At 53.7% G+C, this 277,631-nt stretch overlaps 11 protein-coding genes across 19 annotated transcripts; 3 read left to right on the forward strand and 8 right to left on the reverse strand.

The window, feature by feature from the left end:
• Window positions 1-15,933: 15,933 nt before the first annotated feature.
• Window positions 15,934-56,127, reverse strand: CD6 (CD6 molecule). Of its 4 annotated transcripts, none has more exons than XM_086677265.1 (13): window positions 55,877-56,126; window positions 28,765-28,833; window positions 27,332-27,682; window positions 26,227-26,538; window positions 25,199-25,501; window positions 23,944-24,009; window positions 21,685-21,825; window positions 21,248-21,346; window positions 20,072-20,194; window positions 18,318-18,389; window positions 17,966-18,220; window positions 17,561-17,662; window positions 15,934-17,030 (listed from the first exon to the last, which is right to left on the reverse strand). In XM_086677265.1, exons 1-13 carry the CDS (start codon window positions 55,935-55,937, stop codon window positions 16,966-16,968), a joined length of 2,019 nt encoding a protein of 672 aa, XP_086533391.1. In that variant the 5' UTR covers window positions 55,938-56,126; the 3' UTR covers window positions 15,934-16,965. The 4 variants fall into 4 exon arrangements, with proteins under 4 accessions (XP_086533391.1, XP_086533390.1, XP_086533392.1 ...); XM_086677264.1 differs by having other exon boundaries at window positions 17,543-17,662; XM_086677266.1 differs by lacking the exon at window positions 20,072-20,194 and having other exon boundaries at window positions 17,543-17,662; window positions 55,877-56,127.
• Window positions 56,128-75,167: 19,040 nt separating this feature from the next.
• On the forward strand, window positions 75,168-88,912 carry SLC15A3 (solute carrier family 15 member 3). Of its 2 annotated transcripts, none has more exons than XM_086677271.1 (8): window positions 75,168-75,908; window positions 79,078-79,370; window positions 81,234-81,381; window positions 83,037-83,147; window positions 83,848-84,016; window positions 86,606-86,764; window positions 87,997-88,152; window positions 88,607-88,912. In XM_086677271.1, the coding sequence occupies exons 1-8, from the start codon at window positions 75,369-75,371 to the stop codon at window positions 88,759-88,761; spliced, it is 1,731 nt and encodes a 576-aa protein (XP_086533397.1). In that variant the 5' UTR covers window positions 75,168-75,368; the 3' UTR covers window positions 88,762-88,912. The 2 variants fall into 2 exon arrangements, with proteins under 2 accessions (XP_086533397.1, XP_086533398.1); XM_086677272.1 differs by having other exon boundaries at window positions 75,169-75,908; window positions 79,081-79,370.
• Window positions 88,830-100,870, reverse strand: TMEM132A (transmembrane protein 132A). 2 transcript variants are annotated; one of them, XM_086677269.1, is made up of 11 exons: window positions 100,643-100,870; window positions 98,028-98,242; window positions 97,586-97,804; window positions 96,487-96,818; window positions 95,039-95,188; window positions 93,559-93,757; window positions 93,330-93,473; window positions 92,030-92,232; window positions 91,040-91,319; window positions 90,516-90,707; window positions 88,830-90,104 (listed from the first exon to the last, which is right to left on the reverse strand). In XM_086677269.1, the coding sequence occupies exons 1-11, from the start codon at window positions 100,740-100,742 to the stop codon at window positions 89,079-89,081; spliced, it is 3,060 nt and encodes a 1,019-aa protein (XP_086533395.1). In that variant the 5' UTR covers window positions 100,743-100,870; the 3' UTR covers window positions 88,830-89,078. The 2 variants fall into 2 exon arrangements, with proteins under 2 accessions (XP_086533395.1, XP_086533396.1); XM_086677270.1 differs by having other exon boundaries at window positions 93,559-93,754; window positions 100,643-100,869.
• A 1,129-nt stretch (window positions 100,871-101,999) lies between these two features.
• TMEM109 (transmembrane protein 109) lies at window positions 102,000-110,229 on the reverse strand. 2 transcript variants are annotated; one of them, XM_086677274.1, is made up of 4 exons: window positions 110,071-110,229; window positions 105,126-105,358; window positions 104,116-104,218; window positions 102,000-103,665 (listed from the first exon to the last, which is right to left on the reverse strand). In XM_086677274.1, exons 2-4 carry the CDS (start codon window positions 105,348-105,350, stop codon window positions 103,274-103,276), a joined length of 720 nt encoding a protein of 239 aa, XP_086533400.1. In that variant the 5' UTR covers window positions 105,351-105,358; window positions 110,071-110,229; the 3' UTR covers window positions 102,000-103,273. The 2 variants fall into 2 exon arrangements, with proteins under 2 accessions (XP_086533400.1, XP_086533401.1); XM_086677275.1 differs by having other exon boundaries at window positions 110,005-110,184.
• Window positions 110,230-113,961: 3,732 nt separating this feature from the next.
• PRPF19 (pre-mRNA processing factor 19) lies at window positions 113,962-124,357 on the forward strand. Its single transcript, XM_086677273.1, has 16 exons — window positions 113,962-114,205; window positions 115,891-116,040; window positions 116,227-116,303; window positions 117,035-117,176; window positions 117,260-117,333; window positions 117,453-117,515; window positions 118,382-118,423; window positions 118,548-118,622; window positions 118,952-119,027; window positions 119,189-119,298; window positions 120,849-121,004; window positions 121,129-121,198; window positions 121,429-121,514; window positions 121,849-122,019; window positions 122,162-122,267; window positions 124,202-124,357. Exons 1-16 carry the CDS (start codon window positions 114,187-114,189, stop codon window positions 124,297-124,299), a joined length of 1,515 nt encoding a protein of 504 aa, XP_086533399.1. The 5' UTR covers window positions 113,962-114,186; the 3' UTR covers window positions 124,300-124,357.
• An 11,349-nt stretch (window positions 124,358-135,706) lies between these two features.
• On the reverse strand, window positions 135,707-147,347 carry ZP1 (zona pellucida glycoprotein 1). The gene is given in 13 exon segments (XM_025915635.2): window positions 135,707-135,807; window positions 135,810-135,917; window positions 136,140-136,259; window positions 136,365-136,446; window positions 137,536-137,680; window positions 137,774-137,963; window positions 138,043-138,170; window positions 139,646-139,743; window positions 139,823-140,010; window positions 140,848-140,991; window positions 141,159-141,471; window positions 141,694-141,815; window positions 143,095-147,347. Coding segments are annotated over 13 exon segments (1,956 nt in total). The 5' UTR covers window positions 143,315-147,347; the 3' UTR covers window positions 135,707-135,709.
• A 2,628-nt stretch (window positions 147,348-149,975) lies between these two features.
• PTGDR2 (prostaglandin D2 receptor 2) lies at window positions 149,976-154,351 on the forward strand. 3 transcript variants are annotated; one of them, XM_086677277.1, is made up of 3 exons: window positions 149,976-150,466; window positions 151,197-151,263; window positions 152,535-154,351. In XM_086677277.1, exon 3 carries the CDS (start codon window positions 152,543-152,545, stop codon window positions 153,743-153,745), a length of 1,203 nt encoding a protein of 400 aa, XP_086533403.1. In that variant the 5' UTR covers window positions 149,976-150,466; window positions 151,197-151,263; window positions 152,535-152,542; the 3' UTR covers window positions 153,746-154,351. The 3 variants fall into 3 exon arrangements, with proteins under 3 accessions (XP_086533403.1, XP_086533404.1, XP_025771101.2); XM_086677278.1 differs by having other exon boundaries at window positions 149,976-151,263; XM_025915316.2 differs by lacking the exon at window positions 151,197-151,263.
• A 929-nt stretch (window positions 154,352-155,280) lies between these two features.
• CCDC86 (coiled-coil domain containing 86) lies at window positions 155,281-161,822 on the reverse strand. The gene is made up of 4 exons (XM_025915671.2): window positions 160,968-161,822; window positions 158,040-158,169; window positions 156,297-156,371; window positions 155,281-156,102 (listed from the first exon to the last, which is right to left on the reverse strand). Exons 1-4 carry the CDS (start codon window positions 161,726-161,728, stop codon window positions 155,983-155,985), a joined length of 1,086 nt encoding a protein of 361 aa, XP_025771456.1. The 5' UTR covers window positions 161,729-161,822; the 3' UTR covers window positions 155,281-155,982.
• A 29,839-nt stretch (window positions 161,823-191,661) lies between these two features.
• On the reverse strand, window positions 191,662-204,400 carry MS4A10 (membrane spanning 4-domains A10). The gene is made up of 8 exons (XM_086679352.1): window positions 204,258-204,400; window positions 200,602-200,820; window positions 200,033-200,152; window positions 199,466-199,522; window positions 197,707-197,838; window positions 196,391-196,501; window positions 194,456-194,583; window positions 191,662-191,980 (listed from the first exon to the last, which is right to left on the reverse strand). The coding sequence occupies exons 1-7, from the start codon at window positions 204,291-204,293 to the stop codon at window positions 194,473-194,475; spliced, it is 786 nt and encodes a 261-aa protein (XP_086535478.1). The 5' UTR covers window positions 204,294-204,400; the 3' UTR covers window positions 191,662-191,980; window positions 194,456-194,472.
• Window positions 204,401-208,669: 4,269 nt separating this feature from the next.
• On the reverse strand, window positions 208,670-216,899 carry LOC147576433 (membrane-spanning 4-domains subfamily A member 15). Its single transcript, XM_086679353.1, has 6 exons — window positions 216,654-216,899; window positions 214,014-214,136; window positions 212,934-212,990; window positions 210,912-211,004; window positions 210,417-210,530; window positions 208,670-209,506 (listed from the first exon to the last, which is right to left on the reverse strand). Exons 1-6 carry the CDS (start codon window positions 216,882-216,884, stop codon window positions 209,390-209,392), a joined length of 735 nt encoding a protein of 244 aa, XP_086535479.1. The 5' UTR covers window positions 216,885-216,899; the 3' UTR covers window positions 208,670-209,389.
• A 24,594-nt stretch (window positions 216,900-241,493) lies between these two features.
• On the reverse strand, window positions 241,494-251,249 carry LOC112851859 (membrane-spanning 4-domains subfamily A member 8-like). The gene is made up of 6 exons (XM_025915315.2): window positions 251,040-251,249; window positions 248,751-248,873; window positions 244,979-245,038; window positions 243,630-243,767; window positions 241,845-241,955; window positions 241,494-241,661 (listed from the first exon to the last, which is right to left on the reverse strand). The coding sequence occupies exons 1-6, from the start codon at window positions 251,247-251,249 to the stop codon at window positions 241,557-241,559; spliced, it is 747 nt and encodes a 248-aa protein (XP_025771100.1). The 3' UTR covers window positions 241,494-241,556.
• Window positions 251,250-277,631: the final 26,382 nt, after the last annotated feature.

Consider the following 277,631-nt stretch of genomic DNA (forward strand, 5'->3'; position numbering starts at 1 on the left):
GAACTCACGGACTGTGAGATCATGACCTGAGCCAAAGTCGGACGCTTAACCCACTGAGCCATCCAGGTGCCCCATCAACTGTAGTTTTTAAATAGATGATGGCTGCACACTGGGGGAAGGCGAATGTGTTTTTAAGATTTTATTTTTTATTAATCTGTGCACCCAACGTGGGGCTCGAACCTACAACCCCAAGATCAAAAGTCACACGTTCTGTGGACTGAGGCAGCCAGGGGCCCCCGGGGAGGCAAAGTTTCACCTCCAACTCTGTTAGGTTTCTGGCTGGGCTTGAGAAACTGACTTAAAATGGATTAATTAGCAGGAGAAAAGCACTGGGGGCCTTGTGATGAATGAAGACCCAAAGACATGATAAAAGCCTGCGTGCTTTTATAACAGGTTAAACAAAGAGCGGCAATTGTGGGAAAGAAACTAAACCAGACGAGAGGCTAAAGGGAGATGAGAATTATTTTAACAGATTCTGTTCAGACAGAATTTTCTCCATCTCAACTTCTGGTCCTTGATGATAAGAAAGTTACTTTCCTTCTGGTCTTATAAGGAAGACGTCTTTTACATGGAGATTTCATCTCCTGCTTTCAAGAAAAGAAAAGAAGGCCAGAGTGTTTTTCTTGCATTCGCTGTTTTCCAAGTGGCTTTAACTCAAAATAATCCTTATGCCAAAGTGGTGTATTTTAGGGTGGTATATTCTGCCGTACTCCAACACCCATGTTCTTGGCAACACTGTTCACAACAGCTAAAATGTAGAAGCAACCCTTTGACAGATGTGAATGGATAAGCAAAATGTGGCCTATACTTACAATATTATTTTTGCCCAAAAGGCTGAGTACAAAGGAAGGAATTTTTCTTTCTTTCTTTAAAAAAAAAAATGTTTAATGTTTATTTATTTTTGAGAGAGAGAGAGAGAGAGAGAGAGACAGGTGAGGAGGACGGGTAAAAAGGGAGGGAGACACAGACTCTGAAGTAGGTCCCAGGTTCTGAGCTGTCAGCACAGAGCCCCAACACGGGGCTCGAACCCACGAACTGTGCGATGGTGACCTGAGTCGAAGCCAGACGTTCAACCAACTGAGCCACCCAGGTGGCCCCAAAGGAAGGAATTTCTGACACCTGCTATGACCTGGATGGACCTTGAGGACATTATGCGAAGTGAAATGAGCCAGTGGCAAAAGAACAAATCCTACTGCATATTCCACTCCTGTGAGGGACTGGAAGTGGTCAGAATCATAAAGACAGAGGGGAGAATGGAGGCTGCCTGGGGCTGGCGAGGGCGAGGGGAGCCAGTGTTTCATGGGGACAGAGTTTCAGTTTTCCGAGATGACACAGGCTATGGGCATGGCTGGTGGGGACGGCCGTGCCACGTTCTGAATGTATTTTACACTGAACTGTGCACTTAAATATGGAGAAGATGGTAAAACTTGCCTTGTGTGTATTTTACCACGATAAAAATATTTGGAAAGAGAAAAGGAGGACGGTGGATATCAACATTCTATTCCACTAGGTTCGTTGAAAAGGATAATGGTAACTTTTTTCTTTTAACATGTCAGTATTTAAAATGTGACATTGAATACGAAATATGAATCACATCCTGCCTCATCAGACTCTTGATGCAACGTTTTAGAAAACAAGCAAAAAAGGTCCCAGGATGTCTGATGCAGTTCTCTCGAAACCATTCACGAGACCAGAGAGGAAGCAAACTCTCGCCCTTGGGCGGTCGGGGCCCGGGGCTTGGTTTTGCATGGCCTGCAAATTAAGAAAGGTCTCCTGCATTTTTATGTGATTGAAAAGAAGTAAAAAGAAGAATAGTTTGTGACACATAAAAATGGTATGAAATTCAAATTTCAGGGCCCGTAAATAGACTTCGATTGGAACGCAGCTAATCTCATTCATCTACGTCTCGTCTCTGGCTGCTTTCCCAGCACGAAGGAAGAGTTGAGTAGTTGTGACACAGACCATATGGCCCGCAAAGCCTGGAATATTTACTATGTGGCCATTTGCAGAAGGTGTTTGCCTACCGCAGAGTAAGGAAATCGGGGAAGTGGTTCCGGCTCTGCTCCCAACCGTGGACAAACCACTCCAGGGCTCTGAGACTCGGGCCTCTCATCTGAAAAAAACGTGCCATTTGGACAAAGTCGTGTTTGAGTTCTCTACCATTTCTAAAAACTTGGCAAGCTTGGGAAAGCAATGCACACTCAGGTATTAATGGCCAATACCTCCCAGGAGTACTCACCTTTGACAGTGACCCCGGAAGAGGCAGCTTCTTAACCCAAAGAGGTGGGGTGCTACCCCACCATGGGTTGGTGGCCGCCATTTTGGTGAAGGGGTTCTTTCCAGCATCGTCCATTTGCAGTGTTTGTGGTGAACAGACAAAGGTTTGAACAAATCAATCTGTCCAGGGACGAGCATCCACCAACACCCCCTAGAGGCCACTCCTGGTTCGTTCCCAGCCCACCGACTTCCTGTAGAGGCCTCAGGAAGGCTGGGCACATGCAGGACAGAGTGGGCGCTTTTCACGCCCTCTGTCTCTGTCTATGGAGAGCTCTTGTTTCATGCTGGGCTTGCAGGGAGGGCGAGGTTACAGGCAGACCAGGGGCAGGCCACACTGAGTGAGGCAGGCCATGCTGTGCAGGCCCCACCCACTCCAGCGGGCTATGCACTGGGGTCTCCCACAGAAGGAAGGGAGGGCTGGGCGTTCAGGGTCTCCCTCTGACTCCTCCAGCTTCCCCAGCCAAGGTGCCAGCATGCCCTGTTCCCCCATGGGTCAAACGTGGCCCTGCTGGCTTTTGTGGAAGGCCAGTGGGGTGGGGGAGGGGTGACGAACCCAGTGCCAACAGGGTCCTAGTCTGGGTGACAGGCAGCCTTGTCCCATCTCAAAGGGGCACCTCTCTGGCTCTCTCTCAGCTGACTGTAGCCGATTGTTGAAATTCCAGGTCTGGGGTTGCCAGCATTTCCAAATTTTCTAAAGAAACCGGAAATCTGGAATTCAATGGGAAATCTGATTTCCAAATGTTGGCAGTTCGTTTCAAAAACATCAAAAAACCGAGCTGGTCTCTCAGGAAAGCACATCTATAGGTCAAAGTTAGGCTCCAGGCTGCAAGATCAAGGCCTGTGAGGGGGCAAAGCCTAAGCTCTGGACTTGGGAGCCCAGGTGGGCCTCAGCTCTCTCTGCCAGTGTGGTCGACTGAGGCCCCCAGAGCATCGATTTCCTCACTTCCAAGGTGGGATGATCGTCCTCACGGGCGTCCTCACGGGCGTCCCTCCTCTCCTGACTCGGAAACTGTCCATGTCTCCTGATGACAAGAGAAATGAAGTCGGGGCCGGTTGTCGGGTGGGTTTGCTGTGCTGCCCACCGCTCCATTTCTGGATGCTTCTGGAAGGGCGGGCGGGACTTACCTGGGTAACTGTCTCGTCTTGCCCTCTCAGGCACTGCCTTGAGGCACCTCCACCCACCCGAGGAAGCCTGTCAGACGGGAGATGCTTAGATCCCACTGATCGCCACCCTGGGGAGGGGGGAGCTGCTGAGATGGCCTTGATAAGAGTTTTGCAGCGAGGGTGACTCTTTTCCGGTTTTCGTGTGGGCGTTTTCCCCTTAGAGGAAGATTAGAGGTGGGTCCACCACGTTTTCTCTGCCGCAGGTGCCTTGACCGTGATGGTGACCGCACGAGGCCATCCTCATGGGGCGCAGCCCGGTGTGCGGCCGGGTCAGGGGGCCCGGGCGGGTGCTGGCGGACCCGGGTTTGAATCCCGCCTGCAGAGCAGCGTGCAGAGGGAGGGCCGCTGGAGGAGGAGCAGGATGAATGGGGATGGCACCGAACGGATGAGTGAGGAAGAACGTTTGCTGTAAACCCCGGATGGCGCAAGAATGACTTCTCTCTGCTTTGGGAGTGCGTTCGATCCCCATCGCCACGCCCCAAAGGCTTGCTCTCTAATTCCGTTGCATCTTTTCGTCTTTTTAAGCCCAATTAAGCCTAATTAAATTAAGCTTAATTTAATTAAGCCTAATTAAGCCTACTTTAAGCCTAATTAAGAAGTTACTATAGGGTGGCTCAGTCGGTTAAGCGTCTGACTTCGGCTCAGGTCACGATCTCGCGGTTCGTGGGTTCGAGCCCCGCATCGGGCTCTGTGCGCGCAGCTCGGAGCCTGGAGCCTGCTTCCGTTTCTGTGTTTCTGTCTCTCTCTCCCCCTCCCCTGCTTGGGCTCTGTCTCTCTCTCAAAAATAAATATTAAAAAAAACATTTTTTTAATAAATAAACGTTAAAAATTTAAAAAAAAAAAAATAAAAAGCGTGGTACCCAGGAGACTTTGGTGTTGAGAGGCATCACTCCCAGCTCACGCGGGGCTCCGTGCCTGCAGGAGGGGGTCTTCTAGCTCCATCAGGTGGGGCCTGGGCTCCTACAGCATGGGGCTCAGTGACAGTGAACAACCCCGGCGTGGGTCTGGGACCTTCAGGAAACCGGTGTGTCCCCCAGAGGGCAGGATGATGGAGGGGTGCACAGCAGGAGCGGGTGGGCAGGAGGGGCGGAGGGAGCGAGAGAGGAGCGAGGCTCAGCCCCTTTATTGTTTTAAATTGGGGCAGATATGAGGGATGACAGTGACAAACCATTCACAACTTAAAAAAAAAACAAACAACCCTTTTGGGGACACAGATGTTCAGGTTGCAGCATAATCTATTTATAGAAACATGTCCAAGGAAGGAGCAAGCCCACTTTTCAAAGAGAGAGACAATTAGCCAAAGACCTGCCGAGCCCCGTAAGAGCTGTTGAGTCTATTCCTCAAAAGGCAGGTGTGTCCCTATTGTGCCTGACAAACACTCCAGGGAGCGCCTCGTCTTTCCATACTTTCCCAGCTCCCGGGGAGAACTCATGACGCGGGTCCTGAGTCCGGCCAGACTCTGCTCTGGTCCTGTGGGTACCCCAGGAAACAAAGGGGGCAACACTCACTACCTGCCCGGAGCTGACGCGGCAGTCTGTGCCTCCTTTTTCTGGGGCCCTCCTCTTGTGATGTGGCCGTCTTGGCACGCCAGACAGGGGCCCAGAGCTTCCTTTCAATGCTCAAGGAGGATTTATCGGCAGTGGGAGCCATTAGAGAGTCAGTGTCACATCCTGCTGGTCTTCGCATCCCTAGAGATGAGCAGAGAAAATGGCTCATAGTGGACACTCAACAAATATATTAGGGGAAGCCTGGGTCGCTCAGTCGGTTGAGCGTCTGACTTTGGCTCAGGTCACGATCTCACCGTTCGTGAGTTCGAGCCTCGCGTCGGGCTCTGTGCTGACAGCTCGGAGCCTGGAGCCTGCTTCGGATTCTGTGTCTCCCTCTTTCTCTACCCCTCCCCACTCACTGTCTGTCTCTGTGTATTTTATTTTTGAGAGAGAGAAAGAGAGAGAGAGCGTGAAGGGGGAGGGGCAGAGAGAGAGGGGGACACAGAATCGGAAGCAGGCTCCAGGCTCCGAGTTGTCAGCACAGAGCCCGATGCGAGTCTCGAACTCACTAATGGTGAGATGGTGACCTGAGCCAAAGTCGCTCAACCGACTGAGCTGCCCAGGTGCCCCTAAAATAAAAAGTGACTTTCTAAAAATTAGATATGCCATAAGAAAAATGGGGGGAAAGCCTCACTTGCCGTCTGAGCGGGGAGCAGGGTGGGTGCGGAGTAAGAAGGGGAATCAAAACAAGACACTAAAGACTGAGTTGGCTTCATCTGCTCTGTCTTCCTGGGCGGAACAGACCGTGAGGCTGGGTCCTGCCACCTCGTTTCTCACACACTGACGATGTTCTCTTTTCTTCTCCAGCTCCCAGTGGCCGCTGCTGTGTGCCTGCTCCGTTGGCACCTGCTGGCCCCGGGGTCACCGCCTCTGGATTCTGGAAAGCTCGGGAGCACTGGATTCAGAGAAGCGAGCCCTACCCGGGCACTTTTCCATTCTAGTGCTGCCCATAACTGTCTCTGTCCCACAGTGAGCTTCCTGAGGGCAGGGACCCTGTCTTCTTTCAGGGCCAGGGCCCTGAGGGCACCCATTAAACTATCATGAAATGGGTGTCCCTGAGCTCATAGCCATAGGACAGGACTCTAAATACCATCAGATCACAGATTGAGAAAGCAACACCCTTGTCAGCCCTGTGCCAGCTTTTCTCTGACATCAGGAACACCTCAGGCCAGCGGGAGGACGTCCCTGCACCTCCCCTCTGTTGCCCATCCCCACATGTAACCAAGAACAGGCTCAGACTCAGCTGACTGATGTATCTAGCAAAAGGAGTGACATTGCCCTTGAAGAATGACCTTCAATTTGTAGCGAGCGACACTGGTTTCCCCCTCACGACGGCAACACAATGCTTCCTTTAAATGTGTTTTACATTTTAAAGCAATTTCAGACTTAGAGAAAAGCTGCAAGAATAATATAAAGAGGGGTGCCTGGGTGGCTCAATCGGTTAAGTGTCCGACTCTTGATTTTGGCTCAGGTCACGATCTCACGGTTCATGGGTTCGAGTCCTGCGTCGGGCCCTGTGCTGGCAGCACGGAGCCTGCTCGGGATTCTCTCTTTCCCTCTCTCTCTCTCTCTGTCCCTCCCCCACTTGTGTGCACGTGCATATGCTCTCTCTCAAAAATAAATAAATAAACATTAAAAAATATATATATAGGGGTGCCTGGGTGGCTCAGTCAGTTGAGCATCCGACTTCCGCTCAGGTCATGATCTCGCGGTTCATGAGTTCGAAGCCCACGTCGGGCTCTGTGCTGACAGCTCGAAACCTGGAGCCTGCTTCAGATTCTGTGTCCCCCTCTCTCTCCGCCCCACCCCTGCTTGTGCTCTGTCTCTCCCTGTCTTTCAAAAATGAATAAACATTAAAAAAAATTTTAAAAAAATATGAAATTCCTGGAAACTGCTCATTGCTGGATATCCCCTAATGTTAATATTTTACAACTTAATTACCCCCTCCCCCTACCTAACCCTTTTCCCAAACAGAAAATTTTTTTTATGAACCACTTGAAAGTAGGCTGTCCCTTCACTCCTAAATACGTCAATATTTTATTTTATTTTATTTTTTTTAATTTTTTTTTCAACGTTTATTTATTTTTGGGACATAGAGAGACAGAGCATAAACGGGGGAGGGGCAGAGAGAGAGGGAGACACAGAATCGGAAACAGGCTCCAGGCTCCGAGCCATCAGCCCAGAGCCTGACGCGGGGCTCGAACTCACGGACAGCGAGATCGTGACCTGGCTGAAGTCGGACGCTTAACCGACTGCGCCACCCAGGCGCCCCAATACGTCAATATTTTAGTGTGTATTTCCTAAAAGCAAGAATTTTTTCTTCCATTAACCGTGGTTCACATATCAAAATCAGGGAGTTAACAAGGATACGACACTATTGTTTTTTGAAGGTAGAGAGGAGTTGATTCTCTTTGTTTTCCTTTATTTTTATTTTTTGGGAGAGAGAGCGTGTGTGGGTGCACGAGCGCATGCAAGCGGGGCAGGGGCAGAGAGAGAGAGAGAGAGAGAGAGAATCTCAAGTAGGCTCCACACTCAGCACAGAGCCCCATGCGAGGCTCAATCTCACGACTGTGCGATCATGACCTGAGCTGAAATTAAGAGTCAGATGCTTAGCCGACTGAGCCACCCAGGTGTCCCTGGATACAGCACTATTTTCTAAACTGTTGACATCATTCCTATTTCTCCGTCTGCCCCAGTAATGTCCTTTATAGCGAAAGGAAATCCCAGATCACAGCTTGAATTCAGTTGTTCTCTCCTCAGCTCCTTTGGTCTGAAATATGTCTTGGAACTTTGTATTGGGTGATGTTAGTATTTTTGAGAAGCACACAGTCGATGTTTTGTAAAATGGCTATTTCCTTTACATTTACGTTTTCAAAACTGTGAATCCATCTATAGAAAAATTGCAGGCATGCGTAGGACATATCATAGATTCGTTCCAGACCACTGCTGAAATAAAGCGAATCAAATGAACTTTTTGGTTTCCCAGTGTATATAAAGGTTATGTTCATACTATACTATAGTCTATTAAGAGTGCCACGGCGTTATGTCTAAAAATAAAAACAATGTACATACCTTAATTTAAACTATTGCTAAAAATTGCTACCTGTCACCTGAGCTTTCAGTGAGTCCAGCGAGTTATCATTTTTTGCTGGTGGAGGGTCTTGCCTGGATGTTGCTGGCTGCTGACCCATCAGGGTGGTGGTTCGCTGAAGGCTGGGGTGGCTGGAGGCAATTTCTTAAAGTGAGACCATCAGGTTTGCTGCGCTGAGTCTTCCTCACCTGAAGGTTTCTGGCCCGTTGTGGGCTTAGTCATTTCCCAGATTTCACTATTGTTGCCTCTCAAGGAACAGGGAGGCCCCAAGGAGAGGGAGGGAGACCGAAATGGCTGGTGGGTGGAGGGGTCAGAACACGTACATTTATCCATAAGGCTCGCTGTCTTGCACGGCGCGAGTCACGGTGCCCCCAGGTACCACAGTCGCATCAAAGATCACTGATCACAGGCCAGCATAGCAACTATAACAATAATGAAAAAGTCGAAATGTTCTGAGCATGACCAGTATGTGACCCAGAGACACGAAGTGAAGCCAGTGCTTTTGGAAAAGTGTGCACGTGAATGAAGAAACTTGATTGTTGCTGGGCGGCCAGGAAACCTTCAGTCTGTAAAACACGCACTATCTGCGGAGCGCGATACTGAGAATCGCAATCAAATGAGACGTATCTGCGGAGCGCGATGCAGCCAATGGCGATAAAAGGAGACGCGCCCGCATTAAGCAACCAGAGAACAAATGGTCCCCCGATAAAGCAAGACCGTGGAGACACACGGAAAACTGAGGTTTAAGAAATGCTGATGGTTTCGATCACCTACCTTCTGCCCCTGGCTCCTCATCCCCTCCGGTGGGGTTCGGGCCTGGGGGGCTGGGTTAGAGCCTGTGGGTCACGCTGGGTGGAAACTCAGCCTCAGGGGGCAGGCATGAGGGTGTTGGGCTCCCTCCTGGGTGCTGGTCAGGGCTGGGGGGGGGAAGGCTTGTGCAGATCTGAACGAATGGTTCATAACATGGAGAATGGAGGAAACAGCCCAACAAGGCAGCAGGAAGACTTGAATGTGGATAGGAGAATTTTCTGGAAGCAGAGGAAGGTATCTCAGCAGCCTCAGACTCACAGCTATTGCACCCCCCTCCCCTCCCCCACACTCTGGAGTGTTCCCCAGATGTTGGAGGAGCAGGATGGCCTGCCTACTTTGGGTCCTGCACTAACTATCCCCAGGGTAGGTGGCCTGGGGACAGAAGGCCAAGATGGTCTTGTGTCACCCGAGACCCCACAGGGACCTTCTCCAGGGATAGGCTGTTCTTGCCAGAGCAGGGGTGTGGGTATGAGCTGGGGTGGTCCTGCAGGCTCCCGGGAAGGAGAAGGAGTGAGGGAAATGGAGGAAGCCCTGGGAGGTCGGGGCACTGGTGCAGAGACGAGGGTGGCTGTCGTGGACGTGTGACAAAAGGTATCGCTACATCTCAGTCACTCAGAAGAGCTGGGGGTTACTGACTCCAGTTATGTTAGCATCTCCTCAGACGAGAGCAGGCCTCCACCTGCCTTCACGCCAGGCCCCGGGGGGCCGAGCGAAGCCCACGAGAGGGGTGGCCACACCTCAGAGGGGAGGCCTTGGCGGGGGGCGGGGAGGGGAGTGGGACCCCATGTTCATGCTCGAGTGGAGTGTGGCTCACAGGTCCATGAGGGAGAATGTGTTTGCGGGTACAGATGGGGATCATTTTTCTCTCCCCGCTGTGAGAGACTGGAGGGGGTCGAGAAGGGCCTGGCCCCCCTCTGCCGTGGCGGGGCGGGCAGGAGACCCCACAGGCAGAGGGGGTTGCTCAGAAGGCAGTGACAGCTGGAGGATGACTCCTCCTCTCTCCTTCTGCACTTGTGGGGGTGGGGGGCGGGGGGGGCGGTGAGCCTGGAGAGAAGGAGCCAGGAAGGGACACCTGCCTTCAGCCAGGATAGGGCTGGGGTCCTCTTGGTGGGGGGCAGTCCCTCCCCAAGAGAAGACGCTTCGCGATCCTTCCTGGGCCTCCAACCCGTCCCGTCTCATTCTCCAGTCCTTCCACTCTTCCATCGTCTTTCCTTTCTCCTTCCAGCCTACTGACTGGCTTCTCCATCCGGGTCCTAGCTGGGTGACCTCAAGCAAGTCCCATGACTTCTCCGGGCTTCACTTTTCTCACCTGGAAGACAATGGAGATTAGAATATCCTGCTGCCCTGAGAGGCCCTTGAGGTCCAAGGGACGCCCAAGGCTAAGGGACCGAGGACGGTGCCCCGCTCCAGGGGAGGGGGGTGGATAAAGTCAGCTTTGGCTGCCTGCTGCGACCCACGCGTTGCCTCCGGATTACTTTCCTCTCTGTCTCATCACGCACTCTCTCCCTCCTCCCCGCCTTTGTCTCTCTGTTCTTTGTCTTCCTCTGTTGCTATTTCGGTCCTTCCTCGACGATGCTGGTGAGGGGTGAGCCTCTTTTCATGTCAGGATGCCAGCACCGCGTCAAACTGGTAAACAGCTGAAGGATGTGGTGGGAGATGAACTTTCCACTGGGGCGACTTTGAACTTACCCCTTCCCCGATGGGTCTCCCCTGCTCCCCCCCCCCCCTTGTGGAGACTCCATCCCATCTTCGCAAAGCCAGGACGGGGGGTCTGGGGCCACAGCCAAGAGAGGCCCACGCTGAGCAGCCGCACGGGGCCCTGGCCACTTCTGCCCGCCTCCAGGGCAGGGGTGGAAGTGGGGACCGCAGACGGGGCGGCGGGGAGGATGGGGGCCCGAGCAGGGCTTGGCAGATGCACTCTGGGGCTGAGGTTTCCAGTGGAAAAGTTCGGATCCCAGCAAGGCAGGGAAGCCAGAGCCCGTGCCCCTGGGAGTGACCTCAGAGCCACATGCTGCAGCCCAGGGACGGGCCTCTGGCAGGATAATTGAGCCCAGGCCTCCTTCTGGGTTCAGCCCTCAGGGTCCCCCAAATGCCTGGAGGATGCAAATGAGCTGCGAGGCCTGAAGAGTAAGTGGTATGGTGCTCTCTGGCTGGGCATTCAGATCAGTAAGCACAGAAATGAGCCTTTAGCTTGGCCCGTCCCACCTCAGGAGGCCACGTGGAGGGGGAGCCACAGCCCGGCCACACCATGACCAGCGGACAGCTCTGGCGAAAACTCTGGATCTTTCCGAGCCTTGGTTTCCTTAGCCGTGAGATGGAGATAAATATTAATACCTCGCAGAACATTAATGTGTTAGTACCTGGAAAATGCCCAGAACAGCACCTGATGGAGTACTCGGGAATGGAAGCTGTTTTTAAAAAAATTTTTTAAGTGTTTATTCATTTTTAAGAACAAAAGAGAGAGAGAGAGAAGGAGAAAGAGAGGGAGAGAGGGAATGAGAGGGGGAAGGATCAAGAGGGATACACAAAATCTGAAGCAGGCTCTGAGCCATCAGCACAGACCCCGGTGCAGGGCTCGAACCCTTGAACCTTGAGATCATGACCTGAGCTGAAGTCAGCCGCTCAACCGACTGAGCCACCCAGGCATCCCAGGAATGGAGGCTGTTGTATTGTCACTGTCATCATAATTATCACTGTGGCTGGGGGTACCGTGTCAGAAAGTCATCTCCCATGTATGTGCTCACTCTCCACGTCCTGGGACCCTTCTCCAGCCCCCAGTCCTGGCCATCAGTGTTCAGTGACCACCCCCCAACTGGTCTCCCTCCAACCCACCCCCACCTCACAGCGGTGATCTTGCTAGAGCATCCGTCTCATCTGGTCACTTCCCTGCCTTAGAAACTACTCACGACTCCCCAGTGCCTGTATGACCACGACCGAACCCCTGGCTGAGGTTATAGACCCTCTGAGATGCTCCCCAGTGTTTCTTCCCATGTGCGGTAGACTCCCTGCTCCCCACACTTCAGCCAACACGCTCCACACATGTTGCCTCTGGGAACACCCTTCACTCTCTTTTCTGTCCATCCAACTCCTACTCATCCTTCAATGGCCAATTCATTTGTTCTCTCCTCTGTCCTGCTTTCCCCAGCTTTCCATCAAAGTTAGTGGCTTCTTCCTCTCTGTCTGCACAGCCCCCTGGAGCACTGTGTTGGAGTCACCCATGAAATAGAGATCGTATGCTTGACTAGCACATGGGACAAAACTCAAATACGGTCAACGTTACTCTCAAAGATCCCTCGGGAGAATTCTCTCGCATGCTTTAAGAAGTGAAAAGAAGCAAGGAGCCTAGGACCGTGGGTAGAATGCCATTTTTTGTTTTGGTTTTTGTTTGTTTGTTTGCGTTTTTTTTTTTTTAATTTTTTTTTTCAACGTTTATTTATTTTTGGGACAGAGAGAGACAGAGCATGAACGGGCGAGGGGCAGAGAGAGAGGGAGACACAGAATCGGAAACAGGCTCCAGGCTCTGAGCCATCAGCCCAGAGCCCGATGCGGGGCTCGAACTCACGGACCGCGAGATCGTGACCTGGCTGAAGTCGGACGCTTAACCGACTGCGCCACCCAGGCGCCCCTGTTTGCGTTTTTAATAAGCAGGGACGTGGGGGAAGCAAGAGATATTCACAGTTGCTTGTCTTTGTATCACAGAAACAGTACTGTTCACCTGAGAAGGGGGCAGGAGGAGGGGGAGGGCAGATGGGTGGGTAACAAGATTTTAATGATATGCATGTGTATGTTGTTTGGAGTTTTGAACCACGTGACTATTTAAAAGAAAGAAAACGAAGGGGCACCCGCATGGCTCAGTTGGTTAAGCGTCCGACTTCGGCTCAGGTCACGATCTCCTGGTTCATGAGTTCGAGCCCCGCGTCGGGCTCTGTGCTGCCGGCTCAGAGCCTGGAGCCTGCTTCGAATTCTGTGTCTCCCTCTTTCTCTCTGCCCCTCCCCCACTCATGCTCGTGCTCTCTCTCTCTCTCTCTCTCTCTCAAAAAATAAACATTTAAAAATTAAAAAAAAAGAAAGAAAACGAAAGAAGGGGAAAAAGAAAGAGGGCTGGAGGAAGGCAGAGGAAAAGTAAACGCTGTTAGGAAGGCTCTCCCGTATTTGAGTCTGTCGTGCATCGTCTCCAATTTAGATGTTTCCCCCTCCGGCGCTGGCTGACCCAGATGAAGGGGGGGTGGGGGGTTGTGTTCGGGCCCACTGTGCACGAGGGTTTAGTTGTTAGTAACTAAAGTCTTATCTGATGTGGCAGGATGCCCAGGTGATGAATTGTTCTCAGGGTCCGAGGGAACAGATGGCCCCCCGGCTCCTCCCTCCCGCCTCCCTCCTTCCCGCCGGGTGTTTGTTCACTGAGGGGGACTGTGGGCTCCATCATTGCTTTCCTTTCTCTTCTGCTGCCGGGCAGATACACTGAAGTTTGTGTGGGTTAAATATGGCCACGGTGGGCCCTCACTGTGCAGTGCAATGGTTGGTTTCACACTGGGGCTTTCGAGTTAGGTAGAAAAGTCGTACTACCTGCCGAGCTGTGTGACCTCCGGCTTGTCACTTAACCTCTCTGGCCCTCGTTTCCTTCTTTGTAAATTAGGGAGGATACCACCTTCTCAAAGAGCTCGTAGGAGGATTACGTGAAATGATTTAAGCCTCGCACGTAGCAAATGCCACTCACCCCCGCCATCGCCATTGCCACCGTATCCATGGTGACATACTGTGGCTACTGGTCTCTGTGTGTCTGCCGCAGAGACCTTCAACTCCACAAGGGAAGGGCTCAGTCTCCCTCCTCTCTGTGCCTGGTTCCGCACAGGTGCCCGGGTAATGAGCACGGAGTCCCAGTACCCAGCAGGTGCCAGTGCTGGTGTTTCCAGGCTGGTGTTTTCAGATCTCAGAGCTGGGCCGGGGCTCTGGCTGTGCCCAGCAGTGTGACTCCAGGGGGCACGGGGACAAGAATAGGTTTCCACCGGAAGTGCCATGGTTAATGCTCAGACTCTGAAGCCAGACAGCCCGTAAAAGCTGCCGCTTTTTTAGCTGTGTGACTCCGGCCTTTGACTTAACCCGTCGGGGCCTCGGTTTTCTTACCAACAAAACTGAGTTGGTGTGACAGTTGACTGTCCTCAGCCTCTGATCAGGCGGGACCGCCCTTTACCTTGTGAGCGACCTGGTTTCCTGTGCTGTCTCTGCTCGTGCCATTGCATTGACTTGGAATGCCCTTTCCTCTCCTCTCCCAGACAGCAAACTCCTACTCATCCTTTACAGCCCATCTCAGGCCCCCCACCGCCACCCCCACCTCGCCCAGATCTTTCTGGATGGCCTCCCTCCAGCTGGGTCAGGGGCTCTCCGGCCCCCCCCCCCCCGTACATTCCCGGGGCTCATTCTCTCGCTGGCTTGCAGAGCCGAAGAATTCCTGCCATGCCTTCGTGCTAGGAGACAGCCCCTCCCGCTGTATCGACGTTTCTGAAATTGGGATGCGGCTGCCACATCCGTTTAACACCTTGGTGTTTCCTCTCCCAGATCCCTGAGGCTTATCGTAATGGTTGGTCTCTGAAGAGTGGACGGTGAGCACACCAGCTTATGTTAGGGACGCTTCCCTGCCAGGCTCCCACCCCCTCCCCTCTTCGGATCGAAGCTGGATGCCATTCGGATCTCTGCCTCTCCACTCCGGGCGCAGTCTGGCTCCATAAGGAACCCTCCACGTCCCCTGGAGGCATAGAGATGGCTGCGGAAGGCCGGCTCTGGGAGCAGCCCCCATCACCCAGCGCAGGAGGCCTTGTGGTTCTGGACCCCAGCCGTCAGAAAGTCCCCCTGACGCGTGTGACCCTGGTGCCACCAGGCTGCAAGGGGGCAAGGGAGACACGTCTCAGAGCTTCCCACTTTCTCTCAGACTGGTGTGTGTGGGCAGAGAAGGGGCCGGGGATGGGGAGGTGGCTCTCGTCAGAGAGGAGCCAGAACTCAGAGGGCATCAACAGCCCCCTGGGTGGCGGCGGGGGCGGGGGGGGGGGGCGCGTAGGTGGGATAGGGCTGAACTATGACTTGGCTATTAATGCTCTGAGTGACCTTGGGCGAGTCCTTTCCCTCCTGGGGCTCAGCGTCCTCATCTGGAAAACGAGACGGTGCTAAGACCCAGGGATTGGTGGCTGTCTTCTCTTCTCCTCCCCCCCTCTCTCCTTTTAAGGAGCTCTCTCACCTCCACTGAGAAAGAACTAAGCCTCTAACCCTTGCCGCCAGCTGTGTGGTATCACTGCCATGCCCCCTTTCCAGATGAACTTCACAGCAAAGGCTCAGAGATGCCGAGTGGCTTGCCAGAGGCCACACAGGGAGGAGATGGGATATGAACCCAGGCTGCAAAAAAACAAAAAACTTTCACAAACCACCCTGGGACTCTGTCCTGGCCCACCCCAGCCCTGACTCCTCCCCCAGAAATCCCCCCCCCCACCTCAACCCGAAGGCTGGGGAGGGTTCAGAGGGCCAGAAGGGGGCCATCACCGGGAACCACATCCTGTGACAGTTGCCCTGGGGAGAGCTCGCTTTCTCTCCAAGTCTGGGACAAGTGAACGGAAAACAGGCCCTCGTCAGCCCCGCTGGGCAGGACCCACAGCCCAGCCTCCTGTACCATCTGCCTGCTCTGGGAGGAAACCTGAGCCCCGGGCAGAGCCGGCCGCTGGCCCTTGCCACTGGGCCCAAATCGCGGCCTCTGGGCTGACAGAGGGAAAGGATTCCTCTGTACGAAGCCACTCCACAACCCGTCCCCTCCGGGCATATGCCAGGCTCGTTTCAACTCCCCCGGGCCTGGGAGCGATTCTTTGCCAGGCGGCAGCTCTGAGCGTCAATCACATGACCCTGCCTTGGAAACCCGTGGAGCTACTGAGCCAGCGCCGGCCGAGTGGGGCAGAGAAGAGAGGGACGCAGCCACTGACCTCCCTCACGGGCATGTCTGTGTCCACCTTGTCCCGCCCTCCACACACACACACACACACACACACACACGCGTGAGAGTTCAAGGACTTGTCACTCAATGCCCCATTTTTATTCAGCAATTACTTTAATCTCAGGACACTCGGAACAGGACACCAGCAGCCGGCCCCGAGCCCTCGGGCCTCTCTCTGGAGGCTGCCGGGACGTGTTTGTGGCTCTGGGTGCGACACTGTATATTCCCATGCTCCTCGGGGAAGCTCCCAGCAATCCAAGCAGACAGATGGGCGCGAGGTACTTCGCACAGCCTCTGGGCCCCTCCTGCTGCCGTGGGCACTGGTGCCCAGCTCTGGGTCTATGGGGGAGCTGGGCTAGGGCCATCGTCGTAAGCCATGGGAAGCTTAGAATAAGGATCTTCTGTCCAGGGACGGTCACCGCAGAACAGGGCTGTGCCCCAGTGGGCTCCGAGGGTCTCTAGAGGCTGGGCTGGCTGCGGGCGCCAGCACCTTGGTCGTGGGGGAGGGGCAGTCGTCCCGCTCGCGGTCAGCTGGCGGTTCCCAGGAAGGCTGGACTCCGTGCCCGGGCCCTTGCCAACCTGGGCCAGTGGGTGTGCCACCCCCAGCCCCAGAATCCACCTGCCGAAGCAGCCCAGCAGCCCCCGCACATGGGGCGTCCCTGGGCAGCGCTGGGACGGGGCCTGTTTCTGTTCTCTCAGCACCTCTGGGCCCGGAGTCGTCTGAGAACCCGGGGAAGCAAACGCATCGTAGACGCCTGAGGACCCGAAGGGGCCTCAGGAGTCATTCAGCTCAGGCCCTCCTTGCAGCCTGCTGAGTGGTGGCCCAGGTGACTCGTTCATCCTTGAGACGGAGAGCTCACCACCTCTCCGAGGCAGCACCCTCCACCTTGTGGCTGTTTGGGGCCGGGGGAGGGCTGGGCCAGCAGCTTCTGTTTGATGGACGGAGACTGAGCGGTGCAAGGTGAGGGCTTTCCTTGCATCTCTCCGGGGGAGGCTTCTCAGCCCCCTGGGGGGGGGGTGGTGAGCTGGGAGGACGGGGTGGGAGAGCGGGGGCAGGTAGAGCAGGAGTCCAGCGGAAGGGAGTCGCCGGAGCCTCTCGTGGGCCCGGCCTAGGATGCCCCGATGTCGTCATAGTCCTCATTGCCAGTGGAACCAGGCTGGGGCCTGGGGGATCCTGTGTGGCCAGGGGGCTCGGGTTAGTGGGAGGCTGGTCACCGCCCCTCCTAACCCCATGGGACGGAGCCGAGCGGGTCCGAGTCCGCCCCCTCCCCTGTGATGCCGGGCGGTGTGCAGTGATGAGACTCCCGTTGTATGTTCTTGGTCGCGGCCAGCTCCCTTGCTGGCCTGTCAGCCCAGAAGGCAGAGCCTCGTCTGTGCAGTGTAGGGCTACAGTCCCCAAGTTTGCATAGGACGAGCTGGGCGACTGAGTGCTGGCAGACGCCCGCCTCCTCAGTGTGCCCCCCAAGGGACCATCGGCTGCTTCTGTTTGAATGCCTCCGCTAATGGGGAGCTCACTTCCTCTCCAGGCACTCTTTGAGTCTTTCTCTGTCTCATCCCCATCCATGTTCCCCACCTCCTCATTTTACTTCCTTTCTTTTCCCCTTGGGCCGATGGATCCGATGGATCCAGAGTTCCCCCTACGCGTGCACCCGCTGCCCCTGACCATCCCCCCCTTCTGGGACCCACCTCCCCTGCCGCTGGCACCTGGATACTGAAACTGGTCCGTCGAGGGAGGCTGGGGCGGCGGCTGGAAGTTCTGGTACCACTCCCCGGAGGAGGTGCTGGAGCTGTCGTCAGCCGAGGGCCCTGCCGGAAAGCCCCGGAGCCGGTCACTCTCTGCCTGGGGACAGCCAGCTCACGAGCTGCCAGGGCTAGGAGGCCCTCCCGACTCACAAGAGTGAAGTCCCTGGCTTGGCCACGAATAAGAAAATGAAGGTCCGGAGAGGGGTGGAGGCTTGCCCAAGGTCACACAGCAAGTGGCTGCAGGGCTGGGGCTGGGATCCCGAACTCAGCCTGGCTCAGGGCTTCCGGCTGCACGCTTCCTCCAGCCAGGCCGGCTACGGGATGGGAGGCCGGGGTACACGCAGAGTCCACCTGGGCCCAGCTTACCTGAAAAGGTAGCCTGGGAGCCAGCCAGCTCCAAGTTCGGGGGCTGCTCCAAGAAGGGGCTCCTCTCTGTAGAAAACACCTGAGGGGTCCACGGAGGTAGCCTGCTACTGGGGCTGTTGCAGTAATCCTCCCCGGAGGACGTGCTGGATCCCCTGTTGCTTCCTGGGTGGTGCTGAGAGCCCAGGGAGGGCGTGTCTGCGACGTAGTGTCCAGCCCTGGCGGGTGGGACCTGGGAGGCACTCGTCTCTTCAAGTCCTGGGCCAGGAAAGGGAGGATGGTGAGGAAAGAAGCGGCAATGCATCAAGGGGGCTTTCAACTCGGTCGGGGCCGACATCCCGTATCACCGACTCACCTTCCTCCAGGGGAGGCATCTGGAACCTGCTCTGCTGAATCTCCTCCTCCGTGACCCGGTGCCGCTGGGAATCTACAAGCAGAGCGGTGGTGAGGAGGGGTGAAGGTCCACCTCCTGGTCCTGGGAGCCCGGAGGAGGGGCGGGTGGGCCTCGGGACTTGGGAGGGGGCCCTGAGGCTGAACAGTGGAGGAGGACAAGCCCAGGGGTACCGAGGGGCTTAGAATTTCCCATCACACCCCAGGCTCTTGTCCAGCCAGACCCCAAACCTCAATCGCTAACCAGCACGGGGACAGGCTGCTTCTGGCCAGAGACCCCAGTGCCTCGAGCCTCTCTGGCCTGCCAGCTGCCCCTCCTCCTCCTTAAGGAAATAGGAAGAGTCCTGGGCTCTCCGCTCATGCCCTGGAGACTCTGGGCAGGAAAGGGGCAGGCGGTGCCTTCTAGGAGCACCTAGAACTTTCTAGGAGCACCTAGAACTTTCCGGAGTGGAAGCCTTGCTTACATCCAGTTCCCTGTTTCAGAACTGGAGAGATGTGGATTTGTTGAGTCTTAAGGACTTGAGGGTCTGGAACCTTGCCGTCAGCTCTCTCAGAACCGGTACCCCTGAATTTCCATCACAATGTCACAGGATTTTGGACTCCTGGTCTTGCCTCTTATGTGCCTGGGCTCAGAATCCCAGGCTCTAAGGATGCCTCATCCCGGTGGCTCCCAAATGCTGATTTGTGGCACAGAGCAGAAGTGGAATCACCCACCTCCCACCCCATAGGCCCTGGTGTGCCGGGTGGGGCACAACCAACCGGTGGTCCCCAATATCCATTCTCCCCTCTGGCCTTTATCTGGACACACAGCTGCTTGGGACAGAGGTTTCGTCTGTCGTCCTCTCTTACAGCTGGGGGGGCTTAAGTTCCAGCCGGGGTGATGTGGGTGGCCGTGATGTGGGCGTCTCTGGCATCCTGCCTTTTAGGGTAGGGCATGCCCCACCTTCCCTTCCCATCCTGCTGCCCAGAATGTGGATGTTGTAGTGAGCCATGCTGGACCATGTGGACAAGGGCAACAGCTTAGGGATTGCACAGCAGCAAGAAAGGAGGAGCCTGGGCCCCTGCCGACTTCTTAGGATGCTGTCATTTGGGGACCTCCGTCACACACAGCCAAACTCTCATCCTCGCTTATATGGCGGGTCCCGGGGAGAAGGGGAATGTTTGACAAGCTCCCAAGGGACTTCACAATAGGCATGGGATTCTGTGCTCTAACCTCCAGCATTGTGTGGGCCCTGCCTTAAGCACTGTCTTTCCTCGTCCTATCCCCAGCAGGCGGGAAGGAAAGCTGGAAAAGCCGGCTGAGAGGTTCAAGCTGGGCTTGCCCATGAAGGGAGGGGAGGGTGCCAGGTTGATGGGCAGAATGGGACACAGAAGGGGTGTGGGAGAAACCATCTGAATGAATGTCTCTTGCTTGGACTTGCTTGTCTAACACAGCCACGGCCACCTTCCGGTGAATGTCGAGGGGCGGGTCTTAAGACCCCGCGTGGCCAGAGACAAACGTGGGAAAGAAGGAAGTTGGAGCCATGGAGAGGTCTCTAGGGTCACAAAGTATTGTGAGAGTCTCGGTGTAGGACCATCTGCCGTGGATCCAGTGGGTAAGAAGGGGCATTCAACCCATGTCATGCAGGGGTCACCAGATGGAACCTACGGAGGGTCCCCAGCCACATGGGCCCTCTCCCTGGTAGGGGCGGGTGGGCCCTCGGGAGCCCAGGCACTCACTGTAGAAGGTGGTCAGGGCCACGGGAGGCTGGGCGCTGAAGTCATAATGCTCATAGTCTGAGTCCGAGCTGGAGTCCGAGTCCTTGGGGGGTAGGGCCTGGACCTGGATGGGCAGCTTGGGAACTGGGGAGAGAGCAGAGTTGGGGCACGGGGGAGTGGTGGGCAGAAAGGCGCAGGGAGAGGCAGCAGAGAGCATGGGTGGGGGGGACCAGAGACAGAGCGGCAGGGAGAGCACGGGGTAGCCCATCTTGTACAAGCCCATCCAGCCTGGGTTTTCCAAGCTCCCCCCCCGGCCACACTCCAAACACGGGGAACTAACAACGCGTGTTTATTTCACAAGCACGGAGCAGTCACTACATGTCAGGCGCTGTTCTAACATTTAAAACATGATCTCGTCCGGATTCTCGGAACAACTCTGTGAGCTAGGTGCATTACGGTCCCTCTTTTATAGCCAAAGAAACTGAGGCACAGGGAGGTTCTCACCTTGCCCAGAGAAGCAGGCAGTGTGGCTCTTAACCTCGAGACCATAACATTCAGTGAGCGAATGATCTGGGCCCAACTTATGTGCTAAGTTCTGTATTCATAGTCTCTTCTCAAATACGCTGATACCGTGCAGAGAGAATATGTATATAATTTGGCTGAGTTTTGTATTGCTTTTCCAGTCACCGAATACTTTCAAATAAAGGTGATTTAATACAGTCATAATGCAATGCAATGAAACTCGAGTTCCTTTACAAGACTTTCAAGAGGTATAAATCCCTATGTTGTAAAAGATGGATGACTGATCTGATTTTTTTTTTTTTCATTCAGAAAAATGAAATAAAATTATGTTCCAGGAAACCTGGATGGGGCTCTGCAGGAAGGCTGATTGAGGCTATTGAAAGAGGCGATAATATCACAAACCTACCAGCCAATTAGCAGGGCAGAACTTTCCTCTGAGAAATGCCCTGTATTATTCCAGAACTCTAAAGCTTAGTCTAGAATGACTGCCTTGGAGGGTCCTCTGCCCAGATCGAGGCACGGCATGCTCAAGGTCCCACGGGCACCAGTGGGCTGGCTGAGGTCTCATCTCCAACTGGGGTGCTGCTTTGACCTACACAGTTCTGACTCTCCAAAAAAGGATTCCTTTCCTGTCCTTCCCAGCCTTCCTCACTCCCAGGGTGGTGGACATCGTACCTTCTTCTTTGGAAATGGTGATGGGAACATCTTGATAGCTATTGATACCCTCTGGGGTGGTGGTGGGTGGGTGCTGGTCGTTCACCATAATGGGCAGGGCTGAGAGAGGAGAGGCAGAGATGCTATAAGTCACTTTTTGGTCTCTCCCGGTCTAGCTGGTCCTGTTCTCACGGAGATGCCTCTCTCCCCACCTCTCCCTCAAATCCACACGCACGTACGCAGTCTAGTCCTCCCATGGACCACTTCTGCCAGGCATGCTGGGAAAATCCTGCCCATCGGGAGGTGCTCCCAGGGGTCTGGGCTGGGTGGCCATTGCTGGATGGTGCTCCATTCTGCTGAGTCCCTTGAGGCCCCCATCCCCCTGAGAAGGCCACACCTCAGGCCTGCTGCTTTCCCTCTCTGGGCCTTTCCTGTGGCTCCCAGAACTCTGCACCTACCGTATTTTCCTTTAACTTTCAAGAAGATGAAGGCTGTGGAGATGAGTAAGCCAAGGAGGAGAATTCCCAGAATGATGCAGAGGATGAAAAGCATTAGTTCTCGCGATTTCCAGGCTTCTGCTTTCTGGATCGTAGTAGGTTCTGGAAGCAAGAACCCCAAATCAGAAAGAGGAACGGACATAGACTTCTTGCCTCTCCAGCATCTCTGCAGCCGACTTACTTCCCTTTTGGACTTATCTTCCTCCTCTCTTCTTTTTTCCAAATGTCCCCATCTGCTTTTAGACACTTTATATTGGGAGGTGCCCAAGAAATGTTGAATGAACAATTAGCTGAGTGAGCCTTTCCCCTGGCCACCCGCTCAGTAATCATTGAGTGCCCACTGTGTGCCCACTAGGCTCTAGGGATACAAATACGACATCGGCATCATAGGCCTTGAGGGCCACTGTCTAGTGGGGAGATCAACACGTTGACTCAATCCAGTATGGCGCCAGGCTTACTGGGAAGGAGGTATGGTCAGGCATGAGGCCTTACAAGGGGCCTTCTCTGGTAGGGCAGGGTGGGAGGTGGACACCGAGGCTGGCTTTCCAGAGAAGGTGACGTGGAGCCACCTCTGGCAGTGAACAGACCATCAGGAGGGCGAGATGTCCTTTCTGTGCCCTGGATGCATCGTTCCCATCAGACACGTACTCCCTGAGGGCAGAGGTGAGGGCCGTGATTCTGGACCTCCCAGCTCCGCAGCCCTGATGTGACTTCCTGTCTTCACCCCTCTCTCGGTGCCACCCCTGCTAAAAAAGAACCCAAAGCCTGCCAAGAGGCTATAATGAGGCAGGTGCTTGGAGCCCTCGAGAGAGGAGAGACGGGACTCATCTCCTCCTCGGTGTTAGGCCACAGGGCTGGATGAAGGGTAGTGACAGCACCACAGGGGGCTGGTGGGATGCGAGCATCCTGACCCCCTGGCTGGGCATAGTGACTGCTCCCCACTGCCAAGAAATTACCCTCTCCCTGTTCTCATTTTTTTCCCCTCCCCTGCATCTGCAAAGGGCTTGACTTGAACCAGGGTGGGAGGTGGGTTTAGCAGCAGGAAGTGGGTGTAAGAGGGAGGCTGGGCTGCGGGGGCCACGAAGAGACCAGTGAATTCGGGCCCAGAGGGACAGGCTGAAGGCAGGGCTGTGGGGCCAAGGGCTAGAATGTGGATCTTTCTTTGCTCTTTGAGGGCTGATGAGGCTTCCCACCTTGACCTCAGAGAGAGAGAGAGAGAGAGAGTATGCGAGCGGGCGTCTGGGGTCCTGGCAGGAGTTCACCCTACAGCCCGTACCCTTCCCAGCGTTCCATTCCCTCTCTGTGCCTTCATCCATCGCCAGTTGTCTGTCGACTTAGTGCCCCTCCACTCTGTCCCCAGGCCCCTGTCCACCTTCCTCCAGTGGAAGCAGGGGACGGCACCCAGCCGGTGAACCCCCTGCCTATCCCGGGGTTGCCAAGGGGCTCCGTGCCCGAACTAAATAATCACGAGAACATCTAATGCTCCGACGGTGCTTACCGTGTGCTCTGCCCTGTTCTAAGTGCTTTAGAAAAATGAATTCACTGGAGACTCACAGCAAAGCCAGGAGAAAGCTACGGCGATTATCATCCCTACTTTATAGTCAAGGGATCTGAGGCTCAGAGACACTCAGCCCAACATTACCCAGCTAGCAGGGGACACGGCTGGGCTTTGAGCCTCAGGAGTCTTCCTGGAAGTCAGCCAAGCTACACACAGCTGGCGGGCAGACCAAGCCTGGTTCAGATCAGAGCCTTGGATGCAAACTCCGGCCAAATGCCGGCTGGCTGCGCCTTCATCCTGTGAGCGCGAGCTTTTTTCTCCGGGTAAAGGCTCTAATGAGACCTCCCCGATGGGGACACCAGGAGCATCACAGGGCCGGGAACTAATGATGGCAAAGCTCTGGATCGGTGCCCGGGATGTTATTAACCCACTGACTGTGAGCTACCACTGGCCCGTGTCAGACCAGGTCAGCGCTGGCTCTCTCCAGCTCTGTTCTCCTGCCCGACAGGAGAGTGGGCTCCTGTCCATGAAATACCAGGATTCGGGAAAGCTGGGGAGCTTCCACGGCAGGGAGGGGAGAGGAGAGGGGCAAAAGCACCCACAGAATGGAGCCCGGGGACAAGGAGGGGGCGGAGGGAGTGGCAAGTCCATCGGCTGGAGGTAGGGGACGTGGGAGGCGTGCACCCACCTCCCTGAGAAACCGCACACCCAGCGACACTCACCCACAGTGACCGGCTGAACGCTTGCAGGGGCTTCAGAAGTGGACAGATTGAGCAGACTTCGGGAGCCTGTCAGAAAGCACCGATCACTTACTCAACACGTATTACCAAGCACCTACTGTGTGCCAGTCCTTGTGTTAGAAACTGAGCAAGACAGACAAGTGACCTGGAACTTGGGGGTGCATATGGGTAAGAAAACCTACCTTTCCCACCCCCCACACTAAGGAAACTTCATGCTGGGAAGTTTCTTGGGTTAGAGTAAGAGGCTGATGAGAAAAGAATGATCCTTTCTTTCTGTAAAATCTGCTACAGACCCCAAATCTCTTTTTCTGTCGAGTCCTGGGTTCGTTCTTCACATTGGCCCCGGGAGCTGGGAAGCCAACATTACGATCACTATCATTATCGCTTGACAGGTAAGGGATGGGGCTTACAAAGTCCCTCGGTGGATATCACCCGATTTCCCAGCTACCCTGCGAAAGGGCAAGGATCGGCAACCACACGGTCATGGAACTGAACCCCCCCCCCCCCCCCGCCCCAGTGGGTAAATGGTGGAGCTAGGCTTCGTAGACAGGTGTCTGAGCTCCCTCGCGACGCCTAATGCCATGTTTCTCTGGGTCTAACGCTCTGGCTTTGTCATAGTTTAACACCTCCGAAATTGGGGCGATGGCATCCATTGCTACAACTGATGTCGTGCCACGAGTTTATTTTGGCAGCATTGTTGTCCTTTATGGTACATAAAACAATAACTGTGACCTCCCGATGCCGCCTTAGATTTGGCGAAATATGGCAGAGTCCAGTTCTTAGTGGGGAAATGAGGCTTAGCGGAAATAAGCGGCACCGGGTGCTCCCCAATGCCTGGCATGTGGTGGGGGCCCCAGACTCTGTCGCTGATGTTACTATTAGTGTCTCCCACTGTTATCCTTCTATGCCACCAGCCCTGGGATAGCAGTTGGTTTCATGTCCTTGAGCCAGTTCTGGTCAACAGAGACCATTGCTTAGCATGTAGGAATGTCTCACCAAATATTGGACGTCACGATCTGGGGGCTGGATCGAGGAATCTGGGGGCAAGAGTGCCCTGATTATTTAGCCGTGTCTCCCTGGGAATGTAAGGGCAACGGTCCCTGGAAGGCCAGTAGTTGTCATTCCTGACCTAGTCCAAGCCATGGTCCCTGGCCTGCCAGTTCTCAGGCTTCAGATTCGGGTGGAATCCTAGTCTACATCTGGGGGTAGGTGAGGTAGGGGTGGGGAGGAGGGATACCTGAGCAGAGGACTCTGGCTGCCCTCGACTGTCTGCAGAGATAGGGGTTGTTGAACCTCCAGAAGCAATCGGAGGGGGTGGGCTCCTCCCCTTTGCATGAGTAGTACATTTTCCCCGGCAGGGAATGGGGCAGCCCCTGGAGTCTTGTGGCCACGGTCCCACAGCCCAAGGTCCGGCAGAGCACCTGGGCCTCCGAGGAGTACCACTCACTGTCACACACTGTGCTCCAGACCCCACGGAAATGTACTTCCACCTGCCCCTCGCAGGAGTCGGCGCCCCCAGTCAGGCGCCAGGACTGGTGCTCTGCAGAGGAGAGGTGCGGGGGGTGGGGGTGGGGGCAGAGTCAGGTCAGGACCCTTTGGGCTGAACCCCCCCGCCCCCCCCCTCCCAAGCAGGCCTGGCTCATGGATGCAAACACCCTACAGCCAACCAGTCTCCAGAATCCGTGTCCTTCCCCCTCTATATCTGCCCACACATCCCCCGGGGGTCATCTGCTGCATCTACACTGGCCCATGCTGCTCTGCTACTCAAACTGTGGTCCGTGGATCTGCAGCATCGGCGTGGCGTGGGATCTGGTCAGAAACTCAGACTCTCAAGCCCTGCCCGCACCTACTGAGTCAGAATCCCTATTTACCAAGACCCCTTCTCCCCAGCCCCCATGCCCGCGCACAAGTAGAAAGAAACACTGGCTGGACTAGAGCTTCGTGGCCTCATCTGGAAGGCTGACAGCCTCCTCCGTCCGGCTCCCCTTGCTGCTCTGAACCCGGTGACCGGCTGGCCCCCGGGAAGAGTCTCACCACCGATGTGGCTTCCTCCAGGAGGTGGGCAGGCTTACCCTCCAACTCTGGAGTCCTGGCTCCCTCTAAACTCCACCTGGCTTGCTTCCTTAGGGCGCTGGTCACTCTCTCCCTCCGATGTTGCCTGTCTCTTATTTGCTTGTCCCCGTATTTGCGAGGACTCGACCTCGCTCCGGCAGGGGTCATCCCTCCCGGCTCCCAGTAAGTGCGGGTAGATGACCCCCGGCTCACCTGAGCACAGCACGCCGGCGTCCTCCTTGTGACCGCAGTAGCCGTTTCCTGGCAGCCCACGGCAGTCCCACAGGTGGTCCTCGGTCCCCGAGCAGTTCACCTGGTCCCGGTGGATGGGTCCTTGGCCGGGCGCGAAGTGCAGGCCGGGCAGGGCCTGGACCGCCCAGCCGCAGTTCAGCTGCCGGCACACCACGTGGGCGTCCTTCAGGTCCCACGTGTCGTCGCACACCGACCCCCACTGGCCGCGCTCTAGCATCTCCACGCGGCCGGCGCACGGACCGCTGCCGCCCACCAACCGCACCGCGCGGTTCTCTGGGGAAGGAGAAGAGGTTTGTGGGTGGTTGGGAAGAGCGTGGGGGGGAGGGGGGAGGGTGGTCCTAGCGGTGGATCCGATGAGACGAGCTGGTAGCTCGGTGGGCAGGACTGGAAAACCCAGTCAGGGCTGAGGACCTAGTGGGCAGACGTGGGGGACTCCACCGGACTAAGGACCTGTGGGTGGGCTATGGGGCCGGTGGGAGGGGCTAGTAACCTGGTGGGCGGGACAGGGGAAATCTCTGGGCTTGTGGACTGGGTGGGCGGAGCTGCAGGCTGGTGGGTGGGGCTAGAGGCCTGGTGGGCGGAGCCCGAAGAGCAGGCGGTCCTCGGGGCTGGAGAGCCGCGCTGCTAAGGGACACAGGGAACCTGGCATATTTATGCACATGGGAGGTAGGGGCAGAGATAGAGGTCCTGAGCGAAAGCAGAGGCGGGACCAGTAGGTAAGGGCTAGAGACCCAGTTAGGATTGGGGAGCCAAGGGGTCAGGTTGGGGACCACAGGGGCGGAGCTGGAGATCCAGTAGGGGGAGAGGTCCGGCGTCCAGATCTGAGGACTTGCTCAGAGCTGGAAATGAGACAGGGCTGCAGTCCACCAGTGTGGGAACCAGCTGTGCTTGCGTTGGTGGCGGGTGGCCGGTGGCGGGCGGCGGGGGGTGGGGGGGGGTAGGGGAAGGGAGGGTCCGGCGGGCGGGCCTTGGGTCCAGTGGCCAGGGCTGGGGACAGGAGTGAGGGACAATGGCTTGAAGGCCTGAGGGTAGGGCAGGCAGGGCCAAGATGACGGTCTACTTGTACCTGCGCAGGTGACCTCAGCTGGCCTCCTGTCGCTGTCGCACAGACGCTCCACCACGTCGCAGAGTGGCCACTCGGGCCCTCTGCACAGGACGGCGGGCGCCAGGGCCAGTGTGGCGTTCGGGGCCTCGCTGGCGTTCCCCGCGCCTGGACCAGGCGGCAGCTCCGAGGGCGGCAGGGTGGGCTGGACGGCTGCCCCCGCCCCGCCGCAGCTCAGCGCGCGGCACGCGGCCTCGGTGGCATTGTGGTTCCAGAACGCCCCGCACGCGGGCTCCCACGACTGTCGGATCCAGACCTCCACCGTCCCGCTGCAGTGGCTGCTCCCATTCACCAGGCGGATCCCGAGCGGCTCTCCTGGAAGTGCCAGACGCCAGCTGAGACCTCCACCGATTGGGACTCTGCAGACCCCAGGGATGGCAGTGGGGGGCGGCGGCTTCCAGGGGCTCCACCGCTGACCTGCTGTGTTACCTCAGACTATACCCTCCTGGGCTCTGGGCCTCAGCCTTCCCATCTGCAGAATGGGGCTGGGCTGGTTCATCCCCAATCCCCCTTTGGGGCCTGACCTGGTTCTCCTTAGAGTCAGGAGACGGGGGCTGAGGGTGACTGTAGAGGTTAGGATGCCTTTGTTCCATCTAGGGTGACAGAGAACCAGGGGTCCAGTCCCCGCAAACCTCCCTCTCTTGCCCCTGTCTCCAGGGCACCCTTGTGTGAAGGAAGGGCAGAGTTCTGGGTGCCAGGCCCTGCCCTTGTACTGTGGATGCCATGCGTCCACTCTTAGGCCCCTCTGCTGTTCGGAGAGTTACCATTGAGGCCGCCATCATGACCTTGAAGCCCTGGAGGATGGAGATGGGGTTGGTGATGGGGTTGAAGACGGGCTTCTTGGGATGGTGGTAATCCAGACACCGTCCTTGGGGAGTCACCTGCCTATTTTTGCCCAGGACTACACCCTCAGGATAGCACACAGCTTTGCACAGAGTAGGTGCTTAATATGTGTTGAGTTAATCAAGGACCCACTTGGCAGAACCCCCCCCCCCCACTAAGAGTTCTTCAGCTTGTTCTCAGCAAGTCTCCTTAAAATGCTTACTGAACATTTTGACCTCCCATACGTGACATTTTATTTTAAGGTAAGCCCCTTGCCCAGTGTGGGGCTTGAACTCATGACCTTGAGATCCAGACCTGAGCTGAGATCGGGAGTCAGATGCTTAATGGGCTGAGCCACCCAGGTGCCCCAAGCATATGTGACATTTTATCAGTAGCCTTTCAAAGATGGCAGTTCTAAGATCTCAGAGGGAAGGTGATGGCAGGACTCAGGCACTGAGCCAGGAAGTTAGGGAGCCTCCCTGATACCCTAAAAGTCTTTCCTCTCCCATCACTCAAGACCCCCCCGCTTGGTCTCAGAAAGCTGGCTGTGCGCCCCAGAAAGATTGTTTCCTTACCTGACTCCAAGGGCTGGGTCTCTGTGCTGCTGGTGTTGGGCTGGCCGGATGGGGTTGGAGTCGGGTGACCTGAAATTAACCAGCAGTGGCCATGGTGGGTGAGTGAGCACAGAGGTAGAGGGCACAGGGGTGACTTCAAGGACAGGGGACACTTTCTGTGGCTACGTGGGGACCTTGACACGACATGGCCCTGGGCCTTGGGCATAGTTGCCTCCATTCAGGGTAGGGAAATTCTCAAGCTTTCTTCTGGGGCATTTTCCACTTCCCCTTTGAATTGTGCAAACGTGCTCAGACATCAGAGTAGAGCAGGGAGGAGTGACTGGAGGCTTTGGGGACACACTTCCTGGCTGAGTGACCGTGGATGGGCTACTACCCTCTCTGGGTCAGAGTCCCAGTTTGTTGGCAATAGCACTTAGGCAGGTACTGTGAGGCTAAAAGGAGTCAATACCTATAAAATACTAGACCTACAGAAGAAGCTCAAACGGGAGTTATTGTCAGGAAGAACATTGTTGTTTGGAAAACCTGTTTGAGAAACTCACACCAGGCTTCTGGGTAATCGTTGCATCTGGGGGCGGGACCATCAGACTGCAGAGCTTTCAGATGCGGAGAAACATTTGCCAAAGGCTGAAGTTATGCAAGGTCCTCGCAGATAGTATTCCATTTTCCTCCAAACAGGCAGTGAGGTAGATATTAGCATTTGCTTTTTACAAATTAGGAAAGGGAGGCCCAAAGAATAGAAACCAATCGCCTGGCCCAGATGGTACCCCTTTGTCCTTCCAGAGCCCTGTCCTCTTGGCCCCCTGGGGGCTGACCTGTTTGGGCTACATCAGCATCTCCCTGGGCCCTTTAACTTTTGCTTGGCTCAGCCAATGGGGAGCCCCAGCAGAAGTAGGAGGGAGGGAGGAGCGTGGAGTGGTAGGTGCTTATTCCCCTGGCTCCTCCTGTCCTTGACTCTCTCCTTCCAGGTCTCGCTGACCACTCCCTGGTCTTGTCTCCTTGGGTCCAGAGTGGTAACAGCTCAGCCACTTCTGGTTCTTGCTTACCTTATCCTTTGTAAATAGTCTTTTTGTTTTTCTGTGTGTTTTTAAATGTTTATTTATTTTTGAGAGAGAGAGAGAGAAAGAGAGAACACACAAGCAGGGGAGGGGCAGAGAGGGAAGGAGACAGAATCCCAGGCAGGCTCCACATGGTCAGTGCAGAGCCCGACGCGGGACTCGAACGCACAAACTGAGATCGTGACCTGAGCTGAAGATGCTTAACCAACTGATCCACCCAGGTGCCCCCGTAAATAATCTTTTTGTAAATAAGCCCCTTCAAAGTCTCCTATTTTGAAAGCGCCTCCTGTTTCCTGTTGGGACCCCGACTGATATTGGCCCGAGGCACCCCCCGCCCCAGCTGAGCAAAAAGCAGAGTTTGGATTTGAACAGTCTCCGAGGAATGGGCTCCGTGCTGGGCAGGGATATTCCAGTTTGCAGATGCAGAAAGGGAGGGCTGTGGCCAGGGCCGCTGTGCTCCCAAAGGAGCGCCCCTGCATTCAGGGTCTCTCCCCTGCATTCAGAAGGGCGTGTGCTCGCTGATGGGCCGATGTGGGGAAGAGGCAGCGAGCCTCCTTCGTCCCTTCCTTCTCTTTCTTCTCTTTTGACCCAGTATTGGAGGCCCTGATGCAACCACAAGATGGAGGGAAATGCGGACCCAACTGGAATTTTGTGTAAGAAGTAAACCTTTTTTCCGGTTCACATCCTGGTGCCCCCTCCGAAAAAACATACGCAAACCCTCCAAAAAAACCCAAAAAACCCAGAAGTGAACCTCTGCTGGGGTAAGCCATGAAGATTTCACCCTATGTTTGTTACCCCGGCCCAGCCTGGCCTGGCCTGACTGATCTAGGGGCTGCAGACTCAGGCACGGCTGCTACATATTCTGAGAAGCTTCTCCGGACTCGTACCCAGTCGTGCGCCCAGGCGCACCCAACGCTCAGGCCTGCAGACACAGCTCTCCTGTAGGCACCCATGTGGGCCACTCCATCACTCAGACAGAAAGTAATCAGGCCTAGAATTGCCTGTCCTTGCCAGCTCCCTGCTTGGCTGCGCAGCCTGACCCCCGGTGGGGGGAGAGGACTCAGAATTCAGAGCACAAACTCCGTGGCTAATGGAATATTCAGAACCAGGATCCAGACGCCCCGAGGTTAGGACTGCAGAATCCCGGTTCCCACAGCAATGGTCCCAGTGCCACAGAGTAACAGTTTTCAATACGTGTGCCAGGGCCCGGGGTGGGGAATGGGGTCTTGGCTGTGGCGTGTGTGTGCTTGTGATTGTGGTGGGTGTGTGAGTGTGTGGTTGTGACCATTTGTGTGCAAGCGTCTCTGTGTGTGTGTGTGTGTGTGTGTGTGTGTGTGTGTGTGGAGGGCCCTAGATCGACTGCGTGTGTCTCTCTGGGTCTGGGAAACCACTTTCGTGTGCAAAAACACACATGCTTTCTGTTAGACCAGAAAACCCTGGAGGGCGGGGCTCAAAGCTGAACCAGCCCTGTGTCCCAGGCTGTCCAACCCCGTGGTTGCTGATTGACTGGCTGATGGAGGAGTGAGTAGACCTGCCAGGTTTTATTTTGTTTTTTTACATTTATTTATTTTTGAGAGACAGAGCACACGTGGGGGAGGGGCAGAGAGAGAAGGAGACACAGAATCCGAAGCAGGCTCCAGGCTCAGAGCTGTCAGCACAGAGCCCGACGCGGGGCTCGAACTCACAAACCGTGAGGTCATGACCTGAGTAGAAGTCAGACACTCAACCAACTAAGCCACCCAGGCGCCCCTAGACCTGCCAGCTTGAAGGACAGCTGTCACCAAGGCAGTTTATTCATTCTCAAGGGTTTGTTTTCTGTGTCCCAGGCATTTTCCTGCCCCCAATCCCAAGGAGGGATCCTGGCTTTTGTGTTCTCTGAGTCCTGTGCCTGTAGGAACAAAAGAAGAATTTCCCTCCCACCCTCCTTGCATCCAGGCCTCGGCTGGCATGCAGGGCCCAACGCAGCACCGGTGCGTCCCAGGCGTCCTTGCTGCCTTTGTCTGGTCCTGCGTTTCACACTTATCTTTGCATTTGATTCACTTTTTGCTGGAGTAAATTTATTTGAAAAGGAACCGTTACCTTTTCCCGGGAATCTGCTTTACAGCAACTATAAAAGTGTGGATTGCGTGTCTAGGATGGCTAATCACTGGACACAGAGTGAATGCTCATTCATTGGGGAAATGGAATGAATTATGGCCCATTTACAGCATGTCCTCTGATGCCGCCTTTATAGAGAATGAAATGGACACACACCGGTTGGAGGGGTTTCCATCCTGTGTTGAGTAAGGAAGCAAGATGCAGGGAAGGAGGTGTAATGTGATACAACTTTGGTAAAGCGATGGCCAAAAAGAAAAAAAAAAACACCTTTTATGAACTGGTACGATTATATGGACATGGGGAAGGGTGTGGGGGGAAAGACAGAGGAGGCCAGATTTATGGGCGTGTGACCTGTGCATTCACAGGCCCCCAACTCAGAAGGTTCCCTGGACGTGGTTTAGTGCTGTCTTCATCTTGAAATTCTTAACAGTTTTTTTTTTTTTTTTAAATTTTTTTTTTTTTTTTTTTTTTCAACGTTTATTTATTTTTGGGATAGAGAGAGACAGAGCATGAACGGGGGAGGGGCAGAGAGAGAGGGAGACACAGAATCAGAAACAGGCTCCAGGCTCCGAGCCATCAGCCCAGAGCCTGACGCGGGGCTCGAACTCACGGACCGCGAGATCGTGACCTGGCTGAAGTCGGACGCTTAACCGACTGCGCCACCCAGGCGCCCCTTAACAGTTTTTTAACAAGGGGCTCTACATTTTTCTATTGCACTGGGGGGGCCCCTTCACATTTTGTAACTGGTCCTGGGGCCGAGCCTTATGCTGGTGGGAGAAGAGAGGGAGAGAGAGAGAAAGCAAACAAGGAAAGAAGGAGATAAAAGGCTGTATTTAGGAAACCATGTGTGGTATGAATGCATTTCTATAAAATCAGGTACCGAGGTAGACGTGCACAAACTTAGCGAATATAGAGCACAAATGGACTTTTAGTACGGCGTGCCCCAAATGGAAGCTAACTGTGAAACTAAGTGTACTAAAAGGAAAGCCACATAAGAAATATTAAAAGACGCGTCATCATCGAATAAAGATGGTCTCTTTGGTAGGCTCAGAAAGAATGACAGAGCCTCGAAGAGAAAATCATTAAAATAATTAAATCTTTTTCTTCCCACGTGGCTCCGTGTTATTGGATACTAAACTCGGTTATGCTGTGTGCCCCACAAAATCATCTTGAGTGGTGCCCCCCTCCCCGTTCTGCAAAAGTATGGACCCACAGGGATGAGAGATGGAGGGGAGGGCTCCGACAGGGGGGAGAAAAGCTTACCCCCCCAGCGCAGGACGACGGACAGCAGCTTTTCCAGATGGCCCCGAGCAGAACGGGACAGGACCCTGGACAGGGTAGCCAGGGGAAGATGCCAAGGGAACGTGAAATGTAGGCGACCGAGGACAGGAAAAATGAAGAGTCACCTTTCCTGGAGGCTGAGAGACACTTGTCCTCCTCTTGTGTCACCCAGGCCCGTGGGACTCCCTGGGGCTTGGAGAGCTGGGGGACATGGAAAGGGAAGAGGCGTAGACACTGAAGGAGAGGCCGAGGCCCAGCTGGCCGGCCCAGTGTCAGAGCAAGTGGGGGAGGGGAGCTGTCAGGCCCCTTCGGGGTCACCAGAACACCGCCCTGGGCACACCAGGCACACGGGGTGAGAGAAACACCAGCTGAAGGCTCCAAAGATGTGCCGAGAAAAGCATAGACGTAATAAGTGCTTGCCGAGAGGGTGATGCTGCAGGGCCGGGGTTTGGGGGAAGGCAGGGTGGAGACGGAGGGCTACAGCCACGTACGTGGAGGGGGCCCACAGAGAGAACCCCACCCAGCCCGGCTTTAAGCTTCTGAAGGTCTTCTGAGACCCAGAGGGAGCCCGAGTTCGGTCCCCCATTCTGTCCTCTCCTTGAACCCTGGATTTTTTCCCTCCGTGGCCCCAGTCGCATGCAGTTACGGTGGTTTTAGTGATGTGCTGTTGATTCCCATCAGGCCCGCTAGATTCTAAGGGTCACAGGGACAGGGATGTTCCATATCCCCAACACTTGGCACAGTGCCTTGCTCAGAAGAGATGCTAAAAGGATATAAATAAATGAAATGTGATCTCTACTACAGAAAAAAAAAAAAAAAGCATAGGAAAAATAAAAACACTAGCAGGAAATATGCCCATACGGCGAGTTTTGTTGTTTTCTCTCTCTTTCGGTTGCTTTAAATTTTTAAAATCTTCTACGACAAATTAAAAATCAAAGGTCTCCAAAGAAACAAGCGGGCCTTTTTTTCGGGGAGAACATGTGGTTGGCTCGCAATACTAATACAATGAGTTTTTTTAGTGTTTCTTTATTTTTGAGAGAGAGAGTGCGAGCCCAAGTGGGGGAGGGGCAGAGCTGTCCGCACAGAGCCCGACACGCGGGGCTCGAACTCATGAACCACGAGATCATGACCTGAGCTGAAGTTGGACGCTTAACCGACTGAGCCACCCAGGTGCCCCCACAATGAGTTTGAAGCCAGCTGTCCACTCATTCCGCTCACCCGAGCCTGTGGAGAGGGTCCGGCAGACCACGTGGCCAGTGTGGCCGTGTCAGCCAGAGCCACACTCACACCTGGAGGCGAAACAAAGAGCTCGTGTGCTCCGTGGGTCAAGCCGTTTCTTCTCTGGTAAATGTCAGGATTGTTGGGGGCAGAGTGGAGGGGTCACACCGGGGCTGAGTGTTAGAGGAGGCGGGTCCGGGCTGATTTCTATCATTGGCTCTCTGTGTCACCTCGGATGGGTCTTTTATACTCCCCGGACCTGTTTTCTCACTTGCAAGACAACAGACTGATAGCTTTCTGGTCTCTTCTAGTCCTTCGATCCTTTCATTATAATTAGATAAAATATATAATGAAAGGCAACTCTAATGAACACTCACTGTATGCCCCAGAGATGATGAGTATTATCAATGCGCTTTAATCCCATGTAGTATCTATTCGAATCCTGAAACTATCCTATGAAGTGGGAACTATCAGCCTCCCTGTGTCATCACAGAGAGAACTGCAACACAGAGAGGTTAAGCAAATCACCCACGGCCGCCCAGCTGGTCAGCATTAGAGGCAAGCGTAGAGCCTGGGCAGTCTGGCTTCAGAAGCCACCCTTAAACCACTACATCGTACGACTTCCAATATCCTGTCGATATAAATGGAAAATGTGTCCTGTGCTCTCAGTCTATCATTACAGGGGGCGGTTCACCATATGCAAAGAGTTCGTATGTACCAAAGCGGCAAGAGGAGTAGAAATCTGGAGATGTTAGAGATCCTTTGGTCCAAAATGGAGAACTGTGTTGTGCTGCACTGTCCGATATGGTTGCAATGTTCATTTTATTTTAACGCAGTTCGTTTAAATGTCATCTTACAAACTGATACTTGATCCAGTCGTTGGAAAACTTCAAAAACCGTTCGAGCTGCTTAGATACGTGAATCTACCTTTGCCATAGCGAATTTTATGAAATCCGAATACAGATCAAGTACTGCTGATGAAACTTTAGGGTCCGGACTGAGATGGGCTTTAAATGCCAAGTATACACCATATTTCGAAGACTTGGTAAGAAAAAAAGTGGACTGTGAAATAGCTCATTAATAACTTTTTATATTGACAGCATGTTGAGATGATATTTTGGACATATGGGTTCAGTTAAAATATATCATTATGTTAACTTCATCTGTTTTCACTTTTTAAAATGTGGCTACAGGAGAATTTAAAATGACCAATGTGGCTCACATCCTATTTGCATCAGACAGCACGATGTGGGGGAGAACATGGGCCTTGCATCCACAGGCTTGGACAGGAGACCCAGCCCTGCCCTTACTAACTATTTTTTTTAAGTTTATTTATTTATTTTGAGAGAGAGAGAGAGCACACGTGCATAAGTGGGAGAGGGGCAGAGAGAGAGAGGGGGAGAGAGAGCGAATCCTAGGAGGGCTCTGTGCTGTCAGCGCCGAGCCTGATTCGGGGCTTGAACTCATGAACCATGAGATTGTGACCCCAGCGAAAACCAAGAATCAGATGCTTAACTGACTGAGCCACCCAGGCGCCCCTTCCAATACTTTAGAAGAACTCATTTAATTTCATTTCATTCCCACAGTAAGCCCGCAAAGTGGGGACACTGAGGCACAAAGACGTTTTGTAATTTACCCAAGATGACACGGTGAGAAAATGTCGGAGCTGGGATTTGGACCCAGGCTCTCTGGTTCCAGAGCCCACACTCTCAACTGCTCTACTCCACTGGTTGGAATCCAGGGTCCTGGTTTCGGCTTCAGTGACAGTGCCGGGGGCAGGGGAGTGGTGGGGGGGGGGAGTGGAGGGGGGGGGCGGGGAGCTCTGACAAGCCAGGGGATGTTCCAAACTCCTTCCACCTCTGCACCGCTCAGCAAGCCCTGAACTCAGACATGAAAGCTCCCCCCATAATGGTGGTACAGCTTCCGGGGGCTGATTTCCGAAAGGGGCCCTGACTCCCAGGGTGAGCTGCCACCGTGAAGAGACCGTCCTTCCTGGGGCAGAGGCTCCTGGGATGGCATTTGTCCCACTGCCCTCATAACACGGAGGACACAAGTCTGCCAGCTGAGCCACGAGCTGCCCCTGCCCCTTCCCCACCAGCTCCCCGACCCAGGCTGGGTCCTGTACTGTCTGCCCCCCCCCCCCCGTTTCTATTGTAAGGAGGAAAGGGACACTTAGAAGACCAACCACCAGTGGAACCAGGGTGGGGTGGGGCGGGTATCGGGGAAGCAGCCGGGGGGCGGGGGGGGGGGGGGGGCGGGACTAGGCGACTGGTTCTCTTTCAAGAAATTCCCTGGAGGTCGTTACTGGGCAGCGATCCGCCGAACGGCTGGACAGAATAAAGGAACAAGCTACAATTCCATTAAATTTGGAAAGAAGCATGGTGCCCGTTTACACAAGTAACTTGCAACTGGAGGTAGCTGTGTTCTGTCTTCGAAGGGACTTGGGGGGAGATTGTGACATCCAGTCGGGTTGCGTTTACTTTGTCACGGAGACTAAGGCTGGCTCAAGGGCTTGGTGGGACAGCACAACCCTCGCTCACTGGTGTCGGTGGCTGTGGTGAACAGACCAGGCTGTACCCGCTGGGAATCTCTAAGTCCAAGATGGTTGGGGTGACCTTCCTCCCTTTGGAACCTATAGAGAAGTTAGGGGGCTCCTGGGTGGCTCAGTCGATTAAGCATCTGACGTTCGGTTTCCGCTCAGGTCGTGATCTCACGGTTTGTGGGTTCGAGTCCTGCATGGGGCTCCTCGCTGACAGTGCGGAGTCTGCTTGGGATTCCCTCTCTCTCTCTCTCTCTCTCTCTGCCCCTCCCCCACTCAGTCTCTCTGTGTCTCAAACTAAATGAACTGAAAGAAAAAATTTTTCTAATTAAAAAGAAAATGTAAGGGGAAGTCAATGACTTGGGATTTTGGCTTTATTTTATTTGATGGGCGTTTTTGTTTGATTTCACTCTCTCCTCTTCTACCTAGGAAAATCTTGGGGACACAGAGGAAACTCAGTGCACACGCTATGAACTGGACCTTTGTGTCCCCCCGCAACCCACCAAATCTGTATATTGAAGCCCTGCTCCCCAGTGTGATGGTTCAGGAGGTGGGGTGCTTGGGACGCAATTCGGCTTAGATGAGGTCATGAGGGTGGGGACCTCCTGATGGAAAAAAGAACAGGAGACAGGCACTCTGTCCCTCTGCCACATGAGGACGCAGCAGGAAGGGGGGGCAGCCATGAACCAGGAAGAGGTTCCTCACCAGACACTGAGCCTGCAGGCACCTTGACCTTGGACTTCCCAGCCTCCAGAACTGTGAGACCACGTTGGTACTTTGAGCCATCCAGTCTGTGGCATTTGGCTCTAGCAGCCCAAGCTGAGACAGCACACGATTGATGGGAGTTCAGAGCTCCAGAGGACTCCACTCCCTCAGGGCAGAGAACATCCAGCCTTTTCAGCTTTCTTGCGTCACCCTGTCACACGACAGAGGATGTTCATCTGCGTGACCCCCTCCCTGCATGCCCAGCTGGAATTTCTGTCCCCTTCATCGCCACGTCCAACGGCCGCTCATAATTCCCACCGAAAGGGAAGCTCAACCATAGGAACAACGCAACATAACCCGCTTTGGGGCCCGTTAGATTTCTGGAAGTCCCCCGTTCTCTCTCTTGCTCAAGAGAGCAAGGCTGTGTGAGTGACACTGTGCCGAGAGCTGAGAAATGAGTCTGTGGCTGGCCTGCGTTCAATTCCATTCACACCCGTTGACCGCTCGCCGCGTGCCGGGACGGGAGCAGGTGTCAGGGACACGAGCGTGTAACTGGGAAGGTCTGTGGGTTGCCTCGAGGGCTGTGGGGAGACCATACGTGAAATGCCTCGGATGTGGTATCTGGAAGCTGTCGTGATGACTCCCCCATCCTGAGGCTTTGGCCTACTTTCTCTTGTCCTGTCCTGAGTGGATACGGTCGGGGGGGGGGGCATCTGGCCATCGATTACACGTTCCGTCCCAGGCACGAAGATGGCTCTGAGGACCCTTCAGCCTTCTCTGCAAAGGGACAGTTCCAGCCCCCCAAAGACTTCGTTATTTCCTCCTTCCTCCCCATCCCTCTTATGAACCTCAGCAGAGCTGCCCCACACTCACATATTGCTGCCCCCTTCCCTGGCTCTGCAAGTTCTAGAGATGTTCATCCTGTGGTCCTAGAGACGAGACGGGGCCTGCGGTTGCCATGGTAACAGGAGTTCCTCCAAAACCAAAGGCTCCCATGGTCCTGACCCCACAGCCGCCTCCGCCAGACCCCACCTTCTGGACCACCACCGCCCGGTGAGATGAGACACCACCACCCATGGAGAGTCATGAGCAGCTCCATACTAAGCCCAAGGGGTGACAGAAGGGATGTGGTTCCAAGAGAGCCCAGCAGGCCAGAGGCACTGACTGGCCTTTCACAGGTCCCACCTGCTCGATCCCCCATAAGAATTCAGACCACTGAGTGCGCGAGGCAGACGTCCGGTCCCTCCTCTAGAATTCTGATTCTAGTAGGTCTTGGGTGGGGGGGTGTTTGAACCAATCCTGCCCGGGTTTGGAACCCAGCTGCCTCCACGCCATGGGCATGTTGGGCCAATCTCGTTATATGCCAGCCTTGCTTCCCCCACCTCACAGATGTAAATGTCTCGTATGACTGACATACGATCACAAGAGAGACCCAACGCCGGCTGGGTTAAGTACTCAAGATCTTGCCGGGTCAATGACTATGAACGTGTATATGTGATAGATGTGTGTGTGTGTGTGTGTGCACATGGGCATAGGAGGTGGATAGAGCGGATTATAAACACATTACGCAGGATGGTCACATCGTTGCACATATAACGGATCGAAAAATGGCCAATAATACCTCAAAAAGCTGAAGATGTTCAGACCTTGACCCCCAAACCTATTCCTTTCCATACATATCCTAGAAAAAATTATCTGGCATGTTCACATGCAAACATCCACAGGGATTTTTACTGCAGAAAGAAAATTAGGAGTGGGGCGCCTGGGTGGCTCAGTCGGTTGAGCGTCCGACTTCAGCTCAGGTCACGATCTCACAGTTCGTGGGTTTGAGCCCCGCATCGGGCTCTGTGCTGAGCGCTTGCTCAGAGCCTGGAGCCTGCTTCGGATCCTGTGTCTCCTTCTCTCTCTGCCCCTTCCCCACTCACGCTTTGTCTCATTCTGTTTCTTAAAAAATAAATAACTGTAAAAAAAAATTAAAACAAAAAAAAAAAAAAAGAAAATTAGGAGTAATCTAACAGCCCACCAGCAGGAAATAATTAAAGATACTGTGTTATATTCATAGACTGGATTATTTCGCTAGAAGCATGAACTAGATCTTTATCTGTCCACTTGGATAGATCTTGCAAACATAATATATTGAATGAGAAAAGTAAGTGTTAGAACAGCCTGTCCAGCATGCTAACACTTATATAAAATATGGCACATGTGCCCATCCATTGGGTATTGATACATTTTTGTGTAATAAGAATATGAAAGCACGGAAGACAATGATATACATGTCACACTTTGGAGTGTGTGAATCCTCTGGGGAAGGAAGGAAAAGAATAATACGTATTTCAACAGTATCTATTTGGTTTTCTTTCTTATTAATATAGATCATTTTGCCAAATGTAGCAAAAATGGAAACATTTCTTGTTTGTTTGTTTTTTTTTTTAAATGTAAACATTTCTTAAACGAGAGTAGTGGGGATGCAGAATCCGAAGCAGGCTCCAGGCTCCGAGCTGTCAGCACAGAGCCCGACGCGGGGCTCGAACTCACGGACCATGAGATCATGACCTGAGCCGAAGTCGGATGCTTAGCCGACTGAGCCACCCAGGCGCCCCCCGTTATTTTTAATAGAAGTCTGTATAACTCGCCTTAGCTCCACCCATGTTTCCAGGGTCATGCCCGTGGCCAGGCCCTCTCTGGGCTCTACTGTAGAAAGGTGGAGGTGAGGGACCCCCAGGCCAGCCTGCAGTTTGGGGTCCAGCCCGGAGGCCCAGGTGTCATGAGTTGGCTAAATCCTGTCTCTCTGGCTGCACAAAGGGTGTCCCCAGGGAGCCCTGAGGAGGGTGAGTCTAGAAAGTTCCTGCAGGGGAGGAGGATTTGGGCGAGGCCTTGATGGTCAAGGAGCGTTTTACTAGGACCGGGTGAGCAGATGCACATTTACCAAGGGCTTCCTCTGTGCCGAGTGCTTTCCATACATTATTGTACAGAATCCTCATGACAACCCTGTGAGGAAACCCGTCTTCCTGACAAAGAGGCCTGGAGAAGTTAAGTTACTAGCCCAAGGTCACAAAGCTTGGTGTTGACAGACCCAGAATGCAAATGCAGGTTTGCTCCCCATATTTATTCTTTCCATGACTTCATGCGGCATCAGCCAGTGAGAGGAGGCAGAAGGGCATTCTGGGTCGGGAGTACGGCACGAGCGAAGGCCCCGGGGCAGGTCAGGGACTGGTGTGTGAAGGCAGAATGAGATTCGAGAATAAAATCCTCCAGAGCATGGCCCCCTGTGCAAAGCTCAGGGCTAGGTTTCTGGGTTTCAGTGGAAGCCGAAACCCTGCTGGGCCGCACAGGGTTTTCCAGGGGGCCTGTCCCCACCCACTGGCTCTCTGGAGGGACTCTGGTTTGAGTCTCTGAGAGCTGCTGGAACAGCAGTTTCTGGGTGAATGAAGCTTGAGTGTGGGCACGGGATGAAAATCCCCCCAGCTCCTTGAGGCGGTGCTGACACCTTTCTGAGGGGGCCTAAAGCCCCCATAGGAGAAGGGCCCCCGGATGTCGGGCACCCAGAGCTGCTGGAAGCCATCGGCATCCCTCTAAGGAAGGAACCAGGGCCCCTTCCTGAGCATGTGACTTCAGGCTGGGACTGGAATGTCTTGGGGGGAGCTGGGGGCGGGGGACAGAATATCACCTCAGATCCAGTCTGAGCCCACAGTCTTAGCCACCAGGCCTCACGGTCACCCCACGCTTCCCTCCACAAGTCACACGTAGGCTTGCTTTTGAGGGGGCTCAAAGTCCTTCCACGTTTCTGCCTATCTTAACCCTTAGCCAAGAAGGTGCATTCTTTCGGTCCTTCGTTCATTCCTCACCGTTGGCCAGGCTGTGCGCACATCGCGGTAGGGCTCACACATGTACTCATGGCTCAGTACAGTCGGGGAGAATTTCTATCCCAGGGGTCAGAGCAAAGTGCTCTAGGAGAAGTAGAGGTGGGTGGGAATAACTTTGACTCCAAAGAGCAGGGGACCATCGGGAGGGGTCTTAGAGGATGTGTAGGAGTTCTCAGGGATGAGAAAGTGGTGGGGAGAGAGAGAGAGAGCCATCCAAGCCTTGGACAAAGGACTCGAGAGACCCAACCTGCACCTTTCCAGAGGTGAGTGGGCCAGGAGGAGAGATCACCAAGGGCAGCAACGACCCATTCCTCTGTCTGTACCCGCCTTGTTCTCCCGGCCAGTGGCCTGGCCTCACAGGCCTTCCCATCATTCTCTGCCAAGGTGCTTCAGCCCCGATTTATACACCAGAAAGACATGCTGCTTTCTCAAGCCCCTGCTCCCAGTGACGGCTAAGATCTCTGATCAGCGCCTCTCCCCAAGCCTTTAGGCTTCAAACCAGGATACGCAGAGGCCCGGCTGAATGTTTGGTCAGTACCAGAGTATGATGGGCACTTGGCAAGTTCGGAAGAGTTTTGGGGTGGGCGTCCCAAGCTCTGGCCACCGGCACCCACTGCTTTGGGGTGAGGGTCTGGCTCAGCCAACGGAGCCACCGCTCACTCCCAGCTGTGCTCTGCCCTCCCAATCCACTCCTCTGGCTTGTGACTTTGTTTCTAAACTCTCGAGTCCTGGGGAACGGAGAAACCAAGAAGCCACCACCAGAGGGTTGGACGTCTGTGAGCCCTGGAGTCAGACCGATGTGGGTCCAAGTCCCCCTCTTCCTCTTCATACCAGGATCTGGATTTCTTAGCCTCTCCGCGCCTCGGCGACCCTTCTCCAACGTGAATGGGGATGGTCATGTCACCTCCCTGGAGCAGTCAGGGGGATTAGCCGATAAAGGGGGCACCAGAGGGCCCAGCTTGGGGTTTGCGTGCACACTCCCTTACCGCGGTCTGGGAGCCCCAGAGACCCCCAAACTGAAAGTGTTTTCTTAACTCTGTTGGTGGTGGCACCTGACCTTTACCGAAGCAAGGTCTTTGTTTATTCCGTGTGGTGTGGACAATCACACATTGTTGCTGCAGATATATTAATGTATTCGATGCCAGTGGCTGACCGGGCCCTGCCTGAGACCTGACAAAGTAGAGAAGAAATCCAAACAGTCTCGGTTCTGAATCACACCCGGCCCCACGGATTCCAGAAGGAGACAGAGGACCCAGAGCGGTTTTCTGTTTCTCTCCCGAAGGAGTAACTGTGCAGGTCAGTCCTCCACATCTAAGGCCACAAAAGGTACCCTAACCTCCCCCTCCCCTTCCCTTCTCCTCGCCCCCCCTTAAAGGAAACCGTCCTTAGAAAAGGAGATTGTCTATAAATCAATAAGGAAAAGGCAAGAGATGGGACACTGGGCAAGCGGCCTGGATAGGCACTTCACGGAAGCGGCAACACGCGGGACCCATAAACTCATGGGAAGTATCCAGCCTCACAGTCATCAGAAAAATGCAAAGTAAGGCCACGGGGAAACGGTATCATACACCCACAATTGAGAAGTGGGGTAATGCTGAGTATTGAGAACGGGGGTCAGCAGGGACTCTGTAGATTGCTGGGGGGAGCCGAGCCCACACAACGACTTTAAAAACATTTCTATAGTCATGACCCAGAAATTCTACCCCTGAGTCTCCCTCTCTCTCTCTCTCTCTCTCTCTCTCCCTCTCTCTCTCTCTCACACACACACACACCCCCACACACACGCACACACACGCGTGTGCACACACGGCTATGGGTGGAATTGTGTCTCACCAAAAAAGATATGTTGGAGTCCTGACCTCAGTACCTAAGAATGTGACCTTATTTGGAGGTAGGCTCTTCACAGAGGTAGTCAAGTTAAAACGAGGTCATTGGTGGGGCGGGTGGGAGGGGCGGCTGGTCCAGGAGGACTGGGGTCCTCATGAAAAGGGGAAGTGTGGACACGGGTGTATGTGCGTAGGAAGAATGCCACGTTAAGATGAAGGCCGAGATCGGATCAGGGCTTCTACAAGCCAAAGAATGGCGAAGAATGCCAAGCAAACCATCAGAAGCTAGGAGAGAGGCCTGGGAGAGATGCTTCCTCCCCGCCTGAGAAGGAGACCCTGATCTTGAACTTGCAGCCTCCCGAGCTGTGACACGATACACTTCTGTTGCTCACGCACCAATCCGTGGTGCTGCCTTATGGTAGCTCTAGAAAACGAAGTCACACATACCTGCAACAAAGGTGGCCTTCCAGAGGCAGGGGCTGGGGGCGGGGGGAGGGCCCCTGGGACTTCTAGGGAATTCCAGGAGGCGGGTGGGAGGGGGGAACTTGCAAGATGCATGGTTGTGCCCCCTCCTTCACTTCCAGAGGGCCAGACCCTAAACCCGCAAGTGCTCCCGGGACTGTTTCATGGCTTCTGTTGACATGGCTGGAACCAAGACCATCCATGCACGTGCAGATGGCTAGAAATGGTCCGTAAAGATCTTCAGGGAAGGTGGAAATTCCATTTTGAGGGTAAGAATGGAGGAGCTGGCATTGGGGCGTAGGCCCGTGTCCCCTCAGGAGGTTCTGGACCTCGCCCAGGGCCACCGAGGAGGTGGTGGGGTCTGGAATCAAACGCTCGTCTCCCGGACCCCAGATTCCACGTGCTCACAGCGGTCCTGACAAACACGGATCAGAGGCAGCACGATGCCCCCCGCACCCACCGTCATGCTGACGAGGGACAAAACACGCGCCTCGCTCCAGGGACTTGCAGCCTGCCTCCTTCAAGAACGAAAGGCTGAGTTTTGTGCTGGGTGACAGTTCTTTTCATGTGGTTGTTAGAACGATTTTTACAATAAGGATGACTAATGTTTACGGCGCGTGTGCATTTTCAGCTGGAACCCGGTGGAAGTGACAACGGAATTTGGCGGAAGTGAGACAAGCCAGGATTATGACCTTGGGTAAGTCCCTGTGGGACGGGGCGGCGGGTGGGGAGGGGGCTCAGTTTCTCCAGGGTAAAATGGGCCAACCGGGCCAGATGGGGTCTGACCGCTGGAGGGAGGGGGCTCCCTTGCCTCTGACGGCTGGTTTGAGGGTGCCCGGCAGACTGCACTTCCTTCCCTCACGGCATGGCCCTCCAGTGTCCCCAGACAATTTAAGAGTGGGTACTAACTGGTACTGAATCCCACAGTAAAGGAAATTAGTCCTTCTCCAGTCCTTTGGTGCTTGGGGTTCCAAGTCTTGGCTGGTGCCGCCCAGCCTTGAACACCCAACGCTTCGTACCAAGGGGAGAGTGACTCAGGCTTGGATAGCAGGCTCTTTAAAGCCGCTTTGTTTTCAGTGTTTTGTTTATACGGATATATTCTGTTTACCGAAGTAATATTTGTTGGAAATGGATGATGGTGACAGAAGGTCCAAACAAACTGACTTAGGTTTAAGTGTGGAGTTGATCATAAACCATATTTGTTAAATAATTGTATATGCCTGAACGCAGATCGGGTCACGTCTTTTTATACCTAAAACTCTCTGAAGATTTCCCATTTCCCACGGGTTCATTCCAAGCCCCTGCGTGACTGACGATCCCTGACATCTGCAGCCTGTCCGTCTCTATCTTCTCTGCTCCCTGCTCCCTCAGCAATCTCCTCCAGCACCTCAACTGGTGTCCACCTCAGGGCCCTTGCACCTGCCTTCCCTCCGCCCAGAAGGTCCTGCTCCCTGATCTCTCCATCTCGATTCCAGGTTAATCTCATGAGTCACATCTCTGCTCAAATGCCCCCAGAGGCCTTACCTGGACCCCGACCCCAGTCACTCTCTGTCCTTCGGACTCTGCTTTATTTCCCTTGTTGCAGGTACTTCCTTTCTGATGTGATACTGATTTTGAAATGTGCTTGTTCATTTGTCTGTTTCCCCCCCACTAGAATATAAGCTCCTCGAAGTCTGAGGCTGTGTCCCGTATCCTCAGTGGCTGAAAACGGTGCCCGACATGTAGCGGGAGCTACAAATGGGTGGCAAAACTTGTAGGCGGGGAGGGAAGCGGCCCGGAAGCAGAGAGGAACTGAACCAAGCTCTAACCTCTGAGGTGGAGCAAGATGGCCGCCGCCAGAGGCCCAGCCTGAGGGGCCCACACCTTGGCCTCTTCAGCTCCAGCCTTCGAGGCGCTGAACCAGTTGGCTCCTACCCCCTGAACCTGAGCCAAGGAAGCCAAGCCAGTGACTAAACTTGCAGAAGGAACGATATGGCGTGGTAACATCGCCATGGAGAAACGGTAGTGATGGTAACCGATTCAGGCCAGGGTCATCACTAATGTCACAACTAGAGGGTAGAAGTTTGAGGGGAGCTAACGTGTTTATACATTCTCACAGAATCTGCCCCCAGGACGCACATGAGTCACAAAGCAGAAAAGAGCAACCTTACCTACAGACATCCCCTTAGCCACGCAGTCAAAATTAGAACACCGAGATGGGACAAGCCGATGGGGCACGCCCCTTGACACGAGAGGCCGACGATAACACCATGGCACTTCTGTGCTATTTCTGCCATAGAAGGCATGACTAATCACAAGGAATCATCAGACAAACCACGACTTGGGATACAGATCACAGAATAACTGGACCATACTCTTCCAGAGGATCAATGTCATGAAAGAGAAAGAAAATCTGAGAAATTATTCTAGGTTGAAGGAACAGAAAGACATGAGAATAAAGGACAGTCCCCTAACTGGAGTTTTCTTTTGCCTTAAAGGACGTTATTGGCACAACTGGAAAAATCTGAAAAAGTTCTGTGGATGAGGGTTAGTTTCGTATTGATGTCAACTGGGGAGAGCACAGGACCCCCCGCTATGCCCACTGCAGGCCCCACTTTCCACTCCCGCTCCGTGACCTTGATCCCATCTCCCCCCCCTCCCCCCCCCCCCCCCCCCGCCAGTCTGCGCCTTGGTTTTCTCCTCTGACAAACAGGAGTACATGATTGGCAGCCCTCCGGGGTTTCTTCCTGCCCAGATACTGTCATGATATTTCTAGAATCCTATCTGGAGAATGTGGCACATTTCTCCGAGGAGTTGAATTCATTTGGCAAGTGACTTTAGTTTAGTCAAGGGAAGTAGGGAAAAGTGAATCTCCCTGAGCAGACTCAGCAGGCAGGGGGTGGGGGGTGACACGGTCCAGGGATGGTTTCCCACCTCTGCCCCCCCCCCCCCGCCCAGCCCAGCTCTCACGCACTCCTCCCAGATGAGGTGAGCACCCTAGCAAAAAAGAATTAAAAAAAAGCATAGATCAAAATCTTTCCCCTAAGTTCCATTTAGAAAGAGGCAGCTGGTGGGGGTGGGTTGGTGACCAGAAGGTGGCTAGGGTCCCAGTTCTCTCAGCGACTGGCTGCATGGCTGGAGCTCTGTGAGTATCAGTTTGTCCTTCTGTCAAATGGACAGAGCTTGTGCTTGGCTTTGCACATAGCTGTGGCGACACGGTGACTTCAGCTCTGTGCCCTCCCTCGCTCAGGCCTCAGCAGTTGACTTCCAGATTGGAAGTGGGGTGCTCAGGTGGGACCCTCAAGACATCTTGAGAAGCTCCCAGCGCTGAGGCCCTTCCTCACTCGCACAGCCTGCGGCCCCATGCACAGACCCCGTGGGCATCTGCGAGCACGGCCTGGAGAGCCCAGTTCAGCTTGGCCATGATGGAGGGGAGGCATGAAGACGTATAGGGTAGACCTTCTAACGTGTGCCACTAGCTTCTAACACAGGTGGAGACGCAGGGGAAAGCCAGGGGATCACTTTCCTCTTTTGGGATCCCAGTCTAGCATCCCCCAAGCCCCATCCGCCCTCTCTCCCTGTCCAGGCTGGCATCTCAGAGGCTCTCTCGGTGGCCATTTTCTGGCAGAAGGCGGTTGGGCCACAGGACTCTACAAAATGGTGGGCGGAAACTCGGGCTTCCTTCTTCTTTTTCTGCCGTCCCCATGAGCTCCTGTCATGGCCCCTGGCCCAGCAGCAGTTATGGCCATGGGACTCTTCAGCATGCGCACGAACCCCATATTTTCCCAAGTACTCCAGAGCCAACATCTCTTGGAGCCTCATCCTAGACCCGGGTTCTGGAAGCTGACATTGACCCTGCTTTACAGCCAGGGAAACTGAGGCTCAGAGTGGCTCCTTGGCCAGGAAGTGGCTTCTGACTCATGAGTAGCTTCAAGGGTTTTGTTTTTTGTTTTTTGTTTTTTTTTTAATTTTTTTTTTTTCAGCGTTTATTTATTTTTGGGACAGAGAGAGACACAGAGCATGAACGGGGGAGGGGCAGAGAGAGAGGGAGACACAGAATCGGAAACAGGCTCCAGGCTCTGAGCCATCAGCCCAGAGACTGACGCGGGGCTCAAACTCCCGGACCGCGAGATCGTGACCTGGCTGAAGTCGGACGTTTAACTGACTGCGCCACCCAGGCGCCCCTGTTTTTTTTTTTTTTTAACCGGGTTCCATGACCGCCCAGCCGATAGTGGGTGAGATGAAAAGTCTCCAGAGAATGGGGAGACCTTTCCCGAAGAAATCTTGAAGTGGACGGGGTCCGTGGCCCAAACCCTGCCTATTTTCCAGGGCTGGGAAAGAACATGGATCAGGAGTCACAAGGTCAAGTTAAAGATCCACTAGCATCTATTAGCATCTATTAGCTGTGTGATCTAGGAAAAGTCCCTTCGCCTCTCGGAGCCTCAGCCACTTAATCGGTAAAATGGGGGTAATAACTCCTATTTCATAGGGCTGCAATGAGGAAATAGATCTATGAATTTACAGAGTGCTGTCTGGGAAGCCGTTACCCTTGTGACTGCCCGGCTAACATCCTTAAACGTGTGTACGGTCTATGTGTGTGCTTTCTGTGGGCTAGTCACTGGGCTTGGCATTTTCATGAATATCAGCTCATCGAATCCCCGCCACACAGCAGTCCAGATGAATCAGGAGGAAGAGAACGTTCCCATATAGGACCAGCAGGGCCGGCTGGTCAGCCACCCCCCACAGCAAGCCCGTCCTGGGCTTTCCCCTTGACTGCCTCACCTCCAGGCTTCTGCTCAAATCGGTCCTTCTGCAAGGAATGTTTCCCACCCAGTATAGCATGGAGACGAGTCTCGTGTATCCATTGCCCGGCTTCCCCCCAGTGATGACATATTATGTAACTAACCAGAGTAACTTACCAAAACCAGGAAGCTGATATTGCCACAACACAACGAACCATTTACACTTTCCTCAGGCCTCATTAGTTTTTGCATACTTTGTGCCCAGGATGTTTGGGCCACTCTTCTCTGTATGTCCAGCCCCCTCGGGACAGCCAGGTTCCACCCCACCCCCCTGCCCCTACCGCCATCGCCCATCTGAGAAGCCACCAAGTGTCTCCAGGAGGCTCGGGCCCTCCCCCTCTTAGACTCCCAGCTCTGGAAGGCAGTGTAGCTCTGTGACGGAGAATGTGGGTTTTGGAGACCTACGGACCTGGATTTAAACTCCGGATCCGCCCCCAGCCTGGGACCAAATACATAAACTTCTGAGCCTTAGATGACCCAACCATAAAATGACCCAATGTCAGGGTGGGACAGCATCCGCTCAGCCGATGCTTACAGAACAGTAAGTCCCCTGCAGTGAATGGTGGTTACGGCTGTCAACGGATTGCATCTGTTGTCACACGTACCCCAGGCTGACCCTGTGTGTTTTATCATCTTCCTCACAGCACGTAAAGTGTTTGAGGACAAACCTTCGTATCTCACATCTCGGTGTTGTACAGGGCCTGGCACGCAGCAGGCGCCCAATAAATGTGACTAGATGGAACCTCCCGCCAGACAAACCGTCCCCAGGCTCGCGGTGCCTCTTCAGCTTCCCCTTCATTCATTTCTGGCCTAGGCGGGCAGGGTGGGTGCACAGCAGGACCCCACAAGGGCGCAGCCACATTTGACCCCATCTGTCCCTGAGAAGCCTTCCAGGAGACCCAGGAACCTCAGAGACCCCTCAGACTGCAAGCTGGGGGGGATGGGGGAGCTGGGGGAGAACCTCCTATTTGCAAGGAGCCCCGAGGACAGCCCTCCAGGAGGCAAGCCAGGCCGCTCTTCCCTGGGAAAGAGCCAGAGCTGCGACCCCTAAGCTCAAGTCCTGTCACTTACTAGCTACAGACTTTGGACCGGTCTCTCAGCCTCGATAAACCCTGGTTTCCTCATCTATACGCTGGACTTGTCATGTGGGTAAACGAGCTCACTGTGCAAACGGCGTGTTAACCGCTAAACCCTGCACTCGCATTTATAAGACGCTTCTCCTGGCTGTGTAACATTTATAACTCACATTTTTAAGCACTACTATATTCAGGCATTTTCCGATGCAATTATCTAAATTTCATAATGTGGTGAGGTGGGTGTTTTTATTTGTAGCCTGCAGGCACACAGAAGCTGAGAAATAACCCAGGTCACCCAGAGCCGGGACCGAGAAGCCAAGCCGGCCTCCGGCCAGGGTCCACGATTCCGCGTGGCAGGTGCCAGCCGGGGTTACCATGTCGCGCCCATACTCCAGTTGATTTCTAACAGCTGGATCTCTGCTGCCCTGCTCCACAAACGGTAAAGCCACAGAGTACGAGGGTTTTTAGGCTGGGTTTTTAGTGTTCAATTTGCCCGTTTTTCCAGTGAAGAAACTAAGCCCAGAGGAAGGAATGGGCCTGCCCAAGATTCCCCTGCAATCGAGAGCCAGAGTGAGTTCTAAAATCCTACGCTCACCCGTCTTCCTGGTCCCTTGTCCCCACCCTACAGGGGCTTGTTCCCAGAGGTAAACTGGGGGGATGTGAATCTGGGCACCATTCTCAACTGCAAGGCTCACCAGGAGTCTAGGGGCTGTCCTGGGGGCCTGGGGACATCCCGAAACGGGGTCGCCATGTTCTAAGATGTCCACCAGGAAGGTAAGCAGAAGGCTTCCCCAGGCTCTGTCCCGTAAGGGGAACAGATTGCCCACCACCCTGGTCCTTTCTCCGGACCAGGGTGAGGCCCATAGCTGAAGCCTTGAGAAATGATTTAGGTGGTCACTGACATGCTGTTAAATTACATGAAGGCAGTTATGCCCTTTCAGCTTTTCTGACTACTGGGAGGAGAAAATCTCTCAGGGCGCTAGTCCCTAATGCCTCTCTGACATCTAGAAACCCTCCCATTTGAGCTCAAGGAAAGCAGCAACACATTTGGCTAGAATTTAGTGACATTTTGTTTCCATGATGTTTATTTTCACCATTACCACCATTAAGGTGATTTACAATGGCTTTATCTTTAAGGGAGCAAGATAAAGTTTTTTTCTAAAAACGAAAGTATTTACACCTTGAAACATCAGCTTAGGGGCACCTGGGGTGGCTCAGTTGTTTAAGCATCCGACTTCAGCTCAGGAAATGATCTCAAAAAGATAATTTGAGCCCTGCATTGGGATCTCTGCTGTCGAAAAATAAAAACAAAAATCAAATATCCACTGAAAATATTAAGTAAATTATCAGTGAATTGGCAGCTTTCGAAAACCCTGGGAAGGGACAGGAATGAGGGCCCCCAGGAAGTCCTGCTCTGAGGGACTCTGGCAACCCTGACTCTGGGGGAGGCTTGGGGGGGCGGGTAGGAGGCAGTGCCAGGGATTGGGATGGAGAGTCTGAGGACGCTGTGAGTAGAGAGGAGATGGGCTTGGGGATTCCAGCCCCCACCAGGGTCTGTTCAGTGCAGGGCTGAGCATCAACATGGGTACAGGTCGGTGGTTTCACAGCCATCCACATGGCCTAGTCTTTTCCTCCAAGCCCCTGTCCCAAAGCCTCCATTGGGGCCACCTGCTTAATCCCTCCCTTGTCCCCAGGAATAGGGCTGATTCTTCAGCCTTTGAATCCAACGGCTGGGGGCCCAATGTGATGCCTGAGCTTCCCTATCAGGCAATGAGACTGGCTCCCAGCAGGCCTCAATAAACGCAGACTGAGTGAGGCAGTCAGTGGACAGTGTTTCTTACTCATTCTAGATGCCTCTGTAATAAGCCACGTTACCCTAGGAGCCGCGTCATCCCACATCACAACGATGGTGACCGTCATGCCAACGTCCCCCACCAGTCATTGACCTGTGACCAGAGAGCCAGACTAAGCCAGGAGAAATACACAGATGCCAGTCATATATTATTTATACATCTGTCTTGTCGGCTGGGAAGAATGAGGGGGGGGGGGGAATGAAGAAAAAGAAGAAGAATAGAATAGCAAACACATTTGTTTGATTTAATCCAATCGGGTGGATTGGATTAAATCTGATCCAGGACACATAGAGAATTAGGCTTGCAGAAGTTGGGTCCAGAGGTCACAGGTCAAGGGACCGGCTCAAGTGGAGGGCACAGCCTATCCAAAAGCTCATCTCACACGCATCAGCAGCATAGGAGAATCTTAATCTTCTATTTCAGCAAAACAATAGAAAAGCTGACCTCCTGTCAATGCACTAAGACAGAACCTCCAGTCTCCAGGGGGATAATCCGTGTTATCTGCTATGGGACAAGCCTTTTCTTCTTGGTAAGTGGCTTTGAAGCCCAAGAAGATTAGAATTTGAAAAATAAAGATGATGGAAAGACGTGGAAACCCCGAGTAATTATACATTTACGTTAAGTTTCGGTTGGATCAATTTCCCTGTGTTGCTGCATGAAGTCCTGTTACCTGTGATGTTAAAGAACACGTGGCTGCTGGAATTTCTCGTGTGTGTGACCGAGTAATTGACTTCAGTTGAAATTTTGAGTTAAAAACTTAAGAGAGTTTGGTAATGTCTGTAAACATTATTGGCATATTTCAGAGAACTTAATCCTCACTTTGTTTAAAAGTTAGGGTTTTAGATCTGTAAGTATTCTCTGAAATCCTTGGAACAGTTGTGTTTCTTAGAGCTGTTTGAAGCATTTATAAGACAATCGAGTTCGTTAGATGTACAAATGCAGCTTAGATTAGGTAAAGCAGTGCTATCCGATACAAACATCATGCAAGCTACCTGGGTCATTTAAAATGTCCTAGTAGCCACATTTTTTAAACGTAAAAAAGGAATAGATCAACCTAATTATAATGATAAAATGTATTTAACCTAACATATCCAGCAAATTATCATCTCAACATACAATTCACATAAAAGTTACTAATGAGGTATTTTGTGTTCTTTTTTTGAACATGTCTTCGAAATCTGCTGTGTATGTTACCTTTCCAACCTTCTCAACTCAGACTACCGCGTTTCAAATGCAACTTCCCGTGGCCGCTATATTAGACATTACAGATCTAAGGGAATTTAATTAGCTACCTTTGTGAGTGGTATTTATTATTTAAGGCGCTTACTCCGTTCAACCTGATTTGATGAGATATTCATCAAAGGCTCCCTGAGAGTCATTGTTGAAAATTACTGGACTTATAAATAAAGTGATTTTTGTATATTGAATTTACAAGCGAAAGGAAAAAAATCGATGTTAAAAAATTTGTTAATTTAAGAAACTTTTTTTTTTTTTTTTATAAAGTAACCACAAACAGCCTTTTTAGTGCACAACAGAAGCCCTCAACCCACCACCGTCCAGATGGAATTAGAGTCACCAACCTCGGCATGGCCCTTGGGGGAGAGGCCTGGTTCTATGTTATCGCTCTGCACACAGAAATGTCAGGTCTGACCGAGCCCTTAGGGATCGTCCACCCAAAGCACCCCATTTCACTGGCGCAGAAACCCAAGTCCAGATCAGAGAAGAACACAGGGTGAGTCAGAGATGGGGCCCAGGCAATACCCTGGCCTCCTGACCCCACCCAATCTTCCCCAGTAAAAAGGCTTCAAGTCCATTCCTTCTCCCTCTTCGTCCCCAGATGACTGATCAGGAAACTGAGGCACAAAACTGGAGGGTATGTGGACAAACTGGTCCTGGACCCAGGCCTCCAGGGAGCACCAGCAGAACTGGAAAGCGTGGTCCCTGCCCTGGTCATTGAACAGCATGCACCCAGACCTGAGGAGAGAAGGGCCCAGAACCCAGGCCAGCCTGGCCAGAGAAATGGCTGTGTGAGGCCCAGGATGGAGCCTGGTGCTAGGACTGCAGAGGACAGAGGAGAGGGGAGGCCTGCTGAACGTGAAAGAGCCATGGCTGGGTCTTCCGGGGCCCAGGAGGGCCAGCCTCTGGCCTCCTGCGGCCCCAGACGCAGCCTGTTAACCCCTCGGGGGCTCCATGCAGCTGTCAGAGTGAAGGCCCTGGGACTCGCTCTGGGGCCTCATTCTTCCAGGATCCTTTCCTCCCTCATCTCTGTTGTTTTCCTTTCTTTCTTTTTCTTTCTCTCCTTGGAGACCCTCATTTCCTTTCCCCAAGTCTGATCGGCCCAACACACTGATTTCGCCAAGGAGAACCCCCCAGGCAGATCGGGGTCCATCTTGCCCGCCTAGGGCTCAGCTCTGCTGGGGTTTGGGCCTGCTGGACCTGGGCGGGGCGGGGAAGAACATTCTGGCAGGCCCGGGGAGCAGCCTCCCTACACCAGCTCGCTCTGGCCTTCCCCACCTTACTCCTGGGGACACCGTTTCCTTCTGCCGGCAATGTTCTTCCTGCCAGGCCCTATTTGTCAGCAGTAGGACATATGCCTCTGGGGACCCTTTAGGAGGCTTTCAGGAAGCAGCATTTAGTGCCATTAAATCACACGGCAGGGAAACTATTCCCCATTCCAAGTGCTATCAGTCCCCCTGGAAAATCAAGAAGAAAGTAACAATTTGGAGCCAGGGTGTCTCTATCGCTACCCCGTCTCCCCTTTAACAGAGGGGACAGGTGTCGGCTTCAGGCTCAAGGACCTTTGCTTTCTTTCAACTTTTTGCTAGCACGTAATAGAAATTGGTTTCCACCCCCATTTATTTTTATGCTTACCTTCATCTTTTATTTATGGCACATGATGTCGGTTTTCCACTTAGAATCGTGACATCAAGTTTCCTTTCAAGACTAAACTGGTATTAGTAACAAGTGAGACCATTGAATATGAATGTGGCTTTAGAAACACGGAGTGAAATATCTGTGCTGGGAGTGGGGTGAGGCGGGCAGGAGTGTCAGGAGGGGACAAAAAGGGCTGGGGTGGAGGGACCTTGGCTCCAGGAGTCCCTTCATTTCACCCTCCTGGCCTCTCCCGGGGCCCTGGGTTCCCACCTGCTTGCGGCACCACTCAAGGCCGGTTCCCCGGGGCCCAGGGGCCGGCCAGCCACCCTCTCTGTCCCAGATTTCATTCTGAGCCTAGGCCGGCGGTCGGGTCTCATGGAAAAGGACGGAGGGTGGCGACAGTGGAGATGGGGAAGGAGGGGCCCCTACTCTGACCCTCTGTCCGTCTTAGGTCTTAGCTCTTAGCTCCGGGGCAGAAGGCGGCTGAGTTCCGGGTGCTCCTGGTAGAGCGAGAGAGACCACACGAGCCCACACGGAGATGAAGGCACACGCGTTCCAGCTAAATGGCTTTCCCCGACCCGGGGTGAGTTCAGGAGCACATGCCTCTAGATGGAGGCCAAGAGAGGAGTTGTCCGCCATCCCAAATAACTCCCCGCCTCTCTCAGCTCTCCGAGTCGGCTTGGGCTTGGGTGGCCCTCCTGATGGGGCCTCTCTGGGTCCCCTTGTGACAGCAAAGTGAAAGCACTTGGTATCTCCCCTGCCAGGCGGACCCGGGCTCCCTGGCCCAGAATTCTGTTTCCATGAGTCTCCCCATCCCCCGAAAGGTCCCAACAGGAGCAGGATCTCTAGCAACTCTGGGCCCCCGCCCAGCTCCCGCCAGCTTGGACCCCGCACTCGACAGAGGCCAACGGCGTCTGATGAACACAGCCAGCCCCCAAACTGCCTGCCTGACGCCCCTGCCCAGGTCACAAAGTGCCTTGGCACCCTGGGGGAGCTCAGGAGGGGGCAGGAGGGGGTCCTCAAGAGCTCTCCTATTCACTTGTGCCCTAAACTACCCCTTACTGGTTGCATGTGAGCCACAAGCCCCCAGCTGTCCTCAATTCCCATTGGCTTCCCTGAATTCTGTCTCCGGACCGTTCTCTCTCTCCCTGAGAGTCACCGAGAAATGGGGATGGGGGAGTTCCCAAACTTATGGTGGGAGGCGTCTCCCTCCTCAGACCCTGGGAGCCCGCTGACAAGACACCACGCGCGCATGCTGAGACTTCTGGCACCGTCCGGGCACAGCCCAGCTCCCCCAGGGGGATCCTGGCCCCTCTCCAGGTCCCAGCCGCTGTTGCCGTAGCTGGGGCCTCCCTGGTACCGTCTCGGCTAAATGGTTCTAGAAAGGTGAGTGAGAAAATGACCGGAAAGGGGGCCAAGCAAGAGGCCAGGACCCAGGTCGCCCAGCATGAGCGGCAGGAGATGGGAAAGGGGCCCTACCTGAGAGGGCTGCCAACAGCAATCCAAGGATAGCAGAGAACAGCCACATGTCCGGGGCCATCTCTGGCTGCTATGCGTGCCTGCCAGCAGGAAGCGCCATCCCCGGGCCAGGAGGTGGACGTGGCTGCTGGGTGCTCCTCGCACCCGCTCGCTCGCTCGGACCTTGGCTGCTCCTGTTTATGACTCTCTCTCCGCAAGAGAGAGCGCTCCTTTGCACGCATGCGACCAAACCAGCCTGTGAGTGTGTTTCTCACACCTCTGTGCTCTCTTCTTGTGGTTTTGGTCTCCAGGAAGCCAGGCTGGTATCACAGGGGCTGAGGGGGAGAGCCCAGCTGCCTGTGAGCCCACCCAGCCCTGCTGAACCCCAGAAGTCATAGAGAGGGACACACACACACACACACACACACACACACACACTTCCTCCAAGTGTCTCCCAAAGAAAAGGGAAACGCGGACACGCTTCCTTTCTGGAGACCTGAAGCACAGTAGATGATCAATCAGTCCAGGTGGGAAGAGTGAGCGCATGACCCACTCCCTGTCCCGGTCCACGGAAGCCAGCTCTTCTGGGATAAAATCGCGACATTTACCTCGTCCTTGGGTGTGTCTGTGGCTGGTCAGGAGGAGGGTGGGGTCCTGCACTTTTGAGAGGGGAAAGTCCCAGATGCCCTTTGGAGAATTGTAAATGGAGAAGGGTCTGAGAGATGGGGTGTCCCCCACATCCTCCCAGGCTGGACCTGTCCCCCGAGATGGCACAGGAGGCTCCAGTGCCCCCCCCCCCGGCCCCCACCTATGGGCTGGGTGTTCATTCCCTGGTGAGAGTCAGGCAGGGGAGCTGGTCCAAGAAGGATGAGCAGGATTTCAACAGGCAGAGATGGTGGAAAGTGTCTGGAAGGGCCAGAAGGAACAGCAGGAGCAAAGGGCCAGGACTGCTGGGAGGTGCTGAGTTGTTCAGTTGGTCTATGGTGAACGCTGTAGGAAGGAAGCAGGGACCTGTGTGTTTCATTCACCACTGCCCTCCCTGTGGGGCACTCCCTGCAGGGCATACTGTAGGCGCTGAATAAATGCTGAGTGAAGGAAGGAATGGACAATTTAATTTGGTTGTATAAGCAGAGCCCTTGAAGAAACTGAGTCCGGAGGAGACTGGTTTTATCTTGGTCCTTCCCCGTGTGACCCCATCTCAGATTTACCTGGCTTGGCCTGACACTCCCCCCCCCCCCCCCCCCCCGCTTGACTTCATTTCCCCGTCTGTGGAATGGGGAGGATTTCCTCACTGGATCCCGGTCCAAAGGCGCCTCTGATGTTGCCGGTATGGGAGCCACGGGAAGCCAGGCCCCTCCACTGTAAACCCGGCCCAGACCTGCAGGGTGGACAGGGCCCTGGCACCAGCTGACGCTGCCCTCTTGTGGAGGGTCACTGGTAGCACAGGCAGGGGACGGGGACCTCTACCTCCTGGGTTCACTTCCCTTTAATGGACACTTAGGGAGACTGGTGTGGGGAACTCTGTGGAAGGTGAACGCAAGAAAGCAGACCCCTGCTTTCAAGGAGAACAGAGTTCACAAGCCCAGAGGACCAAACCACAGGCCAGGGTGAGATGAACACAGGAGAGGTCTCCTGCTGATGAGTAGTGTCCTAAGAGAGACACGTCTGAACGGGCTGGAGGACAGGCTAGACTTCCATTTCTGACAATACGGTAACCAGCATATGCTGAAAGTTCTCCTGCTACAAGAACTATTTTTAAACGCCTTTAGAAATGCAAAGGTGAGGTGGTAAGAAAGTAAGGATAGACCAACAGGACAAGAAAGCACGAATCCGAAGACATGATTGACGACAGAAGCAGAGGGTGCCCTGAGGTACCCGCTGACCCCAGGTGGCCAAGAACTTCAGTTTAATGGGACAAAACCTAGCGCCTGAGCAAATGAAAAGCAAAATCAGAAATCTCCCACCTAAAGCAAAACAATGAAAAACAACACCCACTTAGGAGGAACAGGAAAGAGAAACCTCTCAAAAGGATCCGACGTAGAATGTGCTTGGCTCAGCACTGACTTCTGAGTGGAAGAAAAAGAAATGCTAACCCTGAATGTTCCTAACCACAAGGCCGCCTGCAATGGGGTCTGAGAGAGAAGAAAAGAGAAAGGAAGGGAAGGGAGAAGGGAGGGAAGGGGAGGGGAGGGGAGGGGAGGGGAGGGGAGAAGAGAAGAGAAGATAAAAGAGGAGAAGACATAAAACATAGGACACAAGTGTATTAGTCATGGTTTTCCAGAGAAATAGAATTAATGGAATTTATGTGAGATTTATTATAAGGAATTGTCTCAAGTGATTTTGGAAACTAAGCCCCAAGATCTCAGCTGGAAAACTGGAAACTCAGGACAGCTGGTGGTACCATTCCAGTCTAAGTCCAAAGGCCCAAGACCCAGGAGAGCCATTGGTATGAGCTCCAGTTGGAGCCTGAGCTGAAAGGCAGGGGAACACTGGCATCCTAATCTGAAGACAGGCAGAGAGAGACAATTCTCTATTATCCCTTCCTGTTCCATTCAAGCCCTCAGTGAATAAAGCCCATCCGCAGTGGGGAGGGCAATCTGCTTTACTCAGCGCACTGATTCAAATGCTAATCTCATCTAGAAACACCCTCACAAACACACCCAGAATAATGGTCAGCCAGATATCTGGGCACCCTATGAATCAGTCAAACTGACATCTAAAAGTAAGCATCACAACAAGGCCCTTGAGGTGAGAATTGCACAAAGCAGGAAGCAGTAAACTCAGACCTTCAAACACTTTAGCTGCTGGAATTATGGTATACATAATATCAAATAGGGTTGTTTCATATACCTAAAGAAAAATAAAGTTGATCATTGAGGCTATAGAGAAGGAACAAGGGACTATGGATAAGACACTAAGTGACCAGGAAGATTTGGAGAAAAAAAAAATACAATAAATGAAAAATGTAACCTTCAAAACTAGCAATGTAATGGGCAGATTAACTAGCAGATTAACATAGCTGAAGAGAGAACAAGTGAGCTGGACAGTAGACCTGAAGAACTTACTGAAAATGCCACCCAGAGAGACAAAAAAGGAAATTATGAAACAGAAGTTAAGAACACAGGGGCACCTGGGTAGCTTGGTTGAGTGTCCGATTTCGGCTCAAGTCATGATCTCACGGCTCGTGAGTTCGAGCCCCACATCAGGCTCTGTGGTGACAGCTTGGAGCCTGGAGCCTGCTTCGGATTCTGTATCTCCCTCTCTCTCTCCTCCTCCCCTGCTCACGCTCTCACTCTCTCAAATATAAATAAATATTAAAAAAAATTTTAAAAAGAAGTTAACGTAGAGGACGTAACAAGGTGAATGGCTCGAATTCAGAATCGATGAAATACATAGCCCTCCGATCCCAGAAGCTCCCTCCAACCCCCAGCTGTTAAATAAAAATAAATCTCTCTCATTAAAACCAGGAGGAAAAAGAATTTTAAAAGAATGAAAATGTTTTCATACACACATCAATCAATCAATCTACACCAATTACTTCTGGTAACAAAATTGTTAATCTAGAAAGATGAACTACAAAGTAGGTTTATCGCTAACTTTTTCATGGTAGCAATGGAAGCCAGAAGACAATGGAATAACATCTCGAAGTGCTAAGAAAATAACAGTCGATCTTGACTATGTTTCAAGAAGGAGATTGAATGGAGAATAGATTTGCAGATCATATATCTATCTGATGAGGGGTTAATATCCAAAATATGTAAAGAACTCATACAACTCAATAGCCAAAAAAAAAAAAAAAAAAAAAAAATCTGATTAAAAAAATGGGCAGGGTATGTGAATAGATATTTTTCCAAAGAAGACATTCGAATGAACGACAGGCACATGAAAAGATGCCAACATCACCAGTCATCAGGGAGATGCAAATTAAAGTCACAACGGGATAGGGGTCCCTGGGTGGCTCAGTCTGTCAAGCACCCTACTTCAACTCAGGTCATGATCTCACAGTTTGTGAGTCCGAGCCTCGCATCAGGCTCTCTGCTGTCAGAGTGGAGCCTGCTTCCGAACATCAGTCTCTCCCTCTCTCTCTGTCCCTCCCTCGCTAGACCCCCCTCAAAAATAAAAACTACATATAGGCCATGGAATATTACTCAGGCATACAAAAGAATGAGATCTTGCCATTTGCAACAATGAATGGACCTCGAGGGTATTATGCTGAGTGGAATAAGTCAGACAGGGAAAGACAGATACCGCATGATCTCACTTATATGTGGAATCCAAACACCGAACCAAACCAACAAAGCAAAACTCATGGATACAGAGAACAGAGCGGTGGTTGCTAGGGGATGCAGTTGCGGGTGCACAAATGCATGAAGGGGTCAAGAGGTACAGACTCCAGGTGTGGACCAAACGGGTCATCCGGATGTGTGCAGCAGGGCGACCATGGCAGGGGTGTCGTGGCGCAGGCTTGAAGGTGGCCGGGAGGGTGGATCTTGGACGCTCTCATCTCAAGGAAAACACAAAAGCTTTTTTTTGTAGCTTGTGATGGTGGCAGATGGCGATAGGGCTTATTGTGGTGATCATTTGCAAGCATCAAATCATTACCTTGTACACCTGAAACCAATATGATGTAGATCGATTATGCCTCAATTAAAAAAAAAAAAAGACCAAAATGGCTTTGCTACAGACTCAAACAAAAATGAGGCTGAACAGAATCATTTTCAGATAAACATTGAGGGCATTTACAACTAACAGACCCCCAGCTAGGGACATTTTAAAGGGCAATCTTCAAGAACAAGAAGAATAGTCCAAGGGGTGCCTGGGTGGCTCAGTTAAGCATCCGACTTCACCTCAAACATGATCTCGCGGTTTGGGAGTTTGAGCCCCACATCCGGCTCTGTGCTGACAGCTCAGAACCTGGAGCCTGCTTCGGATTCTGTGTCTCCCTCTCTCTCTGCTCCTCCCCTCTCCTGCTCTCTCAGAAATAAACATTAAAAAAATTTTTTTTTTAATTTTAATTAAAAAAAAGAAAAGAAAAGAATCCGAGAAGGAAAGTATACGTTTCAAGTAAGAATGGTGAGGAAAGAAATACATCAACACGGAGGCGAATTAAATAAGCATGGGTGGTATGTAACAATTACAATAACGTCGAATTTGTGGGGTTAGGAAACACAAGATAAAAACAGAGAACCAGAAGATAATGGCATGAACGAGGAAGGAGTGCGCGAGTTGGAAAGATCTGTTATGTGGCAGACCCATAAAACATCGACTGGCTTTTGATTTTGTTCAATTAAACGTGCATGTTAAGCCAGCGGAACAATAACATGGAATGACTTGAAGAGCCTGATAGAAAGACGTGCAGGAAAGGGAAGGAAAAGAAACGAAATAAGACAAGCAGGATGAACAGAAGGATGGCAGGTTTCCTGGCAGAGGGCATGGGGTAAGTTGAGGCAGGACGTCGTAGTGGGAGCATCCCTGGGAATTGATGTGACGTACCTCAGGAACATGTCACGGACGTGAAGCTCTGTACAGAACCTTAGAAAATGAACCCAGCTGGATACCCAACTCGATGAGCTCGTTTTTATTTATAACTCTTGGAGCCAAGACCTTTTTTTTTTTTTTTTAAGATTTTATGTATTGATTTATTGATGTATTGATTTAAAGTAAACTCCATGCCCAACATGGGGCTCGAACTTACGGCCCCGGGATCAAGAGTCACGTGCTCTACCGACAGAGCGGGCCAGGCACCCTGGAGCCAAGACCCCTTGAACTCCATTTGCAGGGACACCTAGTGCCCCTGGCATCTTCCATCCACACTGTGTCTCTCTCCTGACCTTGGCCCAGCAGAATAGAATAAGCAACATTATTGAGGGAAGTAAGTCTGCCTTTCTGGCCCGAAGGAAGGGAGGCCCTCAAACTTCATCCCCGCCATGTGGCGCAGGGGGGAAGCCTCATGCTGACGGGCACTTAGTGAGCTCATCGTCTTGTGTCCAGTGTTTCACATGGGACCCCCCACCACACACACCCCGGTTCTCGCAGCAGCACAATGAAACGGGTACTGTCCTTAATACACCTGTGCAGATCAGGAAACTGAAGTTAGGCAGTTTGCTCAAGGACCCGCAGTTAAGGGTGGTGTAGAGCTAGGCTCCCGACTCAGGTCTGTCCAACCCAAGACCCTGAGCTCTTAGCCTTGGACAGGTCAGCCTTGTTGCGATGGAGGGGGTGGGGGGGGGAGTGGTCTAAGCATGAATGCTTTGGCTGAGACACAGCATCTCTGCCAGGAAGGTTCTGGCTCTATGGGGCTCTGAATTTGGACCAGTCCTGCCCCAGCTCAAGTCAAGCCCCCTCCTCAGTCTCTGGAGTCCTGAGACAATCCCCGAAGCAGGTCCACAGCCAGTCCTCATCTTTTCTGAGGCCCAGCGTTCTGTACCACAGTCTATACATCCGGTCCTTAAATGTACACATAGTAACCCACATCACTTGGTCACGCATTCAGCACGGATGTCGTGTGTTCTGGGTACTGGGGACACAGCATTGAGCGAAACGGGCAAACATTGCTGTTTTTGGTGGGAGAGTCCCATTATAGACAACGGACATAGCAAATAAGTCAATTATATGGAAAAAAGAAGTCGAGCTGAATCAGGGGGACTAGGAGAGCCAGGAAGGGGTTACAGTTGTAAATAGGGGCTTAGCCTGCTTCCCCCCTCCTCAGATGAGCCACGGTTGCAGATGGGTTATTAGGGAATGTGATCCCAGGGAACAGAGAGGAACGTGGAGGGATGACAAAGGAGAAGAAGGAAAGTCAATAAAATGGCGCACCATTGGGTTGGCCCCACTATAGCGAGTGGTACTGGATGTCAGACTTCCTTGATGGTTCTCAGAACAGTCCGCCCCAGGTCCAGCCCCCATTCCCGCCTCCCAATGCACCAGCGCTGAAGGACAGAAGCAGAGAAGCTGGCTAACACCTCCGGGAAAAGGCATCACGCCCACCGGATTGCTGGAGCCTCCTTTGGGTAGACCTTCTGTGCTGGGCATTCACGTAAGACACGGGCGCCCGCTCCCCCAGACCTGTCCACAGGCCCTGCCCAGGGGTTCATGCACACCCATGCCTTCAGCCACTTCCTTCCACAGGCAGCGGATGACCAAACGTACTTTCGTATCTCTGCCCACCGGCAAGATTCCCATTTCTGCTCACTAACGGCCTACTCTGCTGTCCCGTTTGTGAACCAGGGCTGAGCTTTTTCTCTTCCATCAATGGCAGCTCCATAGAGGCCAGAGGTATGAGTTCAAAGAGAAACACGGATGCCACAGAGGTCGGGGCCATCTGTTCTTGGAACATCATTGCACCTTCTGGGCCCGTTTGGGCCTGAAGCTGTTGCGTGCAGTGAATCCCTGCTGCCCGCCCCACAGATCTTACAGTCTCCAGCTGATGACCAGCACTTAGGTCGCCTCGTCATTGGCCACCCATCGTCAGACACAAGTCTCTACCAGGGCCTGGTAGGCCAGCAGGAGATGGTTTTTTGTTGTTTTCTTTTTTAAGTTTATTTATTTTGCAGGGGGAGGGCAGAGAGAGAGAGGGAGAGAGAGAACCCCAAGGAAGCTTTGCACTGTCAATGCAGAGCCTGACACGGGGCTTGAACCCACGAACCATGAGATCATGACCTGATTCTAAGTCAAGAGTCAGATGCTCAACCGACTGCGCCACCCAGACGCCCCTAGGAGATGGTTTTCAGATGACAAGTGGTTCTCTGCTGCAGGAGTCAGACCTCTTTTCTCCAGGGCGCTAGAGGCTTGTGTTGCACGGTCTCCCCCTTTACAGCCTTTCAGAGACTACACACAGCATCCGTATCAATCTTGGTGCCTCTGGCATGACCAGACTGTCCGGGTCTCACAGCCGGGGGCCAGGGCGGGGCACAGCAGCCTGTGCCACTGCCTGTAACTGCCACAAAGTCTTCTTTTGCTCTGGACCCCACTCAGAACCGGCAGCCCCTCATGTCACATGGTAAACGGGTGGGAACAGAATTGCCAAGGATGGTCTCTGTTCCAAGTTCCCAAAAGGCCCACTGCGTACTGGGCCCTGTTCTTGGTGGGAGGGGCTGCAGGTGCAAAGTCTTGGTCTTTGCCATAGAGGCAGTGTCCCGGCATGCCCCAGACCTTTGGACACCTAAAATCTTGCCCAATATGGCAGCCACCTGAATCTTTGGGTGGGGGAGGCGTGTCTCCCACATTCTAGCACACAGGGGGCAACAGTTCTCAACCTTGTTGGTCTCAAGTCTCCTTTATGGTCTTTTTTTTTTTTTTTTTAAGTGGGCTTCATGCCCAGTATGAAACCCAATAAGGGGGTTGAATGCAGGACCCTGAGATCATAACCTGAGCTGAGATCAAGAATCAGATGCTTAACAGACTGAGCCATCCAGGCACCTCCAATTTTTTTTAAATGTTTGTTTGTTTATTTATTTATTTTTGAGAAAGAGAGGTGGGAGAAGGGAAGAGAGGGAGGGAGAGAGAGAATCCCAAGTGGGCTCCACGCTGTCAGCACAGAGCCCGACACTGGGCTCAATCTCACAAACCGTGAGATCATGACCTGAGCCAAAAATCAAGAGTCAGACAGTTAACTGACTGATCCACCCAGGTGCCCCTTCCAGCCTCCTCTATATTCTTAAAAATTATCAAAGACCCAAAGAACTTTTGTTTACGTGGGTTGTATCTATTGATACTTACCGTATTAGAAATTAAACTGATAGGGGTGCCTGGGTGGCTCAGTTGGTTGAGAGATCGACTTCGGCTCAGGTCGTGATCTCACGGTTTGTGAGTCCGAGCCCCGCGTCGGGCTCTGTGCTGACAGCTCAGAGCCTGGAGCCTGCTTCTGATTCTGTGTCTCCCTCTCTCTCTGCCCCTCCCTCCCTCATGCTCTGTCTCTCTCTGTCTCAGAAATAAATAAACATTAAAAAAAAAAAAGAAATTAAACTGACAAATTCTAAACATTTATTTAAGTCATTTAAAAAGTATCAACAATGAGCTCATCACATGTCAATGTAAATAACACTTCCAATGAAAAATTACCATATATTCCAAACCAAAAAAAATTGGGGGGGGGGGGGGGAAGAGTAGCATGATTCCACACGTTTTGAAATCTCTTTAATGTCTGACTTTATAGAAGATGTTTGGACTCTCATATCAGCTTTCTCATTCAGTCTGTTGAAATGTGTTGTTTTGGTCGAAGCACACTGTATATGGAAAAAAAAAATCTGGCCTCATAATACGCAGTTGGAAAAAGAAGGAGTATTTTTATACCTTTTATTTTTAAAAAATATTTAAAATATTTAAAATATTTAAAAAAGTATACCTTGTAAAGATAATTTAGATATCCTTCGCCGATACTGCAACAAAGTTTGACGAGTGATGTTTTCTAAAGGTTGGCTGGAGTATGGGATCTAAAGTTGTGTTAATGAACTTTAATCTGCTGTTAAATTAAAATCCAATGGGGCGCCTGGGTGGCGCAGTCTCAGCCAGGTCACGATCTCGCGGTCCGTGAGTTCGAGCCCCGCGTCAGGCTCTGGGCTGATGGCTCGGAGCCTGGAGCCTGTTTCCGATTCTGTGTCTCCCTCTCTCTCTGCCCCTCCCCCGTTCATGCTCTGTCTTTCTCTGTCCCAAAAATAAATAAACGTTGAAAAAAAAAATTAAAAAAAAAAATCCATTGACCTACCTGGCACTTTGAACGGATTTTTCACGCATGCGTGTTTGTGTAATAACATGCATCGATCATTCTGGAGCATGCTGGCTCGCAAAAGTTATGCCGATCTTCCAAATGTTGACATGTGGCATTATATGATAGGAAAAAGTCGCCTTCGTTAATGTCGTCTCTGATCCCCTCAGAAAACTTTAAGTAGTGGGAAGCTGTCAAGAGCGCAGTGGTAGATAAGAGTTTCTCTCGAATTCGAGACTTCACTTGAGAGCTCCAAACTCACGACTGGCAGCAAATACTGCCATTTGTGTTTTTTGGAAGTGACAGGCTTCCTTTGCTCAGTTTCAAAAAATTGTCTGCCAAATTCTCCAGTCTGAATAACCAGAGTTTTTAAGTAAAGATGGCATTCCATGACAAAAAAAAAAACCAACCAAAAAACCCCCCAAAAACGACGACCCAGCCAGCTCACCGGCAAGTCAGATGACACGACAATCTTCCCAGTAGTGGCCACCGCACCGTGGGATTCAGCAGTAGGGCTTTATATATTCTCCTCTTGTCACCCAGAATACTAAAAAATTGTGCACGCAAGAGTTGTGATTTGATAACGTTAGTAATTTTAGCTGCTTCGTTGAGGACGTTCTTTTTTTTTTTTTAATTTTTTTTTTCAACGTTTATTTATTTTTGGGACAGAGAGAGACAGAGCATGAACGGGGGAGGGGCAGAGAGAGAGGGAGACACAGAATCGGAAACAGGCTCCAGGCTCTGAGCCATCAGCCCAGAGCCCGACGCGGGGCTCGAACTCACGGACCGCGAGATCGTGACCTGGCTGAAGTCGGACGCTTAACCGACTGCGCCACCCAGGCGCCCCCTGAGGACATTCTTAAGTAAAGCTAGCAATGCGTCTCCCGCTTGTCCTCTGAGCACGGGGTTGGAGAGTTCCGTGACTTCTAGGACAACTTTATGCCACTGCAGTTATAGCCATCAAGGCTTTTGTACGAGGCAGATTATGACAGTAAAGAAGCGAATGTTGTCTTAATGTTAGTATGAGAATCGTTTTGACCCTCTAGATCCCAGCAGTGGCCTCGGGGACCCATAGGGGCGTCCATGGACCTGACTTTGTAAACTGCTGGTTCTAAGGAAAGGGCCACGGTGCTCAGAGCTGAAACCTATCACCATGAAATCCTAGCTCTTTGCTAAAGCGTTGCCCCAGACACGTCAGCCTTCTTTGAGGGGCAGCCTTGTGGACATTCGGCAACCGGGACATTCCGCCCCGTTGTCTCTTCTCTCCCGTGGGCAGGATTTCAAGCCCCTTCCTCCTCCTGGTCGCTCCCCATTGAATCTTTAAGTGTGGAACCTACTGGACCCAATGTTCTGCTGAACCCAACCTGGAGCAGAGGTGATACCAAATTTGACCTTTGTGTCACAATCAAAGCCTCAGAACTACATTAGAGGAACCCCGGAAATTTAGGAAAAGAAAACAAAGCCCTATAATCTCATCACCTTGACAGCCACTGTTACACCGTGGCCCCAAAAATGTTGACTCATCCTGAATCTGTTGATGAAATCCCCAAGGTTTGGTGTTTTTTTTTTTTTTTTTGTCCTGCTAGCTAAGCCACGTCATCCTGGCCCTTTCCACATGGGGCTGCAGTGTCCCATGAAGACAGCCTGACCTTGAGATCTGTCCACTGCCCCGTGGACATCTTCTGGGGTCTGGAGTCCAGTGGCCAAAGTTTTTACTAATTTTTCCGGCTTCGGGTGACCTGCAAATGAGATCACCCTCATCCAACATCAGCAACCCCTTTCATAAATTCTCCATGTGGCAACTTGAACCTTAGATTAGAACATTCGATGTTGAGAAACACTCACTGATGATGTATGTCCTCTGTTTTCGTTTCGTGGGGCTGCTGTTAACAAAGGACCACAAATCAGGTGACAGACAACAGAAATGTATGCTCTCACGGTTCAGGAGGCCAGGAGTCTGACATCAAGACGTTGGTAGGGACGCACTCCCTCCAGAAGCCCTCACAAAGTCTGTCCCTTGGGTGCCTGGGTGGCTCAGTTAGTTAAATGTCCGACTTGGCTCAGATCATGATCTCTGATCTCGGCATTCGTGGGTTCAAGCCCTGCATCGGACTCTGTGCTGACAGCTTAGAGCCTGGAGCCTGCTTCGGATCCTGTGTCTCCCTCTCTCTGCCCCTCCCCGCTTGTACTCTGTCTCTGTCTCTCTTTCAAAAGTAAATACAAACATTAAAAAAAAACACAAAAAACAAAGTCTGTCCCTTGCCCCCTCCCTGTCTCATGGTGGCAGGAGTTCCTTGGCATTCCTGGATTTGTGGCCACATCATTCCACTCTCAGCCTCTGTCTTCCCAGTGCCTTCTCTTCTGCGTGGCCCTGTCTCACCTCCCTCCGCCCTGCTCTTACGAGGACATTCGTCGATGGCATTTAGGGCCACCGGGATAACCCAGGATAAGCACCCCCTCTCAAGATCCTTAATTTGATGACATCTTTTGTCATATCAGACAATATTCATAGATTCCAGGGATTAGGATGTGGACACATTTGGGGGGGCCACCCATCAGCCCGCCATACCCTTTAACCGCAGACATTTGCATATTGGCAGTTCTCAACCAGGGGACGTTTGGTAATGTCCGGAGACAGTTCGATTGTTACAACTGAGGGGGAGGAGGACAGCTAGCATCTTGCTGACAGAGGCCAGGGATACTGCTAACTACCCCCCAATGCACAGGACAGGCCCCGCAACAAAGAAGCATCTGGTCCAAAGCGTCAATAGTGGCAAGGTTGAGAAAAAACTTTATAATAAATTATTATTATTTTCTACCCTGTCTAAGAAGCCTCCACTGTCATCCCTGTGTCTTGCTGCAACTTTATGTTTCACTGCAGCCTTTGTTACATGTGACATTAAATGCGCCCCGTTCTATCTGACTCCCTTGTCTTCGCTTGCTCCCTGTCTGTCTCCCCCAGCACTGGAGCATCCACATTGTCTCCATTTGGTTCCCTGTTGTATCCTCAGCCCCGTGAACAGCACTCAGCACATAGTAAACGATCTCTACACATTTGTTTTTATTTATTTATTAGTTCATTAAGGTGCAGACATTTCCTGAGCTCTTACGATATGCCAGCCGCCGGGCTGGGTTATCTCATTTGGATACTCGAAGAGAAACCTGTACGGTTAAGTATTTTCATTCTCCATTTTGCAGATAAAGAAACCGAAGAGGTTAAGGGACTCGATGAAGATCACTTAGCTCTCGAGAGGTCAAGACAAGGCCTTTTCTCGGGCGTCCAGCCCCAGGGTGGATCCCCTTGGGGAGGGTAGACTGCCAGCAGACGTCCCTAGTTCGCTCCCAGGACAGCCCTTGCGTTTCTCTACTCTACGCCCAGCACGGTGGCAGGCCCTGGGACACAGAGATGAAGACACAACCCCTGTCCTCAGACAACACTAGTCCAGTGGGAGAAATAGGCAAGTAAGCCAGGCCTTTGTGACATGAGTCCCTGCAGGGGACTCTGGGGGCTAACCTGAACATGGGAAACCGGGGGAGGCTTCTCGGAAGAGGTGACAGCTCAGTCGAGTCCTGGGGGAGCAGGATTCGTTTGTCGTGGGAGGCAATAGGCTGGGGGAGCAGCCTGTGACAAGTTCCAGATGACAGACAGGACTGGAAGCTGACAGCGGCCGCGCGGCATCATGGGAGCGGGAGGTACGGAGAGGGAGATGCCAGGGATGAGGCTCAGGGACTGGCAGGGGAGGGGACTGAGGAGTTTGGACAACGGGGGACCGCCCCCCCTCCCACCGCAGGGTTTCAAGCACTCTGTCCTCAGTGGTCCGTGCACTGAAAGGTGCTGCTGCGGTGGTCCAGGCAGGGCAGGATGGCTTCCTGGATGGGACAGAGGTGGGTGGACACGAGAGACAGTTGCCAGGCAAGACCAATGACTTGGGGGCAGGACCCTCGGGGATTCTGGAACAGCGGCAGGCATGCCGGCCAGCCATTTTTCTAAAAGGTTGGTGGGCGTGGGCATTTAGTAAAAGGAAATAATACGTAACAACGATCGCCGGTGGCACATTACCACCCCACGGCCATCCCCAATCTGCGCATGTTCTCACTCCTGGCTGCTAAGGGGGCAGGGAAGGCAATGTGGGAACACGTCCCCTACTGCCATCTCCCCCTGCGGCCCATCCACAGTCATGTCCCACATTCTCCTGGGGGCCCTGGGAGTGCCCTGCTCATTCATTCTGGCCTCATGGGCTTGGAAAGGTGTCTGCTCTGTTCCTTGCCTTTAAAGGCACCCGGCTTCCCTGGAATGAAATAGAACAGCCGTGTCCTGCGACAACACGGCCGAGGAAGGGCACTGCGTGTGCGGCTGCCCGCCTCCTCAAGAACGGGGGTCCAGCACGGACATTTCAGCCACCCGGATGTGCAGTTCCCAGCCACCCGCACACACCAGCATGTGCCCGGACTGGCCGTCCTTGGCACAGAAGACTGCCGCGGACGGCCACCTGCACAGCGGTGCGGGGTTGCCCTGGGCTGTCCTTGTCCCTCCCTCTGCTAGGTCCCTTTCCACTCCATGGCTGTCATAGCTTTCGTCTAAGCGGCTCTATGTCGTGGTTTCCCCCTATCTCCAAGCCCAGGAGCCCCTACAAGGAGTAGGTTGGCCACGTATAAGAGAAACCCACGTTGTCCCGCATGTTCGAGGCAGGACTTGGGTAGACCTGGGAGATCAGCCGGTGCCACTTCAGGGGCCACGCCCTGGCCATCCTTAACGAACTTGCAGGGAGAGGCTGCGCCTGTACACTGTTGACAGAGACCCTGCGGTCTGTGGGCCATGTGACAGGACGGCCCTGGGGCGTTACTGAGAAACGGTACCTGGAAACTAGGAGCGAGATCTAGGTGTCACTGCCCGGTGACAAGTAATTTAGAAGGTGAGGCTGGGGGCTTGAGGGGTTAGGTAGGGACTTCCCACAGCCTGGCACCTCTTGCCGGCCCTGCAGGGTGCTGTCCGGAGGATCGAGGAGAAGCCACTGCCAGCAGACGTCCCTAGCTCGCTCCCAGGACAGCCCTTGAGTTTCTCGAACTCAGCGGTAGCAAATGTGTAGGTGAAAAGACTCATTTCACCAGCTCTGAAGGAGGCGTCTACAGGGCCACTTCAGCACGTGTCCTACTAGACGGGGCAGCTGCCGCTTGGCTCCATGTAAGGGTGCCAGCCCAGAGTTCCCAGACCCCTGCCACCACCCCCCCCCCGATTTCAAAAGTAGCTGGAAATCTAGATTTTCACATGAACATTTCTTTTTTTTTTTTAATGTTTATTTATTTTTGAGAGAGAGAGAGAGCAGGGAAGGGGCAGTGAACGGGGGGTGGGGTACAGAGGATCTGAAGCAGGCTCTGAGCTGACAGCAAAGAGCCTATGCGGGGCTCGAACTCATGAACCATGAGATCATGACAAGAGCTGAAGTTGGACCCTCAACCGACTGAGCCACCCAGGATCCCCCACACGAACATTTCTTAATGTTTAAAGGAGATAACGAAAATTTTTTTATTTTTTCAAAAAATTTTTTGAACATTTATTTATTTTTGAGAGACACAGTGAGACAGAGCATGAGTGGGGGAGGGGCAAAGAAAGAGGGAGACACAGAATCCGAAGCAGGCTCCAGGCTCCGAGCTGTCTGCACAGAGCCTGATGCAGGGCTCGAACCCACGGACTGTGAGATCATGACCTGAGCCGAAGTCCGATGCTTAACCGACTGAGCCACCCAGGCGCCCCAGGAGATAAATAATTTTTAAAAACGTTTTGAATGAAGAAACAATAATGGAAACAAAGACAAAAACTTCACGCCGTGTGGCCAAATTCTCTCTGGACCCAGCTGCCTCTGTTTGTGGGTCATGGTCATGGGCCGCCAGCTCTGTGTCTCCTCAGTACTGAAAGTCTACTCTCCAGCTCCCTTAAACACGGGTGATCGATGTTTAACCCGTGTTCAGGTGACAGTCACGTCTCTGTTCAGAATGCTGCTTCCTCTGCCTGCAAGAAGCAATTTGTCCCCACGGTCTCCCTAAGTAAGCAGGTCCCGGGACCTTCTCTAGTCACCCCACCCCCACTCCCCAGTTCCTGGCCCCCAGGCACCTCGGGAGCAGGGACTGGATAGAAAGGAAGAAACTTCACCTGTCTCTTCTTTGATGCTTCCTTCTCTTGGCTCTTCTCCGCTGGCCACATTGCTTGTGGGGGACTTGCCCTTCATCCTCCAGTGCCTGAAGGTCACTGACAGCAGATCAGTACTCTCCTCTGCAAAGCTCAGCCCCCTGGGGCTGGTGCTTGTCAGATCCGCCACCCTAGTGACCTTGCCAAGAAAGGTCACAGCTGAGTCTGATGTGACGTGTGCTTTCTGATCACACCCTGACGATCCCAAGCTTCTTCCACGTAGAGGCAGAGGCAGCTTCACTGGAACCTCGGGAAGAGGCTAGGAGACCCCGGGGTCTGGCCACCCCATCCAAAGCACCTGTCCCTGACCAAAGGGGCTGAAAGAGAATCCCGGGTGGAGAGCACTGTCTTTTCTCTGCCGCCCTGCATCACACCCTACCCTGCGTTGACTTGTCCATCCATCCCAGCGTGGCTTGTCGTCTGATAGGAAGCTTAAGAACCCAGTCTTCGGTGGCCATCTACAGCTGTTTACTTTGGCTTTCAGCCTTTCTGATGCTATTCTTACAAATCTTGGCTTGGGAGCCTCTTTCCATTCCTCCATTCAACCAGTGTTTATTGAGCACCTACTAGGGGCCAAACACTAGACACTCACGGGGAATAAAACAGTGAAAGACTAGGCAAGCTCAGGAGGTTAAGTGGCCGACTCTTGATTTCAGCTCGCGTCATGATCTCACGATTTGTGAGTTCGAGTCCCGCGTCGGGCTCTGTGCCGATAGTGGGGAGTCTACTTGGAATTCTCTCTCTCCCTCTCTCGGTCTCTCTCGAGATAAATAATAAATAAACATTTAAAAAATGAATCCAGACACAGACTTTACGTACTTCACAAAAATTAACTCAAAATGGATCATAGGCTTAAATGTAAAACACAAGACTATGACATTCCCGGAAGGTAACAGGAGAAAGCCTGCATGACCTCGAGTATGGTGATGACTTTTTAGATGCAACGCCAAAGATGAGATCCACAGAATAAATCATTGATAAGCTGGATTTCATCAAACCAACAGCTTCCGCTCTGTGCAAGACCACGCCAAGAGAATTAGACGACAATCACAGTGTGGGGGGAAATATTTGCAAAAGACACATCTGATGCAGGACTGTTGTCCAAAATATACCAAGAACTCTTAAAACTCAACAATGAGAAAACAAGCAACCTGATTAAAAAAAAAAAAAATCCAAGGACCTTAACAGACATTTCGCCAAAGAGAAACAGATCAGAAATAAGCATATGAGAGGCGCCTGGGGGGGGGGGGGGTTCAGCTGGTTCAGTGTCCAACTCTTGGTTTCAGCTCAGGTCACGATCTCATGGTTTCGAGAGTTTGAGTCCCATGTCAGGCTCTGAGCTGACAGTGCGAAGCCTGCTTGGGATTCTCTCTCTTTCTCTCTCCCTCTCTCCCCCTCTCTCTGCCCCTCCCAACTCACGCTGTCTCTGTCTCTCTCAAAAGAAATGAATAGTCTTTTAAAAAAAATAAAAAGCAAGCAAGCCAGCAAGCACAGGAAAAGGCGCTTCAGATCCTGTCATCAGGGAAGTGCAAATCAAAGCAACAATGAGATGCCACTACATGCCCATTAAAATGGCCAAAATCCAGAACACTGGCAATACCAAACGCCAGCAAGAACTGGGAGCAACAGGAGCTCCCCTTCATCCCCGGGGAGAATGCAAAACGGCACAGCCGCTTTCGAAGACAGTTTGGCAAGTTTCTCGCACAACTCTGCATACTCTTACCATATGATCCAGCAATCGCGCTCTTTGGGATTTACCCAAAGGAGTTGAAAAATGACATCCATGTGAAAACCTGCTCAAAGATGCTCAAAACACCTTTATTCATAATGGCCCAAACTTGGAAGCATCCAGGGCGCCTGGGTGGCTCAGTCCGTTAAGCGTCGGACTTCGGCTCAGGTCGTGATCTCGTGGTTCGTGGGTTCGAGGCCCGCGTTGAGCTCGGTGCTGAGAGCTCGGAGCCTGGAGCCTGCTTCAAGTTGTGTCTTCCTCTCTCTCTCTCTCTCTGCCCCTCACCCACTCATCCTCTCTGTCTCTCTCAAAAATGAATGAACATTAAAAAAAAATTTTTTTTAATTAATTCTTAAAAAAAAAAAGACAATGTCCTTGACCGAATGGAACTTCTACTCTATTGGGGAAGACAATAAACCAGTAATGGAACAAGTATTCTGTGCTCTGAAGACAGGAAAACAAGACGGTGTGACAGATGGAGGGTGCTGGGGATCCAGCAGGCAACTACTTAGGACCGTCAGGAAGGTCTCTATGAAGAGGAGACATTTCAGTTGAAATCTGAATAAAGAGAAGAGGCCAGCCATGCAGAGCTCCGGAGGGAGAGCAGTTCTGGCAGAAAGCAGAGCTCAGCAGTTGGGGGGAATGGAAAGAAGGTCCCCGGGGCTGTTGTGAGATTGGAGGAGGGCGGGAGTGAGAACTCTCTGGGCTTCTAGGCTGCACCTGAGGGCCAGCTCTTAACCCCAGTGCATCGCAGGGCTCTGAGCAGGCCGTGCTGAGGCCCGGTTTGGATTTGGTCTGAGGTCCAGACCACTCTAAATCTCGACTCACTCGTGGGCCCTGTGTGGCACCACATGCTTCCTGAAGGTGTCCCCGCTTCCTTCCTCCCGATGACAGTTACACAATCTGAATTGCATTCGGAGAGCTTCCCCTGTCACTCACGGGCCCCTACAGTGGTTCACCCTTGGTTCAGTTAGCACGAGCCCGGTAATCCCCACCCTCCCTGCCTACAGGTCCTCCCTCTGGGCCTCGCCTCTGCATCTGTAAAGAGGGCGGGGGCGGGGGTGGGGACCACATGAGGCAAATGGCCTTGGTAGTCCCCTCACTGTAGCTTTGGATAGTGATTGAAAGAGGATGCAGCCAAAGTGGATTCCAGGGAAGAAGCGAAAGTGAAAGATGGAAAAGAGTCCTCCGGGCTCCCGGGCTCCCGAGGTGCGGGCGGGAAGAGTAGTCTGGGGAAGGAGGGAGGTTTTTAGAAAGCCAGGCCGGCAGAGACCCTGTGACCCAGGCTTTCATTTCGCCCAAGCACCCCACAGCACCATGTGACCCAGCCTGGCCAAAGAAAGGGGAAGCGAGGAGAGCCCAGAATTTCTCAAGAAGCACAAAGCTGGTCGGAGGCGGCTGGCGGCGGAGCAGGGAGCCAGAGCCAGAGGGGGCCAAGGAGGAGGGGAGGCAGGAGGGGGGAGGGGGCAAGGAGGAGGTGGAGGAGCCAGCAAGGCCGGTGGGGGCAGAGCAGCCCTGTGAGAGGGCCCCCTCCCCCAGAGGACACGCCAGGTGTCACAGGGGAAGGGAGACAATTCAGACGGGGCGACGACTGGGAGACCCACAGGAACGGAGGGGGAGGGGCGGAGAAGTGGGGCGAAAAGGGGTCGGCAGGGGGGCCTGAGGGGTCGAGAGGAGGGGGAAAAAGAGCCGCGGGAGGAAAGGAGGGAGAGTCAGGGGTGGGTGGAGGGGACAGGGGGAGAGTTGAGGGTCAGGGACGGGGAGGTAGAGACCGGGTAGCCGCAGAGGCCGCAAGGGGAAAACCAGGCAGAGGGGGTCAGGGAGACCGAGGGGGAGAGGGGGTGAGCCACAGCGGGTGAGAAGGGAGGGCCGCCCGTTCGGGGGCCGCAGGTGGAGGATGCCGGCGCCGCGCGCCCGGGAGGAGCGCCGGCCGCTGCTGGCGCGCAGGCCGCGGGGGCCCCGACGGTGGCGGCGGACGGCGGCGGCCGCGGTGCTGCTGGTGGAGGCGCTGGAGCGCGCCGCCTTCTTCGGCGTCTCGGCCAACCTCGTGCTCTACCTCAACAGCGCCCGCTTCCACTGGGACGGGCAGCAGGCGTCCCGCGCGGCTCTCGTCTTCCTGGGCGCGTCCTACCTGCTGGCGCCCGTGGGCGGCTGGCTGGCCGACGCCTACCTGGGCCGCCACCGCGCCATCGCGCTCAGCCTGCTGCTCTACCTGTCCGCCTCCAGCCTGCTGCCCGCCACCGCCTTCCTCGACGGCCGCCGCTCCTTCTGCGGGGAGGTGCCCGAGTCGTCGCTGGGGCCCGCCTGCCCGTCGCCGGACTGCCCGCGCGCCTCGCCCACCCCGTACTGCGCGCCCACGCTCTACTCGGGGCTGCTGCTGCTCGCCCTGGCCGCCAGCTCCATCCGGAGCAACCTCACCTCCTTCGGGGCCGACCAGGTGAGTGGCGGCGGGTGGAGGCCCAGGCGACGCGCGCGCGGGGCCCGCGGGGTTCGTGGGGGCTGAGACCGGGAACCAGGGGAGACCTCGGGCAAACCACTTCCCCACTCTGCGCCCGGTTTCCTTATTCGAAAGAAGAGGGGCGGGGGGAGCCAACTCTAACAGTCACGATGGCCACGATGGCCACGAGCCACCTTCACTGTTGTAACTCCTTTAATTCTCTTAACTATCCCGGAGGTAGGTGGTATTATTGTGTCCATTTTACAGGTGAGGACACTGAGGTTTGGGGATATTGATCCACCTGTCCAAGGTCACACAGAGAGCAGATCAAAGAGTGGGAAGCTGGACTTCAGGCCCTACCATGAGCCCCATATTTTTTTTAAGTTTATTTATTTATTTTGAGGGGCGGGGGGGAAGGGCAGAGAGGGAGAGAGGGAGAGAGAGAATCCCAAGCAGGCTCTGTGCTGTCAGCGCAGCCTCCGTTATGGGGCTCGAACCTACGAAGCTGTGAGAGCATGACCAGAACGGAAACCAAGAGTGGGAGGCTTAACAGACTGAGCCATCCAGGCGCCCACATGAGCCCCATCTTTATGTGTTATGGGGGGGGGGTAGGGAAGGAGAAAGCCTCTATCTGACCAGCAGTGCAAAGGTTGGTTCAAGCCAGTTTGTCCAGATCCCAGCTCTGCTACTCACTACCCAGGAGCATCGGGGCAAATATTTTAACTGATGAGTGTTTCTCTGTATGCTTTTGGACAGAGCATGGCACATAGGAGAAATTCAGTAAATATTTACTAAACAAATGAGTAAATGCCTAACCACGTGGCTATGTTTTCATAGCTTTCCTCAGTAGGATGTTAGACAATAATTTTAAGTAATATGTAATATGATTAAAACAACCAGCTATGGTGTTAGTGAGCCAAATCGAGGCAGAACTGCATGCAGAATGTGATTATAGCCCGGAGGGCAGCCTTCCAGCCCTTCCATAGGAGAAAAGACCAGGAATCAGCTAAAACGGGAAACAGGAAAAAAAAAACTGTAGCAGTGATCAGGCCACTGGGCTAATTGTACTTTTCCCTCATTGTGTCTGTTTTTCAAATGTTCTTTCGTTGTATGTATTCACCACCATAAAGGGTGACATTTTAAAAAGAATCATTGCATCCAGCTGGCATCCACAATTCCAGTGTCCTTGCCAAGGACTTCCTCATCTGGCCTGTTTGGATTCTTTGGTGACGGGGAACTCAGTGCCCCCTGGGCAGCCTGTCCAGTCCTTGGATGCTGTTGACCTGCCTTCAGACTAGGAGATCCCCAACATCGACCAATAGGAATCCCTCTTCTTCCCTTCGTTGTACTCTTTCACTGACATCCGGTATACCGCCAGGGGCCCTTAATCTGTGCCCTTGACCTCACTGACCTCCAGAGAGCCTCAGCCATCCAGTGCCCCCTGTCTCTCCCTCCACCTGGTGGCAGAACTCCGGTGACATCAACAGTGATAACTGCTCTCGCACATTCTCCTGTTTTCTGAGCTTGGCCTTTGGGTGGGGCAAAGCCAGACTGGAAGGCTGCCCCCTGGGGTCCGAACCTGACGTAGGACAGGCTGGAAACACTGAAATGGTTTCAGGCAGGGGTGGACCTCACTGGATTTGAGTTCTTTAAAAATGTCTCTGGCTGCGGTGGAGAGTGGATGGGGGTAACAGGGGTAGGTACATCGGAGCGGTAAGGGGCTGCTGCAGAATTTAGGGGGGCGGTCAGATGAAGGATGTGTGGGTGGGAGAAGTTGGCACCGTCTGGCAGACAGCCATACCCAGGAGCTGCGGTTTGAACACCCTTGCTGATTTCAGAAAAGGCCATCCATCATTCTTGACAAAGCGCTCATTTTGGGAGAGCTCATTTATATCCTGAATGGGCTGCTGGTCTTCCCCTTAGAGTTGCAATTGTCGTATTCATTTACTTCCAATGACTAAATGGAAGTGGCTGCACGTAATAGGACTTATTTAATTTTCTGCTTGAAAGTCGACAGCAAAAATTCTCGTTGAGTGGACAGGCCCCTCCTTCTCCGTTGCCGAGAGGACCCCTCAGAACCTCTGAGGGGATGCATCCCTATGGACTCTAATTTTATATTTGGAAAAGGAACAAAATACCTACTTTTCCCCCCCACGCAGTTACAGAAAGTAAAGCTTGACAAAAAGGAGAGCTTTTTTTTGGGGTTTTGAGATGTGGCGGTTTGTTGAAAGAGCCACGGGTGTAATGTGCACAGAATCACCTAGAGAACTGACCTCTAGTCCTCACTGCCTTTTAGAAATGCAGACGCCTGGTCCCTGCCCCAGATCTACAGAGTCAGAACTGGGACTGGGGTCTGGGAGAGGTGGGATCAGTCAGTGCAGCTGACCCGAGCCAGCAGACCGGAAGGGGGCCTGGGGCCTGACTGTTGCAGATTGATCCAAATCCTGGGTAAAGATTTTCAGTCCTTCTGCCCTTGCTGGGGGGCCTGGTTTTGGTTTTTTTTTTTTTTTTTTTTTTTGTTTTTGTTTTGTTTTGTTTTGTTTTTCTCACCAGGCCAGAACCCTCTCTTGGGGCTGTGTCCAAGCCCACCTCTGTTTTCGCTGATATGCCAACCTTGTTTGACTGCCCGTATATCAGAGGGAGCAAGTCGAGGGGAAGGGATGGGCCAGAATAGAAAACTCTGCATCTCCAAGTTGCAGAGGAGATTCTCAATTAGACTTTTAACTGTTCTTTCAGTAAGATGTGTACATCCTATTTAATAATGTGGAACAGACCTGATCTTTATTGGCCTTCTTCCGATTACAAAGGTGATGCGTATAAAGGTTGTTCAGTCAAAGACAAAGGGAGAAATCAACCGGAAACGAGCAGAGTGGCATCAGACATCTGTTGTGTGCACTACTTGGTGAACATAAAAAGGTGCCGTGAGCTGTGAGCATGAAAAAACAGCTGTGCCAAATGTCCTGGTCATTAACAAGTGACTCCCAAGGGAAAGGTTTATTCATTCAATGCATAAATATTTATTGAGTGTCTATTTAGTGATCCGGCGGTAGGAAAGTGCTGGAATGTTCACCCACTGACCCAGGAAGTGCCTCTGTGGGAAAGGGGGCGCAGGCACATCGTGGCGGGGTGCCCCTGGACCTCCTGGGCCCTTACCCTCACGCCTGCCCAGCAGGTGATGGATCTTGGCCGCCATGCCAGTCGCCGCTTCTTCAACTGGCTTTATTGGAGTATCAACGTGGGTGCCGTGCTGTCGCTGCTGGTGGTGGCCTTTATCCAACAGAACGTCAACTTCCTGCTGGGCTACGGCATCACCGTGGGCTGCGTGGGCCTGGCCTTCTTCATCTTCCTCTTTGCCACCCCCATCTTCGTCACCAAGCCCCCCGCAGGCAGCCAAGTGTCCTCCATGCTTAAACTTGCTCTCCAAAACTGCTGTCCCCGGCTGTGGCACCGACACTCCACCAGGTGAGGAGAGGGCTCGTGGCGAAGCGGGCCACGGAGCCTGAGGAAGGGCGGTGCTCCTCCTGGGGAGGCGCAGTCCAGTTGGAAGAACATTCCGCTCCACCTCCCGCGGTAGCCCTTTATGACAACCTGCTCTCCGGGGACCAGAGCTGCCCACTGTGTCAGAGGTCAAGGTGGTGGATGGTGATACTGCCGTGGGTGAACTGTAGAAAGTGAGAGGATGTTAATGGTCCTGACGGTGACGGTGCCTGTGAAGGTTGAGATGGCGGTGTTTGTTAGCGAATCAATGGCGACCGACCGTGGCAGTGGAGGCGGTGATGACGGGGATGGTACCGGCAAAGGCTGTTGGGATACAACACCACCCTGACATTAGGTATAAGAACGTCTAAGAAATCAGCCAAACTTGTTCCTACTCCACTAGCCGGCATCCCAGGGAGGATGGTTCTTGATCTTGCAAATGCACAATGCCTTCCTTTTGCTCTTCTTCCTAAGTTAATTGGCTGCTTACGCCAAGCCAACTTGGAGGACTTGGAGCCAGTTACAGAGCCTGTGGGTAGGATCGAGGCAGGAAAGGTGCGGAACATGTTTTTCCAAGCTGGTGCATTGCTGCGGGGTTTTGTTTTAAAATTAAAAAAAAAAAATTAACGTTTATTTTATTTATTTTAGAAAGGAAGGGTGGGGCAGAGAGAGAGGGAGGCACAGAATCCGAAGCAGGCTCCAGGCTCTGAGGTGTCAGCACAGACATGTGGCCTCACGCCTGTGGCTGGAGCTTGCCACAACAAGGTGTCTGGGTTGCCAGAGGAGGGAGCTTTCCAAGACAGAATGTTCCAAAGGGAAGGAAGCAGAAGCTGTTGGTGCTTCAGGAGGCTTGAAATCCCAGAGCATCACTTCTGCTCATTCCTTTGGTGAGCACAGCCACACGGCTGGCCCAGATTCAAGGGCAGGGGAACTAATCACCCATTAGTGGAAGAGTGTCATCACATACTGGGAGGGGAGAAGGTGATGGTGGCCCTTCTTTGGAAATGACCACACTGGTGTTATCCCTTTTGGCATCTCAAAGGCTCAGATCTTGCGGTTCGTGGGTTCGAGTCCCGTGTCAGGCTCTGTGCTGACAGCTCAGAGCCTGACCTGGCTTCGGGTTCTCTGTCTCCCTCTCTCTTTGCCCCTCCCCCCCCAAAATAAATAAGCATTAAGGAAAAGTTTTAATTTTCAAAGGATGCGGCAAAGGGTAAAGGTCATAGCAGTGGTTGACCTATCCTGTTTCCCCGATCACTTCCCTTGCCCCCCTACCTCTCTGCTCCCTCCCTCCTCATCCAGTAGGGAGAGGGCTGTAATGTTGTCTGTGGAGGAGTCTGGACTTGGAGACAGCAAGCAGGGGGTTTCGGGGGGTGTATCAAACCTGGGCCAGCCTCTCTGAGTCAGGCTTGGACAGGGACTTCCCTGCTTCCCACTGAAAACTAATGCTGCCAGCCCAAAATCCCCCAAGACTCCGCTCGCCACAGTCACTGGTCTACTTTCTCCGGGACCACGGGGCCACGGCTCGGGTGGGATGGGTCTTGATCAGCCACCTGCGCGAGAGAGGAGGTAATAGGGAGGACGGTGACTGGGAGTGTAGTGAACACTGCGGGAGGCTGGCTCTGGGGGGGCGATCGCCTCCCTAACGACGAGAATGGTGAGGATGTTGGCAGTGGTGAGGATGGTGAGGATGGAGAAGGTGGTGCTCCTGGAGGAGGGAGGAGATGGGTCATTTTGGAGGTGATGGCTATGGTCACTGGTGAGAGGGGAGCAAGATTAAACTAGGGGCTAGTGATGGCCGTGGTGGTGGTGATGACGGCTGCTATTTTATTTGCTGCCATGGCCCCACAGAGACCCTCAAGGCACCCAGACGCTGCCTGCGCAGAGGTCTCCCCAGCCTGGCCCCACCCCGCAAGAGGACATGGCCAACTTCCAGGTTCTGGTGAAGATCTTGCCCGTCATGGTGACCCTGGTGCCCTACTGGATGGTGTACTTCCAGGTGAGTGTCCTGACCTTTCGTCCTGGCGGCACTGGCTCCCCAGTCCCCCGACTGGGCTCGGCTGTCACTGAGCATGTGAAAAGGGGGTCAGGGGTTCACAGAGTGAACTGGAGCTACGTGGGGCCTGGCACAAAGCCATCCTGATAATTTTTAAGTGTTTATTTTTGAGAGAGAGAGAGAGAGAGAGAGAGGTGGGGACAGAGGATCCGAAGTGGCCTCTGTCCTGACAGCAGAGAACCTGATGTGGGGCTCGAACTCACAAACCACGAGATCATGACCTGGGCCGAAGTCAGATGCTCAACCGACTGAACCGCCCAGGTGCCCCCCCCCCCCCCGACCCGGGCCCACCATCCTCATAATTAATAGCATGGGGAACTCTGGAGACAGGTCTGAGGCCCCATGACGTGAATGTCACCCCATCTGTCTGGGCCTCATATGTGAAACAGGTGGCTTCGAGGCTGTAACAGCTCTACGGCATTCAGATTCTCGGCCGTGGCATCTGAGGCCCAGAGAAGGTGTGCCCGTTGCTCAATGCCTCCCGGCCAGCTAGGGGCGAAGGTTGAATACATGGCAGCAGTGATCCCCCACCCCAGTGGTCTCACGACCACCTGCAGAGCTTTAAAAAAACGGATTCCATGTCCTACCCCAGACCCCTGAAAGAGAATCGCTGGGGGAAGTTTCTAGAATAAGAAACTGATGTTGGTACTCAGCCAGGTTAGAGAGCTGCTACTCTCCACCATTTCCTGAGGGGAAGGTTAGCAGTGTGTGTGTGTGTGTGTGTGTGTGTGTGTGTGTGTGCGCGCGCGCGCACAGGGTGGACAGCAGCCTACCCCAGCCTCTACCCTCCAGACCACAAGGTCATCGCCTTCCATGTCCCCTTTGTAAGAAGCTTGTTTCGAGTTACAGAAGATGGGGGCTGTGCAGGGCCAGCCTGCTACTTGGGGGTGGCACAGACAGGGTGTCCATGATGGGACAGGATATGGGGTGCAGGTGCCCGTGGCTGACTGTCAGTCATACTGGTTGTCAGAATATTGACATCCCACATACCACCAGGTAAATGGCCGCGGTCCTGAGCGACCCAAGTGCCCTCCCCAGCCCCTCCTGTGGGATTGTCCCGGACTCCCCTGTGTTATACGGCAACCAAAGGGGTGATACCTGTGGGTATCGGTGGGCAGTGGGGCCCCCCGGGAGCCTGCTCCTGCACCTGTGTCCAGTGCCATTCTGGTGGGTTCGTGCCTATGCGGCGTCTGTGCTGTCTTAGCCTGTGGGACTCAGCCTGGCCTCGGTGTCAAATGCGAGCTCCCCGTGGGGACAGCCATGTCATTATCTTCCCTATGTCAACAACCACTTATCCACGCCTGCTCTGTGCCAGGCCCTGGAGATACAAATGTGAGTCGGACCAGCTGTGCCCAGGCTCTGGGACAAGGCTGCACACGCAACGCACAGGCCTGGGAGCAGAGCGCAGGAAGGCAGGAAGCTCCCCTACGGGGCCTGGCTCCCCGAGGAGGAAGGAGGGGAGGGAGGTCAGCTCCCCGCTCCCCCCTCCCCCCAACCCAGGCTGGGGGAGGGGACCGCGGGGAGCCCGGCTGCAGAATGGCCCTCTGGGAGCTGGGAGTCTCCCGGCCTGAAGGTGAGGCCCCCACCTCTCTTGGCAGATGCAGTCCACGTATGTCCTGCAAGGTCTTCACCTCCACATCCCGAACATTTTCCCTGAGTACCCATCCAACAGTTCCGTGGCTCTGAGAGCCGAGGGCAGCAGCTACAAGGTAAGAGACCACGTGGGCGTCCAGCCCCCCACTTCAGGCCCCGCTGGGTGCCTCCTCCTCCTCCGAGAAGAGAAGGAAACGAAGCTTCCACACCCAGGGGGCAGGGGTCCTCAGGGAACGGGAAAAGCGCCTGGGGGATGGGTAAAGCTGTGCCCCAGCCCAGGCATCCTGCCAAGATGCTCAACTGCTCGGAAGAATTCAGGCCGGCTTTGCTCCCACCCGTCTCCGCCAGGCCCTCAGATAGACGCGCCAGGGACCCTCAGTTCTATCCTGAGTCCCCTCACTCTCCGGGACCCCCGGATGCCCAGATGTCTGCCTTCTACCGGGACTTTTCAAACCAGTTCCTTGGCATCTCAAAGACTCATCAAAGGTCCTAGGAGCTGGCAGCTAAATGACATGGGCCGCTATACCTTTGTTCCCGGCCCAGGGAAGACATCACTGATGAACCTTGACATGTTTTCATGCTGGGCCCAAGAATGTACCCGGCAGCCGCTCCCCATTGGTAGACTTAGAGGAACCCATCTGCCCTCCCTGATCTAACCCCATCAGCGACTTCCACGGCTGAGGAATGTGCATTTCAGAGAGGGGAGAGGGCCGACCCTGGCCCACCCAGGGACAGTCTGGAGGCCAGTTCTCCCAACTCCGGCCCAGAGCCCTTTCTGCTCCGCTAGCCTGCCTTGCTTGGCTCCCTCTTGCCCAGATCCCGGAAGCCTGGCTCCTCCTGGCCAACGTCGTGGTGGTGCTGATCCTGGTGCCCGTGAAGGATCATTTGCTCGACCCTTTACTGCTGCGTTGCAAGCTGTTGCCCTCGGCCTTGCAGAAGATGGCACTGGGGATGTTCTTTGGTTTTGCCTCCGTGGTTGTGGCAGGTGAGTGGAGGGACTCCGGGAGGGAAGCTGGCCTTTGTCTGGGGTCGGGGGAGGCTGGCTCCATTTCGGGCTAATGCTGGAGCCGTGGGCCCGGGGCCAAGAACACCTTCCTGCCACGGATGCCATCTTGGCTTCCCAGAGGGTGTGAGCTGAAGGGGACCCTCCTCCTCCAGTCCAGCCTCCCCTCGTCCTGACGAGTGAAGAAACTCAGGCCAAGAGAGGGAATAAGGTGTTCAGTGGGATGTAAGCTCCCTAAAGCCAGGGTTCTTTCTTTCTTTTTCATTTGGTGCCCATGGACACCCAGTCAATGGGCTTGATGAATGTTGCAGACACTCAACCACTTAAAAAAAAAAAGAAAGAATTTATCATTTATTCTCTTCTTTCCTCCGGTTCTAAAGGATTTGCAGCCATTTATAAAATGGTCAAGAAGCCTTTTGTGCTACTGCACAAACCTGAGTCCTCTTCAATTAGAAACTGAATGATTCTGAAGTTACTTAGCGTCTGTGAGTGCCATCTTTTCAATGGGGATACAATGGGGATTCAGCCCTGGTGCAGGACCGGGGCTCTGCCCTCACGGAATGTTGTCTAGCAGGAGTGTTCTGGGGATTCAAAAAAGCCTGTCAAACCCCCAGTATTGTGCCTGGATCACAGGTAGGAGGCAGGGGGGAATTCAAGCTGGATAAACAGTATCGTGTTAACAAGGATGAAAACCAAGCCACGTTTCTACTCGGTTCCGTGCTTTAACGCACCCTGTCCCGTTTCATCCTCAAAGCGACCCCGGGAATTTTGTTCTCACTCCTTGCACGTGAGCACTGGGTCTCAGAGAGCTTACGTGGTTTGCCCAAGGTCACACAGCTAGCCAGCGTGGCAGGGCCAGGATTGGAACCTGAGTCACCCAACACCACATCCAGCGTCCGTTCCACTACAGCACAGCTGCCTCCTAAGCAGAGAAGGGGAAAGAGAGAAAATGAAGCTTTGCAAGCCAGGTTAGAAAACCATTCTGTAACACTTGATCCTGCGAGTGGACACAAGTCGTGTGGTCGCACGGAAACGGGGCCAGCAGCGAAATCAGACACACTGGGGCTCTCAAATCCAGCCCCAACTACTCATTAGCTGTGTAACTGTGGGCTGGGTGCTTAACCTCATTTTTTTATTTTATTTTATTTTTTTAATTAATTTTATTTTATCTCATATGCAAGACTGCATATTATTTTTTTAATATGAAATTTATTGTCAAATTGGTTTCCATACAACACCCAGGGCTCATCCCAACAGGTGCCCTCCTCAATGCCCATCACCCACCCTCCCCTCCCTCCCACCCCCCATCAACCCTCAGTTTATTCTCAGTACTTAAGCGTCTCTTATGCTTTGCCTCCTTCCCTCTCTGTAACTTTTTTTCCCCCCGTTCTCCTCACCCCTGGGTCTTCTGTTGAGTTTCTCAGGATCCACATATGAGTGAAAGCATATGGTATCTGTCTTTCTCTGCCTGACTTATTTCACTTAGCATAATACTCTCCAGTTCCATCCGTGTTGCTACAAAAGGCCAGATTTCACTCTTTCTCATTGCCAAGTAGTATACCATTGTATATATAAGCCACATCTTCTTTTTTTTTTTAATTAAAAAAAATTTTTTTTTCAACGTTTATTTATTTTTGGGACAGAGAGAGACAGAGCATGAACAGGGGAGGGGCAGAGAGAGAGGGAGACAAAGAATCGGAAACAGGCTCCAGGCTCTGAGCCATCAGCCCAGAGCCTGATGCGGGGCTCGAACTCACGGACCGTGAGATCGTGACCTGGCCGAAGTCGGACGCTTAACCGACTGCGCCACCCAGGCGCCCCAAGCCACATCTTCTTTATCCATTTGTCAGTTGATGGACATTTAGGCTCTTTCCATGAATTGGCTATTGTTGAGAGTGCTGCTATAAACGTTGGGGTACAAGTGCCCCTATGCATCAGCACTCCTGTATCCCTCGGGTAAATTCCTAGCAGTGCTATTGCTGGGTCATAGGGTGGATCTATTTTTAATTTTTTTGAGGAACCTCCACACTGTTTTCCAGAGCGGCTGCACCAGTTTGCATTCCCACCAACAGTGCAAGAGGGTTCCCGTTTCTCCACATGCTTGCCAGCATCTATAGTCTCCTGATTTGTTCATTTTAGCCACTCCGATCAGGGTTAGGTGATATCTCAGTGTGGTTTTGATTTGTATTTCCCCGATGAGGAGTGATGTTGAGCATCGTTTCATGTGCCTGTTGGGCATCTGGATGTCTTCTTTAGAAAAGTGTCTATTCATGACTTCTGCCTATTTCTTCACCGGATTATGCCTAGCACATAACAGGCTCTCAATTAATGCAAGTTGTCCCTGTGAATGACTACAAAACCTCATCTGAGCTTCCTAGCAGCCAAGGCAAAAATCAAAGGGTTGAAACTCAGATCTGGGACCTCCACCCTGCCCCCGGGCCAGTATTCTCTTCCTTACCTGCTGCTCAGTCTTCGGCTACCTAGTGAATACCTACTACATGCCAAGCTCTGCCATGGGCTAAGCTGCCCACAGTGGGCCTGACTCCAGTCCCCCCCTTCCCCCCACTCCAGGAGGCCTAGAGATGGAGCGTTTACAGTACATCCATCGGAACGAGACGGTGTCCCAGCAGATCGGGAAGAATGTGTACTATGCAGCACCTCTGTCCATCTGGTGGCAGGTCCCTCAGTACCTGCTCATCGGGATCAGTGAGATTTTTGCCAGTATCCCAGGTACGCTGGACCCTCCCCCTGCTCTCGCACCAGTGATGGGCTCTGCCTGGTGCTGCCTCGAGCCAAGTCAGCGGCCTCACGGCCACAGCTTCTCGGGTTCGTGCGGGTGGAGGAAGGCCAGGTTCCCTAAGTGGGGCTGCCTTCACCCAGTGGGGACTTCCCAGCACCTGGTTTGTGCCGGGCACCGTGATGGGCACTGCAGATTTGGAGGGGATTAAGACGCTCCTGTAAGGACTTCCCACACAGTCCCTGGTGCCGTCCGTGTTCCTCATCCCCCGGGTCTGCGCATTTGCTGTTCCCTCTGCCTCAGGTTCACAGTGAACAACCATTTCCCCTTCCCTTCTGAGCCTAAATGCCAGTTTCTCCGTATGGCCTTTTCCGAGGCCCCCGGGCAGAGGGAGTCGTTCTCTCCTCCTGTTGCCAATGTCTGTCCCGGCACACGGGGTGCTGCGTTGTCAGAAAGGCAGCACGTGTTTGTCTCCCCGGCCGGGCTGTGAGCCAGAGCCGTAGGGTGGGCGTGGGCTCTTCACTCAGCCAGGGAGCAGCTTACTCAGCTGCCGGCCAGGGCTAGGCTCGGGGGGGACTCAGAATTGGGAGGCATCACCCAGACGGTAAACCCAGTGGAGGACTGTGGAAGGGACTCTAGGGTGTTGGGAAAGCCCAGGGACGAGGTGGGGAGGAGGCAGGTGGGCAGCGGGGGCAGGACTCAGCAGGTGGCAGGAAGGAGGTCACAGGCAGGGGAACAGCATTGGCAAAGAGCTGAGCTTTGTGGGGAGTGTCCGGAAGGCTGGCAGGTGCAGGGCCAAACCTGGATGTTGAAGTTTCTCCTGGGGGCCATAGTCTCACACACACCCCCCCAGTGTAGACTTTGGCAGGGAAAGGATCCCATTAGACGTGTTTTAGACCCATCTGGGTGTGTGAGGAGGAAGGCAGGAGGCAGGGGAGTTTAAGAGGCATTTGCAGAGGCTGGGCAGGAAATAGCCGCGCCCGCAGTTTGGTCCAGGGCAGAGGGAAGAGGAGGAGGGGAGACAGAGCAATGTGGGGGCGTTCAGGTGGAGGGGAACAGACGGGCAGGGCGGAGGCAAGGGGTCGGTGGTGCATGGGTGTCGTCCTAGCCACGTAGTGGGCGGTCCTGCCAGGGAGGCCAGGGTGGGGGCTTGTTGAGTGTGGGCCGGAGGCCTCGGACCCCGTCTCTGCCTCTCCACCAGCCTGATCCCGCCCCCCCTCTGCAGGCCTGGAGTTTGCCTACTCGGAGGCTCCTCGCTCCATGCAGGGTGCCATCATGGGCATCTTCTTCTGCCTGTCAGGAGTGGGCTCACTCTTGGGCTCCAGCCTCGTGGCACTCCTGTCACTGCCAGGGGGCTGGCTGTACTGCCCCAAGGACTTCGGTGAGTGTGGGGCCCTCCCTGGGGGTGGGAGGCTCAGAAGGGTCGTGGCAGCTGCTAAGTGCCTTGACCCCGGGCAGAATGAAAATTCTCAGGCTGGACTCGGGAGAACCGGGTTCTAGCCCAGACTTGGCCAGTCGCCCACAGTGTGGCTTCCCCACGTTGGGCCTCAGTTTCCCTAACTGTCAAAAAGGAACCCGTGTACTCAGCAGGCCTCCAAGGCTCCTTCCTGCATCTGGAAGTCTGTCATTCTGGTTGAAGGGCCACCTTTCCCTGTTGTGTTGGTGTTTGAAGCCCCGTAAAGAATAGCTAGCGACCAGGGAGTTACAGAAGCCACAGGAAACAGGCCAGATGCTAGAGGGCTGTCTGCCCGCCCACTGCCCACACCTTCTCAGCGGCCAGTCCCAGGGGAGCCCTGCCCGACCCAACCCAAATGCCAACCCCTCCTTTTCCCCAGGGAACATCAACAATTGCCGAATGGACCTCTACTTTTTCCTCCTGGCCAGCATTCAGGCCGCCACGGCCCTCCTGTTTATCTGGATCGCTGGTCGCTACGAGAGGGCAGCTCAGGGCCCCGTCTCTCAAAGCTGTCCCAGCAGGGATAGGGGCTGAGCACACCGCCCCCCTCCCCCCCGACCCCTCGCTTCTCTCCCCAGGACACAGACAGCAGCAGTCCCAGGTGGGGGTTCCTTGAGTTTATTCTGTACCCGACATTAGGATGAAATGGTTCCCATAAATAAGGGGCATAAGCCCTTCCTCACGAGCATGGTCCATGATGGGGGGGGCAGGGCAGAGGGGGCCTGGGTGGGAGTCCATTCGAGTGACCAGGCGGGGGACTTGGATCAGTGAGCACCAGAGGGTGGGCAGGAGGCTGCCGGGGCTGGCGGCCGATGGTGCTGGGCCGGGCAGGCCGGGCAGGCGGGGAGGGGTCAGGAGCTGCCCCGGATCCTCTCCATGTAGCTGCGCAGCTCCTCGGGGTCCTTCAGTCCCATGTCCTCACATACCCAGCGGATGTCCTCCTCGCCGGCCACCAGGATGGACTGCACGGCAGGGGCCCCCACAGGCTCCTCAGGCGGCTGGGCTGGGGGGGCTGGTGCAAACGTCACAAACTCCACGCGCTTCCGCCGCCCCCCGGCTTCCTTCCGGGCCAGGGTGCTCGAGGAGCCGGCGGTGGCCCCGGCGGGGGCCTGGGCCAGGGTCAGGGCCTCCCCTCCTCCCCCACTCTCGCAGGGGCAGCCCCCCTCCCCCTTGGGCAGGCCGGGGGACTGCCGGTCCAGCTGGCGGCTCAGTTCCTCCTGGTCAGTGCCCAGCCAGACCCAGTTGTGGGGCTGGGGGGAGGCGGGGTCGGTGGCGCCGTCGGGGGGCTCCTTGCGCTGGTAGCGCAGCACGAAGACCACACCATTGACCAGGAAGATGAGGATGGCCAGACAGAAGATGCCCAGCAGAGCGTACATGCCCAGCTCTAGGTCGGTGACCCGCTGAGGGGCGGGAACCATCTCCTCCGCTTCCTCCTCCTCCTCCTCCCCTCCAGCCTCCTCCTCTGCCGGCTCAAACTTGCCCCTCATGCCCCCCCTGTCCCCAACACCGCCCGCCTCCCATCGTTTACGGCCCGTGCTGGCCTCTGTGGCTGGAGAGCTCCGGGCAGGGCTGGATGGGAGGGCGGGGGCCAGGGTGGGAGCAGGGGGCAGCCCCAGCCAGGCGGTGCCGGAGGCCAGCGGCACACGGTGGCGGCCCCGGCGGCAGGGCTCCGGCGGGTGCAGAGCCACATGCAGGGGCAGCCCCTCGGCACCCGCCCCACTCACCACCACCCCGAGCAGGGCGCCCCGCTCCTCGGCTGGCAGGATGGCACCGGGCTCCTCAGCTGAGACAGACAGTCCCAGGTCACGGTGGTCGTAGAGCTCAGCGGGGGCCAGGGTGCGGTCAGAGAAGGACAGCCAAAGGGAGAGGGCCACCTCCTGTGGGGCACACGGACACAGGCAGAGACATGCGAGGGCACGCACGCATGCACACAGAGACCACTCCCACAGAGACAGGCCACACGGAGGAGAGATCAGAGAGAAAACAGACACAGGCAAATGGACAAAACACAGGGAGAGAGGGGACGTGCGTCAATCACCTGTCTGCCACTCAGCCCTGGGGTCTGAGTCATCGGGAGGGTCCTCAGAGCCATCTAATCAACCTCCCACTGCCACACTCCAGCCAGCCACTGCTTGGTCACCTCCAGCTGCAGAGAGCTCACTACCTTATAGGGCAGTCAGACCTCATTCTGAAAATGCTAAGGTGAGGGGTCCAGGTACCTCCCACCCCCCTGTCATTAGCCCCCATCTGGAGATGTTGACCTCATCCCCCTGACCCCCAGCTGTCACCTGCTTTGGGGCGGGAAAGGCTGACTGTGCCCAGCACGTGGCTGTGACCTCCCCGGGGTGGGCAGTGCCTCGGCTCAGGGCCAGTGAGATGCCCATCACCGGCTGCACCCGCAGCTCCAGCACCGAGACCTTGTCATCCGTCACGGCCAATGCCTGCTCCCCCAGGATGGAGTCAGACAGTGGGGAACGCACCTGAGGGTGAGAGGGAGCTACAAGTTGTGGGGGGTGGTAGGTACACAGACAGGTCTGAGTCCGCCCTGGGCCCAGCATCTGCACGGGCTGCTTTTCCCCACCCTTTGCACCCCATATGCCCTACACATACCTGGACCCCAATCCCATGCCCAGGGACAGTTTCCTCCTCCAAGACCTGGCCCCCACATACCCACCCCCAGCCCTTCATTCTTGGAGGATATCCCCCATTACAGGGCCACCCTATTCTCCCCCAGCCCCCAATCCCACTGGGCTCATACCTGCCCATGAACACTCCCGGGGCCACCTCCACCCTCGCCAGGGGGTCTGCTCACCTCGATGGAGGTGACACCGGGCTCCCGGCCTACCAGGACGCGTCCGCCCTCCAGTGAGGCTACACGCGGGTCCTGCACGCGCGCGTGCGGCGCCACGAGGTGGGACACGTCCAGCAGCCAATCGGGGCCGAGCAGGTGGGTGAGGCGGCGGCCGCCGTCCAGCGGATGGGCCGCAAAGGGGACAAGGAAGCGCACGCCTGCGCGCTGGTACTGCAGGCGGCAGCCTCGGGCGCGCCGCTCCGCCTCCTCTGCAACCGCTGGAGCATCGGGCTCCGGCACCCTGTGGGGAGGGGAGGGCCCGGGGGCGGGGCGTCAGCTTGGGCTCCGCCCCCAGCCTCTGAGGCCCCGCCCACGCGAGAGCAAGAGCGAGAGCGAGAGACACACACACACACACTGGTGGCACCATTCCTCGAGCACAGCCACACTTCTACCCGCTGGCGAGGCGCCACAACCCCGTTTCTAACTGGTGCCTGTGCCTGTCCATCAAGCCACTCTTGCCCTCTTGCTCCTAACTGGAACTCTTGGCTCCTGGGGAGGCGAGGAGGAGCCTCACCTTTGGCTCTGGCGGGACTCTCAGTATTCACCGAGCTAGGGGCCATCTCAGGCTTTGAGGACACAACAGTGAACGGGCTAGACAAAAACCTTTGCCTTCAAGTCTTAACAATCGCGGGGAGGAGCGTGAAGGGGGTGGACAGACCGCAAACAGATGAACAAGGTTCTACAGTCATTAGAAAGTGATAAATACTTCAGAGAAGTGAGGCGTGGAAGGGGGAGAGGGAGGCAGGGAGGGTGAAGGTCTGCAACTACAAATGAAGTGGTCAGAGGCTGGGTGGTGAAAGGCGGGTGGGTAGGAGGAACCGGAAGCAACCGGGTAGTTTTTTAGACCCCCACCCCCCCCCCCCCCCCCCCCGCCCCGGTGCGTGGGACCAAGGCCACATTCTCTGCAACCTCTCTCGGTCCCAGAGCGACTTCGCCAAGGCCTCCACTCACCCTTCGGCTGGGCCGGGGACCCTCCAGCCTCGGACCTGCTCCAGGGTGGTGTCGGTCAGCTCGATGCGCAGGGGCAGCAGCGGGGCCCATACTGTCAGCCGCAGCGAGGCCCGCAGCCGGCGCCACCAGAAGTCCACCTGCACCCCGCGAGCGCCTTGGCTCTCTTTGCCAGCCACAAACACAGCGTCGCAGGTCTCGGACACCTATGGAAGGGCAGGAGCTGGGCTAAGCCGTGGAAGACAGGTGTGGACCAGAGAGGGCTGCCCTGACCCCTCGCTGTGAGAAGGGGCAGGGCTGAAATTCGTGATGCATGTCACTGTCCTGTTTTAAGATTACGAAGATTTCGCCATGCAGTCAAGATCCGCTCTGGAGGAACCAGCCATCCCCCAAGTTCACCCCGGGGGTTCAGCTGGGGAAACTGGCTATCCGCATATAACAAAGTCTTTCTCCTGGCCGAGGAGCATTGGAGCCCACAGATTTGGCTCCTCCTTAGTGCTGGCCTCTGGCTTTCCTGCTGGAGCCACCTGGCAACCCACCACAGGAAGGAAGGCAGAGAGCCAGGCCAGACCTACCCACCCCAGAGCCCTCAGGAAGGAACCGCGCACAGGGGCAAAGCGGCGTCATAAATGGCAAGACGCCTCTTCCAGGCAGGCAGCAAGGAGTTAGGAAACACGGGCTCTGGGCTTCTCCTCTTTGAACTTCAAAGTCTGGAAAGTCGCCCTCCCCTTTTTGTCTTTTTACCTCATGGATCGTTACCAGGCTCTAATAATCATCACTGATGCTTTTAATTCTTGCAACAGAATAACATATTCCCGTTTTAAAGCTTAGAAAACCGAGGCTCAGAGAGGTTAAGAGACTTGTCCATGATCACACAGCTAACTGATCACACAGCTAACTGATAACAAACATGGCTTTCAAACTAAAATCTGTCGATCTCAAGGTATATACTCTTTTAAGTGGGCTTTACGTCGAACGCGGCTAAAATTCACAAACCTGGGATTGAGAGTCGCGTGTTCTACTGACTGAACCGGCCAGGCGCCCCCAAAGTGCTCTGAGCTCTCCCAGCTCAGTTCATCTGTCAGTGCAGTAATGAACGTGAAGGTGCCTAAGCTGGGCCTGCTGGGGTTACATAGCTCCCACCTGACTGTGCACAGAGGCGGTAGGAACAAAAGAAGTTGAATCTGGGGTTCCCCCGCTGAGGTTTCTGGTGTCAGTAAGAAACTTCTCTCGGGGACCTGAGTGGGGAAGGCGTAGGTCCATCACTGGGCACACTCACACGGGGTCGGCGTGTGCCACTCACCTGCAGGACCTGTGTGTTGGCCGACTCGCAGCCGATGTGCTCCGTCACCTCCACCAGGGCACCCCCACCGTCCACAGTGACGAGGCGCACAGGCACACGCTGCGGCTCTCCGGTCAACGGAGCCGTGTTCACCAGCTCCTCAGCCTGGGGGTGCGGGAGGAGCTTAGCCCCAGCCTCTTTGCCTCACTTGGCCGCGGGCCTGGCCAAGCACAGGTGGGGGACTCCTTACCTTGGCCAGTGGGACAAGGGCTCTTATGTCCCGCTCCGACACCAGGATCTCCCACACCATTTTGTCCTTCTCTGCTTCGGGGGCCTGGCCTGGGTACTCCAGCTGCCATGTGACAGGGCGAGTGACCGCCACACCCCCACTAGTGCCATTCTCCACCAGAAAGTCCACCGACAGGAACTCGGATAGTTCAAGGGGGCTGCTGGCCAGAAGAGAGAGAGAGAGAGAGAGAGAGAGAGAGAGAGAGAGAGAGAGAGAGAGAGACTGAGTGCTTGCTAGTGGCCACACGCTATTGTAAGCACTTGCTATATTCATGAGGTGGGTCCTAAGACAATCCCTGATTTACAGATGCGAAAACTTAAGTACAGAAGTTCTAGAACTTGCCCAAAGTCACAGAGTGAAAGGCGGCAGGGCTGGGATTAAACTCAAGCATCCTGGCTCCAGGGCCCAAGCTCTTACATGCTCTTGGCTTCTGGAAGGTCCGTGTAATCACTTCACCACCCCCCTGGAAAGCTTGCTTGCTCTCCTGCCTTCCTGGGCCCTCTCCACTCAGACTTCTGCTTTCCATGGCCATTCAGGTGGCAACAGCACCTGTGTCAATTTCTACCAAGCAGGAAGAGTCACTTCGAAGCCCCAGGATCGGCACTCGACCCCCTGAATAATAACCCTCACAGCTTCCTTTGATCAAACACTTGCTGGGGCGCCTGGGTGGCTCAGTCGGTTGAGCGCCTGACTTCGGCTCAGGTCATGATCTCACGGTTCGTGAGCTTGAGCCCTGCGTGGGGCTCTCTGCTATCCACGCAGTGCCCACTTCAGATCCTCTCTTCCCCTCTCTCTCTGCCCCTCCCAGCTTGTGCTCTCTCAAAAATAAAGAAAACATTAAAAAAACAAACAAAAAAACCACTTGCTGGATGCTTGCCATAGAGGATCTTATTTCATGTTCACAAACCCTGAGGGATGCATTATTAGCCCCATTTTGCAGGTGAGGAGCCTGAGGCTTGGGGGGGGGGGCGGTAAAGGGGGAAGTGAACTGGCTTGCTTGTGATTATTCACCCAAAAGTGTCAGAACCAGGACTCAAACAGGCGTTACCATGCTGACGGCCTTGGCCCAGGCTCAGAGAGTAAATCAGAGATGATGTTAACCACAGCTGAGCTTTTTTGGAACTATCAATGGCCCAGAAAAAGGGCCCCACTTGGTGGTTGCGGGAGGCAGGGTAGGGGCTGTGAGGGCTGGAACTGAGTGGCTGGGATAGGCTGGCATCACGTGACTAAGACTCACAGACACTCACTGCAGGTAGGAGCAGCTAGACACGGATACGTAGGAGCTCGACGAATGACTGTCTGCTTTGTGCTGCTTCCTTGAAGGAGTCTGTTCTGTGCTTGCTCCCGTGGGGCTACGGAGGCGGCATGGCAGCCCCCTTCCCTTGGGCCCCAGAAACCCACTCACTCCTTCCCCTGCTCCTCCGGGGAGGGAGTTGCCCACCTGGAGTCTGGCCCCGTGGGCCCGGCACGGTGGCAGGTGATGAGAGTCGTGTGGTGCTTGGAGGCCTTGAAGCGGTCCAGCTTGGCAGTCCACAGGCTGGGCTGGGCGGGGCGGGCAGCCGTCACGTGCAGCCCCTTCTTCACCTTGATCCTGGGGAGAGGACGCAGGCCCAGTGTGTCGCGGCGGGTGCCAGACTATGGACCGAACGAGGAGCAACTCAAGGGGCTCCAGGCACCGGCCTCCTGTCTGGCCTCCCTGACTCCCGTCGGAACCTCCTGCTCACCATCCTCCCATCCACAAGGACCCCATCTCGATGCGCGTCATGCCACACAGCTCTCCCCAGCACCCCAAGACCCGCTGCCCCCAGCGTCAAGTCTAATCCCGGCATCGAGGCCCTCCAGGATCTGCTCTGTTTTCGTCTTGGCCTGTAACATCTCTGTCACCCTGCCCCAGCTGCACCGAAAGTTCTTCAGCCCATTTATGCCTGAGTCTTTGCTCAGGCGGTGCGTTCAGCCTTCTGCCTCTGCTCGTTCTTCAAGCCTCCAGCAACTCGAATAGTTTCCTTTAGGAAGCTCTTCCAGGAGCAGGATGGATTTCTCCCTTGCTCCGCCCCTAATGTAGGCCCCCACCGCGTCTTGTGCCTCCACCAGAGCATATCCCCCAGCGCATGCCGTACAGCTCTCTTCCCTACCCGTTGGTCCCCTTAGTGCCAGGTGGGGACCGGGCCTTGCTACTCTCTGTAGCTCCAGAGTGGAGACACAGGGCTTGCATATTTTTTAAGTGTCTACGAAAGATCTAACGAGTGTGCAAGTGAGCACAGGACAGTGTGACAGACGGGGACGGGACAGGCACTTGGGAGACGCACAGGGACAGGACACACACAAACCCAAATATGAGAGAGAGGCACGTCATACTCTGCAAATCCTCATCAGTGGAATTGGGGTGGGGGGGCTACTTTGGGGAACTTCCTGTAGAAGGGGACACAAAAAGGAGAGCCTTTCTGTGGGGGAGGAGCAGGCTCTGTCCAAAGGTGAGGGGCAGGCAGGAGAACATGCAGATGAATGTGACTGGGGCAAACATCCCATTAGAGCATTAACCACCCCCAGGCACCGCACTTTCCAGTTTCTAAGTTGTCTCCTGTTTTTCCTCCCTAAAGCCCTCACAGCTGCCCTGTGAAGAAGGCAACGTCAGCCCCACTGGACAAGGAGTCTCAAGGAGGTGACAGGGGAAGGGGAGCTTCCTATTCTGACTCTAAGTCCAGGGCTGTGCCCGCTGCTGGGTCCTGCCTGCTGCCAGGACAATCACGCCTCTTGGCCTGGAGGGGTTTTGGTGGGCTCGTGTTTGCAGAGATCAAGGGTTCCAGTAAGGACCCCAGAAGGAGAAGGCACCTGCCCTGTCTTCCTGCAGAGGCCCCTGCCTCCAGCCCACCCCAGGAGCCCCGTTCTCACCGCAGGGTCAGGACACTGGCTGTGAAGTTGTGCCGGAGCAGGAGGGTGGCACTGAAGAGCTGGCCGGGCCGCACGGGCACGTCGGGCACCCGCAGAGTCACCGCCTCATCCAGGGGCACCTCCTGGTACCGCGGGGGGTCCGCGGGGCGCAGCTCCACGCTGCCCACCGGAAGAGCCTGCTCCCTGGCGTCCTCCTCCCCGCCGGGGCCACAGCCCCCAGAGCCCTCAGCTGCGGGCTCCAGCGTGTAGGCCAGCTCGGCCCGCGTGCTGGAGCCCTGGGAGAACCAGTGGGAGGGAAACTCCAGCTCCACCACGCAGGCGCCTAGGGATGGCTGCAAACACACAACAGCCAACGGTTGGCATGGCGGGGGCGGGGGGGGGGGTGGCGAGTCCCAGCATCCACGATAGGAGATGCACAGCTGGAGGGGTCCTCCTGCTGCAGGACCAGCAGCGGCCACAGTGACACAGCCAACCAGTCACGTGACTGGGGCCGTCTCGGAACTCATCCAAGAGCCACGCTTCTGCCTGTGGGAACAGCCTCATTCCAAAGTGAGCCAATCCCAATGCCTCCCCCCTAATTACGCCCTGGGACCACCCTGACTACACCCCAGCCTTCTAAGAATCCCAAAGCCCTCAAAATACCTCTTTCCAGTGGATCCCTGTGCTAGACCCCCAAAACAGTGGAAGTTGCCATTATAAAAGTGATATTAACAACAGTGTGAACGCTTGCTGGGTGATCACGCTGTGCCAGGCGATGGCGCTGGGCTAAAAGCTATTCTTGCGTTCATTTCATTCATTCTTTATTCCAGCTCCACACGAGGTAGGCATCGTTATTACTCCATTTTATAGATGGGGAAGCTGAGTCCCAAGAAAATTAAGTTACATGCCCAAAGGCACCACCAACGGACTGACTTCCTTAAGGGTCCCTAAACCACCCTCTCAAAGGGTCCCCATGAAAGCTAGCGGAGCAGGAAGGGAGTCAGGTGGTCTGTGACTCCCACACCAGCCGGGGGTGGTAAGCCCTCTCTTCCCTACCCCAGGGCCGTCCTCTGGTCGGCACAGCAGGCCGGGCCAGCTTAGGCAGGGCCCGCCCACTCACCTGGAAGTGGCAGGCTCGGTGAGCAGTGCCTGCAGAGTGAATGGCGTGGAGCCGGGCACAGGGCAGGCTGCCAGGCCCCGGTGGCCAATCCTGCCCTTTGAGGTGGAAGAGGACGCGGGCGTGGGGCTCTGCTGGGGTCACAGCTGCTTCCACTGACACAGCCCGCACATCCCACGGCACTGGCCGTTGGTGGGGCTCAGTGACCCGTGGAGGGACCACCTGGAGGGAGAATAAGGGTGTTCGACAAAGCAGGGGGTTGAGGGAAGCAAGATCTGGAAAGATGGGATGCCAGGCCTCCAGCCCCAGCTTGGCAGGAGAGGGCATTTGCAGGCCTCTGGATGATGGGGAGCACAGCTGGGGCTGGGGGGACTCCGGAGCCACATACAGCAGCCCTCAGCTCTGAATCCTTTTAGCCGGGGAGTCCCTGGTGCCGTCTCCTTACCTGCTGCGTCGCAAAGGGCGGGTAGGAGGCCCGGAGAAGTGGCTGGGCCCTGGGCCATGGCTGCAGGAGCAGGAAGGTCTCAGATCTGGAGCCCAGAGAGGAGTTGGCAGGTGGATAGCGGCCCACCTGCTGCACCCGGAAGTGCTCAGGGGCATCAAGGAGCTCTAGGGCCGCAGGCAGGTAGACAGGATCCAAGGGGTCCTGTTCACAGTCCACTGAGGAAGAAGGGATAGGGATGGTGACAGCTCCAGAGCTGGCAGGGCTGAACTGAGCTCCGTTCTGGGGCACAGTTGTCCCATTTCACAGATGAGGAAACTGGGGCTCAAAGAGCCTCACACAGGTAGCACGTGACAGGGCCAGGATTTGAAGGTATATCCCAGACAGGATGCCAGCTTCCAAACCATTCCTCCTTCTACCTTCCATAGACTCAGACCTTCCTCCCTTGAGCAGAACCTTCTCAGCATTTCGTCCTCATTCCTGCCCCCTTACCTACTTGCCTCTGATATCGAGGCATCTGTAGGGTACAGTTCTCCCTAGACAGGGCCTGTGCAGTAAAAGGTGGCGACAAGGTGGGCTTTGTAGAAGCAGAGATGCTGTCTGTCCCTGAGTCCTTGGCCAGACTTGTCTGGGCATCCACCCAGCCTTCCCCTCCATCATCACCATGGCAACCCTGCAAGGGTTGCCTCTGTACCCAGTACTGGGTACTGGAGTGCAGAAGTGGGATTGGGGGGGGGGGGGGCATGAGCCTGGGGAGAGAGTCAAAATATTCAATGACTAGAGGGGCAAAGGACCCCGGAGACCATATTGGGTTTGTACCGACTATTAGCCCCAATAAGAATAAATGTTTTTGAACACTAACTACGTGCAGACTACTATTTAAAACGTTTTACATATATTAACTCTTCAGTGTGTGTACTAACTCTGAGACCCAAGCCCTGTCACTATTATTTCCACGTTACGGGTGTGGAAGATGAGGCTGAGGTCGAGGGACTTGCCTTGGGGTCACCAGGCTGGAGACAGGTGTTGCCGGGAGTCAGAGCTCAGGCATTACACCCAGAGGGATACCTCACCTCGGCTCCCTGTGCTGCTTGCAAGGGTGACAACTGCCGGCTGCGCTCCCTGGACTGTGGGTCTCTCCCTCCTCCCTTAGGGTCCGGGGTGAATGTTGCCTCCTCCTTTAAGGAAGCCCTTCTTGATTGCGGGACCTCTCACCAGTACCCTCAGTCTTTCCCCGGCTAGTCGCCTCATCTGAAGTAGTTGTCTTCCTGTCTATTCACAGGGGGACTTGTTCTGCTCATTCCAGAATCCCCCCAAGTTGGGCAGCTCTCCCTGGAGATGATGCTCTGGGAGCCTGGAGGACTGCGTGTACATCTTAATTCTGACTCCGTGGAGCTTGGGTCCATCATTTAACATCTCAGAGCCTGAGTTTCCTCACCTGTAGAATGAGCATTTAGTGACACCGTGAAGAGGGGAGGGCTTTGTAAAGTGCGGAGTGCTGACTGGGGGGAGAGGGGTTATTGCTACTGAATAATGGATGTGACAAGGCCTTCCTCATCTCTTAGAAGGGGTTATTAGGGCTCCTGCTGGGTCCCCTGGGGAGGGGAGCAGGTGGCTGAAAGCAGCCCCGGAGCCAGCTTCCCAGCTTCCTCGGAGCCAGCTTCCTCGGTGCCCCATCCTGGGCTTGAAAGATGGTTTCAACCTCTCTCAAGACCCTCCCCACCAAGGAGCGTGTGTCTGAGAGGCTCCAGCCGTCCTGCCCCCAAGTGTAACAGGTAAGTGACTAGGGCTTCCCGGGGGGCAGCCCCTGACCTCCGGTCCTCCTATTTCACTGCCAGGATAATTATAAGATGCTATGTGGCCTGCCTCCCACGGACTTCCAGCACCCAGAGCTCAGCTCTCACGGGGAGGGTGAGGGGGGTAGAGGATGCCTCACTATCCCTCCCCCACCCCCACTCTTCTGTGGTGTCATCCACCTAGCAGCCACAGCCCTGCCAAGGGCAGTCTGACCCCCCCCACCCCCCCACCCCGGGCACAGGAGAGTCGCTGCTCCTTCCTCCAGTGATAGGGATCGCCGCAGGATTCAGGAAGGCACGGATGGGGCAATCTCTGGAGACTCCAAGGTCAGCTTGCTGTTTGGGGCAAGGGGAGGGCGGCTGCGCACCTCGCAGGTCCCAGGCATAGGGGCTGCTCCCCGTTCCCGTGGGGGCTGAGTTGGTGGTGGGGGGAGGAGGGTAGGAGCCACTGGGGTGCAGCCGTGGGCACCGCAGATTAGGGAGCCGGCGCGCCTGGGTCAGGGGCAGCCGGGTTAAAAGCCCGGGCGGCAGGGGAGCTCGCGGAAGGTGCGGGGACCCGGCGGGGGTGGGAGGGCTGACGGTGAGCGCCCGGGGCCCGGCCGATCCCGGGTCAGGAAGAGTTGCCGGGTTCCGCGAACTCGGGAAGCCACAGAGGAGCGCGGCTGGGGGGCAAGATCCTGGGGGTGAGACCTCCAGCCCTCAGGGCACAATGTGGGGCGACCCCGCTCGGGGCTCAGTCCGGGAACCCTCAGCTCCGGGCTCGCCGCATCCCTCCAGTCCGGCCCCGGCCGCCCCTCGCCCCGCCCCTCCCCTCCCGCTGACCTCTCACGACGTCCAGGGCCAGGGCCACCAGGAGGCAGAGCCAGGGGCCGCCGGGCCCCCGGGGAGCAGCTGCCGCGCGCCCCGCCATCCCGGCGCACATCCGTCCCGTGGAGGGCGGGGACTAGGCGGGCGGCTCAGGTGGCCCCTGCCCGCCCGGCATCTCCCGCGCCCGCTCCGCGCCGCCCGGACCCGGCCGGCTGGGTCCCCGCCGCCGCCCGCCCGGCCGCCCGCCCGCGGCCGCAGCTCCCAGACAATGGAGCGGGAGCTGGAGCAGCAGGGTGGGAGGGAGCGAGCGCGGCACATGGGCTGCCCCTCCGCCCCGCCGGGTCCTAGTGCCCTACGGATCCCCGAGCCCCGAGCGCCCCCGTGCACCAGGTCGGGGAGAAGGCCGCTTCCCTGGGGGACGGAGCCACAGGGGCTGACCCGCCGCTACCGAGAGGGACTCGAGGCGTTCGGGTCGCTCCCTCTCGGAAGCTCCTGCCCGTGGGGGAAACGGCCACTTCCTCTGCCTCACGCCCGCCCCACAAGCAACTCACCTGTAGAGGCATCCACACCTGAATCAGGAATTCAGGGATGTGCGGAACTGAGCTGCAAGGGTGGAAAGGGGGAGAGAGGGGCAAACAAGGCCCAGGTGACCATCACCTGGGCCTTCGCTGCTAGAGCCCTGGACCACTCCTGTGGAAGAAGTTCTCAGGGGCGGACAGCTGGAGTTTCCTGCCTAGCCCCAGCTCTGGGAGGGGTCTGTGGGCCTCAGGAAGGGCCAGGGCCCCTCTGCTCCTGAGGAAAGTCCTTCCTCCCAGGTCCTGGCCTCCTGGCCCAGCCTTGCCTGCCAGGCAGTTAGGAGAGGTCCAGACCAGAGCACCTGGCTGCACATTAGCATCTCCCGGGCAGTTTAAGAAACTGGGCGGGGGGGGGGGGGGGGCAGAAACGACATGCCTGTAACCCTCTACAAAACAACTGATCTAACATAGGCCAGGTTGAGAACCATAGTGCAGGAAAATCCCATCTGATGAGGGGAGGAGGGAGGACAGGCAAATCTCCTGGCTGCCAGCCCACCAGGCTTTCCTATTCTTACACTCAATGGGGGAAGGGGTATCTTCATGGCCCTCCCCCACATCAACGCTATTCCACCCGAGCGGTTGGTCAGTTCCCGGAAGTTTTGTAAAGGGCACATGCCTTCCTCAGGAAGGAATGGTCCACGAGGGAAGGGTACCCAGTACTAACAATTCTGTTTTGCCCCCCTCCCCTCCCTCCTTCTCTACCAGCTTCACACTGCCCCTGCAGGGACAAGTCAAGAACACGGAGCGGCTCTACAGGAAAGGATTTAGCCCGAGGGAGAAATGAAAGCAATCCAGACTTTGAGTAAATACATTTTATATGGAACAAGATAATAAAATAGCGTGCATTTTATTTAAAACCAACCAAGCGCTGATAAAAATATATCTCACTGCAGCGGTGATTCCACATCAAACCTTAACAGTTAAGAACTGGGAGTTTAATTCATTCTTCACATCACGTGCTGGGCCTGGCGGAGGACACCCACCTCCCCCGGAACCTCAGAGAGGAAGAATGAGAGCCCTGGAGGAGAGGGCTCGGGTGGCAGGCTCACGCTGTCCCGCTCAGAGCTTGTGAAGGGAAGGGGCCCCGATGTGCGGCTCTAGTGTGTCTGCTCCGCACGCCTCCGGGGCCACCAGGGTGGACCCTGATCAGCAAGTCCTTAGTGGCAGGAGTGGAGGGAGAGGGAGGGGTGGAGAACCGTCTGGAGCTGTGCAGACAGGTGAGTCCTCCTCTCTCCTCCAGTGTCTCTGGAATCCCCACAGGGGATCTGATGGCCACCGCAGGGTCCAACTTGCAGGCACAAGCCTATGAAGCAGTCACCTTTTGCTTTGGCTGAAGGGGAATCAAGAATCTGAGAGGGAAAACTCTCTTCTTGACACAAAGCAGCCACAGTGCACTTTCCTACATACAGTACAGTGGCGGGCAGGCAAAGGGCCCTGCTGGCTCGGATTAAGGCACTTAGAACAGACTCCATGTACATCCTTGCTCCCAGCCCCGGGTGGGAACTTCCCCCTTGCCTTCCCCTCAGGTCCCACATGCCCTGCCTCTTCCCCAGAGCTAGGCAATGAAGAGCATGCCTGGAGGGATTGTGGTTTGGGTGGAGCGCAGGGCCGGAAGGAGACACACGAGGAAGGAAGCCTGGGGACTTGGCAAAGGAGGAGCTAGGAGAGCATCAGGAGGAAGGCAAGGCAGCAGCGGAGGGGAGCCAGCTGAGTCACAGGAGACCAGGGGCAGTGATGTTCACTGAGAGCAGACGCACAAGCCACGGGGAGGCCGTTCCAACCTGCCCCGACTGAGGCAGGCTGGGAGCAGCAAAAGGGTTAAGAGACAGACAGAGAACCCAATCCCAGACAGAGAACCTCAGAAGGCAGGGCCCCCGGGGACCCGCATGGGGAATGGTCTTCCTCTTTCTCAGCCGGGGGTGGGGGGTCCGGTGAAGACAGGAAGGTTCTGACAGTTCAGAGACGGGGCAGGAAAGGGGCAGGGTACTGGAAGGAGGGCTGTGCGATCCAGAAGCAGTGCAGCTCTTTGGTACGACGAGGACGATGCAGGCAGCCTTGTCCTGGCGCCCCCTCACTCCTCCTCCACACCCCGGGGCCCCTTGGCCGCCCGCCTCTGTCGCCAGCGCAGCTCTTCCACCTGGCGCTCCAGGCCTCGAACCTTGGCCTCCAGTTGGGCCCCTGAGGCCCGGGTGCCAGTGAGCCGGCTCAGCAAGGCGTAGAGGGTCAGCAAGGCCAGGAGGAGCAAGGCCCGGGTGGAAGGGTCGGGCACTGACCTCACCAGGGCCACAAAGCCGGCCAGGAAGAGGACAAGCTTCAGGCCCCACAGGATCCGCCCCAGCAAGGCCAACACCAAGCCAAGGAGCAGGGACAGAAGCCAATAGACAACTAGGGCCCCTGCTCCCCACAGCAGGAAGGTCTGGACCTGGCTGGGGCTGAGCTTCAGGCCCTGGGTGAGGTGATCTCCTGGAAGAGGGAGAACCACAGAATCAGCCAATCTGGAGTGGTGAGGGCATGGGGTGGGGGGAGAACCAAAAAAGGAGCTAAAACTCCCTGCAAAGGAAAAATCCTTGCCCACAGGGTCACAAAGGTAGGAGCTTGAATGTCAGTCAGCTCCTGTTCCTGCTGGCTGGGGGCAGATTACTTCCCTCGCCTGAAACCCAGTTCATCTGCAAAATGGGAGTGATGCTCTGGGCCGCGAGTAACAATTAAATGAGATACTATGGCTTAGCCAGACAGGAAGCAAACACCTGGTAAGTAGGGGCAACCGTTAGCCTGCTCTTATGTTTGCCTCTGGCGACACCTGGCAGGGGTTAAGCACCTGGGGAAAAGTCTGCGCCCTGAAAAGATAAGCTCCCACAAATAGAAGGTGACAGGCTAAGCTCCAGGGGACCGAACCAGTACTCTGCCACTCACCATCTAGCCCCAAGGCATTCAGCAGCTGCGCAGCAATCCCAGACAGCGCGAAGAAGGCCACCGAGATGGCTGATGAGATGGCCCACATCACCTGAGACAAGGTCTGTGGAAAGAGCAGGGCAAGGAGATAAGCTTATAATCAATCATGCCCTTCTCTTTAAGCCTCCAACCACCACGCAGGCAAGGCCAGGAGGGAATGTCCCTCACCTCCTTCTCAGCCAGAGGTATGCGAACCAAGCCTGGACAGCAGGCCGTGTCTCCTTCCAAAACTGGAACTCAGGACATCTGGGCCCTAATTCAACCGATTTGCTAGAATATTTTGGTGATGGTAGTAGGTGAATGTGTGTGTGTATGGGGGGGGGGGTGGGGTGGGTGGTCATCAAATCTCTATAGTTGTCACCCTGTAGAACTGGGGTCCTCCCACGGAATCATGAAGTCGTGGAAGCAACATCTGTGAAGGGCTAGGATGTTTCAACGAAGGAGGAGTCCCTCAGGTCTACTAGATTATGGATTTTATAAATGATCATCTCAAGTGTTTAGAATGACCTATCAAAAGCATGTGATGCCATACCTAGGATGTCATTAGCTGGCAAAGACAGCTCTGTCTTAAGCCCCTGAGTCAGGCCTACCTCTACCTCTAGAGGGGAAGGAATTTTCAGATCTTGACATTTTGCCAATTTAAGACTTTAGGTCAGATTTAGACCAAAGTCAGACTCTGTCGTCATCCAGTGACATGGGTTTATAAGGACTGGCCCGTTTCCTAGTCTTTCTGACAAGAGAGGGCAGGAATAAGGGAAATTTCAGGAGAGCTACAGGCCCTAGGGTAGGAATCGAACAATGGGAGTGCGAAAAAGCGGGAACTCTCTGGCTGCATCTTGTACAATGTGGGGCTCTCTGCAGCAGGGATTATGACACAGAGAGGATGTGGACCCAAGACGGGGTGGCCATGAACGTCTCCTCCTTTGTCTTTCTTCGGTGTGTGTAGTCACAGCAGGAAGCACCTTCCTTACCTCTGAAACCAGGTGAATGGTCTCTGGCCCGAGCCAGGCCTCCAGCGTTCCCCGCACAGATCGACCTATCTGGCTCAAGAGGTCAACCGGGGCCTCCCTCTTCTGCTGGCCTGGTGGCACGAAGTCTGCGTGGGACTGGGATGATGCCGAGTGGAGGAGGATGAGGGCCACCAGGACCGTCAGGATGACTTTGAACACATGCTTGCCCCGCGGTGGGCCTGCCATGGCTGGGTCTGTTGGGAGAGCAGCACAGGGTGAGCGGAGCGCCAGAACGGGCACGGACACCCCCCGAATGCCCTCCTGTACCCCCACCCTGTTAGCCGAGAAAGGCAGAAGTGGGCCTTTTAACCTCAGCTGAGCACGACCTTTTGATTCACCGGTTCCTCTTTCACATTCTTTACCACTTGCACGTTCGTTCGTTAACCGGCAAGTATTCTCCAACGCCTCAGGGGAGACTAGATCTAGGATTGTTCCAGTTCTAAAAATCTGAAGGCCCGTCTCTAGGTCTTAGGTGTTACGGGCATAAAACAAATATAAGGCTTTGTCCCCAGGGAGGTTATCATCTACTTAAGATCAAGCAGACATAAAAAACAACCTAGGAAATAGCACATAAATAAGATTCCTGCCGTGTAAAGATGTAAAGAGAAGTGCTCAGGTATGTGCTCAAGCAAGAGAAAACTGCATATATGCCTCCTGCCCTGCAGGACCATCACAGGAGGTGGTATTAACCTCCTACTGGTAACAGATGAGAAGAAACAGACTCAGGGGTTAGGCACTGCCCCAGGTCACTGGGCTAAGTAGAAAGGTCAGGGTTTGAAGCCAGGCTTCTGCTTCCAAATCGCACACTTATTTGGGAGAGAAGTGGATCTCAACTGTGGCTGCTCTTTGGAGCCACCGGGGAGCTTCACAAACTATTGATGCCTCTGTCCCAAGTTCAGACTTTCTGGTGTCACTGTCTGGGAGTGGTTTAGGCTTGAACCTGCAAAAGCTCCCCGGGTAATTTCGCTGTGCCGAGCTGAGACCCACTGACACAGAATGACCTCAATCAACTCCCCAGCCCCCAATGTAGGCAAAGGGTTAGAGCACAGCCTTTAGGGAAAGATATTATTAATAAAAAGCTAACCATGTGCCCCCTATCTCATACAATCGCCACCATCAGGTAGGCATTGTTACTGTTCTCCATTTTACTGAAGAGGAAACTGAGGTAGGATAAGCAATAAGGGGGGGGGAGCCAGGATTTGAACCCAGGTGCGTCCGATATCAGACCCCTCACACATACTGCCCTGCCGTATCATCTCTGAAGTCAGTTTCAAAAGTGATTTGGGGGCGCCTGGATGGCTCAGTCAGTTAAGCGTCTCTTGATTTCGGCTCAGGTCATGATCTCACAGTCGTGAGATAGATCCCGAGTTGGGCTCCGTGCTGGGCATGGAGCCTGCTTAAGATTCTCTCTCTCCCTCTCCCTCTGCCTCTCCCCTGCTCACTCAAGAGTACTCGCTCGCTCACTCAAAAAAAAAAAAGGGATTTGGAGAGTCACACAATAGATTATTCACGGGCTAAAATAAACTTGGCATCTAGCAATCATCTCCGTGAATGACTCCTGGTGACAATTCACTTACCCACTTTGTGTTTTGTACTCTGAGCTCATCTGTAATACGATGCCACAGGCAAGTTAAGACCCAACAAGCACAGATTCATTGAAGCAGGTGTGGACCAGCCAAAAAAATGTTTGCAAGTTTGCTATTTACCACTGTGCTTGAGAAATGTCAAACAGCACCAGCAAATCCCCTGTTCTCTCCCAGGGTCAGAAATGAACCTGTAGCTCCAGGGAGTTTCCGTGATTCAGACCCAATGATCAGAGGCTAAGCCATGCCCCTGATGTAGGAGCAGCCAGGCGTTTGAAGTTTTTGCAGGTTACCAGATCACTCTGGGAGTTACCCAGAAATCAGAGCCATCAGGGTGGAGAGGGATTCTTACTTTGTAGAAAGGAGAAGAGTCCAAGAAAGAGTTATAAAAATATCCTATCCGGGGCACTTTCTGGCCCAGAAACACCTGCCCTGAGTTCCTCTTGAGGTCTGTGGAATCAAGCAGGGCTGCAAAAACATGCATTCATGTGGAGCGGCCTCAGGCTGGGAAGGCTTTTACTCTTCTCCCCTCTTTGGCAGAAATCAAGAACCAGATGGTTCCTGCCTGCCAGTGGTCAGACAGGAGGGAAGCACAGGTCAGTTCCTAAGCTATCTGGGTCATAACCACACTGGGGACTTAAAGAGCAGGGTTGCTATCTTAGGTTGGATCCTATATCCAAGGACCTCCACCAGGAGGGATCAGATATCGTCTCCTCGGTTCTAGAAGGTCAGGGTGATGTGAGCTGCTCCCCCCATGGCGGCCTCCTGCATTCTGTGCCAGCCTCGACTTTCAAGCAGACATCTGCCTCAGTCAACAGGAGCTGGGGGACCTTGGAATAAACCCTCCACAGTGAGGCCATCACTGGCTCCCCAGCTGACCTTCTAAAGTGCACCAGAAACCAAATCTAACAGGATTCTAGAGGGTGCCCTTTGCAGATGAGACTGAAGATCATTGGCTGGTCCGTTTCTTCAAATTGTTTTATTTAACAGGATCCCTTCTCATTTCTTCCAGGTTCTTTCTGCGCAGCAAGAACCAGACTCACTGTCATCACACCTCCTCACTGCAGCCCAACCAAATACTTTTCATAAAGAGAAACCATGGCAGTCAAGAGCCGGAGCAGCCTTGAGCTCTGAGAGGAAGTAGGTCTTAAACATATTCACCTCCTGCAGTGTCTGGCCTCAAATGGTGGCACTCAACAAATTGTGTGTGTGTGTGTGTGTGTGTGTGTGTGTGTGTGTGTGTGTGTGTGTGTTCATATTCACACATACAAGCAGCCATCTGCCCCAGTTCAGTGTGTATGTGAATGATGTTAAGCATAGACGTTTATTTCTTGCACGTGTGTGGTGCTTTATAATTTACAAAATGCCTGTTACTTCGCTATCTCACTGAACTCTTCCAACAATCTTACAAGGTACTGCTATTCTACATTTTACTCAGAAAACTATGGCTTAGAGTTGTTCAAGCTCGCACGGCTGAGACTTGCCTCCGGAACCCAGGATCTAAATCTCGCCCTTCTGCTTGTTCCAACCCCTGTGCTGCCTCAGAAACACAGGGCCCTCAAGGCACTTAAGAGTTCCACCAAGTATGAATGAGCTCAAAGTGAGAGGATATGCAGAGTCCCGCCAGGAGCTGACCCACCTGCGGCACATGGTTTTGTACCAAGAGGTATGAGGACAGCAAAAGATTGGGGCCAGCCCTGCCACTTCTGTCCAGGTACCTGGAAGATGGCTCGGGCAGGGCCAAGAGAACCCGGCTCAGCTGGGGAAACTGCTCCACTTAACTATGGTAGTGAGAAGGCACTATATGTTTAGCTGTGGTTTGCCAAGAGGGCAGGGTGGGGCAGTCCATACACCCCCTGCCAAGGCTCCTTCCTCGGGATAGCTTCCTTTCCCACCATGAATCACTACGTGGCAGGAGGGGCAGCTGACTTAGTGCCCTCTGCTGGCCCTGATTTCCCCCATCATTGCTCAGAGCTGCCCCAGTGGAGCAGTGGTTCTCGGCTCTGGTTGCCCAGCAGAAAAGTCTGTGGAGCCTGTTCAAGCAAGGATGTCTGTCCCAATCGGGGCCATCTTAGACGCTCCCAAATAGGGGCTCAGGATTTTGTTTGTAGAGCCCCTTGAGGATTTCTGATGCATAACCAGACAGCTGCCAGAAATGATCAGCAGCAAAGGAAAAAGTCTATTCTAGGCAAAGTCTCTAAAGTGTGGCAGTGCGCGTAGGAACCTAGACTTCTCTCCCAGGCTCCATTCTGCCACAAACTAGAAGCCACCGCCTTATGCCTATGACTTAACCTGAGTTTCAGTCTCCTCAGTGTCAAATGGGGTTAAGCAGGCTTAAGAATTATTACGTGTTTCTGCAAGAACTTTCTAAACCTTAAGCATCAGTAGGAATGTTGCCGTTCACAAACTGCCAATAACACCGCTCATTACATTGTAGCATAATTCAGCAGGTTTACATGCCGGCCTCCCCCATTAGACTTCCCGCGCCTCCGGTTGAACTTCACTTTTTTTGGAATCCCCAGTGCCTAGCGCAGAACGATGACTAATGGATGCTTGTTAAATGAATATTAGAAACTCGCCAAGGTAGCAAGGGAGAAGCGGAGAGAAGAGGCTTATTTTAAAGTTGATCCAAATACGCAGCGGCCGCCGGAGCAGCACAGCTGCGTCGAAAGGAAGCTCCTTGACGGGGCGAAGCTGCCACTGAGGAAAATGAAGTCAGCGTCCCGGCAGGTGGGGGCAGCCCCCGCTAAACCCCTGGCAGCTGCTGCCCAGCAACTGTTTGGGGGCAGGGCGACGGGCAAAGGGGCAGCTTCCTCCCCAGGGCCCAGCCTCCCCCCAGACAGGGTGTCAGTCGCATGTGCTATTTCGAACAGCAAGTCCCCTGCCAAGCCCTGCTGGGTGGCGTCGCTGGCAAGGGACGCGGCGCGGCCCAGGGGTTCGAGGTACCCCAAGGGACTCGGGATACCCCAAGGGGCTCAAAGCGAGGCCGCGGGAAGCTGGGTCGTGGGGCGGGGGCGACCGGCTCAGCGCTAGCCTCCTACCCCAGCCTGACAGCCGCCCCGCCCCTGCCGGACCTCTGAGCAGCGCTCCGAACCCTCTTCACCCCGGAAACGCGTGCCTCCCCTGTTACCTAGTAACGACGCCCCCTGTTGCATAGCAACGAGGATTCGGATCCCCCGTTTGTTTCCCCCGCTGGGGGCCGTCGGACCCCTCCCCACCCGTGTCCGCCAGGCCTCGCGACTCCGCCCTGCTCCCACCTGCAGCGGCTGCCGCCTCCCCGTCCCGCGTTCTGTCCCCGAGCCCCGGTCTCGACTGGCACTCACCGGGCTCCGGCCACTACTGCCCTTCACGTGCGACTTCGCTAAAACGCGCCACCAAACCCGCGCCTCAACTCCGGGGCGTTGGTTTATCGTCTGCGCACGCGCAAGGCGGGAGGAGCCCGGGGACCTGCCGGTCCCCCTCCCCGCCCAAACACCGTGCCGTGGGCGCATGCGCCCTACCCTCTTGATCACGTTTCTCCCCCCACTGTCCACCCCCACCGAGCATTCCCACCAAAAAAGAGTGGGATCAGAAGTTCGAGCTGGGAACGGAAGTTTCTGGCAGGAAAGGGGGAAGAAGCGGCTATATCTGAGCTGTGCAGTAAGTAAACTGAATCTTTGAAATTCGGAGTCGAAGCCGGGCCGTCTCTTCAAGCCCTCAGCATTTCGGTCCACGTAGTTTCAAGCTACCCAGTACCTCCCGGGCATTGTGGGAAATGTAGTTCTAACCAAGAGGCACCTGGTCTTTTTGAGGAACTTTCGCGCTAAAAAGGCACAAAGGAAAAAGGTATTAGGGGAGCAGTAAGAGGTACCAGCTCTGGAAAGATGCGTCCGCCCCCTCTGAGAGCGATTATGCACCCGAACCCTGCTGATGGCTCTCGAATGTTCATTCAGTTATAGAGAAGGAAAGGAGCCAACTTCCAGACCCCATTTCCACACACACAAAAGCAAGATTTGGCTGGTTTGTGATTCTAGGCACTTTTTTCTTCATCCGTCTTGACCTCAGCTGTTTCAACTTTACTATCCAGTCCTAGAAGTTCTTCACTTCACGGTGGGGTGTGCAGCCATCTTCCTCTGGACCCTCATTACTCCCTGCATCAGCTAAGGGTCTCTTCCAGAACAGACTCTAGCAGCACCCTGGGCCTCACCTTGTAGCTTTTCTAACAGTCGCAATTTTACATTTGCTTGTGAGATGTTTCTGATCTGTAAGGACTGCCAATCTCCCAGATTCCTGTTCAAGAAATGTAACATTTTGGGGCACCTGGGTGGCTCAGTTGGTTAAGTGTCCAACTTCGGCTCAGGTCACGATCTTGCAGTTCAGGGGTTTGAGCCCCATGTCAGCTCTGTGCTGACACCTCAGAGCGTGGAACCTGCTTTAGATTCTCTCCCTCTCTCTCTGCTCCTACCCGGCGCTCTCTCTCTCTCTCTCTCTCTCAAAAATAAACATTTAAAAAATGTAACTTTCCCCCCCGCCCCCTATGACAAGTCACTTTCTTTTCAAACCTTTTCTATCTGAGCAATAGAAATAATCTCAGACAGGTGCCTGGGTGGCTCAGTCAGTTAAGCGTCCTACTTCAGGTTGGTGAGTTCGAGCCCCGCATTGGGCTCTGTGCTGACAGCTCAGAGCCTGGAGCCTGCTTTGGGTTCGGGGTCTCTTTGTGTCTGTGTTCCTCCCCAACACGCACTCTGTCTCCCTCTCTCTCTCAAAAATAATAAACATAAAAAAAGAAGAAGAAATAATCTCAGTTCTTCCCACCCTTAGTCTTCAGAGTGTACACGCTGGAAAATTCACATGGGGCCAAAGTGTGGGGGCGGAGGGTAGGGGCAGTCATCTAATCCTCACTGTCAGTTAACTGCATTGTCTTACCTGCTCTTCTGTTACTTTTCCACACAGGCTGCCACTACATCTACCTGGGAAATGGAGCTTTTCTGGGTTGTTGGCCGATAGCTCTGCCTCTGCTCACAGTGGTATCTCTAAGACCTAGTAGTGTGCCTTCCTGGCACACGGTAGGCACTCAGTAAGGATCGTTACTGGCTCTCTCTTTCTCCAGTCTGTCCTCCTCCAACCCGTCCAGTAAGTGTCTTCCAGAGGAATCTTTTGGAAGTGTAGTTATCACTCTGCAGCTCAGCTGCTGGTCAGCTGCCAGCCCCAAGTCTAACTGCCTCTGGTTCAAGGCCCTGCCTGAAAGGATCCATTTTATTTCCTACCACATCCAAAGATGTAGGATGCTTGGCTTGACGGGCAGCCTGTCATTCAACCAAGGACAGTTATGAAGTCCCTGCTGTGTGTCAGGGGCTGTGTTAGACTCTGAGGAACAACGGTGACCAGAACAATGACGGTTCCTGATATCACAGCATTTGCCGTCTAGTGGAGAACACAGATATCAAACAGATACTTGTAAACAATGATATAAGTAAGTGATTATAGCTACCAGAATAGCTTGGAGAATTACAGGGTACTGTGGGGGACTGAACTTGAGTCAAGGGTCAAGAAAAAGGCTCCAGAGGAAGTGCCATTTAAAATGAGATTGAAGTTTCCTTTGGAGGCAATAGGAGGGGAGGAGAGAGGAGGGAGGTGTGCCAGGCACAAGTAGTGAAACCAGCCAGAGGGAGTAAGTTTGAGGACTTGAAAGGGAAGCTGGAGAGAAGATCAGGTGGTGGAGGTCAGTAGGGGCTAGATGGTACAGGACTTGGGGGCCAGTTTTCTCTGCATTCAGGTCTCAGCAAAAATGTCACCTCCTCAGACATGCCCTCCCTGAATACCCCTCGTAATGCAGCCCATCTCTCCCATCCACACCACTTCCCATCCGTCTTTCTCTGATTTGTGTTATTCTTGGCCCTTACCAGTCTCTGGAATTTTCTTCTTAGAGTTGATTGTCTATGCCACCCCCCTCCCCCAAAGAACGTAAGCTCCAAGACAGCAGAAACCTTGTTTGCCATCACCATTTGTATCTCCAGTTACCAGAGCAGAGTCTGGCACGGAGGCACCCAATCAATATTTGTTGAATGAATGAAAAGCCTGAGGAATAGCAGAAATAGATTTTTCATGGAAAGGGGATCACTGGCTGTTCTATAAAAAGTGGATTAGAAGGAGGCTAGGCTGGAAACAAGACCAATTAGGATGCTATTTTACTGCTGCAAGGGAGATAATAGTGGTTTGGACAATCTTGCTTGGCTTCAGGGATAATGATAACAAACACGAACGCGTGTATCATACTTATTATGTGTCAAAGTACAAAGCACTTTTTAATATTAACTCCTCACAACAACCCTGTGAGTTAGTTCAACCTTTGTTATTTTACAGATGAGGAAATTAAGGAGAGAATGTCATACAGTTTGCTAGCTGGGTGAGCTGGGATTAGAGCACCCACAGGCTGGCTTCAGAGTCCATGCTCTTGACCACTATGCCTTACTGCCCTATATACCTGCAGCCATGCTTCTCTCCAAGCCTATGTGCATGCTCTTCCTCCTCTTGGGATGTCCTCTGCTCTCTTCTATTTGAATATTGCCCACCTGTCAAAATCCAGCTCATTCACACCTCTTCAGCCAAGAAGACTTCACTGATCACACCCGTCTGTCCTGCTTTGTCTGGATCCCTTATAGTCCACACCACGTGTTCTGTACATGATTCCTTAATCTTATCTTACAGGTATCCACTTAGAACCGACAGATCTGAGCTCTTCCAGCCTAGCTAAGTCGTGCAGGAAAGGGGAAGAAAAGGTAATGACTTGCCCAAGATCACAGCGCGAATTGGTAGTAGGGGCAGGACCAGAACCATTTCTTAGCCAGTGCTAGTTTCTCTATCCCTCTGTATCCGCGCTTTCTTCCCCGGTCACCTAGCAGTGACTTTCAAAGGGCAGTCCTAGATACACCTGCCTCAGAATCACGTGGAGTACGCCCTGAAAATACATACTGTCTAAGGCAGACCCCGGGAATATGCATTTTAACAAGTTCGTCAGGAAATTCTCATACGCTAAGAAATTTGCAAGACGACGGTCCCACGGACCAGCGCAGCGCCGGTCTCGACAAAACCTCGTTCCTCGCATTGGCTTTAAATTCCCACTGCATTGTGGGAAATGTAGTTCTGACTTCGTGTCCGTCCCCGGGAGCGCTTTACGGAAGGAGCCGAGCCTGTCCGGAAATGGCCGAGTATTCCCTGGCGGGCCCTTTCCTGCCCGGGTGCATTGTGGGAAAGGGCAGTTTCCGTTAGGTGCTGGAGGCTGAGGCGCGCGACCGGCCGCAGCCCCACGTGAAGCTCTACGCGAGCATCGCTCGGCGGGGCCGCTCCCCGCCAGCCGCGGAGCGTCCCGGAAACAGCGGGGGACCGGAAGCGGCCCGCGGCGGCGCAGAAGCGAATCCCGGAGCCCGGTGCCAGGCGCCTCGGAGCGCAGCGACGGCGCCATGTCCCTGATCTGCTCGAGTGAGTGTCGGCTGCGGCCGATCGCGGGTCGCAGGGGGCCGGAGCGCGGAGCGGGAGGAGCTGCGGGCCGCTGCGGTGCCGGGGTCGGGGCGGAGGCGACAGCAGGGCTCCCGGGGGGCAGGGCGGCGGCTTGTCAGCGCCGGGGTCCTCCTCCTCCTCAGCGTGGGGTGCATTTGCGCAGCGCTTCACAGTTTACATAACGCCTCAAGTTTATTGTCGCAGACGTCACTGAGGCCAGCCACCTCGTTTACGCAGTGAACTGAGGCCTGGATGGAGGGAGCTTGGTGCAGGGAGACAGCTGTGGTGTAGGAATCGGGCTTGTGCAGGACCTCCCTTCCCGATTGGCTTTGTGATCTGGCGCAGGCTCTGGGCCTCAGTTTCCTCATCTGTAGAAAGAGGGCATTCATTTGCACGGGCTGACGCCGGAGGTCCTGCGCGGGTAGTCAGAGATTCTGCAGTTTGCGAAGGTCACACAGTGAGTTGGAGGCAGTGACAGGGCTGGAATCCAGGCCCCTGGCTCCCAGCCTCAGGCTGCACGGCCACCAAACACAGCGCACATTTATAAAGCCTTTTGGTCTACGCCCCGCTTCCAAGTCTGTGATCTCATTTTATTCTCACAAGAATTCTCCAGAACAGATGTGACGATCCGGGTTTTACAGATGAGGATGCAAGGCTCAAGGAGAGTGTCGCATGGGCGGTGGGGCTAGTTTCTCTGCCCCCTGAATCCATGCCTTTTTCATGCCTTGCGCAGCCTTTGCTTTTGGTATTTTAATGCGGCGCGCATCCGTTTTGCATTCTCATTGTTCCGTCAGGTTACGAGATCATCCCTTTCTCTGTTTGCTTCCAGCTCTCCAGCCGCCCCCCCCTCCTCCCCGCCCTGCTCTTCTCGGAACCCCTCCATTAATCCAAAAACAGGGAGGAAGGGAAATGAGGGCTAGAAAAAGGAATCTTTCATATTGAAGACATTGCAGCTTGCAGAGTGTTTTCTCGTTGGTTGTCCCCTCTCTGTCTCGCGGAAGGTTCCCCCCCACCCCCCACCCCCATTCCCAGCACCATCCTTCCTTTAGATGTTTACACGAGATGTTTACTGGGTGCCTGCTGGGCATCTGCATTGTACTGGAAGTCAGAGACCAGCCATAATCCCTATCCTCAAGGGGTGCATCGTCTACTGGGGCCGGCATGTAAATGATACCTCTGTTGGGGGTTGTGAGGATGAGTTAATCAATGGAAAGTGTTTACAGTCATGCGTGGCACCTGATAAACACCACGTAAATGTTTCTTCTTGTTATAACGCTTGTCACGTTGCTGTGTGATTTCTTTGTCTATTAATCCACCGAGGCTCTAGGTAGAGATTTGAGTGGCCGTCTGTATCTGTGTCATAGAGCATAATGGGTGCCAAAGCATCTTTGTTCCAAACGGAGATGGGTGGGGATTATCGACTGCTCTGTAGGTGCGTGACACATCGTAGTCGCGCAGAATCATTTGTTGACTGCCTGTCAGGAGAGCGATGGAGAAGCTAGTCGTGTAGCCGTACAGATACGGGGGCGCTACAAAACTGGTTGTCACGTCCTGCTTTCTGTTGAGTGTGGGGACATGTTTTGTTGGGGCCAGTGGCCTGTGAGGCATCCCCTTGTCCCAAGGTCCCTTTCACCACCCCAAGCTCACTGCCTGCCTTTTCTCCACAGTCTCCAATGAAGTGCCCGAGCACCCATGCGTGTCCCCTGTCTCTAATCATGTTTATGAGCGGCGGCTCATTGAGAAGTATATTGCGGAGAATGGCACAGACCCCATCAACAACCAGCCCCTGTCCGAGGAGCAGCTCATCGACATCAAAGGTGCCCGGCGGCTGGCCTCCGTCCGGGGCTGTTGTAACTCCAAGCTTGACAGGGTGGGAGGTGGCGCCGGCCCCCAGAGAGGGAGATAGTGCTCTGTTCACGCAGGCTGAAGGGGAAGGGGGGGGACGGGGAGAGGAAGAGTCCCCGCCTTACGGTTCTTCGCATCCGCTCTCCCTCTCTTGGCAGTTGCTCACCCCATCCGGCCCAAGCCTCCCTCCGCCACCAGCATCCCAGCCATCCTGAAAGCCTTGCAGGATGAGTGGGTGAGTCCCTGGAAGGGAACCGACGGCTCCCTACTTGAGGAGGGTGGACCACGGCACTAGGACTCGGGTGGGAAGGACGGAGCCTCGTGTTTTGTTTGGAGGGGCAGGACGATCATGGAGGAGGCGGCGGCCGGTTGTCGAAGTCGCACAGGTCCGGGGTCCGGGTTTAGCTCCCTTGCTCACTTGCCACGTGTCCTTGGGCACCTCGCTCCGATGTGAGTGCTGGGTTTCCTGACCGTGACAAGAACTTGGGCCGATCTCTCCGGGTTCGGGGAGAATTAGAATAAGGTTAGAGTGTCACCCTCGTGACATCACGGACTTGTCTCATTTGTGGGTGTATCCGCAGTGCCAGGAGCAGCACCTGGTACGTAGTAGGTGCTCTGCAAGATGAAGGAATGAATACGTCTTGAGTGACCATCTTGCACGGCACCCGACACAATGAGGGCAGTCCTAAATGTCGGCAGTGGCATTATTACCCCGACACGGGGTGGGGGGCGGCCGCGTGGCACTGAGATTTGCCAGTAAATCAGTGGAGACGGGGGTGGGAGAGAGCCGGCTGCCACTCCTCTCGGCGCCCCGTGTTGGCGTGGGGCAGGAGCTCTGGAGCGGCTGCCAGCGCATGCACGGTCCCGGCGGTGGAAGGAGGAGGCCGTGTCCTCCTAACCTGGCCTCTCCTGCTGGGTGCTCCCTGACCCTCCCCACCCCTCACGGTGGCGTGTCCCTCCCCCCAGGATGCAGTCATGCTGCACAGCTTCACTCTGCGCCAGCAGCTGCAGACGACCCGCCAGGAGCTGTCCCACGCGCTCTACCAGCACGACGCCGCCTGCCGTGTCATTGCCCGTCTCACCAAGGAAGTTACTGCTGCCCGAGAAGGTGCAGCCTCTGCCCCGCCACTCCCCCCTCTGGGCCGGTCCTGCTTTGTAATCCCCCGTTTCTAACGTGTTCTTCTCTCCCAGCTCTGGCTACCCTGAAACCCCAGGCCGGTCTCATCGTGCCCCAGGCCGTGCCGAGCTCGCAGCCAAGTGTCGCGGTGAGTGTCCACCCCTCCCCGCCCGTCAGCAGCCCCTGGTGTGTGGGGTCTCACGCGGCTCTCCTGCAGGAGTCTTTGACGTTCTGTGCCCTCCTCACCTCTACCTCTCTTGTCTTCAGGGTGCAGGCGAGCCGATGGATTTGGGCGAGCTGGTGGGAATGACCCCCGAGATTATCCAGAAGGTGAGTTGCTGGAGGTCACTTGGTGGGGATGGGTCAGCCCTCGGTCCCCCCTCCGCCGTCCGCCTTGAGTGTGGTGTGACTAGAAACACCGCTCCGTGTGTGGCTCGGCAGAGTGGTGCTGAGCGCGGGCTTGGCCCGCACTGCCTGCGTTCGTGCTCTGAGGTTACCGCTGACAAGCCCAGGACCTTGGGCCGACTCAACCGACTCCATGTCCCGTTTCCCTTCCAGACCGAGAGTAAATGGTGTCTATTTTCTAGGCTCGTGGAATTTACAAGATTGTAGTTACTGGTAGTGCAGGTTGGAGCCCTTACTGTTACCGGGGTTCTTTGCAGGTCGTAGAACGCTTTGTTACACGTTTTCGAGGGAGACAGGACAGATGGAGAACCTGAGGCTCGGATTCAAAGGCAGGCTCCCAAGAGGCCGAGGGGGCCCGGTTCCAGGGCCAGCGCCTCTGTCGTACTCACGGCCTCTCCTTTTGTCGGAGCTGCTCGTTTGTGTCTTGTCCGAGCACTTTCCCTGCTCAGCTTGCAACCTCCTGGTGCACACGTGTGAACTGGGTCTGGGAGCCCTGCACTGCTGGCTCAGGTGCTCACTCAGCCATTTGTCCCCTCTGAGGCCTTGGGCAAGTGACCTCACTCCCCTGAGGCTCAGTGTCCTCCCGCATGAAGTAAGGTCATCCGCACCCCCTCATCAGGTTGGGGGGAAAAGTAAGCGGAGGTAACGCACGTGAGCCTTTAGCACAGAACTCGGCAGATCGCAGGCGTGGGTGCCACTTGTGAAGGCCTAGATGTGACCAGCGTCCGGCGTGCCGCTGGCCTGGCAGAGTGCTTGGTCTCACGTTGCGCCTGTTCCCCTCTCTTCCCCAGCTCCAAGACAAGGCCACCGTGCTGACCACGGAGCGTAAGAAGGTGAGTCCTCCAGAGCCAGGAGAGGGCTGGCCGGTGGAGGCGGCTGACGCCTTAGGGGAAAGGGGGCTCGCCGAATCCTGCACTCACTGCTGCTTTTGTGGGGGGCGCTTTTCCTTTTTCTCAGAGAGGGAAGACTGTGCCTGAGGAGCTGGTGAAGCCGGAGGAGCTGAGCAAATACCGGCAGGTGGCATCCCACGTGGTGAGTGGCCAGGTCCCCGCTAACTGGGAGGCGGGGTGTTGCAGCTGTTGCTGGGGTGGGCGGGCCAGCGTGGGGGGGTGGAGGGGCTGTAGAGCTGCCTGGGGGCCCCGGCCACTGCGTCCCAGGGCTTGTCTTCTTGCCCGGGGCTGGCTTTCCCAGTAGTGTGGCGAGGGACGTGCCGCCTCCAGGCAGAAGGCCAAGCGCAGCAGATAAGGAACAGAAGTCACTCTTGTTCCCCTGGGCCCGGGGTGGAAGTGGGGGCGTTGCGTGGCTTCGTGGCTGGCCTCGGTTCGGCCGTGACTGGGTTTGGTGTCGTGCCCTCCGCTCAGGGCTTGCACAGTGCCAGCATTCCTGGGATCCTCGCCCTGGACCTCTGCCCTGCCGACACCAACAAGATCCTCACTGGTGAGAGCTGGTCTGGCCCCGCGGGCCGAGGCGGGGCGGGCGGCAGGGTAGGGGCACGCTCCTGTCCTCTGCATGGGCCCGGGGTTGCAAAAGTACCGTCTTCAGCCGAGGGGTGTGGGTGGGCATGACTCACTGTTGGATCTCATTTGGGTCCTTTCCAGGAGGGGCGGATAAAAATGTTGTCGTCTTCGACAAGAGTTCTGAGCAAATCCTGGCCACCCTCAAAGGCCATACCAAGAAAGTCACCAGTGTGGTGTTCCATCCTTCCCAGGTAAAGGGTCCTGCCAGTCACCCTGGGTCCCTCATTCCTGCACCCTGGTTTCAGTGGTTTAGGGTTGCAGACCCAGTCACCCAGCGCCGTGCCGTGTCCTTGTGAAGTGAAGTGGGCCCGAGGAGGAGCACCAAGCCTCCAGAGCGGGCCCTTCAAGGCCTTTGTTTACAGCCGTGGGTCGCCCTGTCCTCCGTGCAGAAGCCCCTAGAGCAGTGGCCTTCAGCCCAGGGAAAGGGAGGCAGTGAGAGCTGGAACAAGCAGACTCAGAGGCACGTGGCGTGTCAGGAAAAGGAAGAAAGTCCTGTAGTGTTTATAGTACAAACTATGGAAAACAAAGCCGAGCAAAATCTTCACGTATCTGGGAAGGACAGGTGCGTCCGCATTCCCATGGTCCTGCGGGGTCGGGGGGAACTTGACATCAACCGTTGAACATGGTGCGGGCTAAAATTGATGGAGTTGCTGGTTTAGAGGGTACAGGCAGCCTTCAGACCAGATTAGTGACATTGTGGGATTGGAGTCTTTAGGTCTGGGACGGTTTGGGTCTGAGACTGTAGGATTGTGGCTGGGTCTGTGCTTCCCAATTAGCCTCTTCCCTGTCCCTTAAGGAAATTAGAAATAGGTGAATACTGTGGGTTTTTCATAAAACTAAATGTTTTTAAAATGGGAGGCACTCCTTTCCTGCGGCCAGGTGTTGATAAGTTGTTTCTCTTACGAAATCGTGTCGATGAAAGATGGTAGTTGTTTTTACCTTATAGTGTTTAATGTCCTAACCCAAATAATTGGTGCGTGTACACGGTAGAAGTTCTCTCTCTGCCCCAAATCTTTCTGAGGATTAACTTGCTCCTGAAATCCTGGAGTCTGTGATGTAGCAAAATAGGCCCTTGCAGACCCTCACAGATCCTCTGCTGTTCAGAAGTACGTGGTTCCTGACGGTAGCCATTAGGTAGCTACATGTGTCTATTTGAACAGAGTGAAATAAACTAAAAAAAAAACTCAGTTCCTCAGTTGCACCGGTCACCTTTCTCTCTCTGGTACTAGAAACAGGGCGTGGGAGATTGCTTTCTGCTACAGTTACCCTTCTCACTACTAGACAGTGAAGCCTTCTCTTCTAGGCCAATGCTGTTTGAGTTACCATTTAAAAAAAAATTTTTTTTTTTCAACGTTTTTTATTTTTGGGACAGAGAGAGACAGAGCATGAACGGGGGAGGGGCAGAGAGAGAGGGAGACACAGAATCGGAAACAGGCTCCAGGCTCTGAGCCATCAGCCCAGAGCCCGACGAGGGGCTCGAACCCACGGACCGCGAGATCGTGACCTGGCTGAAGTCGGACGCTTAACCGACTGCGCCACCCAGGCGCCCCTTGAGTTACCATTTTAAATGGCGTTTACCATTGGCTCTCACGCATCACCAGTTGGATGGATGGTTCTGGGCAGGACAGGCCTGAAAGAGAAGCAGTTGTTGGGCTCATGGCCATCTCCACCCCCCTTTTGTAAGACTGTTGGGGTCGATCTTTTCTGCCTCTGATATTTTGCCTCTTGTTTTTCCTTTTAGGAGCTGGTGTTTTCTGCCTCCCCAGATGCTACTATCAGGATCTGGTCGGTCCCGAATGCCTCTTGTGTGCAGGTTGTTCGGGCCCATGAGAGCGCAGTGACGGGCCTCAGCCTCCATGCCACTGGGGACTATCTCCTGAGCTCCTCTGATGACCAGGTGCGGTCCCAGCCCAGACCCCGCAGAGGCCTGCTGGTCTCCAAGCTTGAACATCCGGGGAGGAGGGAACACCTTCCTGTTGGGCACCCACTTTCTTACTGGCTCGCTGTCTCTATTTTTTCAGTACTGGGCCTTCTCTGACATCCAGACAGGGCGTGTGCTCACCAAGGTGACAGATGAGACCTCTGGCTGTTGTAAGTTGTCATAGAGGCACTGGGCTCTGTCTGTTTTTTGGCTGCTTATCATTTATTTATGTGTTTTACTTAACCATTTGCTCCTTTGTTCTTAAGATTTATTTACCACCAGTGCTGGCCGGGTGCCAGGCGTTGTACCGGGCACGGTGAACAATGTGAAGAGAGGCCCCTTTTGCTGTGCTGGCCTCTCCCGTGGGCTCTGACCACAGCTCCCTGTCCCTCCCCCACAGCTCTCACCTGTGCACAGTTCCACCCTGATGGACTCATCTTCGGAACAGGCACCATGGACTCGCAGATCAAGATCTGGGACTTGAAGGTGGGACATGGCAGCCTCCATCTGAGGCCCAGGGTGTGAGCTCATGACTATGCGGTGTGATAAGTGCCAGTGGCACCCGGCCCTTGGGTGTCCCAAGGGCAGAGACACGGTGGCTGTGCGTGCGTGTGTGTGCGCGCGCACGCGCGCGCCTGTGTGTGATGTGATGGATGTGGCCCGGGGTCTTGGGCTGGGCCATCTACCTCTGCGATTCCTGTTAGTTGTCCTTCCCTAAAGGACGGTGGAGGATGGCTCAGAGGTAGGCATCTGGCGAACTCCCCATTTTCTCTGGGTCGTGACAGTGGGTGACGTTGTACCACTCATCCTCCACCTGTAGGAGCGCACCAACGTGGCCAACTTCCCTGGCCACTCGGGCCCCATCACCAGCATTGCCTTCTCAGAGAATGGCTATTATCTGGCTACGGCGGCTGATGACTCCTCTGTCAAGCTCTGGGATCTGCGCAAACTTAAGAACTTTAAGACACTGCAGCTGGATAACAATTTTGAGGTGCGCCCCCTCCCTTCCCCAGCTCTGTCGGTTGCCTCTCCTCACTTGTTGATTCTTCAGTGAATAGTCTAAACTGCTTCTGCGCATCCCTAATTGTCCCATAATTTCTGTTCTCGTGTGACCTCTCTCCTGGTTCTGGCAGGTGAAGTCACTGATCTTCGATCAGAGTGGTACCTACCTGGCCCTTGGGGGCACAGACGTCCAGATCTACATCTGCAAGCAGTGGACAGAGATCCTTCATTTCACAGGTAGGGTCTGACCCTGGGATCCTGAGGTCTCCCGAGTGTCCTGGCCCAGAAGGAAGAGGGTAAATAGCACGAGGTTAGGAATTTCCAGGGAGTAGGCCCGAGTTTGCCTAGGCAGCTTTTACTCCCTTCCTGAGGCGATAGAGTTTAGTGGCTAAGAAACTGCACTCAGGAGTCAGACTGCTGGGCTTTAAAGGCTGGCTCTACCCCTGCAAGCTGTGCGTCGTTGGACAAGTTACTTAGTCTCTCTGGGGAACGATAATAGGGCATACTCAGTGCGGTGAGTGTGTGAGGTTTAGCTGAGTTTTTATATATATATAGATATATATGTATGAAGTCATGTTTATGCACAAAAACGTATAAACAGATGAAATAGCTGTGTACTTACACACGTACACATGTGCATAAATAATTAGAACCGTGTTTGGCACGCTTGTTTCGGATTTGCCATTGTTCAGCATTGTGTCTTTGTCTTCTGTGGGATTGGAGCAGTGACTAAGATCCAAGCTTTGCACTAATGGAATTTCCAGTCAGTTGAGGAGGGTAGATGTGGGATGAGTTCACAAATAATTACTTGATTGCAATTGGTTTCTGAAGTTCATTTATTTTGGGGGAGAGAGCGCTTGTGCGGGTGCAAGCGGCGGAGGGGCAGAGCGCGAGGAGAGGGGAACCTTAGCAGGCTCCACGCTTAGCACGGAGTCCGACACGGGGCTCGATCCCACCACTGTGAGATCATGACCTGATCCGAAGTCAGGAGTGGACGCTTCAACCAACTGAGGCCACCCAGGTGCCCCTACTTAATTGCGATTGTAAATGTCAGAGAAGAAAAGCATAAAATGCTGAGACTGCGGATAGTAGGGCTACTAACCTCCTGATAGTTGCGTGGCCCTGGGCACGTGACGTCCTCTTTGAGAGCCGTAGCTTTTTCATTTTTTAAAGCGGTCACATTGGCACTGCTTTGCAGATGGTGCCAGCTGGTGACACAGAAATGGCTTGCGTGGTGACAGAGTGCCTGCTGCACACTTGGGTGCTGAGTGAATGGCAGCTGTTAGCTGTCTTTGTTGATGAAATTCTCATCCTCATTAGCAGGTTGTGAGCAAGACCCAAGATGCTTCTCCCACCCCCGTGTTCTCCTGAGCCCGGCTCGGTGTGTGTGTTCCAGGGGTGCCCAGGCCTAACTGGAACCCTTCGTTGGGCTCCGGTGTTTCGGAGTTGAGCGGGGTGCAGCAGTGGGCCGGAAGCACAGCCTGGGCTCTGTAGTGGGGGCTCCAGGAGTTGTCCTAAGCCTTCAAGGAATTTGCTCTGATGCTCCTGAGCTACCCCAATCCAGCAAGGCACGTCACCCAGCCCCTTCTGCCCTTGCTACAGCCCTGCCCTGTGCTGGGGGCCCAGGTTCCCTAAGTCGGAACCCCCTGAGCTAGGACAAGCTAACGGACGGTTCCGATTATAATATAAGCAAGGAGTTGGAACTAAATATATGCTATAAATAAATACGAGTCAGCTGAGCACTGAGGTCTTAAACCGAACTGAAAACTCAGCCCAATTTTTAAAAATAAGGTGGTGAGAAGTGGAAGAACAGGACCATGTCTGCTTGGTCTGTCCCACCCTCTGCCGGCTCCCAGTCAGTTCTAGGACTTGAACTGCGCAGAATTGCAGTTGCCCCAAAAGCTCAGGCAAGGAGGAGTGACGTTCCTCTGTTCACTCACCCCACAACAAAAACCTGAGTTGTCGCTGTGTGCCAGGCGCCGAGTAAGGCCCTGGGGATGGATGTTATGCAGGCTGGACTAGCGCCCTGCTCTCGGCAGCATGAGTCCACTGGGAAGTAGCGAGCACTGACCCAGGGAGGGCTGGACAGACTGAGAGTAGATCATCAGGATCCGCACTCAGACCCGAGGGGGAGAAGCCTTCTCACCTTTGCCTCTTGTCTCTCTCCTCAGAGCATAGCGGCCTGACCACAGGGGTGGCCTTTGGGCACCACGCCAAGTTCATCGCTTCAACGGGCATGGACAGGAGCCTCAAGTTCTACAGCCTGTAGGCCCTGGCCCTTCTGATCTGGGAGCTGGGCCTCATCTCAGTAGAGGGGTAGAATTAGGGTGGGGGGGTGGGGGGAGGAAGGGGAGAGACTAGCGGGGTGGGGGGGGGGTCTCTGGGGCGGGACATTCACATCATTTCACTCTGGTCCGGGTGGTGACCTGAGAGTCACGGCGGCGGGGACCACCCTCATCCATGCAACCTCCAGGCCTGACAGGAAGGATCATGGGAGGTAGAACTGTCACTCTCTGAAGGCTCGGGTCGGAGCCCAGGGCCTCTCCCCTCATGGCGTTCATGGAGTGTTCCAGTTCCTGGGAGATGGGGAGAGGCTGAGCCAAGGGACGTGTGAAGGGATGGGCATGAGGGCTCTTGCAGGTTTTTGTAAGCAGTGATTTAGTTTCATTAAAAAAAGAAAACAATAAACCTAGCACCTTCCTGTGTGTGTCTGTAAAAGGAGACTTAAGCCGGGACGGTCAGGGGGAGGAAGCACGTTTGCCAGAAGGATTCTTTCATACCCCTGCAGGCCTTGACCTTGGGTTTCAGAGGATCTCCTGTCACTGGCACCGCCACATCTTTTCTTTGTGGGACTGGCTTCCACAGCAGCCCAGAAGGGAGGGAGAAACAGCCTTTTCTTGCTGGTGAGGAACTGTGAGCATCCAGGAAGGACTCCCTCCGCTGTGGGGGCTGCGAAACCTGTCCCAGGCTGGCTTAAATCAGACATTCCAAGCTCTGGCTTTTGAATGTTTGAAGTAGAGCTGATTCCAGGGGAGATCTCCAGAGCATAAATAAACATGGAAGATCAGATAGTGAAGGTGAAGGCTGCTGTAGGGGGTGAGAGTAGGATTCTTGCTACTGAAGGTTGGGTGGCCTCTAAGGGCTTACAGTCTTCTTGCTTAGGACCTAAAAGCGGGGGAAGGATGCTGCCGGGAGGCCAGGTTTCCCAGGGGGAGTGAACAAGGCCCGGGGAGGGGCAGGAGGGAGGCCAGGGTGTGTGACCCGGGGTGGCCCAGAGAGGTCTTCTGGACCCTGGATGAGAGCCGTCCCGTGACCTGATGGGAGCCAGTAAGGGAATACGAGGTGAGAAAGAGGGGGTCCGTGGCTGTAGATGAGGATATGTTCTGGGGCGGGGGGCCTGGGTCGAAGCACAGGGTCCATGTCGATGCCACCCAAGAGCTCCATGTGTGTTTTGCTGGGCCCCTGTTCCCTGTTCGAGAAAGTTGGGGCATGCTGTTTTCTCCTTTGGAGGGTCCCGTTGCTTCTTGGCCAGTAAAACCTTTGAAAACTGCAAGAAAAGAAACCCTTTAACTTTTTAACCCAGCTTGCTCATCTGACTTGGACAGTGTGTGTGTGTGTGTGTGTGTGTGTGTGTGTGTGTGTGTGTGTGTGTGTGTGTGTGAGTGAGAGAGAGAGAGAGAGAGAGATTGTCCACGGAACCCCCCCTTCCGAGAATGCACCATAGCTGTAGTTCGCACATAGCGCAGCCGTGGGCATCTTCGAGCACACAGCCTCTTGGGTTAGTTCTTACAGGAGACTCCCAGGAGGGGAGAGAGGAGGTGGCGCTCAGAACACCTAGAGGTTTTGCAACGTCAGCCAAAGTAACTCCAATCTTGGATTTGAAGAGGGTGGGATTCTATGCCTTGTTAAGAAGCATCGAGCCCTTCTCCTGAGGCGGGACAGACCTCGAAAGGAGGAGGTGTAGAGCTGTGGTTTGCAGGTGTTAGAGCAGCGGTGTTGAAGGCGTTGAAGGCGGGGATGGGTGGAAGGCAGGGGGCATCCTGGGCCTGAGCTTGACCACGGTGCTAGCCCAGCACTGCGCCATCTGTTGGTTTCTGGCCAGATATTAATATGCAGGGTTAGGTTGGCTTTGTTTCCAGGAAAACTGTTTCAGAGATGAAGACACAGGTTCTTGGAGGATCCCTGGGTTAGGAGGGGACACTGGTCGTGCTCTGATGGTATGAAGCATGTGTTAGGTCTGTGCTCGGGTGCAGTTCTCAGCAGGGTGGGGCTGGGAATACATCTCGAAGGATCTCCGAGGGACTGCAGTCCCCGCCCCCACCCCCCCCAGTCAGTTCCGGACCACTGCCCTAAAACCAGGCCTTAACCCCTGCTGTCCTGGCCTCGGGGAGCCTCGCGTTTGGGTTTTAAGTCCTGAGATGTTACTTCCTTCCTGCCAGCTTGTCTACTCATATCAAGTGAGTGCTGGACGCCGTACTTACTTTGTCTCATTTTATTCTTGAAGCAGCCTTGCCCTTAGCCGCCCGCCATCTGAGCAGCTGCCCTGCATCCCCCTGCGGCTTCAGGCCTCTTCCTTTGGGGTCCAGGGGACGAGGTGAGAGCGCCGAATCCCAGCCCTGCCCTCACTAGGGTGCGACCCTTGGGCATATTGCTAACTTCTCTCTGATCCGGTTTCTTCATAAGCTGGGGATACTGTACTTATCAGGGATGTTGTAAGGCTTAAGTGAGTTAGGATGGACGAAAGATCGTCGGATGGGGGTGCACGGGATACGTACTGCATATGTGGTGTCTGGTGCTGCCGCTTCAACTGTGACCACTCCTGCTGCTGTCCCTCCTGCTGCTGTCCCTCCTCCTGCTGCTGTCCCTCCTCCTACTGCTCTCCCTCCTCCTGCTGCTGTCCCTCCTCCTACTGCTGTCCCTCCTCCTGCTGCTGTCCCTCCTCCTGCTGCTGTCCCTCCTCCTACTGCTGTCCCTCCTCCTGCTGCTCTCCCTCCTCCTGCTGCTGTCCCTCCTCCTGCTGCTGTCCCTCCTCCTGCTGCTGTCCCTCCTCCTACTGCTGTCCCTCCTCCTGCTGCTCTCCCTCCTCCTGCTGCTGTCCCTCCTCCTACTGCTGTCCCTCCTCCTGCTGCTCTCCCTCCTCCTGCTGCTGTCCCTCCTCCTACTGCTCTCCCTCCTCCTGCTGCTGTCCCTCCTCCTGCTGCTCGCCCTCCTCCTACTGCTCGCCCTCCTCCTGCTGCTGTCCCTCCTCCTGCTGCTGTCCCTCCTCCTGCTGCTGTCCCTCCTCCTGCTGCTGTCCCTCCTCCTGCTGCTGTCCCTCCTCCTGCTGCTCGCCCTCCTCCTACTGCTGTCCCTCCTCCTGCTGCTCTCCCTCCTCCTGCTGCTGTCCCTCCTCCTGCTGCTCTCCCTCCTCCTGCTGCTGTCCCTCCTCCTGCTGCTCTCCCTCCTCCTGCTGCTGTCCCTCCTCCTACTGCTCGCCCTCCTCCTGCTGCTGTCCCTCCTCCTGCTGCTGTCCCTCCTCCTGCTGCTCGCCCTCCTCCTACTGCTGTCCCTCCTCCTGCTGCTCTCCCTCCTCCTGCTGCTGTCCCTCCTCCTGCTGCTCTCCCTCCTCCTGCTGCTGTCCCTCCTCCTGCTGCTCGCCCTCCTCCTACTGCTCGCCCTCCTCCTGCTGCTGTCCCTCCTCCTGCTGCTGTCCCTCCTCCTGCTGCTCGCCCTCCTCCTACTGCTGTCCCTCCTCCTGCTGCTCTCCCTCCTCCTGCTGCTCTCCCTCCTCCTGCTGCTGTCCCTCCTCCTGCTGCTGTCCCTCCTCCTGCTGCTCGCCCTCCTCCTGCTACTGTCCCTCCTCCTGCTGCTCTCCCTCCTCCTGCTGCTGTCCCTCCTCCTGCTCCTCCTCCTGCTCCCTTCCTCCTACTGCTTCTCCCCTCCTACTGCTGCTCCCCTCCTCCTCCGGCTCTCTCCTCCTCCTGTTCCCCTCCTCCTCCTGCTCCCCTCCTCCTACAGCTTCTCCCCTCCTCCCCCTCCCCCCCTCCCCCTCCTCCTGCTCCCCTCCCCCTCCTCCTGCTCCCCTCTCCCTCCTGCTCCCCTCCTCCTCCCCTCCTCCTCCTCCGGCTACCTGTAGTGCTCCTACCCTCCTAGCACTCCTACCACCCCCACTGCTCCTACCACCCGCGGCCACCATTTCTGCCACTGCCACCACTTTTGCTCCTGTCAGCACTCCTACCATTCCAGCTCCTGCCGCTGATATTCGTCCCACTTCTGCTGCCGCCGCCAGTTCCATCGCCGTTGCTTCTCCTGCCTTTGCTTCTGCCACCCCTGCCCCCACTCGTCGTCCTCCTCCTCCTAGTTTACTACTAGCTTAACGACCCCAATGGTGCAGGTGCATTCACACGCAGACTTCTTTTCGGTAAACACAGTGCGGTGCCCTACGCGTATTTTCTCTTACAATCTTCGGACTACCGTTTTCCATGGCTGACTTCATTGTCAGAGGAAGGTATACAATACGTGGACGTGTGCATTTGCGATACGCTATGATGAAGACGCGTCTGCGTCAGCTTCGGTGTTACCGTGAGGCTTCCGCTCGATAGGCTGTGAGTAGTTAAATCTCGGAAGTCAGACTTAACACACGGATGTTCAACTCCCCGGGGGCTGGTACCCTAACCGCTGCGTTGTTCAAGGGTCCCTCGTAACGCTTATATTCCCAAGTGGGGGCGCTGTCCCCACTGCCTGACCGCTTGCCCGGCACTGCGACTCCCACGCCACTGCTGGTACTGCCCCCGTTACTCCTCCGCCAGCTACCTCCGCCCTCCCGCCCTGCGTGCTCTTCTCCGGGGTCCCTCCCCAGAGATGGGCTCGCTCCAGGAAGCCCCGCAGGGGAGCGACCTCACCGGGCCACGGTGCCCGGCTCTAGCACGGCTCTGTGATCTTGCGGGTGTCCGTGCGTTTGGCTTTCTCCACTAGATTTTCATTCCAAGGGCGGGGCCGTGTGCTCACTGCTGTCACGCCCCCTTTCCTGTATGTCACGTTGCTGCTCAGTGACAGGCGGACTCAACTCGGGGGGCTCAGTCCAGAGCCCAGGCTCTGACTCTCCTAGGACACAGAAGCAGGGGGATGGCAGACTTGGTTATTTCGGCCAAAATGGGATGGAGAGTTGCCCCCCCACCCCCCACCCTCCGCCGTTCTCTCTCCATTGTGGGCTCAGCCGCCTTGTAGGTGAACCTTCTGGCAATAGTTCTCAGCCGGGTGGGTTGGGTTCTGGTGGATTCTAAGAGGGCTCACCTCTTCTGGACTCGTGTTGTCAGGCTCCTGAGTTTTGTGTTCAGGATCGAGGAGTCGTTAGTCCAGGTGTCTGAAGGGAAATGGTTTGTGGTGTAATCGGCGCTCACTGCAGCCAGCATGAACTTTGGCCCCTCGGCAATCCACGCCTGGGCTCGTGCCTGGGGACCAAGTGTGCCCAAACCCCATGTTCCTCCGCCCTTGGAGGTTGCTTGGCCTTGGGGCGCTGGCCAGGGCGACCACCTGGGGGCGCTGTGGTTACGTTAGTCTCTCCCGCAACACGGGCACCGGGGCAGCTCGGCACCAGAGGATGACTGTGCCGGGCAGGTGCTGTTACCCCCATTGTACAGACGGAAACAAGCTCTCGGGGTGCCTGGGCCTCAGGCCGCCCAGCGAGTCATGGAGCTGGGACTTGAAGCCATCCGGCTGCAGAGACCGAGCTGACTACCCTGTCATCTGTGAAGACAGGCACCGGGAGCTGACAGCCCGCTCCGGTTTTCTAGGAGTGCAGAGTCGTGGTTAAGTGTGGGCTCTGGGGTCCAACCCGGTTCGGATCCCGGCTCATCAGGTTTCTGTGCCCGCGTCCGTGTCTCAGTTTCCGCATCTGAAAACCTGGCCAACGGGTGCCCGCTTCAGAGGGTGGCCGAGGGTTAATGGCGCCAACGCACGTGGAGAGCACACGTTGTTGGCTGCTGTTTTCCCTGCTTCTGTCTGCGCTGGCATCCAGTGACACTCTCGGGGTCGCGGTGGCCCCTGACGCTCGACAGCTGTGTCCATAAAGATTAAGGCTCTGGAGACACAGAGTGACCGGGGACATAGGCCAGTCGGGGAGGCGGCAGCGTGCGGATGACCACGGCCACGGGACGAGTTCTGAGAGGCGCAGACGTGGAGGAGGGGTCGTGGCCGTTCCGTGAGTCAGGTAGGTCTGAGGAGAGGTGACAGGCAGGTTTGGGACACAGAGCAGAGGAGCAGAGTGGGGGGTGGCAGGCGAAGGAGAGGATGCGGCTGCCCACCGCCTGGCTGAAGCGAGGAGGGGCGGGGGAGCCGGCCCACGGACGAGCTGGGAGGGGAGAGCAGACAGTGTGGACAGCCGGGGGATGAGAATCCTGGAGAAATGCCCAGCAGACTGGAGTCTCAACCAGCAGCCTGAAGTCAAAGATCTCACCGGGAGGTTTGCAGCCGTGGGAACAGGCCTTTGACATTTTTGAAATTTCTTATGGTGAAACACTGGCTCAAAAGGGCCTCAAACATACCTTTTCAGTTTAAAGAATACTAAACACCCTTGTATCCAGCGCCCAGCTTAAGGACAGTAGTGGGGGCCCTCTGTTCTTCTGTGACTGCAGAAGAAACCACTCCCCTGAAACGGGTGGATCCTTCTTCCACTTTTCCCTTTAATTTTACCACGATATTGTGCGTATGGGGGGGGGGATGCTTAATTTTGAACTTCTTGGACCTGAAATCGTTCAGCTTGCTCTGACTTCACTTGCTTCACGTTGTTCTCGAGATTTACCCGCGTTGACGCGTGTGGTTATGGTTCATTCACTGCTGTGCAAACAAAGGCAGTGGCCAGACAGAACTCCCACCAGGCTTCTGGAACCGCGCTCCTTGGAGAGGGGAGCAGCCCCACAGGGCGGGTCCCACGTGGCCCGTCCCTCGCAGGGCAGTGCGCTGTGCGCGGGAGGTGCCCACGTGGGGCTGTGGTGCATTTCAGCTGCATGGTCACGAGGCTCAGCTCTGCCACGGTCACCAGGGGAGGGGACACGGGAGCCGTGACGCAGCAGAACCTTTGTTCCAGCCCTAACCTGCCAGCTCATCGTCTGGGGGGCTGCACCGACCCTGCCCCGATACAGTCGCGGATCTAGGGTCCACACTGTTCTTGCAGCTGGCCGTGGTGGCCAGCCCGCGTGGCGGGAGTTACCTAATGAGTGCCGCCTTCATCCTCAGAAAAGCGCCTCATCAGGGGGCTGGCGTCCAAGCTTTGTAATTGATCGGCGCCTTAGGCACTTGGCAGTGGCAGGACTCCACGGAGCCTTGTAAGAGGACAGTTCCCTTTTCGGGGAGGCCAGCCTGCGAGTGATAAACCCGAACAGATAAACCCTCTCGTTCACTGTGGACTCGGTCATAGGTTCACACCCACAGTGCATTGCTGCGGCCTCCTGTTGACACCTGACGTGTGTTGTTTCCAGTTTGCCTATCATAAACAATGTTTCTGTGAACATTCTGTCGCAAGGGTCTTTCCTAGGCTATTAGTGAACCTAGGAGGGGACGTGTATAGATGGCACCATAGGTAACGATGAGCCCTTTAGCCACACAGCATTATCAGTCTGCACTCTCGTTAACCATGTGGAGGAGTGTTCGAGCCTTCATACCCTTCACCAACCCTTCGTATTTTCTGATTTTTAAATTTTGCTAGTCTCGTGGGTGTGTGATAGTACCTTGAAGTTTAATTTTCACATCCGTGATTACTGATGGGGTGGAGCCTCTTTTCATCCACATCCAGGCCCCCCCCCCCCACACACACACACGTTCTGTGTTTGATTATTTTGTCAAGGTGTTAACTATCTTCCCAGTGTGTGCCTTATCTTTTCACTCTCTAGTATCTCATGAGTTTGGAAGTTATTATAATTCTTTGAGACTGGCTGAAACCACATTCTGCGGCCCCCCCGCCCCCCGACAGGATTTGCATTTATTTGCTCTTGCCTGAAGCCCGGGATCACTTCAAATTAAATTTAGCCATTGAGCTTTTTTTCAACTGAAACTTTGAGCATTCCCTAGACCCCTACCCTCGTCTAAGAACTTGGCCTGCACACCCTAGAGAAGACGGAATTGTCACTCTCGGGGGAGTGCTTTTTGTTGTTTGTGTCTATCCAGCACGGAGTTGAAAATAGGCAAGGCCCCTTGCTGCCCCCGTCTGTGCAAGGGGTTCATTTCTCCTTCAGTCTTGCATTGAGGATGAAGCCCTCTCCAGTCCCAGCTTCCATAGGAGGCCCAGCTCGAGATGCCCCACATTTGGCAGGCTCTGGGCTTGACCTGTGCTCCCCTGGACTTGTTAAAACAGAACATCAAGGTCTCCAGGGTTCTGCAGAAACCCCAGAATAGAAGTTGGTTTTACTTCTCAGAGTTTTTGCTTTTATTTTTGGCCTATGTACATGTTTTTCCCGTCTCCTGTTTGCGATGATGTAAACAGGTTTTTAACAGATGTGCATATCATCTGACAGTTTAGTGGTTTCCTTCTGAAGGTTAATAAGGCATCTAGTCTTCCTGCTGCTGGGACAGAAGTGGCACTTTTCTAGGAAAAGCTCTTACAGAAATGCCTGGGCACGCGGCCACTCTTCAGGGAGTCAGAGGTTGCTGAAGTCGAGGCGACAGGCTGTGAGGTGTCGTCCCCCTTTAAGGCAGAGCACGTGGCTTTGCTCTCTGCCAACATGGAAGCATGAGAGAGCCCGGGGGCAGGCGAAGTAGGGGAGTCCGTGGGATCTTCACCCAGCTCCAGCCCTAGCCCTTACCCCCTCCCTAAAAGGGCAGGAAGAGAGAACCTGAGAGGCCCCTGAGCTGATCTGCTTCCTGCCACAGGTCAGCACAAGTGGTTTGTTATCAACCCCATCAGGTCTGACCCAACTGTTGTCAAGGCTCGAGTTCCTGCTCCGGCTCAGAGGTGGTTTAGGGGAGGGAAGAAGTTCTACGTTGGGCAGAATTTGGACGGGGTTTTGAGATCTGCGAAAGCCAAAGCTGAGATTGCCCCTCTCCGGGGAAAGCAAGGGAACCTCGTGCCGCAGCGACCCTCACTGCTCACGTACGTCCATCCGCTCCTGTCAACGGAGCCCTTGGACACAGGAGTGTTGACAAACTCCGCGGACAAGTACCGATTGCCAAAGTTGTGAAAATCCCCACACCTGCATACACTTGACAGTGGGCGAGAAACACCTCAAGCGCCACGTTGGGACATCTAGAGAGCAAATGGATCCTTTCGTGATTACATAGGGTAATAAGGTTCTGGCCACATTCGAAGATACAAATAGGAGGGAAAAACGACAGCTGCATAATCCTCTCGAACAGCAAGACAGAAGAGCTGCACCGAGGAAGGGAGCAGGGGCAGACTCGGTGGGAAAGAAGATGGAGACCCTGCCTGCCCCCTGACTTGGGGAAGCTCTCTGCAGACAGGGAGAGAAGTTCAGGAGGGCAGAGACACAAAGAGAAAGTTCATAAGACCCCGAGGCTATAAAGATGCTTGTCCTCTAATCAAAGAGGTACATTTTATTAAAAAAATTTAATATGTATTTGAGAGAGAGAGAGAGAGAGAGAGAGAGAGAGAGAAGGGGCAGAAGAGGAAGAGAATCTCAAGCAGGCTCCACGCCTAGTATGGACTCGATCTCATGCCCAGGAGATCAGGACCTGAGCTGAAATCGAGAGAGCCACCCGGGCGCCCCCAAAGAGTTACATTTTAGGCCAGCAACGCTATCTGCCTTAGGCAGCGCGGGTGCCAAAGCTTTAGAACGATACTGATCTGTGGCAGCAAAGTGGAGTGGGGTGCGGGTCGGGGGGCAGGCTACTGGTACCCCGTGTGTTCCCCCAGAGCCTGACAGAAGGCGCACAGCTTTTGATCCAGCGGTTCTGAGAACTTCTGAGAGAACTGTATACAAAGAATCACACGCTTAGATAACAAGGGTTCACATTCATAGATTTGAATTCTACCCAAAGGAGATCAAATGTATCAGTTTAACGGCGATATGGAAGAGACGGCAGCTATTAAAATAGGGAATAATTCAAGAGGTCTACCTTTGTGGTAAGAAAACACACACGACACCCTTAAAGTTACATAATGTGATTCCATGTGGGATCTACAGAATCGTGGTTAAGCACAGCGTCGATGCAATTCATAGAACCACCCTTCTGTGCCATTTGAAATGCCTACGTGAGCCTGGATGATGAAGGCCGTGGTAAGAAAGAAGAGTCGGTCCCGGATGGAAGAACCAGAACCTTGACCCCTTCAGACCAAGTCAGTCTGGCTCCTTCACCCGACACCAAAGCTACGAATCCTCATAATTTCACCCTGGCCCTGAGTACAGGCCAGGAGGTCGGACAGCACTGGCCATCCCTGGTCACAGCGGGAAGGTAGCCCCAGACAAGGGAAGTTCCTTGGCTAACTCCCACGGCAAGTGTCTAGAACATTCGGGCCTTAAGATCCATGCTGCCACCCCCAGCGAGCCTTTTTCCCAGCCCCTCCTCCTCTGGGCTATAAACTGGTCTTCAGAGTTTAAGCAAAGCATGAAGCTTGGGGCAGAGAAGAAAAATTCTAGTAGTTTACGGCGTTCAGTAAATGTTGTCATGTGCTCCTTGAGGGATTCTTCTGTTAATTTACCTAACACCCCTGTGGGGATGGGGATCACCCCCATTTTCCAGAGGGGGAAACAGGCTCCCAAAAGTTCAGTAACTCAGTATTACAGCTAATAAGAGAACTGGGGTTGTAACAAAGCAGCTTGATTTTGGAGCCCCTCTATTTGACCAGTATCCCCAGACCGAGAAGGTAGAGCGGGCCAGAAAAGAGAAGCCCCTGCCTAGTGTCAAGGCCCCCGGCCTCACTTGTGTGGTTCCCTGTCACAGCTCATGCCCCACCAAGGCCTTTAGAAAAAAGATCGAAAGTCAAGTTTGGACCCACCTACCAGATTATTCTCTCCTGTCACCAGAGGCTGAACCCTACCCCACCCCCCCAACCCCTCCCAACTGCTACCCCTTCCCAGCCTAGATCTACAGGTCAGTCTGGAAAGGTCTTTGTGGCCAAGTCAGAGATGAAGGCCTAGGTCCTACAGGGGCACACGAAAGTCAGCAACACAACCAGTGTTGGTACTGAGCTGTGGGGGGGGGCCAGGCTCGCTGTGGCAGCCAGCATCAGGGCCAAGAGGCTGCTGTGTCAGCCCGGGAGTGGACTAGTCTGGCGGGGGGGGGGGGGGGGGGGGGGCGTGTGCTGAAGGAGGGGAGAGGGAGGCTGGCGGGCCCCAGCATCCTTTAGCGGGAAGCTGAGGCTCAGAGCAAGACTGAAGAGTTCCTTCAAGGCCCCAGGAGCTCTGGGTGCCCCTTCCCCACGGGGAGCTGAGCAGCGTGCTGTGAGAAAGTCAGAACTCCCATGTCTGGGCGACGGGGTCAGGCCTTCACGGGCCATTTCACCCTCGGGGCTCCCCATTCCTACCTACTGGGGCTCGGACTCTGCTGTGATTGTACCCTCCTCTACCCTCGCTTATCTGGTTCTCTCTGGAATGCCGTCTCTCCTTGCTGAAAGGCAGTCTCCCGAATCAGCCTTGGGAGACACCGGACTCTGCCCAGGGCGCGGCCCATATTAAGTATTTGTCGAAGAGGTCACGGTTCTGACACGACAGACCTGACACGAAGGAACACGCTTCTGAGACCGAATCTTTCTAGTCGCCACGAATAGCTTTCCACACCCGCTGGGCAGGCTGGACACGGTGCTTTATTGAGCCCAGTCGCCCTCTGTCGCCCTCCTGGAGCTTCTGGGCTTGGCTTGGCTCAGGCCCGCGAAAACCCCGACCCCAAGGACCAGGGCCACAGCCACCAGCAGAAGGACCACCCAGAGGAGAGGCCTCTGGTTAGCGTTCCTGGGGGAGCCTGTGGGAGAGAAGGGGTTTGAAGGCTTGCAGGGCTGAGCGAGGTGCCTCCGACCGTCTCCACCCACCAGACCTTTGTGATGACGCCCGGCAGAGCTGAGGCTGCCCTCCCCCCGGGTCAGGTGGGCTGTCTTTGCTCAGTTCCCTGCCCCCAGTGCTGTCACACCCCTTCCCGCCTGCACTGTAGCCGAGCGTCCCCCGGCAGCAACACGCCTGCCGGTACCTGTGGGCCCCAGCGGGGGCTCCTGCCCGGAGGAATCCTCAAAGTCCACTGGCCCTGGAGAGCTCACGAGGTTCTGCGGCCCGGTGGCCGCGCCGTGCGGAGTGTAGGATCGTCGCTGTCCTGGGCGGGGGAGGGGTGGCATCGTGGGCCGGTCTCTGGCCCGGAAGCCAGGAACAGGCCTGCGGCCAGAACAAAGACCGCCCCTCCGCCCCGCCCCGGACTCACTAGCGGGCCTAGAGCTGCACGTGGTCGAGCACGTCTCCAGCCCCGAGGCGGAGCAGGCAGAGGAGTGGCAGAAGAAGTAAACCTGGTGGGAAGAGAATACGGTCAAGAGCACGGGGCCAGCTTGGAGCCACGGACAGGAAGCACCAGACCTAGGAAGCACCCAGAATCCAGGGCCTAGGCGGAGTCCACACTGCTGCCAGCTGTCCGGCCGCCAGGCGGGCTGAGGTCTGGCTGTGTAGACCAAGACCAAAACCACGGCCTCGCCTGCTGAGGGTCAGCGCCAGAACCGTTGTTTCCTAATTTGGAACCTGTGCCTCCCCTCCTTCCCGGTGGCCCGAGTCTGCAGCCGGGTTCCTTGCGGGCAGGCAGCTCGGCCTGGGAGTTGGCCCCAGCCCTCAGCTTCTCCAGTGTGGCCCCGACTGCAGAGTCCCCCGGCAGTGCTGGCCTCCGAGGAGGTGGGGCTCCGCCAGGCAGCCGGGGGACGGGCTATCCCCGCTTCCAGAAACAAAGCCAGGGGCAGCTCCCAGGAGGAGGAGAAGAAGCCGGAGGAGCAGAGCGAAGCTGAGCCAGCCCCCGGAGGCCCAGCCAGCAGATGCGTCTTCATCCAGCAGGCGAGAGGCTCTTGGCTCCCGAGAGGCAGGAGGTAGAGAGGAGAATGAAGCCACCCTCACAGTGCTAACCGGTGACGTCTGTCTGCACCTGGGGTAATAACGTGCGGCTGCTTCGAGATCCAGAGTTGGCTGTATGTAGTCTTGTGAGGGCATCTTTCAGTAGAACAAATTCCATGGAAGCCTAGGGCCTACGGGGTCACTTGTGCATTCTGCAGAAAACTTAAATATGCCCTAAGTGGACCCATTTACCTCCCAGAGAAGTTGAGAGATTATAAACATTCCAAGCAGAATTGAAACGCACGCTTTCTAGAGTCAGAAGCAAAGTCACTCTAGAACACCGTGAACAGGGTGCAGATTTAGGGTTGGTGGCATCCATACTCCGGGTTTCCCTTCCTCCCTCTTGAGTGGTCTGGAGGTGGCCAGGACCTGGCTCACCACCCTCCACGAAGCCCCGTCTGGGGACCTCTGGGGACCCATAGCTTGCGGGGTGCTGGAGGACTTCGGGGACCAGCTTATCCCATGGAACATTCGGGGAGCAGGCATTCCGAGGCACTTCTCACCTGTCCCCTGAGGGCCCTCTGGGAGCCAGGGTCCAGGAGGGCGAAAGTGGTGATGGTGAAGCGCTGGTGGTGTGATGGGAAGGACAGCCCTGCCCCGTCTGAGGCTACCATTCGGGTCCTGTAGCTGTCACCGTCGAAAGGACACCTGAGAAGGAAAGAGGCCAAGGAAGCCGCAGAGGGACCAGGGAGGGGGATGGAGGGAGCCCCCAGGGCAGCCCCAGCCCCCACTGCCGCTCACCCCTCTGACAGGATGGGCCACTGAGGCTGCTGGAAGGGGCTGACACTGGGAGTGGCCCAGCACTGGTGCAGCAGCAGGACCAGACCGGGGTCTGTCCTGTCCAGGAGCCGGACCTCCACGGACACAGGCTCGCGGAGCAGCCTCACGATGGGGTAGTCCCCCTCCTCGTAGAAGGAGCGGAAAGTCTCATCTGCAGGGCGAGGGACTCGTGAGCCTTGGAGGGCTGTGCGTGGGGACGCGGGGCAGGAAGAGGGCTCCAGGGACTGTACCCGTGGCGATCCGCAGCTGGAACCGCAGGGGGCCGGACTGGATCACGGGGGCCGGTGAGGGGGGTGGGAAGATAGACGCCCGGAACGGCAGGAAGTCACTGGCGTTGATGGTACAGCGCACGTGAAGCCTGAAGTCCAAGTGCAACAGCACGGGGTGGAGAGAAGACCCAGAGTCAGCATGGCCTGCTCACTTAGTAAACCAGCCGCCAGCTACGTGGATGCAACAACCAGGGCGCCTGGCCCAGCAGGGTGGCCGGACCCCACCGAGCAAGCCGCTAGGGGGCCCTGCACCCCCTGCCCCACTCACCTGCCCAGGACAGCACAAGCTGGTCACAGATAGCGCCCCAGTGTCACCACTGTGCTTGCAGTGGTAGATGGTGGGCCCTGGGGACTGGGGTCTCTCTCTGGCCTAAGTGACACCACACGCTCCCAGTGGGGGGCCCACGTCCGGCCCCCTGGTGTTCTGCTAGGGAAGCGGACCCCACCCTACCCCACCCACCTTCACCTCCAGCTCCTAGGCACTCTCCCTTTACTTCTGAGAGCGAGGCCCGCGCTCCAGGCCCGCGCTCCAGGCCCGCGCTCCAGGCCCGCGCTCCAGGCCCGCGCTCCAGGCCCGCGCTCCAGGCCCGCGCTCCAGGCCCGCGCTCCAGGCCCGCGCTCCAGGCCCGCGCTCCAGGCCCGCGCTCCAGGCCCGCGCTCCAGGCCCGCGCTCCAGGCCCGCGCTCCAGGCCCGCGCTCCAGGCCCGCGCTCCAGCTGCAGACCCTGTCTGACCACCTGCCTATTCCCACCGGCTACAGCTGTTCCCCCTCACGGCCCCCTTCCTCTGGGAATCCCTGGAGCCCTGCTGGGTTCCGACTAGCTCCCACCACTTGTGAACCCAAGGGTCTACAGCACAGCCGATCTATCCCCACCCCCAACTACCCCCTGGCCTGTAGAGGCACTTAGAATTTTAAAGCAAAAGACACTTGGACCCTCACACAACACCCTTCCCTGGCCCTCAGGGCAGGTGGGGTGGAGAGAAAGACACCTGGGCTTCCGCTCTGTGCCAAGCACAGGATTTTATGCACAGATGTATTGGCCCCATAAGTTCAAGGGCAGGTGTGACAAGCCCAGCTCCCTCGGGGTGCCCACCCTGGCCTCCCGGGCTCGTTCTGCCACCAGAGCCTGCAGGTCCCAGGGGCCCATTTCAACAAGAGGTAACCCTCTGCTCCTCCCTCCACCCCAGCACACCCTCCGAGAGGTCCCCCCCGCCCCCCCCCGGTATTTTCTGCCTCATCTGTGGCTTTGTGACCTCGGAAATGGGGAGGTAGCAACAGCCACACTCAGGGCCTCCACTTTTTCTAGGGGCCTCGACGAGGATGCTTGCAGCTTAGCTTCTGAGCTTAGTTCTTGGAGGAAAAAAGGCAAGTGCTGCCGAGGACCCTGGGGCTGGTGGGGGGGGCTGGGAGGAGCCCAGGGGCTCTCCTGAGATCACACAGCAGGGAACAGCAGGGAACAGCATGGACAGGAGCCCAGGTGGCTCCGCAGCCCGTCCTAAGCTCACCCGTGCTCCCCTCACACCCAAGCCCACAGCCCAGCCTGTGCAAGAAAGGCTGCCCTCACCGGAAGGCGCCATCCCGTGTGATGGAGCCCCGTGGCCCCATTCGGACGTCGATGTCTGACACCAGCTGGTTCTCATAGAGGAGCTGGTTGCCAACCACCTGTGGGAGAGGAAGGACAGCTGGGTGAGGCCCTCCCAGGGGGGTGGTCCTGGGCACCAGGCCATGGCCCCACTCCTACCTGGACGGTGGTCCCACAGTGGGTCAGAGGGAATTGGAAGACCACGAAGGACCCCGTGTCCTGAGTCGGGGAGCAGCTGGTGGGGGCATAGGCCACGTGGATATTGGCCAGCGTGATCCCATGTGCCAAGGCTGTTTCTTGGGACACCACCAGGACGAAATGGCCATTTCTGAAGCACTGGACAGTTGCTAGGACGAAGACAGATCAAAGAGGCCGACCAGGACCTCGGAGTTAGTGTTTGCGCGGCAGACGTGGGGGGTGGGCTGGGAGACAGTACTTAGGTGTTGCCCTGGGAGTCGGGAGACCTGGCTTCTCTTACTCTCTGTGCCTGTGGTGGCTTGAGCAAACCCTTTACAGACCCAGATTTTCTCGTGCATGGAAATAAACTACGAAAGTAGGGGCACTGTTGAATTTGTCATCTAAACTGGGATGTCCTAGGGGTGTCTGGCTCAGCTGGACGAACATGGGACTCTATCTTGGAGTCATGAGGTCGAGGCCCACGTTGGGTTGTGGCGATTACTTCAATAAACTTAAAAAAGTAAACTGGAATGTTCTAGATCTAAAAGGTAGGGGTACATGCAAAGACAGATCTATTAGGGGGGCGCCTAGGTGGCTCAGTCGGTTAAGTGTCTGACTTCGGCTCAGGTCGTGATCTCATGGTTTGTGGGTTTGAGCCCCACGTCGGGCTCTGTGCTGACAGCTCGGAGCGTGGAGCCTGCTTCGGATTCTGTGTCTCCCTCTCGCTCTGCCCCTCCCCTGCTTGCGCTGTCTCTCAAAAATAAATAAACGTTAAAAAAAAAAAAAAAAAAGATAGATCTGCTACTAGTTCCTTGGGACAACGGTTATCAGGCAAGCTGGGACCTGTGGTCCCCCCATCTAAAGGTCCCGTCTGTGGCCCATTCTCCATTCGGGGGCTCGGGCTCTCCTAGGGACTAGGTGTGAAGCAGTTGCAGTGTTGGGGGAGGGGCAGGGGAGGAAGCCTTCCAGTCCTCATGGCTTCCGGTTTCAGGTGTAGAAAGGCCTACCTGTGTTGCCATAGTAACAGGGAACCGCTCTGCTGTGGTCATAGCAGCAGCCAGCCTTCTGACAGGCTTCCTTCGAACCTCTTCTCACCACACAGGGGATGTGCCCAGAGGGCACCTGGCACTGCTCCCAGGTCAGAGGTGCCCCTGGGGAGGGGACAGAGCGGTGAGGACACAAGAAAGGGCCACACTGGGCAGGAGACTTCCAAGGGAAACAGAGGCAGCTGGCTTCCTGGGCCCAGTCAAGGGCGAACAGGCAGTTCGCTGCTCCAGAAGGCCCAGACACAGTACACGCACGGAGAAGTCCTACGTACCTGGGTGAAGGGGCTCGTCAACCCCCCAGTGTTCCAAGATGTCCCACTGGGGCAGAGTCAGGGTGGGACGGGTGGCTCCAGGTCTAAGGGGCAGCAGGGCAGGGGTCGGACGGGTGAAGCTGTGCTCCTGGGTGGGGCGGAGGGGCCGGGTATGAGGGGTAGGCAGGGAGAAGCCTGTGCGTGAGGCCAGGTGGGACTCCGGAGTCCAGGTGTGGCCAGGTTTAGGACAGATCAGGGTGACCTCTCCTGCCGCGTCAACTCGACCGTCGCGCAGCACGGCTTCTACGAACACCCTCAGGTGGAAGCGCCCGTCCTGCAGGTGAGAAGGTGACCAGAGAGCAGCTAGGTGAGGCCACCGGGCCTCCCAGGCAGAGGAGGGCGTCAGGCAGGGAGCTGGATTTGTAGGCTAGCCCCGGTCACCAGCCCACAGGTGGGTGTGACCAGCACAGCGATCCCGAGCTCCCTCTCGGGCTTGTGTGAGGTCAAGCTGGCTCCCAGCCGTGGGGCCTGCCCCGAGCTCAGTAGCGATCCCTACCTTCTCCAGCACGTGGCAACCTCTGTAGTCAGCGGAGAAGACGGCGGGTCCCAGGGGCCTGGCGGTGACCCAGTGGTAGCAGACAGAGCAGTTGTGGACCTCGAATTGGTTCCCAAATTCATCTGAGGCAGGGGAGACAGGGATGGAAGTTTGGGAGGGCCAGCAGTGCTGAAGGGTGAAGCCAGGGGCTGCTGGTGACCGCTGAGAAAACCCCACTCGGGAGCGGGAGACCCCAGCTTCAGCCTTAGCTTGGGGACTCACTGCCGGTGTGTTCTTGGCCAGGCCCCTCCCCTCTGGTCTCAGTTTGCCCATCTGTAAGGGAATAGCTTCAGCTGGTCTTAGGATCCTTCCCGCTGTGGTTCCCCGTTAACAGTACTGGACGGCAAGCAGGAATGAAAACTTGGAGGAGAAAAGGTTAGTACAGTCCCAGGCAGCAGGCTGGGTATTTGTTTTATTTAAGTTTTTTTTAAGGTTTCTTTATTCTTGAGAGAGAATGTGAGTGGGGGCACAGAGAGAGAGAGAGAGAGAGAGAGAGAGAGAGAGAGAGAGAGAGACAGAATCAGAAGCAGGCTCCAGGCTCTGAGCTGTCAGCACAGAGCCCGATGCCGGGCTCGAACCCACGAACCGTGAGATCATGACCTGAGCCGCAGTCGCTTTACTGACTGAGCCACCCGGGTGCCCCTGGGCTGGGGATTTTAGACCTGTTCTTGTAAAGTCAGGGATCCCTGTTCTGTGGCTGAGGCGCTGAGTGTGAGTCTTCTCAGCTGCACACAATGAGGGGCAGAAGGATTTGGAACTGGGATCTTGTGACCCGTCTGCCAGGTTCACTGGCCATTGCAGTCATGGGGCGGGGGGGGGGGGGGGGGAACACCTGCTGGGTGTCCACCCACCTTGCCCGCCCAGAGCACCAGGGCACCCCTCGGGGGCGGGCATGACCCCTGAACTCCTGTTTAGGGCACATGGCGAGGCTGGGGTCACCGTTCCCATCTTACAGTTAAGGAAACAGGGGTTCAGAGAGGTCAGGTCAGTTGTTCAAGAACACAAAGTTGAGAAGCTGCAGATTCAAATCCCCCCTCCAAACCCACTCCCGCTTTCTCCGTACCAGGCCACAACCACCGGGGCCCTGCCCCTCGGAGGGGCCTGGGGGCCAGCAGCCTGGGCATCAGCTGACCGTGGTCACCGACGCAGAGCCTGGGCCCTAGTGAAACCAACACCTGCCTCTCAGCAAGATGGTCGTGAACACTCGCCGTGGGAAAAGAGGCCCTGGGTGACCAGGGAAACTGAGGCTGGCAACTCACCTTCCTCCCTCCTCCTCCCCAGTGTGGTGACAGAGTGGGGGCCGAGGGGCCTCTCCTCGTCCTGCTGCACGGGAGGTGGGGACCCGCGTCCGGCCATGCTCACCTACGACCTTGAAGCGGACGGTCTGGCCCGGCCGGGGGAACACCAGCAGCTGCATGCCCTTGATCCCACAGTCAGAGCTGTGCCGCAGGCCCCGGAGACCAGGCTCAGGGTGCGGCCGCTGCCCCAGCCCCAGAGCGGCCACCAGCAGCAGCAGCAATGCCACGCAGCCATCCCAGACCATGGCCGAGGCTCTTGTCATCAAATACACCACGGCCACCATAACGATCCCCACTCACTCATGACCCGGTGACGCCCAGGCCTTATATGGGGGAGGTGGTGACTGGAAACTTCTAGGGGCAAAGGGGGCCCACCTGGAGGAGCCTGGCCACCAGGGGCTCTGGTGAAATTCCCTCCCTGAAGGCCAAAGAAGGCACCCTCCCAGGCCCGGGCCCTGAAGGTGCTCTGAAAATTGCCCCTCACCCTGACTTCCTGCCTTCCAGCTGGGGGTTGATGCTGGCTCCGCTGAGTGATCCTGGCTGGGAGGTGGGGAGGAGGGAATCTTCTGGTATGGTTGAGGCTGCAGGCAGGTGGAGGAGGTGGTTCCAAGTCCCTCATCATCCCTTCCCTGCCCAGTCTGGCTCTCCAGGGCCTCCTGTCTGCACTGGGGCCTCCGGGCCACCGAGAGCTGCGGGGGCCGTGGGGGCGGGCAGCAGGCTGGGTTAATTTACTAACCGGGCCCTCGGACGGCTGTGCAGGCCCCAGAGGCCGAGACACTGCCCCTGCCCTAAGAGTGTGCAGATGGATGGTGGGCGGACAGGTTGGTAAACAGACTAGTGGCCCCTCACGGGGCTGTCCTGAGGGTCAGGACATCAATGGGACCGTGGCTGTTACTAATGGAAAATAACAAGGACGGACAATAAATATAACGGGGCCTCCTGGATGGGATCCTGGCGCAGAACAAGGACATTAGGTAGAGGCCAAGGAAATGGACTTAGGTTCGTAACAGTGGATCGACAGTGGTTCATCAACCAATAAACGTACTGCCCCAATGTGAGACGGTAACTGTACGGGGCCCTGGGTGCGGGGAACCTGGGACCTCTGTGCTAAATCCTGGGCAGTTCAGAGAAGTAAAGTCTATTAACTACAAGCAGACTGGCTCACAGGTGGCAGGGCTCCCCACGTGCCAGGCTGTCCCAAAGCCTCATTACCGCCGTCCTCATGTCAGGGGAGCGCCTCGCCCCGGCCCCACCAGCCTTAGCCAATGCCGCTGAGCGTGGGCCACGGCAGCTGGCACGTGGTGGATCGGTCGGTCCTTAAGAGTCAGGCTCCAACCCAGCCCCTGCTTCTTTCTAGCCGGGCCACGTCACTTTTCTCTGCTTCCTTTTCCGGCTTGTGAATTGGGGATGATAATCCAACCTCGCAGTGTGGACAGAAAGACGGACGGCGACGAAGAACGGGCGGGATAAGTTCTCTGTGGTCACGACTTAGCGCTTGGCGGTGACGAGGTCTGCCGTGACGAGAGTTTACGTGGGGGAAGCTCGGTGAGTCACCCGGGGTACAGAGCGGGTTAAGGGATGGGCCAGGCCGGGGTAGGGGTGGTCAGAAGTGTGGGGGGCACAGGGGATGGTGGTGGGGGTACTGTGTTGAGGCAGAGGGAATTGGGGGAGATGAAGGCATAGGGCTGCAAACGTGGACTTCAGGCTGGTCTGGGCCCCTGGAGGGGGTGGGGCTGGTGAGGGGGGTTTTTCCTGAAGGACAAGGGAAGGCTTTAAAGTTAGTTTGAAAGCATTTCAGACTTACTGAAAAGAATCTCCCTATACCCTTCACGTAGATTCCTTGAATGTTAGCTGTTGTTAAAAACAAGACAAAAGGGGGTGCCTGGGTGGCTCAGTCAGTTAAGCATCTGACTTCGGTATAGGGCATGATCTCATGGTTTGTGAGTTCGAGTCCCACATCAGGTGAGCTCAAGCCCCGCTTCCGGTGAACACGAGCCCTCGCTCCCTTCTGCCTAGAAAAGTCTTTTTGGACAGCTCCTCAGGGCGCCTTCCTGTTAGACTGGATGTTGCCGGATTCATGAACGGTCGCAGAAAGCCAAGGGGACGTTTAAAACGTACTCAGTTGCACTTTATTTTTCAACGCTGTGTCTCTTCACGTTTGTTTTAGCTCTTCCTCTTAGCTCTTTCTGTTATGTACACAGACACCCACGTCCACACTTTCTCCCTTCTCATCTGAGAGCTGGTTGCAGATGGTCCTCCTTTACCCCCAAACACTGCAGACGGTACTTCCTAAAACACAAGGAAAATGATCCGAACCAGATCAACACTGGCGTAACACCAGTGTCTCACGTACAAACCTTACTCAGCTCCCCGACTGTCCTAATCGTGACTTTTACAGCAAAGGGCAAAGTTTGTTTTTCCTCGACTAGGATCCAATACGAGACCCAGATGATGCTTCTTTAGGCTTTTCCAACCTGGCACAGTCCGTGATTCTTTGTTCTTCATACCCTTGATGTTTTGAGGAGTACAGGCCAGTTTCTTTACAGGATGGCCCGCCCTCGGCTTTGTCTGGCGTGTCCTCCTGCTTAGATCCAGGCTATGCATTTTTGGCGGTGTATTAGTTTGCTGGGTCTGCTGTAACAAAATACAGCCACGTAGGCGGCTTCAACAATAGAAATTTATTCTCTCACAGTTCTGGAGGTTGGAAGTCCAAGGCCAAGGTGTTGGCAGGTCTGGTTTCTCCTGCAGCCGCTCTCCTTGGCTTGCCGATGCCTGCCTCCTCGCCGTGTCCTCATGTGGTCTTCTCTTGGCTCTCTGTGGGTCCAGATTTCCTCCTCTTATAAGGACACTAGTCAGACTGGATTAGAGCCCACCCTCACAGGCTTATTTTAACTTAACCACCCCCTAAAGGCCCTGTCTCCAAATACAGCCACATTCCAAGGTGCTGGGGGGTTGGGCTTCCACATACGAACGGGGGGGGGGGGGCGGGGGGGAACAATTCAGCCCGTAATGGGCAGGAATAGCCCAGAAGTGACATTGTGTCCTTCTCAGGGCATTCTGTCAGGAGGCTCATCATGCTGGTTTGTCCTATCGCTGCTGATATAAATCCAAACACTTGGGTGGGATGCGGTCTGCCAGGTGCCTCTGCGGTCAAGTTACTGTTTCTCTTTGAACACAGGAGACACCTTGAGAGTGGGTATGTGACCACCTTGCTCCTTAGCAAACAGTCACCCACGGGTGCGGTGGTTTCCTGGCTCCATCATTCCTTCCACGTGTATCTGCTTTTCTGCCATAACAGGGCGGTCTCCCTGCGAGGAAACAGGGCTCAGGTGGTGGAGAAGCCCCCCCGCCCCCAACCCCCGCCAGAGGAGCGGAGAACCTGGATTCTGTCCTGTGCTCACTGCTCAGGGGCAAAGGGACCTGCTCCCACCAGTAAAGTAGAAATGGGAATGATTACGGTAGGGATGGAATCTGATATACAGAAAGGTCCCTGCACATGAAGGCAATGTGTCCCCCGAGGCCCTGGAAAGGCAGGAAAAGAGCAAGGGAACTTCCTCACGGCCAAGGGCGGAAGGATGCCCTTGTAAAAGTTGTGCCAAGCTGTCCTGGAGAGGAGGAGCCCTGAACCCTTGGTTAGGATTCCAATTCTTGCAAAGGCTCACGGGCACCACAGCTCATCAGCCTGGGAAGGATGTCAGCTCCTCTGCTCACCCATTGGAGACCATGTTGCCTTGATTTCCTCATCTGTGTAATGGGGCCAATAACTACCTAACTCGTAGGCTGGCCGTGAAGGTGAAATGAAAAGACCCACGTGCAGCGTTGAGAGCAAAGCCTGCATCACTTGAACACAGTGGCAATAAAAGCCACCACTGTTCTTACTGCGGAGGAAAGAGGGTCAGATCAGAGTGACCAGACTTGGGATTTCGGCTTCCCACTTGGCCTCTTTCTAAACCTCAGTTTGCTCATCTCTTCTTACCATTCTATTTTCTTCTTACCGTTTTACATTTCATTTTTTAAAACGGGGCTTCACTTACTTAATCTGTAAAATGGAATTAAGAATAAGATCCACCTAGGGGCGCCTGGGTGGCCCAGTCGGCTAAGCGTCCGACTCTCGGTTTCGGCTCAGGTCATGGTCTCACGGTTTGTGAGATCGAGCCCCGCGTTGGGTTCTGCACTGACCACTCAGAGCCTGGAGCCGGCTTGGGATTCTTTCTCCTTCTCTCTCTGCCCCTTCCCTGCTTGTGCTCTCTTTCTCTCTCTCTCTCAAAATAAAGAAATAAACTTAAAAAAAAAGAAAAAGATAAAGATCAACCTCGCTGGGGTGCCGTGAGCCAGACGGGCTTACTGAGTTCTCCGTCCTGTCTCTCCTGCTCGTGAAAGCCAGGGACAGAAGGAGGGTGCCTCTCCCGACGGATACATGTGAAGTGCTGAGTGGGGTGCCTGACACGTAGTGGGTACCCCATAAATGTTAGCTAGTGCTATCGGTAGTGGGTTGGGTGGTGACCCCTCAAAAAATAGGTCTGTGGCAAAAGCCCTGGAAACGGGGAACACAGCCACAGCAGGTAATAACAATACCGACTTTGACGGTCTCTGAAGCACAGGGCTTGACTTTTCTCTCACAGAGATCTTGTGGTTCACCGCTTATGGTGTGGCCTTCAGTTGCTTCCAGAATGAGGTTCTCAGCCAATATGTGAGTGGGAAAGGCAAATGCAATCTGTCTGGAGTCAGGAAGAGACTGAGATAAAAGCACACGGCACTGAAAATAACTAAATGGCAGCTGGTTCGTGCATCCCTGCCCCGTGGGGGCCGTGAGCTGAGCAGTTGGCTCATTATTTCCTCTGATCCTTGAAGCAGGAGGGAGGGAGGTCACGGAAGGCCCTCGGCTAATACCAGACCCCAAGGACCGTGATTCTCCTTTCCAGTGGGTCAGCGATCTCTGTGGTCCCCCTGAACCAGCAGCCCCGGCATCTCTTGGGGCACCTGATGGAAATGCAACCTGCTGGACCGGACACTCTGGGGTAAGGCCCAGCGTCCTGGGTTCAACAAGCCCTCTGGGAGATGTACACTCAGCTGCACATTACTGGTGTCTGCTATTTATTTCAGGCCCTCGCCAAAGGCCTGGGTCACCCTCCTCCGGGCCCTGCTCTCTGTGAGGGCCCTTGGCACTCTTTCTTTTTTTAAATTTTTTCTTTAATGTTTATTTTTGAGAGAGACAGAGAGAGAGAGAGAGAGAGAGAGAGAGTGGGGGAGAGGCAGAGAGAGAATCTGAAGCAGGTTCCAGGCTCTGAGCCGTCAGCACAGAGCTGGACTTGGGGCTCGAACTTATGAATCGCAAGATCATGACCTAAGCTGAAGTTGGACGCTTAACTGACTGAGGCCCCCAGCCTGTGCTCTTGACACTTGGTCGCTGGAGGCTCCTGTCCTCTGCTTCCAGCCAGCAAGGCCCCGCCCCAGGCCCCCTCTGCTCCCGAGGCTTGCTCTCAGAGGGGCAGACACAGGCTGTTGGTTCCTGCAACCAGCCGGGAGGAGGCTCGTCGCACCCCAGCATCGTACACATAGAGACTGTGGGTGGCATACGGGCTCTGGGAATACGTTCCCAGAGGTCTGTCTCCACCGTGGGAGTGCAGCTGAGGGGCCCCACGGGGACAAACGTCACTGCCTCCTTCTTTAGAAAATGCCTTAGGGCCCTGTTCATCTGGAGTACTTTTTTGTTTGTTTTAGCAGCTTTTAAGTTGTCCTCAGGGAGGAGGGTTGGGAGATGAGCCACTTGGAAACAAGGGTTGGGGGAAAGGTCTGAGGAATGAAGATTTCAGGTACGAAGCCCCTTAGCGGGGCTGCCCTGAGAGATTGTGCAAGATGTTCACGCACAAGGGGGCAAGGGAGGGCAGAGATCCAGTGGGGAGGAAGGGGGATGAAGGGGGGGATTCTTTTTTAGCCCCCAAAGCAATTTGTGCACCGACTTCTGCACTTTGGGGAAGGGGCTGGGCAGGAGTCCTTTGTAAAAATTCTACTGCCGTGAAGTTACTTGCCCAAGTCACACGCCAGGGAGTGGCAGTGCCAGATCCAAACACAGGCGGTCGGGCCCCAGAGTCCCTGAGCTTACCCACCACCCTCCACTGCATGACCTTAGAGGATGTTCATGGGTCAGCAGGGCAGGGGTGGGGTGGGTGCTCCTTTCCCTGAAGCAGAATGGAGGCACCTGCCTACTTTCTTGGGAGGGCTGTAGGCACTTGCCTCCAAGACCGAGCCCCCTGTGACCTACAGGAAAGGACGCCTCCCAGCGCTCATATTTTGGATAATCAAGGCTCTTACCGATCTGCCACTTTGGGCTGCAGCGAGAAATACTATCCCCATCACATGGTCCTGGTATCTTATACATTCTTCACTCAGGATCGCAGGCTCTCAGCAAGTTCGTGAAGCTCCAGGCCCTGAAATTTAGCCTGTGTCTAAGTGGAAGATTCCTGTACACTCAATCCCGTGGGAGGGGGTGCCTTGCCCTGATACGGGGGACACTGGGGTTTTAAACATGTTTTACTGAGACCCTCCGACGTGCTGGGACGCTGGATTTGAAGGAACGGTTCCTGACCCCGGGAAGCTTGGTCAGCAAGGACCTGGGGAGCAATTAAATGCAAATTTATAAAGCTCTGTCAGCTCACAGCCCACTTTAAATAAAAGCTGTATTGCCCTCGCCCTATAGCCTCTACCCATGTCCTCCCCGGAGGGGACAAGGACTGACTTCTAAGAGCACCTCCCCGTGTGCGGGGCGCTCTGTGAACGGAGGCACCTCGCTGCCAAGCCTTCGAGGTAGATGCTGTCGCTCTGCTCACGGATGGCCAAACCCGGCCTGGCAAGCGGAAGTGGCTCACCTCCCAGCTGCGGCTGCAGGGCTGGCCCGGCCCCGCTCTGCCCACTGCCGCGCCCTGCCTTCCTGAGGATTCTGGGGTGAGGAGAGGGCAGCCAGGACGGTGGACATGTGCCCAAGATGTCCTCTTCCTCATGCCTCTCTCCCACGCAGCGGTCGCTCGAAAATGCAGCCCCCGATGCACACTCCCATTCCCCCACGGGCACGCGTACCGACCTGGGGCTTCTGCCAAATCTCCTGTGTAAAGGGAGGGGGTTGAGCACGGGCTGCCGGCAGTTACGTCCCTTTCCCATTGATGGAGATAAATGTTACTGGAATACCAGTGTGACAAGTCAGCCTCCGCTGTCCCCGCCTCCCCAGACCCCACCCCTAAACACACACACACACACACACACACATACACACACACACACATGCACGCACGCACACACACACTCCGGAGCTGATAGCTATTTCCTCCCTCAGCCCCACTCCCCTGCCTCTGCCTGCTGGTGACTCGGTGACTCGGTGACTCGTCTGGCTGCCACCAGAAGCTGTCTCTGGGGCTGGAATCCTGTGCTCCTTCTGTGCCCAGGTAAGGAAGCAATAATAGCCCAGGGGCTCGGCAGCCTTAGTGCCCTCTCTGGATCCATGAAGGCACAGTTTTAAGTCAGGATGGCAGAGGGCTGGATTTCCCGAAGATTGGAGGGGACACACTGCTCAGAGAAGCAGAGGGCACAGGGGTAAGCACCAAAGCCCTCTTTCCAGACTCACAGCAGTCTGGGTGGGAGGATGACAGGGGCAGTCTTAGGGTAACTGACTCTAAAAGCTTGCATTCCCTGCCCCTGACCCCCACCCAAAGCAGGACCCTGGCTGCTGGGCTCCATGACTCCCGGGAGGCTGGGGGCTGACTCCATGCAGCCAGAAAGACTGATCCCGATGGGTCCCCAGGGTGTAGCAGGACTGTGCTCTCTGAGCATCCCCATTAGACCTGGCAAGAGGCTGCTGCGCTGAAGGGAATGTTCCAGTGCAGAGAGGGGATGGCATTCATCTGTCTGCAGGGTGGAGTCCCAGCTGTACCTCTGCAGCTGAGGAATGGTGGGCAAGTTGCTATGCTTCTCTGGACCTCAGTTTTCTCTTCTGAAAAATGGGGTCTCACAGGGTCACCGCGAGTGTAATTGTTCTGCAAACTGTAAAGCTTGAGAAGCGTAAGCATTCTTGGGGAGCACGGGCCCAACTGCTCCCCCCGCCCCGACCTGCCTGCGATCCTGGGGCTCATATGCTTGGAAGAGTCTAGTCTGATCTCTTGGGGCCTCGCCTTCCAGAGGCCCATGCTACCTGGAGAAGACTGTGGGTTTTCTCATCCCGGCCAACAGTGTTACCCCTGGAAATGTGAGTACTGAAGACCACCCCCCGCTTCCTTCTCTTCTTGCTTACGGCAGAGGTAGAGGAAAGAGAACACAGTGAGCGTTAAACTGTTGCTTCCCCGGTTGTCTGTTATTTGGGTGGCTTGAGCCTCGGCTTCCACGCCTGTAAAATGGGATGGAGTGAAGGTCTAGTGCCTTTTTTCTAGAGTCCTGAGCAAGAGAGCGCTTATGTAAAGGACCTACTGGAATCTTTGGCGCATAGTGGGGCCTCAGGACAATCTGAATTCCCAGTCCCTGCCAGCCATCCTATGCCTCCTGCCGGCAGCCTCCCCCACCACCCCCCTGCCCCCCTGCCCTTGTGGATCTCAACCAGCCTCACATCAGGAAGTCTTGGGGTTTTGATGAAGCTGTGGCTGTGCACATCTGGGGTGTCCGCACATCTGCCAGAGGCTGGCTTCCCCAGCGCTTACCTGAGTAGTTTCTCAACCACTACCTGCTGAATGAATGCGTGAGTCAGTAAAGGAATGGGTTTCCTGGGGCAGGAGGGTGGCCCGGTGCCCTTGGGCAGAAGGCAGTCTTTCAGCCCCATTGGGCCTCCAGAGCCCCAGTCTGGCAGTTCTCATGCCTAGCTCTCTCCCTCCTCTTATCTTATTTCCTCTCCAACTATGAGAGGAGGGGCTGGCTCCACCGGTCAAAGTCAACATACCCCACACGCCACGGTTGTGGGAGCAAAGGGCTGCACAGAGAAGCTGCAGAGAGGCAAGATCTGGGGGTGCTGTGGACAGGGAGGGCACATGTCTTAAAGGCACAGCCTCTTCCTTCCACTCCCATCCCCCAGGCCGGCTGACTCACCCCCGTCCTTCAGGTGGGGCCTTGTTTGTGCCCCAGTGGCCCCGGGGGATTGGGAGTCCTGCATGGCCTGGCCTCGTGTGTGACCTTAGGGGACCTGCTAACAAGAGTCACAATACTGACGCAGTGCTTCCTGTGTGCCAGGCTCCGCTCTAAACGTTTATGTATATTAGCTCATTGAACACTCCCAACAGCCCTATGAGCTAGGTCTTGTTATGACAGATGCCCGTGTCCCAGAGGAGAAAGCAGGCCCAGGAAGGTTAAATGGCTCGCCCAAGGGCGTGCAGCTGGGATGTTATTCCCCCACCTGACTGCCTTGGCTCAATGTCACTGGTGCCCGGTGGCCTCATCTATACCATTCACGGGTCAGGTTCCTATCCCCTGGGGAGGGGGGTCCCCTGCTGCCCTCGCTCTGCCTACCTCAGCACCCCCTCCTCTCCACCGCAGAGCCGGCCATGTCTGCCAACGTCACGCTGAAGCCGCTCTGCCCCATCCTGGAGCAGATGAGCCGCATCCAAAGCCACAGCAACTCCAGCATCCGCTACATGGACCACGTGTCAGTGCTGCTGCACGGGCTGGCCTCGCTGCTGGGCCTGGCGGAGAACGGACTCATCCTCTTCGTGGTGGGCTGCCGCATGCGCCAGACCGTGGTCACCACCTGGGTGCTGCACCTGGCGCTGTCCGACCTGCTGGCCACCGCCTCCCTGCCCTTCTTCACTTACTTCCTGGCCGTGGGCCACTCGTGGGAGCTGGGCACCACCTTCTGCAAGCTGTACTCCTCCGTCTTCTTCCTCAACATGTTCGCCAGCGGCTTCCTGCTCAGCGCCATCAGCCTGGACCGCTGCCTGCAGGTGGTGCGGCCCGTATGGGCGCAGAACCACCGCACGGTGGCCGCGGCCCACAGGGTCTGCCTGGTGCTCTGGGCCCTGGCCGTCCTCAACACGGTGCCCTACTTCGTGTTCCGGGACACCATCCCGCGGCTGGACGGCCGCATCATGTGCTACTACAACGTGCTGCTCCTGAACCCGGGGCCCGACCGCGACGCCACGTGCAACTCGCGCCAGGCGGCCCTGGCCGTCAGCAAGTTCCTGCTGGCCTTCGTCGTGCCGCTGGCCATCATCGCCTCCAGCCACGCGGTCGTGAGCGTGCAGCTGCGCCACCGCGGCCGCCGGCGGCCCAGCCGCTTCGTGCGCCTGGTGGCGGCCGTGGTGGCGGCCTTCGCGCTCTGCTGGGGGCCCTACCACGTGTTCAGCCTGCTGGAGGCGCGCGCGCACGCCGACGCGACGCTGCGGCCGCTCGTGTGGCGCGGCCTGCCCTTCGTCACCAGCCTGGCCTTCATCAACAGCGTGGTCAACCCGCTGCTCTACGTGCTCACGTGCCCCGACGTGCTGCGCAAGCTGCGGCGCTCGCTGCGGAGCGTGCTGGAGAGCGTGCTGCTGGACGACAGCGAGCTGGGCGGCTTGGGGAGCAGCCGCCGCCGCCGCGCCTCCGGCCCCCGCCCCGCCCCCCGCCCCGCCCCCGGCCGCCCGGCCGCTGGGCACCAGCGCCTGCTAGCCTGGCTGTGCGGCGGCCGCGTGGCGTCCGCGGAGAGGGCCCGGGCCCGGTCCCAGGACGAGAGCGGCCCCCTGAACCGGGCGCTGAGCACCACCTCGGGGTAAGAGGGCGGCCGGGGCTCGCCGGCCCGGGAGGCAAAGGAGGGCGGCGATGCCGAGCGAGAGCGTCCCGAGGGCGACATCAGGCAGCGACCCAGGGATCTGCATTTTGCAGCGCCCGGCCTCCTCGGTCTCCTCGGTCTTTCTCAGAATCCCAGGCAGGCGGCAGGCGGGACGCCCAGATTCTGCATTTCTAGCAAGCTCCCTGGAGACGAAGTTGGCGCAGGGGCAACACACAGTGAAAACCACAAGATTTCTCCGACTGGGCAGTGGACTCCGGAGGCACGCAGGACACACTCCCCCTGAAGCTCAACTTTGTCAGATGGTGGGAGGGGGAGGGAGGGGAGTGTTTTTGCATGAAACCAGTGATGGGTTTTGGGGTAGAAGACAGGGGAAAGGTTTGGGAAGCACTGGCCTGGTCTAACCTCTTCATTTAGTCCCTCAGCCACCGTGTACTGAGCTAGACGCTTTATCTCACAGTAGGTTCCATAATCAGACTGAGGCACGTGGAGGTTCATCCACGTGCCCCAAGTACAGGGTCTGCACGCTGACCATGAACCATCACACGTTCCACTGCCCCAGGTAGAAAAGCAAGGCCTTTTCTACAAGGCTTTTTTTTTTTTTTTTTTAAATTACTTTAACATGTAATCTTTTTTTTTTCAACGTTTATTCATTTTTTGGGGGGGACAGAGAGAGACAGAGCATGAACGGGGGAGGGGCAGAGAGAGAGGGAGACACAGAATCGGAAACAGGCTCCAGGCTCTGAGCCATCAGCCCAGAGCCTGACGCGGGGCTCGAACTCACGGACCGCGAGATCGTGACCTGGCCGAAGTCGGACGCTTAACCGACTGCGCCACCCAGGCACCCCTAAGGCTTTTCTTATAAAGTAGCAAAAGCGAGGGCTGTCGTGGTCAACCGGGGCTAACCCAAATGCAACGGGCATCTTTGCTGAAGGTCTTCTCATTGTTTAGTATTTCAACGTGTACGGCAGCCTCGGAGACCCCAGCACGGGACATTTCCTTGCGAATCTGACACCTGTATAGGCCTGGTATTCCATGGGATGCCCTGTGGGCAATGCTGGTAATCCCCAAATCTTTGCAACCCACCTCCCGACTAGCAGCCACTGGGCAGCTGTGCCTTCCAATGTGCAGATATAAGGGGTAGCTCGTCCCTCCCTTGTAGCACATCCACTGTGCCGCGTGCTTCCTCTGCCACCACGGACTGGAGGACAAAGATCGCTGCGCTTAGGTCTGTCCCGAGGCCAGGCACAGAGTTGCTGCCAGTAACTGGTGGATGAAACGTCTGTGGGAGAGCAGAGAAACCCTCTTGGGCTCTCGGTCCAGTGCTGCCTGTGCCACTCCTGGCTGGGGTCCTGGAGACTGGGCTGGCCAGCTTACCGTTTGCCACGGTGCTGGGCCTTGCCCACAGTAAGTGCTCAGCAAACGGATAGTAGATGCACAGCTGGCTGAATAGACACCCCTCTTAACACCTCGCCATGCGCCCTGCCAGCCTCCCCTCACTTGTCGCCGCCTGACGCACAATGCCGTTTCCTTGTTTATTAGATTTTCTCCGTCAGAATGAAAGCTCCTTGTGGGCAGGGGCCTTTATATTCCCCAATACCTAGAATTGAGCCTGAATACAGCAGTGTTTCAATAAATATCTTTGATGCAGACTGCGTGGCGTAAATCCAATCTCTGAGGGGCCTGGGGCTTCTGCAGCGTCCGGTACAGGTGAGAGGGAGCTGGGGGACCCTGGCTCCCTGCAACCTCCCCGCCTTAATCTTTCAGTGTGGAAAAGGAAGGGGAGCTGGGTTCAGTCTGCCAGGCGACAGGGTCAGTGGGCTGCAGAGGGACCCAGAGCAGCCATTGGGATGGTGTGAGGGGAACCGGTTCCCGACTGCAGCCTCCTGGCCTGGGTTGGACCCATGACCTTGAGACAGAAACACACATTTGGGGAATCACCCTCCAGATGTTAGCTCCCCGAGGAACCAGAGAATTTACTCTTCTTGGTTGCAAGGCACTTGAAGAAGGAGGGGGAAGGAGGCGGGGGGTGCTGAACCTCTTCCCTCCTCTAGTCTCTGCCAGGCCCGAGTCCTCAAAGGCTCAGAGCCCCTCTGGGGTGGGGTGGGGTGGAGTGGGGTAGAGTTGCAGGGCCGAGACCCGCAGAGGCACGTGACCAGCGGCCGGAGAAGTGCGGTATCTGACACAGCGGTGGGCCACAGACGGCCTCTAAGTGTCCCGGACTCAGACCTTGGCCGCTGGCCGCTGGGGGGGCTGCTTCTGCAGCAGCGCCAGCGTGTCCCGCTTCTCGATGGAGCGAAGCTGCTTCTTCTTTGCCCGCTTGAGTTTGGCAGGGTTTCGGATCTGGGGGTGGGGTGAGGAGAAGGCGTCAGTGCGGTTGTAGTCTCTGCCCTGCGCCCCGGGAAGGGAGGCCTCCCCACGGGGGCCTGGGTCATATGCAGCAGGAGTGGAGGCCGCGAGGCAGGGCTGCCGAGGTCTCTCGAACACAGCGCCCAGCCTGGCCGTGGTTCAGGTCCCCCGAGCCAGACAACACTCACCACTTGGACGACCTCTGCCCTCCGCTCATTCTCCAGGCGGCGTTTCAGGTTCTCGGCCCGGCGCTGTTTCTTCTCCTGGAACACACAGAGGATGGGGATTCGGGTCTAGGAGCTGAGGCAGCCCTGGTCTCTTAGGCCCCAGAGTGAGAGCTGGCTGAGTTCCCAGGGAGGAGGAAAGGCCCTCTCACCCCGGCCCGACTGTCGCTGGTGGTGTGGCGGGGGGAGGGCCAGAGAAGAGGTATGCCTGTGGGACGAGAGGCCCATGACGGCGGGAAGTTCCTGACTGCAGCGGACAAGGCAGGTGCCTGATTATGCGGCTTAGATAGGAGGATGGTCGGGGGAGGGAACACACAGGTGGTTCCCTACCTGGAAACTCGGGCACGTGCACCACGGCCCCTGGCACCAGCCCCTGATCAAATGCCAGGGAAGAGGGGTGGCCTGGCCCTCTCCCTCACTCCCACCTCCTCAGGGTCTCCCCTAAGGTTCGTCCAGGCGTGGGGCTGGGAAGGGTGGAGGCTATGGAGAAGAGGCTCCCGAGCTATCTGGCCCTGGCTCAAATCTCGACTCTGCTACTTCCAGATGGGTGACCCTGGCCAACTCGTTTAACCTCTCTGTGCCTCAACGCCCCATCTTCAAAGTGAGGAGGGTTACATAGGATTGTCCTGAGGAATAAATGAATGAGTACATGCACCGGCCCTGGAATGGTACCCGGCCTCCTGGGAGCACTTCAAAGATGAATCTAGTTGGAGTCTGTATTGGGAATGGGGAGTCCAGTGTCTTCTGGCTGTGGTGACTGCTGTCGCTGGTGGGGCCTGAGGGGATGTCGGCCCCGAGGCCGCTGTATGGTCAGGAGCCTCGCCCGGCCTCTCAGCGGAACAGGGGTGGCCTGGGCCCCCGGGGAGAAAGGAGAAGTGAGACTTGGGCTCCCATCAGGGGACCGGCTGGGCTGGGGGCTGGGCAGGGGTGTTCCTGAGGGGCGGTGACAAGAAGGCCTGTGTTGCCCAAGAGGGAGTCAGGGCCACACAGGAAGTGAGACAAGGACCTGGCACACGGCAGCCGCTTCGGTATCTGCAGGGCCTCGGCCACGGGCCAAGCTGGGGCGGCTCGAAGCAGGCGACGGATGACGGAATGACTGGCTCAGCCCTTTCCCTCAGTGAGCGGACTCGGGGTGAGGTGCTTCACTCCTCCGGTGACCCTGGGATCACTAGGCAAGTGACATTCCTCCAGTAATGCCAGTCCTGGTGTGATGGTCCCTGACCCATATTCTCTGTGTGCCACCCTGGGGCTTCCCGGAGATCGGGAACCTCTGAGAGGGCATTTCGGGCCTGGGGAAGAACGTCCGGGAGACAGCCGGAGGAACGTGTGGGGTATCCACTTTGCTGATGCATGATGGCTGCTTCTTGGAGAACGATGGCAACGATTCCGGGGATGAAGCTTTTCCACCTGAGCAAGGACCCTAAGCCCATCTCACCAAACGCTTCTATCATCAGTGAGGGCCACTGGGGGGGCCTTGTCCCGGGCTCTTCCCCATCATCGAGTGTCGTATGGAGCCCCGGGCAAAGCTGGACGTTCCACTGGGCTTCCCTACCTGGGGTCCCAGACCCCACTTCTGCTTCTAGCCTGGTGCCCTGCCTCCCTCTGGGCACAGGTAGGAGTCCCCCTCTCCCCCACCCAGGCCTATCACAGCAGTCACCGGATCAGGCCCCTGAGCTCCAGCCTCAGCCCAGCTGGCTGGCCCCTCACCTGCCGGCGTCTCTCCTTCTCCTCCTCCAGGTGCCGAGCAAAGTCCTTGGCCAGCTTCCTCTCTTGCCGGTCCTTCATCTTCCGCTGCCAGGATGTGCGCAGGGGCTTGTCCTGAACCATCTGGGAGAACCTGTGTGGGAGATGACGGGCACTCTTGTAGTCCGTGGGGGGCACCAATGCCCACTCTCTTCTCGGCTCTGGACCTTCTACCCCAGAACCCAGGGAGAATGACATCCCTACCTGCCTGCTTGCCAGGCAGGCAGCCCTCCGGGTCTGCAGAAACTTGGGGCAGGAATGGGCCCCACTCATGCCGGCTGCCATTTCTTAAGCCCTAGTTATGGGTCTCTGGGACAGGTACTTTTGTCCTCTCCATTCAACAGAGGAGCAAACCAAGGCTCAAAGAGGTTGAACCATCGCCCAAGGTCACCTTGTACCTGAACGGCAGTCAAGACTGAAGGCTGTCTGTGACCATAGTCCAGACCACACAGCCTTTCTGTAAAGTTCTGCTGCTTCCACCAAGCAAAGTCAGCTTGGGTGCTAATGCTTCTGGAGATAGGGCTCCCTCCAGGGCCGGCCTGTTCTGTTTCAGAACGGCGCGGGTGGTGAGGGGCCTCTGTAACGAACTCTTCAGAATCTCCCTCCCCAGTAGGGGGAATGCAAAAGGGGCAGTAGCATTAGAAGGTATCGGGGACGTCCTGGTGTTCCTGAGTGTGAGGGTGACATTACAGTCACAGGACAAACGGGATGGTCTCTGTTAGAATGCATCCTGCAAGGATGTACATGTGGAATGATCCATCTAGGATGTGCTGGAAAATACTGCAGGAAGAAAAAGAAAGTTGAGCAGGTGATGAGACCATGGGGGTTCACTTAGCTATGCTCTCCCCTTTTCCATAGGTCTTTCTCCTTGAACTATCTAAAGTCTTCCTGGGTGTCCCGTGGGCCTTTTCTCCTTAGCAGATCCTCTCCTAGTGGCCTTTTTGCCTCCCCTACCCATTTCTTGACTTCTGAAAGAGCTCTTTTTCATCCACTTCTTGGATGAAAAAGAGCTCTTTTTCATCCACTTTCATCCACTTCTTGGTCCCTTATATGGGACCCCAAGTGGTCACAGGAGGTCAGCGGGCCCACCCCAGCCTCTGAAGGCTGTGGTGCACACAGGGCAGAGCCCATTCCCCACCGTGGGGAAAGGTCAATCAATTCTGCTCTCCTGGGTCATCTCCCCGCCTTCTTGCTCCGCAGGAGTCTGGTACGCACAGCCTGGACCTTGACCCCAGGCCTGTCCGCCTTCGGCCGAGTTCTGACCCGAGAACACTCCCCGCCCCTCCACACACACACACACACACACACACACACACACACACACACAGCTCCTTCGCCCTCTCCCCAAGGACCCGGTGCTGAAGACCTGGCTTCCTAAGGCCAAAAGGACGGGGCTGAGCACAGACTTCCTCCCTACCCCAGTTGCGAGAAACCCAAAGGGACAAGGATGTGGGGACTTGGACGCACACAGAGCCCCAGGACACAAGGCTGCATGTTTCTAGAGCAGCACAGCCCGGCAGAACTGTCTGTAATGCTGCAAATGCTCTGTATTTATGTTGTCCTGTAAGGTGGCCTCCAGTCGCTCTGTCAGCTGAGCACGTGAAATGTGGTTGGTGTGACGGAGGAATCGGAATTTGGGGGTTCTTAAATTTTAATCCACTTAAATTTAAATCGCCACATGTGCCCGGCGGCTCAGCTACTGGGGCGGTGCGGTTCCAGAGCACTGGCTTTACCTGGAGGTTGAAGGCAGGCAGGCAGGCAGGCAGGCAGGCCGGCCTGGGTTTCAGGGCCTGAATCCACTGCCTACTACTTGAGTGACCTTGGGCGAGGTAGCCTGGGTTTCGGCAACTTTCCACGTTATACGGAGACGAGAATGGCTCCTGTTCCGAAGGGTGTGGGACGATCAATGGAGACAAGGCTGGAGAAGCATTTAGCGCATGGTATGTACCCAATAAACGCCACCCTTCAGAGAAGGAAGACGACACACCCAAGGAGTCCTGTGCAGGTGCCATTTGACATCGGTCTGGAAGGTGGGGCTGCGACCAGGCCTTCCCAGCTGACTGCCTCCCTCCGCAGGCCTCCTTTCGGATACCTCCTGCTGCAGATGCTACCTCGCCGGTCTCTGGGCCCACTCACCACCCGCCGAAGCTGCTTCCTCAAAGACCCCAGACATCAATTCAACGGCCTTCTGGCTCTTATCCACAAGCCCGGACTGCAGCTTCTGAACCTGTTGTATTTCTACTACAACTGCCTCCTTACTGGTCTCTCGGCTTTCACCCCTGACCTCCTAGCGTTGGATATCCCCTCCCCCCCCCATTTCTCCCCACAGCCTTGATTTCCTCATATGTAAAACGAGCAGAATCTTAACAGCAGCTGCTTCACGGTACTGATGTGCAGACTAAATGCCACGACGCGTGCCGGTCCCGCTCTTTGCAAGGCCTTTGCCCTGGCCAACCCTCACCAAGATGCTTAGCAGTATTCTATACACTCAGGGCTTCGTAATACCTCTTATCACAGAGACAAATAACTGTTAACAGATACAAGGTGGTGAAGGCCTCCCGGCTTTTTATCAAGTTATGGCTGCTTTACTCGCTTCTGCTTCCCTCGGTAGGCAGAGGGCAAAGATAATGCTTGCTGAAGGAAAACACAAATAAGGTGTTACAGGAGAGGTCCACAGGTACTCTGAGGAGGAAAGCATCACATAACCTTCCAGGGCACGGTCTCACCCTCCCTGGGTTCCCGGGGCATTTTACCACATTCTGATTATAATTAGCTGTTTGTGTGAGACCCCCAAAATGTGAGCTCTCTCCAACCCAGGGCCCGTCTCCAGGCGGCACTGGCACCCCAACACCACAGAGAACCACACCCCTGCCCCGCGGTCTCCAACTTCACCTTTTCTTGGAGCGGTCCTTCCACACCCGCCCCGATTTGGGCTTTCCCTTAGGGATTACAGGAACCTTCTCCACCTCCTTCAACTTCTTGGACGCTGGGGCCTGGGCTGAAGAGCTCGTCCGCTTCTTTGCCCCGAGGCCGCTTCTCACCGTCTCCCCGGCCGGAGGTGGCTTGCTCGGCTCATGCTGACCCCGGGGGGAGCCGGGTGACTGCGCTGTCAGCTCCTGTAGTGGCCGCGAGGGCTCCGGACCCGGCGCTTGCTGACCCAGGTAAGGCTCTGGTGATGCTGGGCCCGGCTGCAGCTGATGTCGGGGAGACCCCGGGGCCAGCTCCTTCTTATTCAGGGCCAACTCCGAGTCCAGTTCTTCTTGGGCCTGGGAGGACTCTGCGGACTCCCCACTTAGCTTTGGCTGAAATCCGGGGGATTCTGGACCCGACTCCGGAAGTATTGGGGGCGACTCCGGGCCTGGATCTTGCTGGCGCTGGAGGGACCCTGGGCCTGGCTCTGGCTCCCTTCGGGGGGACCCCAAGCCTGCACCCTGCGGTAGAATAGGCGATCCCGGGCTTGTCTCCGGCTGACGTCGGGGGGACTCCAGGCCGGGTTGCCGCGCACTCCGAGGTGACCCGGGCTCCCTCGTTTCTTCTGGGTCCGACCTGAACTCCACAAGGGCCCGTCTCGCCTGTAAAACTGAGCTGGGGGTGTCGGGGGACTCAGGGTTTAGGCCTTCCAGCCGCCGGCTGCGCCTGAGCGGTGTATCCATGGTGGGGCCTGTAAGTTTCCAAATTTCACCCACGTGCAGCCGCGACCGTCTCTGCGGCTACCGGCGCGGTCCTATGACGTCAGGAGCCGCCCTATCAGCGTGGGGCAGGAGGGGCTGTTGCCGGGGAGACCGGGTCGGTGTTGGGCGGAGAGGCGGGATCGACGGCCCGAGGGGGCTGGGCTTACAAGGCGCGTGCGCAAAGCGCTTTGGCGCATTTACCCCCGGGGGATGGCTCGTTCGTGGGCTGCGTTTGCCTTTCGTGCAATCTTACTCCCCCGGGGTGGAGGAAAAGAGTGTGCAGGCAGAGAAGGGAAGGGGGTGGGTGACCCATTCCCGGGGGAGACGAGGATTGGGGAAGAGGTCCAGGGCGCCTGTAGGCAAGGCTGGGTGGAAACTGCGGCGAACTCACTCCTGTGCCATTAATTGGACAGGGGTCCCACTCTCGGGGCCTCAATTTTCTCATTTGTAATATGGGTGATTTTGCACGAGCTTAGTGTATCGAGAATCATCCTGACGGAGTACTCATAACCACCAGAGTTAATGCTCTGTAGCGAATCCCAGAAGCGGGAAATGTGAGTCTTGAGTTGCATGTTAAAGGTAACCCTTTCTTCCCTTCTCCCATCCCGTGCTTAAGTGTCTATGGCTCTCCCTTTTCAACATTTTCAACATTCATGCGTGAAGTTGAGGTGCTGGTAAGATGCACCACCTTTTGTCCTGTGGCCCAATTGCACCTTCAGCCCCAGTTCTGGAAACAGTGCTCAGATCATCACTGAGCTGCTTTTTAGCCAAGGCAGAGGTCCTTGCTGCAGGGTGTGAGCCTGCCTTCTCCCTTCTGCTGCATGAGACCCAAGAGGAAGTTTTGATTCACTCACAGCGTGAGTCTGATGACGAACATCTTGGAAGCTGCCCAGCTATATCCCAGATCTTCTTCAGTGTTTCCTTAGAACTGCCTGGGGATGGCCCGCAGGGATCCCAGGACCCCTGTCCGGCTGTCCCACTGGCTTCTTTTACAGACCACTCTTTCTCCAGCTGAGGGGTTATGAGAGGGCCTGGGAAGCTGTCCAGGGGTGCTCAGGGGACACAGAAGGCAGAGCAGAAGTCCAGGCCCTGAGCACTGCCCCTACCCGCTGAGTCACTCTGCTGACACTGGAGCGGGAGTGAGTGTCAGACTGGGCCCAGGGTGTCTTGAGTGCTGATGAAGGAGGAGGTGAGGAGGAGGAAAACCCAGACAAAGGTTTCTGGAGGATGGAAAAGTGGACTGAGAATCCCTTAATACCCGTTGCCCCTTGGCTGGTGCCCCATGGCATCCAAGATGCATCCTGGTGAGTTCGGCCTGTTGAAACTCCCTCCCTAAGGGTTAGGGAGGCTTCTCCACCATCCCTTCATGTCATCAGAAATAGTTGCACTCTCGTGCGGTAATCACGTGTCAGCCTCTTACCTTCCTGGCCCTAACATCTGTAGGCTCAGCACCCTCCTGTTCCCGGGCCATGGAAGGCCCTGCAGTGGCCCTGCCCAGCTCAGCTCCTCACTGCAGAAGCAGCTAGGACCCCTCCTCACCCAGCTCTCCTAGCCCCCGGCTCTTGGTTCCTTAAATTCTTTGCTCCAGCCTGGAGGCCAAATGGCCCGCCATTCAGAATTGAGCCCAGTGTGCATGACCAGGGTGGCTGGTGGAGACTGGACCAGGCCTGCTCCAGGCCAGTTTCTGCTCCCTGCGTCCTGAACTCCTGTCCTCAGCTGGAGGGGTCACTCACAAATGCCAGTCGGATTGGATCCCCACAGGCCCCTCTTAAAATACTTCAGAGGGTGGCGTCAGATCCCTACTAGGGTGGTGTGAGAAAGGGAGATGTTTTACAGACATGTTTTGAATCCACGTGGAGACCCTTCATCAACCTAGGCATCAAGCGAATTCTGGCCCAGAACCCTCCACTCCCTCCTGAGCTCAGTTTTGTCAGTGTCATTATAAATGGTGCTCAGGGGCCCAGGGGAGAGGCCTGAAGTTTTCAGAGAAGCCTGATGGCGGTGGTCACTGCTGGGACTCCCTTGCTTCCTACTGCAACCATCCCAGCCTCCTTTCCCTTGGGGGTGGGGAAAGGATGCTGAGGGGTTCTACCCCCCTCCACAGAGGCCCCCAGCAGGACTGAGCCCCGGTGGTCTGCAGAGACACTCTCTTTTGGCTTTTTCCTGGTCCCTGCTTTCCCACTCCCTTATAGGTGTTGCCGGGGTCATTTTCTGTTCTTTTTTAAGGTTATTTATTTATTGGGGGGGGGGGAGGGGCAGAGAGAGAGACAGAGAAAGAGAGAGAGAGAATCCCAAGCAGGCTTTGCACTGTCAGCGCAGAGCCCGACGTGGGGCTCAAACCCACGAACCGTGAGACATGCGTGAGCTGAAGCCCACAGTCAGCTGCTTAGCCGACTGAGCCACCCAGGTGCCCCTGCTGGGCTCATTTTCTGAATAGACTATTTGCATGTAAGTCCTTGTCTCCGAGTTGCTGTGGAGGAACCCAGCCTAAAACACTGGGGTGAGCAATTATTGGGCCCGGCGTTCTTTCAAGGGCTTGCTCTATACAAACCTACTTAAGCCTCACCCCTGTGAAGCAGGTGCTGTTGATATTACTCCATTTCCCGGAGATAAAGAAACTGAGGCACAGAGAGGGTGGGACACTTATAAAGGTCACACAGCAAATAAGTGGTGGAGGGGGATCCACACCAGCTGTCTGACCACAGAGCCACAACTCTTAAGAGTAAATCTCCATGGGGGGGGGGGTGGGGTGCCTGGGTGGCTCAGTTGATTAAGTGTCTGACTTCAGCTCAGGTCATGATCTTGTGGTTTGTGGGTTCAAGCCCCGCGTTAGGCTGTGTGCCGACAGCTCAGAGCCTGGAACCTGCTTCGGACGCTGTGCCTGCCTCTCTCCCTCTGACCTTCCCCTGCTCGTGCTCTCTCTCAAAAAATGAATAAACCATTAAAAAAAAATTTTTTTTTAAAGGAGTGAATCTCCCCATTATCTGGCTAAGGAAATCGAGGCACAGGAAGGCCAAGGTGCTTGCCTGAAGTCACACGGCTACACACTGAGGTGCTAAGATTACAGTTCCAGAGCTGGGATGCTTAGCTGCCTTGCTCGCCTCTTCTTCACGCTGATCCTGGTCCGTGCACCATGGTGCTGGGCGCCTGGTTGCCCCGCGGGCCAGCTGTGGCTCTGTGCGCCTCGCACAGTGGGCAGAGCGTGCTATATCGGCACTATTCACCTTACTTATGTAACCCGAGATCTGCTGACTGCAGAAAACCGTGCACCCACAGAGATACGGATCGGGTGTTCTCCTCTGAGCCATCGGTCCCCAGCCAGCCACAGGTGCTGCAGTGAGAGGACTCGGCCGTCTCCAGATGTCAGGGACCCGTATCTGTACGGTCCTCTGCTCGGCATCGAGATCAGAGGTGGCCAGGGAACGGGTCCTGTGGTCACCAGCAGCGCTAACCGGGCAGTCCCCAAGTGCCAGGCTTCTCCTGGGTGCTTGCTCGGTCCCGTGGGATGTCAGTGCAAGCGGGTGACTGCTGGGACCAGACGAGCACTTGCCAAATGAGGGAACAAAGGGAGAAGCTCACGGCCGCCCTGCGGGGGGTGGGCTGGGACCGGACACCTGAGTCAGGTGGGAGGTGAACGCCCCGGGTTTCCTGACAGGGAAATCCAAGGCTGGGAGGGGTTGTGATTTGGCAGAGGGTGACACTTGGGGAGAGTGACACGGAGGGAAGGATAGGACTGGAGCTTGGGGCTTCCTGATGCCACACCCACACTCTTACTGTCCCATCGCTGAGCCAGGAGTGGAGGCAGGGGGAGCTGAGGACGTAGAAGGGGTTCCTTAGTCGGGGGAGGTGGGTGGGCGGCTGGCCGTGGGACATGGCCCACTGTGGCTGGAGTGGGGACAGGTGGAGGTGTTGCGGGGCTGGGCCGCCCTTCCACTCAGAGGTCTGTCATGCATTTGAAGGCAGCTTTCCTGTAGTTTCCCCAGGGTTGTCTTCTTCCAGGCCAAATGTCTCCCTCTCCTCCAGCTGTCCTCAGACAACACAGTAAACCTCCAGGAGAGACAGCAGTGCTCTACAACCTTCCAGAATGTGGTGTCCAGTGCTCCCGCAGGCCCCTAGGGTTGACTGCCCCATGGAGAGCTGAGTGCATTTGTCACCTCTCTGCTCCACGACTCCCATCAGGGTGGCTGGGTCCCCATCCTCTTCCTGCTGGCCGGCCATCAACGGAGACCCTCAGTCTCGTTCCAGCTGCCGTCCCCTGGATCCTGGACGTGAGCCGTTGGCTCTCCTGGACAGGTGCGGGCTTTGTCACTTGGCCTGGCTGCATGTGGCTTTGACCTGCTGGAGATCCAGCTCTCCCCCTCCTTCAGTGTCTGCTCCCCTCCCCCTTTGCGTGTGTGAACTGCTGCTTCTAGAAACCTTGAATCAGACCCTACTGAGAACGTGCGACAGGACAAGGGTTATGGTGTCAGTTCTTATCAGGGGTGCTTATCTCAGATGCTCATCTCCTGTGTGTTCCCAGAAGCTCGCACTGACTCTCAGGGCCTCAGGAGGAGCAGGGCAGAGACCTCAGCAGAGGGGCCGGGGAAGAGGGTGTTGGTGGGGGTTGGGGGGAGCAGCACCTGGGGCCCTTGGTGTGAGGCCTCCCAGCTGTCCCACGGGGCATTGCCGGGGGACAGAGAAGCTGACTGGATGGGGAAGGGGCCACTCTGCAAAGTTCTTGGGTACCTTCAAAGCTTATCTCCTCATCCCCCACGGCAGCTGCGGGTTCTGCTAAAACAGGAAGGGGCAGACCTACCCCCCCCGCCCCCCCAGAAGACAAGACCTCCTCCCTGTGCCAGCCACCACAGCATGTCCCCCTGTCTTCAGGCAGGTCCAAGAAGGGGTGGGGGTGGGCTGGGGAATGAACACCTGTGCCAGGTGGGAGGGAGAGTCCCCGGGGAGGGGGCCACGGCAGCTCGTACCCCACCTTGAGCTCTCCCCGGCAAGCATTGCAAACAGCAAACAAACGTCGGGGAGCATCGGAACCCTAGGGAGGTGTTGAAATCCAGTCTGGGCCCTGGCCCCAGAAATTGTGATTCGGTTGGTCTGGAGTAGGCCTGGGAGGCCGCATTTCTCTAAGCTCAGTGGTGCAGGAAGAGCTTTCCCGCTTCACTTTCCCAGACGGGGTGGGGCCAGGCTCACCACCACCTTGTCATTTAGTGATCCACCAAATATTTACTGAGTGTTTGCTCTGTGGCCGGAGCTCTGCGTATAGCAGCGAGCAGGGCAGTTCTGGCCTCTCCCGGGAGGGCGCCTGCATTGTCTTGGGGGCGCAGATATTCAACCCTCGAATCTTAAAACTTTCCTCGGAGGAAGGCAGAGCGGGAATCATTTTCCCTAGTGTCCAGGTGAGGAAATAGCATCGCGGAGAGGTCACGTGACCTGCCAGCCCACGCGCAAATGGAAGGTGGCAGAACCTGAACTCAGGACGTGTAAGTCGAAATCTGGCTGCCCGGCCCTGGCCAGGAGCCATCTCTGCTCCTGAAGGTTGTGTCTAGGAGGCAGGGCTACAGGCCTTGGACACGCATCAGCGGGTGACAGCTGGGGGCTTCATCCTTGTGTGGGGATGGAGAACTTGGCGGAGAGATGTTCCCATGTCCCCACCCACGACTCTCAGTTCCGAGATCTGCCTGAGTGCAGAGTTTCACAGTGAGTCACCTCCCCTCCCTTCCTCCCCGATCGCTAATTCTTCTCCTTTCATTTCCCCTAACGTTTTATTTGTCTTTCTAGGCTCTGGCCTTTCCTTGGCGGGATATCCGCTCCAGGGAGGGATGCCTCCCCCAACCAAGATGGCAGCCCTCATCTCCATGGCAACCCCTGGACACCTGGCCTTGGTGACCAAGGAGCAAAGCATGAGGCTCCTTTCCTGAAGCACAGACCAGCGAGGTGGTCCCTGTTTGAAGGTGGGGTCTGCAGGCCCCGTGGCCAGGAAATCTCAGTTCTCCCCACCTCTGCACCCTCCAGCTGTGCGCTGCGACCAGCCCCGAATCAGACTGAGCTGGCTCACTCAGTGTCAGATTAGTGAGATGAGGTGTCCCCCGAGCCAACGGTCTTGCTTCTTTGTTCTTCTCACGCCTTCCAGAACCTCAAACTCCCCAGGTGCAAGATGGAGTCGCTGCCCCTGACGCCCCTGCTGGATCCGCCAGGCTCGTTTTTGTGGATCTCCCACCCCAAGGCTTGTTCTGCGGAACAGCCGTTGTAGAAACAAACAGGTCTGTTTGTTTACAGACGTTTACAGCTTTTAAAAGCGTATCGTATTTACGGTGAATTTTCAGGACATAAAGATTGTAGCAATTTACGAGAAGGTATTTTATTGCAGTGGATGGAAAATACACAAAACCATACCAATGTCCCTGGAAGTTTTGTTTTTTTTTTTTAAAAAACGTTTTATGTTTTTATTTGAGAGAGAGAGGAAGCATGGGTGGGGGAGGGGTAGAGAGAGAGGGAGAGAATTCCAAGCAGGCTCTGTGCCGACAGATGTAGGGCTCGACCCCACCGACTGAGACTGTGATGTGAGCCGAAATCAAGAGTTGGATGCTTAACCGACTGAGCCACCCAGGCGCCCCTGGAAATTCAGATGACCGAGATCCTGTCAGCGTGGTTACCAAGCATGGAGGCTGTGGCAACAGCCCCCTCGGGAAGTTGCTCCCACCACCCGGGTTTTTAGAGAAGGAACTTGTCCAGGAACAGGCAGGTGGCAAAAGGCGCAGAGAGGATTTGAACGCAGTGCTCCGCCCCCAAAGCGTGTGCGCCTTCACCCGCACCTCCCTGCCCTTGTGTTTTAGCCATTGGACCTACATCAAGAATAAGCCCGGGGGGCGCCTGGGTGGCGCAGTCGGTTAAGCGTCCGACTTCAGCCAGGTCATGATCTCGCGGTCCGGGAGTTCGAGCCCCGCGTCGGGCTCTGGGCTGATGGCTCAGAGCCTGGAGCCTGTTTCCGATTCTGTGTCTCCCTCTCTCTCTGCCCCTCCCCCGTTCATGCTCTGTCTCTCTCTGTCCCAAAAATAAATAAACGTTGAAAAAAAAAAAAAAAAAAAAAGAATAAGCCCGGAGGCAGACATTTTAGGTCATTAAGAAATTGCACACCTTGCATAGAGAGCAGGCTCTGTTACTTTCAGTTCAAAATAAAATATCACACAATGCTCAGATATTATCACTCTCTGCCCGAGTGGTTTTAGCCCTCTACCTGCGAGATGGCTCTGGGCAGATTCGGATACCCTGCCTTTTTTTTTTTTTTTTTCCTTTTGAGATTAGAGACAGAAGGGGTGGGAGACCGCATTTTCTAAAGTTGGCAGCAACGGTATCTGCTATCCACGTCCTCTTCTTCCAGTGTGACCTCGACACCCCTTCCCTTGAGTAGCGGGGCCTTTGTCTCTCCTACATCCAAACCTAGAAGGACCTTTGTGATTGCTTTGGCCAAAAGAGTATGGTGTGTGACTTTTTTTTTAAAATTTTTTTTTTTTTTTATTTTTGAGACAGAGAGAGACAGAGCTTGAATGGGGGAGGGGCAGAGAGAGAGGGAGACACAGAATCGGAAGCAGGCTCCAGGCTCCGAGCCATCAGCACAGAGCCCGATGCGGGGCTCAAACTCACAGACTGTGAGATCATGACGTGAGCCGAAGTCGGACGCTCAACTGACTGAGCCACCCAGGCGCCCCTGGTGTGTGACTTCTGAGGCCAGATCGTAAGAATGTCATGCGCGTCTGCCTGGCTCTCGTGGCACGCTCACTCTGGGAACTCAGCCGCCATGTTGTGAGGAAGCCCCCATCGTCCTATGCGCCAACCGCATGGAGAGGCCAGTGAAGGTGTTCCAGCTGACAACCGCATCGTCTGCCAGGCATGAGCCAAGATGCTTCCAGATCCTCCTAGCCCCCACCTGTCAGGTGACTCCCGATTTTGCATCTTTCCAGCAGAGGTCCCCGAAATCATGGAGCAGAGGCCACTCTCCCCACTATGCCAGGTTCTGCACCGCAGGACCTATGAGCGTAATCAAATGGATGTTTTACATCACTGGGTTTTGGGGTTGTTTGTTACGAAGCAATGGTAGCTGCAACAGAAGGTATTTGCTTACAATCAGGTGTCTACCTCAAGGGGGAACGTCTTGCGCCCTCTCTTGGAGCAGATGTTATTGGCAGGGATGGTGCCTAATCAGCCTCATGACTTTATTGGAAGCAGATTGGGTGGGCAAGCTTTCCTTGTTCTTTAGTTACAATAAATTAGTATGTATTACACACTTACTTGTTTATTATTTCCCACCGGCCAGCATGTTGGTGCCCTATGGATGGGATTTTTTTCCTATCGTGTTTGTTACTGTATTCCCAGAGTCCAGACTAACACCTGGCACTTAGTAGTTCCCCAATAAATAATTATTGAATGAATGAGTCGATAAAGATGACACATCAAGCCGGCACAATTTTGGATGATGGTTTCTCAAGAGAGATTTATTAACTTTACCTGGGATACTTGTTATGATAATGTACCATTATTTTCTGGACAAAGGCCAGCTCACACTGTGGTGGGGATTTCTTGAGAATCATAGTAGAGAATAGAATAGAGAATGATGAGAATCGGGAACATTTAAAATAATTAAGGGTTGGAGCGCCTGGGTGGCTCAGTCAGTTAAGCGCCAGACTTTGGCTCAGGTCATGATCTCCCAGTTCGTGGGTTCGAGTCCCGTGTCGGGCTCTGTGCTGACAGCTCAGAGCCTGGAGCCTGCTTCAGATTCTGTCTTGCTTTCTCTCTGCCCTATCCCCACTCGTGCTCTTTCTCTGTCTTTCAAAAATAAATAAACGTTTAAAAAACTAAAATAAATAAATAAATAAATAAATAAATAAATAAATAAATTAAGAGTGAATAGTTAAGAGTCCCAACCTTTTCTCAAAATTTAAAAAAAAATTGTTAAATGTATGATGAGTGGTAGGGGGTCTTTAGGTGCATACGAAAGGGGTTTGTTCAAGGACTTTGTTCCTGGACACTCTCTAGAGGGATTTAGAATCAGTCAACACATAAGAGATCGATTCCAGCAAACTGTCTTTGCTGCCTGGCATGTTCTGGATGTCACGGGTGCACAAACCAGCGAAAGACAGGGACGCTGTCCTCTAGCTGAGACCAGCTGAAGCCTGTGAGGCAGCCAACCCAAGTAGGCAAGTGAGGCCCAGGGGCAAAACCGATCAGGTTTCACCAGCTGAGGTTCCTGAGGATGAGGGGCTATCAGGGAGGACTTCTTGGAGGAGGCAGGTCCAGGCGGGCAGCTTCCCCAGGCACTGACTCAGAGGAACACTGAAACCTCATAGGGATTTACCAGAAATCTGCTGCCTGTTGACTCAGGTTTCCACCTGTAGGTCCTCATGGAGCTGGTGGAAAGGAAATCCGTGTCCCTTTTGCCAAAATACTCTTAAACAGATAAGTAAGTACATAAGTGGATAATACCCTTAAATAGAAAGCTTTCTCCTCCCTAGCACTGGCACATGTCAGTGGGGGTAGGGGGGTATTTTTTGATGTGCATCGCAAATTACTGTGTCCACTGGCCTGTCCAGCCATGAGACCAGCCCGCTGGCAGCCCCCGGGGGTTGGGGCGGGCATTGCCAGGCAGCCCAGATTCCGAAACCAATTAATGCACAGCAAAGAGGTGTTTACCAAGATCGCATCCGCGAGACTTTAAATGTCTCCACAAAAGTTTTTGGTTGCAAAGAAACTACAGACAGAATAACTATAGAGAGTAAACCATGAACACCTGCAGACAAGTGGAGACTATTTTTGTATTTGAAAAACAATTCTTAATGTTTATTTTTGAGAGAGAGAGAGAGAGGTGGAGAGAGAGAGAGAGACAGCGCAAGCAGGGGAGGGGCAGAGAGGGAAGGAGACACAGAATCTGCAGCAGGCTCCAGGCTCTGAGCTGTCAGCACAGAGCCCAACGCAGGGCTCGAACCCACAAACTGCGAGATCATGACCTGAGCCGAAGCTGGACGCTTAACCCACTGAGCCACCCAGGCGCCCCCTGGAGACTCTATATAGAAAGAGATGTGTTTGCTCCCCCGGAAAGTCACTCTGCCGTTGGCAACCGAGTGATGCGCTCCATCCAGCTTTGTGTTACATGCGGGAGAGGAGAACCAGGAAAGACAATTCCAAATAAACCGGAGTTCTGGTCGGTGCATACAACTCCATTTGGACCATGAAGAAAGAGCGTTACAATTTTTATCTATGGGAAAATGATTTTTTCCCACCCCAAGTTAACGTTGCACAAATATTGGAAGATTATTAATTTGAAGGGTACCAAGTATTTCTGATCTGCACGGCAGGCAGTACTATTGAGAGAGAGCAGGGGAGGGGCAGAGAGAGAGAGAGGGAGAGAGAGAATCCCAAGCAGGCTCTGCACAGTGTGGAGCCTGATGTGGGGCTCGAACCCACAAACCGTGAGATCACGACCTGAGCCGAAATCAAGAGTCGGATGCTCGACCGACTGAGCCACCCAGGAACCCCAAATAAATATCTTTCTGAGTGCAGCCTTGAGCAGAGCCGATCCACTGGGACAGCAGCCTCAGTGGCTGCCCACGTTCGGTACCTGATTCCACACCACCTCCTGGTGGCCTGTCATCATAGGTCTCTGGGGCTGAGGGTTGAGAGCAACTTTCTCAGGGGCTCCTGTGCCCTGATAATTTATCACCCAGATGGGAGCCTTGGTCTGGGTGGCACATCATGAAGACAGGTGTAACTAGACCTGTACTAAGGACACATGGGCGCTCTACCTTGCACGTCCCAGGTACTGGCACGTGCATTCTGCAACCTGCTGTCACCTCTGACAGAGGTGGGCACCAGGAAGCGGCGCGCGTCTGAATGTCTATCAGCAGGTCGACAGTACCTTCTCTGCCAGGGTGAGGCCTCTGGTTCACGCCGGTTCGCCACCGGTCTCGGGTCCTCTGGAATCAACGACACACGGAGCGTTAGTGCAGCTGGCTGCTGAGTCCGACCGTCTCAGCCGTGGGCAACCAGGCTGTGTGATGCGGGGAGCAGTTACTTTACCTTACCCAGCCTCCGTTTCCTCTGGTGTGAAATGGGGTGCAGGTTGGCACCCATGTCCCATAGTGGGAGGAGGGACTGAGGTACGCGTGTAGAGACCGGGGGTAGGGCCCTGGCGCCCAGTCGTTGCTGGTGAGTGACGCCCGCTAACCTTACGGAAGCCATCATTGGCATCACTGGACCTGTCAGAGTCCCTGACATCAGACATACGCTCTTTCCCTCGCACTGTTTTCAGACGTAAACCAGGTGAGCCGAACAAACCTGGGTCTGTTTTCTGGAAGGATCGGGGGTGTGAATATTTGGGGCAAGGGCTAGCCTCCACCTCTCCCACGTTACCCTGTGATTTGACTGTGCGATCTCCTGTGGGTCCTCAGCACGTGTTCCTCTCCTTCTGAAGGACCCCCGTTTCGCTTTGCCCGGCCAGTTTCCCTTCCTTCCCCAGATGCCAGCTTTAGCATAGTTTCCTCTGCACTCCCGTTCCTCTCTGGAGTCCCCCGAGGGCCGGGAATGGCTTTCCTGGCGGTCTGAGCTAGATGTCGAGATGTGTGGTGGGGAGACCACTCTGCCTGGCCCTTTCCTGCCTCCCTAAGCACCTGCATTGGGGTCTGGCCCAGAGCGGGTGCACATGCATTTTGTCCGCGAGAATTTGCCCCACAAGGATTCTTCCCCAGCAAATCTGTCAGAGAGCACAGAGTATACCTCCCGAGACTTCTATCGGCTTCTTCTGTGGAGACTGGGGTTTCACCATGGAAGGTGGGTTGCCTTGGCCTGGGGTAAGTGGGGGTTGTGATGATTAATTTTGTGTGTCAGTTGGGCTGGGCCACCGTGCCCAGATATTTGGTCAAACACTTTTCTGGATGTTTCTTCGGAGGTGGTTTTTTTTTGGGAGGGGGGAGAGATTAACATTTAATCAGTGGACTTTGAGTAAAGCAAATTGCCCTCCATGATGTGGTGGGCCTTGTCCAATCGGTTGCAGGCCTGAACAGAACAAAGACTGATTTGCCTCTGGCTAGAAGGCACGGATGGGAGCCGCGACTCTTTCTGAATCTCCAGCCTGCTGGTCTACACCATCAGAGTTTTAGACTCACCAAACTTCCATAATCACATGAAATTGGTAACGATGTTGAAGAAGAAATCTCGGGAGGGACTTTCTCCTCCTCCACCCGCCATCTATCTACAACGCTTTCCTTCCTTGGGGTGGGGGGTGGGGATAATGAAACAATTATACTTTTTTTTTTTTTTATAAGTGTGTTTACATTCAGGGCTTGCTACCTGTACGCTTGTCTTTACTGAGCATTTTTCTGAGAGTTGCCTGATTTCCTTGGGTGGGAATGGATGGAAGTATCGTAACTTCTCCACTCATGTTCACGAAAATATTTTCCTTTCATGGATTCTCATTTAGCATCGGGGTCTTGGGAAACAAAATCGGGTCGCCACATGAGGAGTGGACAGATAATCCTGCCTGCTTGTCTACCCACCCGTGTGGACATGAGATGCCCGGGGTCCCCAGACTTTCACACACAGGTAAGCTATGCAACTTTAGGCACTGCGTCCAGACGGATGTGATCCCAGCTGAGTGCCAACCTTTTATTGATGACAAAGAAGCCACGTGGGGGGATGTTTCCAAGACACCACGAGCAGGTCTGTCTCCATGCTGGTGTGTGTGTGTGTGCAACTGGGGGACTGATCTATGAAGCTGGGAGTTCCAAACCCCAGAGAAAGGAATGGAGAGACCACAGAGCCTCAGAGAGGCCAGGTGCCAGAGAAGAGTCCTCACAGGCCATATTGAGCTCAGGTCCCGGGAACAGCAGGTGCTTTGTGCTCACGCAGCGGCTGGGGGCTCCTGCACCTGGTGAGGTGGGCTTTCAGGAGGCGCTGCTATAGCCATGGGCATGGCCTGGGTCCAGGTGCTAGAGTCGGAGAGGAAGGAAGAGCCAGGCTAGTTGCCTTTAGCTCGCCCTGAAGCCCCCGCAATCCCATGATCCCTTAAGATCCTTTTGTGTCTGCTCCCCTGCGACCCAGGCCTCCCCGCTTGCCGGCCAGGCAGCACTTGCCTGACCCCCAGACCACGGGCTCGGGGCTGAGTTCCTCTTATAGCCCCGGTATCCCCTGGAAAGAAGGTTGCCCACGAGTTATATCTGGGTTCCGGAGCTGGCTGTGACCTCAGCCAGGTTACGTCAACTCTCTGAGCTTCACTTTCTTCTGTGACATGGTACAGAATCCCTTTCCTGCTCCCTGGAAGGCCGGTCTTGAGGGGCCAGGGCAACGAGCTTATCACCAGCCCAGCCTCTACAGGGCAGGCTCAGCTTCAGGCACCAGCCAGGACCCGGAGGTGTCACCTCTCTGCCCTTTCTCCCCGTTGCATCTGCTGCCCCAATCTGAGTCTGGCCTTGCCACACGCTGTCGCCCCTCTACCTACCCCTGTCAGTTTTACAGTGGCCCTGGCCTTTAAGCTCCTGTAGACATCTTCTTCCCCAGCCCTCTTCTCCATTCTCAGGGACTCCCCAGAGCAGCATCCCCGAGCATGGACCCAGAGGGGCTCACCCTGGCCGCTGCACAGGAGCCCCCCCAGTGTAGACCAGTGGGGCTCACCCTGGCCACTGCATGTTGGGTGTAGGGGAGAGGCTTCTGTCCCCTCCCCCCACCCCAATGTTCTTGTTGTCCCTCCTCCCTTCTGCATCCCTGCTCGGGTCCTGGGAGTCAGTCCAGCAGATCTGACCGGGAGGGCACGCACTGGGTACTGGGCTGAAGACTGGTACGGGGACGGGGAAAGGAAGACAAGCTTCCAAGGAGGTGGCAGTCATCAGCCATCCGTTGAGCACCTGCTAATCCCTTTATCAGGTCGGTAATATTATTAGCCCCATTTCACAGAGGATGAAACTGAGGTTCAGGAAAACATAGCCACACAGTGGGGGAGCTAAAGCCATCCAGTTCCAAATTCCACAAGATCAGCCACTCAGACAGACTTCCCACAGCAAAAAGTATAGAGAGGTCAAGTAAGAAAATACACAGGAGAGCGTCTAGGATTATTTGGCGTTGGAGCACAGGAGAGCTGGGGGGCGGGTGGGAGGTGAGGAGGTAGAGACGGAAGAGATGCCTGGCCGTGAAAGGGGAGCGAGGGAGGACCATGGTCTCAGCACTCAGGAAGACGAAAGGCGGGAGCAGTGAACAAGGGTCGGGGTGGGAGGTAGGAGGAACAATTTGGGCTCTACTGGTAAGGACAGCTTGGAGGGGGGCCATGTGAAGATTCAGGTGCACGTGAGGTCACGGGCAGGAAGTGGAGTCTTGGGGGTTTGGGGGAAGGTCTGGAGTCACGGGCAATAGGGCTGCTGAGGTGGTCAGGACAGAGCGGCAGTGGACGGGACGGTGTGTGTCCGCCCTCCCGTGCCCACGTGGGGTGTTGGACCCCATTGGGAAGAGTGGCACTGGCCCCTCCTGGCCTTCCCCCGGGACGTAAGCAGAAAGGACTCCGACCAGTGTCCTCGCTCCCTATTCTTGTCACATCGGGGGCCACGGTAGTGACCGCACGATGTGTTTGTGCGTCCTCCTGCAGATCGGACCTGGACCCCAGTCAGGAGAGGGTGACACTCACTGGTGAAGCCCAGTTACCTTCAGCCTCACCGTCTTCCCAGCTCTGTATGCTCTCTGGAGGGCGCCCTGCGTAGGAGGTGACGGGCTGGAGGCTCTCGCTCCGTGCACGCATTCTTTATACCACTCGAAGCAAAAGAGCAGGTCTAGCGGTAAGTCTGGAGCAGGCAGATCTGGGGTCGGGTTCCACCGCAGTCCCTCTGTAGGTACGTGACCTCGAGCTCATTGAGAAAGCAATTCAGTCGCATCCCCTGGCTCCCACTTCGGTAAGTGCGGAATAAGAAGACAGCTCCAGGGAGTCGTTTCCGGGGTTCGAAGGTGTGCAAAAGGGCAGGTGCTGGTTCCCTGGCCCCTCCACTTGCTCTACGTTTTGGGCCCGGGGCACTCGCCCGGGGGTACCTGCTCCGGGCAGCCAGCTGCACCACCAAGGCGCACATCCCGAGGCTGGCGCACGGCAAGCTGACCAGGTTCAGCCCTGTGCTGACCTTCACCCGCCCAGGAGATCAGAGAGCATCTGTCACGGCCCAGCCAGCAAGGGAGTGTGCTGGCCTCACACGCTTCAGGAGTCACAGGCTTCCTCCATGGGCTCTTGATCGGGGGGAGAATTGTTGACCTTCCCCGGGGGACTAGGAGCTGATTACCGGAGGTAGGAAAGACATTTCTGCTTTGACCGTGGACCCCATGGGCCACAGACCCCAAGAGCTGCTGATGGTCCTGACTGCTCTGGTGTCAATGGCACAGGTGACGCACGTATGGTCCCTCCTTCCTGTGCCATGGCAGACAGCACGCATCAACCCTGGTAATCCACCAGAGCAGGCGTCAGTATAAGAGCCGCCCGCCGTCTGCTGTGGGTTTGTGTCCTCCAAAAAGATAGGTTGAATTCCTATGGATGTGAATGGGACCCATTTGGAAATAGGGCCTTTGCAGCCGTCATCAGGTTAAAACGAGGTCTTCCTAGATTAGGGTGGACCCTTAGTCCAATATGACTAATGTCCTTATCAGGAAGGAAGAGACGTACGTCATGTGATGAAGGGGGGCAGGGGGCGAAGGGTTGCAGCCGTAAGCGGGGGAAGGGCAGGGACTGCCAACAACCCCCAGAAGCTCAGGAGAAGCAAGGAAGGATTCTCCCCCAGAGCCTTCAGAGAGAACGTGATCCTGCCGCCATCTTGATTTGGGGGTTCTGGCCTCCAGAATGGTGAGGCTATGAATTTCTGTTGTTTGAAGCACCCCTGGTCTGTGCTAATACATTCTGGCAGCCGGAGATGAACACATCATCTTGCTTCCCTCGATTCGAAATCATCGTTGTGGTGTTCTCTGAAGTTCTGGCCCAGCAGGGGCAACATGGCGGCCGCGGGAAGGGCTCTGCTGTACAGAAGGCGTGGAGGACTGGGGCATTTACTGACAGGCACAGATGCGGGAGGCCCCCACAGGGGAGGAGGGTAATCAGGTGTCCCACGGCAGGCAGGCAGCTTTGAGAACCAAGCCCCCTCTGCACCCTCCCCGCCATCCTGTGGAAAGGTTCCCACAAGGATCCTGTGAGCTTTCCCAGGATGCCTTGTACCCGGAGGTAGAGACGGTGGCTGAGAAACTCATCCTAGGAGTCGTGCAATTTGCCATAGCCATCAGGGTGGCCGCTCCTGTGATAAAGACCTGCAGAGAGGGGCAGGAAGATTCACGGTCCCAGGGAATCCCGGTGGCTCTGCCTCCCGGTAAAACCCCTGCTCTGGAAAGTTCGCTGGAAACTTTGCCATCTGTGAAGGATTTAGCCTGGGGGTGGAGGTCTATGGCTCATCACGATGTGGCCAATTAACAGGGAGGAACAGGGCTATGGCTACAGAGAAGGGCAGGAGGTCTCCCACCGGGCTCTGCAGAACTTGGTAGGACAGAATTCTAGAAGGTGACCACTAAAGACTCCTAGGTGCCTCGCCCACTACTTCTCCAACTATATGAGCATACAAGTAGCTAGGCACTCGTTAAAATGCAGACTGATTCAGTTGGTCATGGGGGGGTGGTGGGGGCTGAAATTCTGCATCTCTAACACCCTCCCAAGGGGATGGCCAGCGCTGCTGGTCTGTAGATCACACTTTAAGGAAGGACCAGTCTCTTAATAGGAAGATGAAGAGACTAGGGCGGATTGTTCCCTTGTCTCCGCCTAAGTCACAGGGCTGGCAAGTGATAGATCTGGGTCTAGAAATCAGGTGTCTGACTCTACGTCCTGGGGAGGGGGAGGGTTTCCACCGCAGAGGCTGTTATTTCTTGACTTGTGTGCCAAATGTGGGACCCCCACCCCACCCCACCTCAGGAACCTCACCTTCCTTCTTCCTCGGGCCGAACCTACTGGGCCAGGAGACCCTTGTCCCCTGCTCCCTCCCCTGCCACCCCATGTGCAAGGGAACGGCAGCCTCTGGCTGACCACCCAGAAACCCAGCTCCCAACCTGGGAGCACCCAGCCCTGCAGGGGGGGATGTGAGGTGGGGTGAATGAGATCTTCCTCTGGAGCTCAGGACAACTCCGCATCCTGAATCCTTACCCCCATTTCAGACTCAAACTCTCTCCCCCGAGGGCCCAGGGAGGGAGGAGGATTCCCAGGTCCCCGTAACCCTCCCTGGTTCGGCAGAAAGCCTGCCTCTGGCCACCACCAGGCAGCATCTCCAGGGTACTTACCACCAGTCCGCCGGCCAGCAGGTGCCAGTAAGTGGTGGGAGACGCCACGAGGTTTGGGGCCCAGTCAGGATAACCCCACAGCTGACGTGAAGAAAGCCAATAAGGATCTGCAGGGCCTGTGGGGTGGGGGTGGGGGTGAGCTAAACCCCGGTGGTCTCTGGGGGGGCTTCGTCTTTCAAGCACTTAAGTGGCTGGAGCTGAGCAGACGTCTGTCCGGATGTCACTTGCCAAAAGGGATCTTAGGCAAACCTCTTCATCCACCTCCTGACTTGGCAGTGAGGGAAACAGAGGCCTAGAACGCCTGGCCAAGGGTCACACAGCCAGTTAGAGGCAGACCCAGGGCCCCCCACCCCCAGCTGGGCACCACTGGTCTGTAGAACTCTTGGAAGCCTTGGGGTAGGTCCATTTTGGGCATTCGGCCCAGTCCTCCTTCACGGGAGATTAGCAGTTAGTAAGTGGGTTGCCTCCAAGGGACCAGGCTCCGAGCTAAGCACTCTGTGTGCATCAACTCACTGAACTGTCAGAACCCGGGGAGACAGGCACCCTTGTCTGTGCCCAAGCACAAAGCCCGTGTTCCTTGCACGCTGTGTCCCTCATTCCATGTAAGTATCCTGATAGTTTCGACCTCGCCTTCCAGAATGCTGGGTTGCCTTGGCTGATTGCCCCAAATTTGTGGTCATTTGTTCCAAGCTGTGACCTTGTTCTCGGCTTCTTTGACCCCGGGAGCAGCACCGTGACCTTGCCCTTGACATGCTGCATCCCTGAGTGTCACCCAAGAGACGTAGCTTCTCCCAGGCTCTCTCCGCTCTTTCTTTCCTTCTCTGCCCACGGACAAGGTGAGGGAGCCTCCATTCTGGAAAGAGGCTCAGAGCTCCCGGCTGGTGACCGGATGATGTAGGATTCAAACATGCAGTTCAACTGCTACTGTGACCTCAGTGCCGGACAAACATCCTCAGCCCACACTTGCTGACCACGGGCCAAGACCCACTCAGGCCTGGTGGGGAGAACGGCCTGCAGGTGTGGGACATCAGCAAAGGACAGTCAAGGGGAACCAGAGGGAAGCTGACTGCTTACCCCAGAGTGGCCCCAGGAGCAGGTCACCCCGCTGGCTCTGGGTTCAAGCAGCCACCCTCCGGGATGTGGTGGCAGCCCCAGGCTTCCTGTTATTTTCCCAAGCTGGAGGCCATGCAGGGAAAGCCTTGCAGTTTTGTCTTGTTCTCCGGCTGCTCTAACTTTCCTGCTGGAACGTGCCCTTGGCCCTGCAATTCCTGCCCACTCCGTAGCTGCTGGGACTGGCAGTGGCTGTTTCGTGTCTACCTTGGAGGGAGGAGGGTCTGTGGGGACTGAGTGGTCCACTTACCCCCGAGGTGGCTGGCCGTCCCCAGAAGAAGAGGTCCTTCCTGCCAGGGCGGGGGGCTCTCCTGGGTCTGAGGCTGCAGGGAAGGCTCCTCCGGGCTCTGCCTTGACACCCTTGGGGTTTCGGGAGGAGGGGGCATCACTGGCTGTTGCTCCTGGCTTGTCACCCCTGATGCACTGATTTCCAAGGGCAGCTGGGCCGGGGGCCGGGCTGCCTCAAGCTCGTTGGAGGGAGCTAGAGCTGGGGTCTCGGAGCCTGCCGCCTCAGACATCCTCTCCCTGGAGCTCCTGGGCACAGCCCTATGTCATCCAAGGATGCGACAAAACATTTCCAAGCGGATCCCCATGTCCCGGGTCCCAGTTTCCCCATCTGCATTGCCAGGAGAGGACATTGGTAAGACATGGGTGTTTACGCGTGTGCAACTTGCAGCCGTTAAAAGCAGAGGTCTGGCTGTCTGCAGAGAGCGATACGTATGCATCTTAAACAGGGCTGAGTAGGAAATTAAAGCCAGAAACCGAGCGAGACGTCACAATGCCGTTTGTGTAAATTAAATCCTTGCACACACCGGACGATTCCCCGGACAAACACACGCGGGCGCCAAAACATACCGAGGGCGCTGCCTGGGGCTGGAGGATGAGAGCCGGGAGGGTGAGTACAGGGACCAGTTGAAGCAGGTGGGGGCCGGGTTGGGACCACCTGTCTTAGGCTCAGGCTTACCAACGAGCATTTACAATTCCGTAACCCCCATCTCCGTCGCACTCACGGGAAACAGTACTAGCTTGCCTGGGTCACACTGTTCATAGGGACCGGAGCTGGCCTCCGAGGCAGGACAGCTGGCCACGGAACCCGAGTTGTTCCTGCTTTGGGGCTTCCCTCCCACCCCTCCCCCTCCCCCTCCCTCTCCCCCTCCCCCTCCTGCTCTGCCAGGCTAGTTAATAACCCCACCGACTCCGCAGCTCACACCTGTCTCTGCGGCTCGTTAACCGCGTCTCTAGTTCCCTCAGGTGGGTGCCCCTGCTTAATTACTACCCATCCCCACCCCCCCCCCCCGAGTTGTGAAGGGCTATGAGTATCACAGGTCAGAGGGACGGAAATGGGTGGGCCCACGCTAGCACCCATGCCTTCTGACCCCCACATCCTGTGTTCAGTCCACTGGCTCACGCTGCCTCCCTTTGCAAAAATGGGGGACCTTAAAAATAAACAACAGAAACCCCAAACACCTCAAATTATGAGTGAGCTCAGGAACGGAGAGCTGGGAGGCCCCCAGAGTCAGAGGCCTGAGACTTTGAGCCTTCCCCTGACCGTGGGGGCCTCCATCGGCAGCCTGGGCGCCTCCTCCCCTCCCGCCGCATGGCTCCTTCTCTTACCGAGCCTGCAGCCTCTCCCTGCTCCAAAAAGGGCCCCGCTCCGTCCCGCTGCCCGGCCCCTGCTCCAACCGCATCCACAACCTGCCACCTTCTCCCTTCTCCCATCCCCTGTGGCCCAGTCTTGCTTGATCGCCACCCTCGGCTGGGTGCCTGCTAAAAATAACCAACACTTGGGCCTCAGCATCTCCAGGTGAGGCGCCTGGGAATCCCGGCTTTGAGCACCCCCTCGGGTGATCCTTCCACTCAGACCAGCTTGCGGGTCGCATCCACGCATCCACCCCTCGGGCCCTCGGCCCCTGCCGTGTCTCTGAGGCACCAATGAGGTCTGGCTGCATACGTGTTAGCTGCTTTTTTTCTGCTAGACGCAAACCATGTGCAGGAAGCATGGACCAGGGGGGCCTTCCTGAGGCTTGAAAGTGTGGTCCCCACTTGGGTCCTGTAGACCTGCCTCAGGGGGCCTCCTTTTATAAATGGGTGCCTCCTTTTGGGATGAGCACTGGGTGTTGTATGGAAACCAATTTGACAATAAATTTCATATATTGAAAAAAATAATAATAAAAATAAAAATATAAATGGGTGCCTGCCGATCGCTCGCCAGTCTCACATCAGCTCAGGGCCATGTCTGGACCTAGGCAGGTGCTGGTCAGGCCGGCATCCCCACCCCTCCTTCTGCTGGAAGCATCCAGAGCCCCACGTTCACTGCCTCCCCAAGCTTACTGTGGGCGCCGCTGTTGTCCCTCAAAGGTCAGGTCTGGGTTCTCCTTCCTCCAAGCTCATGGCCACCTTCACTCTTTTATTTTCGCAACGATTATTTTCCTAGACTTCCTTCGCCACTTCTGGGGGCCATGACCGTGGAGGAGCTGTGGGCGGTGCCAGCGTGGGGTGGAAGGCAGGCGTTGGAGCTGGCGGAAGGGAATGTCTCCTGAGTTCAGTGGGAGTTGGCTGGTGACGGTGTGAAGGAACAGTTTGGAGGGCGGGGGGTGGGGGGAAACGTAGCTTTTTCCTGTAAAGGTACTGACTTGCTGTGTGACTTTGGCAAGACCCTTCCCCTCATGGGCCTCAGTTTTCTCATCTGTAAAATGGAGATGTTGGACCAGCTCATGAGCCCCAAGGCCACTTCCAACTCTAACTGACATTCTTAGTCTCAGGTTGAGATCAAGTAGACATTCCTAGCATAATTGTTAGTGACGCAGGGAAAAAAAAATGCATCCATCATCCAGGTGGGTGTGACTTCCATGCCTGACATTTGTGGGGTCATGCCTGGACTCTGCCTGTATTTCCGCAGAATTTACCTTCCATCGACTGTATCCCAAAATTTGTATGTTGAACCCTGACCCCCAATGTGATGGTATTTGGGAGTGGGGTCTTTGAGAGGTGGTCTGCCCTCACGAATGGGCTTAGTGTCCTTACGAAAGAGGCCCCAGAAAACTCCCTTATTCCTTCTGCCATGGGAGGACACAGTGAGAAGACAGTCTGTGAACCTGGGAGGGGGCTCTCACAGGACACCAAATTTGCCAGCGCCTTGATCTTGGACTTCCAGCCTCCAGAACTGTGAGAAATGTCTGTAGTTTAAGCCACTCAGTCTATAGTGTTTTTGACGCAGCAGCTGAATTAAGACGGAAGCTTTTAGCCAGGCTCCGGGGCTCGCCTGAGTTAAGCAGTGATTGTTGTAAGGGCTGCCCTGGGGTTCCATTAAATATGCTGCTTTGTGACCGGGAATGTCACCCCTCTGATGCTCGGCCTCCTCATCTATGTACGGGGCGTTGGGGGGGGGGTGTATCCTCATGCCCGGGGCTCCGTGGGTGCCAAATCAATTCCTTCTGTCTCCCCTCTGCCCGTCCAAGCTGGGGAGGGGTCTGAGCCGAACCCCAGCCACGTAGCTCTGCCCTCCTTCAGCCTTCCCCAGACACATCCGGAGAGGAGGACAAAGTCAGCACATGCCCGGGGATACAAAGCCGGAAAAATCCCAGCAGCCTCCCCCGTCTGGCCGGGCTAACACCTACGGAAGAGCAGCTGACCAGATTCAGTTTAAAAAGGGAGAGATTGGCCAAGCACGGACATCTTAGGAAAGGATTAGCCCTGGAGGTAGTTCATAAATGGGGTAGAGGATGTGGGAGGGTCTCAGGGCAGGAGAAGCCACCGTGTGAGGGCCACGCATCCCCCATGAGGAAATGGACAAAGACAGAGTGTTTGGAACCTGAGGGAGGGGGACAAAGGCTCACAAAGAATAGGAATTTGTTGGGAATTCCTTCCTGGGTCATCTCAGGAAGAAACACGGATGCATAAGCCCCAGTGTCTGGGCCCCAAGAGCTTGTTGGAGGAACAATAATGGGTTCAAGTCTAATCACAAAGTTCAAGTCAGCTGTGCCACTAATGTTCTGTGGGGTGACGACGGGTCAGTTAATCCCTTCCCCGGGACTCAGTTTCCCCATTTGTAAGATAATGGGGATGAGCTGGAGTGATTAGTATCGTCAGAGTTCTGAGTGAGGCTGTCAACCCCATGCATGTTTCTTGCGGGGGCGGGGGGGGGGGGTGGGGAAGCGAGCACCTCTCTGGCTCCTGTTGCCATGGAAACAGAGGAGAATAAAGTCCTCCTGCCCGTGCGGTTTGAGATGCGGCTGGGGACACCCAGGGAGCAGGGAGCCCGGCCAGGTCACTGCAGGGCACAGGACCCTGGTGCCCAGGAAGGCCGTGGAGCACAGACTCCTGGGAGAGCTGAGACGCCAGTTTGGAAATTCAGTAACTCTGCTGACCATGCTCTGTCACCCTCCAGGGCTTCTAATTTGTACCCAGAGCACGGCGGAGACCCACTGTGGGTTGCCCACTGTTGTTCTCATCATCTGCGTTATTATACAGACGATGAAAGACACCGTGCGAGGCAGGAGCTCGTGGGCGGGCGGGGAAGACGTGCACTGACCAAGGGCAAGTATTTGGGGCCCTGGACGGAACCCCCTGATTCCTGGGCCTTGTGTCACCGACAGGGTATGAAGTGCTTGGAAATAAGTGGCTTTAGGAGGGAAGCCTTCTTGCTGGTGGCCAGTTCCTCTTGACTTAACACTCACTTTCTTTATTCGTTTATGTGGCTTACTTGGCTCCTGGAGGGCTGGGACTTTGAGACCCTTAACCATGAAGGGCCCACCGTGAGAGCCAGCGTGCGGTGGCGGGCAAGGAGTGTGTTGGTGGGGAGGAGGGGGGGGTTGGCTCCATGGAGGAGTAGGTGAGCCAGGGAAATTTCCAGGCAAAAGAGCCAGATGGGGGAGTGGAGACGCCACCTGATGGGGCTGGAGAAAGACGGTTCTGGAAAGGAGAGGAGGCTGGAAGGATTCTCTAACGGCCACGGCCACGGCCACGGCCACAAAGACAACCAGTGAGGGTAGGGTGGGTGAGACATACTCCTCCAGGCTTTCCCCCTCCAGAAAGCAGCCCCTGGGGCTGTTCACCTGTCCTCTGGAATCACAGGTGAGAGGGTCCCAGATAAGGGTGGCTGTTGGGGAGCCCTCTGCTCCCACCCTCCTCCCTTCCCTCTCCTCAGAGCCCCCTCAGCCATGTTCTTCCAGATGAGAGAAAGGGTCCGGCCCTGGGAACTCCTCAGAAAGAGTCTTTTCCAGGATTTGGAGTGGAAGCGGGAGGCCGGGACAGAAAGGGAACAGCGGTGGCCACAGGACACAGAGCAGGGACAGCAGGGGGGAGGAGTGTGGGGTTGGGGCCGGATGGTGTCGCTCTGCCCTACGCCCGCCAGACGGGGGCCTGGTGCAGGCCCCTCACACTCGTGGGCTTCGGTTTCTGCTCTGTAGCAGTGGAACAATGGCTAAATGCAGGGCTGTCCGCCCTGACCCTGCAGGCTGTCCATCCGCCCTGACCTTGCAGGGCTGTCCACCCTGACCCTGCAGGGCTGTCTGTCCACCCTGACCCTGCACCTCTGCTGGTCAAAGGCCAGGAGCGGGAGCCTGGACTTCCGCCCGGGCCAGCAAGGGGACTGCTTCTCATGCTGGGTGAAGGGGGGCAGAAGGACCTGCTGGAGAAATGAACCGTGCCTTTCCCCTCCGCTCCTCCAGTCTGTAGCCTCATTTGTTCTGCCTCCTGGGAAGGGTAGACACGTCTTCTGATGTCTGTCTGAGGTCCAGAGAGAACATGGGACAGTAAGAGCATCTTTGTTTGCGTTAATTTATATATTTATTTATTATTAATTAATTTATTTATTTTGAGAGAGAGCAAGACAGCGTGAGCAGGCGAGGGGCAGAGAAAGAGGGAAACACAGAATCCGAAGCAGGCTCCGGGCTCCGAGCTGTCGGCACAGAGCCGGACGCGGGGCTCGAACACGAGAACCGCGAGATCATGACCTGAGCCGAAGTCAGACTCTTCACCCACTGAGCCACCAGGTGCCCCAGTGCTTTCAACATCACGTCACATCTGGAGGTTGTGTCCTTGGAGCAGCCTCTGGGAGTGGGAAAGTCAGAGGGAAGCCACATTCCAAGGATGGGGGTGGGGGGCGGTGAGTGCCCAGGTCTAGCTCACAGGGCAATCGGCGGTCATGTCTTTTTTGATCATGGTCCCCTGGCGCTTGTCCACGTTTCCCTGAAATCCTTCTCCGAGAAAGTCACTGTGTCTGAGCGGGCGCTGCACCCACATCACTGGGGATACAGAGGGGAGGTAGTGAGGCCAGACGCCCACACCCGCGCCTGTGTGCGCATGTGCGCGCGCACACACACACACACACACACACACGCACACACACATATATTCTTGGGCCACTTTCACCTTCTCGATGTTGGAATCTTTGCCCCATGGCTGCTTTGCTTCCCTCGGGTGCACCTTCCCCCTCTGTGCACTTCGTACGCCCCGCCCCCACCCCCCTGCATTGCTGTTCTTTTCTCAGCCCTCCCTGCACCATGCCCGCCACCTTCCTGTGTCCTCACGAAGCCCCAGGCTCCCACCTGTTGTGGTGGGCTGGCCCAGCTTTGCTGGCCAATGGAGCTCCGGGGCAGAGAGGGGCCCTGTGCTGTGTCTGAGGTCTCACCCTTTTCAGGGCCACACGCAGCCCCGGCCCCACCCTGCCTCACACCTGCTGTGTCACCTTGGACAAGTCACTTAACCTCTCTGAGGGCTTGAGGTACCGGCCAGAGCAGGGCGGGAGACTGACTGTGAAGAGGGTCTTTACTTACCCTTCTGCAGGATTAAACAGGCAAGAAACTCCTGATTACCAAGCCTCGAGTGCCGGGCACAGGGGCTTGCCCCTGAGCCGATGAGCCAGAGGTTAAGTGCTGGCCCCCACTGAGGTGAGAAATTCTCCTGACTTTGCACACCACCATGATCTCTCCAGAACATAAATCGATGGCTCCCTGTGGCCGACAGCACACTCTCGAAGTGCTGGCCTCATTCTAACACGGTTTCCCAGCTTTGGCAATATTGGCCTGGGGGGCTCGTCCTTGCTGGGGAAGGTGGGGCTGTCCCGGGCATTACCCCCGCCTCCGCTCACTAGAGCTGGTAGCATCCTCCACAGCCAAGAATGTCTCCAGACGTTGCCCATGAGAACCACTGCTCTGGCCCAGTTAAGCGTGAGTCGCTGGAGGTAGGGCGTGGCGGGGTGGGGGGGGGGAGGTCTGCACAATTTAAAGGCTCCCAGGTGGTTCTGATCCAGGTGGTTCTGGGGAGGGCCCTCTTCCTGGCCTGCCGGTGGCCGCTTCTCACCGAACCTTCTCGTGGCGGAGAGCAGAGACGGGAGCGAGCTCTCCCCTGCCTCTTCCGAGGGCACGAATCCCAGTCACGAGGACCCCACCCTCGCGACCTAACTTCCTCCCGGAGGCCCCACCTCCTAACACCGCCACACGGGGGGACTGGGGTTTCCGCATAGGAGTCTGGGGCGGGGTGGGGGGGATGGCGCAGACCTTCAGGCCACTGCAACGCTTTTTATCTTACCTGCTGTCTGTGGATGCTTAACTCCCGTGTGGAGAGGTTCTTTTCTGTATTTGGAAACTCCATTTGTAATTTCTTTTTCTTTTTTTCAAGTTTATTTATTTATTTTGAGAGAGACAGAGGCAGCACGAGTAGGGGAGAACAGAGAGAGAGGGAAAGAGAGAGAGAGAACCCCAGGCAGGCTCCGTGTTGCCAGCGCAGAGCCTGACTCAGGGCTTGAACTCACGAAACCTAGAGATCAGGACCTGAGTCGGACGCTTGACTGGCTGAGCCACCCAGGTGCCCCCTCCATTTGTTTTTTTTTTTTTTTCATTTTTTTTTCAACGTTTATTTATTTTTGGGACAGAGAGAGACAGAGCATGAACGGGGGAGGGGCAGAGAGAGAGGGAGACACAGAATCGGAAACAGGCTCCAGGCTCTGAGCCATCAGCCCAGAGCCTGACGCGGGGTTCGAACTCCCGGATCTCGAGATCGTGACCTGGCTGAAGTCGGACGCTCAACTGACTGCGCCACCCAGGCACCTCCCCTCCATTTGTAAAAAAAATTTTTTTAATGTTTATTTATTTTTGAGACAGAGAGAGATAGAGCATGAATGGGGAAGGGTGAGAGAGAGAGGGAGACAGAATCCGAAGCAGGATCTGGGCTCTGAGCTGTCAGCACAGAGCCCGACTCGGGGCTCGAACTCACGGACCACGAGATCATGACCTGAACCAAAGTCGGACGCTCAACCGACTGAGCCACCCAGGCGCCCCGACCCCCCTCCATTTGTAATTTTATAACTGTTTCCTGCTTCCCTCATCCCGTGCCTTTGTCCATGCTGTTCCCCATATTAGGGCACTGTTCCTGCCTTGGAGGCCCAGCTCAGGCACCCAACCCTCCTGCAGGGATTCCCTGAGCGCCCCGCCCCCACGTTCCCCTGACACCCTGTCCTGCTGGTCCTGTGTTTACTTCCATTCCCGGGAGCTACCTGGCAGAGGGGCCTTTTTGCCTCTCTTTAAGTTCCCACGTATTCAAACACCAGTCTAGGGGTTTCTGTGAAAGTATTTTGTAGATGTGATTGGATCCATAATCAATCAACCGGCTTTATGTGAGGGAGAGTTTCCTAGATAACCTGGGTGGGCCTGATTCAATCAGTGGAAGGCTCAGAGAATAGAAGTGGAGCTTCCCTTACGAAGGAGAGACTCTCGTGGTGGAGGGCGGCTTCGGGCGGGGCCCCCCCGAGATCCAGCACGCCCCCCCCCCCCCCCCCCCCCCCCCCGGTGTCTGCTGCGCCCAGGATACACCTGCCTGCCCGGCCCCCACAACCACGGCAGCCAATGCCTTGCAGCAAATCTCAGTGTGTGACTCCCCCTGGTTCTGACTCTGGCGGAGTGCTGACAGGTCCGATGGGCAGGGGCCTGGCGCACAGTAGGCCGTTTGCTACTGAATGCATGCAAGGCACCAGGAGGGCGGAAGCAGTGGGGAGGCAGAGGGGCAGATGGTCTGGTCGCAGCCCTGGGGGCGGGGCGGGGGGGTGGAGCCCAGCGGGTAAGCTCCAGGCTGTGGCCTGGAAGAAAGGTCCGCTCATGCCTTCTCTGCCTCACCCCGGAGGTGTTCCGGATCGGGTCCCTAGCACAGTCCTCACCACACCTGTTCCCCTTACAGCAGCTGCACATTTCTTTGTGCGATGGTTCGTGCCCGTCTCCACCCCAGAGAGGCCCGGGGGCTGTCGTTGCTGGACTCATTCCCCAGACTCCCAGGGAAGGTGGGGCTGGGGGTGGGGGTGGGGGGCACGTCATGGGTAGTGAGGCGACGGCACGAGACCCGGGCTCCAGCCCCATCTTAGTCTAGGGCCTGCTAGGTCACCTTTCAGACACCCGGGCCTCAGTTTCTCCACACGAGGGGTTAGGGAGATCACCCATGAAGATTCTTCCAGTGCAAAAGTTCCACGAGACCAGGAGGTCGAATCAGGTTCGAGGGTCCGAGTAAGCTTCTCAGCTCGGCCGCAGGGTGCAAACCCGCTTCCTTCTTGTGAACGGGGTGGGGAGGGCAGGTCCGCTTTCCTTGCTTCTCAGACGTCGGTCATTCAAGCTCTACCTTCGCAATTTTTATGGATCTCTCTGTGCCTTGTACCATTATTTAACGGGCCTCTTCGGGTGGACTTCCTTTTTATAATCTTTTTTTCCAATGCGATGATGCTCGCTGCCCGAGGTCTGCTGTCTCCCCGTGAAGGGACATTAGCTGGTGTTAGTTAACGACACAGCAGTCCCAAAACGGAGACTTTCTCCCAAAAGAAATCCAAGAGATTGAAGGAGATTGAAAAGGGGACTCCTCCCTCCACACGCGCACTGATGTTCTTTATCACCATGTTCTTGTCTCCCACACCGTTCCCCGCCGTGTCTCACGCTTCGGGGAACACTGAGTTGGTACTTTCTCTGACCCTCACTACCACTCGGTGGGGGGAGGAAGCGCCATTCCCATTCTACAGATGAGAAAGTGGAGGCTCAGTTCCATGAGGAGTCAGTGGTACAGGAAGTTGTTACTGCAGTGACTTTCTATCCCCCCCGAGCGCCGTGATCTCCCCTGCCCTGACCAGGACATGCACGACTCTGTGTGTGCTCATTTCTCAGGAACCCACCTGAGCTGGTCCCTCCCCAGGCTCAGGGGTGGTCGGCGGTGTCCTCACTGGGGAGGGGAAGGCCTCACTCCCCATGGGGACCCGGGGGACAGAGCACTCTGGTTTATTTGCCCCAAGACCACTGAACTGACATCTCTAAGCAGCGGCATCTTGAGGCCAGCTGTAGGCCGTGACACCTTTTCTGCTGGCTCACTGTCGCGGAACTCTAAAGTTCTAGAGCTCGCTGAGGCCCTGAGGGTCATCGAGGCCGCTGTCCCCCCCCCCCCCCCCCCCCCGGCCGCTAGGCTCATGAATCCCTTTTGGGGTTTGGTAATCGTATGAGCCCTGGGAGCATTTCCAATTTCCCTTCATTTACACATGGTATATATGATAATGAAGAAATTTTAAGAAGAAAGAATGAGTTTACATCACTGTACTCGATCTAAGACTGTCGAGTTAGTGTTTGCGACATTTGAGAATTTCGTATACTAGACATTCAGCTCTTACAGAAAGACCAACTTCGACATTTTCCTCTGATAAGTGATGTGACCTGTTTTGCTTTCTTAAAAACAACAACAACAACAACTCTGTAGGAAAAGCAGGTATAGAAAATGACAGTGGTTGGGGCGCCTGGGTGGCTCTGTCAGTTAAGCGTCCGACTTCGGCTCAGGTCACGATCTCACGGTTCGTGGGTTCGAGCCCCGCCTCGGGCTCTGGGCTGGCAGCTCGGAGCCTGAAGCCTGCTTTGGATTCTGTGTCTCCCTCTCTCTCTCTGCTCCTGCCCTGCTCCTACTCTGTCTCTGTCTCTCAAAAAGTGAATAAACGTTAAAAAAATATTAAAAAAAAATGACAGTGGCAGTGGCAAGCTATGACAGTGACCCCCATGCCCGGGATTACTAACCAAGGGACAAGCAGGTTCCCGGGTTCGGGACATGACGCAGCGAGAAGGCCCCGCACCACCCCTGGGGAGTTCTCCCCAACGTTCAATGTTCACCCTGCATCGACCCAGGCCTCCGGATCACTGCCAGGTGACAAGAAAGGGGAGGATGGGGGGCAAGGGAAGGACACTGTGAGGAAAAAAACAGACGCTCCACAGACAGCTGTTCTTTTCAAAAAGCCCCTGTCATGAGAAAAACGTGGGAGGATTGTTCTAGATGAAAAAAAAAAACAACAAAGTGATGTGACAAATATAATGCATGAAACTTGACTGGGTCCAGGTTTAACCTGAAGTACAGTAAAGGACATTTTTGGGACCATGGGGGGAATTCAAATATGGACAGGGTCTCCGTAAAAAAAAAATTAAAAAAAATTTTTTTTTAACATTTATTTATTATTGAGAGACAGAGAACAACAGAACACGAGCAGGGGAGGGGCAGAGAGAGAGGGAGCCACAGAATCCGAAATAGGCTCCAGGCTCCGAGCTGTCAGGACAGAGCCCGACGTGGGGCTCGAACCCACGAACCGCGAGATCATGACCTGAGCCGAAGTCAGATGCTTAACCGACGGAGCCACCCAGGCGCCCCCCAGATTTTTTTTAATGTTTATTTATTTTTGAGAGGGGGGAGGGGCAGGGTGGGCACAGAGGATCTCTGAGCTGACAGCAGAGAGCCTGATGCGGGGTTTGAACCCACAAACCGTGAGATCACGACCTGGCCCGAAGTCAGACGCTCAACTGACTGAGCCACCTAGGCGCCCTGGAATTAAAAAAAAAAAAAAAATTATGTTTATTTATTTATTTTGAGAAAGGGAGGGAGAGAGAGAGAGAACAAGAGGGGGAAGGGCAGAGAGAAGGAGAGACAGAATTCCAAGCAGGCTCCTCGCCACCAGTGCCGAGCCCGACGTGGAGTTTGAAGTCACGAGCTGCGAGGCCGCGACGTGGGCCGAGGTCAAGAGTCGGATGCTTAACTGACTGAGCCAGCCAGGCGCCCCACCCTGGAATCATCTTTAATTTTCTTACTGTGATAATACTATTGTGATTATGCAGAATGCTCACATTCTCAGGAAGAAATGCCGGTAGAAGAATCTGGGGACGGAGGGTCCTGGTGTCTGCCACTTCCGGATGGTTCCACACAAAGGCTTACACGGAGATGCAAGGGTGCCTGGGTGTGGACGTGCGTGCACGAGACGGATACACATGGAGAAAGAGGAAGCAAGCGTGCTAACCTGACACCCTAGTTGAGTCGCTCTACTCTCCTTTTCATAGATTGGTTGAAACGAAACCACCGGTCCAGTACAACATCCCATTTTACAGACGAGGAAACTGAGGCCCTGTAAGGGGATGGGGCCGGGTCAAGGTCACAGAGGAAGCGACCGCCCGAGCAGAAATTTGCACCCGGGATCTCCAGACAGCCAGGCTTTGAGGTTCTTTTCTTCGGATTCTTTGTCCTAACCGTTTGTCCCACACATCGGCATGGCTTTGGGCCCTCTGATGCTCCGTCCAAGGCCAGGGACTTACGTTTGACATTCTTCTCCAAAGCCAGCTGTGACCCGCAGACGCAGCAGAACAGAAGCAGAGACCAGAGGTTACCGGCAAGTCACTAACTGAGACCAGAGGTGACAGCCAGGAGTGGCAACAAGGGAAGTGACGACAGAATTCAGACAACCTTGAACCCCGGGAATATTCAGTGCGAGGCTCGGGGACCCCGAGGGCATCGCTGCACCGTGGGGTTTTGTAGGACTGCGATCCCGGACAGCTGCGAACCTGGGCTGCCACACGGCAAACGACCCATCTGGGAAGACGGGGTTCCCGTGAACTTTGAGGGCTGACTTTGCCGTGTGGACTGTGGTGGCTGTCGTACAGGCACGTCTCATCTGACCAGTGAGAGTAGCACTCCTGGAGAGCAGGGGCCATCCTGTCGCCACGTCTGGGCGCCATCAGCGTGGAGTCAGGGTGCTCGGGTCCGAATCTGGGCTCTACTGCTTACCAGCTGGGTGCCTTCGGGAAGCCTGCTTAACATCTCTGAGCCTGCGTGTCACGGGGATAGTGACAGAACCTACACCACAGATTGATGGGAGGGGCAAATGACATGAGCTGTGGCCCAGAGTCAGAAGCCCCGTCTCTACTGGGCAGAGTGAGTGCCGTGATTCTCCAGGGAAGAGTCCAGGCAGAGGAAGGGTAAGGGGGTGGCTCAGTGTCTGTGGAGCCTCAGGGAAGCCGGGGTGGTGAGAGGCAGAGAAGCAGGTGCTGAGATCACCGCGTGGGGTGGCAAGCGAGTTTCCTCTTATGTTTGCAGCGTTTCCATCATTTTTGTGCTTTGCTTCTTTTCGTGGAAACGTATCGGCTTCCTGTGTGTTGCTGACACAAAGTTCCCCTCGACGATAATGCGCGGCGAAAAGAAAAATCACTTTATGGAAACATGAGGGGAATAGAATACAGTCCGGAAATCGCAGGAATCACAGACTGTCCCGGGAAGGCTACATTCAGGAACGGAGAAGGCGGTTCTCCCTTGCTTGGCTTACTCCGCGGCGCCAGCCGGTGTGGACCTGGGACCTGAAGCCTCACTCACAGCCTTGGATATCACGGCTGGAATCCCGAACCTGACTCCTATCTGAGCTTTCCAGCTGCGAGGCCCAGGTCCCATCATCTACCTCTCCCTCAGAGTACAGGTGGAGACACTGAGGCCCAGGGAGGCAGGGAGATGCGTTAACCGTTTGTGGGGGAGAACTGGGCCCCATTTCCATTCGACTCGAGGCCCCGGCTGCGCCCACCCCCGATCCAGGGATTCAGACCCACGCTCCCCCAGAGACCTCACGGTGGGTTGAGTCTGGAGGCCAGGCCTCCCTGGGCTCTGAGGCTCCCTTCTGTGACTCGCCCCACGCCCCCCCGTGGACGAGCTCCCCGTGTGTCCGCCAGTGACTGGAGGGCAGCGGACAGGGAGGGTAGAGGGGTGGAGTGGGGGCTGGGGTCTGTTCCTGGGTGGGTAGGACCTGGCCGTGCTCTGGTCCAGCTGAGAAGCTGACATGTTACAGGGGGTGGGGCCCGGGGGTCCCTTCTGGGCCTGCGGGCATGGGGGCCGCCTCTACCTCGGCCACCAGCACGGGGCAGACATGTCTAGCAATAGCCCCGTTTGCCCCTTTCTGGCAACCGCCTCTTCGGAACTGTGCAGGGAGAAGGGACCCGGGGGGAGGCGGTGAATTCTGACAGTTTGGGGAGCCCGGGGCCTCCTCACCTCTGCTCTGGCTCGTCTTACATGTCACCCCAAGTCATAGTCACATCCCCATAGGCTGGTGGAGGACTCATCGGTGGCCCCCGGAGCCCCCACGACGATGTGTCCGGAGCAAAGGATAAGTCACCTTCCTGCAAAAGAGAAGCCACCGTCCCTGCTGCTACAGTTGGGGAGTGAGTGGCCATTCACAAAGCACTTATCCACAGGCTTACGTGCTCAAGGATCCCCCAAAGATGGGGAAACCGAGGCTTGAGAGACGATGGAGGGACTTCCAGAAGGCCAGTGTGTGCCTCTCTCTCCGCCTTCTTGTGGTCGAGGAGGGAGCAGGGAGAGGGGGACTGGCCCCTGGTTCTGAGCCTGTTACTAGTGTGCAGGTGACCTTGGGCAAATCACTTGCCCCGTAGGCTTCCCTGATGGGGCTGAACCAGCTGATTTGCCAGGGTCCCTCCTCGCCAGAACACGTTCCAGGGGCCACGCTGGCAGTGTCCCCGGTGACTGCTGTCCTGTCCTCACCACTCGTTTGTGACCAGGGTGCTGCAAAGCCTGTGCCCGGAGCCATTCTCTCAGACAGAGGGGGGCACGGAGGCGTGTGGGGGAGGGCCAGCTTGGCCACTCACCGCGTGTGACAGTGGGGAGTCACTTAACCCTGCTGAGCCTCCTGCTTCCTCTTCCATATGCGTAAGCAGAATTAGTGATAATTTGTGGCCACGGCAATGAGCAACCAAGAGAGTCGCCTGCAGTGTTTAGCACAGTGCCCAGCACACGGCAGATGCTGATATCCGGGAGCGGTGACTGTGAATTCCCCCAGCCGGGGAGGGGGCCTCGGTGTCCCCATCCTGTAGGGTGGGGTTGGCCTCAGTGACTCAAGGCCCCTTCCAGCTCTCTGATGTCTTAACGAGAAGACTTCCTGCCAGCCAGCCAGGCAGTAACTGGGACAACCAGAGGGGGTTTGGTAAAGCTCAGGGCCACACGATCCTATCTGTGCCAGGTGAAAACCCGAAAAACGGATGGCACTAACAAGAAATCGCTCCGAGTGTCGAACTCGAAGGATCGCCGGGATCACATGTTTTTAGTGTTCGGAAAGTTCAGATTATAATGGGAACTTTTTTCCTTTAAAGAAATGAGCCTAGGAAAATCACCTCTGGTCAGGGTCAGGGTCACCGGCGTGGGGCAAAGCTAATCTATTCCAGAATGTACCTGGCCCCAGCCTGCCGTTCTGCCGTCCCCCCCTGCAGGCGGACCAGCACTTGGCCATGGGGTGGACACACCTCGGACTGATTCCTGGATTTCCTTACGGGCTGACTGACCTTAGGAAGTGAAGGAAACTCTCTAAGCCTCAGTTTATTGATGTTAAGAATGGGGAAGTAACTACCTACCTCCAAGGGCTGTTGAGAAGATTAAGCTAAATCACGGTATGGGTTTTTGGTTGTGTGTGTGTGTGTGTGTGTGTGTGTGTGTGTGTGTGTTAATCTTCAAGTCATGTTTTTCTAAAGTGCTCATAACGGGATTGCCTGTAGCTTGAAATGCTCAGTCTCCTAGGAACCCGCCCCCCCCCATCCCGCCTCAGTTACACCCTCCACAGCCAAACCCCACAACATGCTATAGCTCTCCTGGCCTTCCCCTTCCTGGCCCCAAGCCAGTGTCCATGACTTTCTCTCTGCTGGAGGTCCCTGCTCCCACCCTGCCTGCAAGTCGGGATCCTGCCCAGCCTCCAGCCATCTCCCTGTGACAGCTCCCTGGCCCACAGATGTTTTCTCCTCAGTGACTCTGCAATTTTCACCTTCAATCAGCCTTTGCTCCCCCCTGACTTGTCTCCCCGGCTGGACTGTGGTCCCGCCTCTGTCTGTGGCCCCCACTGAGTAAATCCTCAGCGACACCCCTGCCTGCCCCCTCCCCTTCCTAAACCTCATGTCCCCACCCGTCTCTGGAGGGCCTCACCTCTGCAGACCGGCGGCCAGCCCTGCAGACTATGACGGCCGTGGAGCTCAGCAGGAAGAACTCCAGGAAGGAGAAGCAGAGCAGAGCCAGCTCCAGCCTCTGGATGTAGACCTGGAGGGGAGGGGGGGAGAGGGAGACGGAGAGAGGCCTCCTGGGTATCTGCACCCCTCAGGCTGGCGCAGTCGGGGTCAGACCCAGCCAACAGGGGGCAGCAAGGGCTTCCGCCGCCAGGTGTGCCTGGGGGAGGGCGGGTGGGACTCCGCGGGGCCGGGACTGGGTCCTTCTTAGGCGCTGCTCTACGCCCACCTCCCGGCATCTGTGGGTCCTCAGCGAGCATTTATTTGTCTGATGTTGGAAGGCTGGAGAATCTTGTGGGCCTCTGGTGGCACCGCAGGTGGCCTTAAGTGCCATCTCATCCAGCCCCACTTAGATGGGGACACTGAGGCTCAGAGAGAAGGAGCGCCTTTTATTGTTGGGGCGGGGGAAGCTGGGCTTAGGACCACCAAGCAGCTGGGACATCTCACAGGGCACGAGCGTGTGGATGGGGAGTGTGTGTGTGTGTGTGTGTGTGTGTGTGTGTGTGTCTGTGTGTGTCTGTGTGAGTAGGCCTGCCTGTGTGCCTGCACATGCGTGTGCATGGGGGAGCTCGATAAGGACCAGCCCCCCACCACCGTGGTCAGGGACCTGGCCCAGAGGCCAGCAGCCACCACGTGGAGTGTCGGGCCCACCTTCTGCTCCAGGGGCCCCACGCTGTGCTGAAAGGGCCCTGGGCTCGGAGTTGTAGGCCCAGCTTTGAGGCCTCGCTGCACCCCTGACACTTGCTGTGTGGCCTCGGTCTATGAATTTAACTTCTCTGGACCTCAGTGTTCACTCCCCTAAAACGGGGGTAATGAAGTAGACTCAGCCTGCTCTGCAGGGCTGCTGAGAGGCTCACCCATAGTGGGGTCACTGGGGCTATGTCGTTTACAGAGCCTTGACCAGGGAATTGGCCGTTCTAGAAGGGGGTCCTGAATTTGCTGCTCAGCCTCACACGGGCCCCTCTCCCTCCTGGGCCTCAGGTCCCCTACCTGCAACAGTGGGCTCGGACTCAGTGACCTGAGGCCTCCCACAGCTCCCTGCTGCTGACCAGTGAGAAGCCAGCATCCCCCCTTTGCCCCATGCCTCAGGAGGGACGGGCTGGGAACAGATTGGCCGAGGGTTTCAGCTCTGGTGCCTGGGCTCTGGAAGGTTTCCTGAGAGCCAGAAGCATCCTCCTGGCCAAGCCCAAGGCCGCACCTTCCTGGGAGTCAGGGGACCCTCGGGGCTGGGGCACTCACTGTGCTGTTGGGGTACGGGGTCCAGATCGGGAAATCAAACGTCCTCTCCAGAAAGAGATCTTTGGCAATGACAAAGAGGCCCGCTAGCACGCAGAAGAAGCTGACGCCGTGTGCTGTCAGGCAAAGTATCTTCTACAAGCAAAAGTCACAACCGTCGCCCAAAAGTTAGAGACCCAGATCTAGGCCCTGTGTCTAGGCCTGCCAGGTGCTTGCTCCGTGGCCTCAGGAAAGACTCTGCCTGTCTCTGGACCCGAGGCTCCTCATTTAAATGTGACTTTCTGAGATAGCTGACCACCGGGGAGGCCCCAGGTGGCTTTCACCTTCTATGGGACAGGATTGGGGGAACCCAAGGGCTGCTTCCCGACCCACAGACTTTGTACTGAAGGGGGATGTTCCCACCACTGTCTCCCTCTCCAAGCTGGTTTTGACCATCCTGGCGTCAAATATGTCACCTGGTCAGGGCACTGGACGTCCAAATGGCCCCTTACCAATCCCCCCCCCTCCATAGGCTAGAGCAGGAGGAGCCCCAAAGGTGCCCCACGCTCACACACTCTGGGTCTGCCTCCGTCCCCACCCGCCACGGTCCCTGAAATGTCCCCATTCCTCACTGTCTTGGGTTAAACACGATTCCAAGAGCCTCTTATCAAGAGCAAACCCTTGTAATGGACAGAGTGTGAACATATGGAAACTCCAACTTGTACCAGAACGGACGTCCCTGCAGTAAAGCCTCCCTCTGCCCAGGCGTAGGAAGGGGGAGCCTTCTGGTTCTGAAAGGGGCCCAGCCCAGGAGGAATGGCAGGTTTTTGCCATGCATCCCCTGCCTCTGTGGGTAAATGGCAGCACACTGCCCTGTTATCTATGCGTCTTGAGAAGGCAAAGGGATAGCCCCAGCCCAGCCTGGCCGGAAGGGCACAAATGTGGGCCAGGCCAGGGCTTGTGGGGCAGAAGGTGGGCTGAGGCCATGAAGTAGGAGGGGGTAGGAAGGGTCCTTCTGTCACCGATGTCTGTCCATCTGGCCAGTCTTGTGTCGGTGTTTACTCTGGGCCCACTCGGGCCACCCCGGGCTGCTCCAGCCCACCTGTGCCTAGAAAGGTGCTCAGATACCCCACGGTTTAGTGTACCGCAGAGAGATGAGAAGACAGGTAAGTCCAACAAGCTGTGGGGATACAGAAGCCAGCCATAGCAGGTGGGGAAAGACTACCAGGAGGACAGGGCACGGAGGCTGAGTTTTGAAGAATGATCAGGAGTGAGCCAGAGCGGGGTGAGAATGTGCCACCCGGAGCGGGCAAAGTTCTCAGGCCGCGGACAGGGTGGCACAGAGGAGGACAGAGTCCTGTCTGGCCGGTGGTGTCTCTGGAGATGAGAAGCAGATAGAAAGCGGGCCAGGGCCCGCAGGCCTCGTGGACTTGCTGCTATTGGAGGCAAGCAGGGGCTCCTGGGAACCAAGGAGGTGGACAGCCACGGAGGGGTGGGGTCAGACTTGCACTGCGGAACAACGGGTCGGGCCGCGGTGTGCAGACATGAGGCCAGACGGGCCGGACGTGAGGACAGAACTGGGGCCCAGGAAGGGCAGTGGGGGAGGGGCGGACCTCGGGGCCCCGGGGACCCTTCTGCTGTCGGGAAGACTCGTGCCTGCTCCCAGCGAATCCCAGAGAACGGCTTCCTGAATCTGTACTCCACACGGACGCCCTTCACAGAGCTGACCCGGGGAGGACTGGGGACTGGGACGGGAGGGAGTGACCTCACTGTTTCCACTCACCAGATAAGTGTTCGAGACCATGTCCGTCGTTATCACCAAGATCCCTGAAATGAGAAACTGCAGGCCAGATTGGCAACAGTCATGAGGGAGGTCGGGGTCCCCTGAAACCCACAAATTCGCTCTCTTCTGGCTACTGTCTGAGAAAGCCGAGCTCTGGTGGCAAGGAGCTCCCCCTGCCCACCACGTGGCCCATCCTGGACCTGCCCTGGCCATGCTGGTCTCCCCTGTGCACCCGAGCCCCCACACCGGGGATGCAGCTGTGCCCGGTGCCTCCCGACCCCTCCCAAGTCCCCAGCTCGTGCTAGCCCTCCTGCCGATGCGTGTGTCGGGTTAGGGGAGTGTGCAGACAGCCCGGGAGTGCTCCCCTGGGATGCAGGCCTGAAGGGGCCTCCTGGGAGGGGCTGAGAGGACAGAAGCAGCGGCAGGGAGGCTGGAGAAAGGGGTGGGCACACGCTCCCCCCCCCCAGTAGCTCATTTTGACCCACCTACGTCCAGCCCCCAATGCCGGGGTCCCCCAGGCCTGCCCACAGACCCCCACATCCGGCCCGTGTTTTGGTACCTACTCACAGAGGCAGCCCCCCAGAACGGATACCAAGACTTCAGCACCACCAGGTGAAGATCCGTGACAGTAGAGACCAGGTAAGTCCCAAAGAACAAGTGCAGCAGAGCGATGACAACATGGAAGGCCTGGGGGCGGGAGGGAACAGGCAGCCACTGCTGGGGGGACCCGCTGGTGCCCTGCGCCAGCTGGCTGATCCCAGCCCGCTGCCCACCTTCTAAGGGATCCTGGTGGGTCTACGGGGAAGGACTGGCCCCTTGGAGAGGGAATCCAGTAATTGTCCCTCCGCCTGTGGTGCTGCTGGGGCCTCCCAGGGCGGGGGTGAGGGGGGGCGGGGGGAGGGGACGGAAGAGAAGGGAAGGGGAGAGACTTCTGTTGAGGACTTGCTGTGAGTGACACGGAGCCAGTGCTGGTGCAGGTGTAGACAGCCTCTCCCACCCCTCGGTGGCATTTTGTTTTCAATCCGAGCAGGAGTGTGAAGCAGGGCAGCTGGAGGCTCTCCTCTCTCCCTCCCTCCTCGGGGCTCCCCGGGTGTCCCCCTCCCCCACTTCCAGGGCCCCAGGAAGTGGGCACTCACGCCCAGCTCCTTGAGAAGGCTGCTCCTCTTCCTGGGCTTCTGCTGGTGCCAGGCTGGAGGCAGGAAGCCCGGTGGGCTCGGCTCCTGGGGCAGGTATCTCTGGCCGGGCTGTGTTGGGCTGGGGGTCTGCCATGGCGGGAGCTCCCTCACTTCCGATCTGGGAATAATTGTGGCCACTCCATAGCCTTCTGCTGCCAGGACTTGGGCCAAGGACCTTAGCTGCGGATGAGGGAGAGAGGCTGGGGCAGAACGCATCTCATTTCTGGGGCTTATGTCCGGTCAGACTCGGTGTCACCTCTGTTCTCCGGGCCAGGGCCTTCCAGAACAGTCTGCCCTGCTCAGTAACCCCTGAACTTGGTTTGACCTGGAATAACCTGGCTTCTGGGGATGGGGAGGACCGGCCGCTTATAGCCTCTGTGGCACTGCAGGGACACCGCTCCTTCTGGGGCAGAAGAAAGGGTCAAATTCCCAGCCATTGCAAGACAGAACACATCCAAACTGGCGATGGTGGTTCCTCTTGATGGGAAAGAGGATGGAAGGAAACTTCTGCTGAGGACCTGCTATAGGTCAACGCTGAGCCAGGAAGTCAATATTTAACAGTGAGTCAACATTTACAAACATTTTCTCCGTTCTTGGCAGTGGGGTAAGCACTTTACATGCATTATCCGATGTCATCCTTGTCCCAAACCTCTGGGGAAGTCCTGGGGCTTGTTTCCATGTTGCAGATGAGGCCCAGAGAGGTTAAGCCACTTGCCCAAGGTCACACAGTCAGGAAATGACTGGGCTGGGACTCAAAGCCTGGCAGACTGGCTCCCGAGTGCGTGCGCTTAAATCGTTTACACACTGTTGCCTCAGTGAATGAAAGGAAATGTTCTGGATGTTTTAAGAGGCGTGAGAGAGAGGTTGAGGGAAAACCTTGCGGGGGACTGAAATCACCACTTGCTGAGAGTCCCGGTCACGATGTTGTATACTGATGGATGCTGGGGCACGTGGGGCTTGGGGGCTGCCTGGGGACTTAGTGAGAAAAGCTGGTCTTTCCCAGGAGAACAGGAGTGAGGTGGGGTGCAGAGGGGAGGGGAGCCAGTTTATGGAAATCGAGGTAGGAGACAGTTGTCCACGGGGATGGGACTCACAAGTAACGGAAGTGGACCGTTCTTACTCTTTTTTGGTAAAAAGAAAGGGGGGGGGCGCGCCTTCCCCTCAATTTTAATTCTCAATTTTAATCCCAACTGAATGAGTTCAGGAGGTGCTGCTTGAGCACCCCCATTTTTGCAGGCTTCCTGCCGTGGGGGTGCGGGAAGCAGGAGGGGGAAAGAGCTTTGGGGAGGCTGGGACGGACAAGGGGCCCGGGTAGCTAAATTCCAGACGGGGAGGAAAGGAAGGGACCGTGTCCAAGGGCCAAAGGGCCAGACGGGGGGCACGGGCTCCATGCTACGTGACGTGCCTCAGTCCCCGGGAAGTTGGCTCCATTCTGTAAACGAAGACACGAAGCCTCAGGGAGGTCCGAGGCCTTGGCCGAAGTCACACAGCAAGAAAGCGCCTGAGGTTTGGGTCTCTGTGTGGTTGGATGCCACTGCTCTGCCCTGGCTGCTGGGCCCTCTGACAAATGTCTCCGTTGGCCTGGTTCCCGATTCAGCGGAGAGGCTGGGGGTCCCAGCAGCTGAGCCCAGATTCACCATGATGCACGACATCATGATGTGACTCTTCGGTGACCTGACCCAGCTACGTCTGGGGATTTGTTCTCTCGATTCCCAGCATTTCGGGCAGAGCCCCTCCGACAGAGCCAGCTGGACCGGTGGGGGCGCGGGGTGGGGGGCGCAGCTGGTGGCAGAGGCCTATCCAGTCAGCCACCCACTGCGACTAGACTTCTCTGGTGTACCAGAGGAAGGCGGGGCTTAGAGCTGAGCCTGGACGCCACTGGGGAGCACGAAAGAAGGAAGATGCCCCCGGCCGGACTGGGTCGTCCGGGGAGATCGTGAGACCCCGGTCCCCGGAGGTGCGCCTCGTAGCTAGGCTTTCGCTTTCCAGAATGTGGCAGTGGGAAGGGTTCAAATATCCACTTGGGGGTTGTGTTCAGGGAAGCAGAGTAACCCTTCTCAAGATGTATTCCATGGAACACAGTTAAGGACAGAAAAGGAGCAGAAGGGAAATTCTGGGAAATCCTGGTTATCAACTTCGCCCTCTTTAGCAGAGCGGAGGGCCTGAGAATTCTTGTAGGGGAGCACCCGATTTTAACACTAAGGACATTTCCCACACTGAATTGGCCGTGGAACCTTTTTTCTCGTAGTCCACGGACCCTACAGTTGTTGTGTGTGGAACGCTTTTGGGCCGAGAGGCCTTAAACTGGCAGACATTTGGTTCTAGGGGATTTTGGCCTTCTTTGCCCCCTCTTTGGTTTTCTCCTGCGCATATCGTGTGTGGTCGGGGTGGGGATTGGACTGCGATCCCTAGGTGCCACTTCCAATTTCAAACAACTCTCTCTCGGGACAGGGGTCTGCTGCGGGGATGTCCCGCCACCGGGAGGGAGGGGTGCTGAGGGCGGGACTTGGGGGAACCAGAGGGACAGTCTGTCTGCTGTGAGGTTCCCACTTTCTGAGGAGGGCGTGGGCTACGAGCCCTTAGAGGGCTTACACACTATTGCCCCCCCTCTCCGTGCCCCCGCCCCCCGCCCCGTGTCCCATTCCTCCAGAACCTGGTACAGAGCTGCTTGGGTGGAGACGGGCTGATTGGGGTGGGGGTGGGGGGCAGCCAGAGACCCAGGGGGGCGATGGCCTTGGTCCCTCCCCTGTCCCGCAGCCAGCTGAGGCCCCGAAGGCCCAGACAACCTGGCGTTTCCAGGAAAGCCAGCCAGGGCCCAGGTACCCTTTGTTCCTTCAGCTCCTGGAAGCCGGCTTCCCCTAGTGTTTCAGGACAGCATGCTGGTATAAGGGGACAGTCCCCAGCAAGGAGCCCAGGGGCCAGCAGGAAATGGAGGCCTCCACTCTAGGGTGGAGTCAGGAGGCCTGGATTCTAGCACTGGCCCTGCGTGGTCTTGGGCAAATCCATTCCCCTCTTTGGGGCTCTGTTTTCTCATAATTTGTGTGTGTGTGTGTGTGTGTGTGTGAGAGAGAGAGAGAGAGAGAGAGGGAGAGAGAGTTTCTGGGATTGGAATGGAAACAGCTACAGCCCTTCCCACCTCTAATGGTCAATGACTGGTGGCAGATGGGTTCTAGGCAGTGGGTTCCTCCTTGGGGCAGATGCTGTTGGTGCCCCCCGCTCCCCATTTACCGGGGGGTGGGGCACCCTTTGCCAGCTGCTGTAATCGCTGGTGCTAAGGGCTCCTAACTGCTCCCTTCTGGGAGTTTAGTTACACCCCTCCCCCAATCTGCAGTCAATGACTGACTGGCACAGGGAATAAGAGGACAGTCCCTTTGCCTCAGGGCGGGACCAAGCCTGTGCTCCCAAGCACCCCTGGCGTGGGATCAGGCTGAAGCCAGTGGTCAGCTGAAACCACATCTGTCCTTGGATTGGTTCACCTGCCCGTCCTAATTTTTGCTCTTCTCCCCATCGCACTCCCTCATAAACCAGTCGCACAAAAGCCTTGCCTCAGGCTCTGCTTCTATAGAATCTGACTGAAGACACTCCCCTCCTTACTCCTGCTGTAGGGGACCACTCACCTGGCCCTGGGACCTCCACTGGGAGCTTCCGGCCATGCTCTGCCCTCTGGATCCGACTCAGCCCCACAGAGACAATGGCAGAAGATCAGAACATCTTTATGACATTAGACTTTGGATTCTTTCCCTCCTGGCCCCGCCTTCTGCTTCATGCCCAGCAGCCTGTGAGCTGTCAGCATCTTCCCCACCCCCCAAACCCAGGCAGGTAGAAATCCTTGCACCCTCTTTACAGCTGCAGATTTCCTTCGGCAAATCAACTTAACCTGTTTACAATGCGGGACAGATGGGGTGAAGAAGGTTGTAAATCTTCATAGAGTCACGGTTGAGCCTTTTAAAATATCTTTCTGGGGGCCTGGGTGGCTCAGTCGGTTAGGTGCCTGACTCTTGATTTCGGCTCAGGTCATGATCTCGCGGCTGGTGCATTCGAGTCCCTCATTCGGCTGTGCGCTGACCGTGCAGAACCTGCTTGGGATTCTTTTCTCTCCCTCTCTCTCTGCCCCCCCCCAATAAATAAATAAACAAAGTTAAAAAAAAAAAACTTTCCAGCTTTGGAAAATTTCAGACATTTCCAAAAGTAGAGAAAATGGTCCAGTGAACGCCCGCATACCATTGCCTGGGTTGCAGCGGTCATGGGCTTGTAGCTGACCTTGTCCATCTGCCCCCACTCCTCCCCACGGGGAAGCAGTGCTCTGGGGTCCCACAGCTGCATGTGTAAACATGGCAGGATTTATCTCTGAAAGATAAGGACTCTTTAAAAAGACTATGATCCCGGGGCGCCAGGCTCCGAGCTGTCAGCACAGAGCCTGACGCGGGGCTCGAACTCACGAAACGTGAGATCATGACCTGAGATGAAGTCGGACGCCCAACTGACTGAGGCACCCAGGCACCCCCCCTGTTTTTTTTTTAAATATATATATATTTTTAACATTTATTCGCTTTTTGAGAGACAGAGACAGAATGCGAGCAGGGCAGGAGCAGAGAGAGAGGGAGACACAGAATCTGCAACATTAAAAAATATTTAAAAAGACGACGATCCTGTGTCACAACTAAACAATTAAGGCATGTGAGGTTTTGGTGCCCACTGGGCTGCACTGAAGCTCAGCGCGGTGACCCTGCGGAGCCCTGGGCAGTACGGTTTTGCGACGACTCCCGTGCGGCACAGAGAGAGCTGCGCTGGCCCAGCCCTTGCTACCTACTGAGCGTCAAACGTCTGGTCAGTATTCCGGTTTCTCCGATCGTGTCAGGAGCATCTTGTTACCTCTGATTCTACCACTTTGTAGCCGTGAGAGCTCGGGTGAATTATCTGACCTCTCTGGGCCTCAGTTTTTCCCTCTGCAAAGCGGGGATCACAATACCTCTGGAAGGCGTTGCTAGAGGGTTCAACGAGTTAGAATATTAAAATGCTTCCAGCCGTGCCTGCCCCGTGTCAGGGGCTGTGTATGAGTATTAGAGTCACCGTGCGCTCTCAGGGGTCCCTCACACCCAGCCGTCACGCCCGCTGCAAGGTCGCTCGCCTGTCAGACCTGCCGGACTGGACAGCCTTTCTGCGAGAGGCGAGGCCGGGCCATCAGCGGCTCGGGAAGGTCCATTTCTCCTGTCGGGACACCCACCCACCACCGTCTGCAGGCTGGTTGGTGCCCCGTGACCTCCTGTGTTGTGCGTCCCCGCTTTGCACCAATTCGTCACCCACACCTTTAGTTCCTTGATCGTGGGATGAATGTTTTTCTGGAAGCTGTGGTTTTTCACTGGGTTAGAGGTTTCTGCTTCACCACATAGTCACAAACAACACGCGACACACACGCACACAGGCACACCCGTCCCCCCCCTCCCCGCACCCTCGTGCGTTAACCGACTCACTCTCAGAAGCGTTAAGGAGCGCTTAGGATGGGCCGGCCACGCTGCTATGGGCTGGAGGTCCCACAGGGGCGGGGAGTCTGCCCTGCCCTTGAGGAGCTTGGGGGCTGTGACAGGCAGGATAGGGACCCCCCCCCCCACCCCCGCCTGGCAATGAACACATCCTAATCCTGGAACCTATGACTTGGGTACCTGCTGCCGTAGAAAGACTTTGCAGATGCCATTGAGTTAAGGGTCCTGAGAAGGGGGCATCATCCTGGCCTAGCGGGTGGACCCCACATAATCACAGGGGCCCTCCATGAGGGAGGCAGGAGGAGCTGAGTCGGTGACAGCGACCGGAAGGGCTGCTGGCTTTGAAGGTGGAGGCCAGGGTCACCCGCCGAGGGTTGCCGCAGGGCCCTGAAAGCTGGAAAAAGCAAGCAAAACAGATTCTCCCCTAGAGCTTCCACAAGGCACTTGGCCTTGCCAATTACCTTGACCTCAGGACTCCTGACCTCCGGAGGATGAATGTGTTGTTGAAAACACTGAGTTTGTAGAAATTAGTTACAGCAGCCGCAGGAAACCGATAGAGCCCAGCGGGGAAGAGGGTCCGGGAGGCAGGCAGCTGCCTGGTGGGGACGAGATGTGACCCTGGGTGTGTGGCTGTGTGAACAGCCCAGCAGAGGCCACCTCACCTAGACGGGGGGAGAGAAGGATGGGGATAGGGAAGACTTCCTGGAGGAGGTGGCATCTACACGGAGGTCTGAAGGAGGGTGGGAGCTCAGTGGGGCAGATGGGAGAATGGGGGGCCAGCAGGGACTGCTCTCCAGGCCGAAGGGTCTCCCAGGTTCAGTATGGCTGTGGGTCACGTGCCGGAGGAGGATGGGGAGAGACAAGAGAGGGGAGCAGGCTCTGTCTCCAGGGCTTTGTAACCCTCCCTGGGACTCTTGGACTTTAGCTTCAGGGCAAAGGAGAGCCCCAAGTGGCAGGGCAGTAACCCCATGGCTTTTGTGCCTTAGAAAATTCCCTCTGGCTGTTATCTAGCCTAGAGATGGGCAGAGCCAGCTGAGAGCCGGGGACACAGGCTATAAGGTCAGCTGATGGATGTCACAACGTGGGTGAGAGATGACAGTGGTCCAAAGGTGCTGGGAGGAGGCTGGAGGGAGGGGTCCGAGTTGGAAAGAGCCAGGAGAATCGCGTGGGTGATCATACGTGGGGATGAGTGTGCGGGGACCAAGATGGCTCTCAGATTCTGCCTTGGGCACTGACTGACACAGGGGACCCAGGAGGGAAGGTGGTTTGAGCTGGAACAGAGGCTGCGAATTCCTTGTCGGTGGGAGGAAAGCCAATGCTGGAGCTGGCTCACAGGAGAGGTCTGGGTGGGAGGCAGATTTGGAAGCCAACGTAAGCGCCACGAGGACAGAGACGTTGGCCAACTCCCGGTGTCCCTAGAGCCCGGACACACAGCAGGTGCTCAAGAAGCACTTGCCGAGGAGCGTGCAGTGCCCAGAGGAGTCCAGGGGAGGTGAATTTTAAGGGATGGATGGAGCGGTCGTTATTAAAACAAGGCTTTTTAAAAGCCCATTGATCTTGGTGACAAGGAGGTCACCAAGCATGGCAGCAGCCTTGGAGAGAACAATTTCAGCAGAGCGAGTGGGAAGGGAGGAAGCAGACTCCATCAAAAAGAGAGAAAGGAAGCCCGTAGTTGAAGGCTTTTGGGGTGGGTGGCTTTCAAGCTGGGAGAGAAGGGACACGCTGCAATTTTCACACTTGGGAAATTAAACCGCACAAAACTGCCCACTGTGAGTCCTCCGATCTGGTCTACGGATTTTGAAAGCCAGAGCTGGTTGTAACCCCACCCCAACTCTGCACTCGCAGGACCTGGGGGCCAGGGCTTCCTGAAAGGGCTGAACGGCACCAGCCAACTGCCTGCCTTTGGGAAGACCTCACGGAAGGGGCAACAGTCAAATAGGGTTTTGAAGCAGGAGCAGGAGCTTGTTAGATGAAGAAGTGTGGGTGCTGAGAAACGCAGCCAACCCGTCTTTGGGATGAAAAAGCAGGAGGCAGGAGGGGCAGGGGTTGGTGGAAAGCACTTGGTTTTGGACCTGGAGAGCCGTGTGGTGACACACGGACTCCGACGTTAGCGGGAGCTAGGTTCAAATCCCAGCATTGCCTCTCGCTAGCCCAGTGGCCTTGGGCACTTGAGTCGATCTCTTCTAGCTCAGTTGTAGAATGGGGATATGGATGCCTGCTCGTCTGGGCTCAGGTGGGGCCAGACCAAGTGCCGGGATCGTACCACCCAGACCCCAGCTCCCACAGATGCCCCCTTTCTGTGACAGGGGGACCCAGATCTTCTGATAAATATGGGACAAGCCTTCAAAGCCCCTGTGGTTAAAAAGAAAAAGTCATTGCAGTGAGACCAGTTCAAAGTGTAAGCCACACTGTTTATTTCCCTCTGTGGTATGGATGAGACGAGCCACCCACCAGGACCTCTGACATCTGGTAGGGGTGTGTCCTCTGCCTCAGACCCCAGCTCAGCTCACAGTGACCTTCAGGGGAAGCTCTGGTCCCCGGCGGGGAGGGGCTGCCATGGCTGTGCACCTGTGGATGCTGACTGGGGTGCAGTGGGCTGGCCTCAGCCCTCCCCTGCACCCTCCCCAAACCTGACTCCATTTAATACATAAGGAAAATGAGCTTCTCCAGGGGCCTGGGGGGACATCGCCTGACTTAGACCAGGACTTCGGGGAGCCCTGGGAAGGGCCTTGGATGCCATGTAGTTAATGCTTTAGTTTCCAGGTGGGAAAACTGAGGCTCATGACATTGCCATGATTGCAAAGCAGAGAGCTGGTCCTGGAGCCTGGAGCCCTGAGGTCAGGCCACGGCCAGCTGTGTGGCCTCAGCACTTGGACTCTTTTCTGGAGGATTCTGGGCTCCTGAGCTTAACGGTCTTCCCAAGACCCGAGGGCAGCCTTGAACCTGTCTGCCAGTGAGACCAGGGATTCCCCCGAGGAAACCGAGAGAAATGCAGAGCAGCACATGGGGACAGTTCCAGAAGGGTGACAGGGCCCAGGGAGCTGAGTGAGGGACACCCACCCTTGACATCAACTAGCTCTTTTAGGAAAGAAGCCACTGAGGGAGATGTGTGGGACAGACGTCCCGTCCCCGGGGAACACTTCACCTGGGTGCCACGATGTGTGAGGATGGGGGTGGGGGGATGGGCTGCCCCCAGATTAACGCGGTGGGGGTGGGGGAAAGGCTGGGCCCACGGGGGACAGGCTGGACTCCAACCGGCGGAGTGACCTCTACTCGGATGACTCCTTGGGCACATATGCCACATTGTCGTAGGCGGGAGGCGGAGAGGCTGCGGGGCTGGGGATGTTGAAGTCAGCGCTGAAGGCGTTGGGCAGGAAAATCACAGGCTGCAAAGAAAGAACCCCCGACAGTCCTGGAGGGCTCTGGTGCCTCCGGGCGGTGTTGCAACAGTGCCCCCCTGTGGTCATTCTGAGAACAGCGCCCTAGTAATGAATTCCGTAAGGGAAGAATAGGCTGACTCACCGGCTCCACTAATATTTCAAAAATATTTACGGGGGCCGATTAGGCGTTGGGAGTGCAGCAGTGAACAAAAGAGACAAGAGTCGCCTTTCTCTAGGAGCTAAAGTTCGGGCGTTCTTTCTCCCTGGGCGGCCCCTGCCCCGGCTCCCTCCCTTGGGTGTTCAAGGTTCAAGGCCGACCCTCCGGATTAGTTTCCCTCCCTGTGAGCGCGCACTCCTCCGCGCAAAGCCTTCAGTGGCCTCACCTCCCAGTTTGCACAAAGCCACCTCCCTAGCAGCACCCCCGACCCTACGGCCTGCCTTTCCCGCCTGAGGCCGCCTTTACTCCACCAACGCCCTACCCGCCCCCCCTTCCTGTCTTCACTGTCCTCCAGATTTGGGGAAGCTAAGCTAATTTCTCCCTGAAGTGCGCTGCCCTCTGTGATGCCCCTGTCTGTGCCTCACGGCCTGCGAACTGCCTCTGTGCACAGTACTGCCCTCCAGGACCTCCCCGGGCTCTGCAACCAGGCTCCCAGAGCCGCTGGTCCCTTGGTCCTGGCGCCCCCTTGCGGTCGCGAGGAGAATAGTTCCATCCTCCCCAAAGACTTCGCTGGGTCCCCAGATGTGCAAGAGTGGGGTGGCGGGGAGGCGCAGAGGGGAGGAAAAGGGACTCGTTGCCGCTCCCAATTGCTTTCCCGAAGGAAGAAGGAAGAGGCTGGAAGCAGAGCCTTCCCAGCCAACAGCCCTCCTCAGAGGCCCCGGGGGGGGGGGGGGGGGCGGATGGGGGTGGGGTACTCACCATGTTGGCTTGAGCGCGGGTGGCTTGACACCCGAAGTGGGTGGCAATGACCGCAATGAAGAACTCCAGGATGGTGAAGATGGTAAGCACGGCCAGATAGCCCCTGCCCACATCCTGGGGACCACACCCACAGTCAAGGCAAGCCCGGGGCTCTATGGGAGGAAGGGGCCCCAGGGGGACGGTAACTTGCCCGAGGTCCCACAGCCAGGCTGGCAGAGCTGGAGCTGGAGCTGGAGCCAGGCCTCCTGCCGTGCGTCCTGTGCCCTCCCCTTCCCTCCGCGGGGCTGCCCCTCCGTGTTCCCAGGCCTGTTCTTGGGAATGGGGTCACGGGGTCTATGCTCTCATGGGGTCTGTGGGGACTGACAAACTCTGCCCGGGCCCAGGGCCCTGGGGCTCCGGGTGCCGCTCACTCTTGCCTCCCCCCACCTCCTGGATGTGGCTCTCCCATGCTCTCCACTCCGGGGGCGGGGGGGGGGGGGGCGTCTGACAACACACCCAGTTAGTGACACCGAAATCCATGAGCAGAATGGCTGTCCCCGCAAAGCCCGCCACGGCGCTGAGAATGTTTGTCCCCAGGCTGCTTCTCACCTGCAGGAGGGAGAGGAGCAGAGGGGAGAGGCCAGGAGGAGAAAGGACAGAGGAAGAGGCAACAGCCCTCCCACCCCCGCCTCCCTGGGCCCGGGCTCAGTGGCCACCCTGCGACGCGACGCATGCGTTTCTGACCCCTCTCCCTTCTCCGGTGCTCCTCCCACGCCTCAGGGTCGCCCTGCCGCTTTCACTGTGGGCGGGGTCTGCAGCAGGGTCCCTGCCTACCCTCGCGGTGCCCGCCCCCCAGGCCTGTGCCCTGCGGGTGCAGCTGCCCCAGGAGCAAGAGTCAGGGAGGCCCTCTGCTGTGGACACCGAGGCCCAGCTGGGAGGGTGATGGGGTCGCTTCCATGAGATTCCCCACTGCAGACTCCAGGGCGCAGGGGGCAGGGGAGAGTCTAGGGGCAGGTGCTGAGGTGAGGGTAGGCCAACCGCTCACGGGGAGGCCCTGGGCTTCGGGTCAAGGGGATGTCTGGGTGGTCCAGACGGTCACTCAGGGCTCACCCTCCCTCGGCAGCCGAAACCTGATGCTCTTTTGACCCAGCAGCTGGAACCTTCTGGCTGCATTGCCCTGGCCTTACATTGGGGGATTGGGACTGTGGGACCCCCTCAGGTTCAAAGATCCCTGACTCTTCTTCTGCTTTTCTTTTCTTTTTTTATGCCATCGAGGAGGTCATGGGGCCCTGAGTGGCCTCACGGGAAATCAACTAATTGGTCAATTAATCCAACCAAGTGCTGTTGAGTATGTGCTGCAGCCGGATGCTGTCAGAGGCGCTGTGAGCGCGGAGACAAGTCAGGTCCCTGAGCTCCTGGACTTCACAGCCTGAGGGTCCCCGAGTCCAGTCCCGCCCGGTTGTGACCCATTCTCCACCTGGCCCAGCACCGGATGGCCCCCGAGAGTCCAAATAGGACAATGGGTCCCTGCTTCTGCTCGCAGTGGCCTCCCTGAAATAAAGGCCCTTAAAATAAATCCCACAGTCTCCTTTAGGCCCTGATTCGTCTCCCTCCCCTCTCCCTCTCCGTTGTGTCCTCCCTCTCTGCCTCCTTCATCTCTTATAATCCGCCCTGGCTTCTGTCCCCACCGCCAGCCTCTTCCCCATGGGATACTGGTCCCCGGGCTCTTTTGTGGCTGTCTCCCTCTGAACAGCGAGCTCAGTGGCACCTGCCCCAGGACCCTAGACTGTCCGGGCTGAGTGGAATGACACCCGTTATTCCTCCCCCTTCTCCCCCCGCCCCCCTGCCCCTGCTTCTTTGTGGCACTTTTCAGGATCTATAACTACTTACAGATCTGTAACTGTTACCAGACTGTCTGTAACTGTTACCAGACACTGGAGTGTAAGCCCCAGGAGGGCAGGGCCTTGGCCTTCCCTGCTGTGCTGAGCCTGGAGCCTGCTGGCTGGATGCGCTCCCCTGCAAACCCCACATCGCCTCCCATTGCCCGCAGAGGGGTCCCAGCCACTACCCATGATGACCAAGCGCGTCTCTCCGTCTGATTTCTTTCCACGTGTCTCTCCGTCTGATTTCTTTCCACCTGTCTCCCCAGACCTCTGCCCCGGTCTCGTGGAGCCACACATGGTTTCCATGGCAACCCTGCCCAGGCCTTCTCCTTGTCTTCTCATGCTTTTCCCGCCACCAGATTGCTAAGTCCTCCCAGCCCACCAAGGCCTCGCTTAGCCTCCTCCTCTTCCAAGAGACCTTTTCTCTGAAGGGCCATGAGCACTCTGTCTGTGGACCCTCACTTGCTGCCCTGTATTGTATGTCGAAAGCGTATCTTGCTTGGTTCCTCCTGTCTTGTGTCCGTGCTGTCTGGCTGTCCTCGGGCACCGGGCACTCAGCAGGCCCCCAGGGAATGTTTGTTGAGTGAGTGAATGGACGGGAGGGGCAGAGTGGAGAGGACTCAGCCGTGGCCCCGGGTCCCCCATTCAGACTTACGAGGCAGCTGGTGTGGTTCTTCTCGGCTGCCACGGAGAGGGACCCTGAGATGACGAACTGTGTGGAGACGAGGGGACCCCGGTGAGGCTTCGGCCGGGACACGGGGCAGGTCACACCATGCCTGGGCTCTGTCAAGGCCGTGGGCACCAGGGCGAGGGCAGTGGCCCCTTGGCTGTCACCTTCCCTGCCTCCCGGCCAGCAACCTTGGGATCTCTCTGTAAGGATGTCCCCTGGTTACTAGGGGCCTGTCCCGGGAACTAGGGCGGTAGCTGGTGAGGTGCATGTTTTCGAGGGACATCATTCACATCTCATGCAAATCTGGCTCTCTCTAAAGGGGAAATTGTTGCAAAGTGACGGTCACCATTTGCTGGTAATTAGCTCCTACTCGCATTAGTTTTTGATTTCCTCAAACTAGAGGACAGGCAGGGCCAGGACTATGCTTTTCAGATGAGGACGCCAGGCCTGGAGACTGAGTGACTCCATGGTGACCCACGGTGGTGCTGGGATTCAGACCCCACTGGCCTCATTCCCAAGTCTGCACGCCCACACCCCCTCCCCGGGGCAGCTGGGAGACTCCGGTCTGGGATGGGGCTACGTAAACCCTGAAGTGCTCTCTTGATGTTCGAGATTGTCCACTGGCCACGTGCTCCCTGATTCTGCTGGAGTGGAAGGCCAGGCGGGCCGGGCGGGATGTGAGCACAGGAATGGGCTGGGGTGCGGTGGGGGGGGGGGGGGTTCGGAGCTGATCAGACTCCCAGGGGACGGAGCTCTTGCAGGGCTGAGACCCATGAGGGGGAGTAGAAGGGTTTCTGGGGGTGAGGCTTGGCATTCAGGTAATACCCAGGTGGTCAGTGCCCTTTAGCCCTGCGTCCCATCCTCTTGGCTCTTGGCTGGGAGCTTTTCCTAGGCAGGAGTGGCGCCTGGAGTAGGGTTTGCATTAAGGAGCTGGATTTAGATTCAGGCCCCTTCCTCCCGGGGTGGCTGTGCCCCAGGGAATGTGGGAGGGGGCGGGTGCGGAGGTGAAAGGCGAGCCCCAGATGGCGCCCCCCCCCCCCCCCCCCCCCCCCCCCCGGCACTCACGCAGGCTCCTCCCCAGAAGGGGACGCCGCCTTCGATGAAGAGCATCCCCACGTGGCCGCGGCGCACCATGAGCAGCACGCTGCCGAAGCCCAGGTGGATGAGGCCGATGAGGATCTGGACGGTCTGCGGGAGCAGGCGCGGCTCAGCAGGGCGGGCTCCACACCGCCCCCTGCCGGCCGCGGGGAGAACCTGCACTCCAACCCCCCCCCCCCCCCACCTTTATGCTTGGAACTAAACTCTGATTCTGCTCTTTTGAGGAGACATCCCTATAACAACCATCAAGGACTGTCTTAAGGAGGAAAGCCAGCTCCCACATCTGAGGCCCCCCCCCCCAACCCCTCGCCTGTTGCCGCGTTTCTACAGATCTGCATCTGCTTTGTGCTCTCACCCGTGGATGTCCAGCACCGCTGGGTTGCTACCTGGTTTTCTGAGCTCTCGTTTCAATGGCACATCCCTGCCATTGATGCACCGGCAGGCACATCCCTGCACCGGATGCCTCACCCTTTCCCTCCTCGTCGCCCTGCATCCTGCAGAGAACATCTCCTCGAGCATCTCTCTCATTTCAGTGCCTGTCACCGATCCATTCCAGCTGTGTGCTGGGAGCTGACATCTGGACTCGGATTTGGGTTTTTCGAAGTTGATCCATTCCCAGAAGTAGGACGGTTTTCCCAAGGAAGGGGACATGTGGGCTTCTGGTAAGTTCCGCCACGTTTTTTTTTCCCCATACGTTTTCGGTAACGATTGAGTTCTAGAACGGAGCAGGGACGTTGAAGGCCACCCCCCCCCCCCAATTCAACCTCTGCCTAACTCAGGAGCCCTTTCCAGCTCCTGACTTGTTAATAGCACCCCCCCAACCCTCAGTGGGGAGGTGCCCACCACCACGCAAACCACTGTGGTCCGTTTACGGGCAGTTCTGACTGGGAGCAGATGACTGGGGAACGTTTTCTTGGGATCACGTGGAATAGGCATGTCTTTCCGCGTACCAAGGATTTGAATATTTATAGGCACGCCCCCCCCTTGGATATTCTCTCCTGTTCTCTCTTCAGCTGCACATCTTTCGTCTTTGCAGTTTCCTTATGTGGCACGGGGTCCCCGCCGCCAGCCCGGCTGTCCTCTGCGGGCTCTTCTCCTGCTCCTGGACACTTCCACCCCTGCCATTACTGCTCACAGAACACCAGCTACCTCCGGCCCCGTGCCCGTCTTCACTAAGCAACGTGCTGCGTGCTTTATAGACGTGGCCTCCTCGAATCCCAACACAGTGAGGTCGGTGTTATTATCCTAATTTGGAGATGAGGACACCGAGGCTCAGAGATGTCCAGCAACTTGCCTGGGGTCTCCCAGCGCAGAAGTGGCTGGCCAGCCACCTCGAAAGCTGGTGTTCGTCTACTGGCGACACTCCCAAACACCCATGCGTAGTTTTCACTCTCTGGGTTCTCCGGCAATGTGGATTTGTCTTGTTGGATTCCTTTGGAGGTCATGGGTTCCCAGGTCTCTCTGAGGCTTCGGGATTCCAGGGGCTGATGACCCCGTCTCCGTGCACGGTGTCTGGTCCCTTTGCACACCAGTGGACGTGGTGCAGCCTTTAGCGTAGAATCTCAAATTCCAGCTTGTTCCAGCCAGAGCTCCTGCGTGCTACAGAGCGGTGGGGTTGAAAACAGAACTGTACGGTCAGGCCATCCTGGGGTACAGGATGCCACTTAGCAGCTGGGTGGCCTCGGGCCAGTGACTTAGCCTTGATAAGCCTCTGTTTCCTAATCTGTCCGACGGGAGCCATGGTCGCCGTCTCACAAGGTGGTGATGGGAATCTAAGGAGCCAGGGCCTGCAAATTCCATGCTCAGTGCGTGCCCGGGAGACGACAGCTGTCATCACCGCCATTATCACCACCGCCATTGCCTCAGCTATGTTTACATCTTCCATTTGGGGAAACTGAGGCCAAGGGACAAACTGAAGACACTATATATGTATGTATGAGGATGAATATGTCCGCCTCTCTGCCTGTCCGTCTATCTACCTATTTGATATTTTCTTCCTGCCCGGAGACCAACAACTCAAGGCCATCTGAGATTGGCAAAGACCTCATGGGACATCTCTCATGGGCCCGCAGGAGCTGCCCCCTGCCCACCTCTCCAGCTTCCATCTCCTCTCGCTTCTTCCTCTCCCTCTTCTCATTCCAGCATGTTAACCTTCTATTTCATCTTGAACAAGCTGCACGCGTTCCCACCTCAGGGCCTTTGCACCTGCTGCCCCCTCCACCTGATGAGCCCTTCCCCTTGCTCCCGTGTTCCCGTGGCTTCGGCCTCCAGGTTGTAGCCTCCCTGCCATCTCCCCACGGAGACCTGGCTGTCCCCCATCACTAGCGTTGTCTGTCCCACATCCGTCATTTTTGACCGAATGACCCTATTTGGAGTCATGTTCGCCATTTCTTGGCTGATGTGGTCTCTGTGAGCTCCAGGGGGGATGGGTCTGTCTCTCTGGTGCACAGGGGAATCTTCAAGTCCTCACTAAGTATAGATGGACTGCCTGCCCCTTTCTGAGGTGTCCGTGAGTGCTCCGGTGCTGGGACGCTCCCTCCCGGCACCTGTGCGCACAGGCCTCAGGTGGCCTGGGAGGGGGGTGGGGGGCGGGGGGTGTCTCCTTACCCCTAAAGCTTTGGGCTCTCCCGTCAGGAACGTCTCCGTCTCCGTGGGCCGCAGGTCGGGCGGCTGGGTGGCCCTTGGGGTCTGTGCCCCCAGCGGCGGCTCCTCAAACTGCATCACCCTGGGAGGCTGGCACAAGGGGCTGGGCAGGATGGCTGGAGGTGGGCGGAGGCCGCTGGCATCGCTGGGCGGGATGACGACGAACACGCCGTTGCTGGCGGGAGCTGCGGACATGGTGCTGGACGGCCTGGGCGACGAGGGCTCGGGAGAGAATGACGATGCTGCTGGTTACACGTTTGCAGAGAGCCTTTTCGTGTATGAACAAGTGCCTGCTCACTGCGGTCCCTGAGGATGGCACCCGAGTCACTGACTGTCCTTGGTGAAGCTTCGCCCCCCAAGAAGTGAAGGGATGTCCTAGATCAAGGCCTCTAGGAGAGGCAGGGCCAAGACTTGAATTCCCGTCTCTGACCCCAGAGGCCCCGCTCTCAGTCTCTGTGCTGTATTACAGGGAAAGGACCTTTAGGAGGACCATGTACTTAAATCGCCTCTCTTCTCCAGAGAGGGCAAGTGACTTGCCCAAGGACACACAGCTAGTATGAGGCAGAGCTGATCTACCCACCTGCCATTTCCCGTCCCTCAGCCCGGGCTCATGAGCTTGTGTAAATAATGCCCCTGGGTCATTTCTGGCCATGGACGCTTTCTCTCTGGCCACCCAAACAACTACTATTAATGTAGCTGAGAAACGCATGCCTTATGGAAGCGCTGTGTGTGGTTGACCCGAGTGAACACTTTGGGGAGAAGCACCCAGCTGTCAGAAGGTGATCTTACTCGGGCACAGAAGAGTGACCAGCGAATCTGCCAGATCACACGGAGACATTAAAAAGTCAGCCTTCTCATTGGCATCGGTTGGTTCAGTGCAGGCTGAGGAGACAGAAGTCAGCGTTTGAATCCTGGCTGCCCTTGTTACTTGAGACATGGGACAAGACGGCCACCTCCCTTTGCCTCGTTTCCTTATCTATAAAGTGGGGATAATACCACTATGATCAATCTCATAGGGTTTGGCATGAATTAGATGAGATAATGCACACCAACTTGATTAAAGCCGTCTTTTAGACTGATGTGTTATAATGCTGTTTGCATAAAATGTTTTTTTTTTTTTTAATATTATATATGGGGGCACCTGGGTGGCTTCATTAGTTAAGCATCTGACCTTGGGTCAGGTCATGATCTCACTGTTCAGGGGTTCGAGCCCCATGCCAGGCTCTGTGTTGACAGCTCAGAGCCTGCTTGGGATCCTCTGTCTCCCTCTCTCTCTGTTTCTTGCCCCTCCAACCCCTCAAAAAAAAAAAACCATTAAAAAAAATAGATGTAAACAGGTCATGATGAACAGTTAATTTTTTTTACCTCTTAGAAAAATGTTTTTAAAATGTTTATTCATTTATTTTTGAGAGAGAGAGAGAAAGAGAGTGAGCAGGGGAGGGGCAGAGAGAGAGGGAGAGAGAGAGAATCCCAAGCAGGATGCATGCTGTCAGCAGAGAGCCCGATGCAGGGCTCGATCCCATGAACTGTGAGATCATGACCTGAGCCGATATCAAGAGTTGGACACTTAATTGACTGAGCCACCCAGACGCCCTGAAAAGTTACTTTTAGTGCCTTATTTTCCTGTGCTCTGAGTGCTATCACACCCGTTTCTCTGGGGGAGAGCCAGCACACAAACCAAGCAGCAAATTCTCTGTGGTTCTGCAAAGGCTCAGCTGACGAGGGCTCAAGCCTCCCTGTCCTGGGGTGACCGTGCTCAAAACACGTGTGTGTCTCCTGGGGAGCCTCTGAGCCACTTATTTGCGATGCATCCGACCTACATCGGTGGACGGTGTAGGGCCTGCTGCACAGAAAACAGAGTGACGAGCACCCACAGGCTGTTACGCAAAGTTTTCCACGGCTGGAGGCACCCCGCCAAGGACTCAGATGTGGAAACACAGGGCAAACGTCTGCCGGTGTTTAGGGGGTGACGGAAGTCATCTGTCATTTCGAAAGGGCTTCCGAACATGGCTCCCCGCACCCTGGGAGGAGTGACAATGTGCGGTGGCAAGGACCGAGCTGCACACCGGTTATGCTGTGACTTCCCCATAAAGCGCCCACTCTCCTGGGGCTCTCGTTCCTAGAAACTCACACTGAAATGATCATTACTAGATACGAAAACTGCTTAGAACGGGGCTGGCAAATGTCTGTAAGGAGTCAGACCGTAAATATTTTGGGCTCCGTGGGGCCCCAGGGCCTCTGTTGCAATCTTGAGGCTTCCACAGTAGCTCCAAGAGGACACAGGCCATACATGCCCGGACTGCATTTACCAAGACAAACGGGGCCGGATCTCATCTGTGGGCTCCAGGTTGCCAACCCCCTCTCAGAACACTGCCTGGCATGGTGCCGGGCACAAGAAATGCTCAGTAAATTTTGGCTACTGCTTCAACTATTGTTGATATTGATTATTTGCTGTGCGTTGGGGCAGGATGTTGAACTGCTCCCAGCCAGTCTACGAGCCTACGAAACAGGCATAATGATGGGTGTGCACCTGCCTCAGAGTTTCATGGTGAGTTTCATGGATGGATAAGAGAGTCTTGGAAATTGGCAAAGTGCTGTGGGGGTGTCAGGCGCCCCTTCCGGCTTCCCGTTTCAAAGCAATGTTGGTACGATCCCATCTCATCGTGAATGTCTCTGGAACTTTCTAAACCAATTCACAGTGATGGAGCTCTATCCTGCTTCACGCTGCTGGCTACAAGGTTAACAAGAGCTTATAATAGATAGATTTTTTAATAAAGTTTTTTTTATGTTTATTTGAGAGAGAGAGAGAGCCTGAGCAGGGAGGGGCAGAGAGAGAGAGGGAGAGAGAGAATCCCAAGCAGACTCCATGCTGTCAGCACAGAGCCCAGTGTGGGACTCGATCTCACGAACTGTGAGATCATAATCTGAGCAGAAATCACAAGTCGGATGCTTAAGCAACTGAACCACTCAGGTGCCCTCAGATTTTTTTTTTTTTTTTTGAGGGCTTACTCTTTTCTAGGCACTTCATAAGTGGTATTTCTTTTTTTTTTTTTTTTTTTTTATTTTTTTTTTTCAACGTTTTTATTTATTTTTGGGACAGAGAGAGACAGAGCATGAACGGGGGAGGGGCAGAGAGAGAGGGAGACACAGAATCGGAAACAGGCTCCAGGCTCTGAGCCATCAGCCCAGAGCCTGATGCGGGGCTCGAACTCACGGACCGCGAGATCATGACCTGGCTGAAGTCGGACGCTTAACCGACTGCGCCACCCAGGCGCCCCCATAAGTGGTATTTCTTATCCTCAGAAGGATGCTTTGGTAATTGTTGGAGGCTTATTCTACAGATGAGACAACAGGGGCTCTGAGCAGTAGAGGGATTGCCCCAGGTGACAAGGTTGCTAAATGGCAAAGCCAGCGTTCAAGTCCAAGTTAGCCCATCTCCAAAGCCAGCCCGTGTCCCCCCGTTGCTGCCCCAGTGGCAGCCATGGTTACCGTTTGCTCGTTGTTCTAGCTTTTCCAATCTGGGCACCATATATTTGGTGTGGCCACATGACTTGTTTTTGTTAAATAAATGTGGTTGGAAGGACATACACACACACACGGCTTCTGGGTGGAGGCATTTAGGTATCAGAGAAAGACACCACAGGGCTCTTTTTCTCTTTGTCACAGTGACTAACAATATCCCAGACAGAGGCTGCTCTGTCTGCCTGGGTCCCTGAGTGAGGACGACGGAGAGAAGAGCTCCCAGGGGACAGGAACACGGGGCAGAGATAAACCTTTATGGAGCTGTTTGTTACAGCAGCATCACCTAGCTTCTCCTGACTGTTACATTCTCGAGAAATGAATGTAACTGCGGGTCAGACACAGAGCCCACGTCCTCCAAGGAGCCTAGCGTCTAAGAGGAGAAGCAAGAGAAGTTTGCCATTCAGTCCCACAGATGGTTAATGAGCATTTATCATGGGCACCAAATATAGGGGCTGAGAATACAGAGGTGAGTCAAGACTGACGTCCTGCCCTCACAGCACCTCGCAGTGGGGAACAGGGCCAGTGCCGGGAGAGGTTGGTGGAGGGAGGTTGAAGGGATCTGATCCTGGAAGGATGGGAGTCTGGGGCGAGGGGGACTGCCGGCCCCACAGGTCCTTGCCGTGTGGTGTGTGAACATGGAACAGTGAACCCTCTTCTTCCTCTAAGGGAGAGATAGTCCTGGGCTATTAGCTGTTTTAGAGATGAGGAAACAGAGGTTCAGAGAGGGTGAGGGTGTCTCCCAAGGTCACACAGCACCTCAGTGGAAGAACTGGTCTGGGCCCTGGACTCCTGCCTCCCTGGAGGAGGAGCTCTGACTTTGAGGAACTCGCTCACTCCTGGGTTTGGCCCCTGCCTTTGTCAGAGGGAGGGGGCCAGCGCTGGAGTCCCACTCCCTGGAGTGACGCTTCTAAACTGCTTAGAGTCTCCAGAGCAGCAAGCACGTTCAAAACAACCGACCGAGCGAGCCTCCAACCTTCTGCCTCCCCAAGGCAGTTCACTGGAAACCACCCATGTTCTCGCCAGCATCTAGAAAGGATCGGGAACACCCGAGAGCAGAGAAGGACAGGATTTTAGGGTAGAAGGACACAAGGTTTCAATGGAACAAACCTCACCGCTTTGTCTGTGGAACTGTCGCTTCACTGGGGATGGGGACGGTGAACACTGCCCGGACACCCAGGGCAGGTTGTGGCTCATGTAGGAGCCTTCCCTGGGGCTCCTCCTGGGCGCTGAGCAGCCCCCGGAAGGGAGCGAGTCGGAATTAACAACACGTCTCCGGGGCGGGAGGTGAGACCTCGCCCTCCTCCGGAGAAGAGAAAACACCTACAGAAATAGGGTCTCGGGTGCTAAGGCGGGTGGGGTGGGGCTGCCCGAGCACGGACGCATCACATAGCTCCCGAGACTTGCAATCTCCCCTCTCTACCCACCCCTGCAGCCTCGGCCAGCACCTCGGCACCCTCGGGATGTGTCACATAGCTCCTGAGACTCGCAATCTCTCCTCTCTACCCACCCCTGCAGCCTCGACCAGCACCTCGGCACCCTCAGGCTGGGGGCCACCCCTCTGCTGCACCTGGGTCCTGCTGCCAGCTCTGTGACACCCAGAAAGAGAATTCTTTTTTCTTTGCCAACCAATCAGCCAGCTCGCCTAAACACTGTGCATGTGTGCCAAGGTCAGGCAGGTGGAAAAGAGGGAGAGTCATGGTCCCCTGCCTCCAGGAGTTTACAGGGTGCCCACCAGGGGACATGACTGCCTGTGACAGATGCAGAAGACACCTAGACATCACCAATAGGCAACTTACGAGTGGCTGAATGAGCAGGGGTAGTGCTGGCCCCTCGTAGGCACTGCCCTTTACAGTTTGTAAAGAACTGTCATCTGTACGGGAGCCATGGACCTTTACGATAGCCCTGCGAGGTAGGTGTTAGTCCATTTTGCAGACCGGTACACGGAGGGTGAGAAATAGCGGTGTGGTCGAGAGGGACAGGCTGTGGACCTCGCCCTTGGGCATATTTGTCAGAGACGTTAAAACAGAGGTTTCCGCTGAGACCATGCTAAGGGTGAGCTATGCCACGGATGGCCCCGGGGTGGGGGACTTGAAAAGCAGGGGGCTGAGGACCTGCTAGATGATGTCATACCTGCATCTGCAAGGTGGGGAGTGGAGACTGAGAGAGGATTTGGGAGGGAACATTTAGAGTGATCCGGGCACTGTGTGTTCACCTGGAGACAAGAATGACTGCCGGCTTTAGGGAGGCTTGGAGAAACTGATAGGCATCCCCTGCAATTTGGACCGGAGGGAGGAGCTGGGGGGGGGGTTCCCAGGAGACGGGGGTGTCTCCATAGATCCCATAAGACCCCTCTGCAGAGAATCGGTGTCAGGGAGGGTGAAGCCAGCTGACTAGAGCAGCGGTCAGGTACCCGTCTCCCTGCCCCCACCTCTCCTTCCCATTACCCAGACCCTGCCGTTCCCCAGCTGGGGGGGGAGGGGGAAGGAGGGGAAGCCGGTGGAAAAGCAAGATGCACCAAGTCCCCTTGTTACATGCGGTGTGCCGGGCTGAGGACCACGCGCCCTAAATCTAGCCATGACATGACACAAGACCGGTGCCCCCAGGTGGGCAAATTGGGGCTGATTGTCTCTTCTGAGAGCATCCAGAAAAGCCACGGGGCTGCCCTGATTCTGCCCGACACAGTCACTGTTTTTATAAGACAGGGTGCCCCACCTGGCGCCCAGCACAGGGCTGGTCCAGCTTCTCCTGTTGTTAACGACCTATTGAGTTAGATACTATCCTCCTTCCCATCTTGCTGGTAAGGAAACTGAGCTCAGAGACATCAAGTGAGGTGTCTGATCGGGGGCAAGTCACTTTTTCTTCATGCGTCTCAGCTTCCCCATCTGTAAAATGGGGCTGGGGGATGGTGGGTCCCTAAATCCCCTGCCAGCACTCGGATTCTGTGGCTCTGGAGCTTGGGGTGAGGTGAACGGTGCCCTGGCTGGGGACTGTTCTCCAGGACCCTCCGGGACAGGCAGGGGCCCAGCGGCCCAGCACATTCCACCCAGGAGGCGGGGCTCATTACCTGTCTCTTTGAAGATGAGCAGGTGGCTTGCCTGGGGTCACCTGGTCAGGAAGGGGAACCGAGTGGGGGCACAGACCTAGGCCCTCTGACTCTACCCTCTGCTCTTCCCCAACTCCCTGCGGCCCCCACCTTGATCTAGGGGTCATACCGTTGGGGCAAGGGGTTGCCCCAGATGGCCTCAGCGAGCCCCAGGGCACTGATTGCACCGGCTTCCCTGGGTTGATCCAATGTCCTTGGTCTTCGACTGCACTAACTCATGGACCTCACTGCCTTTGGCTGCAACCAGAGTCATAGACTGACCCTTCCCGCCCCCCTGCAGCCAGGACTTGTCTCGTGAGCATCTCAGGACATCATCTTTATTCATGAGGAGCCAGAAGCAGCTTTGCTCATTCACAGTTGGAACAGCATGGAGCGGTGTTACCAGCTGGAGGAGAGAGGCTCCAGAGGAAGAAGGCTTGGGTAAAAATGTGCAGGAGCACAGCTGGTGGGGGGGGGGGGCGCTGCACAACTAGGAGGAGGCCTCTCTGCCTAGTGGTGAAGGTCATAGTGCCCAGGGTTAACCCGGGAAGAATCCACCCGACCACTCTACGAGCTCAGTCAGCTGCATGACCTGGGGCAAGTTGCTTAACCTCCCTGGGGTCTCAGATTCCCCATCCGTCAAATGCGTGGCTACCATGTTGGTGGCAACGGAGGTGCTCTAGGCTTCCAAGGATGTCCCGTCCGCTTCCCCTGTCTAGATCCCTGCTTCCAGACCCCGCCACTGCCTACCAGGCAGGAATGTGCGCCTTCTAAGTCTGACCCTGTGGCATCGGGCTGCCGGGGTGGAGGTGAGGCTGGGGGGTGGGGGTGAGGGGAAGGGGGGCCCCCGACCAGGCTCCTCCAATCCCAGCCCTCCGGGATCTGCCCCACTGGCCTGCAAAAGACGCCAGCAGATGCATAACACGTGATGGAGGAGGGCGGGCCTCGCCGCTCCCCACACCCGCCACCCTCCAGAGCGGCCCACGCCCGCCCCTTGGCCCCTCAGCAGGGTCCCGCTCTGTTCTGCTGCGCACACTCCCTGAGGACCTGTGGGCGGGGACAGCCCCTTCCCTTGGGTAGGCCTCCCTTCCCCCATCTATGAATGGGGGTCCGGACAATATTTGCCCTAAGCCCCTTTCCAGCTCAGTTTCCCTGCACGTCCTTCTCTTTCCCTTGGAGAAGCAAAAGGGCAGGGTGCCTATGTCTGGGTCGGAATCATCTTTCTGCCCCACTTGGGGTGGAGAGGAAGACTCCATATCCCCAGAAGGATGATTAAGGTCCTAGGGTCTCCACGGGATACCTGAGTCATCTCAGACTGGCTTTGAGGAGAGCAGACAGATGTCCCTCCTTCGCCCACCACTGGGGGTCCTGAGCCGGCAGGTGCCAGTCAGCGGGAGGCCAGTAGTTCAGATGGGGCCCGGGAGGGAGCTGTCCTGCCCCCTCTTACTGCCAGGTGGGGTAAGAACCCCGGTCACAGCATTCTTGGCCCAGTGGTCTCTTCCTCAATCCCTGCGGGATCCGATGCCCCTGCCCCACTTCCCAGTATACCCCCCCTCCCCCCGGGACCAGGCAGCTGGCCGCTGTGCCTCGGGTACTCACCGAGCTGCCTCCTCCGCTCTGCCCACGCCGCTCGCTCCCTGCTGCCTCTGCTCGCCTCTTCTGAGTTCACACATATTCCTGTGAAAGCCTTCCTATTCGCGTGGGGCTTGGAAACCCGCTCTGCTGGGGGAGTTGCTGCCTCTGGGAGGTTCTCAAGCCCCTCCTGGCTCTGAGCCCTCCACCCACCTGGCAGGGGCTGAGGAAGCTGAGGAATCGCCCAGGAGAGCGCTTAGTTCCTTCCTTCCGTGTACAGAAGGGGAAACCGAGGCCCAGAGAAGCAAGTGGCCTGCTGGGGTCCCACTGTTAGCACCGGAGCCGTGAGCGGGATCCACACTGGCCTTCACCCTCCTGCAGCGAGGAGGGACGCTCTGAGAGTCACCAGGAGGCTGCCAGACTTCCTTCCCCTGAACTTGCCCCACGTTAGATCAGGGAGGCCAGGTGCACAGCTTTCCGGCGGCAGGGGGCAGCGTGTGTGAGTGGAGGGGCGAGTATGTGAGCCGGTGGGGGCATGGGGATGGGTGTGTGAGTACGTTTGCAACCTGTGTGTGTGAATGTGTACGTGTGAGCATGCATAGTATGCATGAGTGTATGTGAGTGTGAGCACATGTGATGTGTGTAAGTGAATCGGCATAAGTGACTGTGCATTTGAACGTGGGTACACGTGAGTGTGGGAATGTATGGGTGTGTGAAAATGTTATGCGTGTATAAGGATGTGTGTGAGGTTGTGTGAGCGTGTTTGCGTGTGTGTGTGCGTGTGTGCGGACAGGGTGGTCTTCAAGTAGCACAGGCACGGAGAATTTGTGCATCGGTTTCCGGATTCAGGTTCGTGTCACTATCACCCTAGAGGCCTCTGCAAAGTCAGGAGGACCACACGGGACCTATGGCATCAAGATGGCACGGGAGATGGTCGAAGGGCATAGCCTGGGCCAGCTCTCACTTAAACCAGGGACAGAAGTGTGACAAGTTGACTGAAAAAATGGCCTCAGTTCTCTACTGCTTCATGTATCCACACCTCTTGCAGCTAGAACTGGAGTCCATTCTCCCAGAACCTTGAATCTGGGCTGCCTTGAGGCATCCTTTGCCAACGGAAAGAGGCAGACACGGCCATGTGCCGGTTCTGACCTGAGGCCTCAGGAGGCCTTGGCTTCTTCTGTTCTGTCCTGGAAATTGACATTTGCCACAGAACATGTCCAGGCTGGCCTGCTGGAGGATGAGACCCGGGCTGCAAAGCCAGTCTGCCCAGTTGTCCACACCGAGGCCCCATGCGTGTGAGAGAGTGCTGCCAAGGTCAGCAGGGCCATGTAGTTGACCCTCAGCTGAATGCAAACGCACTTGGGAATTCTGCCAAGCCAGGATCAGATCAGGAGAACTGCCGTGCTGACCTATAGACCCGTGAGCAAAAATAGATGCTGCTTGTGGTACGCCCATGGGGTTTCATAGTTGTTTGTTACACAGCCCTGTTGTGGTGATAGCTAACTGAAGCCATTCCTATCTTTATGGTGGCTCTTTCATCTCCCACATCAGTGACCATAGGCCAAGGATCAGACAAGCTATATTGGCCCTCTAAGAACTAGAAGTAGCAAGAGAAATGGAAGCTCCAGACTGAGCCCAGTGTGAAGCCCGACCCCATCCTCACCCACCACTTGGAGCTGTTGTCCCCGCTGATGACCTGTGGACAGCCCTGCTCTCTAGCAGAGTGATTCCCGCCCTTGCTTTTCCTTTTAGGAATGCTCCATTCTCTCCTGTTATTTGCCAGTTTTTAGAATAGAGGGTATGGCCTTTGGAAACCTCTAAAGGTGCCCTTTTTTAAAAAATTTAAATCCAAGTTAGTTAGCATGTGGTGTAATAATGATTTCAGGAATAGAATTAGGTGATTCATCACTTACATATAACACCCAGTGCTCATCCCAACAAGTGTCCTCCTTAACGTCCATCACTCCTTTAGCCCATCCACCCTCCCAACACCCCACCAGCAACCCTCAATTTATTCTCTGTCTTTAAGAGTCTCTTATGGTTTGTCTCCCTCTCTGTTTTTATGTTATTTTTCCTTTCCTTCCTTATGTTCATTTGTTTTGTATCTTACATTCCACATATGAGTGAAATCATATATTTGTTTTTCTCTGACTTGTTTCACTTAGCATAATAACTCTAGTTCCATTCCCATTGTTGCAAATGGTGAGCTTTCATTCTCTTTGACTGCTGAGTAGTATTCCATTGTGTGTGTATATGTATGTATGTGTGTGTGTGTATATATATATATATATATATATATATATATATATATATCTCACTCACACCTTCTTTACCCATTCATTGGTTCATGGACATTTGGGCTCTTTCCATAATTTGGCTATTTTCGATAGTGCTGCTCTACCACACATTTAAAGAAGAGTTAACACCTATTCTTTTGAATCTGTTCCAAAAAATAGAAATGGAAGGAAAACTTCCAAACTCATTCTACGAGACCAGCATTACCTTGATTCTAAAACCAGACAGACCCCACTAAAAAAGAGAACTATAGACCAATTTCCTTGATGAACATGGATGCAAAAGTTCTCAACAAGATACTAGCAAACTGGATCCAAAAATATTTAAAAGAATTATTCACCACGATCAAGTGGGATATATTCCTGGGCTACAGGGATGGTTCAATATCCACAAATCAATCAACGTGATACATCACATTAATAAAAGAAATGAAAAGAACCACATGATCCTCTCAATAGATGCAGAGAAAGCATTTGAGAAAATACAGCATCCTTTCTTGATGAAAACCCCCAAGAAAGTAGGGATAGAAGGATCATACTCATGATCATAAAAGCCATATATGAAAGACGCACTGCCAATATCATCCTCCATAGGGAAAAAACTGAGATCTTTTCCCCTAAGGTCAGAAACATGACAGGGATGTCCACTCTCCCCACAGTTACCCAACATAATGTTGGATGTGCTAGCCTCAGCAATCAGACAACACAAAGAAATAAAAGGCATCCAAATCAGCAAGGAGGAAGTCAAACTTTCACTCTTTGCAGATGACATGGTATTCTATGTGGAAAACCCAAAGCCTCCTCTCAAAACCTGCTAGAACTGATCCACGAACTTGGCAAAGTCGCAGGACATAAAATTAATGTGCAGAAATCAGTTGCATTTCTATACACCACTAATGAGACAGCAGAAAGAGAAATCAAGGAATCGATCCCGTTTACAATTGCACCAAACCCCGTAAAAATGCCTAGGAATAAAGGTGACCAGTTTTAAAAATACCACCACTAGGAGGCCATGTATTTCAGTTCATCACAGGCATTGTTTTGTGATTCTTATTGCTGTTGTCATGATTCTTGATTTTCAGATTATTCCTTTTTTGGCCAGTGGGAGCCCCTTCTAACTGGCTCTGGCATCCTTCTGAGATGATTGCTGTGGCCACTGGCTGTTTCCTCTTTCTGGTCCAACGTATTCCTATACTTTAGTCCATTCTTCAAGGAGACTTGCTTCTTTTTATTTTATCTTATTAATTTTATTATTTTTAAAAAGTTTATTTATTTTGAGAGAGAGAGAGAGCACGCACATGCATGAGTGGGGGAGGGGCAGAGAGAGAGGGAGGGGTCAGAGAGGGAGAGAGAATCCCAAGCAGGTGTCTTGCTGTCAGCACAAAGCCCAATGTGAGGCTTGATCTCATGAACCGTGAGATCAAGACCTGAGGTGAAATCAAGAGTCAGATGCTTAACCGACTGAGCCACCCAGGAACCCCAGCCCCGCTTCTTTTTGGCAGGAAATGATATTTAGAGGCTACAATCTGACCATCAGGGTATTTATCAAGCTGAGTTGTTATTGTTTCTAGTGGGCTTTCAGTGAGGAGAGCTATTTTTTCATGGTGAGAAATAAAATATGCTTTTGTATTGCTTTCTTTTAAAAAAAATTTTAAATGTTTATTTTTGAGAGAGAGAGAGACAGACTGAAGTGGGGGAGGGCAGAGAGAGAGGGAGACACATAATCTGAAGCAGGCTCCAGGCTCCGAGCCTGATGTGGGGCTCAAACCCACGAGCAGTGAGATCATGACCTGAGCTGAAGTCAGACGGTTAACCCACTGAGCCACCCAGGTGTCCCTACTTTTGTATTTATAATTCAAAATTTGTTTAATATTAGAAGAAAAGTGCCTGGCTTTTGAATATTTAGGTTTTCCCAGTGTTTAACTTCACTTTTTGGGTGTATAGTTCTATATAATTTGGTCACATGTGTGGATTCATGTCCCTGTCACCACAATCAGGACACAGAACTGTCCCATTGCCACAAAGATGCTCCCTCTTTTGGGCCATTATTACAGCCTCCTTCTACAATTTTTTTAAATGTTTTAACTTTATTTATTTTTGAGAGGGAGAGAGAGAGCGAGCACAGGTGTGCATGAGTGGGGGAGGGGCAGAGAGAGAGGGAGACAGAATGGAAGCAGGCTCCAGGCCCTGAGCCGTCAGCACAGAGCCTGACACAGGCCTTGAACCCACAAACCATGAGATCATGACCTGAGCTGAAGTCGGAGCTTAACTGACTGAGCCACCCAGGCACCCCACTCAGCCTCCTTCTAACCATAACCCCTGCAACCACTGATCTGTTCTCCATCTGTAATTTCACCACTTTGAGAGTGTCATATACATGGGCTCATACAAGATGCAATCCTTTGGGATGGGCTTTTTCAAAACTCATGATATGCCTTTGAGATCCAAGCTGTGTGTATCAACAGCTTGCTCCTTTTCATTGCTGAGAGGTATTCCACTGGACGGATAAGGTAGCTCCAGCATTCATCCAGTGAAGCACATTTGTGTCACTTGCAGTTTTTGGTTACTCTGAATAGAGCTTCTATGAGCATGTGTGTCCAGGATTTTGTGTGAAAATAAATCTCACGTTCTCTAGGATAAATACCCAGGACAGAGACTGCTGAGTCACAGAGGAAGCATGATATGGAACTTCGTAATAGTCCAACAAACTGTTTTCCAGAGTGGCAATGCCACTTATATTCCCACCAGCAACACATGCGATTTCCAGTTGCTCCTCACTCTCATCAGCACTGGGCATTATCAGTATATTTTATTCCATCCATTCTAGTAGGCTTGTGGTGGTGTCTCATCATGGCGTGGTGACTGTGTTGAGCATCTCTTCAACTGCTTATTTGCAATTCTATATTCTTTAAGTGCCTGTTCAAGTGTTTTGCCCATTTTGTAAGTGGATGATTTGTTTTCTTACCATTTGTTTTTTTACCATTTTTTTTTTTACCATTGAGTATTTATTTTCTTACCATTGAGTGTGGAGAATCCTTTATATATTCTGAAACATTGCTATATTGATAGGAAACTACACAGCATCAGGAGCTCTTTGTACTTCGTTCCACTGACTTTGTCATGGTGGGACTCTGGGTGAGTTATTCTCTGCGCCTCCGTTTCCTCATCTGTAAGTTATGTTTTGGGGATTCCACAAGACAGCAGGGGTAGAGAGTTCCTTTATTGTAAGAGTTCTTGCTGGATGGTGAGCTCTAAGAGGATGGGGGCCATGTTGGTTCTGTCCATTTTGTACCCGGGATGATGCCGCACCAGGGGAGACTGATGCAGAGCATACTGGTTACTGTAATAAGGAAATGCTTTCATTCTTGTCACCATGGGCCCCTGAGACCTCCAGACTCATCTGTCCAGTGGTTAGGCCCTCTCACTTCCTCTTGATCCAACAACTAAAGGACTAATGCCTGGCCAGAGACGTGCGCCTCCAGAACCCTGTTCCAGCACCGGGGCCTTTGCTTATCCAAATTTGTTGGTGCCATTGATGTATCAGTTGTTAAATATTTGGATTTTCACGGGTGTACCCTTGGCCTATAGCAAGTACTGAACCCCTATCTATACAAGATGACAGTATCTACGTGGTGCCCAGCACATGGTCGTGTGTCCCTCCCCTCCTCTTTCACTGTCCTGGCAGTGCTCTGAATCAGGGATGCAGCCCAGGGGCTGCTTGGGGTGCAGGTCTTGAGTAGGGATGACGAAGAAGGTGCAGCCTTGAGCTGGCATTTTGGATCCCCGCCTCCAAGTTTTCCTCCCTGGTGGAGTGAGAATAGATTCCCCCAGGGGTTCCTCCCCCCTACCCTCCCTAGCACCATGCCCGGGCACTGCTCTCAGGCCAGCAGTGCTGCTTCCCTACCTGTGGGGTATACATGGGAACTGAAACCTTTTAAAGAAGAAAGGGAGCAGAAGGAACTGGAAAACAGGGGTGGTCGAAAGAGCTCTGGGGTGTGGGCCTGTTTTGTGTCCACTGCTCTGCGGCTGAGGCTCAGAGAAGGATTTTCTTCCGAGTCTCTGTTTCCTCACCTGTGAAATGGGCTGAGAATACCTACCTGGATTATTGTTGGGGACTAAATACCCAAGCTCTGTGAAACGTAGGTGCCACACACATATTAGGTGCCCATCCCACTTGCCCTCCTAGCCCTCTAGCTCTTGGATTAGAATGGTGTCTGGAAACACACTCGAAGGGGTCCAGGGCGGTCACAGGGCCCTCTGGTGATTGGTGACAACAGTGTGTCACCCAGAAGTCCTGGCCTGGGAGGCTCCAGGCTCTCAGGTGTGATAGGATGGGGTTTAGACTCTCCACGCATTGTGCTGCCTACTCTTCTTTACTCCTGGTAGAAAAGAAATGCCTGAGCATCATTATTGATTGAAGTCCTTTGAGGAGCAGATATCACGTTAGCAAGAGAAAGGTTTGTGGGTCCCCTCCTCGATGCGTCAGTTGCAAATCATCCTGGAGTCTGTAAGGAGCCCTGCCGCCCTCTTGCGTGGCACCAGGAATATAGTTTCCAGCATCTTGACCATGTCCCTGCTCGTAGACTAGAGCCAGGGCTCTGGAGGAGGGCAGAGATGAAGGGGCGCCTCCTACAGCTGACTGTCGATGGGGTGAAAGGCACATGCGGGGGCCCTGTTAGTCCATAGGGCTTCTTTGTGCCAACGGGGAAAGGTACCTCTTGTCAAGGAAGAGTCGTGCTTTAAATTAGCATGTATGTCTTGCACATCGGATAGCTCGCTCTTTGGGGTGGGGGTGGGGCACGATTCCAGAGCTCCAGCAGGCGGCGTGTGTGTCCATTTCCCTCTTCCACTCATTCCCCCACGAGTGCTGGCCGCAGTGTGCGCCCCCCCTGCTGCTCCCTCTGCTTCTTGGGGGTGACAGCGTACCTGGGGAAGGGGCCGGAGTTGGACCTCCACGCGCTCCGTGGCCGAGGCACCACTTTAGAAGTGGTCTCTACAGTGCGCACACACCAGGAGCCCGGGGGCAAATGCACCCTGCAGTTCACCAAGGTCAAAAGATGCCTAGAGCCCGGGGGACATTATTTATGAATTAAAAAAAAAAAACCCCAAAGACATCAATAACAAACAGAAATGAAGCTGAGGAATAAAGAAGGGAGAAAATGGTTGTTCGTCTGGGCCCAGCAATGGTGTTAAGGCCATGGGCACAGTGGTTTCAGGGAGAAGGGGAGATTTCTGCCGCAATGGCTCCTCCTTGGCGCTGAAATGGGCAACCTGTGTCATCTATTGCTGGACAAAATGAGCTACACCTTCGGGGTGTTTTACCACTGGAGTGTCATTGGGGAAGGAAGGGCTGGCAGGGCCTGTAATGTTGGCCGGGCCAGTGGTAGGGTTGACGGGGCCAGTGGTGGTGCTGTTGGCTGGGTTGGCACTGAATATGGTTGGAATTGTCTGAAAGGCAAAGGATCTGAGGCCATCACCTTCCTCTGGCGTAAATTATACAAATGGCCACAAATTCTTCCCTTCCCTGTTTCCGTGTCTTTGGGTGGACCTTCCCTCCTGGATGCTGGGCTTGGACACGTAACCTTCTTTGGCCAACGGAACAGTGGTAAAAGTGTGATGCAAGCAGAGACCTGGAAAGCGTTTGCGTGTTGGGGCTCATTCTGTCTTGTTGCTTCTTGGACTACTGAGGCTGCCTTGTAAAGAAACCCGGGCTCGCCTGCTGGACAAGGAGACAAGCGGACTGGTTGTCCCTGTTGACAGACAAGCTTTCCAACCGCCAGACCTGCAAGTAAGATCATCTGAGATCATCTAGCCACCGGCTAGTCTTGGAGCTCACAGTAGGGATCAGCTGAGCTGGCCCAGGCCAGAGATCGGCCCAACAGACCCAGAGAATCATGAGCCACATAAGTTTTGGGGTTGTTTGACAGGTAGCAAGGGCCAACTGACAGAGAAGTTGGTAGCTGGAAGTGGGGTAACAAAAATTGAATGCACGCATTGTCTTCGGGACTACGTGGCAAGAAGGAGAAGCAGTGAGAGCCCTGCCGTGGAAGGCTGGATCCACGGTTACCCACGGTAGGCAGTGATGGAACACTGTCCCGTTTTGGAAGACAGGAAATGCATGTGACAGCGTTTGGATTTGGCTGAGGAGACCATCAGGCAGAACATTGGGAACGTCAGCCGGTTGCTCCTGAAGGCGTATGATCAAGTACTGCAAGAAAGGGATCAGACGGAGAATTATTCAGTTTGCAAGTAGCAGTTACAGGGATATAGAGGGCCTGGAATTTGGTGGGTCAGGAAATCACATCATCTCTTGTTTCCTGGGTCCCCAATGTAGAAATGATACGCTAAGTAAAACTAGACCTGAGAACAAAGATCACATCAAGGAGGGGTCTATACAGCTGTTGTTAGGGTCTCTGGAAGACTTGCACAGTGGCAGTGGGCCCCTTCAGCTAGACTCAGAAGCTTCTAAGAATCTTGGGTGCACCGACTGACAAAACCAAGTCCCCAAACAGATGTGGGTAGATCTTTAAAAGAGAATTTTTTTTTTACATGTATTTATTTTTGAGAGACAGAGAGCAGGCAGGGGAGGGGCAGAGAGAGAGAGGGAGACACAGAATCCCAAGCAGGCTTCAGGCTCCGAGCTGTCAGCACAGAGCCGGACGCGGGGCTCGAACCCACAAGCTGTGAGATCACGACCTGAGCCACAGTCGGGTGCGAAACTGACTGAGCCACCCAGGTGCCCTGATGTGGGCAGATCTTAAAGAGAGGCGTGTCTAGGGGCGCCCGGGTGGCTTACTCAGTTAAGCGTCTGACTTTGGCTCAGGTCATGATCTCGCGGTTCATGAGTTCGAGCCCTGCGTCAGGCTCCGTGCTGACAGCTCTGAGCCTGGAGCCTGCTTTGGGTTCTGTGTCTCCCTCTGTCTCTGCCCCTCCCCTGCTCATGCTCTCTCTCTCTCTCTCTCTCAAAAATAAACATTAAAACAATTAGAAACAGGAAAAGAAAAGGATTCTAATAAAGAGCATATGGCCACGTGGGAAAACCCAGAAGACTTGGCAAGTGTGGTGTCCTGAACGCCAAGGGAAGAGAGGCTCGAGAAAGAAGGGCGTGGCTGAGGGAATGAAATGCTGCTAATAAGTCAGGGAGGCTGAGGGCTGAGAACCTGCTTCAGATTTAGCCACGTGGGCATCATGGGGATTTTGACAAGAGAGGTTTTTGGTGAAGAGACGGAAAACCCCAACTAGAGTCAGTTCGTGAGGGATGGGAAGGGCATGCAGACATGTTGTTCTGCAGACCAGAGAGTTGCAGAAATTGTTCTGAAATCTTCCTTGTAAGGGGAAATGGAGAAACAGGGCAGCGTCTTTAGCTGGCTCTGGCATCAGGAGAGGGTTTCATCTTGCAGAGGGGAGAAATGACATGTCTGGGGGTTGTTGGGGGGGGTAATTGAGTAGCTTGTGAAAAGTGATGATGTGGATAAGAGTGAAACGGAAGGTGGAAGCAGGTGCCGGGGGGGGGGCTGGGACATTTTCTCTGTAATAAATGGAGGGAAGGCAGGCCATGGTTTCAGCGAGGGCTTTGGTCAGGGCTTGTAATTCTCTTCCGAAGGCATTCAGTTACTTGGTGGAAACGGGAAGCAAGCTCTTTAGGAGAGAAGTGGGGAGGAGGTCTTGGGGTTTGCAGAGAGAAGGTAAGATACAAGGTTGTCGTCTAGAGGTCGGGAGAGTACAGACCAGGGAAGGAAACAGAATTGCTAGACGGGTTTTCAGGCACCAGGGAGGCAGCCGTTTGGGCTGAACCAGGGTTGGGGTTTTGCAGAGCAAACTGGGGTGGGAGGGGCAAGGGACTTGGGAGCTGTTGTAATGGTTGAGCCATGGGGGGAGTCTGAGCTGAGCCACGGGGAGCACGGAGTGGAGATGGTGAGAGGGTGGGAGCCTGATGGGCTGCAGGCCCCGCGGGAGCAGGAACTACAGGGCTTGGCGGTGAGCTGGAAAGCTAGGAGGTGGAGGTCGGCCGTGACCGGGTTCAGGTGTGACCCTGAGAGTGAGTGACTGAGGCAGGGTGGAAGAAGCCATTACCAAGGGGAAGGAGGACTAGTTTCCATTTCTTTTCTGAGTAGGCTTCGCACCCAGTGCGGAGCCCAACGTGGGGCTTGAACTCATTACCCCCAGATCAAGACCCGAGCTGAGATCAAGAGTCGGATGCGTAATGGACTGGGCCTCCCAGACACCCCATAGTTTCCTTGTACTCAGTGGAAAGGGAGGTTGCAGAGAGGCGAGTCTTGCAGACATATTTCTCTTCTCCTCCTCTGCCTTATTGGGTTTGCCCTCATTTGTGTGGGGCTGATGGTTGGTGGAGGCAATCCTCTTTATGGCCATCTGGCTTATTTCCTGCCTGGACGTATTTTGCTGACTAATATTCGCTGAAACCAATCACGCAGTCCCATTAGAGATTGGCGGATGCACCCTGCTGACATTTATTTACTCCAGTCTTTTTATTGCCTCCCATGCCCGGGGGGGCCTCTGATTATCAAGGGCACAAGAGGATGGGTGGGTCAGAACTAATTCATTCCCACCGTGAGCGGGTAGCTGGGGACATCATGATTCTAGTGCACAGAGGACAGTGACTGTTGTCTTCACCATCACCACATGCTTCTCTTCTGTTCTGGGGCCAGCACTGCGGACATGGCAGGATGAGGTGGCCAAAGAGCAACGTCTTTGTAGGCAGGGGACATAGATTCAAATCCACCTCCCCCAGTTACTAGTGGTGTGGGCGTGGGCAAACGACCCTTCCTGAGGTCCAGATTTTCAGATTTCTTGTTCTTAAAACATAGTGCCCCTCTGTATCGTTTGTGAAATGAGATAATGCAGGTGAAAGGGCACGGAGCAGAACAGTTTAGTAGATAGTAAGGACTCGACATCAATTCCTTCTTTTTCAGAAGACTGAGTCTATCCGTAGATATTGTTGGGCACCTACATCCCTGTGCCGTGTTCCGTAGTAGTGGGTGAGGGGATACTCTTTGATGGTAAAAGACTTCTGGCAGCCTTTGGACTGGCCCCACGGGGAGTCCTTTATGGAGTTTTATTGGTGTCTTACCTGGGCAAAGTCTAAACTTCTTTTTCCTGCCTTCGTTGCCCTTCCATCTGTCTAGGCTCTCCCTATTGACCCCTGGTCGCTGATTTAGCTTTATGAGACACAAAAAAGGGTACTTGGCAGTGGCCTCACCTGGGCAGGAAGTGGGGAGAAGAGGAGGCCCGAGGGAAGGTGAGGGACTTGGGTGTTCTGGAAGCTTCGGTGGGAAATAGATGGGCTGGGACTGAGTCTTATCCAGCACTCCGGTTGCTCAACTCCAAAGGGGAGAGTTATCCCTCTGTCTTCCAGGTGATAACTCGGGGAGTGTCTTACTTGATTTTAGACATAGTGTATTCTTTGGCAAAGCTTCTCAGTGGAGTTGTCTAAGGGCGGTATGGGCTGCCTTTGGAGGCACCAGCATGATATATGCCACCATATAAGGGGCTCAAAATCAGAAGGAGCAGTCATTTGAGAAGATGCTATTGGGCAAAGGGTCTCAAACCTGAGTGAGCGTTGGGATCATCTAGCAGGCTTGCGGAAGCACAGACTGCCGGGCCCCATCCTCAGAATTCCTAAGTAAGCATGTCTGGGGTAGGGCCAACAGGCTCCCAGGTGATGCTGATATTATACATATGGGGACAATGACAGAGGATATTCAGGCATCAAATGGAGATTATCTTTAAGTTCTTGGTCACCTCTGGAATGCTATGTGCCTATGAGCTTTTGAGGGGAATATTACTGAAATTTGGGTTTTTTCCTGAAACTTTTTCCAGCCTTCCCCATTTCAGTAAGTGGCTCTTCACCCAGTTACCTAAGACAGAAACCTTGGCATTGCTCCCAATTTCCCCCTCTGATTCCACTCACCAACCCCCCCCTCCCCCAGTCCATGAGCCCTAGAGATCTCCCCTCCAAGCCATGTCCCAAATCTTCCTCTTTGTCTCCACTGTCACTACCTAGCTCAGGCATTCAGCGAATTGTTAATGGGCACCTGTGTCCCCAGGCACTTCCCGGAACTGTGGTTGAGTGCCTACAGCTTCCGTCTGAATTGATTTCACCAGAACAATCTGATTACCAAGGGCAACAGAAAGTGAGTGGGTCACAGCTAATCCTTTCTCACCATGAGAATAGCTTGGAACATAATGATTCTGGCACACAAAGGACGATCCTCCTCCTCCTCCTCCTCCTCATCGTCATTATCTATCTCCAGGGTGGGCACATGTTTCTGCAAAGGGTCCAATAGTAAATATTTTAGGCTCTGCAGGTTGTATGGTCTCTGTTGTAGCACGGAAGCAGCCAGTCAACCAATGGGCCTGGCTGGTGTCCCAATAAAACTTTATTTACAAAAACATTTGGTGGGCCAGATCTGGCCTTCCTACAGGCCTTACTTTGCCAGCCCCTGTACTGGACTATCACTAAATCTCCTCCCAGGTCCACCTGCCTCCTTCCTTCACCCTCCTCCTATCCTTTCCCTACAAATCAGGCAGGGTGGTCTTTCAAGCTGTAAAACCAAATTACATCACTCTCTTGCATAAACCACCCCATGGCTTTTAGCCCTAGAATAAAATCCAAAGCCCTCTGTGGCCCCTGCCAGCATTTCCAGCCCCTTCTCGAGACCTTCTCCATCTTCTTCACTAGGTTCCAGCTGCACTGGCTTTCTTTCCAGTTCCCTGGATACTCCAAGCTCTTTTCCGCAGGAGCGGCTTCACACAGCTTCCTCTTCCTGCCTGGAATGGTCTTTACTGCCTTCCCTGTGTGGCTAGTTATTCTTAGCCTTCACGTCTCCTCTTTGGAGGGGCCTTCCATGCAGAAATTCTGCCCTCTTCTCCATTTCCAGTAATGCCTATACAAGCACTGTTTCCCCATGACTGTCGGCACTCAACTGATCACGTGACTTGCCAGTCCAGCGCTGGGGGGGGGGGGGGGAGTGTGCTCTCCAGGAGGGCGGGAACTACCTCTGCTCCATCCAGCACGCGGCATACAATAGGTACTTCGTGTCACTGAATGAATGACTGAGGGAGTGGGTACGTAAGGGATTCTTTCCTGGAAGCAAGAGGATACTCTTCATTCTAGGGAGTGTCTGGTGACAGCTGCTGTGTCCCATGTCTTATCCTGAGCCTGGCAAGACAGCAGGGAGCTGTCGAAGATGTTGGGTCTGCACCCAGGAAGACATCCACGTGAATGCTATAAACTGTGGGCAGCACAAGTCCTGGGAGGGAAACGTCAGGGAAGTGTGGGCTGCCTCACGGCACAGGGGCTGGGGTCCCGGGAAACAGGTGCCTTTCCTTGACAGCCACACAGATACTGACACTGTAATGCACCTTCCAAAGAGTGAGCCCGCTTTCCCAATGGAAGGTCGCAAAGTTCTTAGGGAGGTCGAGAGGGGCTATAAATGTCGCAAGTGTGAATTAGCTACTGTGACCCATAGCCACAGTCATATTTTTTCAACTGCAACACAAAAATCAGGCTTTTTTTTTTTTTTTTTCCAGTTAAGATAAAAAACAAAACAAAACAAAACAAACCAACAGCCCTCGAAGTTAAGCCCTGGACGTCATCACTGCCAGGTCACATTGCACACCTCTCCGCTGCTCCCACTCTAGATGCCTGCTTTTCCTTTGGAGGCTTCTGGCTTTAGGAACCTAAGACAGCTTCCCTGGGGAAGTAGCACTTGAACTTACCAGTGGAGGAGATGGGGGCAGGCATATCAACTAGGAAACAGCATGATCTCTTCCATAAGAAATCCCACTTTGGGGGATGATGAGCCCTCAATTCAAGACCTGGCTGGAAAGCAGTGTAAACACTTTATAGAGCTTTTGTGCAGTGATGAGCACATTTGAATCCCAGTCTCACTCGAGGGCTGGATCTCAAGTTCCCAGGAGACAGGCTTGAGTACCTGGGCTGGGAAAAGGGGCCAAGGGCAGTGCCTTATTGGAGAGCAATGCTGGAGGCCCAAGAGGAGAGAGAGGAGCTCATGCAGGAGAATGAGGAGGGCATTTGGAGAAGCTGGAGTGGAACTAGCCTACTGTTTTAAGGAGAGGGCGGTTTGCTGGGTCAAATCCTACAGAGGTCAAGTAAGATAAGGACAGGAACAAAGCCCCTGGAGGGCATTGGTGACTTTGGTGATAGCAAAATTGCCACTGGATGGGGAGTTGGGGGAGAAAGCCAGTTGGGGGGAGGTGCCAGCTGAGGAGGCAGAGACGGTGTCTCTGACTGTCATCGCCTTGTTTTCCTATGATGTGTCCCTGTTTCTGCAGGGAGCCCTGGACTGGAGTCTGGGTTCCAGTCCTGTCTGGGCTCCTGGCTGCTCTGATGATGTTAGATGGCCAAGGTCTCTTCCATTTTCTATGCTCCGTTGTTCTAGGGAGGCTGGGAGTGAATGGCATTGTGCAGACGGACCGCTTATGACATGGTGCAGAGCAAGGATAAACATTTGTTGCCCACAGGAAGCTGTGAGCTGTCACTTCAGGTGGAAGGCCGTCTGGGATGAAGGGTCTAGCTCCCAGCACATTATCAGGGCAGGTGGTGGGATGGGAAAAGGGCTCTGCTTTGATCTCCAAGATGACCCACACCGTAGGAGGTGAGGCTTGTCAGGAGTGTCTAAGTTAACTCACAGGTCGGACAAGTCAGGAAAGAGACTCTGAGGACCGAGTGGGAGATCAAGGTTGAGGGTTTGAGGTCTGTGGAGGGAGCAGGTGTGGGATGAGATAGGGCAGTGAGAGGCAGCAGTAAGGAAGAGGGCAGAAAGAAGGCCAGACTTGCTCTGCTCACCCAGACCTCGAAGAGTAGTCTAACTGGGCCAGTCCCTTTTGGGGAGCCCAGTGTACTAACATCTCAGCTTACAGAACAGATGAGTGAAGGGCTGGTCTAGAAGCAGGATATTACATGCCCTGTATTACATTTTGATTGTCCATGATTTCCTGAGACCTGGTCAGTTCTAGCAAATGACAACCCACCGCAGCCTTGGAACCTGACTAGCCGATGGGCATCCCAAGGATCCCTGTCAGAGAAGATGCAGAAGAATTCTGAACAAGCCACTGAGAAGAAACTTTTTAGATAAAGCCAGAGGCTAAATATATTTACAAGAGTAAAATCATGTTCTAACCTTTTCGAAGCCAACTGCCATCATGTATATTTAAATAAATATTTAAATTAATGTGTGTAAACCTAGAAGTTCTAGACATAGCCAGTTCTCTTTGGATTATTCTCTTTGCCTTTATAAATAAAGGTGTGTGAGCCTCATAATTTTGGAAGATACCTTAACATTGCCTGAAGACAATGTTTATTCATGAGTACTGTTGCATCCGGGGTAATAGCATATAAAAGGAGTGATCATTTTGTGAGCTTTCTTTCCAAGCTTTTGTGAGCTTTTTTTTCCATGGCTCACTTTCTTCCAAGGTCTTCCCAATGGTGTGGCTCCTTATTGCACTGAAAACCCCTGCTCTCTCCTTTAATGCCCCCCTCAAATTTGCTTCCTCGACCAGGCTTGTTCTTTGCTTTCCCCATCACTGCCAGAATAAATCATATCCCTCTCAGGGTGCCTGGATGACTCAGTCGGTCTAGTGTCTGACTCTTGGTTTCAGCTCAGGTCATGATCTCATGGTATGTGAGTTCGAGCCCCACTATCAGTGTGGAGCCTGCCTGGGATTCTCTCTCTCCCCCCCCCCCCGCCCCTCCCCCACTCGGTCTCTCTGTCTCTCTCTCAAAATAAATAAATAAACTTAAAAAAAAGACGCTCTCTCCTTCTCCCTCTGCCCCTCTCCCCCTGTTCACGTGTGCTCTAAAATAAAATAAAATAAAATAAAATAAAATAAAGTAAAATAAAATAAATCATATCCCTCCGTTGTATCTCTGTGTGTCCCCATGTTTTGTCCCGTGTTAGGGAAAATTGCTTGCACGTTGTCCTCTCTGTGAGGCCAGAAGTTCCCTGAGGTCACGGACTTTGCTGTGTTCACCAATGTTAAACTTCCTTGAACATACCAAATGCTCAGGACATATTTAATCACCAAATGAATGACTGAAAGAATGAATATTGGGTTGTCTAGACATTTGCTTTTCCAACCATGAGCTCACACAGGTAAGCACACAAGGCCCCAGATGTAGACACCCCGGGGAAGGATCTCTTTGTTAAAATCCACTTTCAATTTCTGTCTCCTTTTTAATAGAGTCATTGCACGATTTACCAGGCCGAATGGAACAAAGTCACGATGCACACCCGTTAGAGAGACATTTCCCTAACATTGTCAGGGAAGGAGGATCCTGGGTTTCAGAAGCCCAGAACGGGGAGGTCTTCTTTTGGTCTCAGCGAAAGATGCTTCTAGAAGCTGTGGCTTTGCTTATCTGGAGCCCTGGGCCTCGTTGGAATAAGTCAGTGGCAAGTTCACCGGTTCTGGGACGACCACTGGGTTTGCCATATAGACATTCGGGAGGACCACGCCCACCTGGAAAACACAGGCGCACAGGAGGGGCGCTGGGAGGGGTGCAAGAGGGACCAGGCAGGTGCGGAGGCCTTGAGGCCCTGGGAGACTTCTCTGCTCCTGGGCCGGAAGGGGAAGCATGGTGACCCTGGGGTCTCCGCCCCCTTCCGGGCGTCTTCCCTCCCACCCAGGAACCTCGGGACTCACGTTGTGCTGACAGCAGACCAGTTGGCAGCCCAGGTGGGAAGATGCACAGGCAATGCCGAACTCGAGGAGACAGAAAATGAGCAGCACGCCCGAAATCGCCACTCCGGGGGTCTGGAACCAGAGCGGGTAGAGGTCAGGAGTGCTGGCCGGGGCGTTCCAAATGTGGCTCTGCCGTGGACTGTCCCTGTGGCTTGGAGGAAGGCCCCTAACCTCGTCTCAGCCTTGTGGGGACAATGTCTCACCAGGCTCGTGTGAGGGTCAAGGGTGTGTGGACGAGACCTGGTCCTTTGACACCCACTGCCAGGGCTCCTCTAGAGGGAAGGGTAGTCATCCTTCAGGAAAACACCTGGATCACGTGAGCGGGGAGGGAGAGGAGCGGCGGCTGCGCAGACGCAGAGACAGCGTCTACGCAGACCACTCTGTAGCCGCAGTCAGTCACCAATCCGGCAGCCAAGAGCCCTGTAGCCACGAGTCCCGTGTGGCTGCTGAGCACTTGGGATGTGGCTGGTCCCAAAGTGACAGGTGCTCTAAGTGCAGAATACACCCAGGATTTATTTCAAAGACTGCGTAGCCCAAATGCAAAATAGCAAATTAATATATATATATTCATTTTGCACGGATTACATGTTGAAATGACATTTGGGATATATTGGGTTAAATAAAACATATTATTAAGATATTTTCACTTGTTTCGTTTTCTTCTTCTTTTTTCTTTTTTGTTTTTTTAAAAATTTTTTTAACGTTTATTTATTTTGAGACAGAGAGAGACAGAGCATGAACAGGGGAGGGTCAGAGAGAGAGGGAGACACAGAATCTGAAACAGGCTCCAGGCTCCGAGCTGTCAGCACAGAGCCCGACGCGGGGCTCGAACTCATGGACCGTGAGATCATGCCCTGAGCCGAAGTCGGACGATTAACTGACCGAGCCACCCAGGCACCACCTTCTTCTTTTTTCTTAAGGTGGCAACTAGATAATTTAAAATCACACACACAGCTCACATTATATTTCTACCGGGCAGCCCTGTTCCATAGCACAGGTTGGTCCATGGGCCAAATTACGATCCATGGGCCAACTCCTGGCAGCTGCCTACTTTTGTAGGTAAAGTTTTATCGGAACACAGCCATGCTCAATGCTTATGGATTTTCTATGGCTGCTTTCCCACTACAAGGCAGGGTTGAGTAGCTGCCGTGGAAACCAAATGGCTGGGACACCTGGGTGGCTCAGTCGGTTAAGCATCTGACTCTCGATTTTGGCTCAGGTCATGATCTCATAGTCGTGAGATTGAGCCCCACGTTGGGCCCTGTGCTGACAGCTGCAGCCTGCTTGGGTCTCCCTCTCTCTACAAACAAACAAACATTAAAAAAAAAAAAAGAAAAAAAAGAAACCAGATGGCTTGCAAAGCCTTAAGTATTTATTCTCTGGCCCTTCACAGAAAACCTTTGCTGACCCCTTGTCCACAGTCATGGGCAGCAAGGTGAGAACGTGAGCAAGGATTCAGGTAGAGGCACGTGTGTGTTATTGTCACATTTAATTCTCCTCATAATGTCATAAGGTAGATTACTCTGTTGTAAAGGCAGAAACTAAGACTGAGAAAAGTCATGTGCTTAAAGTAACACAACAGTAAAGCGACACGTCGGGGACTTTAAACATTCTTCTGATTCTTGATGGTACTTCCTTCTGCTGTAGTGCTGTGTGAAGAAGCTTGGTGTTTGGGCCTTCTAACAATTTTCTAAATGTAGCCAAGTCTGAACCTGTGGGGGGATGTTGGCTCAGAGGGGTACTCACCACACCCCAGGTGTCATAGTAGGGATAAGAGTCAGGGCGGGCATAGATGGGAGGGAGACTCATATCCATGATGAAGAGTGTGATTCCAACCACAGAACAGATTGCGCTGACAATGTTCAAGCCCAAACTGCCATTCAGCTGAAGAAGACACAGAGGGTCAGGGTGGGAGAGGAAAATCATTGTAGCTGGGATGAACAGAGACTCGAGCTTCTTAACGTGAATCCCTGGAACCTCAGTTCTGTAGCAAGTAAAGTGATGGTCTGTGCAAAAAAGTGTGGGCGTAAGTTAGCTTTGAGAAAAGCTGGGCTGAACAAAGTGAAACAGGCCTTCGCTGTAGGACTTCTCAGAGCCTTTAACGAGGATCACGGATCTTGCGGAGAGGGGACTAGTCAATCGCCGTTTCCTCGAGTTTACCTACCCATCTTCGACTTGCTTATCCCACTGGGGATAGGTAGGAAGCTCCGCCCAGTGTCTTGGGATGCGACAGGCTCTGATGTCCCATGATTCTGGGCCATGTGCAGAAAGACATGCCCGGATCTCATGAGGCGCAGGGACCTGGCCATCCTGAGGCCCCTCACCCTAGACGACCTGCCGCGAGGGGAACGAAGGCGCTTTCTCGGCCCATTGTTAGGGGACCTCGGAGTCTCGTTCATGGGATTGGCAGAGACCGCTTGGCCGGATTCCTGAGGGAAGCAGGTGGTTGGGCCTCCCCTGGCTTCCCTGTAGAGATGGCCAGAGGCCCGCTCTGTGCGCCACGGCCACTGGCAGTGTCCGCTCTGTTGCAGGGGAGCGTGGGCCCCCGGGACTTTTGTGCCCCCTCCGGCACGAGCCTCTGAGGGACGGATGCTGTTCTGTCTCTGCCTCCACACCCTGATGCCCTCACTCGGGGCTGTGTTGTCCTTCCTTCCCTTGAACCCTCTGGACTCCTTCCTGCCATGACTCTGGCCAGGTTCACGTGCTCCTGCGTGTGAGTATGAGTGAGCACATGTGACAGCGTCTGTGTCTGGTCAGAAGTAAGCTCAAGGAGGGGCGTCTGGGTGGCTCAGGCGGTTGAGTGTCTGACGTTTGGTTTTGGCTCAGGTCATGGCCTCACAGATGGAGCCCCACATCGGGCTCTGGGCTGGCGGTGTGGAGCCTGCTTGGGATTCTCTCTCTCTCTCCCTCTCTCTCTGCCCCTCCTCCCCCCACACACTCTCTCTCTCTCAAACTATGTAAATAAACTTAAAAAAAAAAAGCCTTATAAAAGGAAGTAAGTGAAGGAATGAGGGGCGATTGTGCGCTAACCTTTCCCCACCGTGTGTGTCTCCCATAGGTCCCGCTGGGAGAGCCCGGGTCAGGAGGTGACTTACCAGGTAAGAGGATTTTGGCTGATTTTCGGCTGACACTGAGAGGGATCCTGAAATGATGAACTGGCACAGAAGAGTGGGGGTTTAGAAAGAGGTCAGAGGTTAGGGCCCCATCTCCAGGTTTCCATGATTCTGGTCACACGTATTCTCTCATGCACACTAGGTTCCTCTGCTGGGACCCCCAACTCAACATGGGGGAAAGGAAGGAAGGATGGAAGGAAGGGCGGAAGGAAGGAAGGAAGGGAAGAAGGAGGGAAGGAAGGAAAGGAAGTAGAAGGAAGGGAAGAAAGAGGGAGGGAGGGAGGAAGAGGAAGAAAGAAAGAAAGAAAGAAAGAAAGAAAGAAAGAAAAGAAAAGAAAGAAAGAAAAAAAGGAAACAGGAAAGGAAAGGAAGGGAAGGGAAGGAAAAGGAAAGAAGAGAAAGAGGGGAGGGAGGGAGAGAGACAGGGAGGGTAAAAGGAAGGAAGAACAAGCTCTCTTGTACCATATGACAAGGCAGCAAAGTGAGATAAATACAGATTCTAGGACTGAGCTGACCTGGTTTTTCAGTTCTGGCTTGAAACTCATGTGATGTAGGTAAGTGATTAATTTCTTGAGGTCTTTATTTCCTCATACGAACAGCGGGAAAAACTACCTGTCCTCCTAAGGGTGACCGCCAGGAGCTGATCCATGCCTTGCGTGGGTCATTTGGCATTCATTATCTTACACGCAGTCGAGCTTGCACATAGGAGATGTGCAGGAAGTATTATTTCTTTCCTTGCCTTTTATTTGCCCACAGGCGCATCTTGTTGGTTTGTCATCCTTCCCTTGGGATTCGTTAGGCACGGGGGCTTTGGAGGGAAGGAGGAAGGTCACCAGCATCTTCACTGCTTTGAGCTAGAAGCCCAACGTCACCTGGGTGAGGACTCGAAAGGTAGCGTCGCACCTCTAAGATGCTCCACCTCAAATATGAAGACAGGGAGGTGGATTGTGTGCCTTTATTTCGACACTGGTATTCTGCAGGCGCGGTAGATGGTGGGCTTACTCACTGTCATGAGCCCAGTGTGGTGGCAACGGTGGTCTGAGAGGGCATTGGCTGTGGTTGAACAACAGCTTCGCCGAGCACTCACTGTGTGGGGTGCTTTACAAACCTTGTCTTACTTAACTGCACGGTGGCCCATCCAGAACTATTATTATTCTCTGTTTACAGATGGGCAGGCTGACGCTTGTGGAGTTTAAATAACTGACCCGAGACCATCCAGCAGATGGCTGGTCCAGATAGTTGAATCCAGACCCCATGTTCTTCGCCTTTACCACACAGACCCTCCCACCACTCAGGGTAGATGCGTGTATCTTGGGGTGGAAATGGTTTTACAATGAAAAGTTACTCTAGCTTCCTACGCCTTTTAAACGGAGTGTGATTTTTCCTATACGTGGAAAAATAAATCTCAGTCTTACAACCTTCTGTTATGGAGACTTGATGGGAAGGGAAGGGAACAAGAGGCTGGCCTTCTGAGGGCCTTGCTGGTCCTTTTAGGGTGCCAAAGGGCCTTTGTTATGGGAGAGGACATTAGTGATCTTTAGGAAATACATAGTCCTGGACAAGGTAACCAAGAACAAAACTGCTTTGCAGATAAAAGGAGGGGGGCAGTCAAGAGAGTTTAGCAACCTGGCAGAAGGGGAGATGCCAGGGCAATTGCCAGGCACTTAAGATTATTCAATAGCTTTTTTTTTTTCTCCTCCCCTCCCCCATGGTCTTCTGTTAAGTTTCTCAAGATCCACATGAGAGTGAAAACATATGGTATCTGTCTTTCTCTGTATGACTTCACTTAGCGTAACACTCCAGTTCCATCCACATTGCTACAAAGGGCCAGATTTCATTCTTTCTCATTGCCAAGTAGTATTCCATTGTGTATATAAACCACAATTTCTTTATCCATTCATCAGTTGATGGACATTTAGGCTCTTTCCACAATTTGGCTACTGTTGAAAGTGCTGCTATAAACATTGGGGTACAAGTGCCCCTATGCATCAGCAGTCCTGTATCCCTTGGCTGAAGTTAGAGAGGGAGAGAGCAAACCATAAGAGAGTCTTAAAAACTGAAAATAAACTGGGGGTTGACAGGGAGTGGGAGGGAGGGGATAGTGGGTGACGGGCATTGAGGAGGGCACCTGTTGGGATGAGCACTGGGTGTTGTATGGAAACCAATTTGACAATAAATTTCATATATAAAAAAAAGATTATTCAATAACATCCAATGCTTAAGAGCAAGCCATTCTTTGGCTGTGATGTCAGCCTCTCCATTGCCCCAAACTCCATTAAAATTGGTTGTACAGACACAGGGCTTGTGGGGGGGGGGGGGGAGGAACAGGGGCTGAGTTCCAAGTCTGGGTCCATGCAAAGCAGAGAGAGGACTTCAGCCTCAAGAAATGAGACCCAGATGGAAACAAAAGAGAGCAGGTGCTCACAGAAAGATGCTCCCGAGAACATAAGCCCTACCATGTTGCAGGCGTTGTAGGGGGATTATGGTGGATGATAACACTAGGCTATTTTATTTAAATCTCATGGGATAAGAAGGACTTTGGTTAATTATCTAAAGTTACTTGGGAATTCTGCTATTGATGAGAAAAGTTGCATCTGAATCATAGGTGTGTGAGTCCAGAGACGGCAGGCTGTGTAACAGCAGAGAGAAAAAGGAGGTGGGAGGGAGGACGGGGAGAAGGGACGTGTGTGTGTGTGTGTGTGTGTGTGTGTGTGTGTGTAGCTAAGAGGACACTAGAGAGAATGCACAAGAATCAAAAAGGCCGTAAAGTGGAGAAGATAAAGGACTTGTAGTTCTTAACTTTTATGGAGTCATAGATCACCCTGAGAATCTGATGAAAGCTATAGACCTTTCCAGAAAAAAAAAAGTACACACTCGCATATCAAATATTTCGCCACCGCGGGGACTCTGAAGCCCATCCGTGCACCCAGGTTGCGTCCCCATTGCTTAATGACCATTCTGTGGCTGGGTAGCCACTCTCAAACATGGGTGGAAATGTCTTTTCTCCTGGAGCTCAGGCTGGGGGCCTAAGTTGAGCAACACTCGAGGGCTATTACCAATACATTTTTTACACAGGGGCATTGTTGTGTGAATTGGAAAAAGGTGCCAGCCCTGGGTTGATGAATAAGAAGAAAATTCGCTGACCCATGGCGTGAGCCAATTAGAAAAGGTGCCCACTCCAGGTGAACGGCGTCCTGTAGGGCTGTCACTTGGTGTTATGGCTGAATTGTGTCCCCTCAAAATTCACCTATTGAAGTCCTAACCCCCCCCCCCCCCCCCAGTACCGCAGAATGTGACTATCTTTGGAGAGGGGACCTTTAAAGAGGTGACTAAGTTTCAGTGAGATCACTAGGGTGGCCCTAATCCAGTGTGACTGGTGTTCTTATGTGAGGAGGGGATTAGGGCACAGACACACTGAGGCCGCATGAAGACACGGGGAGAAGGCGGCCATCTGCACGCCAAGGAGAGAGGCCTCAGAACAACCCTGCAGACGTCTCGATCTTGGCCTTCCAGCCTCCAGAACTGTGAGGTAACGCATTTCTGTTGTGGAAGCCACCTGGTCTGTGCCCATTGGTCACAGCAACCCGACCAACCGACATGCTTGGTAGGCGAGGCCTGAGCCAGATTCGCGCCCTGCTGGCTCCCTTGGCTGGGAAGCTGCTGCAGAGTGTAAGCCACACAGCTTGACAAGGTGGCCCCGGGTGTGCTGGCGCTTTCCGGGAGCTCATTTGCGGGGTGACCTCACGTTACTTACCCAGACGCCTCCCCAGAAGGGAAAGCCTCCGTAGAACGAGATCGCTGTGTAGTGCCCTGAGAGGACGGTGGCCATGATGGAGCCGAGGCCCACGTGGATCAGGCCAATCAGGATCTGGATGGCCTGTCAGGAGAGCCACAAGCTGAAGCCCTGGTTTCTGAGGCTGGATCCTGCCTTCCCTTTGTGCCTCCTTTTTATTTTCATAAATCGTTTGTTTTCCTGGTCTAACAAGTAATATGAAAAGTAGAAAAATGAAATGAAAACTTCCCACAATTACCCTCCGCTCAGGGGAAACACCCCACTTACGTTTTCGTATCTAGCCTCCCGTGATTCTTTTCAAATATATATTCCGAGAACCCAAGATGGCTCTGTACATTTAACATCTTATCGTGAACACAGCTGCATGGCAGTAAGCATTCTTCAAACATATTTTTTAAAAGGCTGCCTGATTCCATCTTGGGATGTTTTGGGGAGTAGTTGGAACAGAGATACTGAACAGGTAAGATTGTCCCCCCTTTTTCCCTGTTATAAATAATACTATCATGAACATCCTTGTAGATAAGTCTTTGTGTTCATCTCTTATTTCTTTAGGATGTTTTTAGGGATTGAATTGTGTGCGTCTCTCCCTCACCAAATTAATATATTAGAATTCTAACCCCCAGGGCCCGAGAATGTGACCTCATCTGGAATTAGGGTGGTTGTGGATGTGATTAGGTAATCCGATGTATACTGGAGTAGGGTGGGTGCCTCATCCTACGTGATTGCGGTCCTTTTCAAAAGACAGATACGAAGAGACACACAAGCACACAGAATTCCATGTGTGCCAAGATCGGCACTGTGCTTCCACAAGCCAAGGAACCACCAGAAGCTGGGAGAGAGGCTGGGGGAGACCTTCCCCTGGTGCCTTCACAGGGAGCATGGCCCTGGGGACAACTTGATCGTGAACTTTTGGCTTCCGCAACCGTGAGACAACTTCTGTTGTCCAAAGCCACCCAGTTTGTGGTACTCTGTTATGGGAGCCCTAGGAAACTAATATAGATATATTCCTGCACAAGTGGTATTTGGACATATACATAGATATATTAGGTACGTATATGTCTCTGTGTATACACTACAAATATGGCGGCACACACAAATATATTATTTCCTCAAATTTGTACAAATGGTAACAGACTATACACAGACTATTTTTTCTTTCCTTCAAGGATGTATCCTAGGCTAGGTCCATCTCATTACGCAAAAGCCTTCCTTGTTCTTTTTTATAGCTGTAGTACGTTCCATTCTTTGAATAATACATCGATGTAACTGGGATATATTGATGGATATTTTGGCTCTTCCCATTCTGTTGTCCACACAAACCGTGCTGCAGTTAATAAGCTCATCCACATCGCAATTCTTGTGTGCACGGGCGTATCTGCAGGACAGTCTCAGAAATGGAATTATCGGGCATTTGGTAAATTTGGAGGATACAAATTGCCCTCCACACAGGCTGAATCGACTGACCCTCGCATTAGGCCCTGAGCTCAGGCTGCCTGGGTCGGAATCCGTGGTTGTCATCTTTCAGCTGTGCAGTGAAATGTGCCCCTGCTGGTCCCGCCCAGGATGGCCTTGCAGGGGGAAAACCATTGTGAAGTGCTATTTTGTTGGCTGTCTAACCTGATTTTTCCCCCGCTAATGGCCAAAGATTCCATCCGAGAAAGCTGGGTTTAGGCTCCACCTAGTGGCTTGATACACCCACTTCCTTCCAGAGGCCACGTGGATCGACATGTACTCTTGCAACAGGACCAACATTCCAGTTTACCACTTTTTTGTGGCTTTGCTTCCTCTTTCTTTTTTTTTTTTTTTTTTTTTTAATTTTTTTTTTTTCAACGTTTATTTATTTTTGGGACAGAGAGAGACAGAGCATGAACGGGGGAGGGTCAGAGAGAGAGGGAGACACAGAATCGGAAACAGGCTCCAGGCTCTGAGCCATCAGCCCAGAGCCCGACGCGGGGCTCGAACCCACGGACCGCGAGATCGTGACCTGGCTGAAGTCGGACGCTTAACCGACTGCGCCACCCAGGCGCCCCTGCTTCCTCTTTCTTAAAGTGCCTAAGGCAGAAATTACAAGGCCCCACACTGAGACCCTGGTGATGTCGCACAGCTGAGATTTCTAGTAGATCTGGGTTTGGCAAGGCCGGATCAGCTCCTACCCCGCCTCCTGGATTTGAAGTTTCCGTATTTCCAAGCCTCCCACTTGGTCCGACTCCAGCCAGGGACCCCCGGCCTGCAGAGTGAAATGTCACTTACCCCTAAGACTTTGCCCTCTTTCAAGGCTCTCTGGGCAGGTTGCTCAGTTACAGATGACTTCAAACCAGGGGGGTTCACAGGAATGAGGTGGACTTGGGGCTGGTTGCTGGGATACGGGGGCACCTGACACATGCCTCCTTGGATCTCAGGATACCCGTTGGGGGGTGCCGCCACAAACATGGAATTGGCCATGGGTCCTGCTGAAGCCATCGGGTTCCTGCTGCTAAAGAAATGTGATGAATATAAATGTGATAGGGGCGCCCGGGTGGCTCAGTCGGTTAAGCGTCCGACTTCGGCTCAGGTCATGATCTCGTGGTCTGTGAATTTGAGTTCCACATCTACCCCTGCGTTGGGATTCTCTCTCTCTCTCCCCCCTCTCTCTGCTCCTCCCCCATTTGTGCATGCGCGTGCTCTCTCTCTCTCAAAATAATAAACTTAAAAAAAAAAGAATACATGTGATAAACTCATCTTTTTAAAAATTAAAAAAGATGTTTATTTATTTTTGAGAGAGAGAGAGAGAGAGACAGAGTGCAAGTGGATGAGAGGCAGAGAGAGAGGGAGACACACAGCAGCCGAAGCAGGCTCCAGGCTCTGAGCTAACAGCACAGAGCCTGTTGCAGGGTGTGGGGGCTCAAACCCCCGAACCATGAGATCATGACCTGAGCCGAAGTCGGAGGTTTACCCAACTGGGCCACCCTGGCGCCCCTAGACTCATCTTTCACGTAAGCACTAATGTTTGCATTAAAAAAGGACTTTTGCCTCTAGTAGCTCATTTGAGCATCTTAACCACTGATGAATGTATTAATCCTGCTTTAAAGATAATATCAGGTACCAGTTACGGGGCTCTTATATAAATGGCCAGGCAGTCAGCACTTTCCAAACACGTTTCCTTTAATCCTTAAAACACCAGACCAGCTTTATAGGTGAGAAAACTAAGGCTCGAAGGAGCTAAATGCTGCCAGAAGGCGAGAGCTGTGTTTTTTTCGTTTTCGAATCTCTTATAAAGCTTAGCATGGAGTCATACCGTCTGATTACAAAACTTTAGAGGTGGAAAGTCTCTTGGAGAACACTGAGTCCAATTCTCTCAATTTCTGGAAAGGGATACTGAGGCTGGGGGAGTGGACATGAATCCCCCAAGGTCCCAGTCACATAAATATTGGTTAAATGGAGAGCATACTCTTCAGAGGAAGCCCTGTTGTTAGTGTGGTGTCTATTCATTGCATGTCCCACGCTGCTCAGTTTTCTGGGCCACTTACAAATTCTGGTCTGGTTTTTAAAATTTCTTTAATTTTTTCGGAGCAGACACCCCCCCCCCCAAATGTTTGTGCAATAAACCCTGCTGCATGCTCTACCCCACACCCAGATTCGTCGTGTCTTGTTTGGCAGAAAGATCTTATCACCATCCCTCCATTAGCCATAAAAACCATTGGACGGACGACACATACTCACTTTGCTCTGCTGGCGGCTAAGTCTCTCTTGCTCCTGTTCCCAACTCTTTGCTGTAGGCAACCTGATTTCCCGAGAGAATGAACACACGAGGCTCGGTTGAGTGATAATGTTTAGAAAGATCTAAAGTCCCTTTCAATTTTCTCCCAGGTGCAGGCCAGGTCACCAGCTGCTTAGAGCTCAGCCTCCCGCCCCCGGTGTTTGCTTCCGGTTTCGGTCAAGGAGCCAATTAAACGCAATTCAACCGGCCAAGTGTTTAAATGGTATCTGTGCGGAGAAGAAAGGGTTGTTTTTGGTGCTCTGGGAAACACAGAGCGAGCTGGGCACTCAGGGATCATGTACATGGCTGTAGCACAAGACAGAATGACCTAGATGCTACAGTTAATTACAGTTGGAGAAACAAGAGTCCCCAAAGGAGAACAGAGGAGAAACTCACTTGCTGGACTTGAGAACAGGGAAGACTCCAAACAGAAGGTGGAATTTTGAAATCGATAAATGGCATGAGAGAAGGGGAGTCACAGCATGTGAAATGAGGATTGCAATGAACTTCAGTCTATTTTCATCTAAGCCAGAGCCTACAGGAAATCAGAAAACACCTGGGGTATATCCATGATGCACATCGTGTGACTTGCATGAAATGTAAATGTACAAGAACTGCTGTACTAGGCAATGAGTATCTTGATGGAATAGTTAGCTCATCGTGTTCACCTTTGTCTTCCTACTGGCGTATAATAGGGACTCAGCAAATGCTTATTGAATGAACGAATGAACAAATGAGGTCGATGAGATGGCTAGAACTTTGTAAAATGGTCAACAGAAAGGCTGCTATTGCAGACAGGGAGCATGGAGGGCAAAGGCGTGGAAGAGAGGGGTGGAGGACAGATTCTGGGGGTGGCTGAGAGTGGCAGAAACGTTTTGTGGGAGAAAGGACATTGAAAGTCGTGCGGATGAAAAGGTAGACAGAGCGAAACTTCATGTCTTTACCCATTTTTCTATCAGATTTCTGGACCCTTGTCCTTCTGTGTTTAAGAGTCCTTTATAGGGGCACCTGGGTGGCTCAGTCAGTTGAGCATCTGACTTCGGCGTGGGTTGTGATCTCACGGTTCGTGAGCTCGAGCCCCATATTGGGCCTGCTGCTGTCACTGCAGAGCCTGCTTCGGATCCTCTGTCCCCCTCTCACTGCCCCTCCCCTGCTTGAGCTTTGTTCAAAAATAAATAAAACAGGGGCGCCTGGGTGGCGCAGTCGGTTAAGCGTCCGACTTCAGCCAGGTCACGATCTCGCGGTCCGTGAGTTCGAGCCCCACGTAGGGCTCTGGGCTGATGGCTCAGAGCCTGGAGCCTGTTTCTGATTCTGTGTCTCCCTCTCTCTCTGCCCCTCCCCCGTTCATCCTCTGTCTGTCTCTGTCCCAAAAATAAATAAACTTTAAAAATAAAATAAAATAAAATAAAATAAAATAAAATAAAATAAAATAAAACAAAACATTAAAAAAAAGAGTCCTTTATATATTTCAGGATATTAACACTTCATCCGGGATATCTTTACTCCAAATTTGACTACTATCTTTTGATTTTTATGGTGGCTTTTAATTATGTACACTTAAAAAATTTCTGTAGCGGCACATGAAAAAATGCTCAACGTCACTCCTCATCAGGGAAATACAAATCAAAACCACACTGAGATAGTCCCCTCACGCCAGTCAGAGTGGCTAAAATGAACAAATCAGGAGACTATAGATGCTGGCGAGGATGTGGAGAAACGGGCACCCTCTTGCACTGTTGGTGGGAATGCAAACTGGTGCAGCCGCTCTGGAAAACAGTGTGGAGGTTCCTCAAAAAATTAAGAATAGATCTACCCTATGACCCAGCAATAGCACTACTAGGAATTTATCCAAGGGATACAGGAGTGCTGATGCATAGGGGCACTTGCAATGATTATAGCAGCACTTTCAACAATAGCCAAATTATGGAAAGAGCCTCAATGTCCATCAACTGACGAATGGATAAAGAAATTGTGGTTTATATACACAATGGAATACTACATGGCAATGAGAAAGAATGAAATCTGGTCCTTTGTAGCAACGTGGATGGAACTGGAGAGTGTTATGCTAAGTGAAATAAGTCATACAGAGAAAGACAGATACCATATGGTTTCACTCTTATGTGGATCCTGAGAAACTTAACAGAAGACCATGGGAGAGGGGAAGGAAAAAAAAACTTATGAGAGGGAGGGAGCTAAACCATAAGAGACTCTTAAAAACTGAAAATAGGGGCGCCTGGGTGGCGCAGTCGGTTAAGCGTCCGACTTCAGCCAGGTCACGATCTCGCGGTCCGTGAGTTCGAGCCCCGCGTCAGGCTCTGGGCTGATGGCTCAGAGCCTGGAGCCTGTTTCTGATTCTGTGTCTCCCTCTCTCTCTGCCCCTCCCACGTTCATGCTCTGTCTCTCTCTGTCCCAAAAATAAATAAAAACGTTGAGAAAAAAAAAATTAAAAAAAAAAAACTGAAAATAAACTGAGGTTTGATGGGGAGTGGGAGGGAGGGGAGGGTGGGTGATGGGTATTGAGTAGGGCACCTGTTGGGATAAGCACTGGGTGTTGTTTGGAAATCAATTTGACAATAAATTTCATATTAAATAAAAAAAAATTCTGTACTGGCACACCTGGGTGGCTCAGTTGGTTAAGCATCTGACATTGGCTCAGGTCAAGATCTCATGGTTCTTGAGTTTGGGCCCCACATCGGGCTGTGGGTTGAAAGGGCAGAGCCTGCTTCAGGTCCTCTGTCTCCCAGTCTCTGCCCCTCCCCAACTCACACTGTCTCTTCCTCTCTCAAAATAAATAAACATTAAAAACAATTTAAAAAAATTTATGTAGTAAAATTTATCAATCTTTTGCTACTGCTATAGACTGAATGGTCGTATCCCCACTCAGCCCTGCAATTCGTATGTTGAAATATAATTCCTCATGCAATGGTGTTTGGAGATGGGGCCTTTGAGGATGATTGGGGAGGAGCCCTCATGAATGGGATTAGTACTTCCTGTCCTTGTTATGCATGGGATTAGTACCTTTATAATCTCAGAGAGCTCACTAGCCCTTTCTGCCATGTGAAGACATAGTGAGATGACCATCTGTGAACCAGGAAGTGGGTTCTCTCAAACACTAAATCTACAGATACCTTAATCTTGGACTTTCCAGGCTCCAGAACCATGAGAAATAAATGTCTACTGTTTAAGCCACCCAGTCTATGGTATTTTTGTTACAGCATCCCAAACAGAACAAGACAACTACCTATGGAGTTTAAGTCTTTGTTAGAGAGCCTTTCTTGGGGCTCCTGGGTGGCTCAGTTGGCTAGGCATCTGACTCTTGGTTTTGGTTCTTGTCATGATCTCACTTTTTGTGGGTTCGAGCCCCGCGTTGGGCTCTGTGTTAACAGTGAGGAGCCTGCTTGGGATTCTCTCTCTTTCTTTCTCTCTCTCTCTCTCTCTCTCTCTCTCTCTCCCTCTGCCCCTCCCCCGCTTGCACTCACACACTCTCTCTCTAAATGGATAAACTTAAAAAAAAAAAAAAAGAAAGAAAGCCTTCCCAAGACTAAGATTAAATAGGAATCCACTTGTATTTTCTTCTAGAACTGGTATGGTTTAATTGAAAACAACAACAACAACAACAACAATTCATAAATAATCCAAATAGGCTTTATTTTCCCCTCAGACAGTTTAGTATTTGGTGTCAATGTGCCTTTTTCCCACCATAGTGCTTCCTTCCCCCAAACTATTAGTTTTTTTTTTTTTTTATGAATAATGCCGTATGTGATTTAGCTTTTTACATTTTCATTCCTAATACATGTAAAGTTTTGCTTCTGTGTAGTGTGAGGTATGGATGTGATTTTATATTTTCCCAAAAGGCTACCTTGTTGTCCCAATACCATTTATTAGACAGTCTATCTTTACTCTGGGGATGTGAAATGCCATCCTTGTCACATGTTACATTTCTGTTTGCATTTGGACCTAATTCTGGCCTTTATCTTCTATTCCACTGGTCCGTTTATCTATACATGTGTTAGTTCAAGCATTGTTTTAATTATAAGCTTCATAGTAGGTTTTAATATCTGACCGGGCTAGTTTCCCCCCATAGTATTTTCTTTCTCATTATTTTTCTGGCTATGTTCTATGGTTTTTTTTTTTTTTTCATGTGAACTTTAGTACTAATTTGTGTACTTCCATAAAATAGCTTGACAGCTTTTTGTAAAGATGTATGACACGAACCAATCCATATTGAACGAAGTACTAAGAGGCATCTGAATAGGAACATGTCAGTGACTAAGCCTCAGTTTTTGGGGACCAGGCTTAACCAGGCACTAGAGAAGACAGAATTGCCCACCTTTTTATTGAGTTTGTAGAAATAGCACCAACTTCCTGAAAGGAACTGGAGACATACAGGAGAGAGGATTGTTGTTCAAACCTATGGCAGCAAATGCTACTGATGTCCCATCCATATCCCATTCTGGATATGGCCCATTCTGGAAGTCATCTTCAGACTGTTCCCATACCAACAGGTAATTCCTGCGTCTCTTCCTGAGGATGCTTGAGAGGGAAGGCTGAAGGTGCTGGGACGTTAATAACCCAGGACTTTTTCTTAACAAAGGAAAGGTGGGTATTGATGGATAATTACTCTGGCTTTTTGACCCCCAGAGGGAAAATCCTGAAATGTATTTCATTTGTCTTTTACAGAGTCCTCAGAAAGACTGACCCCTACTTCCCTGTACCAGTAACCCACTTCTGAATGCATACTTCCCTGACTTCTCTCTCTTCCTATATCATTTTTCCGTTATCTCACAGTAAGTCCTGAGATCACCTCCTGAATAAACTGCTAGCATCCAAATCCTTATGTCAGAGTCTGCTTTGGGGGAAAAGAAAATAAGACACCCCCTGCCTTGATTTTTGAAATAACTGCAAGAATAAGAGAATATGAGACTCTAAAGAGACTAACGTTGATTATGGAGGCTGTATGTCTAGTTTAATCCTCCCCATCCCCCAAATGATGCTCACCTGAAGGCAGTGGGTAAGGAAAGGTAGTGAATGAATTACCTTCCCCTATTGACCTAGAGAGAACAGCATATCCTTAAAAGATTGTCCCTTTAGGCCAGCGTTACCCTGACACCAACACCAGATAAAGATACTACAGAAAATAAGTAAAAAAAACAAACAAAAAAACTGATAAACAAAAACAAAACAAAACAACAACAACAACAAACAAAACAAGAGAACTGCAGACCAATATCTCTGATGAATGTAGATTCAAAAATCCTCAACAAAATATTAGCAAACTGAATCCAACAATACATTAAAAAAGTCATTCCCGCCATCAAATGGGATTTATTCCTAGGATGCAAGGTAGTTCAACATGTGCAAATCAATCAGTGTGACACATCACATCAAAATAAAGGATAAGGTCCGTATGATTATTTCAATGGAGCAGAAAAAGCATTTGACAAAGTACAATGTCCACTCATGATAAAAATCCTCAATGAAGTAGGTTCAGAGGGAATATACCTCAGCATAATAAGAGCCATATAGGAAAAACTCACAGCTAACATCATATTCGATGGTGAAAAACTGAGAGATTTCCCCCTAAGGCCAGGAACAAGACAAGGATGTCTATTCTCACCACTTTTATTCAACATAGTGCTGCAAGTCCTAGCCACAGCAATCAGAAAAAAAAAAAGAATGAAAGACATCTAAATTGGTAAAGAAGAAGTAAAACTTCCACTATTTGCAGAAAACTATATATAGAAAACCCTAGAGCTGATCGATGAATTCAGTAAATTCACAGGATACAAAATCAATATACAAAAATCTGTTGTATCTCTATATACTAATAATGATGTAACAGAAAGAGAAATTAAGAAAACAATTCCATTTACCATTGCACCAAAAATAATAACAAATCTAGGAATGAACTTAACCAAGGAGGTGAAAGACCTGTGCTCTGAAAACTATGACATACTTATGAAAGAAATGGAAGAAAACCCAAACAGATGGCAACATATCCCATGTTCATGGATTGGGAAAACAAATATTGTTAAAATGTCTACACTACCCAAACCGATCTGCAGATTTAATTCAATCCCTGTCAAAAAATCAACAGTATTTTTCATGGAACTAGAACAAATAATCTGAAAACTGGAGGTATCACAATCCAAGATTTCTAGATATACTGCAAAGCTGTAGTAATCAACCCGGTATGGTACTGGCACAAAAACAGACACATAGATCATTGGAAGAGAATAGACAGCCCAGAAATAAACCCAAGTTTATATAGTTAATAAATCTTCGACAAAGAAGGCAAGAACATGCAATGGGAAAAGGACAGTTTCTTCAACAAATAGTATTGGGAAAACTGGACGGCTACATGCAAAAGAATAAATCCAGACTATCTCTTAACACCATATACAAAAATAAATTTACAATGGATTAGAGACCTAAATGTGAGACCTGAAACCATAAAAATCCTAGAAGAGAACACAGTAACTTCTCTGATATCGTTTGTAGTGACATCTTTCTAAATATATCTCTTAAGGCAAGGGAAATAAAAGCAAAGATAAACTATTGGGATGACATCAAAACAAAAAGCTTCTGGGGCGCCTGGGTGGCGCAGTCGGTTAAGCGTCCGACTTCAGCCAGGTCACGATCTCCCGGTCCGTGAGTTCGAGCCCCGCGTCAGGCTCTGGGCTGATGGCTCAGAGCCTGGACCCTGTTTCCGATTCTGTGTCTCCCTCTCTCTCTGCCCCTCCCCCGTTCATGCTCTGTCTCTCTCTGTCCCAAAAATAAATAAATGTTGGAAAAAAAAAATTAAAAAAAAAAAAAAAAGCTTCTGCACAACAAAGGAAACCATCAACAAAACTAAAAGACAACCTACTGAATGGGAGAAGATATTTGCAATGACATATCTAATAATGGGTTAGTATCCAAAATATATAAAGAACTTGCACAACTCAACACCCAAACCACAAATAATCCGATTAAAAAATGGGCAGAAGACATAGGCGTTTCTCCAAAGATGACATCCAGAGAGCCACCAGACATAGGAAAAGGTGCTCAACATCACTAATCATTAGGGAAAGACAAATCAAAATCACAATGAGGTATCAGCTCACACCTGTCAAAATGACTAAAATAAAAAAACACAAGAAACAGTAAGTGTTGGTGAGGATGTGGACAAAAAGGACCCCTTGTGCACTGTTGGTGGACGTGCAAACTGGTGCAGCCACTGTGGGGGGGTTCCTCAAAAAATTAAAAATACGATTAGCATATCATCCTGTAATTCCTCTCCTGGGTATTTACCTAAAGAATATGAGGGGCGCCTGGGTGGCTCAGTTGGTTAAGCATCCAACTTCGGCTCAGGTCATGATCTCATGGTTGGTGAGTTCGAGCCCTGCGTTGGGCTCTGTGCTGACAATCTGTGCTTCAGATTCCGTCTCTGTCTCTCTGCCTCTCCCCTGCTTGTGCTCTGTCTCTGTCTCAAAAAAAAAAAAAAAAAGAATATGAAAACACTGGGGAGCCTGGCTGGCTCAGTTAGAAGAGTATACAATTCCTGGTCTCAGGAACGTGAGTTCAAGCCTCAGGTTGAGTGTAGAGATTACTTAAATAAATAAACTTAAAAAAAAAGAATATAAAAATGTTAATTGAAAAAGATATGTGCACCCTCTGTATATCGTAGCATTATTAATAATAGCCAAAATATGGAAACAACCCAAGTATCCATCCATAGATGAATGGGTGAAGAAGATACACACACACACACACACACACACACACACACAATGGAATATTACTCAGCCATAGAAAAGAATGGAATCTTGCCATTTGTAACAATATGGATGGAACTAGAGGGTATAATGCTAAGTGAAATCAGTCAGTCAGAGGAAGACAACTACCATATGATTTCACTTATATGTGGAATTTAAGAAACAAAACAAATGAACAAAGAAAAGAGACAAACAAACAGACTCTTAAATATAGCCAACAAACTTATGGTTGCCAGTAGGGAGGTGGCCTGAAGGTGGGGATGGGTTAAATAGGTGAAGGGTAAGTTGGTTAAGCGGCCCATTTCAGCTCAGGTCATGATCTCGCGTTCCGTGAGTTGGAGCCCCGCGTCGGGCTCTGGGCTGACAGCTCAGAGCCTGGAGCCTGCTTGGGATTCTGTATCTCCCTTGCTCTCTGCCCCTCCCCCACTCGTGCTCTGACTCTCTTGCTCTCAAAAATAATAAATAAACATAAAAATTTAAAAAAAATAAGTTTTAGTCTTTTTACACGGATCCCATCCATTCCAGGTATGCCGATGGCTTTTGCATATCTTTGTGCATATTTCTGTGCATTGTTGTATTATATGGGGCCCCAAAAGAAAACAGAATACAGCTTTTTTTTAAGTTTATTTTATTTGAGAGAGACAGTGTGAGCAGAAGAGGGGCAGAGAAAAAGAGAGAGAGAGAGAGAGAGAGAGAGAAAGAGAGAGAGAGAGAATCCCCAGCAGTCTCCACACTGTCAGCTGGATGTGGGGTCCGAACTCATGAACCCGTGAGATCATGACCTGAGCCAAAATCAAGAGACGGACGCTCAATTGAATGAGCCACCCAAGGCACCCCAAGAATGCAGTCTTAAGTGTTTCATTGTAGGGGCACCTGGGTGGCTCAGCTGGTTGAGCGTCCAACTCTTGATTTTGGCTCCGATCACGATCTCACAGTTTGTGAGTTCAAGCCCTGCACTGTCAGTGCAGAGCCTTCGTGGGATTCTCTCTCTCCCTCTCTCTCTCTGCCCCTCCTCTGCTCACATTCTGTCTCTGTCTCTCTCTCTCAAACGTAAACATTTAAAAAAGTGTTTCATTGTAGATTAATGAAGGAACTATTTACAGAAGTGTGGGCGGGGGTCATGAGAACCACATTGGCACACCCTGGGAAGCTGTTACAGGGAAGCTGTTACTTCTCCTAAGCCCTTAAGGGGCAAGAGGCAATAACTGTGTCACTGTAGTAACAAGAGTTGTAGCCAATTCAGCTGCCTATTCCGCACAGCTACTGCCGAAACTGAGCAGAAAAGGGGAGAGTGAACTTGGACTTCTTCCTCCTGACTTCCAATTTCATTGGCTGAACACCACCAGAAGGACAAGAATAGGGAGTACAGATGACGCAGTCCACATTGGTCACCTTCCCGGGGTACAGAGCAGGGCAGAGGTCCTGCTGGCTATGTCTCACCTGCCCCTCCAGATCTCCTCTCCACCCTTCTCTATTCTCTTGTGTCCCTGGAGACTAGTCTTTTTATGGATTTCATCAACAGGCTCCCTAGCTCTCTGGCTTCTGATGGGTCTCCAACAACAGGACACCCTGTTAGGAAACTGGAGGGGAAAAAAGGGCAAATGATTTATTGCCTCAGTTTCCTCCCTGTGCTTTCGCCAAGGGCCGGTGGGTCCCTTGACCATGGGTCACAACTGTCCAAGTGGCCCTCTCCATGCAACTCTCTTCTTCTGGGTCTGGGGCGCCACTCTTCACTTGCCTATGCAGGCTTCTAGGGTTACGATTTAACAGCTTTGGGACATTATTCTGTCACTTGTGGTTTCTCTACACCCTGTCCACATTTTGTAGAAAACCGCTGTATTAAGTGTCCCTCCAACCTTACCCCTTGTCTCCTCTTGGAGAAGGCCTGGGTCATGGAAAGCTCAGGGCAACTATGTGAATATGACTTTTAAAATAATTTAATGCACGTATTTTTTCAACGTTCTCTTTGGATAAAAAGTCATGCATATGGATTTCTCACTCATCCAAGAATCAAAAATTGTTTTCTCGTCGTTTGAGCAAATTCTTTTCCCTCTAGTGAAAGCCCTTATGAATTGAGAGCTGAGAGTAGGGAAATCCAGGAGGATGCTGGAATACCAGTGGGGGCTTCAGTCTTTTTGGTTCAAAGGCATCATATCTGCGGGACCTATGTATTTTCCAAGAAAAGAACATTGGAGAGAGTCAAAGTGTACAGAGGTGAATCGGTGTGTAGATTTCTAGAATTCTCAAATTTAAAGAAAGGCTTAGATTCTACTGCCCAATCCCCCCCCCCCCAGTAAATGTAAGAGTTTCAAATGCTGAAGCCATATAGTTGTAAAAGCTCCCTGTTCTTCAAGATTAAGTTAGATTTATGAAGGATAATGAAGGAAACGTCTCCTTTAGGTTTCCTTTGAATTCGGTTGATGCACCATCCTTGGAGGGCATTATGGGATACAGGTTGTAAAGTCTCTCAAGACACTGGAGCTCCATTTCAATCGGTTTCAAGAAATTGGTTAGCCCTTCTATGCAAAAGAAGGTAAAGGATTTAAAAAAACACTCTAAGGGGCGCCTGGGTGGCTCAGTCGGTTGAGCACCGACTTCGGCTCAGGTCACAATCTCGCGGTCCATGAGTTCGAGCCCCGTGTCGGGCTCTGTGCTGACAGCTCAGAGCCCAGAGCCTGTTTCAGATTCTGTGTCTCCCTCTCTCTGACCCTCCCCCGTTCATGCTCTGTCTCTCTCTGTCTCAAAAATTAATAAACGTTAAAAAAAAAATTAAAAAAAAAACACTCCAAGAAGTGCTTGCTTCGGCAGCACCTATACTAAAAAACCTCTAAGAAGTAAAAGAAAAAAATAGTTAAGAAAATCTCTCCAGGCTGCGACAAAATTAAAATATATACTTTGTAGTCATTGTATACGAAGAGAGCCAAATAGTGAATTACAATCCATAATTTGTACAAATACGCTAAATATTGTTGTCAGACAACGGAGTCTTATAATGATTTTCTAATTAGAAAAAAAAACTTCCTAAGTGAAAAACTAAATAATAATAAAGCTGTGGTTTGAAAGTAAAGATTACACTTGGAAACTGTAAAACAAAATAATGTACAAATATCGCATGGAATAAAAGTTTAAATAGGATTCAGTTTTTTAAAGCATTAACCCTTCTTTGCCTAAAAAGAACCCATTAATTTTTTTAATGTTTATTTATTTTTGAGAGAGGGAGATGGGGCGCGAGTTGGGGAGGGACAGAGAGAGAGAGAGGGAGACATAGAATCTGAAGCAGGCGCCAGGCTCCGAGCTGTTAGCACAGAGCCTGACGTGGAGCTGGAATTATGAACCAAGAGCTCATGACCTGAGCTGAAGTTGGACGCTTAACCGACTGAACCACTGGGGCACCCCCCCATTTAAAAAAAAAATTTTTTTTTTTAACATTTATTTATTTTTGAGATAGAGACAGAGCATGAACGGGGGAGGGGCAGAGAGAGAGGGAGACACAGAATCGGAAGCAGGCTTCAGGCTCTGAGCCATCAGCCCAGAGCCCGACGCAGGGCTCGAACTCACAGACCGTGAGATCGTGACCTGAGCCGAAGTCGGACGCTTAACCGACTGAGCCACCCAGGCGCCCCCCCCCTTTTGTTTTTTAGTGAGAAAAAGAAACAATGTAGTGCATGAAGACCTCATGTTCTCTGCCTAATTGACAACAGGCTGACACTCTGTACTCATAAAAATAATTATATTTAATTATACTTAATTTAATTATATATAACTATTCTTATACAGGTGACTGTAGCATATTCTTTTTTTTTTAGTTATTGAATATGGTTTTATTGCATGAATTCAATCTCAAATATTGAGATATAAAGCTAAGTCAATTTTTCATGTTCTAGAACACAAGGATGGGTTTTCTCTTGCTCTGTTAATTCCCAAAGATGTGCTTAATTTAGAGTGTTTCCCTTCCCGTAGGTCAATTCCTTCTTCGTATATATGTACAAGAAATGTCGACTATTAGATGCTCCATGGTCTCTGGGGAGTCCAGATGTTCCTGTGGCTTCTAATACCTCAATCTATATTGAAGTCTTCATAAGCAAACATTTCTGGAATGATTCACCCACAGCCAGGAAACAGAGTGTTTGTATTAAGGAGAGGGAAATTACGGCATAACCAATACGACAAACAACCCTTCTTTGAAGGTCAGGGACTGCTCACTAGTACCGTGTATTAAGAACACGGTATTAAGAGCACTGTATTAGCAAACAGGCTTAGATGAGACCACAGAAGAGGTGCCTGGGTGGCTGAGTCAGTTGGGTACCTGACTTTGGCTCAGGTCATGATCTCGTGGTTTGTGGGTTCAAGCCCCACGTCGGGCTCTGTGCTGACAGCCCAGAGCCTGGAGCCTGCTTGGTATTCTGTGTTCCCCTCTCTCTCTACCTCTCCCCCACTCGTTTCTCTCTCTCTCTCTCAAAAAAAAAAAAAAAAAAAAGACAAGGCCATAGAAAAGCAAGTATGTAGACAAAAATTATAAAAATAATTCCTAAAAAGGTCAAAAGAATAGCATGGGTTTAGAAGTAAAGTCCTTTATCCACCATGTTATCTTATATGAAATTTTGAGTGATGCATTTGGGAGAAAACCTAGAAAGTCTCCGGTCTGGCTCTCTTATTTCACACGTGATGTAACTGACACGCAGAGAAAGTCAGTGACTTGCTTACCAGGACACAACCAGTTAGTGGCAAAACCAGGCTTGTCCTATCTTCCAGCCCAGTGTAAGACCTTCACTGTAATATAAGCTACAAAAAAATTATAATAGGGGCGCCTGGGTGGCTCAGTCGGTTAAGCGTCCGACTTCAGCTCAGGTCATGATCTCGCAGTCCGTGAGTTCGAGCCCCGCGTCGGGCTCTGTGCTGACCGCTCAGAGCCTGGAGCCTGTTTCAGATGCTGTGTCTCCCTCTCTCTCTGGCCCTCCCCCATTCATGCTGTCTCTCTCTGTCTCAAAAATAAAAAATAAAAGTTAAAAAAAATTTTTTTTAAATTATAATAAAATATCTATTTCATCGTATAAAATTTCAAGGCTGAATATATTAGAAGACGTAATAGATGCCTGAACATTTTTATAATCATAAGTTTATATTTAAGAGAGGTAAGAAAATCAGAAGCCATCTGTATAAGAAATGCAAAAAAAAACAAACAAACCCAAAAACGGAAAAAACAAAAGGAGCAGAGGTGGGAGCGAAATTATTGCAGTAAGCGATAAAGAACAGAATTAAAAAAAAAAAAAAGAACAGAATTCTTAGTAAGATAGCAGAAAGAAGGATAAATGTTAACCCACGTGGGCAGACCGGGCCGAGGCCAATTTCAGAGTGCTGAAGCTAGCATCCGAGTATGACTGAAAAACAACGGGGAAAAACCCAGATGTGTAACTTCGATATGGGATGTTGAGGAGAGAGTTTTTACCATGTGTTATAAAATATTAAAATATGCATGTAGGGTGATGTATTAGGGTTCTCCAGAAAAATAGAACATATGTATATCTTTCTTTATATTTCAGACATCTATATAAAGAGATTTATTATAAGGTATTGGCTCACATGACTGTGGAGGCCCAGAAGTCCTGTCACCTGCCCTCTGCCAGCTGGAGCCCCAGGGAAGCTGGCGGTGTGGTTTGAAAGCCTCAGAGTCAGAGGCAGATGGTGTAGATGCCAGTCTGAAGGCCTGAGAAAGGCAGAAGTATGATGTCCCAGCTCCATCAGTCAGGCAGAGAGCAAATTCAGTCTTCCTCTGCCTTCTCATTTTATGCAAGCCCTCAGTGGATCGGACAGTGCCCACCCACACCGGTCCGCTTACTCAGTACACCAACTCCAATGCCATTCTCTTCTGGAAACACCCAGCCATGATGCTTAACCAAGTAAACATCATTTGGCATCCTGCCGGCCCCTCGACTGACACACAAAATCAACCACCACAGGTGGCAATAATACGCACCATGTTTAGAGCAGCCACCTGGGTGGCTCAGTTGGTTAAGAGTCAGACTTTGGCTCAGGTCATGATCTCACAGTTTTATGAGTTCGAGCCTCGCGTTGAGCTCTCTGCTCTCAGCACAGAGCCTGCTTCAGATATCTGTCCTCCTGCCTCTTTCTGTGCCCTCCCCACTCCTCAAAAATAAGCATTAAAACGATAATAAAAATCAAATGAGCTCCCTGTATTTCTTGTTGTTTTTTTTTTTCCCCAAACTTGGTAATTCATTTTACCTTAAAGCTGTCTTAGATCTCTTCTGTTACATGTTTGCATGAGACAGTTACAAATGCAGGCTGATACAGTGTGTTGTACCGGTAACTTACATCCCACGGGTAGCATGACCTTTTCTCCTATTATTTTATGTGGTTAATCCCTCTTGGGGAAGTCCCAAGTGAAAAACAAAGTACACGGGCGTCTACCTTCCTGGGAACTTGGATATAGGATAATTCCCGAAAGTTATTAAGTTCTGATCTTAGATAATCATAAATAAGTTCATCTTCCTCATGAATGGCTGGTGGGACATTCAAAGGTCCCAAGAGACAATTCATCATCGTCTGGGACTGTCCTGAGCATTGCAGAAAGTTCTAGCATTCCTGGCTCTCTTTCTCTAAAGGCTTCTATTGGTGGGTCACCTGCTTCGCTCACCGCGACAAACAAGAACGTGCTCATAATTTCCCCAGAAATCCCACGATGGGGTGGTCCTTCCTTTGCCCGAGAGTTGCTGCGGTGTGCTTTTTCAGGATGAGTGGAAGCACGCCCACGTGCAAGAACTGACATCATGACAGGCCGCGGAGTACTTCTGAAAGACGGTCCTAGGTTTGGGCTAGGTTTGAATAGAGAGCGGGGCACACGTTTTATGGGAAGATGCTAAAGGAAGTTTGTAAAACCACAGACTCATGAATGCCTTTGACTGTGCACATCGTCTGAGATCAATGGGGGCGGTAAAGCATGCAAATGGAGTTAAAAAAAAATTAGGCAGAATTTGAGCAGCATGTGAGCTAAACCGCCTAGAGGCTCTGCCCCCAACTCTCTTAAGAACTTGAGATCTGTGGTCAACACGACACTTGAACTCTGGCCGCCTAAAATGTTCATGAGCCCGCCCGTGGGACTGCTGATGCCCCTCTGGCAGCTGCCACTGGCAGGAATTCATGTGCTAGCAGATGTTGTGTTAGAGATCACAGAGTATTAGTTACGTGTGCCAGTGGATTCCACGTTTTAGGAATACGTGATCATGGGAGAGAACTCACAAAAGGGCTGACGGTCGTGACCGTGCGGGGTAGCGTGTCCGCCCTGGGGGCGCTCAGGTTCCTGCAATGGAACTGACGCTGTTTTCTCCTAGTGAGCGCAGGTGAGTGGATGGTCCTTCCAGTCCTGATGATTGAAACATCCTCGTTTAAGCTCTCAAGGCTCAGAGTTGACGATCTTAGGCCTTCCATTTCACATCTGAGTCCAAGTTTTGCCCCCCGCCCCCTAACAAAGAAGGGTGGGCCGGTCTTTTGGCTCCAGTGGCTTGTAGGATGGTTCGTGGGAGGGCTGGGGACCGCTCCCACCCCCACCTGATTCCTTTACTTGCAATGCGGGCACCCAGGAGATACCTGAGCTGTGACTGCTCGTGGAGAGGCGACCGTCTTCCTCGCTCACTATACATGCCTTATTCCCTGTGCATATAACCCCATGTCAGGACTACAATCTCTTTCTGTAGATTCTACCTTCATTCTAGGTGGGTACGTGGAGGCTTCCACTGTCTACAATATCAAGTAGACAGTTCTGAGCAGTTTTTTCAGGTGGCGGTGGCCTCTTTTGTAACCTGGCGTCATCTTCCGGCTGACATCAGCAGCAGCATTTTGCAGAGGTGCCTTGCTGCGTGTTCTATCAAATACGTATCCCCCACGCTGCGGGACATGGGGGTGTGAGGATCACCCCCTCTATAAACCTAACACTCTCTAAGGAGGGGGGATGCAGTGCTCATTACAGTGAAAAGCCACCTGTGGTAGTTTTCTAGGCTATCGTAACAAAGTATCACAAACAGGGTGGTTTAGAACAATAGAAATTTATTGTCTCACTGTTCCGGAGGCCTGACGTCCAAAATCCAAGATCAGGGTGTTGACAGGGTCATGCCCCCTCTGAAACCTTTAGGAAAAGATCCTTCCTTGCTTCTCCCTCGTTTCTGGTGATTTCCCAGCAATCTGGTGTTTCTTGGCTGGTAGATAGATGTATCCCTCCCATCCTCTGTCTTCATGTTTTCTCTGAGTCTTTACATACTCTTTCGTGTGTGTGTGTGTGTGTGTGTGTGTGTGCGCCTCTGTGTCCACTTTCCCCTTTCCATGAGGACACCGGTCATTAATATCGGGGCCCACCCTAATGGTCTCATCTTTATTGTAATTACCTCTATAAAGACCCTATTCCCAAAAAAGGTCACATTCTGAGGTACTGGGGGACTGGGACCCCCACATATCTTTTTGGGGGGACACAATTTGACCACAACAGCACCCCCCCCCCCGCCCCAGCAAGCTCTCCAGTGGTTTTTATGGACTTAGAATGTTGAGCACATCTGCTTTCAGAGGGGGACTCTGGTCACTAATTCTTGGAAAATAACAATTGCACCTAGCCTCCTATATCCTCGTCCTACAGCTATAATGAGAAGAGCTCATAAATGATAATCACTAATCATTTATTGAGGGATTAGAATAAACCAGAAGCTCTTCTAAGTCCTTTAGTGATGTATTATCATTTAATGTCTGCATCTCCTCCGTGGGCTAGGAACTATGATTTCTGTGTTACAGGTGACGCAATGAAAGCACAGTAAAATCAGAAGTCTTGCCATCGCTACCTTGACATTATGCCTGCCTTCAAAGTCAGAGTACTTCCCGATCTCAGATGACGGCGTCCCTTCGCTCAGACCGATCTCCTCCAGCCTAAGATAAAGTAGCTTGACTTTCCTATAGCCCCTGGACCGGCTGTATCTGTCTATGCTCGCTCAGATCATTTTTAAAAAGAGTAGAGTCGACTTGTGATCAGATTGCATCCTTTATTGAAGAAGTAGGGAGAAGGCGCCCTGGGAAGGACTTCAGTAGCCTGTATTTTCCGTGAGGCCTCTTGAGAACAATCGCGGAGTTCTTCCCCAGTTCACGATTAATCTTACTGGTTCTTGGTGAGTTATGTGGAGACACTGCACTGCGACAGCTATGGACCTGGGGGAGTGGGTGATAGCAGATTGATCACCGTGACACCAGAAGATACGAGCTTAGTCCCGAGCCACTGAATCAAAACAAGACAAAAAACAACAAAACAAAACAAAAACAAAACAAAACAAACAAAAACCCCAGCAATGACAAACACACACATATGCAAACCTAAAATGTGACCAGTTGAAACCACACTGAGAAGATAACACCCACTCCGTCCGGGGGGAGAGGTAAAAATGCAACAGACCTGTGGCCCATCAGAAACCAGAGGTTTCATTGAATTGCAACCATCACATTCAACTAAAATATAAGTCTTCAGAAAATGACTTGAACCTTCGGCTGGCCTGTGGTGGGTGCTAAGAATCCTCTGGGGTGCTCTACTTCATATTCTAGGTCAGAAGGAGAAACAACCAACGGAGGGGGGGGTGTCTGGCTTAGACTATAGGATTTGGGGGGGCGGGATCCCCGCAGAAGGCATTCTGATGGGGAGAGCCCACGAGATGGTGATGGGATGAGCGATGTGGGCTGGTGAGGTAGCCTTAGGCTTCTGACCATCTGTCAGGAGGATCGCCCACTTCTGGCAGTGGTGGACTGAGGGCAATTGAACCCCTGGAAAGTGAAACCACCGATAAGGAGGGACTACTGTATATAACCGCAAAGTTTGATCGAGAAACCCTCCCTGCTGCTAGAAAGGCTTCAATAGCATCCTGGTACCTACAGGCTAAATTCCAAATTCTTTTCTAGGGGTGGCTGGATTCTATTAGGATCTGGCCTCAATTTGCCTCTCCAGCTTCATTTTCTATCACTTTCCTCTATTTATTTATTTATTTAAAAAAATTTTTTTTAAACCTTTATTTATTTTTGAGACAGAGAGAGACAGAGCATGAACGGGGGAGGGTCAGAGAGAGGGAGACACAGAATCTGAAACAGGCTCCAGGCTCTGAGCCACCAGCACAGAGCCCCACGCGGGGCTTGAAATCACGAACCGCGAGATCATGACCTGAGCCGAAGTCGGACGCTTAACCGACTGAGCCACCCAGGCACCCCTCACTTTCCTCTAAATACTAGCCTACAGGAATCCCTCGAATGTGCCATGCTGGCTCCAGGCAGAGTTTTAGGCTGATTTACCAATATGTAGGTTTTGGTGGGAGGGATTTAATGACCTATCTTGAAAGAATTTAGACAAACTCTGTAGGTAAGGAGATAAGATTATCAGCCATTACAACCTATTTCCTTCTATCACAATTTAGTGATTGTTTCTATCCTTTATTCTATTAATGGCGTGTATTATATTGACTCTTTCCAATTTAAAATAAATTATGTGTTGGGGCGCCTGGGTGGCGCAGTCGGTTGAGCGTCCGACTTCAGCCAGGTCACGATCTCGCGGTCCGTGAGTTCGAGCCCCGCATCAGGCTCTGGGCTGATGGCTCAGAGCCTGGAGCCTGTTTCCGATTCTGTGTCTCCCTCTCTCTCTGCCCCTCCCCCGTTCATGCTCTGTCTCTCTCTGTCCCAAAAATAAATAAACGTTGAAAAATAAAATAAAATAAAATAAAATATGTGTTAAAATACACATAATAGTTATTATCATAACCATTTTTAAATGCACAGTTCAGTGACATTAAATACATATATGATGTTGTTGCAAACATCACCACCATCCATCTTCAAAAGTTCTTTACTTCCTGTAAAACTGAAACTCTATGTCCATTAAACAGTAACTCTGCACTCCCAGCCCTTGGCAACCCTCATTCTCCTTTCTGTCTCTACAATTGTGACCACTCTATCTCCTATGGAGTAGAATCACACAGCATCTGCCTTTTTGTGACTGCTTTATTTCACTCCGCATAATGTCCTCAAGTCTTATCCACGATGTAGCACACGTCAGAATTTTCTTCCTTTTGAAGGCTGAATAGTTTTCTATTATAGTTGTATACCACATTTTGCTTATCCATTCATTTGTTGATGGAAACTTGGGTTGCCACATTGTAGCCATTGTGAATAATGCTTCTCTATACATGGGTGAACACATAAATACCTCTTGGAGACCCTGCTTTCAATTCTTTGGGGTATACATGCAGAAATGGAATTGCTGGATCCTATGATAATCCTATTTTTAAATTTTCAAGGAACAATCATATTGTTTTCCACAGCAGCTGTACCGTTTTATGTTCCCACCAAAAGTGCACAAGTGTTCTGTTTTTTTTCACATTCTAGCCAACACTATTTTCTGTTTTTTCTGTTTTTTATTTTTTTGATAGTAGCCATCTTTATGGGTATACAGTAATACCTCATTGTGGTTTTGATTTGTATTTCCCTAATGGTCAGTGATGTTGAGCATTTTTCCATGTGCTTATTGGCCATTTGTAGACTTTATCTGAAGAAATCTCGATTCGAGTCCTTTGCCCATTTTTGAATTGTTTATTTTTGTTGTTGAGTTTGAGGTGTTCTCTATATATTCTTGATATTAACCCCTCATTATATATGTGATTTGCAAATGTTTATCTTATTCATTGTGTTGCTTTTTTACTCTTTTTTAAATGTTTATTTTTGAGAGAGTGCATGCGAACGATCAAGCAGGAGAGGAACAGAGAGAGAGGGAGACACAGAATCTGAAGCAGGCTCCAGGCTCGGAGCTGTCAGCACAGAGCCTGATGTGGGGCTCAAACTCATGAACTGCGAGATCATGACCCGAGTGGAAGTCGGTGCTTCACCCAGGCGCCCCTTTTACTCTTGTCTTTTGAGGCACAGCATTTTTAATTTTCATGAAGTCCAATTTATCTGTTTTTTCTTTCATTGCCTATGCTTTTGGTGTCACATCCAAAAACATCACTGCCAAATCAAATGTCATGAAGCTTTGGACTCATGTTTTCTTCTAAGAGTTTTATTTTTGGTCTTACATTTAAGTCTTTGATCCATTTTGTGTTAATTTTTGTACATGGTGTTAGGTAAGTCCAAATTCATTCTTTTGCAGGTGGGTAACCAGTTTCCCCAGTACTGTTTGTTGAAAAGACTGTGCTTAACGCGGTTTTGGTGACTGTATCTCTGTAGTAAGTTTTGAAATCAGGAAGTGTGAGTCTTTCAGCTTTGTTCTTCTTTTTCAAAGTTGTTTTTGCTATTTGGGATCCCTTGAGATTCCATATAAATTTCAGGATGGGTGTTTCTGTTTCCGCATAAATGGCATTTAGATTTTGATGGGGATTGCATTGAATCTGTAGACTGCTTCCAGCAGTATGGACATCTTAACAACATTGATTCTTCCTATCGTGAACTTGGGATGTGTTTCCGTTTACTTACATCTTCTTTAATTTTTTTCAGTAGTGTTTTGTAGTTTTCATTGTGTAAGTCTTTCAGCTACTTGGTTAATTCCTAAGTATTTTATTATTTTTGACGCTATTATAAATGGAATTGTTTTTGTGATTTCCTTTTCAGATTTATTCAGGACTTATTTCTGGACTCTTGGTTCTACTGCACTAATTTTTACGTGCAGTAAAAATTACGATTTATCCTTATGCCAGTAGCACAATGGGTCTTGGTTATTATAGTTTTGTACTTTCTTTTGAAATTGGGAAGCGTGAGCCCTCCAACTTTGTTTTTCTTTCTTTTTTTTTTAAAAGACTTTATGTATTTATTATCATTAAATAAATATTATTATTAAAGTAAATATTATTAAAGATATTTATTTATTAAATATAATTTTTAAATTTTTAAAGATATAATTTATTGTCAAGTTGGCTAACATACAGTGTGCAAAGTGCGCTCTTGGTTTTTGGGATAGATTCCTGTGGTTCATTGTTTACATACAACACCCAGTGTTCATCCCAATAAGTGCCTTCCTCCATGCCCATCACACATTTTCCCCTCTCCCCCACCTCCCTTTGTTTATTTATTTTTTAGAGCAGTTTTACGTTTGCAACAAAATTGAGAAACAGGCACAGAGAGTTCCCATATATCCCTTGTCCCCACACATACATAGCCTCCTCATCATTGACATCACTCCCCAGAATGGTACATTTGTTACCAAGGATTCACCACCACTGACATACCATAATCACCCGAAGTCCATAGCTTACCTTAGAGTTAACTCTTGGTGTTGTATATTCTGCAGGGCTTGGGAAAATGTATAATGACATCCATCATTATATATGTATACATCCATGTATAATATCCATCATTAGATAATATCATACAGAATATTTTCACTGCGCTAAAAATCTTTGTGCTCTGCCTGTTTATGCCCCACCCCCCCTTGGCAACCACTGATTTTTTACTCCATAAAAAGTAAACGTACCCATAGTTTTGCCTTTTCCAGATGTCATATAGTTGGAATCATACAGTGTGTGTACTTTTCAGATTGGCTTCTTTCAGTTAGTAATACGCATTTGAGGTTTCTCCATGTCTTTTTCCTGGCTTGATAGCTGATTTATTTTTAGCACTGAATGATATTTCATTGGATGGATGGACCACAGTTTATTTGTTCATTCACTCACCGATGGGCATCTAGGCTGCTTCCAAGTTTTGGCAACTATGAATAAAGTTGCTATAAAAGCCCGTGTGGTGGTTTCTGTGAGAGCATAAGGTTGCAGCTCCTTTGGGTAAACACCAAGGGACTGATGGCTAGATTGTATGGTAGTATGTTTAGTGTTGCAAGAAATCCTCAAAGCCACTGTTTTCCCAAGTGATTGTACCATTTTGCTTTCCCACCAATGCAATGTTGCTCTCTATTCTCACCAGCATTTGGTGAAATCAGTGTTCAGATTTTGGCCTTTGTAATATGTGTGTAATGGTTTATTTTCTTTTTTAAAGATTGGTTTGGCTATTTTGGGTCCATTCCATTTTCATATGAATAGTAGGATAAGCTTGTATAAAAATCAGTGGAGATTTTGGTAGGGCTTGGGTTGAATTATAGATTAATTTGGGGACTATTACCATCTTAATATTAAATCTTCTGATCCATGGACATGAATTTTTTCCATTTATTTAAATCTTCTTTCATTTTTTTCAATAATGCTTTCTAATTTGTGGTAGACAAGTCTTACACTAATCTTAATTTTTTTCCTGAATATAAATTACATAAACATTTTATTTTTTGATGTTATTGTAATTGTGTTCTCATGTATAGAAATAACAACTGATTTTTTGAAAAATATGTTGATCTTATACCCTTCCAACTTGTTGAACTTACTTGTACTAGATTTTTGTGTGTGGATTTCTTGGGATTTTATAGCCACAAGATCTTATCAGCTACAAAGAGAGTTCGTGTTACTTCTTCCTTGACCAACCAAACTGAATATTTTTATTTCTTTTTATTGTCTAATTTTCCTGGCTAGAACCTCCAGTACAATGTGGAAAATAAGTGGCAAAAGCAGACATCCTTGTCTTGTTCCAGATCTTAGAGCAAAAGGATTCAGTATCTCTCCATCAAGTATAATGTTAATTGCAGATTTTTTCCCCACACCTAACTGCTGCTTTTCAGGTTGAGGAAATTCCTTTCTATTCCTAGTTTGTTGAATGTTTTTTTTTTTTTTTTTAAATCATGAAAGGGTGTTAGATTTTGTTAAATTGTTTTTTCTATGTATATTGAGATAGTCATGTATTTTTTGTTTTTATGTTATCAGCATGGTTATTACACTGATTGATTTTAATGTTAAACCAGCTCTGAATTCCTATGATAAATCTTAATTGGTCATGATGTCTGATACTTTTGGTATGTTGCTGGATTGTATTTGAAACATTTTTTCCTTTGAGGTTTAAAAATTTATATTCATAATGGATAATGGTCTATAGTTTCCTTTTGTTTGATATATTTGTCTGGTTTTGGTATCAGGGTAATACTAACTTCATAGAATGAGTCAGGAAGTATTTTCTTCTCTTCATTTTTAGAACAATTTGTTAAAGACTGGTGTTAATTCTTTAAATGTTTAGGAGTATTTGCAGTGTAACCACCTGGGACTGGGGTTTCTTTACAAAAAATTTTCGATTATTATTTCAGTCTCTTAACATGATGGATCTATTTAGATTTTTATTACTCCTTGACACAGTTTCAATAGTTTGTATATTTCTAAGAATTTGTCCATTTTATGTAGGTGAACTAAATTGTTGGCATATCATTATTCATAGTATCCCCTTTTAGTCTCTCTCTCTCTCTCTTTTTATTTTAGTAGGCTTCATACCCACACGGAGTCCAAAGCAAGGCTTAAACCCTGAGGTCAGTACCTGAGTTGAGATTAAGAGTCAGATGCTTAACTGACTGAGCCACCCAGGTGTCCCCTACTCTTTTATGTCTGTTTTTCTATTCTGTATTTCATTTTTTCCACCGTAGTCTTGATTATCTACATTCTTCTTCTGACTTTGGGTTTAGTTTTCTCTTCTAGTTTATGTTCTTAATATTTATTGTTTTTGGGGCGCCTGGGTGGCGCAGTCAGTTAAGCGTCCGACTTCAGCCAGGTCACGATCTCGCGGTCCGTGAGTTCGAGCCCCGCGTCGGGCTCCGGGCTGGTGGCTCGGAGCCTGGAGCCTGTTTCCGATTCTGTGTCTCCCTCTCTCTCTGCCCCTCCGCCGTTCATGCTCTGTCTCTCTCTGTCCCAAAAATAAATAAAAACGTTGGAAAAAAAAAATTAAAAAAAAAAATATTTATTGTTTTTAACTTTAATTCCAGTAGAGTTAACAGAACATACAGTGTTATAGCAGTTTCAGGTGTGCAATATCGTGATTCGACAATTCAGTACGGTACTCGGTGCTCATCATGATAGGTGTGCTCTTAATCCCCTTCACCTGTTTCTCCCAGTCCCCCATTCCCATTCTAGTTTCTAAAGGTGGAAAGTTAGGTTTCTGATTTGAGACTTTTTTCTCTTTTTAAAAATATAGTATTTATAGCTATGAATTTCCCTCTAAGCACTACTTTAGCTGCATCAAATGAATCGTGGTATGTGGTTTGTTTTATTCATCTCAAAATGTGTTCTATTCTTCTTTTTGATTTCTTCTTTGACTTTTTGGTAATTTAGGAATGTATTGTTTCATTTGCACATATTGGTGATAGTTTAAAATGTCCTTCTTTTACCAGTTTCTTTTTTTTTTAATGTTTGTTTATTTTTGAGAGAGAGAGCAAGCACACAAGCACGCAAGCAAAGGAGAGGAAGAGAGAGAGGGAGACACAGAATCTGAAGCAGGTTTCAGGCTCTGAGCTCTCAGCACAGAGCCTGACGTGGGGCTCAAACTCATGAACTGAGATCATGACCTGAGCCAAAGTCAGACACTTAACTGACTGAGCCACCCAGGCACCTGCTTCTTTTACTGATTTCTAATTTAATTCCATTATAATCAGAGAACATACTTTGTATGAATTCCATCCTTCTAACTTATTGAAACTTGTTTTATAGCCTAAAATATGGTCTGTCCCAGAGAATATTCCACATGCACCTGAAAAGAACGTGTACTTTGAGTTGTTGGATGGAGTGTCGTATAGATGTCTGTTAGGTCTAGGCAGTTGGTTAGTAATGCTGTTCAATTCTCCTATTGCCTTTTCTCTTCTGCAGAGTTTTCCTATACATTGTTGAATATGGGGTATTGAAGTTTCCAGCTGTTGTTTTTTAAACTTTGTGTTTTCCTGCCCAATCTGCCAGTTTTTGCTTCATGTGTTTTCGGGACTCTGTTGTTGGTGCATATATGCTTACAATTGCTATGAGTTCCTGACAGATTTAACTTAAAAAATAATTATAAATATGTCCTTCTTCATGTCTACTAACAATTTTTTGTCTTAATGTCTATTTTGTCTGACATTATTTTTATAGCTGCTCTAGCTCTCTTTTGGTTTCTGTTTATATGGCATATATTTTCCATACTTATATTGGACATATTTGTGTCTTTTCTTTTTTCCTTTGTAGAATTCTTGGCATCCTCCCATCTATTCTGACCATAGAGGTTTAGAAACTAGAGTTCCGTGAAATTGAGCGTCTTGCCCAATGCCAGTATCTCTTTAGGTCAAGGTCGGATAATTAATGTCTTTCTCAACCATATTTCCCAATATGTGTCTTTGAATCTAAGGTGTGTCTCTTGTATATACCATTTAATTGGAGTTCTTTTTAAAAATCCATTTTGCCAGTCTCTGCCTTGTGATTAGAGTGTTCAATACATTTACATTTAATGTAGTTACAGATAAGA

Source organism: Puma concolor, chromosome D1 (assembly GCF_028749965.1).
Source record: "Puma concolor isolate L17-30 chromosome D1, mPumCon1.1.hap2, whole genome shotgun sequence".
NCBI lineage: Eukaryota > Metazoa > Chordata > Mammalia > Carnivora > Felidae > Puma > Puma concolor.

Excerpts from the sequence above, each read along its gene's own strand:
- CCDC86 (XM_025915671.2), bottom strand. The coding sequence starts at position 161,728 with ATGGATACACCGCTCAGGCGCAGCCGGCGGCTGGAAGGCCTAAACCCT. Across the intron at positions 158,170-160,967 it reads AAGGACCGCTCCAAGAAAAG|GTTCTCCCAGATGGTTCAGG; the intron begins GTGAAGTTGGAG and ends TCTCCCACACAG. Across the intron at positions 156,103-156,296 it reads GGGCAGAGGTCGTCCAAGTG|ATCCGAAACCCTGCCAAACT; the intron begins GTGAGTGTTGTC and ends CCCCACCCCCAG.
- LOC147576433 (XM_086679353.1), bottom strand. The coding sequence starts at position 216,884 with ATGTCCGCAGCTCCCGCCAGCAACGGCGTGTTCGTCGTCATCCCGCCC. Across the intron at positions 214,137-216,653 it reads GAGAGCCCAAAGCTTTAGGG|ACCGTCCAGATCCTCATCGG; the intron begins GTAAGGAGACAC and ends CTGCTCCCGCAG. Across the intron at positions 210,531-210,911 it reads ATTTCGGTGTCACTAACTGG|GATGTGGGCAGGGGCTATCT; the intron begins GTGTGTTGTCAG and ends TGTGGTCCCCAG.
- TMEM132A (XM_086677269.1), bottom strand. The coding sequence starts at position 100,742 with ATGTGCGCCGGGATGGCGGGGCGCGCGGCAGCTGCTCCCCGGGGGCCC. Across the intron at positions 97,805-98,027 it reads CGCCCTTTGCGACGCAGCAG|GTGGTCCCTCCACGGGTCAC; the intron begins GTAAGGAGACGG and ends TTCTCCCTCCAG. Across the intron at positions 93,758-95,038 it reads CCCACGGGGCCAGACTCCAG|CAGCCCCCTTGAACTATCCG; the intron begins GTGGGCAACTCC and ends TCTTCTGGCCAG.
- MS4A10 (XM_086679352.1), bottom strand. The coding sequence starts at position 204,293 with ATGGCCGGAAGCTCCCAGTGGAGGTCCCAGGGCCAG. Across the intron at positions 197,839-199,465 it reads TGGTCTCGAACACTTATCTG|AAGATACTTTGCCTGACAGC; the intron begins GTGAGTGGAAAC and ends TTTTGCTTGTAG. Across the intron at positions 194,584-196,390 it reads CTGGCCGCCGGTCTGCAGAG|GAAGGTGACTTATCCTTTGC; the intron begins GTGAGGCCCTCC and ends TCTCTTTTGCAG.
- LOC112851859 (XM_025915315.2), bottom strand. The coding sequence starts at position 251,249 with ATGGCTTCAGCAGGACCCATGGCCAATTCCATGTTTGTGGCGGCACCC. Across the intron at positions 245,039-248,750 it reads CCTTCTGGGGAGGCGTCTGG|TTCATCATTTCAGGATCCCT; the intron begins GTAAGTAACGTG and ends CTTCTGTGCCAG. Across the intron at positions 241,662-241,844 it reads TGGTCTGCTGTCAGCACAAC|GTGGGCGTGGTCCTCCCGAA; the intron begins GTGAGTCCCGAG and ends TGTGTTTTCCAG.
- TMEM109 (XM_086677274.1), bottom strand. The coding sequence starts at position 105,350 with ATGGCAGGCCCACCGCGGGGCAAGCATGTGTTCAAAGTCATCCTGACG. Across the intron at positions 104,219-105,125 it reads CCATTCACCTGGTTTCAGAG|ACCTTGTCTCAGGTGATGTG; the intron begins GTAAGGAAGGTG and ends CTCTTTCCACAG. Across the intron at positions 103,666-104,115 it reads GAATGCCTTGGGGCTAGATG|GAGATCACCTCACCCAGGGC; the intron begins GTGAGTGGCAGA and ends TCCCTCTTCCAG.
- PRPF19 (XM_086677273.1), top strand. Across the intron at positions 116,041-116,226 it reads GCAGCTCATCGACATCAAAG|TTGCTCACCCCATCCGGCCC; the intron begins GTGCCCGGCGGC and ends CTCTCTTGGCAG. Across the intron at positions 117,334-117,452 it reads GCTCGCAGCCAAGTGTCGCG|GGTGCAGGCGAGCCGATGGA; the intron begins GTGAGTGTCCAC and ends TCTTGTCTTCAG.
- SLC15A3 (XM_086677271.1), top strand. The coding sequence starts at position 75,369 with ATGCCGGCGCCGCGCGCCCGGGAGGAGCGCCGGCCGCTGCTGGCGCGC. Across the intron at positions 86,765-87,996 it reads GATTTTTGCCAGTATCCCAG|GCCTGGAGTTTGCCTACTCG; the intron begins GTACGCTGGACC and ends CCCCCTCTGCAG. Across the intron at positions 88,153-88,606 it reads GTACTGCCCCAAGGACTTCG|GGAACATCAACAATTGCCGA; the intron begins GTGAGTGTGGGG and ends CCTTTTCCCCAG.
- PTGDR2 (XM_086677278.1), top strand. The coding sequence starts at position 152,543 with ATGTCTGCCAACGTCACGCTGAAGCCGCTCTGCCCCATCCTGGAGCAG.
- CD6 (XM_086677264.1), bottom strand. The coding sequence starts at position 55,937 with ATGGCCCCGGACATGTGGCTGTTCTCTGCTATCCTTGGATTGCTGTTG. Across the intron at positions 25,502-26,226 it reads CGCCGGCGTGCTGTGCTCAG|AGCACCAGTCCTGGCGCCTG; the intron begins GTGAGCCGGGGG and ends TCTCCTCTGCAG. Across the intron at positions 18,390-20,071 it reads GGCCCTGACCACCTTCTACA|ATTCCCAGCGGCACCGGGTC; the intron begins GTGAGTGCCTGG and ends CTCTGCTTGTAG.